Below are 288,358 nucleotides of genomic sequence, written 5' to 3'. Positions count from 1 at the left end.
GTTTGCGTTGAGCTTCACTGGAACAATGTAGCAGGCCAAGGACGGACATGTGGGCATGAGAGCAGGGTGGAGTGTTGAAATGGCAAGCGACAGGGAGGTCTGGGTCATGCTTGCGGACAGACCGAAGGTGTTCCACAAAGCGGTCACCCAGTCTGCGTTTGGTCTCTTCAATGAGGAGACTACATTGGGAGCAGCGAATGTAGCAGGCCAAATTGAAGGAGGTGCAAGTGAAGCGCTGCTTCACTTGAAAGGGGTGTTTGGGCCCTTGGATGGTGAGGAGGGGGGAAGTAAAGGGGCAGGTGTTGCACCTTCTTGATTGCATGGGCAGGTGCCGTGGGAGGGGGTTGAGGTGTTGTGGGTGATGGAGGAGTGGACCAGGGTGTCCTGGAGGAAACGGTCCCTAAGGAATGTTGACAGGGTGTGTGAAGATATGATTGGTTGTGGCATTGTGCTGGAGTTGGTGAAAATGGCAGAGGATGATCCTTTGAATGCGGAGGCTGGTGGGGTGAAAAGTGTGGACAAAGGGATCATGAATCTGGGGGAGAGGAAGGTGTGAGGGCAGAGGTGCGGGAGATGGGTCGGACACGGTTGAGGGTCCTGTCAACCACTGTGGTGGGAAACTTCAGTTAAGGAAGGAGGGCATGTCAGAAGCACTGTTTTAGAAAGTGGTATCATGGGAACAGATGCAACAGAGCCAAAGGAACTGAGAGAATGGGATGGAGTCCTTACAGGAAGCGGGGTGTGAGGAGCTGTAGTCAAGGTAGCTGTGGGAGTCGATGGGCTTGTAATGAATATTGGTGGACAGTCTATCACCAGAAATTGAGACAGAGAGGTCAAGAAAGGGAAGGGAAATGTCAGAGATGGACCATGTGAAAGTAATGGAGGGATAGAAATTGGAAGCAAAATTGATAATTTTTTCTAGGTCCAGACGAGAGAATGAAGCGGCGCCGAAACAGTTATCGATGTACCAAAAAAAGAGTTGTGGGAGGGGGCATGAATATGATTGGAACAAGGAATGTTCCACATACCATATAAAGACGCAGGCATAACTGGGACCCATGCGGGTACCAGTAGCTACACATTTTATTTGGAGGAAGTGCGACAAGTTTAAGGAAAAATTGTTTAGTGAGAGAACAAGTTCAGCCTGACAGAGGAGAGTGGTGGTGGATGGGGATGGTTTGGGCCTCTGTTCAAGGACGAAGCAGAGAGCCCTCAGGCCATCCTGGTGGGGAATGGAGGTGTAGAGGGATTGGATGTCCATGGTGAAGAGGAGGTGGTTAGGGTCAGGGAAATGGAAATTGTTAATATGATGTAGGGCATCGAAAGAATCGCGGATGTAGGTGGGAAGAGACTGGACAAGGGGGGAGAGAACGGAGTCAAGATAGGAAGAAATGAGTTCTGTGGGGCAGGAACAGGCTGACACGACCGGTCTACTGGGACAGTCCTGTTTGTGGGTTTTGGGGATGAGGTAGAAGCAGGCCGTCCGAGGTTAGAAGACTATGAGGTTGGAAGCTGTGGAGGGAAGATCTCCAGAGGTGATGAGGTCAGTGATAGTTCTGGATACAAAAGCTTGATGTTCAGTGGTGGGGTCATATTCCAGGTGGAGATAGGAGGAAGTGTCTAAGAGTTGGCACTCAGTCTCTGCAAGTTAAAGGTCAGTACGCCAGACAACAACAGCACCACCCTTGTCGGCAAGTTTGATAACAAAGTCAGGGTTGGACCTGAGAGGTGCAGGAGAATGATTGGAAAGGAGGGGTGAGGGAAGTTCTTAGGAAAGATTTTGAAAATAAGTGGTAAGCTTTGTTTATTTTTGTCATCATAACATGTAGTAAGTTATTGTCCTGATTGCTTTGATGGCTATAATGCTTAATGATTGCTTTCGAATGCGAAAGATTGCTTCCACAGATTTAACAAGCTGTGATGGCTTTTGAATGCTTCTAATCACATTGATGGCTCCTGAAGTAGGAGGATCATGATATTAATTGAGCACTTAGCTGATATGAGCACTGTTTTTGCAATCAAGGTTCATTCCAAGTTAAACCGTTTGATATCAAATGATGCACTGACTGGAGCGCAATTGAATGCAGAATTGATGTCAAAATTTTTTGGTAAGGATATAACCTCTGAGCAGTATTTCTTGTTACACCAGGATGACAATATTGTTCTTGTTACAATTGGTGAAGATTTTGGCAATGAATATTGATTTATGGACAGTTTTATAATAGAGATACAGGAGATCTTGTGATGGAGTGATATCATCCCCACCTCTGAGCCAGAAGCTCTGGGTTAGAGTCAAAGAACAAAGAACAAAGAAAAGTACAGCACAGGAACAGGCCCTTCAGCCCTCTAAGCCTGCACCGATCATATTGCCTGTCAAACTAAAACATTTTGCACTTCTGGGGTCCATATCCCTCTATTCCCATCCTATTCATGTATTTGTCAAGCTGCCTCTTAAACACCACTATCGTACCTGCTTCCACCACCTCCTCTGACAGTGAATTCCAGACACTCACTACCCTCTGCGTAAAAAACTTGCCCCGCACATCTCCTCTAAAGTTCTATCCTCTCATCTTAAATCTATGTCCCCTAGTAATTGACTCTTCCACCCTGGGAAAAAGCTTCTGACTATCTAATCTGTCCATGCCACTCATAATTTTGTAAACTTCTATGAAGTTGCCCCTCAATCTCCGTCGCTCTTGTGAGAACAATCCGAGTTTCTCCAACCTCTCCTCACAGCTAATAACCTCCAGACTAGGCAGCATCCTGGTAAACCTCCTCTGCACCCTCTCCAATGCCTCCAGATCCTTCTGGTAATGTGATAACCAGAATTGCATGCAAATATTCCAAGTGTGGCCTAACCGAGGTTCTATACAGCGGCAGCATGACTTCCCAGCTTTTATACTCAATACCCCTGCCGACGAAGGCAAGCATGCCATATGCCTTCCTGACTATCTTATCCAACTGTGTTGCCACTTTCAGTGACCTGTGGATCTGTACACCCAGATCCCTCTGCCCGTCGATACACTTAAGGGTTCTGCCATTTACTGTATAATTCCTACCTGTATTAGACCTTCCAAAATGCATTACCTCACATTTGTCCGGATTAAACTCCATCTGCTATTTCTCTGCCCAAGTCTCCAACTGATCTATATCCCGTTGTATCCTCTGACAATCCTTTTCACTATCTGCAACTCCTCCAACCTTAGTGTCGCCTGCAAACTTACTAATTAGCCCAGTTACATTTTCCTCCAAATCATTTACATTCACTACAAACAGCAAAGGTCCCAGGACTGAGCTCTGTGGAACACCACTAGTCACAGCTCTCCGTTCAGAAAAGCACCCTTTCACTGCTACCCTCTGTCTTCAATGACCAAGCCAATTCTGTATCCATCTTGACAGCTCACCTCTGATCCCATGCGACTTTACCTTCTGTACCAGTCTGCCATGAGGGACCTTGTCAAAGGCCTTAATGAAATCCATGTAGATAGCATCCACTGCCCTTCCATCGTCGATCATTGTCACTTCCTCGAAAAATTCGATCAAGTTAGTGAGACACGACCTCCACTTCACAAAACCATGCTGCCTCTCACTAATACGCCCATTTGGTTCCAAATGGTAGTAAATCCTGTCACGAAGAATCTTCTCCAATAATTTCCCTACCACTGATGTAAGGCTCACCGGCCTGTAATTTCCTGGATTATCCCTGCTACCCTTCTTAAACAATGGAACAACATTGGCCATTCTCCAGTCCTCTGGGACCTCACCCATAGCCAGTGAAGATACAAAGATTTCTGTCAAGGCCCCAGCAATCTCCTCCCTTGCCTCCCTGAGTACTCTGGGGTAGATCCCATCTGGCCCTGGGGACTTATCCACCTTAATATTCTTCAAGACGGCTAACACCTCCTCTTTTTTGATCTCAGCATGATCCAGGCTATCTCCACACTCTTCTCTAGAAAAAATGACTGCTAAGTCCTTCTCTTTGGTGAATACTGATGAGAGGTACTCATTTAGTATCTCTCCCATTTTTTCTGGCTCCACACACAGATTCCCACCTCTGTCCCTGAGTGTGCCTACCCTTTCCCTGGCTATCCTCTTGCTTTTTACATATCTTGATGGCCATGGCAAGTGCATTCATTGTGTGGAGAAACAGGTTGATTTTCAACCACAAATCCTTCCAATATGCCTATGGCAGGCAGTAAGAGCGGGAGAGTCTCCTGGTCAGCCAAAACAATGGGGTAGCTGCAGTGCAAAAGCTTCCCCATATTAAAATACTCCACTCGCAGGCTTTTGCCATGGGATGTACTCTGTGTCAAGCATTTTCCTCACTTTGAGGGACTACCAGAGAGAGAGGAAATACAGATACACATTCACGGATATCAGTCAATCTTGCTTAAACATAAATCAAGCAAGACCAGGCAGCAGAGGAAAGAAGCTTTCAACCTGAGCTGGATTCAAACTCTGAAGGGAAAAGACAGTGTGCTACCAACATACTGCAGTACCCAGTTTCCAATTAGTGATAAATTCAAAAGAGACCAACGTCTTTTCTATCAAAAAAGTGATGATTTGGCTATTCTCACTAGAAACCTAGTGAAGCAACAAAAATATTAAATGATACCAACTCATTTGGTAGGCGTTATAAATTTTGAGAAAATGCAACATTAGCTTTATTTTCAGTGTTAGCCTTGGCCCTGAGGTGGTAGTCTTGCCTCTTGACTTTATTTAACAAATTTTTAAAATCTTTATGTAATGAAATTCCTTCTGTCTGTCAGCTACATTATGGTATTGCATCTTGGGGTCAGAGTTTTGCTACTGGAAGTGGGTAGCTTGACTTGGCAGACCCACCTCAGTTCAAAGAGCCCCATTACACCCAATTTTCACCCCAGGAAGGTGAGATTGGGATATAGTCAGGCTCGCCGACCCCGGAAGCAAATCGTAGGCAGCTGCAGGGGTGGGCAAGTGCTGAGGCAGGCTGGTTAAAAAGCCTCCCTTGTTTTCCTGGAAAAACTCAGCAAGTCTGGCAGCATCGGCGGAGAAGAAAAGAGTTGACATTTCGAGTCCTCATGACCCTTCGACAGAACTTGAGTTCGAGTTCAAGAAAGAGTTGAAATATAAGCTGGTTTAAGGTGTGTGTGTGGGGGGCGGAGAGATAGAGAGACAGAGAGGTGGAGGGGGGGTGGTGTGGTTGTAGGGACAAACAAGCAGTGATAGAAGCAGATCATCAAAAGATGTCAACGACAATAGTACAATAGAACACATAGGTGTTAAAGTTAAAGTTGGTGATATTATCTAAACGAATGTGCTAATTAAGAATGGATGGTAGGGCACTCAAGGTATAGCTCTAGTGGGGGTATTTTTTTATTAGTTTTTTTTATAACAGAAATAGGTGGGAAAAGGAAAATCTTTATAATTTATTGGAAAAAAAAGGAAGGGGGAAACAGAAAGGGGGTGGGGATGGGGGAGGGAGCTCACGACCTAAAGTTGTTGAATTCAATATTCAGTCCGGAAGGCTGTAAAGTGCCTAGTCGGAAGATGAGGTGTTGTTCCTCCAGTATGCGTTGAGCTTCACTGGAACAATGCAGCAAGCCAAGGACAGACATGTGGGCAAGAGAGCAGGGTGGAGTGTTAAAATGGCAAGCGACAGGGAGGTTTGGGTCATTCTTGCGGACAGACCGCAGGTGTTCTGCAAAGCGGTCGCCCAGTTTACGTTTGGTCTCTCCAATGTAGAGGAGACTCCTTGAGTGCCCTACCATCCATTCTTAATTAGCACATTCGTTTAGATAATATCACCAACTTTAACTTTAGCACCTATGTGTTCTATTGTACTATTGTCGTTGACATCTTTTCTTCTCCGCCGATGCTGCCAGACCTGCTGAGTTTTTCCAGGTAATTCTGTTTTTGTTTTGGATTTCCAGCATCCGCAGTTTTTTTGTTTTTATCCCTTGTTTTCCTGTTTGTCCCAGTTATTTTAGAAGCTGTTAGGCTGTCTAAACCTCTACACTCACACCCTCTCCCCACCCACTCCCCATGTCCCTTCTGTAGCAACTAATGACCCCACCCACCCCCATGACTCCTCATATCCCAATTCCCCCTCCAAGCCAATGCATGTCTCCCACCCACCAAATGCCCCCCATACCTCCCTACCACATCCATGCCAACTCATGATCTCTCCATGCCATCTCCTATCCCCATGCCATTTCATAGCCCTATGCCACCTCCATTGTCACTCACCCAGTATCCACTAAGGGCAGATCTCAGGAGCCATGTGTGTATGAAAATAACATTAAACTTCTAACAATCTGACTCCTCCACATTTGATGCTGAAAAATACTCTGATTCATGAAACCCATTCAAAGCTTTTAAATCCCCTCAAGTGTTCAAACTCTTATAAAGACAAAATTCTATTCCACTACCACATCAAAGACAGCTAATCCTTTAATAGACTCTTCAAACTATCAATCAAAATGTAAAATCAGCCACCTCCTGTTTAGATATGTGTTTTAGTAGCTTTTGAAACTCGGCCAAGCATTCAGAATTATGTCAGCTGTAATAACAACTCTTCGGAAATGTCAACAAAGAATTCTATTGAAATTGCAGGAACAGATGGTAATGATTTTTCTAACCTATACTAGATGACCTGTTAATGAAAGCAGTCCAGCAGAGGTTTTTTTCATTCTATCTGACAGATTCAGCCATTTTCATGTTTGACGGTTAGGGATTTAAAAAATACTTCAGATAATAACACTTAAACAGACCTTATCCACCCTTCGCAAGCATTTACACCTACTCCATAAATTCATGACTCCAACATTACTGGTAAGACCCCTGGAACAGTGAAAATGGGGTCTGTTTGAACTCAGCATTAATTTCAATTGCCCCGATAAGTTTGAGTTTCATGCATGCGTGATTCAAGCCCTGTCCCTTTCCCCGGCTGGCAAAAGTGGTATCTATAGGAAATGGGTGGGGCTTCTGCATCTGGCCCTGCCCACCATTTTTAAAGGTCTCTGGAGTCCATCCAACTCTGTCAAAATCCTACCATTTGTGTCACTTTTCTCTTCCTCATTTAAATTTAGGTGCTTTCCTCCTTTTTAATTGGCCACTTTCTAGTTTTCTTTAGTAGATTATGCATTTTTTTCTCCCCAATCACATTCCATCAAAAATTAATCCTGCAATATATAGCCACTATGCTAGGTCCCTACACACTCCACCACAAAGCCCTACAAAAAAATCATTTTCCAATTACCACAGGCTACATAACCCTGCCTGATCTTTAAACAAATTAGAGTCAGTATACAGTCTCCCAGCGAACAATCAAATTATTTTATTAATTATTCCAAAAGTGACCTAAGGACTACAAGTCCCAGTGGCAAACTTAACTTTAGTTAGCATTTCATGTCATCCTTTTGCACAACATTATGATGACAGCTGATGTTAATTGCTGTGCAAACCAAATCCCAGGGGAAAACTTGGCTTACAGGCCACAACCTTTTGTTTTGTATTCTGATAACAGGAAGGAGACGCACCAATCTCAACAGTAAGAGGTCCAGTAACACTTTTGGATTTTAAAAATTGAAGGTAAAAGTTTTATTAACAAAAAAAAGAAAACTTAAGCACACAAGATTACAGTTACACAATTAAGGTTGGTCTTACAAAACATTCCCTCAAAACTCTCTACTTGGTCAAACCTACAAGTAAACATTTTCCAGGCAACACTCCCTTATAAATATTTAAATATGAAATCCAGTAGTGTTACACAAGGCAAACTGCTGTAGCTTCAATAAAGGTGTACCACATGTCCTTTACCCTCTTCCACTCTGCCATGAATCCAATTCAGAATAAAACAGCTTGCTGCAGCCCAAGATTTTCAACAGCTCAAATAACTCCAATTATCTCCAGTTTAACAGCTATCCAGCTATCTCTAGCTCTCTCCAGCTTATCAGCTATCCAGCTCAATAGCTAACTCCAACTATCCACAGTAACTCTAATATACCATTTTCCCCTTTCAGCTCAGTCCCATTGTTTTCACACCTCTTTGAAACTCAAACCCTTTCAAATATAAGATCATTCATGTTTCCATCTTGTCTCTGTTTTTGGGTCAATAAAAATATAATATCCCCAGTATTATTTACCTCCAGACTCCTGCAAGATGCAAATATTTTCCTTTCTACCTCAGTCTCCCCTTTTATATTCAAGCAACCTTTCAACTTATCTAAAATTGCAAATGTTAGATTTAACCTATTTACTTGTGCCTCAACTTAACACCTCTTATCCTTTCCAAACCTCCAGACAACTTGACTCCTATCAACCTCTTACTGAGCTTAATTAAATCTCACACACAGATGCACAGACAGCCATCCTTTTTTACAGAATAACACAATATTCCCCAAAATATAAAAAAATCCATTCTCACAACAACCACAACCTCCACATCTGCACTGAGCCTCTCCTACGCCTTCCGTCCCCAACTTCCCACAAACCAGAACCTATCCTCTGAAATTTACTTTCTTCTTCAGTCGGGAGAGTTCAACTCTTAGTAGCCAGCACACGTCCAATGTTTCAAAAATCTGCGTAAAGAAATGTCCCTCTTTTTGTAGCCTCTTCCCTCCTTTTTTTCATTCTAATTCCATGGCTGCTCCTTTCCGATCCCCTTCCCTACTTACTCAATGTTCCATTCCTTCGCAATCTCGCTGTTCATTTTTTTTGATAGGACCCTCCTGATTCTTTAGTGGTCTTTCCCTGGGCGCAGTCTCCCCAACCAGCAGTGTGAATGCTACCAGAAATAAGGGGCGGGATTTAATGGAGCCTGCTGGAGCAACACAGGGGGATGTGCTGGCAGAATTGGGCGGGAATCCCACCCGCCAGCGTCAGGATGTCATATTAGGTTCAATAATGAGTCACATGGTCAATTATCCCCGAGTTCATCTGAATTTAGTGGTAGCTCAGGGATTCAATGGGAACCAGTCAGCTCTTCCAAGCCTCCCGAAGGCTGTAGGGTTTGCCTGTGGCCTCGTGGGGGATCCCTTGTTGTCAGGCACGCAGTGCTCAATCGAGAAACCCGGCACCGGGAAGGGAGATGGTGCTGCAAGCCACCTCCTGCTCTTGCCTCTGACCCCCCCTGCTCCCTGCTCTTTGCAACCCCTCCCCATGACCCCAACATGCCCCACTCGCCTGTGTCCAGGGAGCCAGCAACAATCCTCAGGCTTGGCCTTGGAGAATTACCAACAGCAGTCATTGCTCCTGGTGACACTGTCAGCAAAAGGGTGCTGCCAGCAAAGGAGAGCTGCTGGCTATTTGGCTGGCAGATTTCGGGGGTGAGATTTCCGCCTCACTGGAGGCTTGATTGTGTGGATGGCCCAACATTGTCAAGTTATTTGCCTGAGCGTACTTAAGTTGCATTGGCCCTCTCCCACAGAAGCAACATGGGGCTCCCATTGGTTCTCCAAATGGTGGGGGGGCAGGGGGGCCATGTCAGTGGCACTAAATCCTGGTCGAGCTATGGGATAGGTGTTGCTGACAAAATAGGAAAAAAGAAGAGAAAAGAAGTAAGAAAGGAGAAAACAGAAATGAAAGTAGAGAGGGTAGAGAAAGAAGAGGAAAGGAAAAGTAGCCTGTTCCTATGACTGGATATTTAACCTCTTGCCATATTCTGTTGCCTTACTTGGGTACTTGGGATGGTGGGAGTTGCATTAACAGCTTCAGCCGTCTCCCTCTTACAGCCTGAATAATCTTCTTATGGGGCTCCTTGCACACCACATCTCAGATTCTACCCCTTCCAGCCTTGATTTCAATCAGTAACAGCTGAACATAAAATAAGGCAACTGGATCCTAGTGGATACAGCACTGGGCCAGTAACCCAAAGACTATGCATTTCAAATGCAACATGGCAAATTGTGAAATGGGTTTCAATAAATCTGGTGATACACAGGGGAACATCAAAAAATGTAAAAAAAATCTCAATCTCCTTCAAGGGAGGGAACTGCATGATCTGGCCTACATGTTATGATAGTCAGACAACTAAGGATGGGCAATAAATATGGCCTTGTCGGTGTCATACGTATCTCAAGTCCAAACCAAAAAAAAAACTCCACAGGTAAATCAGAAAACATAGAAGCCTTTGCTCCTGATGACCACCATCTCACTGCCCTCCAAACCTCCCCCATCTCCGGTATCCCCATTCCACCACTCCTGGAGACATCTGGCACTCTCACGTGCTGGAAAACAGATGAGCCCCTTTGACTGGATGCTGCTTTTTAGAGGCTGTACCAGTGCCAAATTTCCCTCCGTACCAGTGGTGATATTAAGATCAGTACTAGAACTCCAAATTCAGCTTGCATGCCTATTCTGGGTCACAGGTCAGGAGTGGATTCACCTTGCTTGGCAGTAACTGTGCTCCACCACTAATGTCCAATGTAAGGAGAATGCAGCATCATCTCTTCAGTTACTAGCTGAGCTTATATTAAAATAAATCATAGGTAAAATGATTAATCATCAAGTTCCTTGTTGGAAACTAATATACACACACCCCGTGTGCCATGATACCAGAGATGCAAAGGTATTAACCTCTTTGGAAGTAGCGATACCAGGTTGGTTAGCGGGAGGCTTTGCTCATTCCCAGTTTCCTTAATGCATCGCTGTCTCTTTCTTAGATACAAATATCATTGAAATGCTAGTCAGTCAATCCTACTCCTTCTTGCATGGAAGATAGTATGAATTAGAAAATAAATCTTGCAGTTCCACTCCTTCACTGTCTCAGACATGACAGTTAGGCTGTCATGACACAGTTCATGAAATGACAAAAAAAGAAAAAAATAACAAAACAATCAAAACAGACTGCTTTAAATATGTGATATGCAACTGTAAGGAGTGAAATATGAGCATTTTCTCAACTGACTGATATAAACTCATTTGTGGCTATATTAATTTATAGGTCCGTCCACTTGCTCACATTTCATCTTCTGTATAGCATACATCCTGCACATATAAATTGACATATGGTCAGGGACGATGCATGTGGTTTCAGGCTTATGTGTTTGCCAGTGACTAATGCTTTGATGCACAATATGATTATTAACATCCAATACTGCACAAAGTGAAGCATATAATCAAAGCAAAATGTAGACTAATTTTAACTGAGACTCAATTAAATAATATCCGGTGCATCAATTCAGAGGAAGCAAATGACTTTTGAGCTTAGAAACTAAAACTTACAATGAATGGTAATGTGAGAAACTTTCCCAGGCAAGGGCCTCCCACCTTCTGAGCAGGTTTCAAGTCAAACAGGGAACCCCATGCAGCTGTCGGGTCAGGCTTTTAAAAATTAAAATTAAGCTGTGTTCTAACCAACGATTCTGGGTTTAACAGACAATTGATCTATTTCTCAGCAGGGTCAATGAGGGGAGTTCTTCTTTCGAGAACTTGATGGGCTGGGAAGCCTTTGATCAGTGGAAATGAAGAGCTTTAGCCATGGCCAGGTGAAAGGTTGCTGCACGTAGCACCCCTTCTCACAGAGTACTTTCAGTGCTTGCCAGGTGATTGCCAACTTTTTGGAAGTCACTTCACATGTTTTGTATTTTACTACCTTCAGCTGTACCTCCTTGCTGCCAACCTTCACAATGGCATGGAAGCAGCTTAGGCAGCTCTACCTTCCACCTGTGATCCTTTTGCCAGTCTCGCCCCTTCAAGCATAAACCTTGCTGGGCTGGCCAGTTTGCTTGGGCAGTAGCACAGCCTGGATGTTGGGCAGGACCCGCCCTGGGCTATGGTGACCCCTCCCAGCAGCTTGTTGAGTTCCTTGTCATTGCAGATGGTGAACTGCAGATGGCGGGGGATGATGTGGGATTTCTTGTTGTCCTTGGCCACGTTGACAGCCAGCTTGAGGATCTCGGCCATCAAGTACTCGAGGACGGGAGCTCCGGCCCTGACACGCTCAGCATAGTGACCCTTGCACAGGAGCCGGTGGATACGACCAACAGGGAACGGCTCTGGAGGAGCGAGTCTTGGCCTTGGCGTCCCCTTTTCCTCCAGTTTTACCAAGTCCAGATATCTCTCCCCTGAGAACAACCTTTCCCGACCAACAGTCAGAGAATCTCCACCTGTGATGAGGAACAAAAGGAACAGAAACACCAACAGCACCTGCAGCACCAGGAGCAATACCAGCACCAACTGTCTTCTCCTCGGCCTCTTGCCACTCCATAGGGCAGAGGGGATAGATACAGAGATCCTGTTCCAAGGAAGCAAGACCCCTGCAGAGGGTCTGCAGGCAGAAGATCAGTTCTCTTGGCATGTCTGACCACCAGTGCTCAAAAACATAGAAACATAGAGAAAAGGTCATTCGGCCCTTCGAGCCTGCTCCGCCATTCTATATGATCATGGCTAATCCTCTATCTCAGCACCATATATCTGCACTCTCCCCATACCCCTTCACACATTTACAGTCTGGAAATCTCTCGATTTCCTTCTTAAATATATTCAGTGACTTGGCCTCCACAACCTTCTGTGGTAGAGAATTCAATAGGTTCATCACCCTCTGAGTGAAGAGGTTTCTCCTCATCTCAGCCCTAAATTGTCTATGGATAGACCATTTAGTGCTGAGAGTGTGACACCTTGTTCTAGAGCTCCTGTGGCCAGAGGAAATATCCTCCCTGCATCCAGTCTGTCCATCCCTATCAGAATTTTATATGTTTCAATAAGATCTCTCATTTTTCTAAATTCCAGTGAATATAGGCCTACTCGGCCCAAGCTCTCCTTATACAACAATCCTGCCACCCCAGGAATCAGTTTGGCGAATCTTCGCTGCACTCCCTCTATATCCTTTCTTAGGTAAGGAGACCAGAACTGCACACACTACTCCAGGTTTGGTCTCACCAAGGCTTTGTAGAATTGCAGTAAGACATCCTTGCTCCTGTATTCAAGTCCTCTCATAATGAAGGCCAACGTACCATTTGCCTTCTCAACTGCTTGCTGCACCAGCTTGCTTGCTTTCAGTGGTTGGTGTACAAGGACACCCATGTTCCAGTGTACATCAACGTTTCCCAATCTATCACCATTTAAGTAACACTCTGCCATTGTTTTTCCTACCAAAGTGGGCAGCTTCACACTTATCCACATTATACTGCATTTACCATGTATTTGCCCACTCATTCAGCCTGCCTAAATTACTTTGATGCCTCTTAACACCCTCCCTATTGCTCACATTCCCACCAAGTTTTGTGTCATCAGCAAACTTGAAAATATTACATTTAGTTCCCTTATCCAAATCAATGATATATATTGTGAACAGCTGGGGTCCAAGCACTGATCCCTGCAGTACTCCACTAGTCACCGCCTGCCACTCTGAAAAAGACCAATTCATTCCTACTCTCTGATTCTTGTCTGTTAATCAATTCTCAATCTATGCCAATATATTACCCCCAATCCCATGTGCTTTAATTTTACACATTTAACTCTTATGTGGGACTTTATCAAAAGCTTTCTGAAAATCCAGATACACCACATCCAATCGTTCACCCATATCTATTCTGCTAGTTGTGTCCTCAAAGAACTCCTCTAGGTTTGTCAAACATGATTTCCCTTTCATAAATCCAGGTTGACTTTGCCTAATCCTGGTGATATTTTCTAAGTGTCCTGTTACCACATCCTTTATAATAGACTTTAGCATTTTCCCTACTACTGAGGTTAGGCTAACCGGTCTGTAATTCACTGTTTTCTCCCTATTTTTTAAATAGTGGGGTTACATTTTCCACCCTCCATTCTGCCGGGGCTGTCCCAGAATCTATAGAATTTTGGAAGATGACAACCAACGCATCCATTATTTCCATGGCCACCTCCTTTAGTACCCTGGGATGTAAATTATCAGGCCCTGGGGATTTATCTACTTTCAGTTCCATTAATTTCTCCAGCACTATTGTTTTAGTAATACTAATTTCCTTCAATTCCTCCTCAATAGACCCTTGGTTCCTTAATATTTCTGGGAAATTGTGTGTTTTCCTCCGTGAAGACAGAACTAAAGTAGTCGTTTAATTGCTCTGCCATTTCTTTGTTTTCTATTATAAATTCTCCTGTTTCAGGCTGTAAGGGACCAACATTTGTCTTCACTAACCTTTTCTTTTTACATACCTAAAGAAACTTTTACAGTTCGCTTTTATGTTCCTTGTAAGTTTGCTCTCATACTCTATTTCCCCCCTTCTTAATCTCTTGGAACTTCCTTTGCTGAATTCTAAACTGCTCTCAATCCTCAGGCTTGCCGCTTTTTCTAGCAACTTTATATAACTCCTCTTTTGATCTAATACTGTCCTTAATTTCTTTTGTTATCCACTTTTGTTAGCTACTTTTCCTGTTGTGTTTTTGCGCCAGAAAGGAATGTATAACTGTTGCAATGCATACCATCATTCCTTAAATATTAACCATTGTCTATCCACCTTTTAATGAAGTTCCCCAATCCATCTTAGTCAACTCACACCTCATACCTTTGTAGTTTCCAGTGTTAAGATTTAGGACCCTAGTTTCTGATCAGACTACTTTCCACCCTAATGAAAAATTCTATCATGTCGTGGTCACTGTTCCCTAAAGGACCCCACACAACAAGATTATTAATTAAACCCTTCTCATTGCACAATACCAAATCTAGGCTAGCAGGTTCCTTAGTTGGTTCCTCAACATGCCGATCTAAAAAACCATCTTATACGCACTCCAGGAATTAATTCGCCACTATTATTGTTAATTTGGTTTGCTCAGTCCAAATGTAGGTTAAAGTTACCTATGTTTACTGTAGCACCCTTGTTACATACATTTCTAATTTCCTGTTTAATGCTGTCCCCTACCTTATCACTACTGTTTGGAGGCCTAACTAATGTTTTCTGCCCTTTGTTGCTTCTTAGTTTCACAGAAACTGATTCTACATCTAGATTTTCTGAGCCAGTATCCTGTCACACTATCACACCGATTTCATCCTTAACTAACAATGCCACACCGCCTCCTTTTCCTTTTTGCCTGTCCATCCCAAATATTGAGTACACTTGGATATTCAGTTCCCAGCCTTGGTCACTGTACAACCATACAATCCGTAATTGCAATCATATCATACCCATTTACAATCTATGTAATAGGGGCAGAGGGGCAGGATTTCAAAACAAGTCACCATTGACATCTGCAGCCACCTGGAACAAGACCACTTGCCCAGTGGCCAGGTGTCAAGCCCACAACCTGACTTTCCCAGCATTCTCCTTCACTGCACTCCTCAGAACAACATATTTTGCAATTTCCATTTGTTCCTCTCTTTGCAGGCATCTCACAACCCCATTTGGATAGCCAACTCACACTCATCCTCAACCGATTGCACACCCATGCCTCACATTCCGCCCCCCCCCCACCCCGCCCTGACAGGTGGGCACGTATTGCCAGTGGCCATCAAGGTGCCTTACCCCAGGAGTACCACCCCCTGGGTCTCTGCCACTCCTCAAGGTTGTGTGCTCTCCTCCTGTAAGGATGGAAAGCCGGAAGTTACGACTGGTAGTAATGGCTTGTGTGGCCAACAGGGAAGGACAACATTTGTGGGGGGAGAGGGGAGAATGTGAGGCATGGGTGTGCAATAGGTTGAGGATGAGTGTGAGTTGGCTATCCAAATGAGGATGTGAGATGCCTGCAGAGAGAGGAACAAATGGAAATCGCAAAATATGTTGTTCTGAGGAGTGCAGTGAAGCAGAATGCTGGGAAAGTCAGGTTGTGGGCTTGACATTTGAAATTGCCATGCTACTCACCTTCTGTCCCCCCGCCCCCACTCCCCAAGGTCCTGCATCTTTTTGGTGTACTGTCTCCAAGGTGAAGGGATCATACTTCTGCTGTTGTCTTCCTTGGCCACTTCCATTTGTGCTTGTTTCGTTGAAGAGGTTGTCGTCTTCCTCTTTCCTCGGAAAAGTCACCGCACTGCAATCCCTCAGATTCCACAGCAGGACCTCTAGGTAAGAGTGAGAGACCCAGGCAGCAGCCTTCCTAGGTCTCCTCTCCATTGTTGTGGGTGCTGCAGCATCCAAAATCCATATCCAATTGAGCCGCTCTAACTCATGGCCTTTAATTAGAAACCCTTCTTTTGACAGAATCGACACATCTTCCCACCCACCTCCCTGATCGGTGATGGAACCAGGAGGTGCGATATTAATACTGTGGCTCAATTAAAGAACTTCAGCAAAGCCAAGGCTGAAGATCGCCATAGGTTCCTGACCCGCTAATGGCAGCCCCTTCCAAAACAGCAAGACCACAGTTCAGAAAATGCCACTCAATGTTTTTCTTCTGGTTACTTAAGTTAGTCACATTTAAAAAATAAAATGTGCTTTTTTTCCTGTGTGCTTCACATACATTTCTTTAATAGGCTATTCAGGATTTGGTCAATTCAGATTAGTGGGGAGGAAGCACTTGTACTAAAAAGGCTGGAGTGAATTCTTCTCTTGCTCAAATGCATATCCTGAACTCATGCTTGCAGTTACAGGATTTCTGAATTGGCCACAATCCAGTAAAATTCAATTGGTCAGCTCCTATTCTGCTGATGTAACTTGTCAAACTTTGTAACTGATAACACACATAAATATCCATGCAGTGTCAAAACAAAATTATCAAGTTCTCAACTCAATTTGGTGGCATGATAGGTGTGGGCTAATAAATGTCATTGGGCAGGGATTGACTGGCTGGTTAACTCATGAGCCAAGGCTGGTGTCTGTTTGGCTGCAGCCATAGCTACATTTGCCAAACACAGTTTGAACTGCTCATGGGCTGGAAGTAACATGCTGAAAACCAAAGCCAAAGGAATCATTTTCACTTTAGGTGCAGGCAAGAAACTGGGGGTTCCAGATTGACCACCTTTTATATAGCGTCGTCAATTTTGGAAAGTTGGTTGGATGTCAAACAACCGCCCACATGCAAAATGAAAATTAACCCTCTAGAATTGTTGGCACTGGGCACTCTATACGATAAAGTAATCAGAATTGAACAGTAAGAGTGCTTCCCTTTCACTTTTAAAATCATTATCCTCCACACACCCCGAACACCCCCAACAAAATTCCTCTTTGTGTTTCAGCTTCAAAGCAAACTTCCCCCTGTTTGGGACAGTGGGCAGATCTGACCTATGGGCCAGAATTGTTGGCTCAGCGAGCAGAGGTTGTGCCCACTCGCCGAGGAGTAAAATGACACGGGGTGACCTCAGGCATGCGTCCTAACGTCACCGCGCGTCAATTAGATTTTCAGTTCGGCAGGCGTGCAGCCGACTTGACTGTGTGCCCGCTGAACTATCAAAGGCCTATTAAGATCATTTAAAAACTAATTGAACTAATAACCTGAGCTGCCCGTCCAACCTTAAGGCTGGCAGGCAGGCGAAGCGCCCAGGTGGCCATCACATTTTTCATGGAACCTCATCCATGGCGGGATGAGGTTGCATGAAGTGTTTACAAATTAAATAAAAATTCTTATAAAAATCCATTGATATGTCCCAGCTCACGTGGCACGAGGGGACATGTATTAAAATTGTTTCTTTTCTTTATGTAGATTTTTAAAACTTAAACTAATCTCCGAGGCATCTCTGTCACGTTAAATGGCAGTGCAGACCCGATCGGTGGTGCCGATTGGGTCCACGCCCATCCCCGCCCACCCCTGCACAACCCCCCACCCCCAACAGGGGAAAATTCTCCCCATGGATATCGCCATCAGTATCAGCCTTTGGTGGATCTGCTAAGAACGTACTTGGCTAATGCAGGAGGGCTGAAAGGGGAATGGGGATAAGAAACAGCAGATAAAAATGAAGGAAAAGAAAACTTGCTGTGCAAACATGAATCTGTAGACAAGTGACAGAGCAGACCAGTGCCCTGCCCAGTTTGACAGCTATTAAAGTGTAGGTAATGCTGCATGAGGTGGTCGCTCCTGTTTTCTACTCCAGGGCGCTATCCACGTATCCACTAACTTCCCTAAGGCCAAAGAAAGTGAAAGTTGGCCATTACTTTTATAATATGTATACTAACTGCAGATATGTTATTTAATAGGTGGTATCTGTCTGCTGCTGAATCAGGCCCCGGGAAGATATTCCCTATTACGCCAGGCTGGTGCTACTTTGGCTGTTTATGATGCCTCCTTTCACCACTGAAAGTCTCGTAATTAGTGTCTCTAGTGTTAATCAGTCCATCTCATAAAATATCCAATTCATATAACAAAAGGCTCATGCTTTGTAGCAGCAATCTGCATCTCAGACTCCAGACCCTAAGGAAGCACATGGAAGATATGTTCGACTTCAGCAGAGAAAAACTGGCAAGGTCACAATGAAATAATCAAATGATTTTAAAAAAAAAATAAATAGTTGTAATAAATATTTGTAATATCTGTATTTGATATAAGGACTGCATAGTGTTTGGTACTCTTGTCTAGCACAATACTTTGTTGATGTTGAGGCTTAGGGTGTATTGGCTAACTTTGAGGATCAAGGACTTTAAGTTAGACTATAGGATGATGAGAGGAAGATGCTTTTTGTTGGGCTGTGGCTTCCAAGTAGTAGTGTACTAATCATCTGTGGAGATTTGCCAAATAAATCTCCTGTCAGCTGTTGCCATTGCATCTGTTTCCTGTTTTGCATGGGCCAGATCTCCAGCATCAGTGATGCCATCTTCAGCTTCTCTAGCATCCTCTGGGGCATCTACCTTCAATCTTATCCTGATTACAAAGTTGTGGATGACACAACATGCATCACAATTGAAGAAATGGCGCTGGGCACATATTGCAAGGCACCACCTGATCCATCCAGTCACGGGAACCTTCCTTTCAAGTTATTTTACAAGAATCATTCCAAGGATAAGACACTTCAGTTATGTAGCCAGGTTGGAGAAGCTGGGGCTGTTTCCCTTAGATAAGAGAAGATTCAGATGAGATTTGTTAGAGGTGCTGAAAATCATGAGGAGCCTAGACAGAGTAGATAGCGAGAAATTGATCCTGTTGCCAGAAGAGTTGAAAGCCAAGAGACACAGATTTAAGGTGACTAGCAAAAGAACCAAAGGCAACATAAGGAAAACTGATTTTATGCAGTGAGTGGTTAGGATCTGGAATGCACTGCCTGAAAGTGTGGCGCAGAAAAATTCAGTTGTGGTTTTCAGAAAGAAATTGGATAAGTACCAGAAGATTAAAATATGCAGGGCTGCAGGGAAAGGGCAGAGAAGTGGGACTAACTAAATTGTTCTTTCAGAGAGACAAGAATGGACTCAACATACTGAACGGCCTCCTTCAGTGCTGTAACCATTCTATGATCTTATTATTTTCCTTATCTACATCATAGTAAAACTGGTGGCTTCAGAAAGTGGCTATTAAGAAATATTAAAGAAGCAAACAATCGTTGTCATCCATTGGCCATCCTTCTACTTGTCTCTTCTGAAATAGAGCTGAGGCACTGGACTCACTAAGTATAAACACATCATAACAGTTCCCAGCATGTTGTGAATTCACATACAAGAAGCCGTGCTATTCATTGCAAATGATTTGCAACAGCGACTTTATTGCTTAACTTAAACAAATTTATATAGCAGCTTTAACCCAAGGTTCCTCACAGAAGTGTTATAAAACAAATTTGATACCAAGTCACATAAGGAAATATTGGGCCAAATGGCCAAAAGTTTGGTCAAAGAGGTATGTTCTAAGGAGTGCCTCAAAGGAGAAAAATGAGATAAAGGCCAGAATTTTCCATCCTGTTGGCGTGTGCATCATGGCAGGTGAGGGTGGGGGCGGCGGGGAACAATATGGTAAGAAGGCCAAAAATTGGATGAAATCATTCATCTTTCTTCTGCGCTGGGTGGCTGACCTCTTGTGTACAGCATTGACACTGACCACTTCTGCCTGCACCTCCCAAGCCGGAGTGGTGAGACTGATGGGCCTCCTACAACCAAAGCAGGGGTAAGACATCATGGTGTGCCTCTACAGCATCCAAAAGGTGTTCCAGGGATGTGTCACATGGCTTTTGGAGCCATGTCTTCACAGCAACAGTCCTGGGCTGCAAGCATTGAGAAGTGTGCGCACAGCTGCAGTTTAAATATGGAGCCCTGTGTGAGGAAGCAGCAAGTAATGGCATGGTGGGCAAATCGGAAGCCACCTGCCAGCCAGACAGCATGCTTCCTGTGGCTGTATAATTAATAAGATGGAAATGGGACAATGCAGCACAAAAACCCGCCATTGTGGCTGGCGGGTATAACAACTTTTTTCCCGCCCACTACCGCAATTTGTGTAAATCTGGGATGATTCCGCCCAAAGAAGTGGAGAGGCTTAGGGGGAATTTCCAGAGATTAAGGCCAAGGCAGCTGAAGGCACGTACCAATGGTGGAGCAAATAAAATTGCGGATGTGGAAGAGGCCAGAATTAGTGGAGCACAGATATCTGGGAAAATGTTGGTGCTGGAGGTTACACAGATAGGGAATGGCAAGGCGAAGGAGGGATTTGAGAACAAAGGGCTGAATTTTGAGATTGGTGGATGGGTGGGCCCGACCGAATTGGCGGCAGGCGCAGAGCCAATTGCCGCTGGCGAAACAGGACGCGCCGCCATTTTGCACGGGCGGGCCAATTAAGGCCAACCCAGTGCGTTTCAGACTCCTGTGTTCAGCGGGAAATTCAAATCGGCAGCAGGCGTGTTCAGACCGCCAGTTCCAATGGGGAACAGGCAGTCTGTATAAAGAACGGCTAGTAAGCCTCCTTTAGGCTGTTCACCATAGCCAGCGACTGGGCACCAGAAGAGGTGAGGGCAGAGGAGGAGGAGGGGGGCAGGCTGCAGGGTAGGCCAGCGGGGGGCCACTGTGCCCCTCAGTTCTCCGATGCCTGCCTTGCTGTCCTCCTTGAAGAGGTGTCCAACATCGGGAGGTGTTGTTTCCAGAGGATGGGGGGAAGAGGGCCCCCCATGTCATCAGGCAGGCGTGGCAGGAGGTGGCGGAGGCTGTAAGCTCTCAAGATACTGTGCAGCGCACAAGAACACAGTGCCGCAAGCGCTTCAATGATTTGTTGCGCTCTGGAACGGTGAGTACCATGTCAGCCTTGGCCACTTGACCCAGAAGGTAGCCTTAGCCTTTGAGGCCCCCAACCCCTCCTCCATGTCTTAGTGTCGTTACTGCATTGGGCATTTGATGCACGCTGGGTGGGCAAACAGGTAGTGACCATGCTTACATCAGCCTTAGTGGTTGAGGAGAAGATGGGCTCTCCCTGCAGCATATATTGGTGTTTGCCGCATTTGAGTAGTCTGGGGCAACCTGCAGGGGAGGCAGCTAAACACGTACTCAGAACTCCAACACATGTCATATTGATGGTGATGAGATGGTGGAAGGGGAGCCTCAAGGTGTCGTGGCCAAGAGCCGTCTGCTGGCCTCGGCGCTGCACCTAGTTGCGCCTCCTTGCCATGGGCACTAAGACGCGTGTGTTATTCAAAGTGATGGACACCGAATGTGTCCAAGGTGGCCATTGGGGGAGGGAATTGGGACCAGCCGTATTATCTTCTGGGGACTGATCACCAGTAGCATGGACAGGAGCCACTGTAGTTGGGGTGCAGCGTGCGCGGCATTTTGCTTTAATTTTGCTTGATTCAGTATGTTGATGACCTATTACTGTTCACAGAGAGTGATCAGGAACATGCTGATCTCTTGACAGAGCTTTTACAATTGCTGAAGAGAGCAGAACAGAAGGTGAACCCTAAGAAAGTGCAGAAAGGGGTGTGAGAAGTCCAGTTCCTGGGGTTAGGTCTTACACCAGGAGAATGGAGTATCGAACAATTGAAGAGGGAGATAGGAGTCAAGTTAGCCTGCCCCACCTCAGTGATTACATTACGATCGTTCCTTAGACGGACAGGTTATTGTAAAGAATTCATTGAAGATTATGGGGGCAAGTCAGCTCCATTGCAAACCTTGTTGACAAAAGGGAGAGCCGTGGAATTGGACACCCAAATGTGAAGAGGCCTTTGAGGAACTAAAAAAGGATCTTCAGGTTGCACCAGCTGTAGGAATGATCAGTCAGATAAGGGGATTTGCTATGGATGTGGCGGCTAGTGGCAGCAGCCTTAGTGCAGTATTGATGCATGAGATTCACAGGAAGCATAGACCTGTGTTTTATGCCTCCCAGGTATTAAATGAAGTTGAAAAGGAATACTCGAAATGCGAGTGCCATCTACTGTGCACCTTCTGGACCTTAAAGCGTTTTGCAGTTTACAATGGGACTCAGACTACATATAAACTTATTAACCCATCAAACACCGATAAAGCTATTACTAGAAGGAAAGATTAAAGGTAGCACAGTATCTAATGCCAGGATTGCTCAGTGGACCCTGCTTTTACAGGGCACAATTCTGGAAGTACAATCACTGCAAAATCCAAAGTTAGCAGCAAATCTGTTATACAAAGAAGAATCACATGAATGTTCAGTTGAAGGTATCTGGAAAACAGGGGAAGGATTTAAAGCAGGAATACACCCAAATGGGCGAGAAATCTATATAGACGGTTCAAGTGCAGTAGTGGCAGGAAAATGACAAACAGGTTGTGGGATTTATGATCCTGACAATCAGACGTGGTTAGGTCTAAAACTTCCTAGCCGCCTGAGTGCTCAGCAGGGAGAGCTGGTAGCAGAAGCTTATGTGGTTATGAATCCAGGAAAGTTTCAGCTACCTTATACCATTTGCTTAGATTCAATGTTCACATGCAAATGCATTGACTGAATTTCTGGTAATACGTTCTTACTGTATTCACCCCGATGACCCTTGAACTACAAGCCAGTCAATGAGTAGCCTTACATGCAGGGTATGGTGTGGATTCAGGAGATGGAGCTTGATTGATGGAGATACAACATGATTGATCACAGATGGGAGACACCATAAACAACTTGAATATTGAGAAATCTGAAAAGGCTTGCAGTGCCTGTGAGGAGAATTGGTAAGGACGTGTGTTTACCAGAATTGTTTTGAGAATGTCTGAACAAGGCCTTGAAAGGCTGAAATGGAGCCAAAAAACTGAATTAATGGGACACTGCTTCCAGCATTTGAGCCAGAGTAGAATTCTCAACCACTGAAGAACGCAGAGGAAGGGATATCGGAGTGGCTGGCTGAAGAGTCTACTTCCATGTCAAGTAGCTCATAGACTTGATAGTGTATGTACCAAGGGGAAATTTCACCAATTTAGGGTCCTGTTGTGCAACAGACTAAGTTGGGGTTATCCATTTTGGGGATCTATCATGGAACAAACTAATTGGGGTTATTGTTTGTGCTTTATAAACAAAAATCTGTGCTTTCTCCTTTCAATAAAGTTCCCTTTTTTCACTTCTTTTTCTTTTTATATGATCAATTGTAATTGTCATATTATTATCATTATTCAATAAAATTGTTGTTTTAACACATTACTTGGCATTGTCACTCATTCCTGTTACATCCAGAGTACCACTCCAAACCTAAGTGAGACTCCAAAGGGATTCTCATGCCCTTACAAGGCCATTGAAACAAGAATAGGAATTTTAAAATTGAGGCTCTGTGTAACCAGAAGCTAGTGTACATCAACTGCAGGGAGGTGAGGTATGAACAGGATTTGGTGTGAATGTGGACATGGGCAGCATAGTTTTGGATCATCTCAAGTTTACAGAGGGTATAGTGTTGGAGACAGGCCAGGAATTTGTATGAATTGCCAAGTTTGGAGACAACAAAGGCATGGATAAGGGTTTCAACAAAAGAAAAGCTGAGGTAGTTGCAGAGTTGGGCTATGTTGTGGAGGTGGAAATAGGCAGTCTAAGTGAGAGCATGGATATCTGATTGAAAATTCATCTCGAGGTCACATATGATACCAAAGTTGCGAACAGTCTTGCTCAGCCTCAGACAGTTACCAGGGAGAGAGATGAAGTAAGTGGCTCAGGGGTGGAGTTTATGGTGGGGATCGAAGACGATGGCTTCAGTTTTCCCAATATTTAATTGGAGGAAATTTCTACTCATCCAGTACTGGATGTTGGAAAAGCAGTCTGTCAATTTAGAGATAATGAAGGGGGTCAAGAGAGTTGGTGGTGTACTTGTGGAAACTGACGTTGTGCTCTCAGATGATGTTGCCAAGGACAGCATGTAGGTAAGAAATAGGAGGGAACTAAGGACAGATCCTTGAGGGAAACCAGAGGTAAATATGTAGAAATAGGAAAAGAAACCATTGCATCTTTGGTTATGAATAAAAAGATAAGAATGGAACCAGGCAAGGCAGTTCCACCTAGATGAATGAAGGTGGAAGGCATTGGAGGAGGATATAGTGATGATCTGCATCAAAGCCAACAGGTTGAGAAGGATGAGGAATAGTTTGCCTTTGTCAAAGTCACATAGGATGTTATTTGTGACTTTATTAAGTGCTATTTCAGTACTGTGGTAAGACTAGAAATCTAATTGGAGGGATTCAAACATGGCATTCCAGAAAGATGGGCTGGAATTTTCAACCATCCCCCCTACCCTGCCCACCCCAGGAGTGAGCTGGATGGCAGAGGGGGTGGGGTGGGGATAAGGTTGGGTGGGATAGCAGGGTTGCTGTGCCCATTACCTCTAGCAATTTACATTTTATTATTAAATAAATATGGTAATATAAACAGGTATAGTAAAGAAAAAAGTATGGGGGATTACAGTAGATAAGTCTCCAGCATCGGGTGAATTCCAGGGTATTAAAAAAGTAAGGATGCTAGAGGTATATTAGTCATAATTTTCCAAAGCACTGGAAAATTATGATTAATGCATCTGTAACAATCCAAACTCCTCTAATAATTTCTCATAAATCAAGCCTTTTAACCCCCATATCTTCTTAACCAATGTTCTCTATCCTACTCACGGCCTTGACATCCTTTGTAAAGCAAAACTGAACACAATGGAGCTAAAATATTACTGCAGGTGCTGCAGCAGCTTAAATATCTTTGCTCTGGTGCATTCTATGCTTATGGTTCTAGGAGGGACAAGCCCAGTTTTCTGAGGTCATCCCGCTTTCATGAGGTTAGCATACTCTCAGCATGACCTGTCAGATTCTGTGAGTGTAGTCACTGGGACAGGGCCTTCTGGGCAGAACTGTACAGATACAGCTTTTCTATATTACATGTGACTACACATTAAAAGTATTCCATTGGCTGTAAAACACTCTTGTATATCCTGAGGTTGTGAAAGGCATTATATTAATCCAAATATGTATTTCTTTGTTAAAGCAGCATCACCTATTTGATAGAACTTGCTTCTTCTATATTTCTTTCTATTCCGAGTATGAGATAAACCAGAAAACTGTCATCCCCAAGAGGATGGTTAATTAGGCAGCCTCCCTACAAGGGGGCCTGCAATGATATAAGGCTCCCAAGTCAAGGAAGGGGAAAATCTGCCCTCATAAGTAGAGTGCTTTGAGTTTAAGATTATTTGAGAAATTAATTTGCTTTTATATTTGGGATTTTCATGAGACACCAACATAGAAATTCATAAAAACACAGAAACCAGCAGCAGATGAGTCAACGCTTATGACATTAGTTGTAACTTTGAAGCCCATCAATAATATCTGAATCATAAAACATCCTTTAGAGCTTGCTGTTTCACTGTGCCTCAACACCAATGAAGGTCAATATATCAGGTACCGCAGCACATTGGAAAACTGTTCACCAGATAGAGAGCATCTTGTTTCCATAGCAATTTGATTCACAATAACATTGACCTTTGGACCAGATTTAAGGGTTTTAAAAATGCTCTGGTAACATAAACACGACTATTGTCTCCATTAACTACTGCGGTGCTGCGTGATGTCAGGCCCATAAATTGGATATTGCCAAGGTGTTGAATAAGGGAGTTGGTGATCTGCTTGAGGGGAAGTTATCATTATGACACTGAAGTATATAAAATACATAAGTTGTAGCTAAGTTCTAAACTATGGATTAACTTAGTAACTTTTTTTCATTTTTTATGATTAACATTTAACCCCAAATTTATGATGATTATAAATATTAATAAGGGAAATAAATCACACTGCTAGAAATGTAAACTGCATTTAAAATGTCAAACAGCTGGAGAGCAGAAGCCACAGGAACCCCACCCCCCAAGGCTCAATGATCTGCTATTTAAAAACTTATTTTGTGGCTATTCTTCAACTTGCTCTTTGGTTCAAAAGGCTTATGTACAAGCCTAACCTCAAGAAATTGGGGTATTTCTGCATTTGATTGCTTTCATCAGTGTTGAGACACAATGAAACAGCAAACTCCGGATGATATTTTATGATTCAGATATTATTGATGGGCTTCAAATTTACTACTGATGTCATAAGTGTGACTCATCTGTTCTGTTAGTGTCTGTGTTTTTATGAGAGCTTCTATGTTGGTGTCTCTTAAGTCTAAGTAGAAGCAGGAGGCTAGGATCCCAACACATTCATACAACATTGCAGGTTGTGTACCTAATGCAGTTGTAGGCCCAGAAGGCAGGAAAATGGAGTGAAAGCACAAGATCAGCCATAATCATATTGAATGGTGGAGCAGGCTTGATGGGCCGTATGATCAACCACTGCTCCTACTTTTTGTATTCTTTTGTTTTCATGTTCCACCTCACAGTGGAAGCCCTAGGGAACTTGAGACAATATAAGAGTTGGAGGACATATGTTATGCGAAAGCATCCCCATTGCTCCTGGGGTATGGATATTCTTTGGGTTCCAAAGTCAGGGAAATGGGCTTCAAATTCTGATGTGGCCCTTGCCTTGGTGCCTGTGTGCGTATCCTATAAACTAGCCTTATTTGCAACATTCATGGGTGTAGTCTCTTCTTCTGAGTGAACAGACAAGGTCTAGAAGCAACTTGTAATGGTGGTATCAAATGGAAGGAAATGCTACAAAAATAAACTGCTCATGCTTATGAACACATGTATTTATAATGTTTCTGCTTCTCAATCAATCAATCTGCTGGTCAGACTTCCATGAGACCTGACATTCTAATTTCAGAAATTATAAGCCTGTTAGACTAACATCTGTTGTGGGGAGACTATTGGAATATGTGGCCTGAACTTTTCAGGTGGTGGGCGGGCTCGGTGGGAGTAGTCGCGGAGCCAGTCGCCACCTGCGATCGGCTCCATGCCACCATTTTACACGGGTGGGCCAATCAAGGCCCACCCAGTGTAATACGCGAGCAGTAGCGCTACCTGTGCAGACAGGGGGAGGAGAAAGAGTCGGGGCCAACGCTCTTTCATGCATGCGCACGAAAGAGTGCTTCAATCACCCTGAGGCACGGATCTGCCTCGGAGATTGAATCACTATTGTAAAGAATGAATAAAAGGTTTAAAAATTTATTTAAACATGTCCCCTCATGGATGAGGTTTCCTAAAAAACGCAAAGGCCACTTGGCCTTTTCACCTGCCCACCAACTTTAAGGTTGGACAGACAGCGCTAATAATGACTTTAATCAGTTCCTTAATGGCCTCAAGAGGCCATTTACATAACGGCAGGTGTGTAGCCAACTCCAGCACATGCCTGCCGAATGAAACATTGCGGGACTGCACGATGACATTGGGATGCACGTCTGATGTTATTTTACACGTTGGCATGTCAGGCCCGCGCCCACATGCCGACTGAAAAATCCTGCCCCATAATTAAGGACAGAGTGACTGAGGACCTAGAAAAATTTGGGCTGAGTAGGGAGAACCAGCATGGATTTGTAAAGGGTAGGTCATGTTTAACCAACCTAACTGAATGTTTTTAGGAAGTAACTAAAGTAGTAGGCAGATGAATGTCGATGGGTGTGGTTTACGTGGACTTTCAGAAAGCATTTGAAAAGGTTTCACGGAGCAGCTAAAATTAAAATCAAAATCATTGACCTGGTTCAGAGATTGGTTAGGTTTTCTTTTATGGGATGTAGGCCTCACTGGCAAGGCCAGTATTTGTTTGTCTAATGGACATTAGACCAAGAATATTACCAAGAATAGCTTTCAATTCCAGATTTTTTTAATTAATTAATTGAATTCAAATTCCACCAGCTGACCTGGTGGGATTTGAACCCATGTCCCTGGAACATTAGCCTGGGCCTCTGAATTACAAGTCTGGTGACATTACCTCTACACCCATCTTCCCTAAAAGAAGGCAGTAGAGGACAGAGAGTAGGATAAATGACATGTCATCAAAATGGAAGGAGGTGACTAGTGTGTCCCAGTTGGATTTGTGCTGGGGCCACAACGATTCACTATATTTATTAACAACTTAGACAGCAAAATAGAGAACCATACATCTAAGTGTATTGATAACACACAGGTTGCTGACATAGTAAGTAATGTAGGCAGAAGCATAAGATTATAAAGGGACATTGATAGTTGAAGGCTTGCATTTTCACAATGGAGGAGAGCCATGGCACTGTTACACATAGAGGCCATAGAAGCCAGTCAATGTGAGCAGCGGCAGGCCAGAGGGAGGATAGAAGATCAGGAGGAAGAGGCAGCACCATGCGCACCAGGAAGGAGGAGGAGGAGGAGAGGTAGGATAACCAGATAATAGTCTGTGGGAAAGGTGAGCCAACCTCAGATCTCAATATGATGGAGGACCAGTGCCAAAGGCGACTGAGGTTAAGCTGTGAAGTGATCACCAGCATATGTGTCGCATTGTGCAGCAGCAATTAGAACCACTCTCTATTGACTCCCATGCCTTGCCAGTGGCTGTAAATGTAACTGTTGCTCTCAATTTTTATGCTTCAGTCTCTTTCCAGGGCTCAGCAGGAAACCTGTCAGGTATATCCCAGTCAACAGTACACTGTTGCACACAGGCAGTAGCTAATTTTGCTCATGTGGGGGATCACATTAATTTGCCTGTAGACTTGGCATCTCAGACACAGAGAACCATGGCTTTTGCCCAATTATCAGGCTTCCCTCAGATGCAAGATATTAATGATCGCACCCATGCCGTCATAAAGGCTCCAACTCAGCATTCAAACACCTTCGTCAACAAAAATTTCCCCAGTCACTCAATGCCCAGGCAGGTTGTGACCACACAAGGTTTTCCTTCAAGTGTATGCAAGATTTCCTGGTAGTTGCCATGACTCTTTCATTCTGAGGAGCTAGCAATTCCCTTCGTTAATCCAACCACCTTCGCAAGTCTGTGCTTGGCTTCTAGAGGACAAGGGGTACCCTTTAATAACTTGTCTAATGACCCCCTATAGGACCCTCAAGCTAAGGCAGGGTACAACTACAACAGCAGCCATGCTGTCACAAGGAGCTGGCTTTCTAAAAATGCACTTCAATCACTCAGGTGGAGCTCTGCAGAATGCCCCAGCAAGGGTATCCAGAATAGTAGTGGTGTTTTTTATCATTCATGGGATGTGGGCTTCACTGGCTGGGCCAGCATTTATTGCTCATCATTATTTGCCCTTGAGAAGGTGGTGGTGCACTGCCTTCTTGAACCGCTGCAGTCCACGTGGCGTAGATATACCCACAGTGCTGTTAGGAAGGGAGTTCCATGATTTTGACCCGGCTGCAGTGAAGGAATGGTTTGATATTTCCAAGTCAGGATGGTGAGTGACTTGGAGGGGAACTTCCAGGTGGTGGTGTTCCCATCTATCTGCTGCCCTTGTCCTTCTAGATGGTAGTTGTTGTGGGTTTGGAAGGAGCTGCCTAAGGAGCCTTGGTGAATTCCTGCAGTGCATCTAATAGATGGTACACACTGCTGCTACTGTGCGCGGGTGGTGGAGGGAGTGATTGTTTGTAGATGTGGTGCCAATCAAGTGGAGTGCTTTGTCCTGGATGGTGTCAAGCTTCTTGAGTGTTGTGGGAGATGTACTCATCCAGGCAAGTGGGGAATATTCCATCACACTCCTGACTTGTGCCTTGTAGATGGTGGACAGGTTTTGGGGAGTCAGGTGGTGAGTTACTCATCACACGATTCCTAGCCTCTGACCTGCTCTTGTAGCCAAAGTATTTATATGGCTGGTCCAGTTCAGTTTCTGGTCAATGGTAACCCTCAGGATGTTGATAGTGGGGGATTCAGTGATGGCAATGCCATTGAACGTAGAGGGGCGATGGTTAGATTCTCTCTTTTGGAGATGGTCATTGCCTGGCATTTGTGTGGCACGAATGTTACTTGCCACTTGTCTGTCCAAGCCTGGACATTGTCCGGTTCTTGCTGCATTTGGACATGGACTGCTTCAGTATCTGAGGAGTCGCGAATGGTGATGAGCATTGTGCAATCATCAGTGAACATCCCCAGTTCTGACCTTATGATGGAAGGAAGGTCATTGATGAAGCAGCTGAAGATGGTTGTGCCAAGCACACTACCCTGAGGAACTGCTACAGTGATGTCCTGGAGCTGAGATGATTGACCTCCAACAACCACAACCATCTTCTTTCATGCTAGGTATGACTCAAATCCTGATTCCCATTGACTCCAGTTTTGTTAGGGTTCCATGATGCCACATCCGGTCAAATGCGCCCTTGATATCAAGGGCAGTCACTCTTGTGCATGCTGCACAACATCACGTAGTAGTGGGGCCTACAGCTCAAAGGTGATGATGCCCATGGCAGGACTCCAACCTCTGAGGATGACGATGATGAGGAAGATGAGGAGGATGAGGAAGCCCCTATCCATTCTGACGTTTCTGAAATGGAGGACGATGAGGAGGCTGCAGGGCTGATCCTGTGCAGGAGGGGATCATCAGCAGACTTGTCTTTGTGCAAAATATATTCACATAAGGTCCTCCTATCTCACGCTTGCCATCAGCCAGTCTCTGATGAGCAATTTCCAACTAAAGAACCTTTCACGTTGATGCCACAATTACTGAGGGGAATGCCCATCCCCAACAAAAGAGAAAATCAACAGCAATGAGTTTGACTCAGTTACATTAAAATGGCTGCAAACCCTCACTATCATAACCATGGGCTTCAAAATATCACAAACACACATGGTAAGGTGTCTTTCATTATCTGGCCAGTTTCTCAATTGAGTGCCATATGCAACCTTCCAGGCTTCCACAAACCTCGACTACTCTCACAAAGCACATCCTCTGTCACCTGAAATGCAAATGCAGCCAACGTAATGGGGACAGCAGAAGAACAATATTTCCTGGAGCATACATGGCATCTCAATGCCTACACCAAAGCCCATGCATAACATGCAGATAAATGTCTTGCACTCAGCATGCATGATTAAGGAGCACCTGCTGACTTCCATCTGTTTGTGGAGTCTGATCATTGAGCCTCCCTTAAAGTCAAGCATGGATGGATAATGAAAGAAGCAAGGAGCATCTCAGTGTTTAAGCCTTTGAACACTGGATTCTTATGCTATGGACCAGAGGCCAGAGAAGGAAAAAGCCCTCCAATGCCTCACAAATCTGGTCACACCCTTGTTCTGGGTGACTGCATCTTGAGGTGGACTTCAGCATGTTGCCTTCATTATCACTGGTAAGAACACCCTTCTTAATGTTACCATTCTTTTTGAATACAAACACAAAACGAGTCACCTAGAAGTGTATATAACAAAAACAAAAAGTGCTTGGATGTAATATATACAATGCAAAAAATGTAACTACAGTGCACCCATTAGTGCTCTAAGCGAGATGGCACCCTACGCTTGCGCACGCTCCCACAAAGTGCCCGCAATTCTCCCCACCCCCAGGGCTGTGGTGGAGGTAGATACAGGCTGCTCACTTCTTAGTCTATAGAGCAATGTGGACCATGGTAGTTGGCTTCTTTGTGCAGGCACCCATTGGGGACCTCCTTCAGACTGCAGCCTCTGCATCCCTGCATGGGCAATCGCAGTCATGGGAATTTGTAGAGCAGACGAGTGCTCTGGCGGAGGGACTGGGGATGTGGAAGAAAATGAGGTTGCTGAGAAACTCCCAGTATTTTCACCCTCCTCAGTGACCTCCACAGCCTTGGGTTGGCCTTCGGGTGGGATTGATGGGGCTGGCTGACAGTACACAGCAGTTGTCCATTCCAGCAACTGCTGTGCCAACAGTGCGACCTTCCCGTTAAGGGTATGCAGCTCCTCATGTATTCCATGGATGTCAGCGCTCATACTCTAAGCGGACTGACCTAAGCTACTGAGGGAGCTTTTTACTCTTTTCTGGCCAAAACGCTGCTGCTGCATTCACTCTGAGTGCTGCTGCATGTGTATCTCCATGAGTGGCCAATTTCTCATGGTTAGAACTCATACGGTTGAGCCTCCAGGACAATGTGGAGCTCATGACAGCAATGGGCTTCTCTATTCACAGTTTTAGAGCTCCCACTGCCTCACGGAACTCACCAGATGTCCATACATTTGCTACAGACTGGAGAAATACTGTTCCCCAAAAGGTAGCTCCTGAGGCTCCACGGTCTTGCCTCAGAGGAGTACTGTGCACAGATGTCACTGACCCTGTCACCTCCTCCTAAACTCTGGTACCATGTCCATTGCCCTGTGCCACTGAATCTAGACATGCGGTGCATCCCTCCAAAGTGCTGGTACCCGAGTTGGCCGAGTGTGGGCTAGTCAGATAAGACACTGCCTCCTCTTCCTCTTCTTGATGCCTGAGGGGTAAAATGGCTCTGGTGGTGGTGGAGGTAGTGTGGTGGGGGGGCAGGTGCAGAGGAGTAAGCAAACAGAGCTGGGACCTGTGTGACATGCAAAAGAAGTTAACCTTCTCATTGTCAAAGCATGCTCTGATGCACACCAATGCCTTATGTTCGCGATGTGCATACCACACAACTACATCCTTGTACTCTTTCTCATGGCAAAATCCCCTTGTGCTCAGTGAACTGACATCATGATCTCCACCACTACCATCATGGTCCAAGGTGCATTTACCACTGCCTTTATCACCTGCTACCGGCGATTCACCATCACCAACAGACAGCTGTTCAGGCAGCCTGGCATTCTCTATGGCCATCTGTTCAACTGACAGAATTGTTCTCAGCTAGCTTGACCTACCTCTAGTCTGGGCCATCTGCATGGCATTCTTCATGCTTTTCAACTGCAACAGCAACATGATTTCATGTCAGCCTGATATATAGTACATGCAGTGATATTTCTCTTCACTGTGTGCATCACAGTGCTCATTACATCTGTTCTGCACCTACACAAGCAGCTTACAAATACAAGCCTCAATGCTATAGCAGAGGTATGTACCAGATCTCACACCTTAGCTCTAGCTTGCAGATGTGACCCTTCCCCTCAATCTCTATGTGAATGAACCAAGATACTCACTATGGTAAAAGGGGGCTCAAAAAAAAGAGCCTCTTTAAGAGAATGCAAGTATACTGATCATGTGACAGCACTGACAAATCACTGTACAGTGCGGGCAACTGAGAACTCTAAATCTAGTTCTGGAGGTTTCTGAGTGAGCTTGTATGATCTGGTGCTCTGCCCTATATCTCAATAAACCATCACTTTTTATTCTTCCATCAGTCTCTCCCAGTTATTGATTGCAGGCAGCATTGAGGAGAACATGGGAAGGCGCACAGTTGGGGTTCTGTTGGCCAACGAACTCATTTATCCAAGACATAAAATTCACCTTGCCGGAACATAGCAGGTCACTGAACCTTTTCTGGCACTGTATGATGTCTCATTGTGTGCTGCTACGCTTAATGCAGCTAAATTTGAATCCAGGCCTTCTTTGTGATGGCTGCTGGATTACATCAACCAGCAGGGTACAGGACTGTTCTCCTCTTCTGGACCTCATTGACCAATATTTGGAGGTCCTGATCTGTGAACCTTGGGGCAGCAGGACTCATTACTTCCACAGTGTCTCTGCTGTGTGACATTCTATCAATATAAATGTAAGGCGAAAAGGGTCGTAAGCCACTCAGCTTATAATGCTCTCATTCACTTTTGTGTGGTTACATGCAATAACCCTTTTCAACATATTATGAGTACTGTAGATGTGTGAATAAGAAAATGGCTCTGCACAAATGGATGGTGCCATGGATGTTGCGGCTGTCACTCCAAAGTAGCATGTGGTGCACCGCAACCACTAGAGCCCCACTGGTTTACTCCATCTTAGTCACACTATTATGCCATGATAATATGCAGGTGTGAAGGACCTGGTCAAGGATCAACCATGTGAGTGCTTCCTGACAGATGGCAAGAGGGTAAGTAGATGGGCTAAGGACCATGATGCTGTTCATCATTCATCCATTGAGCCATAACAGCTAACTACATGACTGCAAACTAACTATAGTGCTGCAAAGACGATGCCATCTCCACAGCTGTGTCTTGTGAACCTACCCCATGCTTTCAGTGCATCAGTACACTACGAACTGGCAGCAACAATGACAATTTTTGCCTAGGGAAAATCCATGATGAGCCATAAGTTCCAGGTTCAGAAGGAGTTGAACAACATTTACAGAGTTCCTACTCACCTGACCAATCAATGACGTCTCCTCCAAGGCACAGAACTTCACCATGGATGACCAACCTCTCAAAAGGGCCTTTCTGTAGGCCCAATTGTTTATCTGCACCCAAGTCGCCCAACCCATGCAGGGCCCTCCACTGACACTATACTATTTCTGGGCTCACCTGCCCTGACTCCTATTATAACCTGTTCCCCCTCCCCTCAATCAAAAATTTGACATTCAGGGCCACCACATTTATAGAAGTTGGGTTCATGGAGCTGGGAACTCTCCCATCTCTGTGCACCTGATGGGAGGATGAAATCCCAGGCCTAAGGATCTATGTTTCCAGGTCACAAAACTATAATAGTCAAGTACAAAAAAAAAATCAAAAAGGCTAATAGCGTATTAACCATAATAACTAGAAGGCTAGAACATAAAGGGAAGAAGGTTTTGCTACAGCGATGCGAAGCACTGGTTAGACCACTTCTGGAGAGCTGTGAACAGTTCTGGGTATCATGCCTTAGAAAGGATATATGATCTTGAAATGAACACAATGCAGATTCACCTGAATATTATCAGGGCTCCAAGAGTTAGATTATGAGGAGAGATTACTTAAACTAGGCTTTATTCCTCGATAACTGAGGAGTAAGAGAGGTAAGAAAGGTAAGGTTGATTGAGATTTTTTAGGATTTTGAGAGAATTGTTTGGGTAGATAGAAACTTAATTAATTGGTGGGAGAGCTTAGATCAAGGGGTCATAACCTTAGAAGCAGAGTCAGACAATTCAGGAAAGAAATTCGGAAACGCATCTCCAGGCATGCAGATTTTGCTCCCACAAAAAGCCGTAGTTGTTAGCTCAATTAATAATTTGAATCTGAGATTAGTAAAATTTTACTAGCCGAGGGTATTAGAGGCACAGTGGATAGAAGGAATTGGAATCAGGTCAATCGTGATCGCACTGAATGGTAGAACAGGATCGAGGGCCCAAATGGCGTCGTCCTGTTCCTATGATCCAATTAGGGATGCATGATACAGTCATAATCATCTTGCTATTCTATAGATGCATCATCTTCATATGAAAATAAAAAAAAATGGCAATGGTTTTGAACAAGTCAAAATCCTGCTGCACTCTTCCAAAATGAAAGATGTTTTGTTCTGCTGAACAACCTGAAAGGAAATGCATTAGGAGAGGAAAGATACTAATTAATAAAAGTGATTTTGTTTCATATGTTTTGTTTTCTAAAATTCAAATCTGAAATTGTTTCTGCGATCTTGAACAGAGGTTTTCAGCCAGGAGTTTATAGCCCCCTAGGGCTCAGTCAAAAATAATTACAGGATATAGATCTTCATATGCAAATGGCAAGTCCAATCTATGAGACTCAGAATTAGATACACTGTGACCGTGTCCCTCCCCAGCTACAAATAGGGTCATTTTTTAAAAAGCTTACCAAACTGCTTTGTTTCTCATGTTGATATTTCTCTAATCTCTAGAAATATCTTCTGTGAAGCTGTTCCAATTGCTTTCATTACCCGAACACAAACCTTTCTCTGGCCACTCACGCAACATTTATTGTTTCCTGTAAGTTTATCAAAACCCATCCACCTGGCTTTTAGAAATGGGGAAGGGTCGGGTTAGTATCACTGCTAAATCTTACTTTGAACATGTGCCTGTTTTTAAACAATCATTTTCTTTAGGAGGGAAACATGTGCTTTCCCCTCCATTCATTCACTCAGCTTGCTGCCAACCATTTTCACAATTCTAATCTGTGTTCAGCAATCTTTGATCACATGTCTTATTGTTTATTCACCACTGCCTTTTTTAACTTTAGGAATCTGATGCCCATTTTTTTTATCTGTCAATCGGTTTTCACTATGGAGGATACAAGTAACATCCCAGAAATAGCTGTAAATCATGAAATGGAAGAGAGGGAGGAACTCTAAAAGATTACAATCACCAGGGATGTGGTATTGAGCAAATCATTGGAGCTGCAGGCTGACAAGTCCCTAAGTCCTGGTGGACTTCATCCTAGGGTCTTAAAAGAAGTGGCTGTCGAGATAGTTGATGCATTGGTTTTAATTTTTCAAAATTCCCTAGTTTTGGAGAAGGTTCCATTAGATTAGAAATGGCAAATGTAACACCTTTATTCAAAAAAGGAGACAGAAAGTAGGAAAATACAGGCCAGTTAGCTTAACATCTGTCATAGAGGAAACGTTAGAAGCTATTATTAAAAACGTTCTAGCAGAGTGCTTTGAAAAATTCAAGGTAATCAGGCAGAGTCAACATGGTCTTGTAAAAGGGAAGCCATGTTTAACCAATTTATTGGAGTTCCTTAAAGTAGTAACATGTGGATAAAGGGGAACTGGTGGATGGACTGTACTTAGATTTCCAGAAGTCATTTGATAAAGTGCCATATCAAAGGTTATTGCAGAAAATAAAAGCTCATGGTGTAGCGGGAAACATATTGGCATGGATAGAAGATTGGCTACCTACAGGAAACAGAAGGCAGAAGTGGGTCATTTTCTGGTTGGCAAGGTGTAACATATGGCTTGCCACAAGGATACATGCTGGGGCTTCAACTTTTTACAATTTATATAAATGACTTAGATGGAGGGATCGAAGGAATGGTTGCTAAATTTGCTGATGACACAAAGGTAGGTAGGAAAGTAAGTTGTGAAGAGGGCATAAGGAGACTACAAAGAGGTATAGATAGGTTAAGTGAATGGGCAAAGATCTGGCAAATGGAGTATAATGTGGGAAAGTGTGTAATTATTCATTTTGGCAGGGAGAATAAAAAAGAAGCATATTATCCAAATGCTAAGAGATTACAGAGCTCTGAGATACAGAGGGGTCTGGGTGTCTTAGTGCATGAATCACAAAAGTTTATAGCAAGTATGGCAATAATTAGGAAAGCTAATAGAATGTTATCATTTATTGCAAGGAGGAAATTAATATAAAAGTAGGGAGGTTATGCTTCAGTTATACTGGGCATTGGTGAGACCAGATCTGGAGTACAGTATACGGTATTGGTCTCCTTATTTAAGGCAGAATGTAAGTGTGTTGAAAGAAGTTCAGAGAAGGTTTACAACAGTAATACCTGGAATGGGCAGGTTGTCTTATGAGGAAATGTTGAACAGGTTGGTCTTGGATCCGCTGGAATTTAGAAGAGAAAGAGGGGATTCCATTGAACCATATTAAGATCCTGAGGGGGCTTGACAGGGTTGATGCAAATGGGATGTTTCCTCTTGTGGGAGAACCAAGAACTAGCGGTCACTGTTTAAAAATTAGGGGTAACCCATTTAAGACAGAGATGAGGAAATTTTTTTCTCTCAGAGGGTCATGATCTTTAGAACTCTCTCAAAAGGTGGTGGAAGCGCAACCTTTGAATATTTTTAAGGCAGAAGCAGATAGATTCTTCCTAATCAAGGGGTTGAAAGGTTAATCAGGGTAGGCAGGAATGTGGAGTTGCTGTTATAATCAGATCAACCATTATATTATTGAATGGTGGAGAAGACTTGAGGGGCCAAGTGGCCTACTCCTGGTCCTAATTTGTATGTTCATATGTTTTAGTTCTTATTCCCTCAAAGTACATCTCCTGATTTTTATATATGTATAGATATCCAATCACTTTCTCTTTGCCAAGATTAAACAATCTTTACTTTCCTTTTCTTTCCGTCACTGGGTTTTGTCTTTCACTGCTGCCTGAATAGCTAATAAGGGCAGTCTTTGCTGAGTTTGTATTTGCCTTGAGGTACATCCATTAAACAGAGTTGACTATACATAAAATATATGAGAGAGATAAAGACAGTGCATGTCTACATCATTGGAAAACAATATCAGATATGGAATAGGGTGCCTGGCTTGGTGGAGAGAATACACAAAGAGCATTCAATTACTTTATTTTCATAGATGGTTTTGTGTGTGTAGGTTAGACCTTATATTTGCATAATTTTATGAACAAAAATCAAAGCTAATATCTTGTGACAGTTTAACCAAAGTAATGCTTGGCAATACATCCTGTGTGTTCTGTAACACAGAGACACAGGTGAAGAGGGCACTCGGAGAAGCGCGTACCTCCTCCATGCTATGGGCTGAATTTTGGCCTTGACGGGCAGGCAGGCCTGACCAACTCGGCGGCGGGCAGGCAGCCGATCGCCAGCGCTGCTGAAACAGGCCGCACCGCCATTTTGTGTGGGCGGGCCAATTAAGGCTTGCCCAACAGGTTTGCGACTCCCATGTACAGCAGGAAAATCGAATTGGCGGCGAGCGTGTTCAGACCACTGGTTCCAATGGGGAACCAGCAGTCTGTATAAAAAGTGGCCAGGCAGCCTCCTTGAGGCAGTGCACTATGGCCACTCATGAAGGAGGACATGCTGGTTTGAGGGCAGAGGAGGAGGAGGGGGTGTCAGTCTGCAGGATAGGCCAGCAGGGGGCCACTGTGCCCCTTGGTTCTCAGATGCCTGCCTTGCTGTCCTCTTCTAAGAGGTGTCCAACCGTTGGGATATTTTGTATCCAGAGGATGGGAGGAGGAGGGCCCCCCATGTCACCAGGCAGGCGTGGCAGGAGGTGGCCGAGGCAGTAAGCGCCCATGACGATGTGTGGCACACCAGAATGCAGTGCCGCAAGTGCTTCAATGATTTGTTGCGCTCTGGAAGGGTGAGTACCATGTCAGCCTTGGTCATTTGACCCAGCAGGTAGCCTTAGCTTTTGAGCCCACCCACTGCACCCCCATCCACATTTTGCTGTCGTTACTGCATTGGGCATTTGGCGCAAACTGGGTGGGCAAACATCAGCCTTAGTGGTTGAGGAGAAGATGGGTTCTCCCTGCAGCATATGTTGGTGTTTGTCACATTTGAGTAGTCTGGGGGCAACGTGCAGGGGAGGCCGTTAGACACATACTCAGAACTCCAATACACGTCATATTGATGGTGAAGAGATGGTGGAAGGGGAGCCTCAAGGTGTCGTGGCCGAGAGCCAACTGCTGGCCTCGGCGCTGCACCTAGTTGCGCCTCCTTGCCATGGGCGTTAAAACCCATGTGTTATTCCAAGTCATGGACGCCAAATGTGTCCAAGGTGTCTGTGGGATGAAGGGGGTTGGGAACAGCCATACTATCTTCTGGGGACTGATCACCATTAGTGTGGACAGGAGCTGCTGGAGGCCTCAGATGGGCTACTGTGGTTGGGGTGCAGCATGCGTGTGCAGAGTACATGAGCGATCAGCCCCAATAAATCCTCTTCTCTGTTCTGCAGGCGAAAACAGATCACAATCTGAGGGAGTGCCAGCAGACTGGTGGTGGGCACGCCATGCTGCAGCGCCTCACCATGTATGAGGAGCAGGCCATGGAGCTGGGGAGGAGGCAGGTGGCCAGAGCGGCAGGTGTTGGCGAGGCTGGGGTGCAGCGGCCAGGTATTTGAGGTCCACAGTCTCATCCAATCTGTCTCTCCACCATCCAAACCATTGATGGTTGCTGCAATCGTTAATGCAGCAACACTGCTCATTCACAGGCTGATAAAGTCAGACGTGTGGGTCATACACAAAGGTCCCTCGGCCCCTTGAGGATGCGCATCTCTAGCACCTTCCAAAGTCGCTTTATCCCATTTGTGACCACTATCCCCATGGCCTAACATGCCATGGCATCGCTGCTGCACATCCAAAGATATTTTGCATCTTAGGAGTATTTGTACCTCCACCCCCCGCTCAGCCAGTGCATCCCACATAACTCTGTCCAAAAGGTGCTCAGCACCTTACCTGTCAACCTCATGGCACTCAACTTAATTAAATGCCACCATGTTAGTCATCCCTGCGCCAAGGGGAAATGTTGCCTTCTGTCCACCCATTCTATGCCCCTCATAACGGTATGAAGGTCAATAATGTCTCCTGTGCTCCACTGCAAATGTTGCAAGTGCATGCAATGTTTCATCATCACTGCAACTCTCCAAGCCAGCATGCATCCAGGTCAGGTACCTCTGCACGCTCCCCACTCCAATGCCATCCCTCCCATGAAGTGCAGGTCACAAATGGACACAGAAGTGCAGATGTGGCCTCAACAGTGTTTTCTGCACTTGCAACATGACCTCCCTTTTCCTACATTCTATTCCTCATCTAATGAAGGCAAGTCTGCCTTCGACTTTGTTAAACGCCTTATGTACCTGTTCTGCTACCTTAACGGATCTGTCTCGCAAGGGCCCTGTTATCGTCGTGACTTCCCACGGTCCTACCATTACTCATGTATTCCAGTACCTAGCTTATCTTGCCCAAGTGATTAACTGAACACTTATCCACATAATATTCCATGTGGCATTCCTTAGGCCATCTGACCAGCCTGTTTGTATGCGCATGTAATGTTTGGGCCTCCTCTTGACTATTTACCACCCCACCAATGTTCCTCTCCTTAGTTCCTGAAGGGTGAGCGACTAATGAGGCTGGGGGGGAAAGGGATGAAAAGTGTACTGACTGAACACTAACTGAAGCATTGTCCTTGTTGTTAATTTCAGCATCACCACCACATGGCTGCCCCCGACAAGTCCAGAGTCCCCCCGCCACACCTGAGGGTCAGGGCTTGCAACTTGCGGCACATCATTTCAGCCAGCCAGGCACCAGCGCAGTGACAAACATTTATTTTCAGCTAGTGTCCCAGGGCACAGTGGAGAGGGCACTTCACATTCGCAGGAGGAGATGGAACGTACAGAGAGGGCTGATGGCGCCAGCAGCCGGAGGATTGCAGGGGACCAGTTACAAGCTGAGTCTGGCAGTGATGATGTGCCTTTGGAGATGTCACCAATGCTGCAGCTGCAGGACAAGCGGCAGGATGCGCGGGAGCATCTGGCAGGGTTGCATGAGGGTTGTGCTTCAGTTGGTCTTTGTGGTGGACGAGTCCAGGCAGAGTGTAAGTGAAGGCACGAACCTCAGGACAGAGCTTCAGGCTTCCTCCACTGAGAGATTGGCGACTCTCATGGAGAGGGGCTTTGATCGGATTGAGACTCTTCTGATTGGTTAACGCTCTGACATGCAAGCCCTCACAGCGGTAATGGCCACAGGTGGTCATTCCCAAGGTGGGAGATGTTCTGGGCACCAAGTATCGCCGCTCCGTGTCCATGCATCTGCGGTGAGCAGGGAGGACCAATGTGACCTCACGTCGGCACAGCAGCTGCCTGTCATCGCTGCGAGCTCCTCTCAGGGTGCTCTGGATGAGGGCAGAAGCTCCTCTGCCCCTCTGCCAGTGACCGTTGCTTCCGCTGAGGCTGTGACAACTGGGGATGTGCCAATTCTGGAACTGGCCACTCCCTCCCAGGCTCCACAGGCCAGAGGACGCCCGGCAAGGCCATCGATGCCAACAGAACAACAGAGTCAGCAGGCTGTCTCACAGGCCACTCCAAGCGATGGGGCAGCACCTAGACATAGCACCCACAAAGGAAATCATAAGGCATGTTTGACACTCCAAGGGTTTGTCACTGGTGATTTTGTGTTGGCCCTAGATTAGGGAAGAAATAGTTATGTATGTCAGAGTGACATTAGTGTTTTATGTTGGACTGAATAAAGTCCACTTTTCTGACCATGTCTGAGGGTGTTTCCTTTATGCTGCATTTGTATGTTCCACAGACATCTCATGAGTGTTTGGGTGGACATTTATGTTTCTGTACTAAGCCCTTAGTTGCAGCTGATGAGGTGGAAGATGTAGCACCTAAGTGCCACGTGTGGAAGCGTCAGGCAGTGCTGGTCCTGCTGATCGATGTGTGTGGAGCTAGCTGACGGTTCGTTGGATTAAATTGTCCCGGGTGTCCCTGCCTCCTTATTGTAGTAGTGGGTGCTGCCCCTCATCATTGCCCTGTGCTTCCTCATCCTCTGAGCCACTGCTGGATTCATCATGTGCAACCTCATCCAGTTCTTCAAGGTCTTCATCGTGAACTGTATCCCCCCTTTCCAGCGCAAGATTGTGCAGAGCGCAGCATGCTACCACTATCATAGAGACACAAACTGGGGGGTACTGGAGTGCACCCCCTGAGTGGTCCAGGCAAGGGAAGCACATCTTGAGAAGACCGATGGTTCTCTCCACCACAGTCCTATTGTAGCGCTCCTCAGCTTCTATTCTTGGATGGCGGAGTGGCACCATGAGCCACCTTCTGAGGGGATAGCCCTTGTCACAAACCAGCCAACCGTCCAGCCGAGCCAGAGCACTGAAGAGCGCCGGCACCTGGGAATGTCTGAGGATGTAGGCATCATGGGAGCTGCCTGGGTACCTTGCAAAAACTTGCAGAATCTGCATCCTCTGATCACACACTATCTGCACGTTCATGGAGTGGAAGCCCATCCTGTTGATGAAGGCACCAGGCTCACCACTGGCACCTTGATGGCCACATGTGTGCGAAAATGGTAAATAGGGTGGTCAACAGGACTTTAAACTAGAAAGTGGGGGGAAAGGGAAGGGTAAAACTCCAAGAAGTATGACTAATGGGAAACAAAGCAGCAGGTTAGCGTGTGGGGGGGGGTGGATTCAATTTCATGGAAAATTGTGAAAAAATTGAAAAGAAAGAAGAGCCCAGAAGAGGCTATTAAATTCTCCAAAACACAAAATAGGACAGTGTTTGAAAAGGGCTAGGAACCTAACTTCAGATAAAGGGATGACAATGAGAAAAGGGATGGGAAATACAGGACTGAACATGTTGTATCCGAATGCATGCAGTATATGAAATAAGGTAAATGAACTTGTGGCGCAGATTGAAATTGGCAGGTATGATGTGGTAGGCATCACGGAGACATGGCTGCAAGGGGATCAAGACTGGGAGCTAAATATCCAAGGATATACATCCCGTCAAAAAGATAGGCAGGTTGGCAGAGGGGGCGGAGTTGCTTTGTTAGTGAGAAATGAAATTAAATCGATAGCAAGAAACGACGTAGGGTCAAATGATGTAAAATCTGTGTGGGTAGAGTTGAGGAACAGCAAAGGTAAAAAAACCATAATGGGTGTTATGTACAGGCCTCCGAACAGTAGTCAGGATGTGGGGCACAAGATACACCAGGAGATAGAAAAGGCATGCAAGAAAGGCAAGGTTACAGTGATCATGGGGGATTTCAATATGCAGGTAGACTGGGAAAATCAGGTTGGTAGTGGATCCCAAGAAAAGGAATTTGTGGAATGTCTACGAGATGGCTTTTTGGAGCAGCTTGTGGTGAAGCCCACTAGGGAACAGGCAATTCTAGATTTAGTGATGTGTAATGTGGCAGATTTGATAAGGGAGCTTAAGGTGAAGGAACCCTTAGGAGGAAGTGACTATAATATGATAGAATTTACCCTACAATTTGAGAGGAAAAAGCTGGAATCAGATGTAGCGGTATTACAGTTGAATAAAGGCAACTACAGAGGCATGAGGGAAGAGCTGGCCAGAATAGACTGGGAGATGAGCCTAGCAAGAAAGACAGTGGAACAGCAATGGCAGGAGTTTCTGGGAGTAATTTGGGAGACACAGCAAAAATTCATCCCTAGGAAGAAGAAGCATACTAAAGGGAGGACGAGGCAACCATGGCTGATAAGGGAAGTCAGGGACAGCATAAAAGCAAAAGAGAAAGCATACAATACGGTGAAGAGCAGTGGGAAACCAGGGGATTGGGAAGCCTACAAAAACCAACAGAGGACAACTAAAAAAGAAATAAGGAGGGAGAAAATTAAATATGAGGGTAAACTAGCCAGTAATATAAAAGAAGATTGCAAGAGTTTTTTTTAGATATATAAAGGGTAAGAGAGGCAAAAGTGGACACTGGGCCGCTGGAAAATGACGCTGGAGAAGTAGTAGTGGGGAACAAAGAAATGGTGGAGGAACTGAATAGGTACTTTGTGTCAGTCTTCACAGTGGAAGTCACTAGTAACATCCCCAAAGTTCAAGAGAGTCGGGAGGGCAGAGGTGAGTATGGTGGCCATTACCAAGGAGAAGGTGCTAGGAAAACTGAAAGGTCTGAAGATGGATAAATCACCTGGACCAGATGGATTACACCCCAGAGCTCTGAAAGAGATAGCTGAAGAGATACTAGAGGTATTAATGGTGATCTTTCAGGAATCACTGGAGTCAGGGAGGGTCCCAGAGGACTGGAAAATCGCTAATGTAACCCCCCTGTTTAAGAAGGGAGTGAGGCAAAAGACGGGAAATTACAGGCCAATTAGCCTGACCTTGGTCATTGGTAAGATTTTAGAGTCCATTATTAAGGATGAGATTTCAGAATACTTGGAAGTGCATGGTAAAATAGGGCAAAGTCAGCATGGTTTCATCAAGGGGAGGTCATGCCTGACAAATCTGTTAGAATTCTTTGAGGAGGTAACGAGTAGGTTAGGCAAAGGAGAGCCAATGGATGTTATCTACTTGGACTTGCAGAAGGCCTTTGACAAGGTGCCACACAGGAGGCTGCTCAGTAAGATAAGAGCCCATGGTGTTAGAGGCAAGGTACTAGCATGGATAGAAGATCGGCTGTCTGGCAGGAGGCAGAGAGTGGGGATAAGGGGGTCCTTCTCAGGATGGCGGCCGTGACTAGTGGAGTTCCTCAGGGGTCAGTATTGGGACCACAACTTTTCACTTTATACATTAATGATCTAGATGAAGGAACTGAGGGCATCCTGGCTTAGTTTGCAGACGATACAAAGATAGGTGGAGGGACAGGTAGTATTGAGGAGGCAGGGAGGCTGCAGAAAGATTTGGACAGGTAAGGAGAATGGGCAAAGAAGTCGCAGATGGAATACAATGTGGGGAAGTTTGCACTTTGGTAGGAAGAATAGAGGCATAGACTATTTTCTAAATGGGTAGAGAATTCAGAAATCTGGAGTGCAAAGGGACTTGGGAGTCCTAGTCCAGGATTCTCTAAAGGTTAACTTGCAGGTTGAGTCGGTAGTTAGGAAGGCAAATGCAATGTTGGCATTTATTTCATGAGGACTAGAATATAAAAGCAGGGATGTGCTGCTGAGGCTTTAGAAGGCTCTGGTCAGACCACATTTAGAATATTGTGAGCAATTTTGGGCCCCGTATCAGGAAGTATGTGCTGGCCGTGGAAATAGTCCAAAGGAGGTTCACGAGAACAATCCCAGGAATGAAAGGCTTAACATAGGAGGAACAATTGAGAACTCTGGGTCTATACTCGATGGAGTTTAGAAGGATGATGGGGGATCTCATTGAAACTTACAGAATACTGAGAGGCCTGGATAGAGTGGACGTGAGGAAGATGTTTCCATTAGTAGGAGAGACTAGGACCTGGGGGCACAGCCTCAGAGTAAAGGGAAGACCTTTTAGAACAAAGATGAGGAGAAACTTCTTTAACCAGAGAGTGGTGAATCTATGGAATTCATTGCCACAGAAGGCTGTGGAGGCCAGGTCATTGAGTGTATTTAAGACCAAGATAGATAGGTTCTTGATTGGTAAGGGGATCAAAGGTTATGGGGAGAAGGCGGGAGAATGGGGTTGAGAAACTTATCAGCCATGATTGAATGGCGGAGCAGACTTGATGGGCCAAATGGCCTAACTACTGCTCCTATGTCTTATGGTCTATAGCACCCTGGACGGGGGAGAGGCCAGCAATGGCCCCAAAGCCTCTGGCTCGCTGTGCCTGACTTGCCTGGTCGCAGCGGAAGTGGATGAAGGTCAATGTCCGTCTGAACAGAGCATCTGTAACCTGTTTGACAGAAGTGTGGACAGCTGATTGGAAGACACCGCAAAGATCACCCACCGAGCCCTGGAAGGAGCCAGGGGCATAGAAGTGGAGGATAACTGTGACCTTGAGAGCTGCTGGCATGAGATGTCCACCCACACAATTAGGGGAGATCTCAGGGCCAATCATCTGACAGATATAGTTGACTGTTTCCCTTGAGAGATGAAGCCTCCTTCGGCACTGCACCTCAGTCATATTGAGGTAGCTGCTTCACCGCCTGTATACTCTGGCAGCAGGATAGTGGCATCTTCTGCAGCCCGTTCCACCTTGGACAACCTCTTGGCCCTGCGCCCCTTGTGCCTGTGCCTGGCCTCCCAAAGGTGGCTCCCCTGGAGGCTGATTGTCCACTCCTGGCCTCCACCTTATTCTATCCCTCCCTTCATCCACAGAGGAGCTGCCTCCAGTGGAGACATCAGAACCCATACCCAAGCTAAATGGAGGCCTCCAGAAAGCTGCAGGCCCGGTAAAGTTTACTGTCTGCAGACTGGTGAGCTGAAGCTTCAAAGTATAGGGAAAGCTATTGGAAATCGATCTGAACTGGTAAGAATCACACAGGCACGTTTAAAACACTTTCTGCATTAAATACGTCAGAAAAAACATGAACAACCCCTCTGAGCCCACATATCCTGCCAGTGCAAGAGTTTTCTTAAAAAATCACTTACCCGCCTGCCCGTGTGCTGAGCCGAAGTTCGCACAGGCTCCTCAAAATCGTTGTCAATTGCCGGCTTAAGGGCCTTAACAAGGCCTTTAATTAATGGCGGGCGTGTGTCGCGCTGCTTAGCGCGCCCGCCGACCTAAATATCGCGATGCCGCGCTGACGTCGGAAAGCTCGCGTGACATTCTAAGCGCTGACGTGTAGGCTCCGCCACCCACACGTCAGCCAGAAAATTCAGCCCTATGTTAACCCGATATTATTATAATTATGCAGCTCTTCCTTGAGGCTTTTTCCAGCTTGGTTGATGCTCTACAACTACAAAGTTGAAAAAAAATATAATTTTATTAAGAACTGTTACAATCTTGCTTGAGCCCAGTAACTTTCTTTTAAAAAAAGAAGAAACCTGAAATCCCAGTTATTTACTGAAAGAATCAAGCCTCAAGAGTCCACATTTTAAAACAGAGGAATTTTTACAAGACAAGAGTCAAACAGAGCAAACACTAAATACTATCTTGGGTATTCTCCTATATTTTAAAACCCAGTATCAACATAAGATAAGCATGAATTAACAGGCAAATTATGGCTGATTATGAACCATAAATTACACATTAAATGGCAGATAGAACAAAGATAGATCTTATGAATTAGCTTGACTGTCCACTCAGCCTACATGTTGTCAACCTCACTCAAAGTCCTTCAAAAGTGTCTTCCTCACAAAAAATTTTAGCTGCTCTTCTTCTTGGACTTAGCCTGATCTTCACAGTTTCAGCTTTAGTTTCCTTAGAAACTGGGAGGATCAGTTTCCTTTCCCAGTTTCCTTCCAAGAACATAAGAACATGGAAATAGGAGCAGGAGTAGACTACATGGCTCATTGAGCCTGCTCCATCTTTCAATACAATCATGGCTGATCTTAGGCTTCAACTCAACTGGTTGGTGCACAACCAACCTTAGTTCCATGGGCAAAGTCTTCTCCAAAAATGGCACATATCTGCACAACCTTCCCAACTTGGTCTGAATGGCATAAATCCACCACTGTCATCTACAAGCAACAGAAACAGCTACAGCAACTATATTTTTGCTTCTCAGCTTCTGGATTGAGACTGTCTTCTTCAGCCTGCCTTTACTGCACCTGTGGGCTCATCAAGTTCTACTTCTTGGACACCTTTCTGCTCTTTTATAGCTTTCAACCAGGTCCGGTCTCCCAGAAGTTTTGGTTTCCAATCACAGTTTCAGCCTTAGTTTCCTTAGAAACTGGGAGGATCAGTTTCCTTTCCCAGTTTCCTTCCAAGAACATAAGAACATGGAAATAGGAGCAGGAGTAGACCACATGGCTCATTGAGCCTGCTCCATCTTTCAATACAATCATGGCTGATCTTAGGCTTCAACTCAATTTTTCTGCCCACTCCCCATATCCCTTAATTCCCTGAGAGACCAAAATTCTGTCTATCCCAGTTTTAAATGTATTCAATGATGGAGCATCCACAACCCTCTGGGGTACAAAATTCCAAAGACTCACAACCCTTTGAGTGAAGAAATTTTCCTCATTTCAGTCCTACCTGATTGGCCCCTTATCCTGAGACTGCACCCCCATGTTTTAGATTCCCCGACTAATGAAAACAATCTCTCAGCATTGACCCTATCAAACCCCTTCAGAATTTTGTAAGTTTCAATGAGATTGCCTCATTCTTCCAAACTCCAGAGAATATAAACCCAGTTTACACAATCTCTGATCATAAGACAACCTCCTCATCCCAGGGACTAACTTAGTGAACCTTTCCTGTACTGCCTCCAAAGCAAGTGTATCCTTTCTTAAGTGTGGAGATCAAAACTGCACACAGTATTCCAGACACCAAAACCCTACACAACTGGAGCAGGACTTCTTTATTTTTGTACTCTAATCCCATTGCAATAAAGGCCAACATGTCATTTTCCTTCCTAATTGCTTGCTACACCTGCATGCTAACTTTCTGCATTCCTTGTACCAGCACACCCAAGTCTCTTTGAACATCAATTTTTTGATTTTTTTTTTAGTTTCTCTTTTCAATCAGGGTCTGTCAGGAAAAAATACAAGCTTTGACCACAGATTCCATCACAGAGCTTCCATGTCAATGAGGAGGCTGCAGGCCAAACCACATCCAACAATTTGCTTTGAAAACTCTGCTCAGGTTTTTGACAGCTGTGTCAAATCCACCACAGCAGCTAAGACAATCCACAAAATTCCAAAAGAACAACATCCTAAATGAAACAACCCACAACATTTGATTCAGCTCATCTTCCAATGTTAATGGAACATTAAAAAAATTCTAGAATCTGGATTTGGATCCATATCTTCACCAAAAACTAATCAGTTCTTCCTTGTACCATACCCTGTCTGTGTACTAAGTTTCATTGAAATTCGTCCTTTGGTTTTCGAGATATATAGTTTACAGACAAACATACAAGTAGACTAACAGGGTAATAAAATGAATATATAAGTCTCCACTGATGAATCACTGGGTAAATGCACCCAGTGTTACTAACATAGGGGTCTTCTGGTTGGATCTAGGCTGTACTCAATTAGCAGCCTTGAGTTTAATGGCAGTAAGAGTGCCTCCAGCAACGGTTGGAGGAATAAAATAAAGTCAGCCAGGATCCCTACTCCAGATTGCCATCCAGTGACCCCTGCTGGAAAGTACATGTATGTGGACATCATATGAAACAGGATCATGTTGGATTTGTGCATCTGAATACAGCACTACTTCTTCTGCAGCACTAAAAACGCTGGCTCTATTTAATACAAATGTACTTGTATGAAACTGCAGTTTCAGCATTTACATCATTAAGACAAAGTACCGGGCCAGGATGAACATTGAACATGTTTGTGCGCTTGTTGAAAGTACCCACATCTTGACAGAATTGTTGCTCAGCACCAGCAACAAGTTACACTTTAAGTAAGACAAAAAATAGAAGTAAAATACTGGGGATACTGGAAATCTGAAACAAAAACAGAAAATGCTGGAAAAACTCAGGTCTAACAACATCTGTGGAGAAAAAAAAAGAGTTAATGTTTCGAGTCCATATGACTCTTCTTCCTACGAAGATAAGGCGCTGTTCCTTCAGTTTACGTTGGGCTTCAATGGAACATTGCAGCAGGCCAAGGACGGACATGTGGGCATGAGAGCAGGATTGGGTGTTGAAATGGCAAGCGACAGGACAGCTTGGGTCATGCTTGCGGACAGACCAAAGGTGTTCTGCAAAGCGGTCACCCAGTCTGTGTTTGGTCTCTCCAAAGTAGAGAAGAGCATTGGGAGCAGCGAATGCAGTAGGCCAAATTGAAGGAGATGCAAGTGAGGCGCTGCTTCACCTGAAAGGAGTATTTGGCCCTTGGATGTTGAGGAGGGAGGAGATAAAGGGGAAGGTGTTGCACCTTCTGCGATTGCATAGGAAGGTGCCGTGGGAGGGGGATGAGGTGTTGTGGGTGATGGAGGAGTGGATCAGGGTGTCCCGGAGGGAACCGTCCCTGTAGAATGCTGACAGTGGGGGTGAGGGGAAGATGTGTTTGGTGGTAGCATCATGCTGGAGTTGACGGAAATGGCACAGGATGATCCTTTGAATGCGAGCCATGATAAGGGATCCCCCCATCCCCCATCCTCACTTTTCACCCCAACAGCTTCAGCATTCTCATCTCATCTTCCGATTAGCACTTTACAGCCTTCCAGACTTAACATTGAGTTCAACAACTTCAGACCATGAACTCTCTCCTCCATCCTCACCCCCCCCTTTATTATCCTCTTTTTTCAATATTCATTTTATTTTTTTAATTTTTACCCACTCATTTTTATTTGTATTTATTCATTTTTATTCATTGTTTTATCCCCCCTTTGTATCCTATTTTCAATCTTTTTTTGCACCACCGTCCTTTCCCCCCACCCCAGCCCAAGAGCCATCTGTCACTTGTCCATGTTGTTCTTTCCAGAGTGCTTACCCTTGTCCTGCTATTATCACATCCTGCTTTCTGACCTTAATGCCACCATCAGCACCTCCTTTAGCCAGTACCACTACCATTAACACCCCTTTGTTCTTTTGTCCACACATCTCTGGCAATCTCTCTTTTGCCTCCACCTATCACTGGTCTTCGCCTGCTCCCTTAAAGAGTATAAATTTCATCATATTTTCACTTCTCTAGCTCTGACAAAGAGTCATACCAACTCAAAACGTTAACTCTGTTTTTTTTTCTCCACAGATGCTGTTAGGCCTGTTGAGTTTTTCCAGCATTTTCTGTTTTTCTTTAAGACAAAAAATAACATGTACTTAAATGTGCAACTTTTTTTATAGTAAAAAAATACTTGTGTTGTATTATGAAGGTCTGTGGAAGTGTTGGGGGGCCGGGGGTGCAGTTGGCCTCAGAAGCAAAACAACTAAGAAACTCTGGTCTAGAAGCTCCATGGAGTGGATTTTAACTTACCTGGCCTGCAGGAGTTGTGGGGGAGGGCACGGATGTGCGTGGAGTGTGGCTGTCCAGTAGATGTCAGTTCTAATTTCACAGCATGCGTGATGTCATCAGCAGATTTTCCACACAGTAACCAGTCTGACTGACAGGCTTGGCTTCCAGTCAGTTGGAGAACAGTCAGAAAAGGCTGCAGCACCTGGTAAGCCTGCACCTGGTTTGGTCAGGGGATGGTGTTAGGGGAATGGTTGTCCACTCATGGAAGTTTTACCAGCCAGACATTCAGTACCTCCTGAATCCAACATGACATAAATGTGCCCATTTTTTGGACTTAAAACTCCCCAAGATTTTGACTCACAGCCTTTAAATTCACATTTTACAAAGATCTGTATGCCTGAAAACAAAACAAGCACTTTCAATTTACAGTGTTGTGTTTGTTACCTGTTTCTTTACTGCTTTCTATTTTATTGACTGTCCATATGCATCAGTACCAGACCCTGGACCTTTGGACTCAAAATCTAAACATGCCACAATCATATATCTTTTATAACATCTAACTTAGTAAATCAATTATATCCTGGACTGAATCTTGTGAAAAATAGGATTAATGCCTTTCTTATTAATTATTATTAATTATTAGACTGAGGGCTCATGCTTCAAACAGAAACTGGTAAAGTAGTTATTGCAAAGTAATTAATTGTATGGTTAAAGATAATTAGTCAATAATATTTTGATAACTGTAATAAATAACTCCTTTGTTATTCTAAAAATGTACACTACACTGTAACCTCTCCAGTCTGGAAAACTTGGAATCAAATCTTTGCTGGATTTAATAATTCCATAAATTATAGAGTGGCATTAGAATGCCTAACTACAAGTGTCCAAACTGGAGCACATTGTAGATATAAGTGTTTATCTGAAGCATAAAACAGTGATAAGACATTATATAGCAGTAATAATTGTTTTGCTTATCCAAATACTGTATCTTCCATGTTTCTGCTCCCAAACTACAGTCCTAAAATGATACTGATGACATTGAGGGGATGCTTGGATCAGCTCAAAAAAATTCTGGATAACTAGTGTTTCTGAACAATAGATTTCTGGACTGGAGGGGTTACAGTGTACTTTATTTTTCTTTCAGCAAATTTTTAACAAGATATCTTTCCAGTAGTTCACATACCATATGCCAATCACTCATTTAAATGCATTATCACTCAATGATATCTAGGCTGTAATATCTGTATGTTTCAGGAATGTTTGTTTTATTTATGTGTTTCAATACCTGACAATTTAGGTTCTAAACAAGGAATTACAGATATTGTTAATTGCGTGATTAAGTTATGGAACTGGCATGCAATTGAGACAGTAACCAATTGAATGACAAATAATGTGACTTTACAACTAATTAAGTTAATCCTTTCAAATAGCTAGACTGGGTCAGGGTGGAATATGAGTGCCAGTATGAAGGAAGTGTGTGCCTTCGTGGCTGAGGTCTGAATAATTTAACACAAAAACAGAAAGCTTGTGGAAAATCCAGATTCACTAGACAATTTAGCAGACAAGTAGAATCATATGTAATGTATATCAAACCCATTTATCCGCTAATTCTTCAAAAAATATATTGCTTTTTTAAAAATATAAACTTCACACACAGTGCAGTGTAAGTGGAGTTCCAAAGTGCCTTGTCATGGAATGGGAGTACACAGGCGCAAATTTAGGAAGTTAAATCTGGCAATCTTTGTTACACAGTTAGAGAAAAACATGCAAAACTGTAAAAAAACATTCGGCCAACAACTTTTTTAAAAAGCCTCAAAATGCAGGCAAATCATAAACAGAATTCTAAACAACTACATGACATGTAGTTGTACTATAAGTACAGTGCTTGTCATTACTTAAGCTGAAGAAATGCACAATATTCCATCACTTGAACCGAATATTGTGGAAATTTTCCTCTAATTTTTTTGCAAAGAAATTGCATGCTGTTATAGATACATATTGCTGCTCTCTTTTGCTAAATGTGATAGTTAAATGTATAAAAAATATTTATTTGGTTATCACAGTAATACAGAAGTACTTTTCTTAGCTCAAGGAGATACTGATAGGATTCACCCCAACCCACACAATTTATCTTTGAAATCATTTATCTCCCCCTCAACTTTTGTTGGCCTTTTTTCCCTCTCCCCCCAATTAAACTGGTATTCCTATCCCAAATCAAAGTTCTGCTTCTCTCCCTTCATTACAAATTCCTGCTGGCACACTTCTCCCTCTTCCGCTGTGATTCTCTCACAAATCAAAATGGTGTTCTTCCTCCACTTCCCCAGATCTTATTAATATCCTTCATCCTACCCCAGCTCATTTTTCTCCCTCCCATCACCCCAATCCTCATTTTGCACTAGTTATCCATGTTCCTCTCCATGGAAATTGTATGGCTGGCTGCTGGACACAGTAAAGGGATGCATATGGTGGGGTCATGGTGTGCATAAGAGCATGGGACAGGCTCGATAGGCCAGTTGGTTGTCTGCCTGTCACTTTTGTATGTTTGTTTCACAGGAGCTATCCACGTAAACTTGTTATGCCGAAATTAAATCCTGCCATTACAGTAACACGAGGCATGTTTTGCTGAAGAATTTGATGCCTTTTAATCCCTCAGGATTTCTAGTTAAAATGGGGTTATGATGCTGATGATTTTATCAGAGTGTGACTTTTCAATATAAAGTAGTCCTCTACCCAATCTGCGATTAATTATATATTAGGTAGTGGGCATATATCAGGAGTACAGTGCTATCCCCCCATCCGCCGCTGTTTTCTTTCCTCCTGTCCATGCCTTTCCATCTGGTCAGCAGGTTGTGGGTGAGAGGGGTGGTAGGTGCAGTGGTGCAGGTTTAAAATTAACCCAACTAATAGTGGCACATTGCATCTTAAACAAGTTAATATTAATATAAAGATATTATAACCGCATTAAAGATGCGATTGACAAACCTTTCACAAACTGAGAGTGTGGCCTTTAAAGATCAATTATCAACCAGCAGAGGGGGTAGATATTAAAAGCAAGATAAAAAGAAACTCATAACATTCATATCATTTTGTGATTCAATGAGATAAGTGCATGAATTGCATTACGGCATTCTTCTTCATTATCTCCTTCTTGCTCATAAACACGGTGAAATGTTTTTCAAGATACTTCCCTTTAACAAGTTCATTTAGAAGCAGAAAGCAATGAATCACATACTGATGTGTCACTTCAAACTCAGCTTTATTTTGAAAATGCTGAATTTATGCATGAATAAAATAAATGATTGTATAAGTTGCACAGTAATTTCTGAAAACTTGTCTAGTCTTTGAGGTTACTGCCTGTGGGTAAAATGAATTTTAATTTTTCCCACTATTTAGGGAGGAATGATAAAAATTATACATTGTCTTTTGGTAAATAGGCCCACAATAAACCATTGAATAAGTATGTTGACTTGCTATTCTAGAGGTTCAGGAAACATGTTTTGAGCCATTACTGCTGATAGCTGTGTGCTGCAAAATTTAGGGTGTTACAACACTATTACATCATCTGACAAACAACATACTAACAACTCAAGTATGTTTTGCAAAGTTCATGAATTGGATATCTACTGAGAAACAATAGAAATAACATTGACATGAAAGAATTGGGGACAATGATACTGCTGCCATCTACAGCTCTTTTCAAGAAATATAATTTTGACAAGACTGAAGGTTATGGTTCCAATTCGTCAAGCCTGAGCATCAGAGTATTTGCAAGAACACTTGAATTTGTAAACCACAAACTTCCAATATTCAATTAATAATCAATAAACACACTGGCCTGGAACTTACAATACGAATGATGGTGAAGATTTCAGCATTCACTGTTACGATGGAGGAAATCTGACAGAAATTTCTGAAGTAAACATACGCAGTTTAACAGAAATCCAGAGGTTTCTGTTAGGAATACCCTGTTGCAGTCCTCGCTGGTAAAGTGGCATTGAAGTAAAAACAATGGTTTGAACTTCGGGTACTTATTGCTAGTTCTGCATGAAAAATAGCTGAAAAGATTATGACTGAAGTAAATTAGTTTTTAACAGTGTGGCAGGTGAATATCATTGATGAACAACCTCTCTGGTCCTGAAAAAATAATTTTATAAGTGTGAAGTTTCATTCCCTTAGAAGGAAATTAGTGTTGGAGATTTTAAAAAAAGAAAAAAGTTGTACTTTTTCTATGTCTATTTAATCTCTCTCCATTAATCTATCAATTTTCTACCTGATGTAAACTTGAAGTCATCCAAAGCTCAGCTGCCCATGTCCTAATTTTCAGCAAGTTCTGTTCCCCTAACACCACTGTGCTCGTTGACTTACATTGGCTCCTCATCAAGCAACAACTTGACTTCAAATCCCTCCATGGTCTTGCCCCTCCCTATCTCTGTATTCTCCTTCAGCCTTCATAATTCTTCGAGATATCTCCTCTAATTCTGGCCTCATGTGCATTCCTAATTATAACTGTTCCACCATTGGTGGCTGTGGCTTCAGTTGCCCAAACTTCAAGCTCTGGAATTCCCGCCCTACATCTCTCCGCCTCTCTACCTCATTTTTTTCCTTTAAGACAGTCCTTAAAATCTGCCTAAAATAAAAACAGAAAATGCTGGAAAAGTTCAGCAGGTCTTACAGCATCTGTGGACAGAGAAACAGAGTTAATGTTTCGAGTCCATATATGATTCTTCTTCAGAGCCCTGAGATTTTTCAGCATTTTCTGTTTTTATTTCAGATTTCCAGCATCTGCAGTATTTTGCTTTTATCTTAAAATCTACCTCTTTGACCAAACCTTTGGTCATCTGATCTAATTTCTCCTTATGTGGCTTAGTGTCACACTTTGTCTTATAATGCTCTTGTGAAGTGCTTTGGGATATTTTATTATGTTACAGCACTATATAAATATAAGTTGATGTTGTTTTGCCAAATTCTTATTCTGCTTTCTGCACATCATTTAAATCTAATTTATACTTACTGCTTTATAATTCCTGGTTTGGATTCTGCATTACCCAGGGATGATTTTTCAATTTGATTGGTTGATGAGCCTTACTGTTGCTTTCCCTATTTACAGCTGCCAAAAATCCCATTGTACACAGCATCTTTTGGAAAACAATTCTGGGAAATTGCTGCTGGTCAAAAGGTCTGTGGGCAGCTGACAGCATGGTGAATAGTGAGCACGATTACTTAACGGCTAAGAGTAAAACCTGGGCCATCATAGATTTTAATGGCATTTCCAAACTCAGTTGCACTGAATGACAAGTTGGTTAGGATTAAGTAATCAATATTCTTATTGGTGTTGTGATGAAATCATTTTTTTGTGCGGGTTAGGTGTGGGGCCACAGTAATTTTGGGCCATGGGGGTGACCTCTGGTTGACTGGAGGTTGTAACATTTAAGGTAGAGAATGTACCCAGTTTTGGAAACATCAAATTCTGCCTAGGAACAGGGGCAAAACCCTGTTGGGAGATATTAACAGGTCACGCTGATCAGTTCAATGGTCAGTTCGTCGAGAGCAGATGAAGAGAGAGGTCGGCTCCATACAGCTGAAGTGCTGCCTTTAGTTCCGTGCTGCCAAGGGGACAGAGAAGCCCTGGGAGCTATTGGTAGCTCTGTGCTGCTGAGGGGGTTGGGGCTCAGGGAAACCTGGGAGATATTGTGATGCTGAGAGTTGAGGCTCATGAAGGCCCAGCAGCAGTGATTTTCTGCTCAGAGGAGCTAGAATTCTGGTATCTTTTTGGTGATTTGTTGATAGTTCTGTGAAGCAGACAGTTGGGGCAAAGAAAAGCCTGCAAGCAGTGGTTGTCTGCAAGAGTGCCAGCAGTTGGGGCAGAGGAGAGCCTGTAAGCAGCTGGAATTGTGCCAGTGATTTGATGCTGGTGTGCAGCCTTATGAATCCAGTGGGACCTAGTCTTGGGAGGCCATATCCTCGAAAGACAGAAGCTGAAATCCCTCATGAGGAAGACAAGGTTTTAAAGACATTCTATTACCGACAATGATTACTGATATCTGGGTAGGAACATAGAAATTTGGGGGACCTGTCTTTGCTGTGTTTTCCATTTAATGTACAAATTGTGATGTGTTCAACCAAAGTTTGCTTGTTAATTCATGTTTACCTCATGTTAATTCTGGATGTTTGAATATAAGATAGATAGTGTTGACTGCTTGCTTTGCTGACTCTTGTATAGTAAAAATTCTTCTGTTTGTTTAAACCTTGGGATCTAGTGCCTTTATTCTCTTAGTAAGTAACTGGGATTTCAAATTTCATCTACTTTAACAACAAAAAAGTTACCGGTCCAGAACTGGATTGTAACCAGATCTGGGGGTCTTGTCCAGGACCGTAACAAAATTGGGGGTCTGGTCTTGGATCATTAACACTGTACTATATTGACAGAATACCAACATACATTGTATACTTGTTTTAAATTCACTTATAAATGGTTTCAGGGGAAAAGTGTCCTGACTTTGCATCCTTGCATATGTGGATTTGAACTGAGTCCCAATTTAAAAGTTCTCATGTTGTCTTTTGTAAATGCCTCACATTAAATGACTTTGGGTAATCTTATCCCAATCCTTAGTGGATAGAGGCCTACAACATAAAACTAATCCAGCAGAAATGGGCACAGTTCCACAAAATCACCAATTTTCTTCAAATTGTGAAAAGTCTGAAGAAATACCCACAGAAAAATGCTTCAGAACAAGAGACAATTCTTTATAATGAACTGAAGGATAAGAAGAATCAACTTTTGAGAGAAAAAATAGGACTCATGAAGAAATACATTTTAAGCCTACACTTGACAAAATGAATGCCTAGAATATTATTACTTTTAGGAAGTAAATATCTCACCTGAAGAGCTGTTGCCACATCATGTGAAATAATTGTAGGCAATGGGTATGAGGAAGGGAGAGATGTTCAACAGGAGATCTTACCAGTACAGAGCATCCAGCCAGAAGCACACACCAGAGAACAAGAAATTAACAATGCTTCAGGTCTAAATTCAGTACTTATCACAGCAGCAAGACCAGCTTGCTCCACCAACACTACCATTGTCCTAAATGTGCAGTGTCTTTGTACCGCCACGAGAATGAAGGCAGGCTCTGCTGAACATTCTCCTTTTCTCAAGGCCCTTCTGGCATCTATTCACATGCAATAGAATCTGACAGCTAGGATGTAGTGCCTTCAAACAATAATACTGTATAGCTACTCCCTGAACAATCAAGATTCCTGGGCCTGGGCAAGTCTGATCAGAATTCTGCACAGGTGCAGAGAGAGAGAGAAGTCCAGAGTTAGCATGTGGGCATTTTACATACCAAGTAAATTTTGTTTTGACGAATATGGGCTATCAAGTTCAACCTATTCTATTAACAAAAATAAATGGATCTCCCCGGCATTGGTTATGGGATAAGGAAATTGCATCAAGCCTCTGCAGGAATCAAGGGGAGAATTTTCAGCATGCCGGGCGGGCTATGCAGGAGCGGATGCGGGCAGGAGCGGAGCTGATTGCCGCCTGCGATTGGCTCCACGCCGTCATTTTACATGGGCAGGTCAATTAAGGCAGCAACAGGACTCCAATGGCCGCCGGGTCCAATGTCAACCCGGCGGCCTGTTTAAAAACCGTGCAGGCAGCCTTCCAAAGGCTGGCAAAGATGGTGCCCAGAAGGGTTCCCCGAGAGCGCTCTTTGAGATCAGGCCAGGCAGGAGGGCAGGTCAGTGGGGCATTTTGGCCCCAGATTCTTGGATGAGTGCCTTGCTGCCCTCCTCAAGGAGGTGGCAGTATGGCGCGAAATCACTGTGCCAAAGGACGGGAGGAGGAGTCCCTCCCCACATGATGAAATGTGCCCGGCAGGAGTTGGCAGAAGGGGTCAGTGCACACGATGTGGTGCGACACACCTGGCTTCAGTGCCGCAAGCAGTTCAATGACCTTGTGTGATCGGGAAGGGTGACTACGTGTTGGCGTGGGTCACATAGCACAGCAGTTAGCTTGGGCCCAATGCCCCCCACCAACTCTGAATGCAGCTACTGCATTGAATCATTTATGGCATGTGGCCTTTGCTGGGTGGACCAGCATTTATTGCCTATGCCTAGTTGACCCTGAGACAGTGGTGCCGAGCTGGCTTCTGTATCCACTGCATATGGTGCATTTACACCCACAGTACTGATTTGGGGGCGACCTCTAGGATCTGTACCTAAGTGCAGTGCTGGAACCTCGAAACATTTCAAAGTCAGGATGCTGACTGAATGGAAAGGGAACTTCCAGGTGGCAGGGCAGCCATCCATTTGCCACCTTTGTCCTTCTAGGCGATAGTGCTTCCTTGTTTTGGAAGGTGATACAGTGTGAGTGGCAAATATGATGGAGGCAGCATCTGGGCAAGGGGGTCAGCTCTGGCTGCTTGGAGTGAGTGTATGGCGGCTCCAGAGTCACGATTCACATGAGCCCTGCAATGTTTCACTCAGGTGGGGATGGCAGGGCTGCAATGGCAATGCTGGTACAGGGTGGAGTAATCAATGCTCCTTTCTCCTTTCAGGAGAAGACTGCACACAATAACGCTGAACAGATGCGGACTGGCGGTTGCCCCGCTATTAGTTGATTATTAGTCGGTGTGCAGCTCAACACCTCTGTATGAAATCATTAAATGTTTTAGTTCTGAACAAGGCTTATGGTGCTTCATTACTTCTGCAGGTGTACGGGAACCCAAGACGTTATGAGTGACTTGTTTGTCATTGAGCTTTATTGACAAGGCACATAGTTAATGTTCCTAACCAGACAGATGTTGCTTTCAGGTATCGAGTATGGAGCCTGCAGCCCTGGCATGTGTTGGTGGTCCATCTGTGGTGGGCTAGCTGGATGATCGTTGGATCAAAGCCTCCTGGGTGTCCCTGGATCCCTGAAGGTTGCCTGGGTCAGCGTCTATCCCCTCAGCATTCTCCTGGGTGTGCTTGTCCTTGTCCTTGGACTCACTACTGGACTCATCGTGTGCAGCCAGAGCATCTGCATCAACATCTTCTTCCTCCACTGCGTCCCCCCCTTCTATAGCCAGATTGTGGAGAGTGCAGCATGCAACCACTATCAGCGACACATAATCTGGGGGATACTGCAGTGCGCCCCCTGAACGGTCCAGGCATCGGAAGTGCATCTTGAGAAGATTGATGTTTCTCTCTACCACAGCCCTTGTGGATGCATGGCTCCTATTGTACCACTGCTCAGCCTCTGTTCTTGGATGGTGGACGGCATTATAAGCCATCTTTTGAGGGGATAGCCCTTGCCACCCAGCAGCCATCCATCCAGCCGGGCTGAAGCTCTGAAGAGCCTCAACATCTGGGAATGTCTGAGGATGTTTACGGCATGGGAGCTGCCTGGATACCTTGTACATACTTGCAGAATCAGCATCCTATGATCACACACTATCTGCACGTTCATGGAGTGGAATCCCTTCCTGTTGATCAAGGCACCCGGCACATGTGCAGGCGCCTTGATGGCCATGTGTGCAGTCGATTGCACCCGGGATCAGCAAACACTGTGAAGCCTCTGGCTCTCTCCGCCTGGCTGGCCTCGTTCCAGCTGTAGTGAATGAAAGTCAATGCATGCCTGAACAGAGTGTCTTGTCACTAGCTTGATACAACTGTGGACAGCTGACTGGGAGACTCTGCAAAGATCACCCACCAATCCCTGGAAAGAGCTAGAAATGTAGAAGTTGAGGGCAGCCATGACCTTTAAAGCCACTGGCATGGGGTGTCCACCCACTCATTTGGGGCTGATCTCAGGGCCTATCATCTGACAAATGGAGGTCACTATCTCCCTTGAGAGACGGAGCCTCCTTCGGCACTGCACCTCAGACATATTGAGATAGCTGCTTTGCCACCTGTAAACCCTGGCAGCAGGATAGTGGCGTCTTCTGCGGCCCCTTTCGCCATGCACTTCCTGTTGGCCCTGCGTCCTTTGTGCCTGCGCCTGTCCTCCCAAAGATGGCTCACCTGGAGGCTGAATATGGATTCCTGGCCTCCTCCCCCAACTCGCCCTTTCTTCCTCATCAGAGGAGGTGCCTCCAGTGGAGTGCATAACTCCCGTTCGCAGGGTAAGAGAAGGTTGCCTGAAACCTGCAAGGCCCCAAGAATGATGTTTATTCCAGAGTCCTGATCTGAAGCCTGTTATTTCTGTACAAGCAGCTCTGAAAAGATTGAAAACAAAAACAGAATTACCTGGAAAAACTCAGCAGGTCTGGCAGCATCGGCGGAGAAGAAAAGAGTTGACGTTTCGAGTCCTCATGACCCTTCGACAGAACTTGCGTTCGAGTCCAAGAAAGAGTTGAAATATAAGCTGGTTTAAGGTGTGTGTGTGGGGGGGCGGAGAGATAGAGAGACAAAAAGGTGGGGGGTGGGGGGATGGGGGAGTGTGGTTGTAGGGACAAACAAGCAGTGATAGAAGCAGATCATCAAAAGATGTCAACGACAATAGTACAATAGAACACATAGGTGTTAAAATTAAAAGTTGGTGATATTATCTAAACGAATGTGCTAATTAAGAATGGATGGTAGGGCACTCAAGGTATAGCTCTAGTGGGTTTTTTTTATATAATGGAAATAGGTGGGAAAAGGAAAATCTTTATAATTTATTGGAAAAAAAAAGGGAAGGGGGAAACAGAAAGGCGGTGGGGATGGGGGAGGGAGCTTACGACCTAAAGTTGTTGAATTCAATATTCAGTCGAGAAGGCTGTAAAGTCCCTAGTCGGAAGATGAGGTGTTGTTCCTCCAGTTTGCGTTGGGCTTCACTGGAACAATGCAGCAAGCCAAGGACAGACATGTGGGCAAGAGAGCAGGGTGGAGTGTTGAAATGGCAAGCGACAGGGAGGTTTGGGTCATTCTTGCGGACAGACCGCAGGTGTTCTGCAAAGCGGTCGCCCAGTTTACGTTTGGTCTCTCCAATGTAGAGGTGACCACATTGGGAGCAACGGATGCAGTAGACTAAGTTGGGGGAAATGCAAGTGAAATGCTGCTTCACTTGAAAGGAGTGTTTGGGTCCTTGGGCGGTGAGGAGAGAGGAAGTGAAGGGGCAGGTGTTGCATCTTTTGCGTGGGTATGGGGTGGTGCCATAGGAGGGGGTTGAGGAGTAGGGGGTGATGGAGGAGTGGACCAGGGTGTCCCGGAGGGAGCGATCCCTATGGAATGCCGATAAGGCGGGTGAAGGGAAGATGTGTTTGGTGGTGGCATCATGCTGGAGTTGGCGGAAATGGCGGAGGATGATCCTTTGAATGCGGAGGCTGGTGGGGTGATAAGTGAGGACAAGGGGGACCCTATCATGTTTCTGGGAGGGAGGAGAAGGCGTGAGGGCGGATGCGCGGGAGATGGGCCGGACACGGTTGAGGGCCCTGTCAACGACCGTGGGTGGAAAACTTCGGTTAAGGAAGAAGGAGGACATGTCAGAGGAACTGGCCCCAACCGCTTACTCTTCACCATGGACGTCCAATCCCTCTACACCTCCATCCCCCACCAGGATGGTCTGAGGGCCCTTAGCTTCTTCCTCGAACAGAGGCCCGAACAATCCCCATCCACCACTACTCTCCTCCGTCTGGCCGAACTTGTTGTCACACTGAACAATTTCTCCTTCAACTCCTCTCACTTCCTCCAAATAAAAGGTGTGGCTATGGGTGCCCGCATGGGCCCCGGCTATGCCTGTCTCTTTATGGGGTATGTGGAACATTCCTTGTTGCAGTCCTACTCCGGCCCCCTTCCACAACTCTTTCTCCGGTACATCGATGATTACTTCGGTGCCGCTTCATGCTCTTGTCAGGACTTGGAAAAATTTATTAATTTTGCTTCCAATCTCCACCCCTCCATCATTTTCACGTGGTCCATCTCTGACACTTCCCTTCCCTTCCTTGACCTCTCTGTCTCAATCTCTGGTGATAGACTGTCCACCAATATCCATTACAAACCCACCGACTCCCACAGCTATCTCGACTACAGTTCCTCACACCCTGCTTCCTGTAAGGACTCCATCCCATTCTCTCAGTTCCTTCGCCTCCGTCGCATCTGTTCCGATGATGCTACCTTCAAAAACAGTTCCTCTGACATGTCCTCCTTCTTCCTTAACCGAGGTTTTCCACCCACGGTCGTTGACAGGGCCCTCAACCGTGTCCGGCCCATCTCCCGCGCATCCGCCCTCACGCCTTCTCCTCCCTCCCAGAAACATGATAGGGACCCCCTTGTCCTCACTTATCACCCCACCAGCCTCCGCATTCAAAGGATCATCCTCCGCCATTTCCGCCAACTCCAGCATGATGCCACCACCAAACACATCTTCCCTTCACCCCCCTTATCGGCATTCCGTAGGGATCGCTCCCTCCGGGACATCCTGGTCCACTCCTCCATCACCCCCTACTCCTCAACCCCCTCCTATGGCACCACCCTATGCCCACGCAAAAGATGCAACACCTGCCCCTTCACTTCCTCTCTCCTCACCGTCCAAGGACCCAAACACTCCTTTCAAGTGAAGCAGCATTTCACTTGCATTTCCCCCAACTTAGTCTACTGCATCCGTTGCTCCCAATGTGGTCTCCTCTACATTGGAGAGACCAAACGTAAACCGGGCGACCGCTTTGCAGAACACCTGCGGTCTGTCCGCAAGAATGACCCAAACCTCCCTGTCGCTTGCCATTTCAACACTCCACCCTGCTCTCTTGCTCACATGTCTGTCCTTGGCTTGCTGCATTGTTCCAGTGAAGCCCAACGCAAACTGGAGGAACAACACCTCATCTTCCGACTAGGGACCTTACAGCCTTCTGGACTGAATATTGAATTCAACAACTTTAGGTCGTAAGCTCCCTCCCCCATCCCCACCGCCTTTCTGTTTCCCCCTTCCCTTTTTTTTTCCAATAAATTATAAAGATTTTCCTTTTCCCACCTATTTCCATTATATAAAAAAAAACCCACTAGAGCTATACCTTGAGTGCCCTACCATCCATTCTTAATTAGCACATTCGTTTAGATAATATCACCAACTTTTAATTTTAACACCTATGTGTTCTATTGTACTATTGTCGTTGACATCTTTTGATGACCTGCTTCTATCACTGCTTGTTTGTCCCTACAACCACACTCCCCCACCCCCCCACCCCCCACCTTTTTGTCTCTCTATCTCTCCGCCCCCCCACACACACACCTTAAACCAGCTTATATTTCAACTCTTTCTTGGACTCGAACGCAAGTTCTGTCGAAGGGTCATGAGGACTCGAAACGTCAACTCTTTTATTCTCCGCCGATGCTGCCAGACCTGCTGAGTTTTTCCAGGTAATTCTGTTTTTGTTTTGGATTTCCAGCATCCGCAGTTTTTTTGTTTTTATCTCTGAAAAGATTGAAGTTCTCCTGTTCACACAAACAAGTAGCAGTAAATTTAAAAAGTAAATGACTAACAAATAGCATTCGTGAGCCCATTCAGCCCTCTTATCCCACCTGTGGATGAGGATTTTAAAAATATGGCCTACCCGCCTGCCCGTTGCACTCGTGCGACGCTCTGAAAATCGCATGGGCTCCGAAAAATCTCGGTGTATTAATGTCTCAAGGGCCTTAAGTGGCCCGTTAATTAATGGCAGGCGTGCATCGGAGCTCATAGCGCCCGCCCACCGAAATATCACAATGGCGCGCGATGATGTTGGGTGTCATTTTACATGTTGGCGTGTCGGGCCCGCCCGCGCACACCGACATCAAAGTTCTGGCCCAAGTCTATGGAAGGGAGTGGAGGATGGAGGCTAACAAGGCTTGGGTGAGAATGGGCACTCAGTTGAGGTTTGGGAAATACTGAAAGTGAGGTTGCAAGTTGGGAAGTGGGTTAATTTACAGTAGAAAGAAAAATAATTAAAAACAGCTTTAACATGACCTTAATTTTAAGCAACTACAGTGAGATTCTGTCCCTTGAAATGGTCTGCATTAAAATACCCTGGCATTTCTCAACAAAACATGAAAATATCTAAAAATCATACTAAAGATCCAGTTACTGCTTTTCTACATATATTTGTGTTATTTTCAATAAACAGAAAACAGTGAATATCTTGCCATACTTTGATTTGGTGGTTTGGGCCTTGAGTTTCAGTGCAATGGTGATTGTATAACAGTTCTTTTATGTGAATCATGTTCTTTTTAAATTCTTGAAAATAATAGTTTTACACACCAATGCACAGCAGTCACAATAAGCCTCTTATCATTTGACTCAATTTTCTTTGAAACATCATGGAATGATTTCACCTTAGCCTTAATGTACAGTAGGCGTTTTCAAACCAAAACTTGCCCATGTGTCCATGGCAGCCCAGGGTTACATGAGTTGAAGGTTTGTTAATGTAACTTTTTTTTAAAAAATGAACAATTTTTTAAAAAGTATTTGCAGGACAAATACTGAAATTAAGCTGTAGAATGGAGTTCTAATGAGGAATCACACTCAAACATCAACCATTTTTACACATCTACACCCTATATCATATCAACAATTTCCAGCTCCCTGGCCCCAACAGCTTCTGGACACTGTGCCATGCTTTTGATGAATGGCAACAAGATGGAGTCATGTAATGCAAGTACATAGCAACATTGGAGTTCCACATATGCAAATCAGCAAAAACCTTGCACATGGGAAGTTCTCATTCCCTGTCATTGTTGTCATATCCACTAAAAGCAGTATAAATCTTACCTGACCGTTTACTGACCTATCAGCCTCCTCCCAGACATCAGTAAATTGAGGGAAGGAGCCAACGGCAGTATTATAGAATATCTACTCACCAATAATCACCAGAGCCATTCATTCAGTTCCAGGATTCATTATAGTCTTTATCCAGACATCAGGGAGTTGAATATTAAGGGAAAGCGATTAATTGTTCTTAACAACAAGGCAACATTCGACCAAGCAACTTAGTAGGCTTGAAGTCAATGGGATTCAATGTGATAATCCTCCAGTTGTTGCAATCAAGAGCACATGAAATTGGAGGAGTAGACCATCGAGCCTGCTCTGCCATTCAATATGAGTCATATTCTGGCTACATAGTTCAATATCCTATTAGTTTTTTTGATAACTTATCCAACCAATGCAGAGTAGCTGAGTCTCATTCAACTTTATAATTGGCTATTTTAACACCATTCATGTAGTATGTTTGGTACCTATTTTTCCTTCGTATGCACATTTATCTGCAATAAATTTCATCTGTCAACTTGTCTGTCCATTTACATATTTTATCCCATTATTTTTGTAGTTTTTCTGCTGCCTCCTTCTCTCCTTTGGTATCATTGGCAAATTTTATGAATTTGCATAGTTTCCAAATCCAAGCAAGTGATATAAACTAAAAGCAACTGTAGCTCCAACAACAATCTACACAGCACTGTTTAGTAACTCCCTCTAATCAAACATAACTCAATTATCTATTCAAAAACAAAAATAGCTGGAAAAACTCAGCAGGTCTGACAGCATCTGCGGAGAGGAATACAGTTAATGTTTTGGGTCCGTATGACTCTACGGACTCGAAACATTAATTGTATTCCTCTCCACAGATGCTGTTAGACCTGCTGAGTTTTTCCAGCTATTTTTGTTTTTGTTTCAGATTTCCAGCATCCGCAGCATTTTGCTTTTATCAATTATCTATTCCTTTCTTCCAGTCAACTTATCCTTTCTTAAAATTTTGCATACATATTCACAGCTTTGAGTTTAACTTTATGCAGAATGTGTTTTAATATTGCCACTACTGTTCATTGATAACATCCTCTGCAAATCAACACATCATCATAAACTGGCATCACTCTTCCCACTTCACTGCAGGCCCCAAGTTGTTAGATTTAGGTTCAGCAGGAGCTTTAGATAATACATAATCAGTGAGGCCATGGAAGTGAGGATATCAACTGAAGAAGCTGCTGCAGGGAATATGGATACTAAAGTCTGAAGGACTACTTGGAGAAACGAATAACACCATTAATGGGCTATAGAAATCTGGTGCCTAGACATACAGGAGGTTCCGAAATCTGGATTCCTAAAACTGGATTTTCTGATAGAGAAAACTTCCATGGCAGGCTTCAATCCCACGCAGATCTCTTCCAGTGGCCAGGCAATGGACCAGAAAGGACAGATGAGGCAACTGCCTCTTAGAATAATATACCACCTGTCACACCCAACCAGATCTAAGAACTGAACAAGTGCCAGATAAGTGAAAGATTTGACAAAAAAAACAGAACTGAATTAAGAACAAAAATAAAAATAAAAATAGCTGGAAAAACTCAGCAGGTCTGACAGCATCAGCGGAGAGGAACACAGTTAATGTTTCGAGACCGTATGACTCTTCAACAGAACTAAGTAAAAATTGAAGAGAGGTGAAATATAAGCTGGTTTGGGGGGGTGGGGGGGGGGGGCGGGTGCGGGGTGGGACAGGTAGAGCTGGATAGAGGGCCAGTGATAGGTGGAGATAACCAAAAGATGTCACAGACAACAGGACAAAGAGGTGTTGAAGGTGGTGATATTATCTAAGGAATGTGCTAATTAAAGGTAGAAAGCAGGACAAGCAAGGTACACATAGCCCTAGTGGGGGTGGGGGTGGGATGAAGGAATCAAAATAGGCTAAAAGGCAGAGATAAAACAATGGATGGAAATACATTTAAAAATAATGGAAATAGATGGGAAAAGAAAAATATATATAAATTATTGGGAAGAAAAATAAAAAAGAGGGGGATCGGAAAGAGGGTGGGGATGGAGGAGACGGTTCATGATCTAAAATTGTTGAACTCAATATTCATTCCGGAAGGCTGTAAAGTGCCTAGTCGGAAGATGAGGTGCTGTTCCTCCAGTTTGCATTGAGCTTCACTGGAACAATGCAGCAGGCCAAGGACGGACATGTGGGCATGAGAGCAGGGTGGGGTGTTGAAATGGCAAGCGACAGGGAGGTCTGGGTCATGCTTGCAGACAGACCAAAGGTGTTCTGCAAAGTGGTCACTCAGTCTGCGTTTGGTCTCTCCAATGTAGAGGAAACCGCATTGGGAGCAACGAATGCAGTAGACTAAATTGAGGGAAGTGCAAGTAAAATGCTGCTTCACTTGAAAGGAGTGTTTGGGTCCTTGGACACTGAGGAGAGGGGAAGTAAAGGGGCAGGTGTTGCACCTTCTGCGGTTGCATGGGAAGGTGCCTTGGGAGGGGCTTCAGGTGTAGGGGGTGATGGAGGAGTAGACCAGGGTGTCCCGGAGGGAACGATCCCTGCAGAATTTTGCTGGGGTGGGTGGGGGGGGGGGGGGGGGTGGGGGTGGGGGGGTGAAGGGAAGATGTGTTTGGTGGTGGCATCTTGTTGGAGTTGGCGAAAAAGACAGAGGATGATCCTTTGAATGCGGAGGCTGGTGGTGTGATAAATGAGGACAAGGGGGACCCTATCATGTTTCTGGGAGGGAGAGGAAGGTATGAGGGCAGATGCATGGGAGATGGGCCATACATGGTTGAGGTCAACCACCGTGGGTGGAAAACCTCAGTTAAGTAAGAAGGAAGACATGTCAGAGGAAATGTTTTTGAAAGTGGCATCATCAGAACAGATGCGACGGAGGCAAAGGAACTGAAAGAATGGGATGGAGTCCTTACAGGAAGCGGGGTGTGAGGAGCTGTAGTAGCCGGTAGGCTTGTAATGAATATTGGTGGACAGTCTATCACCAGAAATTGAGACAGAGGTCAAGGAAGGGGCATGTCAGAGATGGACCATGTGAAAATGATGGAGGGGTGGAAATTGGAACCAAAATTAATAAATTTTTCCAGGTCCAGACAAGAGCATGAAGTAGCACCGAAGCAATCATCGATGTACCAGAGAAAGAGTTGTGGGAGGGGGCCGGAGTAGGACTGGAACAAGGAATGTTCCACATACCCCATAAAGAGACAGGCATAGCTGGAGCCCATGCGGGTACCCATAGCCACACCTTTTATTTGGAGGAAGTGAGAGGAGTTGAAGGAGAAATTGTTCAGTGCGAGAACAAGTTCAGCCAGATGGAGGAGAGTAGTGGTGGGTGTGGGTAGTTCGGGCCTCTGTTTGAGGAACAAGCGGAGAACCCTCAGGCCATCCCGTTGGGGGATGGAGGTGTAGAGGGATTGGAAGTCCATGGTGAAGAGGAGGCAGTTGGGGCCAGGGAACTGGAAATTGTTGATATGACGTAGGGCGTGAGAGGAATCATGGATGTACGTGGGAAGGGACTGGACAAGGGGAGAGAGAATGGAGTCAAGAAAGCAAGAAATGAGTTCCGTGGGGCAGGAACAGGCTGACACGATCGGTCTGCCGGGACGTCCTGTTTGTGGATTTTGGGTAGGAGGTAGAAGCGGGCCGTCCGAGGTTGGGAGACTATCAGATTGGAAGCTGTGGAAGGAAGATCTCCAGAGAAGATGAGGTCAGTGAGAGTCCTGGAAACAATGGCTTGATGTTCAGTGGTGGGGTCATGGTCCAGGGGGAGGTAGGAAAACTGAATTAAGTCTTAAACAAAAACAGAATTACCTGGAAAAACTCAGCAGGTCTGGCAGCATTGGCGGAGAAGAAAAGAGTTGACGTTTCGAGTCCTCATGACCCTTCGACAGAACTGATTGAATGTTAGAAGAGGGGTGAAATATATGCTGGTTTAAGGTGGTGGGGGGGAAGAGAATTGGGGGGGTTGGTGTGGTTGTAGGGACTAGCAAGCAGTGATAGGAGCAGATAATCAAAAGATGTCACAGACAATGGAACAAAGAAGTGTTGAAGGTGGTGATATTATCTAAACGAATGTGCTAATTAATAATCAATGGCAGGGCACTCAAAGTACAGCTCTAGTGGGGGTGGGGTGGAAAGACTAGCAGGGCATACAAGATTTAAAAATAATGGAAATAGGTGGGAAAAGAAAAATCTATATAAATTATTGGAAAAAACAAAAAGGGGGAAGAAACAGAAAGGGGGTGGGGATGAAGGAGGGAGCTCAAGACCTAAAGTTGTTGAATTCAATATTCAGTCCGGAAGGCTGTAAAGTGCCTAGTCGGAAGATGAGGTGCTGTTCCTCCAGTTTGTGTTGGGTTTCACTGGAACAATGCAGCAAACCAAGGACAGACACGTGGGCAAGAGAGCAGGGTGAAGTGTTAAAATGGCAAGCGACAGGGAGGTTTGGGTCATTCTTGCGGACAGACCAATTAAGTCTTGCTTGGAATGGCAGATCCACTAAACCCTGCTGCTGGCACCTTAAAATACACACAGGTGCCAATTACTCGCAAACCACAGCTGCCGGTAAAAACTTGCCGCACAACACGTTCCCAAACAAGCCCCGCCCTTTACCCCACCCTCTGTGCGAGCTCCGCCCCTTACCCCACCCTCTGTGCGAGCTCCGCCCCTTACCCCACCCTCTGTGCGAGCTCCGCCCCTTACCCCACCCTCTGCGCGAGCTCCGCCCCTGTCGGGGGTGTGTCGTGGTGTGAGCTGGGACGGCTGGTGACGTTGCACAATAACAAGAGCTGGCGGCCGTGGGGCGGCTGGTGGGATATGTTTACCGGGAGTGAGCGATGGTGATATGGATGCTATCTCTGTGCCTTATGGCGTGACTGTTGTCGGAAAGGCAGGCGACGTCCACAACTTCTTGAAACAGACGAGGAGAGGACATTGCCAGCCCGAGAGGTAAAAATAAATCCTATTTAACGATGAAATTATGAAATTAAACAGGGGCGAGTGAGAGTCTGGCGTGAATTCGCTGTACAACTTGTCTAGAGTTTACTGCCTACAGGAGGTGTGTTTGTCACTGGGCCTCAGTCCAGTGCAGCTTTCAAAACATTCTCAATCACTCCTTAATTACAAAATGCACTTTGGGTTTTCGAGACCAGTTCGTCTAATTTCTGTATATATTTACAGCAGACCTGATCGCTTTGTAATTTAGCCGAAGTGAATTCCTGTGCAGCTTTATTTCACGAAGGCATCTCACACAACTCTTTTTCAGAAGTTTGTTTTGTTGGTACAGTCATGCTTTTTAAAAAAAAAAGCTTGCAACGCCAAGGTACGCCTGTGAATTTTGCACTGCTGTCTTACAACGGATGGAGGGAAAAGTTAGATTGGGTAAATCGAGATGTACCATGAAAATTTGCAATATTTTTAATAAGAGCAATGGCGGCTTGGTCTACCATTGTGGGTTACAAGTTGGATTTATAAATTAAGATGAAGGCCGAACTTGGTATCATTTTTCCAAACGAAGGATCGTGACACAACGAAAGAATAGAGTACACTACCACCGGAGTAAATGTACCCTAACAGGGCAACGCTCTGAGTTGGGGAATTGACTTGTGTATGATGGTGTCCATCATGAGTTAGTATCCGTAGTGTTGGAAATGGCGACTTGTCAACATACAGGGAAAAGAGAGTCCGGCACAACTGGATCCCAACTCAGGAGACTAATAAGTGTATACTTAAAGAATACCGATTGTATTGCAAAGGGAGGGGTGTCATCAGGGCGATACTTGTCGTACTCGTGCTCACTTGTTGGAGGTGTTTTCGTGTCTCGTGCTCAGCGTAATGGGACAGAAAGGAAGAAATGCTGCTTGTTAGCATTTGCTCAGGCCCAGCGGTGACTAATTGAGTCAATGCAGAGCCTTAAGAGGCATGGGGCTAAATAATCCAACATCTGTGGACCCTGGTGAATCCCCAGGACATTCCACAGGTAGAGGATTCAGGGTTTTGGCATCCTTAGGCCAATACTGAAAAACAAACTCCATTATTCTGTCCATAATTGAAGCTGGCATAAAAACACTAAGATGGAAGCAGCTGGATTTTACATTTAATTCCACCCCCCCCCCCCCCCCAGTGGATGTCAACAGCTTCTTTAAGCAAGATAGCCAATGCGATTTTGGACAGTTGGCTATTTTCTTCTTGTCTGAAACATTTTTAAGGACCAGTGAAAGGAACAACTTGTACTTATTCAGTGCATTTTATATTTACAGGATATCCCAAGGTGCTTTACAATGATTTTTTTTGTGTTGTCACGTTTATTAGGCAAAGGCAGCAGTGCACAGTGAGTCAGATGAGGCAGCAATGAGATCAATTTATTTCTTTTGAAGAAATCTTTTGCATCCATCTGACCAGTTTTAAGGTCCCATCCAAAAGAAAACACCTCCAACAATGGAGCAGTCACACATAAAAACAGAAGAAATAAGAGCTGGAGTAGGCCATTTGATCCTTCATGCCTGCTCCACCAGAAAAATCATGGCTGATTTTCTATCTCAACTCCAACCTTGCTGCAGGATCCCCATATCCCTTAATTTCTTTAATACCCCCAAATTTATTGACCTCGGTCTTGAATATATTCAGTGGCTAAGTATTTCTGGGGTAGAGGATTCCAAAGATTCACAAGCCTTTGAATGAATAAATTTCTCATCTCAGTTCTTAATGGCTGATCCCTTATGACCCCATATCCCATTATTTCCCAGCCAGAGGAAACATTTTCTCAGCATCTCCTGTGTCAAGCTCCTTAAGAATTTTGTAACTCAGGTAGATCACCTTCCATTTCTCTAAAATCCAGGGAACTTACCTTACCTACTCAATCTTATCATCATCCAGAAACTGTACTGAAGTGTTCAATTCTTGGATTGGTATTTGAACCTCCATTTTTTTAAAACTCAGATGTCGGAGTGCCATTACTGAATTAATTTAATACTTGGCTGAAATAGCTTTATAATCTCTGGCCTGTATGCACCTATTGCAGCCAAAAGGAAAGGTATTGTTGCTTACTGACTTTAAATATGAAAACAATAATTTCTGCAGAACTGGCATCAGTGCACCATATTGCAGAAATACTGAAGGAATAGTTCATTTATATTAATGCATAATATTTTTGAATATGTAGCAAAGTGACAAGTAAATATAAAATTTAAATCATGCAAGTTTTTTAATTCAACAGTATGACAAGAAAAGCTATTTCTGTGCTTTGGTCCTATGCAGCCAGTTGCCAATATTAGCACTGTAAAAAGCCTATGAGTAGCAGGTTATGGTGAAGAAAAGGAAGACAAGTACTGAGATACACTTGTAATTAAATTTATTGCATTCATAATTATAACGTATCACAGAAGTTGCTGATTACGTGAGCAATAAAGATAATACAGGTTGTCCTTTTGCACTAAGATAATACTAGATGTGATTCAACCTAAAACTTAATTTTACAAAGTCTTATTGGCAGCTTTATATATCTGTAGGGAAGCAGTTCAACTTACTGTTTAAACATCTATACTGTACATTTTATTTGGAGTGGGTTGCCTAGTGTATTGTATGTGTGATAAATTATTCCACAGAATTTTGAAAGGGAGTTGAGGATGCAACACTTAACAGGGTTATGGATGAAAAGCAGGGTATGGGATTAAGCTCTTTCAAAGAGCCAGTACAGGCTCCTTGGGCTGACTGACCTTCTTCTGTGCTGTATGTTTCGATGATTGTATAATCTCTTTTCAGTTGGTGGATGATCTGTAACTTTGTTATTGCTGTTCAGATTCCTTTTGACGAGCCTTAAACAGCATGGTGGAAAAATGGTTGAGTGGCAGAATGTAAGTTTATCTTTGTTTCTCCTACTACTATACTAAGTTCCCTGCTTTGCTGTTGTGGGGAAGGTGTTCCGTGAAGGCCAGACACTTTTGCACAGGGAAGTGGGAAAGATTGGAATGAGATCAGTCTCTTTTGTATATCCAATAGTTGGCTTCAGGTAGCATAAGTAGAAACATCACCTTGCCAAATGAATCAGAAGTTTTAATTGTTAAAATTTTTAAAGTTATATTTCTTTCAAAAAGTTATACTGCATTTATAATTTGAATGGTCATAGCAAGTTCTTTGTTCACTTAGGTTTAGATAAAGACAGTGTCAAGTGATAATTAATTTCTCATGTAACATGTTGACATAACCTTTGTAAGATAGGTCCTTTTTAAGTTGTAGTGTCTATATATTTATGTATTCATTTTAATAACCTATATTATCTAGTTAGAATACCTAAGTTTGTATTTAAACTGTAATCCATTAGATTCTTGTACTTGCACCAGACCAAAATTACATCTCACTTGACAGCAATAAAAACTTGTAATCTGGGCAATCATGAATGACCCGCACGTATGTCAGAGCTCTTAATGCCAGAATTAATTCTGAGGCAATTTAATGTAAACAGGAAGCAGATTCCCCTTGGCCTGCTTTTGTTGATGCAAGTGATATTTATAGACACAGATTTGGCATAAACTCATGGCAAGTGTTCTCTGTACAGAGCAATGTCTACATGTGCCAACTAATTGACTATCCTCGCCATGCATGCACTATATAGAGATTTTGTCAGTTAAGCAGTAACTTCTTACTGAAAATAGATTCCACACTCCACAGATCAGGCGTGAGGTTATCTAATTAGTGGCGAAAACACTATGTGGGCTTCACTCTGTAAGTCTATTAAAATAATTTGATTTAGATAGGGCCACATACTTCTAATAATTGTTTTATGAATGTGCAGAAGGTGTGCACTTGATATATAAAATTGCAGACATTAGGTACAAAATCGTTGATTTCATATTCATGTTTTTGAAAATGGTTATGCAGTTAAATTTTCCAACTGTATGCAAAGACTTTTTTGTACTGCATTCATACTGCATTACCCCCTCAGTGTACTAAAGTTATCGTAATTTACCATTTGCATTTGCTTAAGTAATTTGGTCAGTCATTATATTTCTTTGCAAATTGTAAGCATTTTTAATAGTTTGAATACTTTTGCCTATACTTGTAAGATATGGCGTGAGGGGAAATAGTATCCTAATGTTATGGAATATTGGGGTTTTGCATTTGGAAGAAAATTTAAAAAAATAATAATTTACTCATAATTTGAAGTAATTCTTGGTCAATTAAGGAAGCCAGATAAGATCATAATCGTAGATGCTTTAGTGAATTGTGGACCTCATCTGAATCAAAGATTGCTTTAGAACTATGATATTAGTTGTATATTTTCAGCTGTTGGCGTGATGGAGGTGAGTTGTATTGTTGGAATTAAAAGTGAATAGAACCTTGGTTATCCCACATTTCAAAAAGTAGGCACAGTTTTGGCTTCCATATTCCAAAAAGGTGATGCAAGTTGTTATTTTAACCTTCCAGCACTTACAAGGATGATAACAGAACTGAGGGGTTATAATTAAAGCTGAACATACTGGGGAACTTTTCTGTAGGAAAGAGAAGACTGAGGGGTGACCTAAGAGGTTTTTAAAATTATAAAGGGGTTTGATAAATTAGATATAGAAATGTTTCCACTTTGGGGGACGGTATCCAAAACTAGGAGATATAAATATAAAGTAGTCACTAATGAATCCAATAAGGAATTTGGGAGGAACTTCTTTACTTGGAGTGGTTAGAATATGGAAATTGCTACCTACAGAGTCATTGTTCCAAATAGCATTGATTCTAAATGAGTAAGTACATCAGGGAGAAAGGAATAGAAGGATATGCTGATGGGCTTTAATATAGTGGGATGGGAGGAGACTTGTGGGAAGCATAAACCCTGGCATAGATCTGTAGGGCTGAGTGGCCTGTTTCTGTGCTGTAAATTCTAAGTATTCCCACTCCCCAGAGAGCAGTGGTGGCTGGGTCAATGAATATATTCAAGGCTGAGTTGGACAGATTTTTGAACGACAAGGGTTATGGCTGGCAGACAGGAAAATGAAGGAAAAACCACACTCAGGTCACCCATGATCTTATTGAATGGTGGAGTAGGCTCAAGGGGCTGAAGAGCCTATCTCTGCTCCTTATTTCTTATAATCTTTTGATCTCATAGCATCAAATGAACAAAATCAGGAAATGCTGCAAACACTCATCAGACCAATCAGTATCTGTGCAGATAGAAATCAGGTTTGTGTCCTTCCATCAGAGAAACGTTAACTCTGTTTTTCTCTCCACAGATGCTGCCTGACCTATTGAGTAATTCCAGCATTTTCTAGCATCACAATATTTACTTTTGCATTATATGAATATATCCATTAATAGACTGGTTAATTTTATGAGCATATTCTGTCTTTGTAAAAATTTCATTTACATAAAACCACCAGATTATACTTTGAAACAGTTGTAGCCTGATTGTCAAGCAGACAAACAATTACAATAAAATTACTAAAACAATTGAAGTGTACATTCTGTTTTAAAGATTGCAGCATTCCCAAGCGCACTCTGCTGGTTGATTTATCCTCCACTTGTGCTGGTGAATTCAAGAAATCCGATTGCCTAACCGCTGAGATCTGGTTTTATAATCTATTAAATGACAACATTACCCTGTTAGTTAGTTTCATGAAGGTTAAGATAACACAATTGGACCTATCAGGATAGCCACATCATGAAGAATAACCAAGCAGAAAAATGGAAAATGTTTTATCTTTGCATTGATTGATTGAAAATGCTCAGTACTATATGTATTGGCTTGTATCATTTCATGAATATCTAAGCACAGTGCTTTTTTTCTATCTTTATTCCAGGACAAAAACATTATTTGAAGAGATCCGAGCATCTGTTACAAATAATTCAAATGAAGATAGATCTTTCTGGAGACCTGTTCTTCCATGGGGTGGAGTGTACACCATTAAAGCTGGAAGAAAGGCAATGGCTTGCACTCCACTATATGTTAGGATAAGCCTAAAAAACACTTGCAGCATTGATGGGTTTTTGATGTTGCTGTATGTAATTCTCAGTGAAAATGAGAATTTTTGTAGAGAGTTATCAAGCTACTTAGGAAAGGAATTTGTTGAGCGCTTTCTGTATTTGATGGATTCTTGTAAATTCACAACTGTGAAGTTGTTGTGGATTTGGGATAAAATGGAAAAATGTCAGTACAAATCAGAAGTCCACAAGGCCTCGCTAGAAATTGATCTTTTTGGAAATGAACATGAAAACTTCACAAGAAACCTGGAGAACCTTATGTCCACTATTCAGGAAACTTTCTGTTCTAATGGGAGATGTCCGGCACGTGCGCAGGAAGATCAGCGCAAGACAATTATTATCGCGTAGGTTGATCCTTTTATATAAATAGTAAGGAAACTTTTTTTTCCTTGCAGCATTGGAGCTTGTGTTTAGTACCTCAGATGGAATCCAGCAAACTGTGAGGGTTGTATGAAATAAATTAGGACAGTCTAGGCTCTGTTCTGACTGGGTTCACAGGACAAAAATGATGTTCTTAAATTGCCACACCAAGGAATTGATAAATAGTTGCTGTGGGAAATAAGACAACCTAGGTGGATGCAATAGACATATAATTTTGAAGTTGGTTGGAATATAATGAGCTTCATTCTGGTACAAATTTTTTAATGAGAGTATTAGGCTCTCAATACATTAGGATTTATACGATCTTATAAAATTTCAATTTGGGATACATCACGTGGTGACTGAGATTTTACCAGTTAAGTCTGTAATTTTGTTTTACATCACTTATCTGAAATGGATTATAATTCTGCTATTGCATTAATGTGAACCTGTCCCCACTAAATACTACAACTTAAATGCTCCTATGATGGAATTGGTTTGTTTTATGCTAAAGTTGAAATTTTGTTTTTAAATATTTAATTATTTGGAATTTTATCTGTGCATATTAAAATATTCCTTGGGTGGGGAAAAATGCAGTTAGTTGGTAGAAATCAGACAATGAATGAGTACTCTAAGTTCAGAAACTGGTTTTGGACTGTCCTTTTGCAATGCAATACATAAATTTATTCTAAAGTTCACATGGGGAGAGGGAATGGGCTAAAAACAAATGACTGTCATGTATCCCTTTAATAACATTTGTAACGAGGTCATTTATTGCCACTTAGCTGAATAATTTGTATACCACCTAACTGCAAAGTCCAAAGCTAACACGTTTTATCAGAGTTTTGTATTTTTGTTTACTTATCCAAAGATGCGTAAATAAAATTGACTGGCACAGATTTTTAAATTTAAAGTTAAACGCATGTTGAAGAGGAATTATTTTTAAACTTGACAGCTCTAAAAGTCTTCAATGCAGGATAGAAGTTTTTAGGAAGTAGATGGGAGTTGAAAATCTGCTTTCAAAGACTAAGGAAGCTAGCTGAAAAAAGTAATTAAAATCTACATTGAACAAACATCACATTTATAGCCATTTACTTATGCCATCACCATGTTGTGTATTTACTTTGGGGAAAGGTATTCGAACAAAGGAGGCTTGATTTGCAAGAAAATTACCAGAATTTGTAAATACTACATTCATTAATTTCATCACGAATTTTATTACAATTCATGGGAGGTACCTTCTGGCTAATATAAACTTGGGTTCATTATGCATTGTGCATGTGCTACATGCAAATCAAAATGATTAAAAACAATCAAGTTATTGCTAGAATTAGTCCCACCACAAAATTATATTACTATTTTTGAAATTATTATCATAATCAACACATAAGCTCTGTTACCGTGAGCCTTTTTAGTCTGAAATTCATTGTCGTCTTTTAAACTAATTTTAAGGCGGAATATATTGGCAATATGCAGGTGTTACTGTTTATATGATTTCCAATTTGGATGCTAAGATATCTTTTTTTTTCTGAAGTCCTTCACATGATTCTCTCCTGGGTGATGTAATTCAAGCAGCAGTGAACGAATTATTCTGTCCCAGGACTGAGCTGTGCGAAGAACTTGGGTATGTTCACCGACTTACTTCATGTTCTTATAAACTGAACACAAACTGTATGTATTTTCTGGTCACTTAATTGTGCATTTAGCATGCATTGGGTTAATGTCCATTGCAGGAAATGAGTTACAATGATAGAAATCTGGCTGGAGCTGTGCCATTATTTAAATTAAGCAATAAGCAAGCAATTTTGGTATAACCCAGAAGCTGAAGAATAAATAACCAAAATGGTGTCCAGTAAACAAATGCCTCTTTGTCCTTTCCAGTCTGAACACATGTCCAAAGTTATTAAGGAGAAACTTTACTTAGCAGTTGACTCTTTTTTTCTCTCCCTGTATATTCCTTGGCTGAAAGAACTGGCAAAAGACCTGCTCCCAGCTCAATATTTTTACTGCTCTGTAGCTGGCCATTAGAACGTATGATAGTGGGCTAGGCAAGTGGTGTTTTAAATATAGAGCCGTCCATTCGCTCTGGATGTAACTGGCATTTAGTCCAACTGTGCAGTTAGTTTTGATTTTTACTACAGGATGCAGTTTCAGGGTGACTCAAACTTTTAAAAATAAGCTTCACCTATCTAGTCAGGCGCTCAAAAAATACAATGTTCCCTAGTAGGATATATATCAATAGTGCTGTGATAATCCTGCCATGACTGTCTGTTTGAAGTATGATTTAGGATGTAGCTCAAAGGGTTTACCTTTCTTTTCCTGAACATTTAAGTACAGATGTGTACTATAAAATTCTTATGTAATATGCTTTTCTCTCCAGGGTGTTGCAATAAATTTAAAATTGGACACATTTCTTTACAAAGATTTGAGGTTTTTGTGCGTTCCTAAAGAAATAAGGAGGCATCTTTTCCCTTATCCCTACCACCCCTTTGCAAAATTTGAAATTTTACACTAATAGTAATTCAGACAATCTATAGATTCTCCATTTTTTAAATTAACCTCACCTCAAAACATTTGAATTAATTTGAGAGTTTAATTGCTACAATACCTTGGATCAGACATTCAGGGAATAAAGGAAAGAGGTCAATTTTTTTAAATCATCACTTCAAATGCATGTAATACTTTCTAAATTCATAATGAACATTTCCATTGCATTATCTATCACAAATAGTTTGATTTAAAAATCTTCAGATGTTAATTGCCCCAAAAGTAATAGTTTAAACATATTGGATCACCACAAAGAAATTTAAGGCAGCCCAAGGGTTTGGAAGTTATTAACCAGCTCACACTCTGCTGGTTTATTAAGGGAGGCAATGGCATAGTGGTATTGTTGCTGGACTAGTAATCCAGATACCCAGGGTAATGCTTTGGGGACCTGGGTTCAAATACTGCCATGGCAGATGGTGGAATTTCAATTCAATAAAAACCTGGAATTAAAAGTCTAATGATGACCATGGAACCATTATCAATTGTTGTAAAAACACATCTGGTTCACCAGTGTCCTTTTAGGGAAGGAAATCTGGTCTGGCCTGGCCAGCATGTGATTCCAGACCCACAGCAATGTGGTTGGCTCTTAAATGCTCTCTGAACAAGGGCAGTTAAGGATGGGCAATAAATGCTAGCCTAGCGGTGACACCCATGTCCCATGAATGAATAATAAAAAGAAAAATTTCTGTTCTAAGGAGAAGAAAGTGTGCATGTTCATCTGGTTCCTTTTTTTTTTAGAAAACATTTTTTGTACTCCATACAGTACACAGTAAGCTTGTAGTGATATATGTTGCCAATGTTATTTTTTGTGTTGTCCTTTCTAATTAAATAGCTTTAGTATTAGTTTAAGTTATGCAGTATCTTTGCTTAAAGGTGAGTGTTCATTTTACCAGGAGATGAGTTTTCCAGCTTACCTTTTCACTTTTTGAAGAAGATATAATGTAAGGTCACCTTAAAAGCATCTTAACTGAAAACTCATGCTACTTGGACTGCAGCAATGTTCCAGATTGGAAGTCAAATCTTCTCCTATTGGAGAATTATTTTGATCATGTATAGGTCAATGGGTATCCCTGAGACTGGTGCTTCTAGCATACATCTCTGTTACTCACTGCATTTCTTCTTCTAGATGTAATGGTCAGCGTGAGTTCACACAAAGAATTTTTTGTCATGATGCTCCTCCATTTGTCATCCTAAATATGGAGCAGTGGAAATCTGAGGAATTGCCCTATGTCCCATATACTTTGGCTGTAGCAAAACAAAGGTAGGACTTTGGCATATTTTGCACTAGCCAAAGGTATTTGTGCAGTCTGGATAGAAAGTAATTGAGCATTTAATGCATTCAGACATTAGCTAAAGTGCATTTTTTGGGTGTCTCTTTAATCTTAACTGATTCTCTCTTTGAAAGTAGCAAATAGGTAGGGGTAAGTTTGGTTGTAGTTTTTCATGCTTTAGTGTTATCACTAATATTACAGTTGAGGTTTAAAAGATTGTTTTGGGACTGTGCCTTTAATTTAGGGTAAAACAAAGGGGGTTATGATCTGTTCTGAAGTCTGCCAGACAATTGGCTTGGTTGAGGGGTCTGTTAAAGATTAAAGGAAGGCCAGATTGTTTTGATGGGTAGAAGGTATAAGGTGTTTATACTTGGAGACAATGGCAGCAGCATCTGTGGTTACAGTGGTTAGCCTGCTAGTCCCCAAAGTCCCAAGAAGATGTTGAGAATGTTGGGTTGTAAACATTTGGGCTTTAAACTGTCCATTTACTTCCAAGATAAGAGTTGGTATCTCAAGGATAGCTAAACAGCATTTCTGCCTGGATGCAAGGTTAATGTGATTTACATTTCCCCTGTTGAAGCCCATCCCCATGGCAGTGTTTTAAGATATACCTGAAACTTGTAGACACAGGCAGTCTGCCAGGATCTAGAAGAGTGGGTAGCTAGAGGCCAAAAGTTTCTATGGTTCACTGTGCAGGATTGCAGGTGGGAGCTCAAACTTGGATTGAAAAGACCTAATTCATGAGAATTTGAAAGAAGACTGAAAGTTTTATCTAGCTTTCACTAGAGGGAGAATCTCCCAAGAAAAACACTCAGATAATTCTGGAGTTAAAAATTACCAGACTGCAAAAGAAAAGCAAGTAAACCATTGGAGTTAAGAATCAGTTTGAACTGAATCTGGGAAAATTGAATGTCTACTTAAAGGAAGGTGTAAAGTATATTTGTGAAGTTTCTTCTTCATTTGCATTAAAAGTAAAATGGGGAATTCGGTTTTGTAATCTAAAGTATAAATACTTTAATTATATATAATTAATTTAAGTATAAAGTGTAAATGCTTACAATAATAGTGTTTAGTTTGTTACAGTAAACGTCTTAATGTGAAATTTTGCCTTGTCACCCTTTCAGTCATTAACTGGAAGTTCAAATTTCTTTTTAAAAGTTATCAGTCTCGACAGAGATTGTAACACTAAACACAGTGACCTAGATTTTCTGTCCCACGGTGTACTTGATCTGACCCCCACGGTAGACAGCATTTTGTATTTTCTAATACACAGCTGGAGGCCAATCATCAACCTCAAAGCATCACAGCAGGAGTTTGATAGTGGTGTCCTAGAAGCCCAAACTTCTTCAGATGCTTCATCGATGACCTCTCCATCATAACATCAGAAGTGGGGATGATTGCAGTGTTCACTCCTATTTGCAAATCCTCATATAATGAAGTAGTCCATGCCCGCATTTATCAAGGCTTCGGGGTGAAAAGTAGTAAGTGACATTCGTGCTGCACAAGTGCCAGGCAACAATAAATCTCCAAGTGATTATAACCACCGAGACTTGACTTCAATGGCCTTACTGACATTGAATCCCCCACCATCAACATCTTGGAGGTCACCATTGACCGGAAAACTAACTGGACCAAACCCATAAATACTTTGGCTACAAGAGCATGTGAGAAACTGGATATTCTGTGTCTGACTCCCAAAGCCTTTCCATTGTATGCAAGTCAGTAATGTGATGAAATATTCTCCACGTACCTTGATGAACGCAATTCCAACAACGGTGGAAACTCTACTCTCCTGGATAAATCGGCCTACTTGATTGACAGTCCACCCAACACCTTAAACATTCACTCCCTCCTGCATTGGTGCACAGTGGCTGCAACGTGTATCATCTACAAGTTGCACTGTAGTAACTCACCAAGGCTTCTTCAACAGCACCTTCCAAACACAATCTTTACCACCTAGAATGACAAGGGCAGCAGATGCATCAGACCAACACCCACAAGTTCCCCTCCAAGTCACACACCATCCTGACCTGGAACTATAATCACCATTTCTTCATTGTCACTCAAAGTCCTGGAACACCCTCCCCAAAAGCACTGTGGGTGCACCTACCCACATGTACTGCAGCTGCTCAAGGAGGTGGCTTACCATCAACTTCAAGGACAATTAGGTATGGGCAATAAATGCTAGCCTTGCCAGTGATGCCCACCTCCCGTGAATGAACTTTTCAAAAAGCTGTTGGATAGATGCCAGTGTTGTAACTATTAGAACAGTTTGACCAGGGGCACAGCTGGGACATGTCTTCAGAACTATAACCAGGATGTTGCCTAAGCCTATAGTTTTTGTTGTAGTCAGTGTACTCAGCCATTTCTTGATATTGTGTGAAGTGAATCAAACTGGCTGAAGACTGGCATTTGTGATGATGGGGTGGATGCTAAGGTGGATCATGTACTCGGCCATTCTAGCTGATTAACATTGCCACGGCCCTCTTTTCTCATCCCCTATCTTTCCTGAATATCTTGTAGCCAGGAATGTTATGTTTCTAACTCCCCTCCCTTTTTTTGAACCAGATCTATGTTATTGTCACTATATCATAAACCAACGTAGCGACTTGTGCCTCCAGCTCACCAACCTTGTTTACCACACAACTATTTGCATATATGCTCTCCAAAACCATCTTAAATGCCCTGCATTTGCCATGTCTGAACCACTTTGTTTCTGAACAATCTTTAATCTAGTGTTATTTATCTCTCCCAGTACACTGTGCATCTTGTTTTGTCCTTTGTTTCATCCTGGTGCCCAATAGCCTGCAGATTATTTTAAGCCCTCCCCCACAGCACAAGTTAACCTCTTAACAAGGCTATAGTCCCAGCTCTGTTGAGATGCAACCCGTCCAACTCGAACAGGTCCCAGTGCCCCAGAAATCTGTAGCCCTCCATCCTACATAATTTCTCCACTCGTGTTAAAGTGTCTTATCTTAACTCATGAATTCCTGGCACTGGAAGTAATCTGGAAATTACATTTTATGTCCTACTCAAAATGTCTGACTGATACTAGTGAAGGGATTGGCATATTCTGTTTAGAGATACTTGCAGAAGTTAAGTTAGAAGTAACCAGAAGTTCTAAATACCAAAATTGCAAAGGAACGCCAACCTTTCATGTGAAGTGAACTAGTTCAGTCTTAGTCATTGCAAACTTCCTTTGTTTAACCATATGAGTACTGCCTGAAATCCAAACAGAGAAAGTGGCTCTTCATAATTATATCATCATGCTTGAACAGAACTTTCTGGTACCAGTGAGAGTTTGGAACGTAGAATGAGTAGATGGTTTTGTGAACCTTCAAAAAGAATTTTATGATGTCTGGTAGGGAGATAAATTTAATATCATCAATAAGGGAGAAATATATTAATCCAAAGTCACAAAAAAGGAAAGGGACTGTATGAGAATTTGAATTGGAAAGCAAGTGTACAAATGTTTTGGGAACTTTTGGCAGAACATGGGATAACCATTAATATTGTAATAGTTTAAAGTTTCTACTTAAGAGAATTGTTGAAATAGTTTTTTTTACAAAGAGTACTGCTAACTGTTGTCTCTTTGGGTCCTAGATACACATTGGAGGGGGCAACACTTTTCAACAAAGAGGAGCACCATTATTCTGCTGCTTTTATGATTGATGGTAATTGGATGCATTATGATGGGCTTAGAACTGAGAACTTGGTCTTTTTAAATAAACCTCCAGAGCTGCTGCTCTTGTCCTCCCTTGTCTATATTCGAGATAGAAGTGATTAAAATGTCTTGTGTTGCTCAAGAATGCAACTGATGTACAGGACTACATAAGTCGTTCCATCTTTTTATAACTGTGGGGAGAAAAATTAAACCAACTTGGCATCCAAGAATAATGGACTGTAAAGTTCTGATTTATTCACCAAAAAAATTACAACTGAATGTACAATTGAATGTACCTTAGTTAACTTTAAAACTATGCAAATGTGTACAAAAGTCATACTGCCTCAATACTGACTTTTTTATACAAAATTGTTCCTTGGAATAAAATATCTGTTTTTATATAACATTTGAGCAGTAACTGATTATGTAAAAAATTCATTTATGTAAAGCTGCAAAAAACCATCGCTCAATGTAGGTTTTCTAGTGAAAAAGCACAATATTTTCAGTGATGTATAAGCTATTAACTTGAGAAAAATTGGCTCATTTAAAAATACTTAGTTGCCGTGTACAATTACTACAGGAATATTAAGACAATGAGATGACTGGCTATAAATATACTGTCATCATGGTAAAAGGAGGAAATCAATTCAGATGCATTGTAGGATGTTAGGATATTGTTCAAAGGGGAATTTTAAAACTTAAACTCGAGTTTTAACCATTAGCTTTTGCTTTAAGAAGTCTCAAGTCAATGTATTGAAACCACTTATAGCTGAACTATTAGTCTTGACATTTTACCTTTCCTAAGTTAACACAGGATTCATATCTCTGCAAAAGATGTGAAAATAGTTGAGACAAACATGCAGGTCCTTGTTTTTATCAATTACTAAAAATGAGTCAGTGTTACTTGCAGCAGCCACTAACACAGCAGAATCAAAATAAGACAATTCCAAATACTTCTGTAATGACCTGTATATGTAAAATTATATTGTACATTAACCCAAGATTAATTTTAACCTTTGTTTAGTTTCTCTTCCAACTTTTTCTGATAAGTAGATTTTCAGGCGAAGGTGCAACTTCATAGGCCTCATCAGACTTCTAGTACTTGTTTAAAAGGCAAATAACATCAACCAGTATACATTCCGAGGATCAGCTGGCTCATTAACAATGCTAATGCTAATTGGCAAAGTTCCTCCACAGTGAAGAGAAGCTTTACAGAGTCAATTTTTCAGTATTTCTGGATTGTGCAACAATGTTAACACAGCAGCTGTGCATTTTTTGGTTTTAGTAGGAGTGAAGACTTGTACTGCTCTGGTCACAGTCCAAGGGTGGACCACATCTTCTGTTGTGGAGAATGAACTCTGGCATTAATTTGAATTTCTAAAGCCTGTTGGTGTTACTGCACTTGGGTTGTAGGCGGCCATAAGAGATGTCAAGCTAAAGTCCAAATCTTGGAAAATGAGATTACTTTTATTGAATGTCTTTGTTTGACTTTGTGGCATTATAATTAATCATGGACTACTTAAGTCTTGCAGGTCTAGCAATGCATTGTTTTTTCAGGTATGATTGTTTACACTACCCAAATACACAAACACATTTTTCCTACCTTGAAGAAGTTTTGCTCTACTCTCCGTCAGGATTTTCGTATCTCTCTTTTGCCTTGTTCACCTTCATTGCTTTCCATTTCTCTCCTGGTGTTTGACAAGGTGTTTACTAAAACCCACTTTCACAGTCATATTTCCTTTCTCAGTGACTGTCTCTGACTTACCCCACGTGGATTTCAGTTGAAATTCCATCCCTCATGTTTCGAACCCACCCAGGATTACAGGTATCTCTGGGACATACAACATTCCTCGGACTGCTGTTCCCATCGCATTCTGAGATCCACACTCAGTGCCATGCGCCACCATATGAACACACTCGACATCTCCCTCCAGCAGCAGCGCCGCACCCTTTTTCAAAGCCGCGCGTGCCCCCAGTTTCATTTTATTCTTCGTCTCATCCGATGCCTCAACAAGAAACTTTTTCTCTTTCTCTCAAGTGCCAAGGAACGCAAGCTCCAACAACTCATCGACACCAACACCCATCCAGAACCCTCCACCCTGCCTGTCCCTCTGTCCCCATTCCATCTTCCAATCCCAGCCCCAGCCGTGTATTCACTATACCCCCTGACCTTCCCCTCTCAGACACTAAACTTTCAGCGCTCAGCAAAGGACTCAGTTTCATACCCTTACGCTCTCATCTCAATGAATTTCGGACTCGGCATGATGCTGAACTCTTCTTCCGCCACCTTCGTCTCCGTGCTCACTTCTTTGGGTAGGAGTCATCTCCCCATTCAACGGATCCTTTTACCCACCTCCAATATTCTCCCTCCACCTGGACACCGCCCTCTGGATTCTTACCTTCTCTGGATCTTTTCATTGAGAACTGTCGGCGTGACAGTAGTCATCTCAATTTCTCTGCTCCTCTCATCCATTCTAACCTGTCTCTCTCTGAACTTACTGCACTCCGTTCTCTCAGGTCCAACCTTAATATTGTCATCAAACCCGCTGACAAGGGTGGTGCTGTTGTTGCCTGGCGCACTAACCTCTACTTTGCGGATGCTGAGCGTCAACTCGCTGACACTTCCTCCTACCTCTCCCTGGACCGTGACCCCACCACTGAACATCAAGCAATTGTTTCCAGGACTCTCACTGACCTCATCTCTTCTGGAGATCTTCCTTCCACAGCTTCCAACCGGATAGTCGCCCAACCTTGGACGGCCCGCTTCTACCTCCTACCCAAAATCCACAAACAGGACTGTCCCGGCAGACTGATCATGTCAGCCTGTACCTGCCCCACGGAACTCATTTCTCGCTATCTTGACTCCCTTCTCTCTCCCCTTGTCCAGTCCCTTCCCACCTACATCTGTGATTCCTCTGACACCTTACGTCACATCAATAATTTCCAGTTCCCTGGCCCCAACCACCTCTTCACCATGGACGTCCAATCCCTCTACACCTCCATCCCCCATGGGGATGGTCTGGTGGCTCTCCACTTCTTCCTCGAACAGAGGCCCGAACAATCCCCATCCACCACTACTCTCCTCCATCTGGTTGAACTTGTTCTCACACTGAACAATTTCTCCTTCAACTCCTCTCACTTCCTCCAAATAAAAGGTGTGGCTATGGGTACCCGCATGGGCCCCAGCTATGCCTGTCTCTTTATGGGGCATGTGGAATATTCCTTGTTCCAGTCTTACTCCGGCCCCCTCCCACAACTCTTTCTCCGGTACATTGATGATTACGTCGGTGCTGCTTCATGCTCTTGTTGGGACCTGGAAAAATTTATTAATTTTGTTTCCAATCTCCAACCCTCCATCATTTTCACATGGTCCATCTCTGACACTTCCCTTCCCTTCCTTGACCTCTCAGTCTCAATTTCTGGTGATAGACTGTCCACCAATATCCATTACAAGCCTACCGACTCCCACAGCAACTCGACTACAGCTCCTCACACCCCGCTTCCTGTAAGGACTCCATCCCATTCTCTCAATTCCTTTGCCTCCGTCGCATCTGTTCTGATGATGCCACTTTCAAAAACAGTTCCTCTGACATGTCCTCCTTCCTTAACTGAGGTTTTCCACCCATGATGGTTGACAGGGCCCTCAACCGTGTCTGGCCCACCTCCAGCGCATCCGCCTTCACGCCGCCTTCTCCCTCCCAGAAACATGATAGGGTCCCCCTTGTCCTCACTTATCACCCCACCAGCCTTCGCATTCAAAGGATCATCCTCCGCCATTTTCACCAACTCCAGCATGATGCCACCACCAAACACATCTTCCTTTCACCCCCCACCCCCGGTGGCATTCTGTAGGGATCTTTCCCTCCATGACACCCTGGTCCACTCCTCCATCACCCCCTACTCCTCAACCTCCTCCCAAGGCACCTTCCCATGCAACCGCAGAAGATGCAACACCTGCCCCTTTACTTCCCCTCTCCTCACCGTCCAAGGACCCAAACACTCCTTTCAAGTGAAGCAGCATTTCACTTGCACTTCCTTCAACTTGGTCTACTGCATTCGTTGCTCCCAATGCGGTTTCTTCTACTTTGGAGAGACCAAACACAGACTGGGTGACCGCTTTGCAGAACACCTTCGGTCTGTCCGCAAGTATGACCCAGCCCTCCCTGTTGCTTGCCATTTCAACACTCCACCCTGCTCTCATGCCCACATGTCTGTCCTTGGCTTGCTGCATTGTTCCAGTGAAGCTCAGCGCAAACTGGAGGAACAGCACCTCATCTTCCGACTAGGCACTTTACAGCCTTCCGGACTGAATATTGAGTTCAACAATTTTAGATCATGAACTCTCTCCTCCATCCCCACCCCATTTCCGTTTCTTCCCCCTTCCTTTTGTTTTTTCCAATAATTTGTAGTTATTTTTCTTTTCCCACCTATTTCCATTATTTTTAAATGTATTTCCACCCATTGTTTATCTCCACCTTTTAGCCTTTTTAGTATTCCTTCCCCCCCACCTCACCCCCACTAGGTCTATCTGTACCTTATTTGCCCTGCTTTCTACTCTTAATTAGCACATTCCTTTAGATAATATCACCACTTTCAACACCTCTTTGTCCTTTTGTCTGTGACATCTTTTGGTTATCTCCACCTATTACTGGCTTCTTGTCCCAACAACCCCTCCCCCACCCTTAAACCAGCTTATATTTCACCCCTTTCCTATTTTTACTTAGTTCTGTTGAAGGGTCATGAGGACTCAACGTCAACTGTGCTCTTCTCCGCTGATGCTGCCAGACCTGTTGAGTTTTTCCAGGTGTTTGTTTTTGATTTCCAACATGCACTGTTCTTTGCTTTTACTTTTTTTATCTGGGTTATTTATCTATTCTCACTAAATCAATGCATGTAGTTTGTATTCTATGCAGTCTTTAAAAGTACCTTTTTGCAGGGGCGTAAGTGGGGACAAGTTGACACAGAGCCAAGGAAGAAGATTTGTAGAATGGGTAACTAAAAGCTTGGTCAGAGGTGGATTTTAAGGAGAATCTTAAAGGAGATTGAGTTGCAAGGAAGCTTGCAGAGTACAAATCCATTTGAACAGGTCCTTCAACTAAGAAGGTTCATGAACCACTGGAATAGAAGAATTTAGGAGTAGGGCTAAATGGCTACTCCCTCGAGATTGTTCTGCCATCCAGTGAGATCTTGGTTCATCTGTAACCTTACTCCATATACCGGCCCTTGCCCAACAAAAATCTATCACATTTTTTAAATTAACAATTGATCTAGCATCAATATCCCCTTGTGGAAGAGAGTTCTACCTTATACCACCCTTTGTATGAAGGGTGCGGCTCAAACTTTCAGCAAATATAGCTTCTCCCAATCCACCCGGCTGCTCCCCTTTATCTTAAACTCTGATCAAATCACCCCTTAACCATCTAAATTGCAGGGAATATAACGCTAATTTGTTTAAAATCTCCTTGCAATTTAACCCTTGATATCATTCTACTAAATCTACGCTGTATTCACTCCCAGGGCAACATATCCTTCCTAAATTGTGGTGCCTAGAACTGTTTGGAGTACTCCAGATCTGGTCTAACCAGGAATTTGTATAGCTGAAGTATAACTTCTACACTGCTGTACTCTATTCCTCTAGGGCCAGCATTCCATTAGTCTTTTTGAATGTTTTCTCTACCTGTTGTGATTTTTTTTTTTAATGATGTGTACCCTAACTCCACTGTTTCTAGATTATCATTCAGAAAGCACCCCGGTCTATCCATTTTAAGATCCAAATTGCATGGCCTCAGATTTGCCTGTATTGGAATAATAGGAACAATAGTGTAGAGTGACAAAGGCATGGATGAGGATTTTAGGAGCAGCGTTAAGTGGAGGTAGGAAGTCTGTGAGAGTACATGGGGTCAAATTGGATATCAAGTTTACAAACAGCTGATTCAACCTGAGACAGTAACAAAGGAAAAGGGAGTTCCAAGGGTTGCAGTTTAAGGCAGGGACCAAAGAGTAGCAGCTTTGACCCTTTTATTGTTTACTGAAAAAATAAAGACTTGCAAATAAGCATGACCCTACAAATGCAACACAAGTGAGATGGACCAGCTTTGATTGATCCTCTTGGTGGACAAGACACACCCACAGCTTGTTGGAATGTGTAATTTAATCCTGTCTACTGTTAGTAACTTGCTGTTTTTGCAATGTTTAATTTGATTGTCATTGTCAGATAGGCAAGCAAGCTTCAGAACTCAGTGCTGCTTTGATTGAAGTAAGGAAGGTGTAAATCATGCGACGACGGTCAAATAAATAAAAAGATGGACCACCCCATGTTATTTAGCATTAGATATGTTAAAGGCTCTACAAGTGCAGTCGACTCAGCAAAATCCTCCCTAGCATCTGGGGATTTGTGCCCAAGTTGGGAGAGCTGTCCCAGAGCAGAGTCAAGCAACAGCCCGACAGTCACACTCAGAATCGTAGCTTAAAACCAATGTCTCAGGCACCTTCATTACCATCCCTGAGTATAATTTAGTTTGTCTTGCTGGTAGAACAATGAGAGATGGTGGCAAAGTGGTATATAGTCCAGAGGGAGTGGCTCTGAGAAACCTCAGCATTGACTTTGGGAACCAGGTCAAATGAGCAAAGAAACCTCTGACTGATACCACATACTGCTCTCTCTCTCAGGTGAAGAATTAGCAGTACTCATCGGAAGATACACAGGGTACAGAATGTATTCGGAGCAGGGGACTTCAATGTCCACCACCAAGAGTGGCTCAGTAACATCTCTACTAACCGAGCCCAAAAGGACTGGACAAACACGAGGCAAAATCCTATTTAAGCTCATCCTCACTAATTGTCACAGATGCATCTGCCCTTGACAGTATTGGCAGGAGTGCCCAACCCACTAAGAATACCTCCCAATGTGGTACTATCACTGTGCCTCACTCTTGTTACCATTAAGTGAAGAGGCTCAAGTGCAAGTAACATTCATGCCTCAAGTGTTAGGCATTAACCATCTCCAACTAGAGAGCACACCATTTCCCTTCGACATTTCAATTGCTGAATTCCCCCACCATCAACATTGTGGGGGTTACAATTGGCCAGAAATTAAACTGGTCATCCACAAATACTGTGGCTACAAGAGCAGGTCAAAGGCAGGAGTAACTCACCTTCTGTCTCCCCAAAGACTGCCCACTATCTACAAAGTATGGCAGGAGTGTGATGAAATACCCCCTACTTGTCTGGATAAGTACAGCTCCAACAACACAAGAAGCTCAACACCATCCAGGACAAAGCAGCCCACTTGATTGGTATCCCTCCACCACCAGGACACAGTGGCTGCAGTGTGTACCATCTACAAAAGGACCTTCCTAACCCATAACTACTACAACCCACAAGGGAAGCAAATGCATGGGAACACCACCAGCTGCAAATTCCCCATCTCACACACCACCTGACTTGTAACAATCACCATTTCCTCATTGTTGCTCAATCAAAATCCTGGAACATGCTCCATAACAGCCCTATGGGTACACCTATACCACAAGGACTGCAGTGGTTCCAGATGGAAGTTCACCACCACTTTCACAAGGGCAATTAGAGATAGGCAATAAATGTCAGCTATTCCAGTGATGCCCACATCCCATGAACAAATGTCACATTACCTAGTGGAAGCTGTGGCTGCTCATTTAAAATCTGATGTTGAATAAGCAGTCTCATAACCCAACAGCAGTGAAGGGGTTGAGCCAGACGTTGGAGAAGTTGAGCTAGATTGTTGTTGTCAACATGCATGTGGAAACTGACTTCATATTTTTGGATGGCATTGCATGGGGCAAAATGTAGATAGTGGGGAATTCCCCACTAGAAAATCAATAAGGTTGCTTTACTATCTGAAATTTCTTTTCATGTGCAGTTTAAAAAACGAGTAAAATGCAAGTAATAATGTACCATGATCTACTCAAAAAGCTCATTAATCTTTACATTGCATTCAAATATGAGCGGTGCATTTTATAGCTAAGTTTTATTTTAGTCAAGCCATCAACTAGACTTGCATCATCTTGTACCGAACATTTGGCAACCAGTGGTACCAAGCCAAGGAGTTGATGAAAGTGGAAAGAGAGAAATGCAAGAAGACACTTTAGAAATGTTTTTGTATGTTTATTTAATAAACCCACAATGGAATACTGTAACAACAGTATTTGACACAGCTGTACCACATGAAAGCGCATGAAATCTGGACACTAAGAAAACTGAGCTCAAATGATAATGTGAAATAGTCCTTCAGCACTTTTGTTCATATAACAAAAAAAAGAGCAGGCAAGACAATTGTCAGACTGTAAACAAAAGATTCCTGCCATTTGCAGGTACAGAGCATATAACTACACACTCCAATACAATTTAACATTTAACCATTTACAATGTCATTCCCTCATGAGTCTAAATAGTTTTACCTTACCATTCATTTACAAAGATTGAGTTTCACTCAAAAAAAATATACTAGTCTGGTTTTGCTAGAGGATAGCACTGAGTATAAGGCAGTTATGAAAAATAATCCAGTTCTTCAAATATGAAGTTAAAAATTTTAAGGCAAGCTATGAAATCAGTAATGACTATAGCCAAGCCTCTGGCCCTTTCCAATTTACAATTAACTTTCATTTATAAGCTTTCCTAATTATCCAGCGTGTATCATCATAATATAAACTGAAGTGTTATTTTAGGCCATTCATTAAAAGGTTCAAATCTTTCAATTTAAATTGTGAATACTGCAAATGACTCCACCCATCAGAGATTTCACAAAGGTTTGTGAGCATGAAGATCAGATGTCATTATTTTCATAAATTTGATAATTAAATGAATGGAACAAATTTGGATATGGTAAAGGACTGATGAACTATTAAGAGCTAAACTATCCAAACTATCACCCTTAGTTAAAATAATCTAAAAAACAGAACATCTGTAACTACACGTTTTGTCAATCAAAAAATACCAAAATTGTTCATCTGTAGCTTGCTTGGATGTAAGCCTCCCACTGTGTCCAAGACATAGGATCATTAACATTGCATCCAATTACATCCTTTTCCATGTCCATTTTGTCAGCAAAAAAAATTTTCAAAAGAGGAAACACAGCATATAGAAACTTAATAATAACACACCAATAGGTCAGTAATTTGTGTAAGTTGTAGTATCCAAAAAATTAGGCTGTGCATTTCATACACCACTGGTCAAAAAGGAAAAAACTTCCTCTTGGTATGAAAGATCATCAGGAGATGGGGCAACCTCGATCACAACAAATGATTAAAAAGTTTTCATTCTAAAAATACATTTTTAGGTTATGACCAATATATACATATTTTTAAAATATCACATCTGAATTGATTGCATCACTCTGAGTATTTCCCAAAACTAAAGACAAGTTTTGATTTGTGCACAATGTCCTTTTAGTAAATGCTCATTTTTGCACTTGTAATCAACTTATCAGGTACTGAAATTTCTTTGTATACCAGAACTGGATAATTCAGGAGAGTATGATGCTAACAAAATTCTCTAATTTCATTGTGAAAGAAGCTGAAAGCCATATTTATAAGTTGGAGAATCAAGGGTATTGCAAAAACGACAGTTGCTATATCCTATTAACAGGTTGCTTACGGAGTTTATTCTGCGACCCAGTCAACCAAGTAGTCAGAAATCTACTCCAGAGGCTAAATGATAATGTTCCAAGTTAGATCTTTTAAAGTATATAGCAAAATAGAAGCATGACATATTTGACATGCCAGACACCAGAATTTCAGAATCATTGCATCATAGCTCAAGTTAAATTGTTACTGAACTAGTGGAAGGACATAATGTAACAAAAAAAATGTAAACTGAAACATTTCCAACTATATTTGTAGAGCAAGGAGACAAATATTTTAAATTACAATTGGATCTACACTTTTCATTATAGTGTAAAATCTACCCTTTGCACATTCTTTATACCAAATAGAAAATGGAGTTTTTTTTCAAAAATGTGTATCTTTTTAAAAAAAAATCGTTAGTTTTGGCCAGTTATATTTGAAACTATAACAATTTTCTCAAATCCCATCACTGACAGTAATTATTGCTATAACATCAGCTACTGTCATCAGAAGTAACACTTGTGCCACTAAACCAGCAGGATGTGTCAGTTGCCAAGCCTCTGGGACTACGCTTGTTTTGGTGGGCTTTGCTAGTTTATTTGCTGTAGGTTCAGTGTACATTAAATTACACTGTCATTTGTGGAACAAAATGCATGTCATCTTGTTTTACTTTTATTTGGAAGTATGGAAGGACACGGAGAGATGCAATTTTATATCTACACAAGGAACACAAGTGTAAATTTTACTGTACACACTTCACTGATAGATGCTATATTTACAGAGCACAATGGTAGTTCCATAAAGCAATCCATCCTTTAATTTACATAAGTATAAATTACACCTAATAAAAAAGCCATATAAAAATGTTATTGCACCATTTTATTCAAAATACCAAACATTTGAAGCCTTCACTCTCAAGGTCTAGAAACTTCCAGAGGGTTAGGATAGAAACTAACTACAGTAGCATGATGATTCAGCGTGATCTGAAACACTAATGTGTGTACACAGACGTGTGTTCATGCGGTCTCAAACCATTGACTTTTCCAATCAGAACTGAAATATACAACTTGTGTACAAACATTGTGCTGGCACTTTGCTGATCTGGTAAAAACATACTAACTGTAGCTGTAATCAAACTTCTGCCAAAATTACGCAAATTATTTTTTGCAGAATAAGAACAGAGGAAAAGCTGCAGTATTTAATAGAGAGATAATATTTGTAATGTTTTCAAATAGTGCAGTTTGTTTTCACAGAGTTTAGCTATCAAAAAAAAACATTATTGAGGTGTATCACTAAATCATCAGTTTGGTTGTTTAAAATTCCTTGGCAGAACCTGTCAACTCTACAAATGTGCTTCCTCTGCTGGAACATATTTCAAAACTCAGTTAATGTCTAACTTTTCTTGCATTACGTACTTCAATATCTTCCTGTATATCAGCATAGAGTACATTCTAAACAGCCAAAAACAAGAAGTATTTTTCATGCAAGATACTGCAGCTTTGAGATGAGAATGGAAAGTGACACATTGATGTTGTAGATACAAAAGGTAACTTGGCAGTGAACGTAAAAATTTGGCAACAAAAGTTAACAAAAAGAGGTCCACACACACATTGGCAGTGAGGAAATCATATATCATGTAAAGCAGATGGTAACAATGAACAGCTGAACTATTAACCCACCCTTACAACGTTAATCACTTCAACTGGAGTCTAAAAGCATCAAGGTTAGGGTTCAAAAAAGCACTGAAAACTCATTATACAAACTATTCCTTCACTCCAGCTTTGATTGCTCAGAGGTACATACAAGTCCTACTAACAAAACCATTGGAGTAAAAATATTCAAAATAATTCATGAGCAGACATATTATAAAATAAACATATGCAATATCTGTGTCCTGAATCCTAGGATAGCACCAGTTACTAAATCTAATTATTCTCCCTCAACAGCAGCTGTAGAATATTACAAAGGATCACATCAACAAACCCAACACCTGCTCATTAGAGCTGAAAAAAAATGGCAGTTACAAATATTGAAATTTCAGTACTGATTAAAATAAATCATTGAAGCCCATATTCAAAATCTATTAAGTAATTATCTAAAATCAGAATTGGTGTTCCTATGCTATGTTCTGCAAATACAGGCTTGTAACCAGAAGTTCAGAACTTCAAAAACTCATTAGCAAGCTATGAAAGTACCAATCGCAACTTCATATACCCCAATTAAGATCCCTTTTTAGCTATTCATTTCCGTTTAGTCCCTTTGAATAACAGATCAAATATTAAATATTAACAGCTGATCTTATTATGGTTCTGTTGGAGATTGTCAAAGGAACAATCATACACAAAATGTTTGTAGCATGTTACACATTACTATTAATGGATCATTCCAATCCTAGCTATTACATAAATCACATTACACAATACAAGCAAGCACACAATGGGAAGTTGTATCGAATTCAAAAATTGAGTAACAGATATGCAGCCCTTAAGTACAAATTTTCTTACTGTGAAGCACTGATGTTAAATAGAACACGATAAATGCAATGGACATACATTGCACAAAACAGACATGGACTCTTCAAGTTGCATACATACAATGGGTTGATTATTGGTTTTGAATGTGTGATCCTTTATGATTAAAATGAGGAAGGATGGAGGTAACAGCTAGTTAAAATGGAGGGGAATGTTTATAAGGTGGAAAAGCTAGAGCTCTGGTTAGCCCTGGCTGTTTCAGGCATCAGTTTTTCTTCCCCGCAAATGTACAATCATACAATATAACCAACTCAATCGAAAATATGAATGAATACTTTCTGCGCAGTAAAAACCAACAGTAGCAGCCAAGTTTCTCAGTAAAACCCAACAGATTGAGGAGCTGCACAGTTTCAGCATAATTGGTCATCTTGCCATGCAGGATTTATTACCACAGTACATCCTTCATAATCAAGTCAACTGTCAAAATGCAGTCAGCCCAAAGTTGCATCGGCATGACAACATGCCAGCAAAGTCTGACCAGGTATCTAAGGTTGGGTCGTACCTCTGCACCATATTCAGGTATGATGACCCTGAGTGACCTCCCACCACATAGAGGTAGTTGTCTACAATGGCTGCACCAACTCCTGTCATTGGGAGGAAATAAAAATACATTTGATCAAAACAAACTCTAAAACAGATGGAACAATAAAACAAAAATTGTACATTTAAAAGATTTGCAAGGAAATTGCAAAGTTGCAAAAACTATGGAGTAGCAGTAATATGGGACATTAATTATCTTAAGAGACTGGCATAGTAATAGTGTAAAAGGAAGTGTTTCTGAATTGCGCAAAGGAGAATTTTCTGGCCAGTATGTTTCTGGCCCAATGAGGAAGGAGGCATTGCAAGATTGATTAAGCAGATCAAGTGTCAATTGAAAAACATTTAGGGAACAGTGATTATAGTATATGGTTTATAGTAGCCTTGGAAAGGGACAAGATGCAATCTAGAGTAAAAATACTTAACTGGAGCAGGACCAATATCAGTGGGGTGAGAATGGATCTGTCCCAGGTAAACTGGAATCAAAAATTGGCAGGCAAAACTGCAATGGAACAAAGGCTGCCTTGGTTTGTGTACTTTCAAAACGCATTCCCACAAGGAAGAAATGCAGGGCAAGCAATGCCAGAGCTCCCTGGATGACAGAAGCAATAAAGTGAGATGAAGCAGAAAAAGGTGTATATGATAGATTTCAGGTTGATAATACAAGTGAGGACAAGGCCAAACACAAAGTTCAGAGCAGAAGTAGAAAGGAAAGAAGAGACAGAGAGTATGAGAAGTGACTAGCAGCTAAAATGAAAGAGAATACAAAAGTTTTCTATAAAAAGTAGGGTGGTGAAAAGGAGGGGTGGGGTAGGGACCAAAAAGAGGACATAGCCCCTCTGCCTCCATGCCTGAGGTACTAAAGTACCACCTCACATTTGTCTTTACCAAGGAAGAAGATACTGCGAAAGACAGTGAAAGGGGAGGTAGCTGAAATGCTGGATGGACTAAAATTAAGAGTAAATATTAGAAAGACTGACTGTACTTAAATAGTTGAGAAATCACCAGGACTAGATGGGATGCTTCTGAGAATACTGAGAGAAATAAGGATGGAAATCGCAAAGGGTACTGACCATAATCTTCCAATCCTCCTTAGATACATATTAGAGGACTGGAGAATTGCAAATGTTATACTTTTGTTCAAAAAAATGGGGCAAGAATGAACTCAGCAACTGTAAGCCAATCAGTTTAACCTCAGTGGTGGGAAAACGTTTAGAAGTGATAATCTAGGGCAAATATAAGTCACATGGACAAGTGTGGATCAATTAAGGAAAGCCAGTATGGATTTGTTAATGGAAAATCCAGTGGAACTAACTTGATTGAGTTTTTTGATGAAGTAACAGAAAGGGTGATGTGGACTTCCAAAAGGCATTTGATAAAGTGCCACATAACAAATTGAAGACCATAGAATAACAGGGAAAGTAGCAGCATGGATACAAAGTTGGCTGAGTGACAGGAAACAGTAATGGTCAACAGCTGCTTTATGGAGCTGAGGAGGTATACAGTAGGGTTCCCCAAGAGTTCATACAAGATCCACTGCTTTTCCTGATACATATTAATGACCTAGACTTGGGCGTGCATGGAGCAATTTCAAATTTTGCAGATGACAAAACTTGTAAGTATTGTGAACTGTGAGGAGGATAAATGTCAAGAGGGCACAGGTTGGTGGAATGGGCAAACAAGTGACAGATGAAATTTAATGCAGAGATGTGTGAAGTGTTATAACAATATAAAATAAAGGGCACAATCCTAAAGGGGTGCAGAGAGAACTGGGATATGTGTATACAAATCATTGAAGGGGGCAGGGCAGGTTGAATAAGTGGTTAAAAACGCACATGAGATCCTGGGCTTTAAAATAGAGGCACAGGGTACAAAAGCAAATAAATTATGAACCACCTTTATAAAAACACTATTTTAGCCTCAACGGGTGTGCTGTGTCCAGTTCTGGGCACTACAGTTTAAGAAGTATATGGAGAGGTGCAGAAGAGATTTACGAGAATGATTCCAGGGATGAGACACGACAGTTGTGTAGTTAGATTAGAGAAGAAAAGGTTAAGAGGACACTTGATAGAAATGTTCAAAGTCACAAAAGGGTCTAGACAGAGTAGATAGGGAGAAACTGTTCCCATTGGTTCCCAAAAGTTGAGAACAAGAGGACACTGTTTTAAGCTGATTGGTAAAAAAACCAACGTGGAGTGGTTCTGATCTGGAATGTATTACCTGAGAGTGTGGTGGAGGCTAATTCAATTGTGGCTTTCAAAGGGGAATTGGCTAAGCTTCTGAAGAGAAATAATTTGCAGGGTTACAGTAAAAGGGCAGGGAATTGGAACTAGCAGAGTTACTCATGCTGAGAGCTGGCATGGACATGACAGGCTGAAGGTCTCCTTCTGTGCTGTGACCATTCTATGATTCTCTCTCACAACTGTAACAATTTCATTAAACCATAAATTATCTTTTAACAAAATTGAAGAAAAACTGCATACATCAGTTGTAGTCACAAGACACCATCTGGGACTATGTAAATACTCATTTACCTGTTCTAGGATCACTCATCGGCCTGCATAAGGTCCACTGATTTTGGTGGGGTTCATATCTCTCAACACTTTGCAAGTGTGACACACCATTGTGTCCACCAACGACAAAGATGAATCCAAGCATCGAACCAACACCAAAGTTAATTCTTTTATCAGCCATTGGAGCCACCATCTCCCAGGAATCTTTGCTTGGATCATAACGCTCCACACTAATTTTACAATCAGAAGTAAAAAAACATATAAGTAGTTCAAATTCCACTTGCTCCATAAATGACAAGAATCGTGTACAGGAAACTCAAATTAGATAACAAGTACATGGAGCTGCCCAAAAGACTAGTTCAACAGTTTAATAACCATAGCCGATTTCAAAGCTTTAAAGAAAAAAAGGATGGAGAGTGGGGAATGAAATGGCAGTGTAAAACTTTTAACTCCCCTATCAATTTTACCACTTATTCATGATCTCCTGAAGGTAGTGACTGATGCTAGAACATTTCATAGATGCCAGAGGCTCTTTAGAACTTGCACATTTGAGCCCAGTTAGCAAGTGATGACAGCTTTTTGACTACAGAGGATGTCATTAGTTAGCAATCAAGCAAGAAAACCAGATCAGATTTTCTCCCCTTCTTTCTAACCCAGGGAATACAAAGGTTAATTTCAGTGCCCCAACACGTCTTGGCTAAGATCAGCTAATTCCGCAGATGCCAGAGATCAAATCAGGATCTTCCTGAACTGTATAGTTCAGTATTGCAACACTAGGTTACATGTCAGGTCATCAAGGGTAGGTCCCAAATATGTTTTATACGTGAAACATGATAGTCAAGTAGTTCTATCGACAATGTATATACTATTAGCTTAGATAATTCCTTTCAAAGCTTAAGTTGCGTATTTACAAAGTTTCAAGATCAGAAATATAGTCATCACTGCTCTAAATATGGAAGTTTGCAGTTAAAATACTTAATATTTTATTCCTCCATAAATTGCTCAGATCAAATATATCTTGTATCTTAGTATCCACAGTTTTAGCACTCAGTCATCCAAAGGAGAATATTTTTCCCCTTGAATCCTGATACCACAAAAACTGAATCCAGAATCTTTTCAGTAAACAGTAACTCCTTAGTCCTTCTCATTGTATGGGGGCTTTGGGCAGCAGGTCAGGGTTAGTTTTACAAAAAACTTTATGTGTTTAAAATATATGCACAATCATACATAAACAAAATTTAAGTATTTAAACATGCTATCAGGAAAAACAAAACAATTTCAAAGGAACTTTTCAGACATAACACTGTAGAAAATAAGGCTAAAGAACAGGGATAGAATAACTTAAAGACAACATTCTGAAAGGTGTCAGGATTTTAAGATTAAAAACTCAGTTTCAGGTTTATAAATTTCATATTTTTTGGGGGGGGGGGCGGTTTCTACTTTAAAAAAGTGAATGGTATTAGTGCTAGGCAAATTACTACTTTCCCAGTTTTTGGCAGCTAAAGCATCAATTTCAAGGACTCAGATGTACAATGCAGGTCTATTGTCTCAAAACATCCGTTAAGTATAACGTAAGAAATGTATCATGAATTTTCCTTTTTTTAAAATGAGCTATGTTTAAAGTGATCTAGCGAGATTGCCAATTTATTGCTAAATTGTGGGCAGTTTTGCGTTCACTCAGACTGTCTGCATTTAAACCTAGATCCTAGAAACAATGAGTAATTTTGCATTCATTAAGGAACATACAAAACAGAGAAATTGTATAGCAAAAAATCGAAACGTCAGGACATTGGACAAATAGGAATTATGTTATTAAAAATGATGTCCAGTCATTTACATAAAAAAAACCATACCTGTAATTTTTGGCAGAAACACTTGGTTTAAAAAAATCACTGTGGAAAGAAATTACATTCCAGCCTGTTCTCCATATTTAAATTGGGATCTAATTAGTTTAAATAATGATCAATTGTAGAAATATTTCTGTACATAAAATTTTGTGCAATATTTCAAATTGCAACAATTTGGTCATTAGAAAGGCAGGCAAATTTATTTTGCCCAAGAAATTGGGTACTACACAAACTACTGGCCTCCTGGGGTTTAATATGTGGAAATTGTTTCTATTAGTTATTTCATTATTCTTTGAAAAGTCCAAAACTTAAAACATTTAAGATTAAAAAGGTCACAAAGTAATATTTTGTTAGAATGTGAAATGTGGTCGATTAATTTCTGAAATTTGGAAAGTTTTCCAAATACCACTACTTGGCACAACAAATGTTCCCAAGTAACAGTACTGTAGTCTTACTTCAAAAGTTCATCATTAGGTTTGACCACACAAGTCCATCTGATGATTTAGTCAGTGAAGATATGACCTAATAAAGGACAAAATACAAAAATTTAAAGAACAGAAACTTGGGAGGTTTTATTCCTGACACATGTGGAGTTAGCTAATCTCAGGTCAGCATGGGCTGTGCAGGGTTTCCATTCTTGTTCACTATTCAATAATTGCTGCTCGATAAGATTGAATGAGATGTGAAGGGCCAAGTTAAGACAAGATGAATCACCATGCAGAAATTTGTGTCAAGCAATTACACAGGAAGAACCACCAATTGGGCAGTGTACAGAGGGACTACCGGTGCTGTAACAGAGCAAGGCTCAGCACCTTCATCAGAGAGAGAAAATTTTGGAACAAAAGAGGAGATTTTAGTTTAATGAATTACAATACATTTTTTGAAATTTCTTCTGGGAAGTTCCTACTTCACTTTCAAAGTAATTGTATTTGTTGAGAGCAAATGGAAGTTTAAAATATTGTATCCTATGTAACAAAAATTATACAGTTTTACCTGTTCATGTGAGCAGGACCATATCCTCCTATAGCATATATCATTCCGTCTAAAACTGCAGCTGCAAAACAGCTTCGACTTTTCCCCATGGGTGCAACTGGCTGCCACTTTTTGATTTTAGGAATGTATTTTTCCACAGATTGTAAGTAGTTCTCTCCATCATAACCACCTATTGCATACAGTTCGCCTGCTAATACTGCCACTCCGAGAGTGCTTCGACACTCGTTCATTCTTTCTATAGATGTCCACTTATTTGTCTCCGGATTCCAACCTTCCACCAAATTCTCATGCTTCCGATAATTGATGCCTTGCTGAATGTGGGTTGCAATTCCTCCTACGACATACAGTTTCTGATCGACAACAGCAACTCCACATTCATAGCGTGGACTACTAAGTGGTGCCAGACCTGTCCAGGAATCTGTCTGAGGGAAGTACATCTCCACACTGCAGCAGGGATGGAGAAAGAAAAAATGGAGTTAATCTTACAGCAACATTTATATATTGCCTTTAGGAAAATGTCTCAAGGCAATTCACAAAAGTGTAATAGACAAAAATTGATAGAGACAAAGGAGATATTAAGACATGAGTAAAAACATGGTCAAAGAAGACAGAGAGAGACATAGCGAGAAAGAGAGGAAACAAAACAGACAGAAGACAAAGGAGGCAGGGACACACACACAGACACACCCCCTCCTGGACATAGCCACACCAAACCCAGAACTTTTTGTATTGAATACACAACAACAATTTGCATTTATCTAGTGCACTTAACGTAGTAAAACATCCCATGGAATTTCACAGGAGCATTATCAAACAAAATTGATCAGCCACATAGGGAGATACTAGAACAATGACCATACTGGTCAGCTTAAAAAGGAGAATTTTAAAATCAGCGAGTAGAGAGGTGGAGAGGATTAGGGAGGAAATTTCAGAGCTTAGGGCCTAGGCAGCTAAAGACATGGCAACCAATGCTGAAGCGATTCACATGAGGCAAGAATTGTTTGGATGGGGATCTATGGCTTATGGAATTAGAGATAGTTACAAATGACAGAGGGGCATAGCCATGGGAGAATTTGAGAATGAGAATTATAGAATTGAGGCATTGCCAATAAAAGGTCCTCAAGCATGGGGTGAACAGGGCTTGTTGAGAGTTACAACATGGGCAGCAGAATATTAGGATACAGGCAGCAGTTTGGATGAGCTTAAGTTTCTGAAGGTGGAAGAAAGGCTGGCTAGGAGGCAATTGGAATAGTCAAGTCTAGAGGTAGAGGTAACAATGACATGGATGAGCGGAGGCTAGGGTGGAGTTAGGCAATATTATGGAGGTAGAACTATGACAGACAACTCAGGAGTGGTAGATGAGCCTACAAAGAATAGCTTCAAAAGCAAACCAACTTAATATTCTAAACATACAAGTCTAGTACTGTGTTGTAGTCAACAAATACTTAATCCAGAGGACCTGTGACAAGCTTTTTTTAAAAAGAGGTTCCTGCATGAATGGACGCATTCCATGGTGCTGAGCATCATATTAATACATGCTACTAGTCCACTGCTGCCTGTAAACTATTTCTCCTTTTTATCACAACTGCACCTCAAAGCTTAGGCCTCGAGCATAACATGGACTAAAGAAAGTATTTCTATTGCATGCCTCAGGTTCCTAAGTATTGTGTTGAGATCATGCATTTTTTATGCCACAAAGCTAACTTGCATTGGTACTCTGTAGTCAAAAAGACGAAAGCTCCTGCATCAACACGGTCACAGGGAACTGTGATCAAGCTGCATTTATCACCACCAGGACCCCTGGATATGGAGATGGGAGCAGGCATCCCGAGAAATCCCTGTTGAAGGTGTGTGGAAAAAGCAGTGCACACTTCTGAAACAAAAAAATTGGCATCTCCAACAATGGATTTATGGAGCTTACAAGCAAATGGTTGAGACAGAAAAGTAAAAGTAGCAGCTGGACTATGCTAAAGCATCAAAAAAATTCTCCATTTCAACAAACTGATGGAACAATAGTCAAACAAAACAGGACTGATTTAGTATCATAGCGCTTTATTACACATAGCCAGCCAATCCTGTCTGTTATCTGGTGTTATCTAGGAGCTAAAATATACACTATTAACAGATTTACTTATATGAACTCATTTTTTAATTTATTCGTCCGTGGGATGTGGGCGTCGCTGCCTAGGTCAATATTTATTGCCCATCCCATTGCTTGAGGGCATTTAAGAGCCAACCACATTGGTCACATGGAGGCCAGACCAGCTAAGGACAGATTTCCTTCCCTAAAGGACATCAGTGAACCAGATGGTTTTTTTTTTTTTACAACAATCAATAATGGTTTCATGGTCATCACTAGACTTTTAATTCTAGATTTTTTACTAAATTCAAATTCTACCATCTGCCATGGTGGGATTCAAACCAGGCTATTGCCCTGCATCTTTGGATTACCAATCTAGTGATAATACCATTACGCTACCGCCTCCCATAAGCTTTACTTTTCTGATGTCTCAACCATTTGCCTGTAAGCACCATAAATCCATTGTTGGAGATGCCAAAAAGTTTTTTCCCCAAAAGTACGCACGCTTTTTCCACATATTCAGGATGCCTGCTCCCATATCCATATCCAGGGGCCCTAGTAATGAAATATACAGCTTGGTCACAGTCCTTTGTGACAATGTTGATGCAGGAACTTATGACCATCATTCCAAATTCAACAATCTGAAAAATATAAATATAGCCGTCCCTTGACACAATGATTTTAATGTCATCATGGATGCAATGATACTTTTACATGCTCTCAAATTTTATTTTTTTTTAAAGAATTTTTCAGCTTTAAAATGCTCAACAAAAGTAATGGCTGCATAGCTAAAAGTAGTAAACATAACCTTCTAAGTCTGCTACTGATTAATTTCAATGAATGTATCACCTCCTTAATATGCATTAAACCTGCTGTTCTGGAAAGTAACTGCTATTATTAGTTAGTAGTACAGGGCCCTTTTTAAAAAAAAACTTAGAAAAACTCAGGAACACATTCTTCAATAGCCGATTTTGTGCAAGGAAGTGTGGATTGTAAAATTATCAATTACTTCAAGGCATATGAAAGCTGATAAGGTCAGACAGAGCATGAAATACAATTCAGATATTTTGTGAAGACCTCAAATGACATACACAAATGAATTCCATTCAGCCCCTTATGTCAATAATCCAGAAACACAACATTCCACTGTTCCTTCAATAATGCCTGGTCCTTGAAATGGCCTGTGAAATTGTGGTATTTCTGTTTTGTTAAACCACTCTTCTGTCCCCTCCAACCTCACCTCTAACAATTGTAAGGAACTCATGAACTTCTTTGTCACTTGATTGTCTCAATCTTAATCAACTGCCTCTGCCACACCCCTCCCAAACCTACTTGGTCAAACTTCCTTTAATGCTCCCCACTGTCCTAGTCCTGAACTCACATCTTTATCTGGTTTCTTTTCTATCTCTACTCATGCTCTCTGAGCTTACCTTTTCCAGGAGGCCCACCTCCTGTTCCTCGATCCTATTCCCACGTAACTGATCATATAACTTCCTCTCCTAGCTCCCATGTTAGTCGATATTGTACATGGTTCCCTCTCTTCATATGCTGTACCTCTCTTTAAACTTGCTATCAGCACCCCTCTCATCCAACAAACAACCCTTGCAAATTATCATCCCATCTCCAACCTCCCTTTCCTCTTGAATGTGTGGTCGCCTCCCAAATCCATTCGCATCTTTCCTGGAGCTCCATATTTGAATCCCTCCAATCAGGTTTCCACTTCTGCCATTGTACCAAAATAACTCTCAAAGTTACAAATGACATACTCTGAATGTGACAAAGGTAAACTTTCCTTCCTCATCCTTCTGGACTTGCCTGCAGCCTTTGACACAGTTGACCACACCATCCTCCTCTAACCCTCTCCACTGTTGTCTAGTTGGGTGCGACTGCTTTCACCTGGTTTCATTCTTATATAATCATGGCTAGAGAATAATTTGCAATGGCTTCTCTTTCTGCTCCTCCACTATTACCTCTGGTGTCCCCCAGGGGTCTATCCTTGTCTCCTTCTTATTTGTTATCTACGTCCTTCTCTTTGGCAACATCATCCGAATGCACAGCGTTAGTTTTCACATATACACTGATGACACCCAGCTTGACCTCATCACTGCTCTCAACTCCTCTACTGTTGCTAAATTATCAGGTTGCTTATCCAACATCCAATACTGGATGAACAGAAATTCCTCTAATTAAATATTGGGAAAACAGAAGGCACTGTTTTTGGTCCTCACTCCAAACTCCGTTCCGCAACTACCAACTCCACCCTCTCCCTGGCAACAGTCTGAGATTAAGGCTATTTCCACCCCCATAACATTGCCTGACATCACCACTGTCTCAGCTCATTTCTTGCTGAAAATCTCATCCATGCCCTTGTTACCTCTAGACTGGATTAATCCAAATGTACTCCTGGCTGGTCTTCCACACTTTACCCTCCATAAACTTGAGGTCATCGAAAATTCTGCTGCCCATGTCTTAACTTGCAGCATCCCATTCCCCTATCATCCCTGTGCTCATTAACCTACATTGGCTCCCGATCAAGCAATGTCTTGATTTTAAAATTCTCATCCTTGTTTGCAAATCCCTCCATGGCCTTGCCTCTCCCTATTTCTGTAATCTGTGAATCTATTCCAGAACCACAACCCTCCGAGATATCTGTGCTCCTCTAATTCTGGCCCCTTGTGTTCACCCAATTACAACTGCTCCACCATTGGTGGCCGTGCCTTCAGTTGCCTAGGCCCCAAACTCTGGAATCCCTCCCTACACTTATTAACCTCTTTAGCTCAGTTTTCACCTTTGTCACTCCTTAAAACCTACATCTTTAACCAGGCTTTTGGTCATCAGACCTAATATTTCCTTATATGGTGCCATACTTTGTTTTATAATGCTCCTTTGAAGTATATAAGCCGTTGAACATTTGATTTGGAATTTTCAGTAAACAATTAAGCTCAGTTTTCAAAATAGTTACTTTTTGGAAATAATTTTAACATTTATGGGTTACAAGCAGTTGTATCTTCCTCTCCCAGAAGAAATATTGCCAGTTTTTGAAAATAGTCCCAAATAGCTGTCATTCATTTTGCATCCAAAGGCGTCTTAAAAGTTACATTTATTACACAATTTGAACCTTCAGGCATGTCCATTTTTCAAAGGTACCCTAGGACCAAAGGCTGATTACTTAACAAGACCGGCTAATAAAAGTTCTAGATAGAATAAATAAAGTATTTAAGGATTTGTAACAAGTCTAATGTTTGCTTAACAGAAGAGGTGTCGAAGAATTTCACTTAAAACAAAATGAATCAGAGGTATAGAAGGTAACTTACACCATTCCAGATATCCGCTTCATGTATATAACTACATACAACTACAATACATAAAGTTAATGCAGGTTTGATAAAGGTGAATGCACACATGAATTTCAACACCTAGGGGGCAATACTGCTACCAGCAAGAGCACATTTTATCTACGTGTTGGACAAACTAGAGAGTTCATGAGCAACGAAATTTGATATTTCTCAGCCTCATAAATAGGGAATGTATTTCCATGATTAGACCTTCCATTCATAACATGGGTCTGTTTACAAATAGAAAACAGAAGTCACGACCAGAGTGGAAAAACAGAATTCTGTCTCAGTGAACAGATACATTTAAATAGAAGCATCTTACAATGTTTCTGGTCAGCTGGGTGTGCAACACAGACACCCATTATGATACAAGTGTAGCATAATTTCCATTCTGCACCAATACTAACTGGCAGTGTAAAATTCCATGGAGTTAAACATCACCCAGATGCAAAAGAGTGTGACTCCCCAAAGACTGTAACCTTGTACTGCACAGAATATACATTAAATACACAGTGTACACATTAAATACAGTTCAAAAATGGTTTACAAAATACTCAGGGAACACTTTTTAAATCTGCTCTACCTGCTAAACAGCAGGGACTCTCCCCTCCACACTAAAAAATTACATTTCTTGGTGTTGTGGGAAAGCACTTTGGAGATAATCAACCTTTCCAAGACCAATAAAATGAGCTGGACTGTCTGGTCCAGTCATATCTTTATTTCATAGATACTTCGCACTTGTGTTTAAAAGCAGGAAAAGTTATGAGATATGTTTATAGCAGATTCAGGGAGCTACCAAATATAGCACAGAAGACAAACATATTGAGTCAATAAACATATCCTTATGCCAAGGACAAATAAAATGAAGGGATGGTGAACAGTGCATACATCTCATTGCATGCTTCTGTACAGGCATTCTTATACAGCAGTATCCTAGCATATAATTGTATTATAGGAAAACATACACTACTGCATTCAGCCAATGGCTTTACAGATGGAGACACTGTACACAATGTGGAATGCTTATATTACATTCTATGATCCGTTACGATAAGAAGTGCACATCTACCAAAATAATACATACAGATAAAATGAGGGAGTTGCTGGATGTTTTCTGCACTCATTATTTCCCCATTATCAGTATAAAAATAAGTGGTGCATGTTAATTTGAACTCGACCTTCTTACCTGTCTAAAGTAGCAAACAGTCCAGTTTTTCCACCCACAGCACACAATACTTTGGGAGCACAACGTGGCCGTGTCAATAACTCAGTCTGATGGGAAAATCTGTGCTCTGGCATAAAATGATACTTAAGTGCTTCATTTAGAAGGTGCTTGCAGGTATGTTCATCACGAATTAACTGATTTGCTTCATATAATCTTGTTAGAAACTTCACACTTAGCAATGGCAATCGGACACAGTGCAACAGCTGAGCCAGATATTTTTGTCTTTCTTGTACATCATATTTAATCCATGACTCCAAAGCATAAAAAACAGACTCCTCAGTCACAACATTCAGACAGTCATTTGAAATTATTTCATCTAACTCTGTGTGATTCAGCTCAAAAAATTCTTCAGTCTGGCATACCTCTTCAAAATTCTGACAAATATATTTGTTGGCAGCAAGGTACAACTCATGGCAACCATAAGTTTCAGCAAACCGGGAAATGCCAATACAGTTGCCAGGATCAAGCTGGCTTTCAAGGAATGTGCAACATTCCTTCAGTACTAGTTTCATTTGAAGCAAATTTGCAGCTGGTAGTAAAGATTCTACTGTATCTTGTGAAATGAATATAGTTCCTGTGTATGCATATTCCACAATAGCCTGCAAAGCAGTTTCATCAATACACTGGAATTCAACCTCAGAGTTTTCATTCTCTGACAGGTTTCCAGTAAACATGGCTTTAAAGTATGGGCTGATGCTAGCCAGCACCACCTTGTGGGCATGGATCTTGACATCTCCAACCCTGAGGATGATGTCGCAGAGCTCACGATGCTGCCGAAGAAGATTCAATCCCTGCAGTAACTGCTCAGAATGTGGATGAGTCAGATTGGCAAGCATGTAGGATTGAGGGGACTGGTCCATCTGAAGGAGAGAATAAAAGATAGTTATCAGCACAAAATTTCCAACTGCAAAAAATTTATCCATACAATATTTCAATTTAACATAAAACATATTCACCACAAATTCAAGAAAATAGATCAAGTTTTTATTTCAATAAAAGCTGCTTCAAACAGTCCATCACCCTTCAAAAGCAAAAAATGAAATTAGGATATTTAGCTCTTGAAGACAGTGATCCAAGGTACATTTTATGGTTACTAAAAGTCTTGCTGCCTATAATTATATAATATAAAACTACTCATACATTAATTTCAGATGGAGTTATTCAGGGATTACTCTGGTGAACAGTTCCTTACATATGGAAACATTTAAGGTGATATTTCAGGATACACAGACTAGATACATTCCAATGAGTAAGAAAAAGTCCAAGGGACAGACACATCATCCGTGGTTAACTAGAAAGGTTAAAGATAGTATCAAACTTCAAAGAAAGCATATAATTGTGTAAAAATAAGTGGAAGATCAGAAGATTGGACAGGGTAATAGAGGTTACTGGGTACGATCTTATAGCCATTACGGAGAGATGGCTATAAGGAGATCAAAGCTGGGAACTAAATATTCAGGGGTACGTGACTTTTCGAAAGGACAGACAGGAAGGAAAGGGTGGTGGGGTAGCTTTGTTAGTACAAGATGGAATCATTTCTTGTTTCAGAAGATTTAGAATCCATATGGTTGGAGGCAAGAAAAAACAAGGGGGAGAAAACACTGGTGGGAGTAGTCTATAGGGGCTCCAACAGTAGCTATGCTGTAGGACAGAAAATAACTCAGGAGATAATGAGGGCATGTAAAAAAAGCAGAACATTAATCATAGGTGACTTTGATCTTAAAGTAGATCGGGAAAATTCAATTGGCAGAGGTAGACACAAGCAAGAATTCATAGTGTATATTTGGGATAGTTTCCTAGAACAATATGTTGTGGATCCAAACATAGGTCATGCTATTTTGGATTTGGTAATGTGTAATGAGGCAGGTCTAATAAATGATCTCAGAGTAAAAGCTAGGAAACAGTGACCATAACATGGTTGAATTTAGCAATCAGTTGAGTGAGAGAAACTTAGGTCGGAAACAATCACGCTATGCTTAAATAAGGGTAATTAGAAACGAATGAGGGCAGAGTTGGCTGGATTGGACTGGGAAAGGAGTTTAGCAGAAAAGGCGGTTGATGGACAATGGTAGACGTTCAAGAAAACAGTTCATGGCTCACAACAAAGATATATCTCAGTGAGGGAGAAGGATTCTAGGAAGGGGATAAACCAGCCATGGTCAACCAAAGAAGCTAAGGATAGTATCAAATTGAAAGAAAAAATATACAATGTGGCAAAGGTTAGTGGTTAACGATCAGTAAAAGCTTCTTTAAATATATAAAAAGGAAGAGAGAGGTCACAGTGAACATAGGCACCTTAGAGAATGAGGATGGGGAAATAATGGGGGACCAGGAAATGACAGAGGAGTTGAATAAATACTTTGCTTCAGTCTTCATGGTAGAAGACACTAATGGCATTCCAAAGATACTAAATAATCAAGGGGCAAAAGTGGGGGGGGAGGGGGAGAGAATAAATACAATAACTATCACCAGAGAAAAAGTACTAGGGAAACTAATGGGGCTGAGGGCCAATAAGTCCCCTGGACCTCTTGGGTTGCATCCTAGGATATTAAAGGATGTAGGTACAGAGATAGTGGGTGCATTGGTAGCAATCTTCCAGGAATCCTTAAATTCTGGAAAAGTCCCAGATGATTGAAAAACTGCCAATGTAACACCCTTATTCAAAAAGGTAGGGAGACAAAAAAAAAACAGGTAACTGGAGGCCAGTTAGCTTAACATCTGTCATTGGGAAAATGTTAGAGTCTATTATAAAGAATGTAATAGCAGAGCATTTAGAAATGCATAATATAATCAAGCAGAGTCAGCATGGCTTCATGAAGGGGAAATCATGCCCGACAAATTTATTAGAATTCTTTGAGGAGGTAACAAGCAGGATAGATAAAGGGGAACCAGCAAATAATATATTTGGATTTCAAAAAGGCGTTCAATAATGTACTGCACATAAAGCCACCTAATAAGATAAGAGCCCATGGCATTGGGGGTAGTATATTAGCATGGATAGAGGATTAGCTAACTAATAGAAGACAGAGAGTTGGGATAAGCGGGGCATATTTGGGATGGCAACCTGTAACTAGTGGAGTGCCACAGGGATCAGTGCTGGGGCCTCAATTATTTACAATATATATTAATGACTTAGATGCAGGAAGTGAATGTACCATCGCTAAGTTTGCAGATGACACAAAAACAGGTGGGAAGGCAAGAGGTGAGGCTGACACAAGGAGTCTACAGAAGGATATAGACAGGTTCAGTGAGTGGCAAAAACTTGGCAGATGGAGTACAATGTGGGAAAATGTGAGGTTATGCACTTTGGCAGGAAGAATAGAGGAGCTGAATATTATTTGAATGGAGAAAGACTGCAGAAAGCTGCAGCACAGAGGGATTTGGGAGTCCTCGTGCATGAATCCCAAAAAGCTAACATACAAGTTCAGCAGATAATAGGGAAGGCAAATGGAATGTTGGCCTTTATTTCAAAGGGAATGGTGTACAAAATAGTGAAGTCTTGCTAAAACTATACAAGGCACTAGTTGGACCATACCTAGAATACTGAACAGTTTTGGTCCCCTTATCTAAGGAAAGATATACTGGCATTGGTGGCAGTCCAGAGAGAGTTCCATAGGTTGATCCTGGGCATGGAGGGATTTTCTTATGAGGAGAGGTTGAGTAGGTTGGGCCTGTACTCATTGGAGTTTAGAAGAATGAGGCGCAACCTTATCGGGGACAGGCACGATGCAGATTTGAGGTTACAATCAGGACAGCCATAATCTTGTTAAATGGTGAAGCAGACTTGAGGGGCCGAATAGCCTAATTGTGGCTCTTTGTTCATTAGTTCATATGTACGTTTTTATAGGCAATCTAGAATATTTCACAAAATAAGTCAATAATTCAAATGACAGCACTGAATATACAGATCCACGAATAGTATTTTTGAATGCATGCTGCTCTTTTATCTTGGTTTAAAATTGATATACGAGACAGTCCCCTCAATAATCCATTCAACTCTCGAAAAAAGTTATATGACTCAGTAACTTTTAAAGGCCAAAGCAGCCCACTTGATTAGCACCTCGTCTTTCAACTTAAACATTCAATTTCCATCACCATGCTCAGTGCCTGCAGTGTGTACCATCTCCAAGATGCACTGCAAAAACTTGCCAAGCCTTCTTCAACAGCACCTGTGACCTCTACCACCTACAAGGACAAATAAAGCAAGCATGACGAGAACAACACCTGCAAGTTCCCCTTCAAGTCACACACCATCCTGACTTGGAAGTATAATCACCATTCTTCACTGTCGCTGGGTCAAAATCCTGGACCTCCCTACCCAATTTTACCTTCACCACACAGATTGTAGCAGCTCAAGGTTCTCCACCATGTTCTCCAGTGCAATTATTGGCAGGCAATAAATGCTGGCCTCACCAGGGGCAGCCACACCCCATGAATGAATAAAAAAAGGTACAAGCAATTCTTGCATCTGTTGGAGAACTTTGAATGGGCAGTTCTCCAATAGGTCTTCCTTTTCCTCAGCTGAGGATCCCCCACCGCGGTTGACAGGCCCCTCAACCATGTCCAACCTATTCCCTGCACTTCTGCCCTCACCCCTTCCTTTCCCTCCCTCCCAGAACCACAATAGGGTTTCCCTTGTCCTCACTTTCCACCCCACCAGCCTCTGCATTCAAAATATCATCCTCTCCCATTTCCACTGACTCCAGCATGATGCCACCACCAAACACATCTTCCCTTCCTTGTCAACTTCCCAAAGGCACCGTTCTCTCTGCGACACCTTCTCACTTCTCAATCACCCCCAATACCTCATCACTTCCCATGCAATCGCAGGAGGTGCAACACCTGCCCCTTTACCTCCTCACCATTCAAGGCTCCGTTTCTATTCTAACTAGTCTTTGTAGCACCAGTTGGTTCAAACCCTTTGCCTTATTTTAACTACAAAAGACGCTAATTACAGGTTTTGAACAATTGACCACAAGTGAAATCATTTACAAGTAATACAAGCAGTGCAGTGGAAGATTAATTCCAATGGTACAGGCAACCTCAATGTTTCTTTCAGCCTTATACTAACTGCACTCAAAATTCTGAAGCCAAAAGAAAAAAAAAACCTGAAAAGGGCCATTAAAACACAGTTTTTTAAAGCAATCTCAAAACAAACAAACTACAATCCCTGAAAGCCTTCTAGCTTTCTAAAAAAGCTCACTACATTGACAGATAACCCCTTCCAGTTGAGTTCAATTATATTATGTAGTTGCTATGTCCATGAACCTCAAAAGATTAAAATACATATTTTAGAGACAGGCACATTACTTTTTTTTAAAAGATAATATTCATTTTTGGAATGTGGGTGTTGCTGGCAAGGTTAGTATTTCTTATAGTAGTTCTGTCGAAGGGTCATGAGGACTCGAAACGTCAACTCTTTTCTTCTCCGCCGATGCTGCCAGAACTGCTGAGTTTTTCCAGGTAATTCTGTTTTTGTTTTGGATTTCCAGCATCTGCAGTTTTTTGTTTTTATCTTTGTATTTCTTACTTATCCTTAGTTCCTCTTGAGAAACTGGAGGTGTACCACCTTAAATTGTTGTAGCCCATCTGACAAAGGTGGCCCCACAATGCAGTTGTTAAGTAGGAAGGTCCTGGATTTTGATCTAGCGACAACCAAGGAACAACAATAAATGCCCAAGTTGGGATAGTCTGTTACTCAGAGGGAAACTTGGAGATGTGGTGCACCCATGCACCAGCTGCACTTGTTCTTCTTGGTGAGGGAGTTTGCAGCTTGAGAGTTGCTGCCGAAGAAACCTTGGTGACTTGCTGTAGTGCATCTGTAGCTAGGTACACACTGCAGCCTGGTAATGGAGATTTAAGCTAGTGAACGAGGGTGCCGATCAAACATACAGCTTTTTTCTGGATAGTCCTGAGCTTCTTCAGACCTGCTGCAACTGCATGGTGCAGTGGGTTAACACTCAATCCTTTCACCACTGAAATATGGATTTGAACCAACTCATGTAAATGTAATCAAGGATTCTTGTTCATTGCAAGGATCTATCAAAATCAATTTAGGTGGTTTCAACCCAGTGTCTATTGCAAATTGGCCAGTAAAACTAGTTTGCAATCTCAATCAGAAAGGGCACAAGGATGGCTAGTTTGGGAAATGGAAGTGTCCCTCTGGTGCAGTAGAAGTGATCTAAGTTTAACATTGATACAGTTATCTAGAACTGAGTAAAGGAAAACTTGCTATGAATGTCACAGTGCTTTTGTTGATCTAGGGATGATTAATTCTAACAGAATTCCAGCAATCTATCTCGGCTATGGTTGACTGGGAAATATTCAATGCTAACAGAATAGTCTAAATAGAAAGTTCTTGCATTATTCAAAGTCCAACACCTCTCACTGTGATAAGCATAAAATTGATCAGAAAGAGAGAGAGAGAGAAATAAAATAAAATAGTGGGATGGCTGAATCTCTTCAGTAAAAGCGAGTCACTAAATAATTGGTCAGTTCCCTTGTCAGCTAATTGTTTACATTCAGCATACTGCAATGCAACAAACCAACAGTAAAATGAAAAACAGCAGATAGAAAGTATAAGGAAAGGTGTCAAAATCGCATTAAGCAACCAGCTTAACTTTCCTAAACAAAAATAGAATAAGCTTCATATTAAATCTAGCCACATAAAGACAAAGACAGATGCATTATGGCAGCAAAAGCTCTTCTTCCCTGCTTTGAACTGAGGCCACCCTCAGAGGCTATTTTCGCACAGTCCCTTTTTCTTGGTTTCACTATAAACTAATTCCAGTTCCTTGTTCAGTTTTCATTTATTTTTCTTAAGTAAATAACCTTTTCAAAACCATCAATCAATTTAGCATTGTTATTGGTGGTTGACATTATAATCTCAACAGTGATAAATACCCAAGGTGTCAAATTTGGGCAACCCGACAATTTTTCTCCTCCTTCCAAATCTTTGACATTGTTCTTCATCCCAGAGCACAAAAAAATCAGGGCTGGTTAATGGAATGCTTCATTTGCAACATTAGGTACAACTTCTCCAATGCGAGGAACACTCCCAAAGGCAAAATAAACTTCAGCTTTCACATTTTTCTACACATACCTATCCTCTTCAAAGTACATTCATGACATTACTTTTACAATGTTACCATATTGTCACTAAACCTACAGCATTAGTAGCAATAGAATATATCTTCTATATTAACTTAAAATTTATCCAACCACAGCCTGCAATTTCAACTTAGTGTTGCACAGCTTAAAATACTTTCCCATTGCACAATTCAAGTTCTAAAGGAAAAAAAAACTACATTGCAATACTGATTTTTGACTACAGAACAAGTGGATGCTGGTTTTGAAATAAGAATATAAATGAAACCAGGGAACCATTAGAAAACATTACTACATAGAGCAATGACTGAAAGTTTGCAAAGAGATTTGGGAAACATTTATCTTTCAACAGCTCTACTCCGACCATTGTGGTACAATTCAGATTTATATCTACAGCCAGAATGCTTCAAGTAAAATGCACCTGATGTTAACTTTATATTTAAAGAGCTTCCTGTCTCACAATATTTTGCTTTCATCATGCACCCAAATTAGCATTTTAAAGAAAGTGAGCTGCGGTAGTTAACATTCAAAATAAGCATATAAGTATCTACCTTAGCTATTCAGGTAGATAGAATGAGATTGTGGTTGATGATCGCCAGTTTCCTCAGTAAAGCAGTTTTGCCCTTTTAAACATTGGTTTCTGATTACAACATATTAGGCAGATAGTATCACTTGCGTGCCATTTGTCGCTGCCTTTTCAACTTTGATGTTCATTTGAAAATCTAATAAGAAAAGTTTGAAGGAACGCTTCAGATCTCTACTCGTTTAACTGCAGTTGCAAACTAAATTATCAGTACAGTAGGCTTTAGGCCATGAATCTGTATTAAATAAACCCAATTCATATTTATGTGTTAGACAAGAGTTTGAGGGTTTATCTAATTAAATAAGGACAATACTTGGAAATTATTTTGAAAGATAAATAGCTTCAAAACTTAAAACAAAAAAGTTCGTACTTTTTAATATGTATAAGTCGCTATGTGGCGTTGGTTTCATTCAAATGTTGAATTTATATTTTAAACTAAGACTAAACAAAAGACAGCTCACGTATAGCCATTTAATTTTGCAATCATATCCTTTAACTTTTAAGAACTTAAACCTTCACTGGAGTTATCCATTGGATTAGGGGCCTGGGCCTGTTACAGATAAATCTCCGACATATCTATTAATAACTGCATTTAATTATAATCTAATTGAAAATATGTGGAATGTAAAATGCATCATAAACTTACCTGATAGATTACGATAATAACCAGCCAAGAAGAAGATGGGCTAACAAATCCCCCAAAACCTATCAAACACAAATACAAAACAGGTGGGGTGTGCGTAATTTCCGGCTAAGATTATTATATTATCAAAATAAAACACGAATAACAGCTGAACGGCAGACCATAAAACATCTTACATGTTTAAAGTCACAACACCCTCACATTTGTCCGAGTTTATGATCTAATTCTTTGCAATTGTAGTCAAGCCGCGAGCACCGAGCAACTCTGGGAATTGCAGTTTTCACGGCAGCTGCGTCACTTTATCAACGGCACCCTTTGGAACTACAATTCCCAGTGTGCATCGGACACAAGGCGAGAGTAAAGCAACCGGGTCGGGGCGTTGACCTCTATTCACCATGGAAGCTTTCGGTATCGAAGGGTTCGTTTTGTTCACGTGACTTGGATTGCCTAGTTACGGCCATTTTGATAGGAGTTTTTTTCAAACCCCGGGTTGTGAGAGAGAGCGCGCGCACGAGAGGCCGGGCGGGTGCTGGGTAGCAGCGCGCGCCTCCCTGCCTGTGTTTGCGCGCGCGGCCGCTGCCGCTCCCCGGTGGTGTTGGGGGTGGGGGCTGGGACGGTTTGTTATGAGGGAAGGACAGTGAGGTTTGTGGCGCTAGCCGGTACCGGCGGCAGGAGGTGAACGCGGTGATTATTGTAAATAAGGTGCAAATGTCATGTAAACGATTGAATGACGTCAGAGAGGAAGGGATGAAGCCCTGGAGACGGCGGCGTTTACAGTCGCTTAAAGGGTTCGGCCGGCCGCCGCTCCCCGGCAGCTTTGATGGCAGGTTCGGTTGCCAAGTTGATGCGGCCGGCGTTTGCTAAGCACGAACAGCACCGCTTCTCGACCGGTGACCGAAGCGAAGGCATTGAGGCGGGCCGCGGCGGCGGCTTCTCCTGCAGAAGCAGCGATACTCGGGATGCCGTGATGTCGGCGAGGAGGAATGGCAGCCCAGCAGCCGCGGCGCCGGCCAACATGGAAGAAGATGTGATTCTCCAGCAGCTCAACAGCCAGACTTCGCTCAAGCGCACCGAGGCACTTAAAGCTCTCCGTGCCAACGTCAGGCAAAACGCAGGGAGGTTAGTCTTTGGCAACAAGAAAGCTCTCTTCTCAACTTTAAACGAAGTGCTCCTCGACGGCAGAAGGGAGGTCAAAGTCTCGTGTATTCAGCTCATATCGGAAATTATTCAAGGATCGGATTCAGATCTGGATTGTTGTAGGGCTGCCGTGCTACCCAAGCTTATATGGAGTCTGCGAGACGACAACCCTACTGTGCGCAAAGAAGTCGTGCAAACTTTGCATGTATATTTGAAATACTCTGTGATCTCGAAGGACGTTTTCTGGGCTTTGATAGAGCATGGACTGGAAAACCATGATCCTGTTGTCAGGAAAGCAACGACTATTATTTTACCTATTTTGCTCACTAAGGAATTTAACAACGACAGTTTATTCGACGTGACCCTATGTTTAGCTAAAAAACTAAGTGGTGATAGTATGGATGACCCTTTCTCAGCTTTCACAACTATGGGACATATACAACGCCACATCGGAGAAGAGGAATTTAACTCGTACTTAAAACGTTTGCCACCGTCTCTTAGGAGAGATTATAACAAACTAATGGAAATAAAATTTGAACCACAAGCCAAGTTAAATGGAGGTAACGTTCCTGAGCTGGAACAAAGTAGAACCTTTAAGACCAGTTCAGGATTTCGTGGTAGATCCATCGACAGCGTTGAAGATGCCTCCCAATTTTCCAGGCCAATTTCGAAGGATCATAGTAACCTGGAGTTTCGAATAATTCCGCAAGAGTTATACGCCCGGCTTCTAGACCGGGAAGACTATAAGAGTAGAACGCATGCTGTTGAAGAACTGAAGAATGTTGTCGATGATTTTAATTTTATGACTGTGCCTTCTACATCCATTTTAGGTTTAATTGGCTTTTTATGCACTTTGCTTGATGACTCAAATTTTAAAGTTGTTCACGGTACATTAGAAATCATCAACTTGTTGGTAGTTAAACTAAATCATGGTGTGGTAAATTATCTCAAACCCATTACATCTGCAACAATAAAAGTGCTAGGTGACAATAAAGTTGTCACCAAACAGGAATATATGAAAGTCTTTATAGGTTTAATGAAGCAGGTTGGTCCTCAAAAAGTACTTGATATGCTGCTTGACAACATAAAACACAAAAATTCTAGAATAAGGGAAGAAATATTAAATATTATAATTGCTTCACTTTTGACTTATCCAAGTGAAGACTTTGATTTGCCTAGTCTTTGCCAGGTTGTCGCACCAGCATTAACTGACTCTAAGCGAAAGATCCGCCATGCAGCTTTAGAAGCTTTTGCCATGTTGGCTTCATCCCTTGGTTCTAACAAAATGTTCTTGGTTAAGGCAGTGGATACTGTGGAGTTACAGGAAGATGGTGATGGTGTGATGGCTGCAGTGCAAGCCAGACTAGCAAGAAGAATCCTGCCAAAATTAACTCCACAAGGACTTGTGGAATATGCAATACCAATGCCATCTTCTGCCCATGGTAGAGGGATACAGATGCCATTAGGAGCAGATACTGAGTGGCTGCTGGCGAGTGGAAGAACCCAAAGTGCACACAGTTACCACGGTGATCATGAAGCTCACTCTTTAGGCTATGGATCACCTAGCCCCAGTACTGATGAATATACCTCGTTCAGAAGAGTATTAAGTGCCGGCCGAGGGAAGAGCAAATTACCGTGGGAGCACACAAGCTCAGTTACCAGGAGGTGTGGTCAGCAAACTAGGTTTTCAAATACGGCTCCAGCAGAACAGGTAAGATTCGGAGCATGCAAATTCGGAGTTGCTAATAATATGAAAAAGTTAAATTATGTAGTTTTGATTTTAAATTATGCTTAAGCGTACGGCATTAATAATTCAGTGTCTTTGACTTTCCAAAGTTGTCTGAGTGGATGCAAGTTTTTGGTATGAAATTTAACAATGCTCAAAAACTGATTGTAATCATTCTACCTTACTGAATTGTGGGCGTACTGTGATTGCCAGCGCTGTTCTCAATGGTTGATGTAAGGAACATGGAGGTGACAACAAACCTACAGAGGAGTTCTCATAATTGTGGCTGAAATCAAGTTCAAAGCAGAACCCACATCCCACCACTGCTTGGTGCTGCAACCTATTGTGCCACTGTGCTGCTCAAGCACTGTAACTTGGATCTCCTTGTAATTTGGCAAATCCTAAACTTGAACAAATAAAATTATAACTGAACTTAACTTACAAAAATAAATTTTTGCTTATAAATATTTATAATCAGAGATGAAAATGTGGGACATCCTTAATGAAAAATTCCATCTGTTAAGTAGTTTCTGTAAAGAAGTATTTTTAAAGACCTTTCCAATTTAAATGTACAATTTTGGACTTGCTGTTTGGCAGCTATTAACTGTTTTATTGAGTAACTGGTGACAGAAAACTAATGTGACTGTTCTACCTAAGTGGTTGTTAAGATTTTGCAAAATGTATTTTTGCTGTTGGTCAGTTTTTGTGTGCACAATGGTCATTCTGTAGAAGGAGAGGTCTAAAAACTGCAAAAATCTAATTTCCAGTCTGTGTGTGCAGAAATATTTAGCCTGACATTACTAGCAGATGATCATATTCTGTTTATGCATCCCCCAAAGTTTGTCGCCAACATATTAGGCCTTGCTGCATCAGACACTGCCATATTCAATATCTAATCTATTTGGAAATATTATTGAAGTGCCTGTTCTTTTAATAGATTGTACACAATTTGTTGAGGCTCCTGGGAAAGAGTCAGAGAGTGGAATTTGTTTTTGATTGTGGTAGTAAAGAAGCAACACCAATGTAATCGGTGAAATTACCTCAGCACCAGGCAATTCTCATTATCTTTTCAGCTAACCAAGCTATCTAGTATAAAAACTAGAGATGAAACCAAGTTTTGAGTCCCTTAATGATGGAAGGTGAAGCTTTTCCATCTTGCATTTATTTTGCAAGCACGTACATCCTCTTGAATGTGTTTATGTTTTTAAATTTTGCGCACACATGTATACATGTACATTGTTCTTCTCTTCAAAGATGGCTTTGACCCTTACTAAAAGCAGTTGTAAACAATTCAGAATAAGAACAGTTTGGTTCCAGTGGGTCCGAAGTTAAAGAGCATGTTTCCAGAAAACCAGGTTTTCAGCAAAGCATAGTTTCCCCACTACAGCACTTGTGAATGAGTGTCAGTCATGTCTCACCACATACAAAAATGTTCTTTTAGAACAAGAGAAGCTGTCACGTTTTAATCTACCCAGATTATAGGCTGTAGTGTAGAACTAAGTAGCTATTCTTTCCTGAATTCCATTACACTTAACAACGTTTTTTTCACGTTCATAGAAATTTGGATAGTTTTCATCCTTTTTGATGTCTGACTGACATGTTACTTATTTATTTTGATATGAATCATTCTGTTCTGATGGATGAGTGGATAAAGGTTTGGTACTAAGACAGGTATGAGAAGGACCCAGGTGATCTGACCTTGGCTGGGAAAGCAGTTGGGAGATCGACGATGGGACTCCGTGTCCTGCAATAGACAGGGAAGTCATGGTCCAGATTGTAAAAGTGTCTATGCGTGGATATGTAACAATGACGAAACATGGCATGATATGGCATATGATATCATATGTGGCCAAAAGTTCTGCAGGCAATCACTACAACCCAGCATGTTGGCACCTACAGAAGGGGAGGGGAGAAAATAGGGAGGATACACATGATTTAGGCCTAATTTTGTCCAAATACTTCAACCGTTTAGCTCCTTCATGTTAGTTATAAGAATTCCAAAATCTATTGGTCTTTATTATGTTTCTATCTACTTGTACTTTGAAGGATTTATGTTTTTTACCCCAGTTGATCCTGCAATGTGCTGATCTGACCATAAAGCCACATTTAATGTTTCCATTTATATTATAGTGCAGCCTTCAGAGCCAGCACTGTCATGTAAACTGAGCCCTACAAGTCTTCGGAAGCACAGAGCTTCATCTGAAGTGATGGTTTCATGTCATGGTTCAAAAAACAAATCACCACCAGCAACAGAAGTAAATGCTAATCAGGGAAGCTGGACTACATACTGCTATTTCAATCCATGCACGAGTAGCTGAGGTTGCAGCCTGCCTAAACAGGCAAACAACAAGGTTTCACATTGCTGGGCTAAGAACCTTTTCTGACCTTAGAGAAGGTTGATGGTCAAAAATTGTTACACTTGGATCTTCTGAACAACTGCACATAGAGGTTGGGCAGCAGAGTTGCTGCAGCAATGCCAAAATCCATCTGAAAATAACAGGCCTGAATTCAGAACATTGAAAGGGATTTTGTGATAAATGTGCAACTGTAAGTTTTAAATAGTTTATGTAAGCAAGTTTTGGTCCAGCGCAAATTTCCTTTTGGCTGGTCTATAAAGCTGAAAGGGCACTAAACTGTACAGAGTTCTGCAGTTTATTCTAGGCAAGTATGTACCAGCTACAGATCAAAAGTGATTGATGTGGAACAAAATAAGAGTGAGCAAAATCACTGTCATTGGAAAAACTCTACTGCAACAGCTAAAAATAACTTTTTTTTAAAGCAACCTGCTTCTGCGCCTCAGGCAGGTATTTGTTGTAAAATGCTAACAACTGAGGACTCTGTTTTTGTCCAACTCTGCCCCATTTTCTCAAACTGCATAATGTAAAGGAACATCTTTTATAAGCTGGCCACCCATTCTGTGTTGTACTTGATTTATGGTACATATGCTGGTGGTAAATCTTTGTCTTAAAAATAACTGTTAGAATTTAAGCAGAGAAGTTAGAATGCCTTAATTTTGTTAAACTCTTGTCAAAGCAGAAATTGAATTTATTTAGTGCCTTTAATAATCTATTTCTCAAAATGTTTCACAGCCAATTAATTACTTTGAAGTGTCAGAGAATCATAGAATGGTTACAGCACAAGGACACAGTTTGGCCTATCATGTCTGTGCTGGGCCTCTGAAGGAACAAGTCACCCAGTGCCACTCCCTGCCTTTTCCCTGTAGCCCTGCAAATTTGTTGTTTTCAGATAATGATCCAATTCCCTTTTGAAAGTCTTAATTGACCCTGCCTCCATCACACATTAAAGCAGTGCATTCCAGACAGTTTGCTGTGTGGAAAAGCTTTTCCTCATATCATGTTGCTTCTTTTGCCAGTTACCTTAAATCTGTGTACCCTTGTTTTTTATCCTTCCACCAATGGGAACATTTTCTCCCTATCTACTGCCTAGACCCCTCATGACCTTGAATACCTCTATCAAATCCTCTATCAATCACCTTCTCTAAGGAAAAAAATCCCAACTTTCTATGTAACTCACTCAAGTCCCTCATCTCTGGAACCATTCTTTATTGATCTTCTCTGCACTCTCTCTAATGCCTTTGAGTCCTTCCTAAAGTGTGGTGCCCAGAACTGGGCACAATACTTCATTTGAGGCCGAAGCAATTTTTTTTATATACAGGTTTAACATAACTTCCTGTCTTTTGTACTCTGTACCCCTTTTGATAAAGCCCAGGATGTTCTATGATTTATTAACTGCTCTCTTAATCTGTTTAACTACCGTCAATGATTTATGCACATATAAACCCAGGTCCCTCTTATCCTGCACCACCTTTAGAATTAGAATACTAATTTATAATACATTGTTTTAATTTATGTTATCTCTTTGCTTTCTTCCAAAAAAGTGAATCACTTCATACTTCTCTACATTAAATTTCATCTCCCACTTGTTAGCGCATTCCATCAACCTTTCTATGTCCTTTTGAAGTTCTACATCGTCGTCCTTGTGGTTCACAGTTCTTCCAAAATTTGCTGATGATAGGAAACTTAAAATTGTACCCCTGTGCACAAAAGTCTAGTTTATTAACATTGATCAGGAAGAGCAGAGGTCCTAATAATAATCTCTGGGGAACTCCACTACGAACCTTTCTCTAGTCAAAAAACAGCCGTTCATTACTACTCCTTGTTTCCTGTCACTCAGCCAATTTCGTATCTATGTTGCTACCGTCCTTTTTATTCCATGAGCTCTAACTTTGCTCACAAGTCTGTTGTGTGGCAGTTTTATCAAATGCCTTTTGGAAGCCCATGTACATCACATCAACAGCATTACCCTCCCTTGCCTGATTTAAAAACTCAAGTTAGTTAAATACGATTTGCCCTTAAATCCAAACTGGCTTTTCTTAATTAATCTGCATTTGCCCAAGTGACTATTAATTTTGTCCTGTATTATTATCTCTAAAGCTTCCCCAACGCTGAGGTTAATCTGACTGGCCTGTAGTTACTGGGCTTATCTTTACACCATTTTTTGAACAAGAGTATAACATTCACAATTCTCCAGCCCCTGGCACCACCCCTGAGTCTAAGGAAGACTGAAAAATTATGGTCAGTGCCTCCATAATTTCCACTGTCACTTCACTCAATATCTTTGGATGCACCTTATCTGGTCCTGCTGCCTTTTCAACTTTTAAGTACAGACAACCTATCCTCACTAACTTTAAACACTTCAAGTGTTTGAACTGCTTCCTCTTCACCGTGACCTGGACAGCATGTTATTCCTTGGTAAAGATAGATGAAAAGTATCTATTTAATACTTCAGCCATGTCACCTGCCTCCACGTGTAAATCCAATTTTTGAGCCCTAATTGGCCCCACTACTCCCCTTCACACCCTTTTACTACTTATATACACATAGAAGACTTCTGGATTTCTTTTATGTTAGCTGTCAATAGGAACAGAAGTTGGCCGTCCAGCCTGTCGAGCCTGCTCGGCCGTCCAGCCTGTCGAGCCTGCTCGGCCGTCCAGCCTGTCGAGCCTGCTCGGCCGTCCAGCCTGTCGAGCCTGCTCGGCCGTCCAGCCTGTCGAGCCTGCTCGGCCGTCCAGCCTGTCGAGCCTGCTCGGCCGTCCAGCCTGTCGAGCCTGCTCGGCCGTCCAGCCTGTCGAGCCTGCTCGGCCGTCCAGCCTGTCGAGCCTGCTCGGCCGTCCAGCCTGTCGAGCCTGCTCGGCCGTCCAGCCTGTCGAGCCTGCTCGGCCGTCCAGCCTGTCGAGCCTGCTCGGCCGTCGAGCCTGCTCGGCCGTCCAGCCTGTCGAGCCTGCTCGGCCGTTCAATTAAGTTATGGCTGATCATTTATCTCAACACCACTTTCCCACCCTATCTCCATATTCCTTGATCTCATTAGTCTCCACAAATCTATCGATTTCTGTTTTCGAAATGATTGAGCTTTCACAGCCCTCTGGGGTAGAGCATTCCAAAAGATTCACCACCCTCTGAGTGAAGAAATTACTTCTCATCTAGGTCTTAAATGGCCTACCCCTTATTCTGAGATTATGTCCCCTGGTTTTGGACTGACCAGCCAGGGGAAACATCTTATCAACATCTACTCTGTTATGCCCTGTAAGAATTTTGTAAGTTTCAATGAGGTCACTGTTCATTCTTCAAAACTCTAGGGAATACAGACCCAATCTCTCCTTGTAAAACAATCCAGTCATCCCAGGGATTAATCTGGTTAACCTCCGTTGCACGCCCTATATGACAAGTATATCCCTCCTCTGATAAGGAGACCAGAACTGTACACAATACTCCAGGTGAGGTCTTGCCAAGGCCCTCTACAACTGCAGCAAGACATCTTTGCTCCTATACCCGTATTCCTTTGCGATGAAGGCCAACATACCATCTCCCTTCCTAATTGCTTGCTGCCCCTGCATGCTAATTTTTAGTGACTCATGAACAAGTACACCCAAGTCCCTTTGGACACCCGCACTTCCCAACCATTCACCATTTAAGAAATATTCTGCCTTTCTGTTTTTTCTACCAAAGTAAATAACTTCTTCACATATTCCATTTGCCATGTTCTAGCCTTTTCCAAGTCCTCTTGAAACCTCCTTGCATCCTCCTCACAACTTGCATTCCCACCCAGTTTTGATGTCATCTCATTCTCTTCTCTTATACTCTCTTTGCTTCTCTTATTTGCTTTTTCAAACTCCATCTGAATCTTTTATATTCGGCTTGGTTCTCAATTACACTATCCACCTGTCAGTTGTCGTAAGCACACTTTTTCTGATTCATCTTATCTTCATCATCCAGGGCCTCTGGATTTGTTTGCCCTACCATCCCCCTTTGTGGGATTATAACTTGACTGTATGTCAACAATCCATTCTTTAAAGGCAGCACACTGTTCAGCCACAGCTTTGCCTGCTAATCTTGTGCCATCACTGTTGTATTCTAGGCAAGCGTGGCAACCTGTTTGTGCACAGTAAGGACCCTGGGAAGCTAGAATTTGTGTAGTGTAAATATAAAAGCCAGAAATATTTGGAATAGAAGGATGAAATAACCCAGAAACGTGTCAAAAATCGGATGACCAGTTTACGTTGCCTGTCGATGCTGGAGCTCATTCGGCTGTGGGGTAGTAGAACATAGTACCATTTTGTCCACACACAGTTCTCAGTCTCAGGAAGACTTTAGAACAGTGATGGGCAACTTAGGCTAATGAATGGGCTTCATGAGTTGTCCTCCTTCATTGCTGTAGGTCGCAAGATTGAAACCAGGCATGTGCACTAACCATGACCCCATGAATAAGATTAAATACAATTAATACATGCCAAATATTTAATAAATTATAGAAAATGCTTAATCATTCATATATGGACAGAACTTGCATCAACTTCAAATGGTAAGAACAAAAGGAATATTTACATTTACCTTACTTACATAATATTCCATGTGACCTCTGGATCCGTTCTCCACAGATTAGGACTCGGATTTACAAACGCTTTGCAATTCAGCACTGAGGTTTCCATCCGTTAGTCTGTTGTGTGTCTTGCATTAATGTGTCCCATAGCAGAAAAAGTCTGCTCACCTGCAGTGCTTTGATTGGACGCAGAGGGAATGCACTGCTTTCGCAGTCAATGTTGTGTGCAATCAGCATGCACCACACTTCACGTGCCCTTGCTTTATGTGCGTACCACTTTAGTATTACCAGTAGGAAAAACTACGCGGATGGAAACCGGCGGAATCTGGCAACCCAGCGCATGAGCAACAGTCAGCAAAACGTCTTGTGGGCCGCACTCAGAACCCTGATGGGCCGCAGGTTGCCCACCACTGCTTTTGAGGGAGGGTGCACCCTTACAAGGAAGTGATGCTGAAGGATGAGGTGATGGCGTGCACCTCCTCATGGCCAACTGATACAACAGCAATGGGAACACAGCAGTAATATCTAAAAGTTACAAAAAGCTAAATTTTAAAAAAGTTAATGAGTGCATTTATACATTATGTGGGGCTAATGGAATTGGTTGTCAATTTTAGCTCCTATAATATTGCAAAAGTGTACTGTCAGTTTCTCTGTTTATTTATTTTCCACCCTGTGTCTGTATAGCAGGGCTTTTCCCTGTAAAATATAGGAAATCCTGTAAAAATAAAAACATTGCATTTGCCAACAGCAAAATGCAGATGAACAGGAACATGCTTTAGTTGAGCAGAAACACAAAAGCCTTTGATTTGCTAATATATGTATAAAAGAGGACTTCTTATTGTTTTAATTAAGTTGTATGTGTGTGTGTATGTCTGCTATTACATTTTTCATCAGTTTTAAATATAGATGGTGAAGCATTTTTTTAAAGTAGCAGTTGCAGCTTTAAATTGACTTTGCCATTTTAAAATCTACTACCAATAATTATAACCTGAAACAATACTCTGAAGGTCAGGACATTGTGTTTTTTTTTACCTCTGCTGGAAATAGTTTGGTCAGTGCAGCTATAGAGTGCTTCATTTGTATCTAAGCAACACTGGCAGAACGCATTAAAAATTGGCTGCTGTTGTCAAGGTGTTCACACTCACATTTAGATGAGCAATTTATTAAATATTAGCTATTTATTAGCTAAAAGGTTTAATGTTTGTAAAAATATTTGAGCTTGAGCTAAAAATAATTGCTTTAAAAGTAGTTTTATTTAGGATTAGGTTTCCATTATTACCTCACATCCCTCAAATTTTATATTTGCCTTATACACTCAGGATTAGTGCATCTATGAAGCCATGCTTTATATAAAAAAAATAACATTGTGAATTTACTGGCTGGAAGACACTAACTGATTTAAAAAATACTAAAGCCACATTCCAATGACTTGAAATCACAGTCAAAGATGGCTGAACATTTGCATCACTGTACCTTTGACATTCCAAAGCCATTGAAATGGAAGCCTCCCATCTGCCGAGCCTTGCCAGAAACAACTCCGCCTTGAAGGAGTATGAATGGGGCTATCTCCTACCCCATTAGCAAAGCACCCAGATAATCATCTGGTTACTCAACTGGATGGAAACAAACCATTAGCCGCAATCACTTGGACAATAGGACTCTGGCTATGAAAGGAAAGTATAATCTAATCATGTAAGCCAGGCAACTCTAATCCTTGATCTATGACCATGTTTAGGTTACTGTGCAGTTGGAGAGTGTCATGTGCCAAGCTAGCTAGCCCTTTTTGTTTAAGCACCTGTTTTTTCTGCAGATCAGTGCAGAAGCAAATGTTACACTGAAGAAGCAAGAACCTGAGTCCTCTGCCTGTCTCACCATCAAACTTCCAAGTTTTGAACTCTGCCGATTTTGACTATCCATGTGCCACAAGTAGAGATCTTTATAACAAACTCAATCCAGCAGCTGCTATCTCCAGAAAAACAGCTAAATTGCCCGTCTACATCTTTAAGCTGCTTTGATGTTGAACCCAGAAGGACCACTGGGTTCAGCCTGAAGCTAGCCAAATCTCCAACGTTACCCTTAGCTTTGTATATCCTCTCGTGCGTGTGTGTATGGAAGGTTGGGGACTTTTTATTATTTTTCTTAGACTGGGTTAAGTGCAATAAATACTATTCTCTTTTTAAAAACTCAAGGAAATATGTCTGTCTTTTATAGTCACAGTATGTACACAGTTAAACACTCACTCACTTGGCAGCTTATCCTTTTCTAAGAAAAAGTAGGGAAATTGGGAGCCATTCCACCTCTCCTCAGCTGATCGTATTTGAAATTTGGGGGATCAGGCCTGATAATGGAATTTCAGACAAAGAAGAAAGTGGAAGTGCAGTCATATTGTTCAGTAAAAATATATTCAAAAGTTTTATGCATGTTTTCTTGTGGTTTGCAGCACTAGAATACTTAATGTCCACAGTTGAGGCCAGTACCTTCCTGGAATAGAGTGAAATAATTTGGGACAGCTTACAAGCCCTCTCCATTGAAGAGTTAAGAAATGTAGCTTGGCATTTAGAGATGAGTGTCTGCCTGAAATGCTAAAACTTGTGGCCTGAGCGTTTTTCAATTGAACCTGAAGAACAGGAGACAAGCATGGAATCTGAAATGGGCAGGCTAGCATTATCAAAAATGCAGTTGGAGCAGCAGAGACTAGAGCTAGAGTTGCAAGCAAGAAAAAAAGAGAGCGAGAAAGATAGGAGAGAAGTCAAAAAGTAGAAAGAGAGAAACAAGAAAAAGGGGAAATACAATTCCAAGAAAAAGAGAGACAGGAAAGGAAAGAGGGAGAACTCCAAGAAAGGGAGAAAGAACGAGCTTTCCAGGGAAAAGCTGTGAAGGGAATTAAGACAGCTTGAGCTGAGTAGGGGAAGGTCTACTGTGAAGACGCCTTTAGTGAGGAAAAACAACCCTCTCCCAGGACCAACTATTGAGATATTAAAGTACTCTCAACTGATACTGAAGTTTGAGAAGGATGTGGAAACATTTTTTGACTCATAGGAAAAGCTTGCAAAGAAACTGAAGAGGCCAGTGAAGGTTTGGCTTCTTTTACTGCACAGCATATTAACAGAAAAAGCACAAGACTTATTTCCTTTTGTCATATGAGTGTTTGTCAGACAGAGATGACCAAAACTGCTATCCTGAGTATATGAGCTGTTAGCAGAGGCGCACTGCCAAAAATTATGAACTTTCTGATAAAAGCCCAAGCAAACTTTCATTGAATTGAAAGGGTTAAGCAACTTGCTTTCAACCAATGGATATGGGTGCTTAAGATAGATTCCACCTATGAGAACCTCAGATGTGATTCTCCTTGGAATGCAAAAGCTTGCTTTCCATTTCCATAAAGACCCATGTGGAAGAAGAGTTTCCAAAGCCAGATACAGTCATCATAGCAAATGACTATGGATTAACACACAGACTCCTAACTTAATGTAAACTAGGATCTGGTAATCCTACAAGCTAAGGAGAGATAAGAGGGGGTGTAGATGAAACCAAAACGGGCTTGAGAGTAAAGGGAAGTTGTGGGGAAAAATTGATCAGTCCCCAACTTTTAAAAGAAGGAACCAAGATGGTAAACCTGCAGGGGCCTACCTAATGTGTTTTCAGCATGGAAGAATTGTTGGCATGTCAAAAGATCACTGGGATGCTGCAGTCAAGACAGTGTCCGTGAAGGTCTTAAGCCTATGTTCCAATGTGGCAGAGGGCCAGAATACCTACCAGGATTTATTCTTTGAAGGGAAATAAGAAGCCAGTAAAGGAGACCAGCATTCTTGGAGATACTGTCAGTTTACAAACTTTGCTTGTGGCAGGAGAGGGCTGTTTTCCGCTGAAAAGCAGAGTGAATATTGTGTGCTGATTAAGGGACTTACTGGGGAATATGTGGAGGTTCTTTTAATAAAGATATACCTGTACAGTGAGCTAGTAACAGTGGGGTGCTCCCAAGTTTTCCCATACAGGAGGTGGACCTTTTATGAGGTAATGACTTAGCATGTTGGAAGGTATTATCCCCAAAGAGTCCAGGGCAGTCCACATGCTGAGGACTGAGGGAAACTAGCAAAATTTTGCACAAGCACAGAGGACTGAGGGAGTCCCAAAGATCCCACAGAAGACCATCAAGCCAGTGAAGATTAAGGAGGCTACAGGAAAGCTGATAGAATTTAAAGGGGCCAGAATAGAGCCCATGGAATTTAGAGACAAAAATAGAGCCAGAGGAAAGCAAAAGTGTTGTAACAGAAGCAGCAGAGGTAGAAGGGAATGCAACAGAAGTATGGTTAGCAGAGATCATCTTCCAAGATTTAAATAGGGACCAGGAAAGTTCCCAAACAGTACAACAGAAAGTGAGGGAGATGCTTCACATTTTTGATGAGCAGTGGAAGCTGGGCAGCCATCTGCAGGCAATAGTGTCCGAGAGGTCATGGGACATATTGGGGAAAACCCATTCCCCAAAGGAAAAAGGAAAGGTAATGCACCCTCAAGTAAACAACATTCGTCGAAACCAAACAGGGAATGCAAGTAAAATCAGTGTGGAATTAGCCACTGGAGATCAAATGGTTGGGTTCTAAATTCAAATCTAACTAAACCTAGCAATTCAGCTTCAGAACCCACTAAAGTCAAAGCGCAGGAATAGAACCTGGATGCCTCACAAGGGCTCAAAAACAATTTATCACCCATTGGCATGCTGGAAATAAGATGTATCAATGTACCAGAAACAAAATTATTGAACCCATGAGTTGTGGACACAATTACAGGCAGTGCAACCATACAGTAACAAAAATTTGCATAGTACAAGCCTGGGAGCCAAGAATTTGTCTCCACAGCAGTCTGCGAAATTTGATCCCCTCTAAAACTCCCAGTATTGAACTTGAACTTCCACTCAACCATTGAAATGGAGACGACCTGCAAACCCTCACCAGGAACAATTACCTTGAAGCAGCATGAATGGGAGCCATCCCCTACCCCATTAAAAAAGCACCCAGGCAATCATCTGGGTACTCAACTGGGTGGAGACAAACCATGAGACATAATCATTTGGGCGATGGAGCTCTTGCTATGAAAGGAATGTGCCAAGATGTAATCAAATCATGCAAACCAGGCATCAAATTCATGAGTCATGGCCATATTTGGGTCACTGGGCAGTTAGAAAGAAATGATCATGTGTCAAATCAGCTGACCTTTTGTGTGTTTAAGCATCTGTATTCTCTGCAGACCAGTGTGCAAGCAAATGAGATGTTGAAGAAGCAAGACCCTGAGTGGGTTCCCTCGCCCTCTCTTTCACCATCCAACTTCTAAACTTTGAACTCTATCTGCTGATTTTGACTATTCATGTGCCGCAGGCAGAGACCTTTTTAAAGAATTCAACTCAACAACTGCTGCCTCCAGAATAACAGCCAAGTCACCGGTCTGCATCTTTTAACCATCTCGAGGCCAAACCCAGAAGGACCACTAAGTTCAACCTGAAGCCAGCCAAGTCACCAGCCTTCAAGAGCCATAAACTCTTTAACTATACTGGGCTTGAAATTGCTTCATCTATCCTCCCTCTGTGTAATCTACTTGTGTGTGTGAGAGAAAGTTGGCGTGTTTTTATTATTTTTCTTAGACTGGTTAAGTACAATACATTATTTTTAGAAACTCAAGGAAACCTATTTGTTTATTACTTTAATAGTCATAGCACTCACTGAATTGGCAAGCATATCAATTTTTTTAAAACTGTTGCGGTCAAATGAAGAGCAGGGAAAGAACGGAACCATTCTATCTGTCTTCACCTGGTTGTATATTGAGGATGCCAGTAAGATTTGCTAACATTTTTGTTGGGAAAATAAATGACGGATAAATTCAAAGATCACTTCACTTCAAAACTAGAATGCTATGCTGAACTAAATATTTGGGTAAGCCCAGTAAATTCCATTAGTGTCTTAAACAGCGTAAATTGGTGTGGCCACTATTGATTTCATTGAGAAACAGTAATTGGATTTGTTTTAAAATTTAAACATTGCTATTATATATTTACCAAGCCAATAAAGCTCCTAAAAATGTGCTTCTATAGTTTTAGAAGGGTTTATTTTCACTTAAGTAAATGGTGATGGATTGATCCACCAGCGAACTGGGGTTTCTTTCCAGACAGTAAGTAGAAATTACTTTATTGGGAGCTGATTGCCTGTAGTTCTTATTGAATTCATGCTCCAATAATCTAATGATCTTTAAGAGGATAATATTTTTTACATGAAAACTAGAAAATGTATCATTGATCAGTAACTTTTATTTTAAATGTCTCCCAGCATATTCTGTAAGATGAAGTCTTGGAAAGATCAGGTTGAATGTTGGCACAAACAAATCTAACTCTTAGAAATGGTGGAGGTGTGACAAAGTTGCCAGTTAACTTTTTTCAGTCCCTCTGGTTGTGTACAGTAGGTTTATAATTTTTTGTTGGTAATGCATCAGTTATATAACCTTGCTATGTAAATTTTTATCAGTTATGGTTTAACTCTGAACATGTTAACTGCAGCTGGTTATTCTCTTGATTACCAGAAGGAAAAAAAATTAGTGATTAAAAGTGTTTTGTTTCCTTACTCTATCCCTGCAGTAACCATACAATATGAAATGACCAGATTAGATTTGTGTTAGATTTGCCAAGCAAGTAGTTCTTTTGGGGTGGGGAACCTACATTAATATCAGAATTGTTTGCATGTGCATTTTTCTGTTTATAATATGTCATAGCGGTCTAGCACAGCACAGAAAAAGGCATTTAGGCCCATCGAGTCTGCACCGGTCAAACAAGTGCCTACCTTTTCTAATCCCATTTTCCAGCAGTAGGCCCAAAGCCTTGTATGCCATTGGCATTGCAAGTGCACATCCAAATACTTCTTAAATGTTAATAAGGTTTCTGCCTCTACCACCCTTTCAGGCAGTGAGTTTCAGATCCCCACTACCGTCTGGGTGAAAAGATTCTTCCCCTCACCCCCTCTAAACCTCCTGCCCCTTATCTTAAATCTATGCCCCCTAGTTATTGATCCCTCCACCAAGGGGAAAAGTTTCTTCCTGACTACCCTATCTATGCCCCTCAATTTCATACAACTCAATCATGTCCCCTCTCAATCTCCTCTGCTCCAGGGAAAAAAACCAAGCCTATCCAATCTCTCCTCATAACTAAAACTCTCCAGCCCAGGCAACATCCTGGTAAATCTCCTCTGCACTGTCTCTAGTGCAATCACATCCTTCCTATAATGCAGATCCCAGAACTGCACGCAATACTCTAGCCGTGGCCTAACCAGCATTTTATACAGTTCCAGCATAACCTCCCTGCTCTTATATTCTATGCTTTGGCTAACAAAGGCAAGTGTCCCATATGCCTTCTTAACCACCTTATCTACCTGTCCCGCTACCTTAAGGGACCGGTGGACATGCACAACAAAGTCCCTCTGATCCTCAGTACTTCCCAGGGTCCTACCATTCATCGTGTATTCCCGTACCTTGTTTGACCTGTCCCAGTGCATCACCTCACTCTTATCTGGATTAAATTCCATTTGCCACTGATCAGCCCATCTGACCATCCCTTCTAAGTCCTCCTGTAACCTAAGGCTATCCTCCTCACTATTTATCACCCCACCAATTTTTGTGTCATCCGTGAACTTACCTCTCAACCCTCCTACATTCATGTCCAAATCGTTTATATATACCACAAACAGCAAGGGACTCAACACCGATCCCTGTGGAACCCCACTGGACAAAGGCATCCAGTCACAAAAACACCCCCTCAAATATCACCTTCTGCTTCCTGCCACTCAGCCAATTCTAGATCCAATTTGCCAAATTGCCTTGGATCCCATGGCCTCTTGCCTTCGTTATCAGTCTCCCATGCAGTCTCCCACATATTCTATACCCCTCTAGGGCTTCATCTATTTTGAGCCCTCGGTATCTGCCATAAGCCTCCCTTTTTCTCTGGATCCAAACCTATATATCCCTCGACATCCAGAGTTCCCTGGATTTGTTGGTCCCACCCTTTTATCTTTACTGGAATATGTTGGCCCTGTACTGCCCATTTCTTTCTTGAATGAGTCCCACTGCTCTGATGCAGATTTACCTAAAAGTAGCTGCTCCCAGTCTGCACTGGCCAGATCATATCTGAACTTATAATTGGCCTTCCCCCAATTTAGAACTCTGATTTCTGGCCCACCCTTATTAATGAGGTGTAACTGGGTTTTTAACAGTGTATTAAGCCTTAACTACTGATGAAGAACCTCTCTGGCCCTAGAAAACTAATTATATACTTGTGTAATGTCAGATTTTTCCATTCTGAGAAAAAGTCCTATGTTCTTCAGTATAAAATTTTAAGCTTGCTTAATATTTCAGCTTCTAATGTGCATGCTCTAACCATTTATTTCGCACTCTGAAAAATTAATGAATGTAAAGGATTATCAGTGCATTTTACTGCCTTGTTTGCTATCTGTGATAATTCTTCAATGTGATTGGCTACTTAACCTGCATTGCTGATGCCTGGCGATCCCTTGACTCGGCGCAAGAATCAAATTAATGTCATGAAAGATTAAATCCATGCTACAGAGATTGCTAGATCACAGTGAGCAGCTTTTCTTGAGGTCAGTGACAAATGCCGTCACATTACCACTGACCACAAATTCTGGGACATTGTGTATAAAAAAAACCCAGCATGACGCATTGTTATATGATGGGCTTCCCCATTTAACAGCAAAGTCCATTATAGAAAAAATAAACATACAGTCTGGATGGAATAGGTTTGATGCCCCTAGGTGGACCATAAAATGTACTATGTATGATTTTGAGTTGCAGTAGTATATGGCATCTTGAAGGATAGTTGGAGTTCTTTCTTGGTCAACATTTATACCTCAGCCAACGTAACTGACGAGAAAATGCAATCTGGCATTACCACATTGCTGTTTGTAGGACCTTGCTGCATGCAAGGTAGCTGCTGCATTTCCTACATTACACTTCAAAACTACTTCATTTGTTAAGTATTTTGGGATGTCCTGAGTTCCTGAAAGGAGCTGTATAAATGCAAGTTTGTTCTACCTTTTTTACGGACAGTGGCCTTTTCTCACTCTTGATCTTCTACATTCACAATACAGGTCGCGTATCTGTTATCTGAAACCCCTGGGGCCAATTGCATTTTGGCATTCGGATACTTTTGGTTTTCAGATGTGATGTCGACTCTGGACCCCATGAAGTCTCATGGCATCAGGTCAGACATGGGCAAGGAAACCTCCTGATTGCCACCCTCCCTCAGCTGATGAATCAGTGCTCTTCCATGTTGAACACCACTTGGAGGGAGCACTGAGGATGGAAAGGGTGCAGAATGTACTCTGGGTGGGGGACTTCAATGTCAGTCACCAAGAGTGGCTCAGTAGCACCACTACTGACTGAGCTTGCTCGGTCCTAAAAGACATACCTACTAGACTGGGTCTGTAGCAGGTGAGGGAACCAGCAAGAGGGAAAAACATTCTTGACCTCATCCTCACCTACCTGCCTGCCGCAGATGCATCTATCCATAACAGTATTGGTAGAAGTGACCATCGCACAGTCGTTGTGGAGATGAAGTCCTGCTTTCACATTTAGGAAACCCTTCATTGTGTTGTGTGGCACTACCACTGTGCTAAATGGGATAGATTTCAAATAGATCGAGCAACTCAAGACTGGGCATCCATGAGGGCGCTGTGGGCCATCAGCAGCAGAATTGTACTCAAACGCAATCTGTAACCTCATGGCCCAGCATATCCCCACTCTACCATTACCATCAAGCTCGGGGATCACCCTGGTTCAATGCAGCATGCAGGAGGGCATGCCAAGAACAGTACCAGGCAAACCTGAAATGAGTTGTCAATCTGGTGAAGCTCCAATGCAGGACCGCTTGCGTGCCAAACAGTTTAAGCAACAAGTGATAGACAGAGCTAAGCGATTGCACAACCAATGGATCAGATCTAAGCTCTGCAGTCCTACCACATCCAGTCATGAATAGTGGTGGACAATTAAAGATCTCACTGAGTGAGGAGGCTCCACAAATATCCCCATCCTCAATGATGGAGGAATGCAGCACATCTGTCTAAAAGATAAGGCTGAAGCATTTGCTACAGTTTTCAGCCAGAAGTGCCAAGTGGATGATCGATCTCAGCCTCCTCCGGAGGTCCCCAGCATCACAGATGCTAGTCTTCAGCCAATTCAATTCTCTCCACGTGATATCAAGAAATGGCTGAAGGCACTGGATACTGCAAAGGCCCTGACGATATTCCAGCAATAGTACTGAAGACTTGTGCCCCAGAACTTGCAGCACCTCAAGCCAAGCTGTTCCAGTACAGCTACAACACTGGCATCTACCCGGCTATGTGGAAGGTTGCCCAGGTATGTCCTGTACATAAAAAGTAGGACAAATCCAACGCAGCCCATTACCGTCCTATCAGTACTCTCGATCATCAGTAAAGTAATGGAAGGAGTCATCAACAGCGCTGACAAGCAGCACTTGTTTAGTAATAACCTGCTCACTGACGCCCAGTTTGGGTTTTGCCAGGGACACTCAGCTCTTGACCTCATTACAGCATAGTTCAAACATGGACAAAAGAGCTGAACTCCCGAGGTAAGAGTGACTGCCCTTGACATCAAGGCTGCATTTGACCAAGTGTGGCATCAAAGAGTACTAACAAAGCTGGAGTCAATGGGAATCAGGGAAAACTCTCCACTGGTTGGACTCATATCTAGCACAAAGGAAGATGGTTGTGATTGCTGAAGGTCAGTCGTCCCACTTCCAGGACATCACTGCAAGAGTTCCTCAGGGTATTGTCCTTGGCCCAACCATCTTCAGCTGCATCATCAATGATTTTCCTTCCACCATAAGGTCTGAAGTGGGGATGTTTGCTGCTGATTATACAATGCTCAGTATTATTTGCGGCGACTCATACTAAAGCAAATATCCAAATGCAGCAAGACCTGGACAATATCCAGGTTTAGGCTGACAAGTGGCAAGTAACATTTGCGCCACACAAGTGCCAGGCAGTGACTATCTCCAACAAGAGAGAATCTAACTATTGCTCCTTGGCATTCAATGGCATTACATTACTGAATCCCCCACCATCAATATCCCGGGGCTTACTATTGACTAGAAACTGAACTAGGATAGCCATATAAATACTCTGGCTACAAGAGCAGATCAGAAGCTAGGAGTTCTGTGAGGTGTAACTCACTTCCTGATTCCCCAAAGCCTGTCCACCGTCTACAAGGCACAAGTCAGGAGTGTGATGGAATACTTCTCACTTGCCTGGATGGGTGAAGCTCCCACAACACTTGAAGCTTCGCACCGTCAAGGACAAAGCAGCCCGCTTGATTGGCACCCCATCCACAAACACTCACTCCCTCCACCACCGACACAGAGTAGCAGCAGCGTGTTCCATTTACGTAAGACCATAAGACGTAGGAGCAGAAGTAGGCCATTTGGCGCATCGAATCTGCTCCACCGTTCAGTGAGATCATGGCTGATCTGATAATCCTCAACTCCACTTTCCTGCCTTTTTCCCATAACCCTCGATTCCCTTACTGATTAAAAATCTGTCTATCTCAGCCTTGAATATACTTAACGACCCAGGCTCCACAGCCCTCTGTGGTAATGAATTCCACAGATTCACTACCCTCAGAAGAAATTCATCTCCATATCTGTTTTTAATGGGTGACCCCTTACGCTGAAATTATGCCCTCTGGTCCTAGACTAGGCAAGGGGAAACAACCTCTCAGCATCTACCCTGTCAAGCCCCTTAAGAATCTTATATGTTTCAAATATAAGATGCACTGCAGGAATTTACCAAGGCTCTTTCGACAGCACCTTCCAAACCCATGACCACTACCATCCAGAAGGACAAGGGCAGCAGATAGATGGCCACCACCTGGAAGCACCCCTCCAAGTCACTCACCACCCTGACTTAGAAATATATCGCTGTTCCTTCACTAACACTGGGTCAAAATCCTGGAACTCCCTTCCTAACAGCACTGTGGCTGTACCTACACCACATGGACTGCAGTAGTTCAAGAAGGCAGCTCATCACCACCTTTTCAAGGGATGGACATTAAATGCTGGCCCAGCCTGCGAAGCCCACATCCTGTGAATTAATATATTTTTAAAAATTTGTTGTTGAATTTGTTGAAGCAGAAATCATCTGCTTTTAGCAACTAAAACTTTCTTTACCCACTCAGGCCAAAAAGTGCTCCATTTCTACTATACTCTTCTAGATCAATTTACAAAATTTACAAATGACAGATGATTGGAGATTTAACATTTTAAGTGTGGTTAGAGGAATGTGAAGAACGGAACTGTGTTCAATCCACTGACCCAACATTAGTCACAATGCTAGAAATGGCATATTGGCAAAATGGTGTTTTGCTGAGTTGCATGTATCTGTTTACAAATAGTACTAAAATATCAGGGGAGGTGTATTTAAACAACAGTGAGCGTGTGTTGATTTAAGTAATCAATTTAAACCACATATTGGGCTACTGATTCTTTCAAATTACTGGATTCTTAAAACTAAATCTTGAGTAGTTTAACAGAATCAGGATTGAAAGTAATTTGGGCAATAACTGCTGGTCTTCATTATTTGTGGAGTCGGTAGCAGCTTCTGGTGACAAACTCAAATTGGTGAAGTATGAACAGGCCTGCAATATCTCAGCAGCAATGTTTGTGCTAAGCTGCATGCATGCACAGCTGCCTAGGAGGTACTGTGCAGCTCTTGTTCTGTATTAAAGACTGCACAAATTTAAAGGTACCACACGATAAATATAGTTTTTATGTGAGACTAGTTTTTTCAAAGGGTACATTGTTTGGTGTCAGATGCAGATGTCTCACCACAAACTTTCCAAATTTACTTTGAATTTCAATTTTGACATCATTGAAGCTTATGACTGCTATCAATTTTTTGCCTTTGTAGCTACATATTTATAACATCTGAAGCAAAGACAGCAATGTGTATTGAAAACTACTTGTAATTTGAGGTATTAACTGATAACTTGCAATTATGCATGGTTTAAGCCCTAACCCGAAATATCTTCAGCACCGTCGTCAGTGACCTTCCCTCCAACATAAGGTCAGATGTGGCGATATTGATTATTCCATAGTATTCAGTACCATTTGCAACTCCCCAGATGTTTGAAGCAGCCTGTGCATGTGTGCGGCAAGATCTGGATGGCATTCAGGCTTGGGCTGATAAGTGGCAAGTAACATTCATGCCACAAGTGCCAGGTGATGACCATCTCCAACAAGAGACAATCTAACCACCTCCTTGATATTCACTGACATTACCTGTGCTGAATTCCCTACCATCAATGTCCTGTGGGGGTTACCATTGACCAGAAATTGAACTGTACTAGACTTGTAAATATTGTGGCTGTAAGAGCAGGCCTTGTAGATGGTGGATAAACTTTGGGAATTCTGTGACAAGTAACTCACCATCTGACTCCCCAAAACCTATCCACCATCTCCAAGGCATTAGCCAGTAGTGTGGTGGAATACTCTCCACTTTCCTGGTGTTGCAGCTCCAACAACACTCGAAGCTCAACGCAATCAAAGACAAAACAGGCCATTTGATTGGCACCCCATACGCCACTGATGCACTGTGGCAGCAGGGTGCACCATCTAAAAAAGACAGTGGAGCAGCTCATCAAAGCTCCTTGAGCAATACCTTCCAATCCACGCACTTTTATCACCTAGAAGGACAAGAGCAGCAGATGCATTGGAACATCACCACCTGCAAGTTCCACTCCAGGTTGCACACATCATCCTGATTTGAAACTATGTTGCTGTTCTTCCAATGCTGTTGGATCATTTCTTTTTTATTCATTTATCGGATGTGAGCGTCGCTGACTAAGCTAGCATTTAATGCCCATCCCTAATTGCCGTTGAGAAGGTGGTGGTTTGCTGCCCTCTTGAACTGCTTCAGTCCATGTGGGGTAGTTATACCCACAGTGCTGTTAGGGAGGGAGTTCCATGATTTTTGACCTAGTGACAATGAAGGAACGGTGATATATTTGCAAGTCAGGATGGCAAGTGGTTTGGAGGGGAACTTCCAGGTGGTGGTGTTCCTATGTATCTGCTGCCCTTGTCCTTCTAGATAGTAATGGTTGTGGGTTTAGAAGGTGCTGTCTGAGGAGCCTTGGTGAATTTCTGCAGTGCATCTTGTTGATGGTACACACTGCAGCCACTGTGCATTGGTGGTAGAGGGAGTGAATGGCACCCCATACACACCGTCAAGCAAGCTGCTTTGTCCTGGATAGTGTCCAGCTTCATGAGTGTTGTTTGAGCTGCACTCATCCAGGCAACTGCAGAGTATTCCATCACACTCCTGACTTATGCCTTGCAGATGGTGGACAGGCTTTGGGGAGTTAGGAGGTGAGTTAGTCACCACAATATTCTGAGCCTCTGACCTGCTCCTGTAGCCACAGTATTTATATGGGTAGCCCAGTTCAGTTTCTGGTTAATTGTAACCCCCAGGATCTTGATAGTGGCGGATTCAGAGATGGTAATGCGATTAAATGTCATAGGGTGATGGATGGATTCTCTCTTGTTGGAGATGATTGTTGCCTGGCACTTGTGTGGCCTGAATGTTACTTGCCACTTGTCAGCATAAACCTGGAGATTGTCCAGGTCTTGCTGTACTTGAATGTGGACTGCTTCAGTATCTGAGGAGTCGCAAATACTGAACTTTGTACAATCACCAACGAATACCCCCGCTTCTGACCTTATGGTGGAAGGAAGGTCATTGATGAAGCAGCTGAAGATGCTTGGGCCAAGGACGCTACCCTGAGGAACTCCCGCAGTGATATCCTGGATCTGAAATGATTGACCTTCAACAACCACATCCATCTTCCTTTGTGCTAGGTATGTCTCCAACCAGTGGAGAGTTTTCCCCTGATTCCCATTGACTCCAGTTTTCTACGGCTCCTTGATGCCACACTCGGTTAAACGCAGCCTTGATATCAAGGGCAGTCATTCTCACCTCACCTTGGGAGTTCAGCTTTTTTGTCCATGTTTGAACCAAGGCTGTAATGAAGTCAGGAGCTGAGTGACCCTGGCAGAACCCAAACTGGGCATCAGTGAACCGGTTATTGCTGAGAAAGTACTGCTTGAGAGCACTGTTAATGATGACTCCTTCCACCATTTTACTGATGATCGAGAGTAGACTGATGGGGCGGTAATTGGCCAGGTTGGATTTGTCCTATGTTTTATGTACAGGACATACCAGGCACCTACCCACCAATTTTCCACATTGCTGGGTAAATGCCAGTGTTGTAGCTGTACTGGAACAGCTTTGCAAGCTCTGGAGCACAAGTCTTCATGACAATTGCAGGAATATTGTCAGGGCCCATAGCCTTTGCAATATCCAATGTGTTCATCCATTTTTTGGAGTGAATTGAATTGGCAGAAGACTGTCATCTGTGATGCTGGGGATCTCTGGAGGAGGTTGAGATGGATCATAGGCTCGGCACTTCTGCTGGTTTTTCCTGCAATGCTTACATCCCAAGGCAGAATAAATCTTTTTTAATGAAAACATTTAAGTTGTTTATGTTAACTGTTGCATGTGTCTTCACTGGTGAGTATTAGCTTTTTTCCTTTGTCATTTGCTGAATAATATTGTCCAGTAGCTTCTAATGAATAGGAAATATTTTAGTTCAGTATTTTATCATTTTTTGCCAAGAGTATAATTTTAAAAAATTATGTCACAAAGAAAATACACAACATGAATATTTAGTATAAATGAAATTGTGTGTTTTTTATTCTGAAATATTAATGCCACTGCCTATTCTTGGAGGAAATATTTAGAAAGTCAAATATTTTTCTGGAAGTTCACATTTCAGATAAAGATTGTATCAAATTGAAAGAAAAAGCATATCATTCCAGAGAGATTAGTGGCAGGTTAGAAGATTGGGCAGAATATAAAAAAGGATCAAAGAATGTCTTAAAAAATATGAGGGAGAAATTGGAGTAGGGGAGGAAGCTAGCTAGAAATCTGAAACAAAGTAAGCTATTTAAAAAGGAAGAGTAAGGAAAGCAAATGTTGGTTTTCCACAGAGTGAATCTGGGGAATTAATAATGGAAAATAAGGAAATGACAGATGAATCGAACAAATATTTTGTATCTGTCTTCACTGTAGAGGATACAAATAAGATCTGGAAATAAGTGTGCGGGAAGTGAAAGGAGGGAGGATCTTAAAACAATTGCAAACACTAGGGAAAAAGTACTGAGAGAATTATTAAAACTAAAAGCCGACAAGGGGCCTCCCATTTAAGATGGAGATGGGAATTTTTTTCTGTGGTCTGTGAGCCTTTAGAACTCTCCTCCTCATAGTGGCGGAGGTAGGGTCATTTAATATTTTTAGGGCAGAGGTAGGTAGATTCTTGACGAACAAGGGAGTTAAAGGTTATTGGGGGTAGGTGGGAATGTGTTGAGGCCACAATCAGATCAGCCATGATATATTGAATGGCGAAGCAGGTTCAAGCGGCCGAATGGCCTACTCCTGCTCCTAATTTGTATGTTCATATGTAAGCCCCCAGGTCCTGATGGACTTTATCCTAAAAACTTAAAAGAAATAGCTGCTGAGAGAACAGATGCATTGGTTGTTAATTTCCAAAATTCCCTAGATTCTGTAAAGGTCCCATCAGATTGGAAAATAGCAAATGTAGCTGCTCCATTCAAGAAAGGGGGAGACAGAAAGCAGGAAACTTGAGGAAGTAACAAGCAAAGTTGATAAAGGGGAACCTGTGGTTGTGGTTTACTTAGATTTCCAGAAGCATATGACAAGGTGCCACATCAAAGATTGCTATGCAAAATAAGAGCTCACGGTGTAGGGGGTAAGATATTACCATGGATAGAGGATTGGTTAACTAACAGGAAGGAAACAGAGTAGGCATAAATAGGTCATTTTCAGGTTGGCAAGATGCGGTGAGTGGAGTGCAACAGGAGTCAGTGCTGGGGCTTTAGCTATTTGCAACCTATGTTAATGACTTGGCTGATGGGATCAAGTGTTTGGTTGCTAAATTTGCTGATGACACCAAGATAGGAAAGTAAGTTGTGAAGAGGCCATGAATCTGCAAAAGGATATAGGTAGGTTATGTGAGTAAGCAAAACTTGGCATTTGGAGTATAATGTGAGAGAATGTGAACTTGTCCACTTCTGCAGGAAGAATAAAAAAGCAACATGTTATTTAATAGGGGGGAAGTTGTAGAATCCTGAGTACAGAGGGATGTGGTCCTGGTACATGAATCACAAAAAGTTAAAATGCAGGTACAGCAAGTGATTAGGAAGGCAAATGGAATGTTATTGGAAAAGGAATGGAATATAAAAGTAGGGATATTTTGCTACAGTTGAATAGGGCATTGGTTGAGACTATATCTGGAGGACAGTGTACAGTTTTGGTCTTCTTAGCTAAGAAAGGACATAATTGCATTAGAAGCAATTCAAAGAAGGTTCACTTGACTGATTCCTGGAATGAGGGAGTTATCTTATGAAGAAAGGTTGAACAGATTGGGCCTGTATCTATTGGTGTTTAGAAGAATGAGGGGTAATCTTATTGAAACATGCAAGATCCTGAGGGGACTTGCCAGTCTGGGTACTGAAAGGATCTTTTCCCCCCTTCTGGAAGAGATTGGATCTAGGGGTTAGAGTTTAAAAATAAGGGGTCTTCCATTTAAGATGGAGATTAGTTTTTTTTTCTCTCTGAGGGTCATTAGTATGTGGAGCCCTCTCCCCCAGAGTGGTGGAGACAAAGTCATTGAATATTTTTAACAAAAACAGAATGACTTGGAAAAACTCAGCAGGTCTGGCAGCATTGGCAGAGAAGAAAAGAGTTGACGTTTCGAGTCCTCATGACACTTCGACAGAACTAGGTGAATCCCAGGAAGGGGTGAAATATAAGCTGGTTTGAGGGGGGGGGGTTGTTGGTGGGGGGGAGAGAGAAGTGGAGGGGGTGGTGTGGTTGTAGGCAAAAGCAGTGATAGAATCAGATCATCAAAAGATGTCACAGACAACAGAACAAAAGAACACATAGGTGTCGAAGTTGGTGATATTATCTAAACTAATGTGCTAATTAAGAATGGATGGTAGGGCACTCAAGGTATAGCTCTAGTGGGGGTGGGGGGAGCATTAAAGATTTTAAAATATTTAAAAATAATGGAAATAGGTGGGAAAAAGAAAAATCTATATAATTTATTGGAAAAAAAAACAAAAGGAAGGGGGAAGAAACAGAAAGGGGGTGGGGATGGAGGAGGGAGTTCAAGACCTAAAGTTGTTGAACTCAATATTCAGTCCGGAAGGCTGTAAAGTGCCTAGTCGGAAGATGAGGTGGTGTTCCTCCAGTTTGCGTTGGGCTTCACTGGAACGGTGCAGCAAGCCAAGGACAGACATGTGGGCAAGAGAGCAGGGTGGAGTGTTGAAATGACAAGCGTCATTCTTGCGGACAGACCGCAGGTGTTCTGCAAAGCGGTCACCCAGTTTACGTTTGGTCTCTCCAATGTAGAGGAGACCGCATTGGGAGCAATGAATGCAGTAGACTAAGTTGGGGGAAATGCAAGTGAAATGTTGCTTCACTTGAAAGGAGTGTTTGGGCCCTTGGACGGTGAGGAGAGAGGAAGTGAAGGGGCAGGTGTTACATCTTTTGCGTGGGCATGGGGTGGTGCCATAGGTGGGGGTTGGGGAGTAGGGGGTGATGGAGGAGTGGACCAGGGTGTCCCGGCGGGAACGATCCCTACGGAATGCCGACGGGGGGGGGGGGGGTGAAGGGAAGATGTGTTTGGTAGTGGCATCATGCCTGGAGTTGGCGGAACTGGTGGAGGATGATCCTTTGAATGCGGAGGCTGGTGGGGTGATAAGTGAGGACAAGGGGGACCCTATCATGTTTCTGGGAGGGAGGAGAAGGCGTGAGGGCGGATGCGCGGGAGATGGGCCAGATACGGTTGAGGGCCCTGTCAACGACCGTGGGTGGAAAACCTCGGTTAAGGAAGAAGGAGGACATGTCAGAGGAACTGTTTTTGAAGGTAGCATCATCGGAACAGATGCGACGGAGGCGAAGGAACTGAGAGAATGGGATGGAGTCCTTACAGGAAGCGGGGTGTGAGGAGCTGTAGTCAAGGTAGCTGTGGGAGTCGGTAGGCTTGTAATGGATATTGGTGGACAGTCTATCACCAGAGATTGAGACAGCGAGGTCAAGGAAGGGAAGGGAAGTGTCAGAGATGGACCACGTGAAAATGATGGAGGGGTGGAGATTGGAAGCAAAATTAATAAATTTTTCCAAGTCCCGACGAGAGCATGAAGCAGCACCGAAGTAATCATCGATGTACCGGAGAAAGAGTTGTAGAAGGGGGCCGGAGTAGGACTGGAACAAGGAATGTTCCACATACCCCATAAAGAGACAGGCATAGCTGGGGCCCATGCGGGTACCCGTAGCCACACCTTTTATTTGGAGGAAGAGTATTTTTAAGGCTGACTTAAATAGATTTTTGATTGACAAGGAAGCCAAAGTTATGGGGGTAGGAAAGAAAGTGGATTTGAGGCCACAATCACTCTAGCCATGATCTTATTGAATGGTGGAGCAGACTCGAGGGGCCGAATGACTTACTCCTGCTTCGAATTAGTATCTTTATATGTTTTCTGAGTCATAATATTGAAAAATATTCTCCAAACCACCAACACAAGATTTTTTTTTCTTTTATCTTTCCAGCAGACCAAATTAGAATGATTTTTTTTTGGCTCGGTGCTAAGAAAATCTTTTGACTAATGGACACTATATTTCTTCATTAGTACTATTGGAGATTTAGGTTTGTTTTGTGTTTTTAAAAAAATAAATAACGTGTCTTTTGGGAAAGAAAGTAAAGCAGTGGTTTGAAAAGAATAACATAACTTGATGTCACTGCAATGAGTTACAATGACTACAAAATACAGGGCATTAAGTTAGTAACAAAGAGAAGGAGCTCACCACTGAATTGGAAACTATTCAGAGATTTAGCGGGAGCACTGATTTCTCCTATTCTGACATCACTTTCAATCTGGCGCCATCTATAGGGGCTCTGTGGCATCCAGCAGCAGCGATACCAGCAAGCAGGCTGAGCAGTAGCCAATTATATCGAAGAATTCTCAGAACAAACCAGGAAATAAAAAGCGTGGATTATTATTCACTTTGTAATCATTTTACAGAAAGTGAGTTAAAGATTGGAATCATACATTGGATAAAGATTGAAACTGAAATATCATAAACATGTAAAAGAAAACATGGAATTATACTTCACTCATAAAATTAGTTTCTCAGGGCCAGAGATGTTGTTTACTAATTGACTTAGTGCACCAATAATAGTTTGGTTACACCTCATTCAACAAGGCTTTTACAGCAACATTAATGTATAAAAAGTCGAAGTTCACATTCAGTCATTGACTCTGTGTTGTTTAAATCTGTGAAGATTGCAACAGTGCACCCTGTGCAGTAGCAAGATATCACTAACAACAGCTTCCACATTTCCATGTTTAACCGCGGAATTTGCTGTCAGTGTGATACAATAATGACAAGCGCTGACAGTTTCATCGTCATTATAACCGCAGATTCCAGACCAATGCATTGTCAATCTCCGAACTAAGCCAAATGTTACTTAATATTCAATTTCAATCGAGTATTGGAACATAATATAGATTGTGTACAATCTATAAAGGTGAAAAGGTTTTTTTGAGACTGACTGACTAAATAATTGATCTGAAAAACTCTAGCTTTAGATTATCTTTTTTAAAGAACTCACATTGTAATTTCTTTTCCTTGTAGGTTCAACCATGCAATGATTTGCAGCTGTCTCCAAAACTAAGGACCAGTCAAATGATGCAAGCCACTGAAAATGTGTTTTTTACCCGAAAACCTAATGTCAGCAGTACAAATCTTGAGAATAACTTAGCTAGTCTGACAAACTCTGGTAAGATGTTTGAGATTTGCTAGCATTGTACTAAATCACAAGGGAACATAGATGATTTGTAAATGTTGCCACTCTCACAATTTTTTAATTTTTAGCTCATTATTTCCATGTACTTGATTTCATTCTTTGGTGTCTCCAAGTTTATAATGGAACCTCTTTATCCACCAAAGAATCTCTCTTTCTGAATAATTGCAATAAATCTCAAAATAAAGCCTTGCATGAAGCACTACCTTCTTACAATGATGTTACCACCAATTTTCTGTCTGACATGGATCAGACCTAGCCCAATAAAGACTAAATTCAAAAGCAAAAGATTAAATTCATCTTATTTGTCTGGTACTTCTCTTCATTTTGGCTCCTAGGATATAGAAGGTATAGCTTAGAACATGCTTCAGGAAAATGAAGCTGTTGAACAACACAAGGATCATGAGTAGTGGAAATTGGTCTGAAGTGGAACACATCCATGGGTATTGAATAATGTACATATGCTTTAAAATAGTGCAAGTGATTGTATTAAATATTTTAATTAACTTGGTATTTTGTTGGCTTGCATGTGATGCAGTGATTGTCATAGCAAATGTATAACTATTATGATTATATGATGAGGGATCAGAAATTGTTCTTCACTCAAGATGGGAAGTCTATAAGGAATTAGAATTTGAGGTTCTTTTGCTTCTTACTTTACCATCAAGCCATATGTAGTCAAATAGACCTAGTTTAAACAAAAAACTGTTGGTGCATTAAGAGAGAAAAAAAATACTGTTGTAATTTGTGTAATTACATGAAAATGCCATCATCAGATAAGGAAGTGTTCTAATTATCTAAAACGATGGGAAAAGCAGAATGGTAAGCAAATGGCCTCGATTGGATTGAGATATCTCTTGTTCTTGCAATAGCCGAATGGAAATAACTTGCTTTCTAAAAAGCTGTTTGATCAAGCAGTATACACACTGTCTGATAAGGGAAGGCAAAAAACTTGCAGGCACTAACCAGTGACAGCCTGTTTTTATTTCATGGGATGTGAGCATCACTGGGAAGGTCAACATTTGTTACCCATCCCTAATTGGCCTTGAGAAAGTGGTAATGAGCCTCCTCAAACTGTTGCAGACATTCTAGCGTAGATACATCCACAGTGCTGATAGGAAAGGTGTCTCATGTTTTTGACCCAGTGATAGTTAAAGAACAGCGACTAGGTTGGTGTGTTGCTTGGAGGGAAACTTGCAGGTGGTGGCGTTCCCATGAGTCTGCTGTCCTTGTCCTTCCAGATGGTAGAGGTCGTGGGTTTGGAAGGTGCTGTTGAAGGAGGCTTGGTCTGTTGCTGTATTGCATCTTGTAGATGGTGCACATTGTTGCCACTCTGCATCAGTGGCGGAGGGAGTGAATATTTAAGGTGGTGTATGGAGTGCTGATCAAGTAGGCTGCTGGGTTGTGGTTGTTGTCTAGTTTCTTGAGTGAGGTTGGAGCTGTACTCATCCAGGCAAGTGGAGAGCATTCTATTGACTTGTGCCTTGTAGCTAGTGGATGAGCTTTGGGGAGCCAGAAGGTGAGTTAATCACCAAAATATTTTCAGCCTCTGACCTATAATTAAACAAATTAAACAAGTTTATAAAGGGATGGCAGTGCAGGCAGAGTTCCGCAACTGCATCTTGTGGGAGTTTGTTGACAGCATTGTGATTCTCGATTCCCAGCCTCTGTTCTGCTCTTGTAGGCACAGTACTTGTATACTGAGTCCAGTTAGCCTTCTGGCCAGTGATAGCTGCCAAGATGTTGATGGTGGGCGATTCGGCGACAGTAATGCTGTTGAATGTCGAGGGGAGTTGGTTAGATTTTCTCTTGTTGGTGATAGTCATTGCCTGTGTGACTTGAGGGTTACTTGCCATTTATTAGCCAAGCCTGAATGTTGTCCAGATCTTGCTGCATATTAACAAAGTGTTTCAGCATCTAAGGAGTGTGAATGATATTAGACACTACAATCATCAATGAACATTCCCACTTCTGACCTTATGTTGGGGGGAAGATTATTGAAGCAGATGGTTGGGCTTAGGAAACTATCCTACAGGGTTGTCCTGGGACTGAGATGATTGACCTTCAGCAACCGCAACCGTCAACTTTTTTTTTTACTAGGTATGACTTCATCCAGTGGAGAGTTTTCACTCTGACTCCTGTTGACTTCAGTCTTGCAGGGGCCCCTTGATGCTATACTTGGTCAATTCCTGCCTTGATGTCAAAGGCAGTCACTCTCACCTCATTTCATTTCTGGAGTTCAGTTCTTTTGTCCAAGTTTGGACCAAGGCTGTAATGAGATCAGGAACTGAGTGGCCCTGAGAGAACCCAAACTGAGCTTTGGTGAGCAGTTTATTGATGTGAAAGTGCCACTTGATAGCACTGTCAGCAACACCTTTCATCACTTTGCTGTTAACCGCGTGTAGACTGGTGGGGCAGTAATTGGCTGTTTTGGACTTATCCTGATTTCTGTGGACTGGACATACCTGGGCAATTTTCCACATTGTTGTGTAAATGCCAGTGTTGTAGCTGTACTGGAAGAGCTTGGCTAAGGGTGCAGCAGTGCTGGAGCACAAGGTTGTGGTTTACATGACTGAAGGGGATATAAGAACACAAATGAAACTGCTTCTAATTGTGGAGGTAGAGTTGCTGTACTGGAAGGGGCCAACCATGCGTTGCACCCAAAAGAGGACCGAGGTAATACCACTTTCTTTCTATGTAAATTATTGCCTAAATAATGAAATGTATTAACGCTTGTGTTTGAAATAAAGGAATGTTGTAACCAATTTGGTGTCAACTCTAAATCTAACTCTAAACAAGTGACAAGTTGGGCATGAGGTGACAAAGTGTTTTAAGTGGGACAAGCTATAGGATATAGGTTAACAGCTAGCAGTTAGGTGGAAGATGCAGAGAAATGTTGGTTAAAAGTAAGGGAAAACTAATGAAACTTAAGGCTGACAAGTCCCCTGGACCTGTTGGCCTGCATCCTGGGTCGTAAAAGAAGTGGCTGCAGAATTTGGTTTAATCTTCCAAAATTCCCCAGATTCTTGAAAGGTTTGGAAAAGTACAAATGTAATACCCCAGTTCAAGAAAGGAGGGAAGCAAGAAGCAGGAAACAACAGGCCAGTTAGCCTAAAGTCTGTCATTGGGAAAATGCTAGAATCCATTATTAAAGAGAGAGAATTATAATTTTCTAAATGTCCTGCTACTATCAGGCAGAGTCAACATGGTTTTGTGAAAGGGAAATCGTGTTTGACAAATTTATTTGAGTTCTTTGAGGATGCAACAAGCAAGGTTGGTAAAGGGGAACCAGTAGATGTGGTGTATTTGGATTTCCAAAAGGTGTCACACAAGGTTGCTACACAAGATAACAATTTGTGGTGTTGCAGGTGATATATTAGCTTGGATAGAGAACTGGCTAACTGACAGGATACTAAAGTAGAGATAAATAGATCATTTTCAGAATGGCAAACTGTAACTAGTGGAGTGCCAGAGGGACCAGTGTTCGAGCCTCAACCATTTGCAGTCTATATTAATGACATGGATGAAGGGACCCTTGACTGTATTGTAGCCAAATTTGCTGACAGTACAAAGATTGGAGAATGCAAGTTGTGAGGAGGACAAATTGAGTCTTCAAAGAGTTATAGAAAGGTCAAGTGAATGGGCAAATGTTTGGCAGATGAAGTATAATGTGGGAAAATGTGAGGCTGTCCACTTTAGCTGAAAGAATAGAAAAATAGAATATTATTTAAGTGGAGAGAGTCTACAGATTGCTGCAGTACAGCGGGATCTGGGTGCCCTTGTACATGGATTACAAAAAGTTAGCATCAGGCACAGCAATTAATGAGGAAGGCAAATGGAATGTTGGCCTTTATTGCAAGTTGGAAGGAGTATAAAAGTAGGGAAGACTTGCTGAACTTTACAGGGCATTGGTGAGACCGTGCTAGAGTACTGTGTAAAGTTTTGGGTCACCTTACTTAAGGAGAGACATACTTGCATTGGAAGCAGTTCAGAGAAAGATCACTAGGTGATTCCTGGGGTGAATGGGTTGTCTTATGAGGAAAGGTTGAGCAAGTGGGTGTATACTCATTGGAGTTTAAAAATATGAAAAGTGATCTTATTGAGACTTATTATCCTGAGGGGGCTTGACAGTGTAGATGCTGAGAGGATGTCCCCACCCGTGAGGAATCTAGAACTAGGTGACAGCTTAAAAATGTGTTTCCCGTTTAAGATGGAGATGGGGAGGAAGGGTTGTTGGTGTTTGGAATTCCCTTCTCCAACAAGTAATCATCTTCAGCTGTCCTTCGATTCAATCTGATGTCTGTTCAGGGCTGTGAGTTTCTGCCATGGATCTTCACTTGACTGAACAGACTGATTCACGATCATCAGATTTTTGGGCAGATGGGGCAGGATATCCCATGAGGTAGTGGGATCCAGATTGCAGGATTTGCTTCCTTTTCTTTCTCTCTCTGCCATCGCCCTGCCTCATCAATAAGGCATATGGATTCAAAACATGGTACAGCTTGATGGACAAGTTGTGAACAATTGGTAGGAAGCTCCTCCCAGTCATTAATGTCAATAATACAGTGCTTCAAGGAGAGCTTTAGAGTGTCTTTGAAGCATTTTCTTTGTCTGCACCCGCAACTTCCCCCGCCCCACCCCCTCCCAGGACATTGGCCATTTGAGAGTTGAGAGAACAAGACTTTGCAGGGGAAGGCACTTTTTGACCATCCAGACACAGTGCCCAGTCCATTGTAGTTAATTTTGCAGCAGTTTTGCCTGGATGATTGTGGAATTGACTTCAAGGTAAACACTAGCGTTTGTTTGACAGTTCTTCCGTTGAATCCAGAGGATGCGGCGGAGACATTACTGGTGGAATTTCTCAACCACTCGTGTCACTAATGCACAGTCCAGGCCTCGCTGTGGTACACGAGTGTAGTGACGAACTGCTTTGTACACCAGGACTTCTGTTAACTTGCAAAGTCTGTTTTTTTGTCAAATGCTCACTGTCATAGTTTGTAGAAGGCTGAGTTGGCACAGCTGGTCCATTGTTGGATTTCCTCGTCAATGGTGGCTTTTTGAGCGAGGTAGCTGCTGAGGTATATGAAACACTCCACCTATTCCAGAGTGTCTCCTTCAACATATATGGGAGGTGGAATATTTAGCTGACCAGGTGTGGCTTAATATGGGTTTGTTTTGGCAGCATTCAAGGACAGCCCAAGTCTCTCTTATGCAGAATTGAAGAGATTGAGAGTGGGCAACAACATTGCAGTCATCCCCCAACTCTAGATCACGTATGTGTGCGGTGTTCAGTTCAATTTTGGCACAGAGGGAACTGAGGTTAGAGTTTTCTATCTTATTTAGACTTAACCCCCCCATGAAACCGGAGGAACTGTGGGCAGAAGACTCTGCCAATGGCCCTGGTCCATTGCAATCTCTTTCACTCCAGCCCAGTGAGGTCCTGCCCTTGAAGTCCTGAGACGTACTTTGTCAGACCCTCTTTGGCTGGGCCCGTCTTCTTTTTCTGCCTGGTGGCATTCTTTCTTCTGCCACTCTGGTGGTATGTCTGAGAGACGAAATATGTATCCTGCCAGCCTCCATCGCCTTTCCATGATGTCCTGCAGACACCTCTGACTAGTCCTCTGTAGCACTTCTTCGTTGGTGGTGATGTCTTTCTCTGTGATGCCCAGGATCTTACATCGGCAGTGCTAGTGAAAGACATCCAACTTACATGACACCTTTGCCAGAGAGACACGGAAGAGAACAAAGATTTCAACTGGTACTACAATGGACAGGTAGAGTTGCAGCATCATAGCTGTGTTGATGGTATTGGCTGTGCAGACAGTGTGGATCTATTGAAAGACTGATACTGCTTTGACGATTCTTGTGTGGACGTTGGTCCCTCTATCACCCTCCCTGTAACTATTCCCCATAGGTAGGGGTAGTGGTTGACATCCTCGATGTTCTGTTGCTAATGGTATTTTGTTGCCATCCAGTTATCATTGTCTTGATCTTCTCACCAACATTGGCACCTTGGCGTACACCAACCTTGGCACCGCTACTCTCAAGACTTGTGGTCATGTCTTGGCGTGCATGTGTTTTTTCGGCCAGCAAGGTGATGTCGTCTGCGAAATCTGTCAACCAATGGTGTTGCCATGGGATGGAAAAGTCTGCAGTTACCATCACCTTCCTCATGATGAAATCAATACCCAAGTGGAAAAAGGAATGAAGAGAGTTTGCAGCCTTGCTATACTCCTGTGATGATGTTGAAGGGGTCCATGGTGCTTGTGCTGATCATGACACAGAAGCTGGATTCATGGTATAAGGTTTTGAAGATTTAATATACCACATCAGGATACCATAATGTCTAATGATGTACCAGAGTGACTGCAGATAGACGCTATCAAAAGCCACCTTGAAATCAATGAAGTTGATAACAAGTGGCTTCTGATGCTCTAGGTTCTGCTCTATGATGATCCTGAATATAAATATCTGCTTATTACATGATCTGTGACCCTGGAAACCTGCCTGTTCTTCACGAAGGATACTATCTACTTCTGCTTTCAATCTGTTGAGCACCAGATTGCAAGGTACTGAAGACCTTGTCAGGTGCTGACAGCAGTGTAATGCCCCTCCAGTTGTTGCAGTCGCTGAGGTTCCCTTTCTTTGGTAGCTTGACGATTATTCCTCACCTCCAGTCATCCGGAACGTTCGCCTTAATCCAGACCTTGTGGAATAGGACTGTCTGCTCTGTCGTGATGGCGTTCTTGCCATGTTTCAACAGCTCTGTTGGTGTCTCATCGATCTCAGGTGCCTTGTTGATCTTCAGGCTCTTTGGACCTCCTGATCTGGCAATTTCTTCCTCATTAATGTTCAGCTGCTGAGGTGCTGTGCCATCATCAAACTCTAACATGAAGCTGGGGTTGGGCTGATTGAAGATCTCCCGAAAGTGTTCCACAAACTTGCCTCCAGACCTTCGTCTGTCAATAGCATCCTGCTGTCCTTGCCCTTGATTGGTATAGTGATGTTGCTTCTTGCACCAATCTGTTCCCTTATGAACCTGTACGGTCTCTTGGAGTCGTTCCAATTTGCTGCTGCTTGTGCCTTCCTGCCTTTTAACACTCCACCTTTGTTACTCCTGCAGCCCCTCACAGCTTTATCCAGTCCTCTGTACTTCTCGTCGTCTTCTCATCTTCATTCAGTGTTCTTTTCCTGGCCCCTTTCCGTCAGCTTTCCTTCACAATCAACTTCCACATTGGGACAGTGATCCAACGTTCTTTTGTCTCCCCTGTCTGGCAACTTCTGCACTCTCCTTAATCCCACTTTTGCAGATTTCCCACTGCTCTGCAATGTTGCCTGACCTCAGAAGTACTTTCAATCTGTTGGAAATGGCCAGCCGGAAACTTACCGTTGAGCATGCCAGTTGACCCATGGGGCCTGATCGTACTGTTAAGTTCTCGCCAATTGCCATCGAGCTTGGCATTTAGCTTACCAACCAGTAGCTTGATGTCATAGCTGGATATCTCATCCAGTGTGTCCTGCAATTGGTGGTAGAATTTATCCTTTGCCTCTGTGTCTCTCCGGTGCATAAAATTGCACAACAGTGACTTTAGCTCTGAAGAAGGGTCATACGGACTCACTCAAAACTCTGTTTCTCTCTCCATAGATGCTGCCAGACCTGAGTTTTTCCAGCACTTTCTGTTTTTGTTTCAGATTTCCAGCATCTGCAGTCTTTTGCTTTTATCTTAAGTGACTTTAGCATGCCTTGTGTGGAATCTGGTGGTGACAATGAAATAGTTTACTGGCTTCCACCTAACTAATGCTTGCGTTTAGCATCTGTTGAGTATGAGGCCAACTCCATGAATGTGGTGTCCTTTCTTGTCCAGTGTACAGGATCGTTGCACCCTCAGCACTGATTCATCCTTGTCCTGTCCACTGTATGTCACTGTTGCCTAAGGTGTCAAGTTGATAGGTGGTGCGAGAGATGAGAACTTGGGACATCTTCCCACACTGGAAGAGTGTTCGGACATTCCAAGTGCCAATTCTGGTGATAGTTTTGACCTTGAAGATTGGGCTTGTTAAGGATCGGACTTCCTTTCAGCTTTCATCCAGTCCTATTATATGTATATCCTTGGGTGTACCGGGGTTTGCTGGTATGGTGGCTACTTGCAGTTTCTGTGGTTGTGATGAGTTTTTACAAGGGGAGGGTGCTAGCCCCATGCCTATTCCTCCTCTCAATCAGGCTTGGGACTGGCTTGGCTGGGTTCTTGGCTTCGGCAGAATTATTAGTGGCATTTTTTTTCCATCGATGCAGTATTTAATACTCACCAGAGGGCAGTTGATCTTTGAGGTGAATAACCACTGTCAGGAAGATTTTAAATAGCATGGGGGGCTATCACACAGATCTGCTTGTTACTGGTCTGGATTTTAAAGTCACCTGTTTCAGATCTCCCATTGCAGACAATGGCCGTCTGAGCATCTTGAAGCAATTTCAGGATTGTGATTAAGTTCCTTGGACATCCAAATGTTTGGAGCACAATCAACAAAGCCTCACGATTTACTGAGTCAAATGCTTTGGTCAGGTCAATGAAAGCAATGAAGAGTTCCTGGTGGTATTCTTGACATTTTTCTTGGATTTGTCTAGCAACAAAGACTGTGTCATAAGTTCCTCTGGAGGGTATAATCCCTGGAGGATTTTCTCAGCCACAGGAAGTTGATGATTCAGGAGAATGCGTGTCAGGATTTTCCCAGCTATTGACAAGAGAGAAATACCTTGATGGTTTCCACAGAATGATTTATCTCCCCTCTTGAAGGAAGTTAGGATTGTTTCATTCCTGAAGTCTCGGGGTTGGGAAGTTCTTTTTTCTACTAAGTCTGTAGGATGAGTGTATGGAGTCTCGATGTGAGCAAAAGCCCACCAACTTTGAAGACCTCAGCTCGAAAACCATAAGGGCAGCAAGCTTTGTTGTTTTTCACCTGTTTAACTGTATGTTGCAGCTCTCCCATCATTGATAGTTTGCCCATGGATTCTACCACAGAGCACTAGGGAATAGCCTGGAGAGTATCAGCTGCCACTGAGGATTCACAGTTAAGGAGTTGTTGAAAATGTTCTTTTTTAGACTGGTGGAATTGTCATCCTTAAGGGAAAACACCATTCTGTGAGCAAGGGGAATTTGTCTGTTTGACCTTGGTTTATAGGTGACCCTGGTAGCTTCAAAAAAGCTTTGCATGTCATGATACTCGGCTTATTAGACCTCTTAGGTTTTCTCTTCCACCACATGTCCTTTATCTTCAGGGTTTGCCTTTGGGTGTCATCCTTGAGCTGTTGGAATGTTGCTGCCTTGATTTGCCACCTTGGGTTGTTCTGCCAGGTAATGAAGGCTGCTTGTTTTTGGTCCAGGAGGTCACATATTTCAGCATCATTTACGTCAAGTCCTGGTGGCAGCAATGCACAAACCCAGTGGTCTGGACACAGCAGTCTAGTACAGCTGGCTTTATTTGATCCCACTGTTCTGAAACTGAGTTGGAAGTGTGAAGCTTTTCCACAAGATTGATTGTGAGCTGTGTTAGAATCATAGCTCTCGAGACTGAAATTATCTTTTACGAAATGGAAGAACATGGCATAACCTGGACTTTTGGATGTTAACCTGGGATTTTTTTTAAAGAAGGCCATAAGTTCACCTTGGAACTGTTAGCAAGCAGGCCTCTTCCAAGAAATCATCTGACCGTTATGGTACTTGTGGAAGATCTGGTTATTTGTTTTAAACTGCAATCAATTTAATTGATGGGGGGGAAAAAAAACTGGAAAGGTTGATAATTTGCTGGAAATCACATGGGAGAGAGGGCGAAAAAAACTTGTGAACCTGCTTGTTTTTGAAGGTAGTCTTGTTGGAGAACAAGCTGAGAAAGGAAGGCTATCTATCTTTACCTTGCCTGAAATTGTGTGTGAATCTTCATCTGAGTGTAATCAGCCTGCATTTGGACCTGCAAAGCTGAGACCAATTGGTGAGAATTTCCAGGCATCTACCAGGACCAGCAGCCCGTCTGCACACGAGAGAACTTCAGGTCGACAGTATCAAGACCCTGCAGACTTTATCCTTTATTTTATAATGCCCATCCTCCCAAGGCCATCTCTGCAGAGAGACTCTATCTGTTTGTCCATTGTTTGTTTGTGTGCCTGTGTGTTTTCTTGGGGATTTCTTCAGGAAGAGATAAATCCTGATTACAATTGTGTTAACCAGTACTTGCAACTTGTTAAAAGAAGTTTTGTTTTGAAATAAATTAACCATTGAGTTTTTGAAAGAAGCCTGGTCAGAGTCTCTTCTCTTCTGGGTACTTGAGGTATAGGTACACAGTTGGCCATTTCAGTGATAAAACAAACTTTTAAATTAATGGTACGGCCTGCAGAGTAGTGGGGCTTGATAATTTGCACACTCCTCCCATCCCGGTCGTAACAGCTGCACTTGGAATTCCTCTCTTCAGTTGGGCTGCTGTAGGCTGAGACTTTGATTTTCATCCTCTTGGGCCATGCAAAGTCTTGGTGCTTGGTTCATCACCAATTGACCAAGTCGATGATCTGTCTAGCAGGCAATCAGTCCCCCAGTGATACAGACATCTCTTAGATCTTTGACTTGAACAATGACATAATCCAGAAGGTGCCAATGCTTTGATTTAGGATGCCTCCATGTGGTTTTCTATTCGTCCATCCGGTGGAATAGGGTGTTTGTTATAATGTGGCCATGCAGAACACACTTGGTCAGCAGGATGACACTATTTGCAGTGGCTTTTCTTAGCCCATTTTTCACAATTGTTTCTCTTCAAACATCAGATTCACAGCCAACCCTGCCATTAAAACCCCCCAGAAGGGTCACCTTTTCTTCTTTTAGAATGGCAATGAGAACTTTAAGATCAGAATGGTACATTTCCTTAGCATTTTCGGAGTCAAGGGTGGGGGTATAAGCAGTGATGCGTGGCATTGATTGCAGCTGAGCTGTAATTAAAGTGTCATAAGCCTTTCATTTATACTATTGTGGAGTTCTGGCAGTGTACCCAAGATCCTATTCTGAAAGGCAAAATCAACTCCATGGACACGAGGGTCACTTTCAGGTTTTCCTTCCCAGTAGAAGGTATAGCCCTCTGCTTGTTCCTTCAGTTGCCTCTCCCTATGAAGGCAGGCCTCACTGAGGGTGGCAATGTCAATTTGGAGCCTTGATAGCTCACGTGATTCGAGCGCAGTTCTTTCCAAAGGGTCACTCATGAGATTATCCACAAGTGTTCTAACATTCCAACTTTCAAAATTTAAAGCTTTCTTTCTTTGACCATGAAGACATCGATCCTGCAGGATGTGGCTCCCCAGCTAGGAGAAGGTGGGACAGCCTATTTTTAGGGCAACTTTTCTAGCCCCCGCCCCATTTGAGGTGAGCAGAGGATATCCTAAAGAGAAAAACAGAATTACCTGGAGAAACTCAGCAGGTCTGGCAGCATCGGGGAATGCTGCCAGACCTGCTGAGTTTTTCCAGGTAATTCTGTTTTTGTTTTGGATTTCCAGCATCCACAGTTTTTTGTTGATATCCTAAAGAGGACTGCGCAGTCACAGATGCTGCTGCCCAAAGAAACCTCTATTCCAACACAGGTGTACAATGATCTTCATGCATGTTGTCTGTGTGCAAATTCTTGAGTAGGGACTGCCAGATTCACAGCACTGTCCCCATCGCCAATTCTCCATCACCACAGAACTTGGCAAATGGACTCTAGTAGAAACCTCTGCGTAACTTTGTTTAATGTGGGGACCTTGGGGCACTGTCAAGGAAGTATAATAATTTTCATAATATTTTTCTGGTTTATTGTAAAGTAGGTTTATGGGGGTAAGTATAATTAGATCTGTCAGTGTATGTGATTTAATTACATTTGGAGTCAAGTAGACTAAGCTTTAACTCATCAAAAGAAGCTAGGAGCTTGACATGCTAATGATTGAATATGGATGCTGCCTTAGAATGTAAGATGTGAGGTGAATTTGCATTTTTAGATAGATGAAGGGAGATTTGGATTTCAAAGGGTTTTTAGTTTATTCACAACAAGCCAGATAAGCAAGGCTAAGGAATGTGTTTATTTTTCCCAAAGGTTACTGACAAATAGTAGCAACATGAATTTTTTTTACATTGTGGAAGGTATAGTTTCAAAGACATATGAAACAATAGAGTTTACATATTAAAAAGAGAGACATATATAAAGGAGAATGAGACTGTGGGTCAGGAAAGGCATTGTGAGATCTAACAGACATGTGTAAAGTAGCCTTAATGAAGCCTCCAGCATTTGTGCATAAGTCTGCTGTCTACCGAAGCTGGTGAAAAGCCATTTGAAGTTCCACTGTCCAGGGTATTCTTAATTTGCTGGATCTGTTTAAAATCTAAAGTCTATTTTTGGGCCATTGCCTTAAAGGCGATGTATCTGGGAGTCAGATAATTAGGAATTTTAGGAGATTTATAGTAGTAATTTGTAGTCTTATTTATGCGCTTGAAATCTTTTCATTTGTTAATAAATATTTTAATTTAGTGTCTTAAAAAATCTAAGTCTTGGTGGACCTATTACTCCTGAATTCCGTGCAGGCATCTTGAAATAAATACAAATTGCAAAACTGTTGTGATAGCTTGACCAATTTTCCCTTACGGATTTGGTCCGCCTGGCACACATCATCTGCTGCACCCTAACAGGCGCCATCATTGTCCACAAGATCTTGACAGGTTGGTGGTCAGATTTTGGTAACAAATGGAACCACGGTGCCCACCTTGCTGCTGCAGTCATCTTGTGCCTTCACAGCCAGTGGGGCACACTATCTTTGTTTGCTTGTTCTGTCATTGAGGCCTTTTTGGACTGCACTTTGTCTGGCACCTCCCCCTACCTTGCTGCCATATGGCCCTGCCAGGAGCAAGTAGCTTCCAATAGCATCACTCAAGGGATTATCGGAGCGCATGAGTCTCTCCACTATGTCAAGATTGCGAACTACGGAGTGAGCAGTAGAGGCTCGGCCATTGAATATATTCAAGGTTGAGCTGGACAGATTTTTTGATTGACCAGGGAGTCGAGGATTATGGGGTTATGGCAAAAAGGTGGAGTTAAGGCCACAATCTGATCAACCATGATCTTATTGAATTGTGGAGCAGGCTTGAGGGATCAAATGGCCTATGCCTATTTCTTTGTTCTTATGATTGGGGGAGGTGTGTGAGGGGGAAGAATCATGAAAGGAAATATGCCCAAACCAGTAGAATTCCTAACCGATGGGTGGCGCAGTGAGTCCTTGGGAGCAAATAAGTATAGACAGCAACAACTACATGCATTTATACAGCACCATCAAAGTCATAGTGACCCAAGGCATCCCAAAGAATTATTGAATAAACATTTGACCCCAAGTTACACAAGGATATATTAGACCAGACAAAAAAAACTAGGTTTTAAGCAGCACCTGAAAGTAGGAAAGAGGTGCAGAGAAGATTAGAGAGGAAGTTTCAGGGCCTAAGGCCTTTGCAGTTGAGGGCACAGTTGCCAAGGGTGGAGTGATTAAAATGGGGATTGTTCAAGAGAATTGGTAAAGCATGGAGGTCTGGGGTGCAGTGCTGGGGGAGATTGCAGATATTTAAAGAAGGGAGAGAAGGTATAAAAAGCTGCAAAAATAGGTCATATTTTTTCCACACATTAATTAAGCAACAGGTGTAAGCAATTCAGGTCACCTCATTTTGGAAAGGAATTTAGAACCATGGAAAATGGCACCAATTCACTGAAATGACATTAGAAATAAGAGATTATGGTTATGAAGAATGGTTTGAAAAATGTTGGCGTTTTTAACTGGAAGTTAAAAGGGTTCTAATGTTTCCAAAATTGAAACTTTTTAAAAGGATAAATAATAAAAGCTTGTTTTCACAGGTTAACTAAATTGTAATGAGGGTATTGACTCTGGATTTGCATAAGAAGCAGCTCATCCTAACTTACTGCAGGCCCTGAATAGTGCTCGTGCTTGAAGTGGTAACATTTGCATTTCATACGTGGCCAGCGTTCTCCCCTTAAGTTTCACATTGAACCCCCAATTAAGGTCTTGAGACTCACTATTGACCAGCCAAATCAGAACTATAGCTGCAATGCTAGGGCAGAGGCTGAGTACTTTGTGATGAGTAGCTCACCTTTTGACCTCTGCATCTATCATAGAACCATAGAAAAGTTACAGCACAGAAGAAGGCCATTCAGCCCATCTTGTCCATACCAACCTGAGGGCACCCAGGTGCCCTTTCTAATCCCACCTTCCTGCACCTGGCCCATAGCCCTGCAGCTTACAGCACTTTAGGTGCTGGTCCAGGTACTTTTTAAAAGTGTTTAAAGTTTCTGCCTCTACCACCAACTTGGGCAGTGAATTCCAGACACCCACTACCCTCTGCATAAAAAAAGTTCTTCCTCATGTCCCCCCTACAACTTCTGCCACTTATCTTGAATCTATGTCCCCTGGTTCTAGAATTCTCCATCAAGGGAAACAATTTTACCCTGTCCACTCTATCTATTCCCCTCATAATTTTGTACACCTCAATCAAGTCACCTTTCAGCCGCCTTTGTTCTAAGGAAAATAACCCCAACCTATCCAATCTCTCCTCGTAGCTACATTTTTCTAACCCTGGCAACATTCTTGTAAACCTCCTCTGCACTCTCTCCAGAGTTACTATGTCCTTCCTGTAATGTAGTGACCAGAACTGCACACAATACTCCAGTTGTGGCCTCACCAGTGTTTTATACAATTCAAGCATTATATCTTAACTTTTATATTCTATACCTCTGCCATTGAGGGGGAACATTCCATATGCTTTCTTTACAACCTTTTCTACTTGAACTGCTGCCTTCAGGGACCTGTGTACTTGTATGCCAAGATCTCTCACTTCATCTACCCCTCTTAGTATATTCCCATTTATTTTGTAATCCCTGTAACTGTTTGACCTCCATAAATGTATGACCTCACACTTCTCTATGTTAAAATCCATCTGCCACTTTACCGCTCACTCCACCAACCCATCTATATCGTTTTGGAGATTATGGCTATCCATCTACACTATTCAAGAGTGTTATGGAGTGCTCACCATTCATCTGGATGGGTGCAGCCATAACAACACACAAAACTCAAAACCAACTTGGACAAAGCAGTTTGTTTAGTCCACCTCCAAGCCATGGACTCAGTGCACTAGTATACTGTGGTTGCACAGCAATAATTCATCAAGGTTACTTCAACAGCACTGCCCTCCTCTATGGCTCTCTATAGTGGCAATAGCAGCAATGTCCAAATGTCATCACTTGTAAGTCACACACTATCCTGACATAGACGTATGCCTTCATCATCATTGCATCAGTATCCTGGAGTCCCTACTTAATATCATTGGGACCACCGTCACCCTAATAACTGCAACGGCCTGAAGAAAAGGTCTGCCATCATCCATGCGGATGGGCAAGAAGTGCAACTTTGTCACTGTTGCCCACACCTTAAGACCAAAAAATAATAATTGTTGACTTACTGCACTATATGGTCTTGTAAACAGCTGATCCACAGTAAAAGTAATGTTGAAAGTACAATGGAGTTCTAACAAAATATAACATTTAGCTGGGCAGTATAAAAGCTGGTTTAAGTGATGATGTTGAGCTAAACAGCAGAAATGAGATTTTGAAAAAGCTGTCTCTTTCTCCTAAGCATTTTATTGTTCAGTTCCTTTATATGAAAGCTGTTGAGTCCAAAATTTGAAGACCTGAGTTTAATATCCTAATGCTGGGTGAAATCCTAAATAAAAGACTGAAGATCAATTAGACACAAACATTGTATTGTATCCTGAGATGCATTTTTAGTTACCCTGACCTTTCAGCAGACTGAAAAATGCTTAACTGGATGAAGTAAACTGGCAAAGTTACTTAGAAGTATTGCAGGGCAAAACATGGAATAGTTGAATAAATTTCAAAGGCATTTTCTGTGACCTTGATTTACATAATGAAAGCAGTAAATTTAAAGCTCTGCAGAAGTCAGAACTGGCTTTGCTATGGAAACGTTTTGTTTGGCTAAGGGAACTGTGATTGCTGCTACAGAAACCTTTTTACTAATGGTTCAGTTTATAGGAGAAAGATCAATTAAGCAGAATTTTCAGTGCTTCAGGTTAGTTTCTTGTTACAGTACCACCATTATGGACCATGCTCTTTTTTTCCTAGTGTGCTTGACCAATGGCCTTATGACTGGGGTTGTACCACAAAGCCAAGCTGACACTATGAAACATTAATGATTTTTAAAATTATATTTACATGGAGGATAAGCTGCAAGAAGTAATAGGATATGAAATTTATTTCTGCAAATGAACCAAAAACAAACTATTTAATTTTTAATTTTCACATTGGTAGTGATTTTTCTGAGAAAAACGTTCACCCTTGACTATAATTTAATCACAGTATGTGTACTTTGTAGCATTATAGTACTCAATGTTTTACATTTTGCTTAATAAGTAAATATGCAACTAATATGCAGAGAGTAACAGATGTATGGGGTTTTGCATGCAGGTGAGGTCACAAATCACAGGAATAAGAGGTGACTTGATTGAAGCATATAAAATCCTGAGGGGACTTGACAGGGTAGATGTGGAGAGGATGTTTCCTCTTGTGGGAGAACCTTGAACTACCTCCTTGAACTAGGGGTCGCTATTTAAAAATAAGGGGTCGCCCATTTAAAACAGAGATGAGATGAAATTTTTTCTGAGGGTTGTGAGTCTTTGGAAAACTGTTCCTGAAAAGAAGATGGAAGCAGAGCCTATGAATATTTTAAGGCAGAAGTGGATAGATTCTTGGTAAGCAAGGGGGGTGATAGGTTATTGGGGGTAGATGGGATGCAGATTTGACTTTACTATCAGATCAGCCGTGATTTTATTAAATGGCAGAGCAGGCTTGAGAGGCCAAATGGCCTACAACTGCAGCTAGTTCGTATGTTCAATGACAGGGTCATCTTTTTGGAATTGTCATTGAGGAGAAGCTTAGGAGAAATTGCTATACACAGAGGGCAGTTGGAACATTTTTTTAAACTTGAATCGTTCATGGGATGTGGGCTTTGCTGGCTAGGCCAGAATTCATTACCAACTCCAAATTTCCCTTGAGAAGGTGATGGAGAGCCGCCACCTTGAACTGCTGCAGTCCATGTGTTGTAGGGACACCCACAGTGCTGTTAGGAGGGAGGGAGTTCCAGGATTTTGACCCAACAGTGAAATAACAGTCATATTGCTCCTAGCCAGGAATTTGTGTGGCTTGAAGGAGAATTTGTAGGTGGTGGTGTTCCAATGCACCGGTTGCCCATGCTCTTCTAGGTGGTAGAGGTGGTAGGTTTGGAAGGTGCAGTCAAAGGCACCTTGATGAGTTGCTGCTGTGCACCTTGTAGATGGTTCACACTGCTGCCACTGTGCATCGGTGGTGGAGGGAGTGAATATTGAAGTGGTGGATGGGGTGCCAGTCAAGCAAGCTGCTTTGTCCTGGATGATGTCGAGCTTCTTGAGTTTTGTAGGAGCTACACTCATTCAAACAAGTGAGAGTATTCCATCATATTCCAGACATAGATGGTGGATAGGCTTTGGGGAGGCAGGAAGTGAGTTACTTTTCACAGAATTCCCAGCTTCTGACCTGCTCTTATAGCCACAATATTTATATGGCTGGCCCAGCTCAGTTTCTGGTCAATGGTAATTCCCAGGACATTGTTAGTGGGAGATTCGGCATTGTAATGCAATTGAATGGAGAGATGGCTAGATTCTCTCTCACAGGAGATGGTCATTGCCTGGCACTTGTGTAGCACGAGTGTTATTTGCTGCATTTCAACCCACGCCTGAATATTGTCCAGGTCTTGCTGCATATGGGCACGGATTGCTTCAGTATCTGAGGAATCGCGAATGGTGCTGAACATTGTGCAAATATCATTTGGAATCTGTGACAGTTCCAAATGGATAACCCCCTGTTATTGACTTGTTGACCAGAGGAAATATTTCTTCCTTATTTCCAATCAAAATTTTTCATCCCCATGTCTGACCTTATGATGGGGTATAAGGTCATAAATATAACTCCCAACCAATGAAGAGTTTTCCCTCTGATTCCCATTGACTCCAGTTTTGCTAGGGCTCCTTGATGCCACACTCAGTGAAATGCTGCCTTGATGTCAAGGGCAGTCACTCTCACCTCACCTCTTGAGTTCAGCTCTTTTGTGCATGTCTGAACCAAGACTGTAATGAAGTCAAGAGCTGAGTGTGGAATGCTTTGCCATGAGAATTAGCTCAGGCAGTGACTGCTATATCTTTTAAGGGAAATTAAGATTTTTATTTCGAAACATAGACAATTTATTGTACAGAATAGGCCATTTGGCACACCCTGTCTGTGCTGGCCGAAAAAGAGCTACATTTCATCTCTTTAGTCGTAGCCCTTTAGATTATGGTGTTTGAAACAAAGGAAGATGAAAGATATGATTGAAAGAAGAGCAGTGGAATAAGTTTTTTATATTGCTTTTGTAAAGAACCAGCATGGACATAGTGGGTCAAATGACTTCATTCTGTGCTGTAAACTGATATGGTCCTATATTGGCTCCTCTAATTTTTCATGTTTTCTCTCCACCATATTAAGACTCTAAAAGAGGTAATGTTTTTACAGTTCTATATTATGGTGCTATCCAAGTAACGGGAGACAATGCAGAAAGTTTGTTCTTGATCTTTTTAAATCTATAATTGAGGTGTTTTGCCTTGTCTGAACTCAAAGCACAAAAAAACATTGGCAAAAACACAAGTTCAAGATGATCACACTCTCCAAAGTTAGGATGACAATTCCTGGGAATTGACTGTTGAAAAAATATGCACGGAAACCATCCACAGAAAAGTTCTTCTCTTAACCCTCCCTAGCTCTACAAGCAAGCAAGGAGTCTACCGTTTTTAGCCGGCTGGCTAGTGAGGATTCCCTTACCAGGAACATAGGAATATGAGTAGGCCATTCATTCTGTTAAGCCTGTTCCTGTTAAGCCTGTTCCACCATTTAGTGAGAAAATGAAAGAAACTAAGTATTATGTCACAAATTTTCATTTGGTTGACACTAATAATAAGTTGACTTTTCATATTTGGCTCTTAAAACATTCGCTCATACTCCCTGGATTGCATGCACCTCGCTATCATAATTAGGACAGATGGCAGAACAGGATTCCAAAGGGAGAATGCTATAACTCTCAAAATTCAGGTACTTGCCTAAATCTTTTTGTTGTAAAGGCATTCTTCATCTACATAAACTTAACAGTCATAAAAAAACAGATCCACTATTCTGGCTAGTGCCAAACAACTGCACTTCATGCCTTCCATAATTCACGTTATTGTAGTCTTCTCTTTTGGCTGGGAATTTGTGTGTGAAACCAATAGATGCATGATCCATGGCTATCTTTTTTCAAAATCTTAAAGGTACCTTTAACATTGGAGGTCAGTGAATGTAATGAGGCAGGAATGTAATAAAAGTCTGTTGGTGGAGCAGTCTAAAATAGGAAGTGGCAATTGTTATTGGGGAGATCTTGTGGTGCAGTGGATAGGATTTCTGCCTCTGATCCAAAGCTCTGAATTCACGTCACATCCCAGGACTTTATAGCAACAGAAAGTGCATTCATGGTATGGATGCACAAGTTGATTATCAACCTGCAAATCCTTCTAATATGCCTACAGCAGGTGGTAAGAGTCGAAGAGGCTCCTGGTCAGCCATACTTTATGTGCCCCTCAAGCTAAAGCCTTTGGCTTCAGGCTAGCGACCTGTTCTAGGAAAAACAAGCCCATGGAAAACAGATGTAAGCATGCGCTTCATCTGCCTCATGCGCCTTTAGGTGTGGGAAGAGAATTGAGAGAGAGTGAGCTATTATTAACACTCAAGATAAGAGTAATTCCTAAGGGCATGGTTCGTGATGCTGGAAGATATGATTTTTCCCAAGAAGAGGGGAGTTTTTCTAGCCTGTTTTATCGCTTTTTCCCAATTTAGTCTGTTCGTTGATTTGAAAGGGACAGACCAAATACTGGTGATCTGCAACTTCAAGAGAGTTAGGCCACTGGGAAGTTACTAGTAGTAAATGTTGTGACTAACAATAGATGAGACTTGCTGTAATCAAGAAAAAAATCAATAACGAGTGGCCTCTTAAGATTTTGTATTATAGTCATATGGTAGTACAGAACTTGAGTATTGGAGAAAAAAGACACTTGCCAAAGCTTTTCATCTTGCACTAATCAGGACAATCGCAAGAATACCAATTATGGGAAGCAACAACTTTATACTGTATGAGAAGAGAGTGCTGATTGGTTGGCAAGTGGACCCTGATTGGTAGAGGTGTTGCTATGGTGAATGCATGCTGTTGGGGGGTGGTTTCAAAACAGATGAATGAAGGGATGTAGATGGAGAACAACTGTGGAAGAGAGGAACTTTAAAGTTACAGTTTAATCTGAAGAGTGAACGTTAGTAGGAAACTGTAAGGAAGATTGCAATGTCCCGAGGAAGTCATGGAAGAAGCTGTGGAAATGTCCAAAGCCGAGCAGCCCCCCACTTCTCTGATGCCTACCTGTATGCACTCATAAATGCTGTCAGTGATTGCCGGAAGATATTGTTGCCATGAGGCAGCAAGAGGAAGCCTCTGCGCAGGGGCAAATTTACAATGCTGTGGCATGGGGCCCCCAAATGACAGGGGGGCCCCAAAGTGCTGAACTGTAGGAAATGCCGTCTTTCAGCTGAGATGTTAAACTGTCTGCTTGACCGTGTACAAAAAACTCCTGGGACTTGGGGGTCCCTGTAAAAATTGATACCAAATTGTAGGGGCTGCACACTGCTGGCTGCTCAACACCCTAGGGTGTTGACCTGCTTGTCAATGCCTTAATTGACAAGGACTTGTCCATATTTAAGAGCAGCTGTTCCTCAACATTGGTGCACTCTTACTCTTAGCACAGCATCACCACCCCACCCGGAGGAGTCAAATGGCAGAACTGGTAAAAACTTAAAGATTTATTGAAACTCCTTTGGTAATATGACAAGAGACAGGTTCCAAATTTCCTCACTAGTAAGAATACATTCATCAACATTTTAGTCATAAAAACAAAAAACTGCGGATGCCGGAAATCCAAAACAGAAATACCTGGAAAAACTCAGCAGGTCTGGCAGCATCAGCGGAGAAGAGCAAAGTTGACGTTCTGTTGAAGGGTCATGAGAACTCGAAACGTCAACTTTACTCTTCTCCGCCGATGCTGCCAGACCTGCAACGTTTTAGTCAGCTTGTCTGGGAGCCACTTTCCATTTTATTAAGAGTTGGCAATTTAGAACCATTAGGCAGGTGTCAATATTCTGCAACATTATATCAAAGCAAACAAGACGAGACAAGCACGATAGCGATTGAGGTAATCAGTGCGTTATCTGATCACCGAATAGTTTGCCTGCATGATGTACAGTACGAACGTTGACAATTTTATTCTAGCATTCAAGCTCAAATGTACTAGCAGTTTGAGATCTATTTTAATTCCTAAAATGCAACTTGTAGCCCACTGAAGCCAAACTGAAGTTACGGTTTCCAGATTATCTTTGGTATAAAGCTTTCTAAAATGTTTAACGAGTTAAAGGTATATTATGTAATTATTTTTTCGGAATTATAATCATCAAAATTACAAACCTGTTTATGCTCTTTTGTAAAAGTGCTCATTTGGCGTTTTGACAGTTTTCTATAAGAGCAAAGGAATTTTTCCTACAGTCATGCTACCATCAACCAGCGTCACAAAAGCAGGTATCTGGTAAAGGTCATGAGTTGTTTGTGCGGGCTTTCTGCGTGTAACAGTGACTACAACTCAACAGTACTTTATTGACTACATTGTCTTTGTTCACAACCACCGGATGCCTCAAACAGTTATTATATTTCAGTCTTTTTTTTAAAAACTCCAGCGTAAAGATGGGGAGAGAGATTTAAGCGAGCACTATGGCACAGCTGACGGTAAATGCCAAGCTGCCCAAATCGCAAGAAACTTGAAACGGCTGCCAAAATTGTTTTTGCAATGTGTGTAGTATGAGGAGCAGTTCTGAAATCAGGAAATGATGTCCCCAGGTACTTGTGATGATTTTATAGTAAAGTCAACTTTTATTAAAAGAATAAAGGGAAAAAAGCACAATTACACTTAAACACAAGAATGACTTTATACAGTAAACAGTACTTTAAAACAGTTCCACAAGATCTTAACTACCCTCAGAGTAACCTTCCCCTTTACTGTTCAGTAACTATCCTTATATATTCTAAAATCTAAAGAATTCCAATCATTTTTACCACACAGTGCCCTTTTTCCTTAGGGTGCCCTCTGAAACTGACAGCAACTGGGTCTTCACATGGCCTTGTTCACATGGTGGTCTTGGAGTTCTGCCCAACTACCCTGCTGTCTTCTGGGAGATCTGACCAGCTATGCTGCTGTCTTCTGAGAGATCTGACTGGTTATCACCCCGCCACCCATCTCCCCACCCCCCCCCCCCCCCCCAAACCAACACACACACACCCCATCTAGACATCAGTATTTCCTTAAATGCATTCCATCCTTTATCTCTATTATCTTAACCAATCTCTTCATAAATGCTTTTTTTCCCCAGAATTGATTAAACTCGTTTCGTTACCATAGCTCTTAGATTTGTAAAAACAAACTTACTCATCTTTTCCTTACACCTATTACAACCTGCATATATACCCCTTTGAACTAAACAACTCAATTCAAAAACACACCTGTTATTGCTTTATGTAAAACTCTGATTGAAGTTCCCCTTGGCTCATTAACATATCAAAACCACATCTTACTGTCTGCTTTAGACTCTTGCAGTCACTCTGGCTCATAATCCAATTACTATATTTACACCTTTAATAGCCTGTCTTCCAGTACATAAGAAAATGACAGTAATGTTAGCAGAGGAAAAATATTACAATTTATTGACAAGAGTTGCAAGTTAAATTAAAAGCAAAAAACTGCGGATGCTGGAAATCCAAAACAAAAATAAAAATACCTGGAAAAACACAGCAGGTCTGGCAGCATCTGCAGAGAGGAACACAGTTAACGTTTCGAGTCTGTATGACTCTTCAACAGAACTAAGTAAAAATAGAAAAGAGGTGAAATATAAGCTGGTTTAAGGGGGGTGGGACAGGTAGAGCTGTATAGAGAGCCAGTGATAGGTGGAGATTGCCAAAAGATGTCATAGACAAAAGGACAAAGGGGTGTTGAAGGTGGTGATATTACCTAAGGAATGTGCTAATTAAAGGTAGAAAGCAGGACAAGCAAGGCACAGATAGCCCGGGTGGGGTGGGGTGAACGGAAGGGATCGAAATAGGCTAAAAGGTAGAGATAAGACAATGGATGGAAATACATTTAAAACTTATTGGAAATAGGTGGGAAAAGAAAAATCTATATAAATTATTGGAAAAAAAGGGCGGGGGGAGAATCGGAAAGGGGGTGGGGATAGAGGAGAGAGCTCGTGATCTAAAATTGTTGAACTCAATATTCAGTCCAGAAGGCTGTAAAGTGCCTAGTCGGAAGATAAGGTGCTGTTCCTCCAGTTTGCGCTGAGCTTCACTGGAACAATGTAGCAGGCCAAGAACGGACATGTGGGTATGAGAGCAGGGTGGAGTGTTGAAATGGCAAGTGGCAGGGAGGTCTGGGTCATGCTTGCGGATAAACCGAAGCTGTTCTGCAAAGTGGTCACCCAGTCTGCGTTTGGTCTCTCCATTGTAGAGGAAACCGCATTGGGAGCAGCGAATGCAGTAGACTAAATTGAGGGAAGTGCAAGTGAAATGCTGCTTCACTTGAAGTGAGTGTTTGGGCCCTTGGACGGTGAGCAGAGATGGGGTGGGGTGGGGTGGGTTAAATTAACCTGGAGACAGCTAGTTGGGAAATGACATAATGAACCCCCTCCTCCTCCTCCTCCCCCCCAACTCACCCACACCACCTAACGTACTTTGAGAATTCTGTTACCTACTTTACATATTGATGAGGTGAATGCGAGTATAAATTAACTGTGTTATTAGTTTGAGCTTAACCACAGACTTTAATCTCTGTGTAGAATGTTTAACTTAGACATAACATCTTATATTACCAATAAAGATCAGATGGTTTCGATTATAGTAATCATCGCTGCTACTTTATTTGATCCAAGAAAGTGGCAACAAATTGAGCAACATGGAACGAGCTAAAGAGTCAATACCAAGATGAAAAACACTGTAGAATCAGCAATATCAGAAAGATCATCACTTTCTTTTCTCTCTCCGTAGAAGCTGTTACATCTGCTGAGTATTTGCAGCATTTATGTTGATACTTGATACAATTAACCGACAGATCTGTTCTCAATCTACAGAAATTGGTCCCTTCCAGTTACATTTTTTATTGCTCAAGATTGCAATTGTTCAAGATTGCACCGTGTCCCGCTTCACAGCCAGTTGAAAGCTCGTTTTTTGCAACATGAGCTGCTCAAAAGAAGCTCCTCTAGGTTTGGCTTGAACTCTGAACCTCAGCATTGCACAGGCCTCAATCATGCTATTAAAGTACCACATGCTAACCAATTGCACCATGAGAGCAAAGCAACATTCATTTGCATATACCCTTTAAGTTGTATCATCTTGCTAGAGGCAATAGGTTTTTTCGATTGAGTGGCGAGAACTGAGGTTATATGATATTGTACAGAAGTAGGTACGTGACTGGAAAAAGCCAGTGAAATAACCATTCCCCATAGCTTTGGGTTGTGTTTGGGGATGGGCCTCAAAAATGAAGCTGAGCGCAGGGCTCCACTAACTGTAAATCCGCCATTGCCTCTACATCTCACCAAGAAGGCTTGGTCAGAGGTGGCAGCATAAATCCAGGGGGTCATCCAAAGGACTGGGATGCAATGCTGGAAGAGGGTGAATGACCTTTTCCATTCTGCAAGGATGAGTAATAAGACCCCATTTCACCTTTAATAAATATGCGTGTATGCTTGCATTTGTTGGAGCTTTCAGTTGTAAAGCCATGAGCTTAAGTTGGTTGATCTTTCTGTGCCCTTAAACACTGCCTGGGACTAGACAGGATGACGGGCCTGTCTGTAAGGGGGAAGCCCTGCAATTTGCTGGGCACTTAAACCTGCGCTATTGCGGAGGAGGATGCCATGTTCTGGTATATAGAAGGGATACTCATGAAGTCACCATTGTCCTTTCAGAAGGAGAATCGTCACAATGCCCAGGAGCAAAGCCGAACTAGTGGGGGAGTACCAAATCTAGCATTGCTAAATCCAATGGAGGAGCATATCCTGGAGCTGGCGTAGAGCGAGATCCACTGATTGTGGAGAGGAAGGGGTCTCAGAGGAGGGTAAGAGTAAAGTGGACACAGAAGGGATTGAGGGAGGGAATGAGAATTTGAGGGCAGTGGATGTAAAGCTGACAGGTGAAATCCACTAATCCTTTATGTTTGTCCATTCAGAAATCTTTGTTTAGCTAGATTACCAATTTCAGAATCTAACAGAATACATGTACTCTGAATCTTAAATGCTAATGGATACTCACAGTTGTTTTTCCTCCATCAGATGAATCATCCTCAAGACCACCTAATAATCTGGAAGGCCCTGCATTGACACTTGAGGAGGATGAACAGCCAGATGCATCTGCATCACATCCTCTCTCTGCACCTTGCACCACCCCAGATATCAGCACTTCAGTGGGTTTCAGTGCTCCAGCGCAGATAGGTGAACGTGCTGGGGAAAGCACGTCAAACTCATTTGAGGAGCTGCCAGAGACAGAGATTTTCCAGGACTCTGACAAGTGGAGGATTGTCGGAGACCAGGACAATGCTGAGCCCCAAGCAGATGATGAGCCTCTTGAGTCGCCAATTAGGCAGCAAATGCTGAATGTCCAGCGGAATGCACATGGAGATCTGGCAGAGATTCCTGAGGGTTTTCGTACCATGTCCGTGTAATGGAGGAGTCCATGCGGAGTATGAGCAGTGCATTGACCCTCAGCTCTGAACGCATAGCATCTTCCATTGGTGGAGTGACGACTCTCATGGAGCGGCACCCTAGTGACTCTGCGAGCTGCTCATCCATCGATGGTGAGCAGGGAGGTTCAAGCGGACCTCATGTTGGTGGATGACCTGCAGTTCCATGCGTCTGCGGGCTCCACTCAGGGCAGTCTTGATGATGACAGAAGCTCCTCCTTCTCCCCTCTGCCAGTGTGTCTGAGGAGACCGCTTCAACTAAGAAGTTCCCAGCCAATTGTGCAGGACTTTCCTGCCCATTCAAGGCCATCACAGGCCCCAGCAACCAGAGGACAGCCGCCAAAGCTATCAAGGCCTAAGAGGCATCAGAGTCAGCAGCCTGCCTCCAATGTTGCTGCCGGCAAGGGGGAAAAACTTAGATGCAGCACTTGTAAGTGGATTGGTAAATCACTGTAATCACAGAAGGTGATCATGAATGAAATCTTTCTCATTGTCACTTGTCTGATGTATATTACGGTCGTACATCACTATTAAAATGTGACCTCGTGTCAGGTGCCCTTAATTGTGCTTTATGTGACAGTAAGATAGGAGGCCTGCAACTCAGAGCAAGGCATCAATTGGGCAGGTTAGAAGGAAGCACAAGAGAAGAGGGTGCCAGGAGAACTTCATGAGCTCGGAGCAATAAAGTGACTGGTTCTTTGCAATGATTTGGAGTCTTGACTTTGGAGGCTGACTGGAAGCTCCTTTGAATCAAAGCCTTTGGTTTCCCTGGCTCCCAAAAACTGCCTCATTGCTGGGTCACCATCATGACCCTGTGGCTAAGCAGGTTCTCCCTCAGAGTCAGTGCTAGAATCTTCCTCAGCATGTTCTGGGGGCAAATCACTTTCTTCACCCTCCATTCGATCTCCCCTTGAGAGAGCCAGATTCTGCAGGGCACAGCACACAACCCATAATGAGGGACATGTGTTTTGGAGGATATTGCAGAGATCCTGAAGAGAGGTCCAGACAACAAAACCTAATTTTTAGGAGGCCTATTGTCCCCTCAATGATGGCCCTCGTGGAGGCGTGGCTTCTGTTATATCTCTCTTCCACGGGCGTTCTTGGATGTCTGATCAGTGTCATTAGCCACCTTTTGAGAGGATATCCTTTATCCCTCAGTAACCACTCATCCAAGCATGCAGGGGCTATGAACAGCCTTGGTACTTGGAAGTGATGGAGAATATATGAATCATGGCAGTTCCCAGGATATCTGGCACAAATGTGCAGGATCTGATGTTGGTGATCGCACACTAGCTGGACATTTAGATTGTGGAACCCCTTACGATATACAAAGGCCCCAGGCTCTCAAGCAGGTGCCTTGATGGGCACACGTGTGCAGACAATGGCTCCTTGAATTCTTGGGAAGCCTGCAATAGCTGCAAACCCTCTGAAGTGCTCCACCTGGCTGTCCTCATCTGTCTTGTAATGTATAAAGGTATTGACTCTTCTGAACAGTGCATCTGTCACATGCTTTATGCAGCTGTGTGCTGCAGATTGTGAGGCTGCTCACGGATCTCCAACAGACCCCTGCAGTTACTTTTAGTGCCACTGGCATTGGTTACTAACCTACACAGTTGGAAGCTATCTCGGGACCCATCATGTCACATTGAGGTTGCTACCTCCCTTGAGAGGCAGATCCTTCTTTGGCACTGGACCTCGGTCATCTCAAGGTAGCTGGTTCTCAGCCTGTAGACTCTTCTGGTAGGGTATTGGCTCCTTCTCCTGCCACTTCTCCCTTGTTAGGCTTGCTGGCCTTTGACCTCTTCAGGTTGTGCTTCTTGGTCTTGAGAGCAGATTCTATGATGTTCCAACTGGTCTCCTCTCCCTTCTTGCCCTTTCCTCCTCATCTGAGAATGTGTCTCCAGCTGAATAAATAAAGTCTTATGTTTTGCAGAGTTTGAATGATGGGTTCTGTTTGTAAAAGCCTCTGAAATGATTTAAGCCTCCTAAACTACATAGGAAATGAACAGAATGTTTCACTAATTAATCAGTTTTGCACAGACTTACAACTTACTTTTAAACTCCTATCTCTTCATTTCTCCATTCTTTCTGAACCTTTTATCCCACCCTAGATGTAGGAAGTTGAAAATATGCAATTCCCGCTTGTTTGTTTTGCCTGTGCCTCAACTGTAAAACTGAATAAACTTCTCAAAATTGCTGTCGATTGGCTCTTTAATTGCCTTAATAGGCCCTTTAATTGACAGCGGGCAGCTTCCGACATTTGCGCAAGTCTGCCTAGCATAATCTCACGATGCAGCTCGATGACGTTGGGAACCACTCCCAAAACATCATGTGCTATTTGACACTATGTCAGGAGTGCTGGGTATTAGCATGGGCGACGTTAAATTCTGATCATTATGTAAATAACATAAACCTGGTTAGTTAGAGCACTACATCTGTAATCCATTCTCCCTTAGAGTCTCAATGGGAGATATCTTGTCTGCCCAGGCTTGTAGGATATGGAAAGCCGGACCACCATGTGTTATCTAGAATGTGAATGAACTGCATGCTGTTTTTCATTAAAAGTCTTTTTTATTTGTCACAAAAATAAACTATTCAAATATCCTAAACCCCTTCCTCGCCTGATGTTTTAAAATCCATCTGATGCAAAAGAAAATTGCCATTTTATTTGTTTTCCTTGTTCTGCAAAAATCAAAAGTGAAATGTAGTTTCCAGGATGATAGAAACAGAAAGATATAGCTACTGTATAGATTGAAAAATCAGAAAATCACCCAAAAGCGCTTTAATGCGGAGATTTTGCAAATTACTTCAACTTTAATAGTTTTTATCAAACATTAGGTAATATTCTTTGATTATTCTCTTTCTGGTGGTGTAGGTAGTAAAACAGTGTTGGTGTGATTAAATAGTACTGAAGAAAATAGTGCCTGATTTGAAGACACTGCTGGAACCAAGTATGCCAATAACTGATGTACATTAGCTGAAAATGTAACTATATGTAAAGCTAAGTACCTGATTCCAAACTATGCTCTGCTGTGTGCAGAGGGAAGCCACCCTTCTTTATTCATTCTCAGTATATGGCGAGGTTTGGTTTGCCTGTTCTATCTTTCAATAAACTGTTTCTGTCCCATTAGAGATTTCATAGAAAATTCTTTCAGTAGTAGCCACAGTTCCTGTTCCTACAAGACAGCACACACTATCCCACAAATGTAGTTAAGGAACTGGCTGCATATCAAGTGTTCTCAGGTAGTTCCTGTTACAGCACTGGTTTTGCATACTCATTACCGCTATCATTGTCTGAAAACCTGGTAGAATAATGCAAGCCTAGGTGAATTACGGGGAATAGAATAACTAACTAATAAACAGGAAAATCAGTAAACTGTTCTATTGTGTGGATGCAGAATTTTAAACCAAGATTTGCTAATGAGTTGCTTGAAAATATTGATACCAAACACTGAAAAAAAGCACTAAAATAAAATCAAAATACTGCAGACGCTGAAAATCTGAAATAAGAACAGAAAATGCTGGAAAGACTCAGCAAGTCTGGCAGTGTCTGTTGAGAGAGAAACAGAGTTAACGTTTCGAGTCCATAAGACTCTTCAGAGCTCCGGAGGAAAGCACTTCTGATGGAGTTGAAAAGACTAAGAGTGGCTTGGCTGAATTACATAATTTTAATTTCATTGACAAGATGGTGGTGGTGGTAGAATAATTTTCATACTATTACCAAGTAGTTTTCTAGGATTTTGATGTTTTTGATAGTTTCTACTTACTGAAATTTCTTTTGTCTAAAACCTATGTAGAACGTTGGAGGCATGTTAATCATGCTTTGAGTGTCATTCTTGCAAACTTTTGTACTGGAGTTACTTTTTTTTTGGGAAAAAGCATTAAAAGGAAAATAATATAAATAATTTCCAATCCACAGAGAAACATCCCAACAACTAAAAAAAATTGCTCCCAATTGATCTTAGCAGTCACATTATTGTGTTAAAAGCAAAAAACTACGGATGCTGGAAATCCAAAACAAAAACAAAAATACCTGGAAAAACTCAGCAGGTCTGGCAGCATCTGCAGAGAGGAGCACCATTAACATTTTGAGTCCGAATGACCCTTCAACAGAACTAAGTAAAATTAGAAGATAGGTGAAATATAAGCTGGTTTAAGGGGGGTGGGGGGGGGGGGGGGGGGGGGGGGGGGGGGGGTCGGTGGGGTGGGACAGGTAGTGCTGTATAGAGGGCCAGTGATAGGTGGAGGTAACCAAAAGATGTCACAGACAAAAGGACAAAGCTGTTGAAAGTGGTGATATTATCTAAGGAATGTGCTAATTAAGGGTAGAAAGCAGGACAAGCAAGATACAGATAGCCCTAGTGGGGGTGGGGTGGGGTGAAGGAATCAAAAAAGGCTAAAAGGTAGAGATAAAACAATGGATGGAGCTACATTTAAAATTAATGGAAGTAGGTGGGAAAAGAAAAATCTATATAAATTATTGGAAAAAACAAAAGGAAGGGGGAAGAAACAGAAAGGGGGTGGGGATGGAGAAAGGTGTTCAAGATCTAAAGTTGTTGAATTCAATATTCAGTCCGGAAGGCTGTAAAGTGACTAGTCGGAAGATGAGGTGCTGTTTCTCCAGTTTGCGTTGAGCTTCCCTGGAACAATGCAGCAGGCCAAAGATGGACATGTGGGTATGAGAGCAGAGTGGAGTGTTGAAATGGCAAGCGACAGGGAGGCTTGGGTAATGCTTGCCGACAGACCGAAGGTGTTCTGCAAAGTGGTCACCCAGTCTGTGTTTGGTCTCTCCAATGTAGAGGAGACCGCATTGGGAACAATGAATACAGTAGACTAAGTTGGGGGAAATGCAAGTGAAACGCTGCTTCACTTGAAAGGAGTGTTTGGGCCCTTGGATGGTGAGGAGAGGGGAAGTGAAGGGGCAGGTGTTGCACCTTCTGCGGTTGCATGGGAAATTGCCGTGGGAGGGGTTTGAGGTGTAGGGGGTGATGGAGGAGTGGACCAGGGTGTCCCGGAGGGAACAATCTCTGCGGAATGCCGCCGGGGGCGGTGAAGTGAAGATGTGTTTGGTGGTGGCATCATGCTGGAGTTGGCAGAAATGGCGGAGGATGATCCTTTGAATGCAGAGGCTGGTGGGGTGATAAGTGAGGACAAGGGGGACCCTATCATGTTTCTGAGAGGGAGAAGGTGTGAGCGCGAGAGATGGGCCGGACACAGTTGTGGGCCCTGTCAACCACCATGGGTGGAAACCATTATTGTGTTATCCTGTTGAATTATTTTAACTTTGCTTTGGCCTCCAGATTCAATCTAATTGATCGTGGGTAGGCTAAAGAGGGCCAAACTGGATTATTCTTGTGTGCTGAGCAACAGAATAATGCATTGTGCTTTTTTTTAAAAAAAGGAAGGGCTTGCACTTATATTGCACCTATCACAGCCTTAGGACACCCAAAGTGCATTACAGCCAGTGTAGTATTTGTTTCAATCTACCATTCAATTTAAAACAGCTCATCATATCACATAACTATGATTAATACTGAGACATACACTTTTCACCAAAAGGACAGGTTTCGTCAAACGAGAAGTACATTCAGCAGCTCCACTGGTTGAGTGTTGAGAGAATGCTGTCATAGATTTCCCTAGTTATCACTATTTCAGACATCTGCATTAGAATATGATGAAAAACTAAATCAATCATTGCTTTAACTTACAATAATGATGAAATGAAAATATTCCTTCTACTTAGAGTTGTCCAGTGAAAGTAAACTTGACGTTTGTTGCCTTAATCATATCACATCATCATGGTGAAAAAGAATTATACACTGCTTTAACAATAGCAGCATGGGTATTCTGGGCAAGACCAGGCTTGATTTTAGCTGCAGTGCATTGTCTTACAGATGGATTAACTCTGTGATTAAATGATGTTAATGTTGAGTTACCTACAGTATTAATAGTTAGCCTTTACTTTAGCCAGTCCTGTGCATAAAATTTATTTGAAAGTACAATTATGTGGTCTTTAATTGCACAATATCATTCTGAATAAGGGTTTATGTTGAAACTAGATTAAATTTTACGTTGTTACGAATTTACTTTTTATAAAACTGTGTTCTGCAATCAGTGCTATGATTCAGTGGATACATTAAAAACAAAAAGTGTTCTCATTGCAATGCAAGTTGACCTAAAGGCAGTTAGAATATGCAGAAAATAGTAGACGTGCAAGCTGGAAGTAATTTGTTGAGAAAATTGCAATATAAATAACCAGGAGCACTGAAAAGTGTTTAATTGAATCAGTTTTAGACCAATAGCAAATCTTTATGATGCAAGTTGGAAGATTAAATAGAAGCTATGATGGGCATACAAACCCCTCAAGGCTGATCCATCATTAAATTAGATTATAGCTGATCTGTAACTCACTTGACCCACCTTTGTTCCACATTCCTTGATACCCTTGCCTCATCAAACATTTTAACAATCTCAGCCTTCAACGTTTCAATTGTTCCAGTGCCCACAGCATTTTGGGGGAATGGGCTCAATATTTGTACAACCCGTAGTATGAAAAAATGCCTCCTAACTTCAATTCTAAATGGTCTACTTCTAAATATAAAATTATGCTTCCTTGTTCTGAATTCCTCTCCCTTTCCCTACCCTCCAAGGGGAAATAATTTCTCTGTATCTACTCTCCCGAATCCTGTTTGTCATTTTAAACACCTTGATTAGATCAGCCCATAACCATCTAAATGCAAGAGATTAGAAGCAAGGTTTAAGCAACTCAAAGTCATACTTGAACATTTAAGCCCTGATATCCTGGTGTATATGCCCAAACCAAACACAGTACTTCAGGTGGGGTCTGATGTAAACTTTGTAGAGCTGAAGCATCGTTTCCTTTTTTTGAATTTTAACTCCCTTGAGAAACAGGCCAACATCCCACCAGCCCTTTTACACAATTGAAGCAGAGATAGTTGGTTTAATGATTACTGCCACCATATTTTTTAATTTACTCCCAAGATTTTTTTTTAAAGAGTGTTCATTTTAAAAACATTTGATAGCCAGCAATTGGTCATATGCACATCAGGCTCCTGGTTTATTTTGCTAAAATCCTTCCTTGGATCTTGTAAGGGGCAGGTTGGGGGAGGGGAGGCAGGGGTCACCTTCATTAATGTGTTATGAGAGTATTGCTATGAAAGCATTGCTAAGAAAAGAGACATGCTGTCAAAGCTTTTCGTCTTGCCAAATTCGCAAGAATACTAATTGTAAAGGGAACAACAATTTATACTGCTTGAGAAGACAGTGCTGATTGGTAGAGGCATTGCCTTGGAGATTGCGCCAGGGAACAGTTAACAGCCAAGCTTTTGTTTAAATTCAAACCAGGCAGGTCGCCTCTGATTGGTCAGGGCATTTCCATGGGGAATAAATCATGGAATAGTTGTCCCTCTGCCATTTGCTGGTTCATTCCCCATGGCAATGCTTTGACCAATCAGAGTCCACTTACTAACCAGTCAGCACTCTCTTATGTAGTATAAATTGTTGTTCCCTTTATAGTTGGTATTCCTGCACATCTGATGAGTGCAAGATGAAAAGTTTTGACAGCATGTTTCTTTTTTCAGTAATACTCAAGTTCTGTACCACCAAACAACTATTTGTTTTGTCAGTAATAACTTTATAATAAATTACATATTGTTGAATTTTAGAGTTTAGAAATATATTTTTAAATTAAGTTCAGGATGATTGTTTGAAATTAGTTTCTTGAAGCTTTTCTTTCTAATGTTGTTTTGTGAAAGGTTGAAGCGATTCTTAGAATGTTAGTTATCTTCCATCTATAGTTTTTGCCATATTCAGGATTGTGATGCTTATGGTGCAAGCCATCCCCCAATTCCTGCTGGAATAGATTACATGACATTGAGAGAAATAAAAAGATAAAGAGAATGTTTTGGAAAAGTTGGCTTTTGCAAGAAGGCCACGTGACTAAGTGGCAAGGTGTGGGTGTGTCCTTGATTTTCTGCGTAGCAAATTCTTGATCCAGCTGGGTGCAAGAATATATCGAACGGAGAGCCAACATTATACTCACAGAAAGGGAATATTGATGGATAAATCTGTCCTGCTTTTAAGCAAAGTTACCAAATAAATACAAGAATTTTTTTCCTGATTTGGAGTTGATAGTGTTAGAATACCAATCACCCTCCAGGCCATTCTCCTCGTCTCCTGACTACAGGATATTTTTTGCAGAAGTATGATAGTAAATTACAGCGTCTTCTGCTGGCATGATTTCTTAGCCAGGGAATGATACATCGTGATGAGTACTTTTCTACCCTAAAAAAAAGATTCAGTTTCATATTTAAAAATGAACTTATTTCTGTTGAATAATAGAAAAAGCAGCTTCCATTTTATTACTGTGGCTAATACAATGAATTAATCTTAAAGATTACAATCTTAACTAGCAATAGAAAAATACATGAATGCTAATGCTATAGATAATCATTAAAAATAACATTACTTCTTTTTATTACTAGGATTTGGAGAACCACTTCAGCCTCAACCTTTAGCCAGAAGGATACCTTTTGGCCCCTCCAGAATGTTAAATACACAAAGTCATAGCGTGGACTGTGATCTCCAATTTTTAGGAAATGGAAAGCAGTTGCCACAAGACAAAGGTATCCATTATTTATTAATTACTAATTAACTTAAATTCCTTTAAATAAATAGATAGCACACTGTAGCATGTGACAAACCAGTATCATATCAAGGGTCTAATGTGATGTTGTAAGCCTTAAAAGCTAAGAAATTATAATGACTTTTGACCATCTCTGGCTTATGCTTTTTATATAAAATTACAAGATTCAACATGCAGTAATACTGAAGATTGATTTAACCATCTTACACATGGTTGTATCATAACTTTAATGTGTTTTAAGTTACACCTATTATAAGTATCTAAAGTTTAACATCATAGTTCAGTGAAGTATCTATATATAGCTTTGAGAGTACTGTTGCATACAAAATCATATCTGAACTAGAACAAGTATTCAAAGGCATCTTAATAGAAAAGTTAAGTAATTTTATGAAAACTTTTTTTATCTGATGAAGGAGTCAATAAAACAGACTTGCATTTATATAGTACCTTTCATGATCTCAGGAGAACCTAAGTGTTTTACAGCCAATGAAGTACTTTTTGAAGTGTAGTCACTGTTGTAATGTGGAAAAGGTGGCAGTCAGTTTACACACAGCAACTTTTCTCAAACAACAGGTAACTTGTTTTTGTAATGTTGACCAGGGGATAGTAGATGCATTGGTTTTAATTTTCTAAAATTCTCTAGATTTCTGGAAAGGCCCCACCAGATGGGAAAATCGTGAAAATAACTGCTCTATTCAAAAAAAGCTGGAAACAGAAAGCAGGAAAATACAGTTAGCCTAACATGTGTCATAGGGAAAACGCTAGAATCTATTATTATGGAGATTATGGCAGAGCACTTAGAAAATCTCAATGCATCAGACAGTGTCAGCATGGTTTTGTGAAAGGGAAATTGTGTTTGACTAATTTATTAGAATTCTTTGAGGAAGTAACAAGCCACATGGACAAAGGGGAACCTGTAAACGTGGTGTACTTAGATTTCCAAAAGACATTTGATAAGCTGCTGCACCAAAGGTTACGACATAATTTTTTAAAAATTATTCGATCGTGGGATGTGGGCGTCACTGGCTAGACCATCCCTAATTTCCCTTGAGATGGTGGGCCATCTTCATAAACTGTTGAAGCCCATGTATTGTAGGAACACCCTCATTGCTGTTCAGAAAGAAGTTCCAGGATTTTGATCTAGTGACAGCAAAAGAATGACAACATAGTTTCAAGTCAGAATGGTGTGTGGCTTGGAGGGGAACTTGAAGGTGGTGGTGTTCCCATACATCTGATATTCTTGCCCTTCTAGGTGGTAAAGGGTTTAGAAGGTGCCTTTGAAGGAGCCATGGTGAGTTGCTGCAAGTACACACTGCTGCCACTATGCATCAGTGGTGAAGGGAGTTAATGTTGAAGGTGGTGGATGGGATGCCAATCGAGCAGGCTGCTATGTGCTCAGTGGTGTCAAGCTTCTTGAGTGTTCTTGGAGCTGCACTCATCCAGGCAAATGGAGAGTATACCATCAGACTCTTGACTCGTGCCTGATAGTTGGTGGACAGGCTTTGGGGAGTCAGGAGAAGAGTTAATCATGCAGAATCCCCAGCCTCTTAGCTGCTTTTGTAGCCAAAGTATTTATATGGCTGGAAAAACTCAGCAGGTCTGACAGCATCTGCGGAGAGGAATACAGTTAAAGTTTCGAGTCCAAATGACTCTTCATCAGAACTAAGGAGAAATAGAAGAGAGGTGAAATATAAGCTGGTTTAGGGAGGGGTGGTGGGGGGGGCGGCGGTGTGACAGGTGGAGCTGGATAGAGGGCCAGTGATAGGTGGAGATTGGCCCTCTATCCAGCTCTACCTGTCCCACCCTCCTTAAACCAGCTTATATTTCACCTCTTTTCTACTTTTCCTTAGTTCTGATGAAGAGTCATTTGGAGTGGAAACGTTAACTGTATTCCTCTCCGCAATTGCTGTCAGACCTGCTGAGTTTTTCCAGGTATTTTTGTTTTTGTTTTGGATTTCTAGCAACCGCAGTTTTTTTGCTTTTATCTTATTTATATGGCTGGTCCAGTTAGTTTATGGTCAATGGTAACCCCTAGGGTGCTGAGGGTGGGGGAATTCAATGATGTTAATGCCATTGAATGTCAAGAGGAGATGGTTAAATTCTCTCTTGTTGGAGAAGATCATTGCCTGGCACTTGTCTAGCATGAATATTACTTGTCACTTATCAGCTCAACCTGCATATTGTTCAGGCCTTGCTGCGTATGGGCACGGACTGTTTCACTATCTGAGACGTCGTGAATGGTCCTAAACATTTTGCAAACATAAGGAGTGGCATTGTATCATGGATAGAGGATTGGTTAGCTAACAGGAAACAGAGAGAAGAGATAAATGGGCCATTTTCAGGTTGGGAGGTTTTAACTACAGGAATGCCATAGGGATCAGTGCTGGGGCCTCAACTATTTACAGTGTATATAAATGACCGGATGAAGTGATGGAATATATGGTTGCTAAATTTGCTGATGGCACAGAGATAAGTAGGAGAGAAAATTTTGAAGAGGACATAAGAGACTGCAACGGAATATAGAAAGGTTAAGTGAGTGGGCAAAAATTTGGCAGATGCAGTATATTGTGGGAAAATGTGAACTTGTCCACTTTGGCAGGAAGAATAGAAAAACAGTATATTTGAATTAGGGAGAGATTGCAGAACCCTGTGGTATATACGGATCTGAGTGTCTTGGTAAATTTTTTCATTTATGGAATGTGGGCATCACTGACATGGCCAGCATTCATTGCCCATCCACAGTTGCCCTTAAGAAGGTGGTGGTGAGCTGCCTTCTTAAACTGCTGCGGTCCATGTGGTGTAGCTACACCCATAGTGCTATTAGGGAGGAAGTTCCAGGATTTTGACCCAGTGACAGTGAAGGAACGGCGATATATTTCCAAGTCAGGATGGTGAGTGGCTTGGAGGGGAGCTTCCAGGTGGTGGTGTTCCCATATGTCTGCTGCCCTTGTCCTTCTAGGTGGTGGCAGTTGTGGATTTGGAAAGTGCTGTCTAAGGAGGCTTGGTGAGTTCTTGCAGTGCATCTTGTAGATGATACATCACTGCTGCCACTGTTGGTGGTGGAGGGAGTGAATGTTTGTGGATGAGGTGCTGATCAAGTGGATTGCTTTGTCCCGTCAAGCTTCTTCAGTGTTGTTGGAGCTGCACTCATCCAGCCAAGTGAAGAGTATTCCATCATACACCTGACTTATACCTTGTAGATGGTGGACAGGCCTTGGGGAGTCAATCTACTGGTCGCAAATTCCAAGTCCCTGACCTGCTCTGTAGCCACAGTACTTATATGGCTAGTCCAGTTCAGCCAATGGTAATCCCCAGGATGTGATAGTGGAGGATTCATCAATGGTAATGGCATTGAATGTCAAGGAATGATGGTTAGATTCTTGCCCCTAAGTGAATGACATAAAGTTGGTATGCAGGTACAGCAAGTGATTAGGAAGGCAAATAGAATGTTGGTGTTTACTTCAGGGGAATTGTGTATAGAAGTAGGGAAGTTTTGTTAAATTTGTACAGGGTGTTAGTGAGATCACATCTGGAGTGCTGTGTACAGTTTTGGTCTCCTTACTTATGAAAAGATGTAGCTGCTTTAGAAGTTGTTCAGAGAAGGTTCACTCTATTGATTCCTGGGTTGAAGAGGTTACCTTGTGAGGAAAGGTTGGACAGGGTGGGCCTATATCCATTGGAATTTAGAAGAATGAGAGGTGATCTTATTGAAACATATATAATATCCTGAAGGGTTTTGACAGGGTGGGTGCCAAGAGGATGTTTCTCCTTGTGGGAGAGACTAGAACTAGGACACAAAAGTTAAAAATAAGGGATCTCCCATTTAAGATGGAGATGAGGAGAAATATTTTCTGAGGGTCGCTAGTATGTGGAATTTTCCTCCCAAGAGAGCAGTGGAGGCAGGCTCATTGAATATTTTTAAGACTGAGTTAGATAGATTCTTGATTAACAAGGAAGTCAAAGGTTATAGGGGGTAGACAGGAAAGTAGAGTTGAGGACGCAATCAGATCAAGTATGATCTTATCAAATGACGGAGCAAGCTCAAGGGGCTGAATGGCCTACTCTTGTTCCTAATATGTATGGTCGTATAAATATTGGCCAGGGCATCGATGATAACACCTCTTTTCCTCTTTCAGGTAATATCATGCGATCTTTTATGTCTGCTTAAGGGACTTTGGTTTCACATTTCATATGAAAGACGGTACCTTTGACCGTGCAGCACTCCCTCACTGCACTGAAGTGTCAGCCTAGATTAATAATTCAAGCAGAAAGTGCAGGAAGTACTCAGCAGGTCTGGCAGCATCTGTGGAGAGAATTTTGAGTCGAACGTGACTTAAGAACCGAAGGAAGATAGAAACGTGATGGGTTTTAGGCCATTGAAACAGTTGGGGGAGCACAATAGGGAAGAACTTTTTTATGTGTTCACACAATGAGGGCATCACTGCAAGGCCAGCATTTGTTGCCCATCCTTAATTGCCCTAGAACTGGGGCATTTCGGAGGGCAGTTGAGTCAAACACATTGCTGTGGGTCTCATATTGCAGACTGGATAACAATGGCAAATTTCCTTCCCTAAATGAACCGGATAGGTTTTTTACAACAATCAAAGATAATTAATGGTCACATTACTGAAACTAGCTTTCAATTCCAGATTTTATTATTTGAATTTAAATTTCACCATGGTGAGATTTGAACACACATCCCCAGAGCTTTAGGCTGGGCCTCTGGATTACTAATCCAGTGACATTACCATCATGTTGCTGCCTTCCTAGCCAGGGATAGGGTAGAAGGTGGGAGAGATTAAATGACAAAGATGTCATGGAACAAAAGGCAAAAGAGTGGTAATGATTATAGTAAAGTAACAAAGCATTTGCAAAAAAAAAGCAGAATCAAAATAGGTAACAGTTCCTGGTCTGAAATTGTTGAACTTAAGTCCAAAGTGCCCGCTCTAAGCTTGAGCATAACAACCTAAACTGTCTTAAAAGTAAAATACTGCAGATGCTGGAAATGCTCAGCTGCTCATAACATAGTCCCCTCTACATTGGGGAGACCAGATGCAGATTGGGTGACTACTTTGCGGAAATCCTCCACTGCGGGCCCACAAGCATGAACCTGAGCCTCCGGTTGCTCGGCATTTTAATTCACCATCTTGCTCTCATGCTCATATTTCTGTCCTTGGCCTACTGCAGTGTTCTCGTGAAGCTCAAAGCAAGCAAAAGGAACAGCACCGCATCTTCCATTTAGGCACTTTGCAGGTTGTGCACAAGAAGCAGTCCTTTTAAGATGTGCGCATGTGCGAGCATGCAACAATCTAAAAAGGAGCCGTGGTGCAACAAACAGGCCAGGGATGGTGAAGGGAAATTAGAAGGAACATTGCTTGACAATAAAAATTAGCACTTTTTCCTTTTTAAATAATAGTTGATTATATTTTTTGTATTAAAACTGATGCATAAAATGAATAACTCAAACGAAACCTTGATTTAATTCTGAAGCTTGACTAAAGCGATGTTCTTGGAGACTGAATTTAGTTTTGTGCATGGGCGGGGGTTGGGTGGGGTGTGTGGGAAGAGAAAAGGTAAAATTGGAAATAGCTCTGGCTGTGATGTAGCAAAATGATTTTGCTGGTAAGTGTGTGAGCCATGATCCAGCTGGTAGCAATCTTGTCACTGAGTCAGAAGATTGTAGGTTCAAGTTCCACTCTGCGGCTTGAGCATAACGATCTAAACTGACATAAGAGCAAAGTACTGCAGATGCTGGAAATGCTCAGCTGCTCACAATGTGGTCTCCTCTACTTTGGGGAGACCTGATGTAGGTTGGGTGACTGTTTTGCAGAAATCATCCACTGCGGGACCACAAGCATGACCCCGAACCTCCTGCATGGTAAGTTAAGGACTTCACACAGAAGTGAAGTTGAGGTATTGGAGAAAGCATACAAACCTCTAAAACAACTGACCCTTCAGGCACCACCTGCCCGACATGTGGCAGAGTCCAAATTATCGCATTGGACACCCATCTGCTCTTGTTTCTCCTTTATCCCATGAGGTAAATAAACTCAATTTTGTCATTTTTATCTAATTCGTTAAAAAATATATAGTGTACAACTTCAGAAATGTTAAAGGAATAGAAGTACGCCTTTTATAAAGTACACATGATTGAGTCACTTCTGGCCTGTGCAATCTTCCACTTGTATCCATTCTATGAAATTAGATACCTTCCTTTCATTTTTCATAGTAATGCTTTTTGAATTCAGTTAGGCATTTCCAAAAACTAAATAATTTAAGTGCTTTTTGTTTTTTAGCGGTCCGTTCTAGTTTGGCTCATTCCAGCAAGAACCATGCTTTCTACAATCCTATTGTTATCGATCCTACACCATTCCCAACTTCCAGTTGCAGCCAAGGGTCTCACTACCTTCCATCTTTTCAACTGCCAACTGGAACTAAGCCAATCAACGCCTCTGTAAGTGAAGGATCCTCGAAGAAATTTCAGGAACAAAGTGTTCATTTTTCTAACTCGTGGCCTACCGAACATTTTGATGGAGTCTCTAAACCCAGCTCTCGGAGGCTGACCAATCAGTTGTCTGAGGATTTGCTCATTTTTGGTAAGTGAGCTTTGAGTGTTATACGTTTTTAACATTATCCATTTCAGTGTTTGTAGGAAATATTAAAAACATAAGCTTTTTAAAAAAATTTATTTTTCTACCACCCCCAACACCTATGGAATCACAGAATTTTATAGTACCAAAGATGTTACTCAGCCTAAGATAAAAGCCAAAATACTGCGGATGCTGGAAGTCTGAAACAAAAATAGCTGGAAAAACTCAGCAGATCTGACAGCATCTGTAGAGAGGAAGACAGAGTTAACTGAGTTCTGATGAAGGGTCAAACGGACTCGAAACATTAACTCTGTCTTCCTCTCCACAGATGCTCTCAGACCTGCTGCATTTTTCCAGCTATTTTTGTTTATGTTACTCAGCCTAACTGAAAGGCCTGTCCACTTACTTTCATTTCCCATACTCATATTATTTATATGTTTATCTATGTTCCTTTTAAAAGCTTTTATTTATAATAACCATTATTCCAGTCGTATATTCCATTAACTAACAACCATATGTTAATCATGCTTCCCGTTCACAAGGTGATTTTAAATTTATGCCTCCTAGTTACTGATTCACAAGTAATGCAATTCTTTTTCCCTATTTATTGCATCATGATGTGAGAGAGATGATGTTATACATCAGTGTGGTCGCACTTTGTGCATTCCACCATCTAAGCCATGTTAAACAAGTTGGCTACCTCAACTTTTGAAAAATAAGCCTAACAAATTTAAGAAAAAAACTTCAAAACCTAAAAAAATGCCTCCATGTTTTGGATTAATATCTTTCCTTGGATTATTTACTAATGGCCTTGGTCTCACATGATGGCTATTTCAAGCATGATCATTGAATTTTCCCTCTAATATTTTTGAAAACAGTCATTTCAATTTCAGGGCATGTTCAAAAACGGAGTTTTTTAATAGTGAAATAAGAGCCCAGACAAAAGCATTTTTGAAATCCAGCACATGACACAGCAGATAGCAGACACAAATTTGCATCAGTGATTCTTCGCAGTACCAAGTTCCTTACTTAACCCACTACATGTCACCAAGTACAAAACTAAGACAGGAACTACTCCATAGCCAAGGGACAATGGAGGAAGAGAGAAGAGAAACCCATTGCCACGTCTTTGTAATTGATATATACCTTGCAAGGGATCTGCAAGAAAAAAGCAAGTTAATTAAGTGTGGTTTCTACTGCTCCCAGTTCATATTGTCACCAATCATAATTAGGCTTGATAAGTGTGTACATGATATCAATATTCACCTTCTGACTTATAACATTTTTACTTCTATTCACACACATTCCCAAAATAGATATTCTGACATTTGCTGGTGGAAATTACTGCCGTATGAGTATCAACACATGTCACCCAGTTGCCCAACTGGTAAATACACATTGTAGTGTGATACTGATATATGCATACCAAGTAGGTTCCAGATTTTATTCCAAGCCCATCGTGACTTTGTTGTTTTCAGCTGCCACAGCAACGTGGATAGTAAAATTAGACTTGATCTCTTTTGGGCTGAATGGAGGAAGTGTGGACACAATCAGCTGGAATTCGTGATTTGATCCCTGTATGTTAGAAAGTGTACTTGGGTGGAGTAGGTTAAAGACAAGATTAGTTTGTTGTGATGTATCCTAGAATTGTGCAGACCACCAGTGCTTTCTATCTAGGCTCAAAAATGAGGAATGACTTCTTGGAACAATGTATCTAAGTGTTGCTGCCAATAGAGTCATGTCATAGCAGCGGTTGCTGCCTTCAGATTGACACCAACTAATGTCATCTCAGTTCATCAATTTCCCATTGAATTTATGAACTGGATCAGATTTGTTCGAAATACGTTGGACCAGGAAATAATGAATTTCTGTAGGCCAGGAACAACAACACGTAAGGAAGGTCTGTTACAATTCTAGACCAGACCTCTAAACTGGTATGATCCGGTATGGATCATTAACTTATTGTTTAAAGTAGACAAAATTTGAAATCCCATTTGCTTACTAAGAGAATAAAGCTACAAAGTTCCACGGTTTTAAGCAAACAAAAGAAATTTTGCTATATACAAGTCAGCAAAGCAAACGGTAAATACTATCTTATACTCTTAACACCCAAAATTAATATGAGGTAAACTTGAATTAACAGGCAAACTGTGGTCAATCAGCCCACCAAACTGCTCATTCGGTGGCAGACACAACCAAGATAGATCCCATGGATTTGTCAGCAATCCACTTAGACATCATTGAGTCACAAAAATTCTTTAAAACTCTATCTCCCTCATGAAGGTTTTCAGCTCTTCTCTTTCAAAGATCTGCCCTCTGATTTCCCTCAAAAGCTGCTCCAACTCTCCATCAAGATTGCCTCAATGACTGTTCACCTCCCAGTTGCCTCATTTCTTTTCTGGAGACTGTGTCCCACTGGGTTCATAAGGCATCTAATCACCTTCATAATTCCAGCTCCTCTGAGCAGAACCCTACTGCCCATGGGCCTTCCTTTGCTTCAACTGCCAGCTTAAGTAACAGACAACCATTACTCACAGGCTTTTTTTTTGCCTAACCGCCAGCTTTCAAGCAGACACCTTCCTTTCAGCTCCACTGAGCTGATAAGTGCCCCAGGGCTTCCCCGAGACCCAATTGTCCAGCAGCATGGAGCCAGTGACCTTCTGCAGCCTTCTCAGCTTCCCACGCGTTTCCCTGATCCCCAACTGCACAGAGCCTGCGGCCTTCAGCTGCCCCTTCAGCAGCACAGCTAACAGCAGCTGCATGGAGCCTCTTTGCCCGCTCCCGGCTAACTGCTGTTCACTTACCCTTGAAATGATCTGTATGACCTATTTAAAAACAGGGTCCCGCCCTGTTTCCCGGCTGAATTGAATGTAGCAACCCTTGGACATGCAGTGCCTTGAATGTTACAGTCTCTAGTTAACCAATTGTCACTCTTCACAAGTGCTAATTTACAAGAACACAGACAAAAATAAATCCCCCCAAAAAGCTCTCACTTCAGGTCTTAAAAGAAAGAAAGGTTGAGTGGCTTGGGGAGGAAGTACAGAAAGTGAGATGTAGTTGGCTGAAGCCACAGCCCCCAGCCATGGGGGCAAAGGGAGGGATAGAGTTCCACAGGAGGGAAGAAGAGGGGTAGGTTGGTAAGTGGCATGAAATGTGGAACAGAGGCCAGGGAAGAGGAGAGAGTTAGTAGTGAGGTGTTCAATCTCTGTGGTGGTTTATTAGCCTGGAAACTGGCCCATTCAATGCTGGACTACATCTATTATAGGGAAAATGCTAGAATCCATTTTTAAAGAGGTTATAACAGGATACTTAGAAAATCATGATGGGATCAGTTAGAGTCAACATGGTTTTGTGAAAGGGAAATCATGTTTACCAAATTTATTAAGCTCTTTGAGGAGGTAACAAGCAAGAGGAGAAAGGGGAACCTGTAAATGTTGTGTACTTGGATGCCCCATCAAAGGTTACTACACAAAATAAGAACTCATAGTATTGGGGGGAGGTAACATATTAGCATGGATAGAGGGTGAGAGAGTAGAGACAGGCCTAGGATGTAGTAGGCTATGTCTGCCATGCACATCATACTCCCACTCAAGGGAGCGGCAAGGCCTGTGTGCTCAATTGGGAGAAGGTGTGCTTGGTGTGCAGGGCCTGTTCACAATCTGTGGCCGTGGGATTGTCTGACCGGTACTGGGTAACAGATGGGGATGGTCATGGTAAGAGGAAGCTTTTGTAGCCTGTAGATGGGGGAAAATGTAATAAAGGGGGGAGGGGGGTCTCCTCTGAATGTGACAGTTCACCTAGTCTCTAAATGGGGAGGGGTGAAATCCACATGGCACATCAACAGTGATGGGTTCAGTGGGGAGGGTTGGAATGTTCACCACAATGACATTGGGATCCCGTATCACTGAGAGGCTGAGGAATAACAGGAGGGAGTCTACCTGCACATGAGGTTTCAGGAAAATTGGGGGGGACCTGAACAGGGGGAGGAGCGAAGCTGGTCTCCAAATAAAAATGAAGCACCACCATCTTGAATCAACGATGTAATTGCACAGTTTGAAATCAAAACTGGTAACAATTCTGCACAGAAGGGGTCAGAGGCAGTGTGGGAGGAGTGCACGGCTGGACAAAGGGGCCCTTTCAGGGGGCACTCTCAAGCTTCTTAGAGGCACAAGATTGAAATTGAGTCAGAGCTGAGAGAAAACTTTCTTGAGAAGGTGACATTGGAGCCAATGCCTTTTGTTGCTCAATGATAAGAGACTGCAGGAATCATTGGCTTCACATTTTTTTATTCATTCATGGGATGTGGATGTCACTGGCTAGGCCAGCATTTATTGCTTATCCCTAATTGCCCTTGTTCAGAGGGCATTTAAGAGCCAACCATATTGCTGTGGGTCTAGAGTCAGACCTGGTAAGGTCAGCATATTTCCTTCCCTAAAGGACATTAGTGATCTAATAGATTTTTGAGACTACCGGCAAAGGTTTCATGGTCATCATCAGACTTTTAATTCCAGATTTTTATTGAATTCAAATTGCACCATCTGCTGTGGTGGGATTTGAACCCGGGTCCCCAGAACAATACCCTGAATCTCTAGAATACAAGACCAGTGACCATGCCACCCCCCCTCCCAATCGAAGAAGCATGACCAGAAAGACATGCTGATGCCACATTGAGAGCCACAAGATTCCAGGAGGAGGAAGTTGAAAGCAACAGGAAATGGCCATATTCCTCCTGTCCCTTAATACCATGTCATTGTACTGAAAGAGAATCACAACTAGTCACATTGAGAATAAGTTCAGCATTTGGACTTGCACCTTCAACCTTCGTGATTCACCAGGCATGATCTCTGAAAAGATCATCAGTGCACCCTGTGTGCGTACACTCTGGGAAGTGATAATTGGCACAACAGCACAAATGCTGTGTCAGAGAACTTGATGCAGTCATGGCCACCTTAATGAGAAACTAAAGCACACAGTGAGATGAGCGCATGATAGAGAAAGCATCATTTCGTCAGGCCTTGGGCTTTGGCACTACCACTTAGGGGACATAACTGCAGCTATCCCTTCAAGGCTGCTGAGCAGCCCTCATACAGTGTCATCTTGCAAGCCATAAGGGTTACAAGTTCATTTAGTACACAATTCCAATAAAGATATTTGACACATCTCCCTGACATCATACAAAGGTCCGGTAATTATCTTGGGTGAGGTTGACGTCACATGACTGAGGCTCACAAAGGGAGGTGATCACAGAGTGGGAGGATGGCTCACCCTCGCAATAAGATGGCACTTATATGAATATGCACGATACCTTAAAATGACCAAACAATTCTCATTGACATCAAATGTATTTACAAAAGTACAAAATTTATACAGTGATTGAACACCCATGACCCAGAAGTGATCCTAATATTTCTTAAGTTTCCTAATCCTTTCACTATACCTGGGTGCAGCCTTGACATTTGTAGCAGAGTTGGAGACAGCCTGCTGATGCTACACATAACCTTGGTGTGCCCTGTTGTCTCTGATGACTTTGCCATATGTCTTCTGGTTGCCCGAGGCCCAGAAGCCTGAAAAGGGCCTCCTACTTGGGGCAGATGCACCCTCCTCAGCCTGACCAGCTGGTCTGGATGGGGTCACAGGCAAAGGGCATTCTGAGCAGTTGGACACTCTTGAACTGTCCTGTGTGGAGGTCCTAGGGTGTCTGCTGACGCTCATCCTCACTGTGGGTGCCCGAAGGCCCATCCCTGACTACTTGAGGAGAAGGGGCACCTAGAGGGAGGTCAAGGTGCCCTGCCCTTCTCTCACCTATCCACCAATGGATCCCACCAATGCATATAGCCATGGAGTGAAGCTGTGAGCACAAACCCGGTGAGGCTTGATGGGCCAAGGTCTCCAGGGTGGTCACTATGCTTCCCATGGTGACCTCAAGATGTTCACATGTCAGAGCCGCGACATCAGACAGAACATGGATGGACTCCTCCATCCTTTGCTCTAGTCTGCTGAGTGACTCACCTATCTCTGACAAATTTTCTGCCGTCTGTCATTCCATCTCCAACATTGCCTTGGCGGCCACTCACTGAGGCTCATCATCTGACTCTGACTCAGCAGGTTCCTGATCTCCAGCAGTCCTCTGCGTTCTTGAAACCTGGGCTGTCACTACCTTCGACTGCTGTGAAGACGTGTCAGTTTGATGTCCTCCAGAAAGTGACCCCGAGCCTAATCTAGAACTATAACCAGCCAAGGTGTGTGTCTCTACGCTGGTAGCAGGTGCAGGTAAACACTGTGATGGATCTTCCTCAGATGGCTTCTCAGCATCCTCTGAAGTGAGCTGGGGGCAACAAGTCTTATGTTGGCCCTACTCCTCTGTCTGGACTTTCTGGGGCCTGTAAGAGAGAGAAGATCGATTAAATTCATGAGCAGGCTGAATACAAGATTGCATGTCACTCACTGCGAATGTCAGGATGTGATCAAATCAGGGAGGCCTCATTCATACAAGATTGCTGGTAGAAGCTGATCTCGCCTTCCCCATAGGAGCGATCCCTGTGCTCCCCAGTCAGCTTGACAACATCCTCCTCAAATTTGGTGAGCTCTGTGATGTTGGCCATCGCTCCATGATGTTGCCATCCCCCCCTCTCATCTGCGATCTTTCCTCTCTTCTGGGATCTCTCCCTCCTATTGTGGGCTAACTTAGACCACATGAAATCAAAAGGAAGGAATGTGATGAGAAAGGATGGAGAAGAGTTTGGGAAGTATGCATGCTTCCTGTATGTAGTGAGCCCTCCCCAGAAAGGGCTGAGGAAGGGGTTTGCATAGCATGATAGATGAGATGGTAGTGATTTGAAAGTATCCATAAGTGCTGAAATGTGTCTCCCACTAATGGCATCATGCGCTCAAAGGGCTACACGACATGAGAGTGTGATATTGAAGTGAGCTGAAGGTTGACTTACCCTAGTGGAGTGGATGAGATCATTCATCCTCTTCCTGCACTGGAAAGCGTTGCAGGGGGACTTGCCAGCTGCGCTGACTTATTTTGCTATCTCTCCCAGGCCAGAGAGATGAGGCTGGTGTGCATCCTGGAACCATTCTGTGGCCATTTCATCTGTTTAGCTAGCTTCTCAAATGAAATAAAGAATGCTTCAATATCCTTTTCCTCAAACTTTGGAAGAGCTTGTACAAATTTAAACAGCTCCCTACTGGGTTCTACTCTGGAGATAATTCCTTCCTCGCTGACTGGCATCTCTTTTTTTAACTTCCAATATTTTCAGTCAGAATTCTCTCTCTTTTTCTCTTCCCTCCTTCTCAAAATTTCTAATTCACTTTTAAAAGCCATTTCTCTGCCCCTTGCTTCTAATTAAAGTTTTTTCAGTTCCTTTGCTTATTCAAATTCAAGCATCTTCATTTGTAACTGAAGTCTCACTCCCTCCAGCTGTGACTCACTAGCATCAGGTATGACTTCCAACTGTAGATGCTGTGCTATACTTTCAATTATATCTGATTCCTAGCCCCTGCAGGTAACCCCAATTTTAACTTATCTGCCAACTCTGTTATCTTACTGTTGTTTATTTGCTGCAACCCAATCAGAATTATATCTTCTACTCCCAGACAAGTCTTAGCAATCGCCAAAGCCATCTTGCAGTCTCACCACTTCTAAAATACCTCACCAATTCCTGAATTCAAAGTGCTTCTCGTACTCGTAACTTTACGATTCACCAATTCCAAACCAATCAAGGAAATATAATTTTTATCCCAAACAAGCCCCCAATTGTTTTGACACAGCAGTTTGTAAAGGCTAAGTTATTTAAAATCCCAGAGGGAAACTTTAAACAACTGTCATGACCTATATTTTCAATTGGTGTGTTTTGAGCTTATTCAGGAATAAGACCACCAGTTTTCGAGAGGTTTTATATCAAGCTAAATGAAACATTTATTAATTTACAACAAATTAAACACATACACATGGCTACAAATTACTGCTATCATAACTTTTTAACAAATTCCCAAATTAATCTCCACCAAAGCAACAATAACCAATAGACTTAACCAGACACCAGGCAAAGTATTTTTACCTTATGAATTCAAAATAAGATTCCTTTCAATTTGGTTCCTTTGCAGACAGTTGTAGGCTTACAGGCTTTGATCTTACATGCCTCTGCTCTGCACACACAAACACCCTTCTGTTATACCCAGCACTCCCCTTTGAATGTAAATTCTCATTGTATCACCAGGCCCTTTGAACTCCTTTCACAGCACCAATTTTATTAGTAATATAATCATTGTTTGGTGTCTCCTAGCTAGGTACAAGATTTCACCCCCACTCTTAAGTGTTCTATTCAACAAAATGCAAATGTGCCCTCTACCCCTGTTTACATCTCAAAACTACTATACATCAAAGCACCCAGACTAACCGGCTTTAATCCAATTAACACACACACACAGACTAAACCTCTATTTAAACAAATAATTTCCAATAACATTATATACATTATATTAATATCTCTTATAATTAATATCTCTTCCTGACAAGTCCGACGGCACAGAAGCAGTGGAGGAGGGGTCAAGAGGGTTGCAGAAAGTCCCATTTCTTTATCGCCCTGTTGCTTGCTGAACTTCATTCGCTCTTGATCAAGCAACATCCTGATTGTATAATTCTCGTTCTTGTTTTCAAATTCCTCTGTGGCTTTCCCCTCTCCCTCCCTTTCTCTGTATTCTCCTTCAACCCCAAAACCCTCCCAAGATATCCTTGCATTTTGGCCTCTTGTGAATTCCCAATCCTAATTTCTCCACCATTGGCTGTATTCAGTTTCCCAAGCTCTGGAATTCCCTCCTTACGCCTCTCCACCTTTCCACTTCAGTTTGTTCCTTTAAGACATTCTTAACACCTACCTCTTTGACCAAGCTTTTGGTCATCTGACCTAAATGTTCTTATGTGGCTCAGTGTTTTATAATGCCCTTGTAAAGTGCCTTGGGATGTTTCATTACATTAAAGGTGCGATATAAATACAAGTTGTATTTATTTTTAGTGTTGTAATTTTAAATGCACATGTGGAAGCTGAGCTCATGTTCGTGGATGACTTCACTGAGGAGCATCATACAATTGATGAAAAGACGGGATCCATGGAACATTTCTAATATAACAGTTAACAAGCCATTGCTAGAGTTGCCCTGGCTATGAATGGTTAGGAAAGAGTGGAACCAGGTGAGGGCAGTCCCACCAAGCTGGTTAGCAGAGAGAAGGTGTTGGCAGTCAACCATGTTAGAGCTGCAAAGAAGTTAAGTTGGAGGTGTGGAAGTTCTATATTATTTTACTTAATGAAATCCATACAGCAGAATTATCTTTTTTAACAAGACTATGTAGCACTAAGCTGCTCTGTAATTATTTTGTTCATAACAACGACTACCTGTATTTATATAGTGCCTTTAATGTAATGAAACATCCCAAGGTGCTTCACAGCAGCATTATAAAGCAAAATTTGACACTGAGCCAATAAGGCAATATTAGGGCAGTTGGCTAAAAGCTTGGTCAAAGAGTTAGGTTTTGAGGAGTGTCTTAAAGGAGTTGGGAGGCATAAAGGTTTAGGGAGAGGATTCCAGAGCTTGATCTTAATTTTTAAATAATGGAGGCCAAGTACTTAAGTCTAGATTTTCAGCTTGTTAATTTAACAGTGCAACAGCAGGTTGCTGTTGAACACAACACCAGTCAGAAAATTAGACTCCGTGGCATTGAAAATTCAGCAAAGCTTTTGCTTTTAGGCACTCAATTTGTTTTTAAATAAATTTTACCAAGAGGAGTTAAATTATTGTATTCTATACAGCGTTCTTCATAATTTTTCTCATTAATGTTCAGCATAATTTTATCAACATAGCTAAATATGTTGTGCAATTAAGTGTAAAACTTCCATCTACTTGGAAGTCAACAAAACATGCATTGCATTTGCAGGCCCTAAATATCTGAATAAAGTTAAAGATTTTGTATTTTGTAGTGTTTCCTCCAGTGGAATAGTTTGCATTGAATCCAGTGATAGAATTGTGATGGTCAGTTTCAAATGATGTGAAAGATTTGGAGATCCAATAACTTTGAATACGTTTTATTCAAATACACTTTAACATCTCCAGTCTGGAATTATTGGGACCAAGTCATTTCTGAATTGTGTAGATTGTAGAATGTCGTTCGAATGCCTAACCACAAGCGTGTAAACCGGAAAAGACAGTAGATGCAAATATTTACCTGAAACATATAACAGTGATCCTAGCCTGGCCTCGGTGGTTGGTTGGGAGTCCTGGTTGGTTGGGGGGGAGTCCTGTGGGGACCCGAGGGGAATCCCGTGGGGACGTGGAGGGGGATGGGAGTCCCCGGGGGCAAGGGGTGGGGGGGGGGAGATGTACCCTGGGATGGAGTCCCCTGGAGCTTTGGGAGAGGTCCCCAAGGGGTGTGGGTGGAGTGGGGTCAGTACAATAGTTAACCAGAAGTTAGAAGAAGTTTTAATTCTTATGACTTCTCCTGGGTAACTCTTGATTTGACCTAGTCAGAACAATCTGAAGTATGTGATTTAAATTGCATTTTCTGATGGTGCCCAGGGGAAGTTTACACTTCTTAGCAATTGCTGTGCAAACCTTACCTGTGAATGTCTGGGGAGGCGTTCGCCAGCACATCTTTGGCATACCCTGCAAATATGACACCCTGAAGCTCGGAAGTTATGGCCCATTATAAGACAATATTAGAAATGATTTTACTTATCCAAATTGTGATTAATATCTAGTTCATGGTTCATGTTAATATTTTAGAGCTAACGTTTAGCTCTGGGAAGATTAAAGTTTAATTGTAGAAAAAGGAATAAATGCAACTAAAGCAGCTTGGAGTCTATTACACTTAAAATGGGACCATGTTGAGTTAAGGGGTTGACAGCTGGAACAGTAAGATCCTAAAACAATAGGTGGGTTTACTTAACTGGAAAGATGGAGATATGATGTCTAGACTGCTTGCAAAGAAGTGCAGTTCAGAGTGTTATTTTGAAAGTTAGAGCTAAATTAGTTTAAAAGCACTTGGTGAACCCTGAAAGGCTACATTTCATGGAGATGGGTGGAACTTAAGGTTCTCTGGTTTCAATTTATCTTTTTGCTGAGAGAGGGGGGTTGGTTGCAGTTTGTATCTCATGTGGTTTGCAGCTCACAGAGAAGCTGTAGGAGCTGTTAGCAGGTTCCAGGCAGTTAGGGTTCAGCGAAGTCCTCGAGAGCTGAGAAAGTGGTAGGAAGGTCACTGGTTCCAAGCCAGGCTCAAAGAAGACCTGGGAGCTATTAATAGCTCGGTGCAGCTGGGAGACTGGAGTTCGGAGAAACTGAGGGACAGTGCCAACTTAGTGAAGTTAGCGGTCTGCGAAGTAGTTGGAAGTGAACTGATAATTAGAGATGGGAGTGCAGATTTGTGAGCTCTGTGGAACACAGTCTCAGGAGAAGAGGCTGAACTGTTGGGAGGTGAGCAGCCATTGAGATAGTCTGAGTCAGAGCAGCTGTTGAGGGAATTTGGAGGCTAAATCTTTGAAAGTGAAGAGTTGAAATCCCTCGAGGGGAACAGAGTTTCAGCAAGATTTTGTGACTCTCAGCAATGCATCCAGATGTCAGTGACTACTGAGAAATCTTTGGGATCTGTCTTGGTCGCACCTGCCATTTAAGGTGCAGTGTAGTGTGTTGGACCAGAGTTGCCTGTTAATTCATATTTACATCCATATTTACCTCATGTTAATTCTGAATGTTAGAGTAAGATAAATATTGTAGATTGTTTTATTTTTCTGACTTTGTATAGTAAAGTTTATTTTGTTTGTTTGAAAGCATGGAATCTTGTGGCTTTATTCTTGAGTGGGTAACTGGGATTTCAAACTTTGTCTACTTTAAGCAAAAAGCTACTGGTCTCTAACTGGATTGTAACAAAATACTGTATCTTACATTTTTCTGCTCCCAAAGTACTTCACTAAATTGGGACCCGCATGGGCCCCAGCTATGCCTGTCTCTTTATGGGGTATTTGGAACATTCCTTGTTCCAATCCTACTCCGGCCCCCTTCCACAGCTCTTTCTCCGGTACATCGATGATTACTTCGGTGCTGCTTCATGCTCTCGTCGGGACTTGGAAAAATTTATTAATTTTGCTTCCAATCTCCACCCCTCCATTATTTTCACATGGTCCATCTCTGACACTTCCCTTGCCTTCCTTGACCTCTCTGTCTCAATCTCTGGTGATAGACTGTCCACCAATATCCATTACAAGCCTACCGACTCCCACAGCTACCTCGATTACAGCTCCTCACACCCCGCTTCCTGTAAGGACTCCATCCCATTCTCTCAGTTCCTTCGCCTCCGTCGCATCTGTTCCGATGATGCTACCTTCAAAAACAGTTCCTCTGACATGTCCTCCTCCTTCCTTAACCGAGGTTTTCCACCCACGGTCGTTGACAGGGCCCTCAACCGTGTCCGGCCCATCTCCCGCGCATCCGCCCTCACGCCTTCTCCTCCCTCCCAGAAACATGATAGGGTCCCCCTTGTCCTCACTTATCACCCCACCAGCCTCCGCATTCAAAGGATCATCCTCAGCCATTTCCGCCAACTCCAGCATGATGCCACCACCAAACACATCTTCCCTTCATACCCCCCCGTCGGCATTCCGTAGGGATCGTTCCCTCCGGGACACCCTGGTCCACTCCTCCATCACCCCCTACTCCTCAACCCCCACCTATGGCACCTCCCCATGCCCACGCAAAAGATGCAACACCTGCCCCTTCACTTTCTCTCTCCTCACCGTCCAAGGGCCCAAACACTCCTTTCAAGTGAAGCAGCATTTCACTTGCATTTCCCCCAACTTAGTCTACTGTATTCGTTGCTCCCAATGCGGTCTCCTCTACATTGGAGAGACCAAATGTAAACTGGGCGGCCGCTTTGCAGAACACCTGCAGTCTGTTCGCAAGAATGACCCACTCCACCCTGCTCTCTTGCCCACATATCTGTCCTTGGCTTGCTGCATTGTTCCAGTGAAGCCCAACGCAAACTGGAGGAACAGCACCTCATCTTCTGACTAGGCACTTTACAGCCTTCTGGACTGAATATTGAATTCAACAACTTTAGGTCTTGAACTCCCTCCTCCATCCCCACCCCCTTTCTGTTTCTTCCCCCTTCCTTTTGTTTTTTCCAATAAATTATATAGATTTTTCTTTTCCCACCTATTTGCATTATTTTTAAATATTTTTAAATCTTTTATGCTCCCCCCACCCCCATTAGAGCTATACCTTGAGTGCCCTACCATCCATTCTTAATTAGCACATTCGTTTAGATATTATCACCAACTTCAACACCCGAGTGTTCTCTTGTTCCTTTGTCTGTGACATCTTTTGATGATCTGCTCCTATCACTGCTTGCTTGTCCCTACAACCACACCACCACCACCACCCCCCCGCCCCCCCCCCCCCGCCCCCCACACACACACACACACACACACACACACACACACCTTAAACCAGCTTATATTTCACCCCTTTCCTTGGATTCACCTAGTTCTGTTGAAAGGTCATGACCGCTCGAAATGTCAACTCTTTTCTTCTCCGCCGATGCTGCCAGACCTGCTGAGTTTTTCCAGGTAATTCTGTTTTTGTTTTGGATTTCCAGCATCCGCAGTTTTTTGTTTTTGTTTTTATCACTAAATTGTTGCCTTGAGTTTTTTTGGTCTGCTCAAAAAATTTCCAGGCAACTGGTGTTTCCGACCAATAGATTCCCAGAAAGGAGAGGTTACGAGGCCTATTCAAATATAGGTAAAGATTCCCGTCATATATATTTTTCAGCTATTCACTATCTTGCTTGTCATTTTGTGTCTATTTACTTAATTGTGTGATTATCCAGGAGACAGCTCGCAAGAAAGCCGTTCTCCCATATCACTCAAACCTGCATTGGTAAGGTTACCATCATCTCGGAGAGATCTCAACACTACAAAACCTGTCCCTCCAATTCCGAGAGGTACTAGTCCAATGGTTGAAACAGAAGTAGCTGCATATGGTAATAGAAAAGGAACAAATGGAGCAGAATCTGAGGTGGTTTGGGAGGAAGAGAAGAGCATTAACAAAAATCTGGAATTAGATCTTTCCTCACTGGACAACAATGATGACGAAACAGATCATGAAGAGGTTAGTACGCACAAGTTTCAAAAATATTGGCCTTATTCTGTGAGTATGTGCATTAGTATATCATAGTGATGATAAGCTTGGAAAATGTAAATATTTACATTTATATAAAGTATTTCACAAGGAATTATTTTGAAGTACAGCAACTGATATGATGGCAAGTGTGGCAGCTAGCCTGTACCAACTACCTTCCAAAATTAAATCAGATGAATGACCAATTAATGTAGTGTTTTTTTTGTCTGTGGCATGGGCTAAGGAAGGAATGTTAGCCAGGGTATGGGGAGAACACTCTACTCAATGAATAATAAAGGATCTGACATGTCCACCTGAATCATTGGAACTTGCTTAGTATCTCATCCAAAAAAAACTGTGCTTCCAACAGTGCAGTGCACTGTCAGGGCTACAGAGAAGTGCCAACTAAATTCGGTTAACAAAAGCTGTTTGGAGGATTAGTTCTTGAAATGCATTTTGGACAGTTTCCTGGAATAAACTAGGGAAGAGGCTCTTGTCTAATGATACAGAGTTAATTAATACTCATATGGTAAAGCACCCTATGGGGAACAGTGATCATAATTTGATAGAATTTCATGTTGAGCTTGACAGAGATGTACTTAAATCTAAAACTAGCATATTAAACATAAATAAAGCCAATTACATAGGTATGAGGGGTGAGTTGGCTCAGGTAGATTGGAGAGTATGATGGTAGCACATTGAAAGAGATATTTTATAATTTTGAATGAACATACATTCAATTGAGAAATAAAAATTCCATGGAAAAAGTGATCCATCAATGGTTAACTGGAGTGGTAAAGGATAGCATTAGACTAAAAGCAGTTTATAATATTGCCAAGAAGAGTGGTAAGCCTGAGGATTGGGAGAATTTTAGAAACCAGCGAAGCACAACCATCAAATTGATGAAGAGGGAGAAAATAAAATAGAGTAAATTAATAAAGAATATAAAAACAGATTGCAAGAGCTTCTACAACTATGTAAAATGAAACAGAGTAACAAAACATGGTTACCCTAGATCCTGAAACATGAGAAATTATGATGGGGGATAATGAAATGGCAGACGCTAAGCAATTATTTTTTTGTCCGCTTTTGTGTTAGAAAACATAAAAACAGAGCAGAAATAGTGTGGAATCATGGGTCCAATGAGAGGAACTTAAAACAATTAATATTAGTAAAGAAAAAGTACTGGAGAAATTAACTAGACTAAAAGTTAAAAAATTCTTGATCTGCATTCAAGAATTCTAAAAGTGGTGACTGCAGAGACAATGGATGCATTGAGATCTTCCAAATTCTCTAGATTATAGAAAAGTCTCACTTGATTGGAAGGTAGCAAATACAACACTGCCATTCAAGGGAAGAGAGAGAGAGAGAAAAAACAGGAAACTACAGGTCAGTTAGCCTGGCATCAGTTGTCAAGCAAATTCTGGGATCTATCATTAAGGAAGTGGTAACAACATGTAAGTCATAATATGATTGGGCAGAGTCAACATGGTTTGATGTAAAGGAAATCATGTTTGACAGATCCATTCAAGTTTTTTGTGAATGTAACTAGCGGAGTAGACAAAGGGGAGTGAGTGGGTATATTTTCAAATTTGCAAAAGTCATGGGATAAGGTGCCATGCAAGAGATTGTTGTACAAGATAAGGAGTCATAGGATTATGGGTAATATATTCGCTTGAATAGAAGATAGGTTAAAGGACAGGAATCAAAGTAGGAATAAATGGATTACTTTTAGTTGACTAACAGGGTGCTGCAAGGATCACTGCTGGGGCCACAGTTATTTACTATCTACATTGTAAAAGAAATTTCATTTTTTTCCTAATGTTACAGTGGGATACTGAAGCAGGATTGTGGGAGCTGTGTGTGTGTGTATGTTGTATGTGTAGGACTAATTTAATTAAACTGAAGACAGACTGCAAGGTTTGAATCATCAGTGGTTAGGTGTAAAAGCAGGCATTTTGAAATAGAAATGGCCAAGCTAACATTTGTATTTATAGATAAGTTGAGAGGTGGTTTAAATTTCAAAGTAAACATAACAGGAAGCTTTAGAACTGGCAAAAATCCTAAATAAATAAGGCAAAGTTATTAAGTTTATTTTTCCCAGAGGCGCTGGCCATAACGACAACATGAAAGATTTTTATATTCCGAGCAATGTAGCTTCCAAAGAAACGTAAAAACAATACATTTACAGATCAAAGGGGGAGATAATATATTTAAGGAAAGAGTTAAAGCTGTAAGGGGAGTGACCATGTGAGATCTTGAAAGGTGGGCTGCGTGAAGACAGATTGTGAAAAAGCAGCCTCTCGCCACCCCAAAGAAGTGCTTGCTTTTGTTCGAGAAAGCAAGGTTTTGTTAAAAGCCTTGGAGACTCGTTGTCGAATGAGAAGGAGAAGCTGTGAAGTGCCCCCCTTATAGGAATAATGGATGCCTTGTGGTAATATTACTGGATGTTTTATAGATTAAGAATCTATTTGGACTGTTGCCAGGAAAGGGGTGTTTATTTGGGAGTCTAGCTAAGTAGAAATCTTTTGGGAAATAATGTAAGACTACATTTAATTATGTAACTGTAATCTTGTGTGTTTAAGTTTCCTTTTTTAAATAAATGTTTTAATTTTAATAGTTAAAATCTCCAAAAATGGTAGTAGACTTTGTACTTCTGACATAACATCTCATAGTAAAAATACAAATTGCAAATCATTGGGATAGCTTGGCCAAGTTTCCCTTTGGGATTTGATCAGCCGGGCAATTACCACCTGCCATATCATAACAATATTAATGACTTAGATGAAGGAAACTGCTGTAATATTTCCAAGATTTATTCCTGAGTTGAGAAAATTGTCCTTTGAGGGGAAAAAGAGTAAAATGGGCCTATAGTCCATGCAATTTAGAAGAATGAGGGGTGATTTCATTAAAGCTTTAAGGATTCTGAGAGGGCTTGACAGGGTTAATACTGAGGGGCTGTTTTCCCAGCAGGAGAGTCTAGAACTAGGGAGCATAATCTCAGGATAATCTCAGGTCAGCCATTTAGGACTGAGTTGAGAAATTACTGCACTCAAAGTTGAGTCTTTTGAATCCTCTACCCCAAAGGGGTGTGGAGGGTCAGTCATTGAGTATACTCAAGGCTGAGATTGATTTGATTTTTGAACTTATAGGGAATCGAGGGATATGAGATTGGATGGGAAAGTGAAAGTTGAAGGGGAACATCAGCCATGATCTTATTAAATAGTACAGCAAGTTTGAGATGCTGTATGATCTACTGCTCCTAGTTCTTGTGTTCTTATGACATTACACTACTGAGGGAATGTTGGGTTGCTGGAGCTGCTGTCTTTTAGACAAGGCATTAACCCAAGACCCTATCTGTCCTTCCTGTTGGAGGTAAAAAATTCCATTGAGTTATTTCGAAGAGCAGCAGCAGAATTCTCCTTTGTGACCTTGCCAATATCTATCCCTCAGCCAACATTACTGAAACCAAATTTTCTGGTCATTATGACATTGTTGTTTGTGGGAGCTTGATGTGAAACATCAACTGTCACGTTTCCTACATTACAACAGTAAAGTACACTTCAACCCTGAGGTCATGGAAGGTGCCAAATAAATGCCAACCTGTCCTTGAATCAGAAGAAGTAAAAAAGCAAGGCAAGAATTTTATTAACTGATGTCCTAATGCACTGTGCCACAGAATGTTAAGATATTTTCTCCTTTTCTCCTTTTATGTATTTCCAGTACTGGCATATCAGTGAGATATTTAGAGTGTAAAAATATAAGGGGGGGGTGAGATTTCAGCTGCACCATTTACGTTTTTTATTTATGATGCTGGAAGAATGTTTCTCCTAGCTGGTGGGAGCGGGGGTGGGGCGGCTCTGGAACCAGGGGATGTAAGCTCAGAATAAGGGGTAGGCCATTTAAGACTGACATGAGGAGGAATTCATGCACTCAAAGGGTGATGAATCTTTGGAATTCTCTGTGCCAGAGGACTATGGAGGCTCAGTGATTCAGTATGTTCCAAGACTGAGATTGATAGATTTGTACATATTAAGAAACATCATGGGATACAGGGATGTGCAGGAAAATGGTGATCAGCCATGGTTTCATTGAATAGCAGAGTGGACTTGAAGGACAATGGCCTACTCCTGCTTCTATTTTTTATGTTCTTATTCTTCCATGGGATGTAGGCATCACAGGCAAGGCAAAATTTGTTGCCCATCCTAATGGTCTTTGTACTGAATAGCTTGCCAGGCCATTTCAGAGAGCAGTTAAGAGTCAACCACATTGCAGTTGAGTCTGGAGTCACGTGCAGCCCAGACCAGGTAAAGACAGCAGATTCCTTTTCCTAAAGGATACTAATGAACCAGGTAGGATTTTACGACAATAGTTTTATGGTCACCATTACTGAGACTAGTTTCCAATCCAGAATTTTCAATTTAATTTAAATTCCATCAGTCACCATGGTGGGTTTTGAACCTGTGTCCCCAGAGCATTAATCTGGGTCTCTGGATTACTAGTCCAGTGACGTTACTTGCCATTTTGAGTTTAGGAATAGATTGCATGCCTTTTGAACTCTGCAGGGCACTGGAGTACCCTTATGGAGTGATTAAAAAATTTGCAGTGATGATGAGGAAAAGGGTCCCATTGTCCTTTTAAAGTACAAACATGATTCAAATTAAATCCCTTCTAAGCAACCGCATTCTAAGATCGCTATAGTGGGATTTCAATTTCAATTGGATTTCAATTGTTCAATTTCCAATGCCAAATGAGTTGATATTAGCACTTTCTACAGAAGCTGTACTTTGTGATCTAAATTGAATACACTGAGTTAGGTAAGGGCAAAATATCTTATAGCACATCAGTCCACAGCAGTCGTAATGGTGTTTGTGGATTTGGAACACATCTCAGCTTCCTGATTTAGGAAGATCATGCAATTAAATTATAACCCGAGATTAAGCAATAAAAATTCCCAAACAAAATATTCTCGACAATTTTTTTGATGCTGCATTACATAAAAAGCTGTCTTGCAAAGTTTTTGTTGAACTGCCATGTTCTGAACATAAAAATCTGAATACCTCACATAAAAATAAATCAGCAAGTGAGCGTTCTTCTCTTTCCAGAGTGAGATTGTGGTATTAGACTTTGCTACCAAAATTGAGGTTCTCTTATTTCTTACAGATGATGAGTGCCCTGAAGTCTTTGAGAAACAGTGCTGCAAAGAAAAGAGCTAAACTGAGCAGCAGTGCATCTGATGTTGAGAGTCCAGACTCAGCCCTTAAGCTGGAACTTGGTGTGAATTCCACATCACGCACTTCATCGCCTTACACAAGTACTTGCAGTGAAAGTGATGTTTACAGCCAGGAGTCTTTGACTTCTCCATTGCCTTACAACCCCTGTGGCAAGAAAATAATGTAAGTAGTAAAGTTAATCGTATTCAGTCTTACGGAGTTATCAATATCTGCATTGTGATTCCAATAATGCAGATAAACTGTCAAATTCATTTTTCAAAGCATTCACTTAGTTTTCACAAAAGTTAGTTTCAATAATGCAGTAAAAAAAATTCTATCAATACCTTGTCGCACTTTATCTTACGATTTCATTTCACTCTTCAACCATGTCTTAATTTCTTTTTGTTTCCCCCCCCCCTCCTCCAGTTTCCAATTAAAACTTTGTTTGCAGCACACATTTTAACCTAAGAGGTTAACATTTTGTAATACTCCTGTATTGGGCTCGATTTCTCTCCTCCCAATTTCCCAAAAGTACTCAGGCCAGTTGTATTAGCCACTGCTGCCACTCCAGCTGAATTAAACTAATTTAAACTAAACTAAGCAGCAGTCAAACCTGCACTATCTTCCTAGCCTGAGTTTCAGTTCCAGCTTGCCAAACATGTGGATGCTACAACATTATTATAATGGACCTCACTGTATTCTGCTCATCCAGACTTGCTGTTGGTTTTTACTTTATTTTTATTTTTGCTTGCTTGTTTCATTTTTTACTTCCCTCTATTTTAATTATTTTATAACCTTCTCAATCTCCAGCTTTACAAAACTTTCTGACCTCATCGTGAAAACACTATAGTTGCTGTGGTAATGTGATAATTATTTAAAGCTATGTTCAAATGATTTTAAACAAGCATTTTATTAGCTACTAGGTTTAAATGAATACCTCTTTGATATACATCTTAAGACTTTTGCATTGATCTTTCAAACTCCTTGATGTGCTTGATTGTGGTTTCAATAGGTCTGATGGTTGTTCCCAATTAGGATCCAAACCACGTCATGGCCAGATACCATCGGGAAAGGCCAGGCCTTCTCCAGTGGAATACAGCCCTATCTCGGGTACCACCTTTTAAAATTTTTTTTACTTAAGAAATTGCAAGGCAATCCAAAGGTGTAATATAGGTTTTAAAATGTATTTATTGGACCATTTTATTTACTTAAAGCAAGCTTATAGGTAACTCAGAAAACTGTTATCATATTGCAATACATATCTGCATATATTGCTCATTTAGTCACTAGCACACAGTCTTTAGAAATTTGACAGTTTGTTTAAACTAACCTGTCCAGCAAGATGTCACATGCCTAGATCCTACCCAAATGTTCCCGGCATCTGTCAGGCAGATTAGGTTACAGTTGAGTTTCCATTTCAGCAGTGTTTTGGTGTGCATATATTTGTCTTTACCAATCTTGTTTATAATTTGCATACCTAATTTTATTTCTTTCCTCTCCACATGAATTGGAAATCTTTCCTCAGTCACCTATGTGATCTATTGTCATAGACACTGCGCGGGAGTGTTGGTAGGCTGCTAGTTTATGGGGAGCATCATGTCTTTATTGTCCTGTTTGTACCCAATTTTCATGTGTTCTCATGTTTTTTTTCCTCATTTATTTTCCTCTGCTATCTGCTCTTTTCCAGCAGGAAGTACTGAATTGTGACGAGGGGCATGAACCTTGACCTTGAAGCCTTTTACAGCATGCCTATACATCCCTGGCAGATATCAGCTAATTCAGTACAGAATAGAAATCACATCCTTAACATGTTTTGGGCCTTTATGACTTAGTGCTACATCATACAAGCACTTTTATTCACTAGGCTATTGAAGCTGCAGTCCCTTTACCTGATGTTCCCTCCTGCTTTGTTGACTGTTTATTTTCCTCAATATATAAGACAAGAGGCCTGTATTCTGTGTTAGTAATGACAGCAAAACTGTCAGTGTTCATCATCATTGCATGTCTGAAATTGACAGCAACTTCTGCAGTCTGCACATATGCAGTTAAACATGAAATCCAGAAGATTTTTAAAAATTCTTGCGTGGGATGTGAGCGTCATTGGCAAGATCAGCATTTATTGCTCATATCTAATTGACCTTATGGCAGTTTTTTTCTACCACTGAGTGGCTTATTAGGCCATTTCAGAAGGCAATTAAGAATCAACCACACTACTCTGAGTTTGGAGTCATATGCAGGCCAGACCCAGTATGGATGGTAGATTTCCTTCCCTTAAGGACATCAGTGAACCAGATGAGTTTTTATGACAATCCAATAGTTTCATGGCCATCATCAATGGAGCTAGATCTTTGACTCTAGATTTATTTGATTAGCTAAATTTAAATTCCCCAACTGCCATGTTGGAATTTGAACTCAAGTATCTGGCCTCTTAATTGCTAGGGTAGTAGCATAGCCACTAAGCTACCGTACCCCATAAGATGCAGACAGCAATTGTAAGCTTCACTATCTGGCACGCTGGTGAAGTACCTGCAAACTGCAATCAAGTAGAAATCACTGAATTGATGAGAACTTTTACACTATTAGTCTTTCTGCAAAAAACTTTTGGGGAAATGTTACACCTTATTGAATGAGATGTAACAATTTTTTTTATTTTAAAAAAAATTTTAACATTCATAATGAGTAACCATACAAAAAAAAACTAACAGTACAGCAATAATTCAATACACTTACATTTGGACCAGAAAGAGAAAAAAAGGAAAAGAGAAATAGGAGGAAGAAGAAGAAAAAGGAAAGAGAAAAAAATACTCCCCAACCCCCAAAAAATAAATAATAAAATCAACAACAGTCATAGGTCAGATATAGTTTCACCTGATATAATACATAAAACCTAATTAAGGTCAGTTATATGAAAGTAAAGAGCTGTAGTTCCTCAAAGTAATCTAAGAAAGGTTGCCAAGCTATATAAAATCCATCAGCGGCGCCTCATAGTGTACTTTATTTTCTCAAGTTTAAGATTCTGCATAAGATCATGTATCCAATTAGGAAAAGAAGGTGGGGCAGACTGTTTCCAATTTAATAGGATAATACATCTAGCCAATAATGTTGAAAAGGCAAGTGCATCAGCCTGAACTTTTGTAGGAGGGATGCCATTTGGTTCCACTCCAAAGAGTGCTGTAATGGAGAAGGTTCAATGTTGCTACTAAAAATATGAGTGATGTAAAAATATTTGTCCAAAACAAAGCCAATTTAGGACACAACCAGTATATATGAATTAGAGAGGTTGAGGTAGTATGACATTTATCACAGCTTGGATCAAAATTTGGATAAATCTTAGATAATTTCACCTTGGATAGATGGATACGATGTAAGGTTTTAAATTGTAGCATCCCATGTCTTGCATATACAGATGAGGACAGTACATGAAAGAGAATAGACTTCCAGTTATCTTCTGATAAGTCTGAGTCAAAACCTTGCTCCCAAAGAGTTTTTAAGGTAGAAAGCAAAGGGCAGTGTAGTGAAAAAATTAGAGAATACAATTTGGAAATGAACCCATTAACAAAAGGATTTAATTCTAACATAATATCAATCAGTGATTTAGGAGGCAATAAAGGAAACTGGGCGATTTTTTTTTTTGCACGCAAAATCCCTGATTTGTAAATAGTGAAAGAAGTGTGTGTGGGGCAGATCATATTTCTGAGAGAGAGACTCAAAAGAAGCAAAAATATTATCAATGTATAGTTAGCAAGGGTTTTGATGCTTCTCACACGCCAGACTTGAAAGGCAGAATCCCCTAATGAAGGTGGAAATAGATGGTTTGCATTAATAGGGCTGCATGAAGAGAGAGATTGCAGCCCAAAGTGTGTTCTGAACTGGGTCCAGATCTTAAATGACTGTCTAGCAATAGGGTTTGAAGAAAAGTGACCGGTTGAGAAAGGAATGAAGGAGCACAACAGAGCAGGCAGAGATGTGGATTGACAGGAGGCTGCCTCCAATTGCAGCCACGCTAAACTAGCCAAGTCTGAATAAAGCCAAAAAGGAATATTACGGATATTAGCAGACCAATAATAAAACTGAAAATTTGGCAGTGCCAAACCACCTAAATGCTTGGGACTTGGTAGAAAAACTTTACGAATTCTGGGTGTTTTCTTATTCCAAATAAAGGAAAAAATTAATTGGTCTATTGCAACAAAAAATGCTTGTGAATAAACAATGGAATACAATGAAATAAGTATAGAAATTTTGGTAAAATATTCATCTTTTCAGAATTTATATGACCAACTAAAGAAAAGGGTAAGCTCGATCAACATGCTAAGTCCTGCTTTGTATGTTCCAACAAAGGGTCAAAGCTGAGCTTAAAAGTAACTAAAATTCCTAAATATTTAAAACTCTTTACTGAAACCTTGAAGGAGAGGAAGAAAGATGGTAACTCTTTGCAGGAGAGTTAATAGGAAAAAATTACACTTTTTTGCAAATTAATTTTAACACCTGAAATATGATCAAATCACTTAAGAATAGAGAAAATATGTGGGAGAGATGAGGCCTGATCAGAGATGTAAAGAAGCAGGTCATCAGCCTATAAGGAGAGTTTCTGCTCGGCTCCACCCCGTATAACACTCTGTATATCTCCACAGGTCCGCAGTAAAATTGCCAGGGGCTCAATAGCAAAAAGTAGTGGGGAGAGGGGTCAGCCCTGTCTAGTACCTCTGTAGAGGTCGAAGGGTTTAGAGTGGATATTATTTGAACGTACTGAAGTAACCGGTGAGGAATACAATAATTTTATCCATTTTATAAAAATGGATCCAAATCCAAATTCTTGAAGAGTGAAGAAAAGTTAGCCCCTTTCCACTCTACCAAAAGCCTTTTCTCCATCCATTGTTAAAAGAAACTCAGGGAGAGGAGTAGTTGAATGTGTATAAATAATATTGAAAAGGCACCTTAAGTTAGAGAAGGATTGCCTGCCCTTTATAAAACCTGTCTGGTCGGGAGAGGTAATAGATGGAAGGACAGGGTCAAGACGGTGAGCTAAGGCTTTAGCTAGTACCTTGACATCTGCATTTAAGAGGGAAATAGGCCGGTATGAACTGCAATTCAGTGGATCCTTATCCCTCTCTAAAAGAATAGACAAAGATGCCAAGGTAGGAAGGAGTGTTTTAGAGAGGAAGCATTCAGAAAACAGAGACAGTAATAATGGAGAAAGTTGTGATAAGAATTTTTTATAAAATTCTATCTGAAATCCATCAGGCCCTGGTGCCTTATTACTTTGCATGGATTTAATTGCCTTTAGTATTTCATCTCGGGAAAGGGGTACTTCTAACGCATTCATAGTGTCAGACGTTAGCGATGGGATGTCCATATTATCAGAAAAATTGTGAAATAAACCAGGACCTGAAAAGGAATCTGAGGTATAAAGAGTGGAATATAAAAGTGGTGGTTGACACTGTTGGAACGGTAATTTCAGCTATTAAGTTGAGAGGAAGCAGACTGGCGAAGCTGGTGAGCCAGGAGCCTACCAGTTCTTTCACCATGCTCATAAAGCGTACCACGTGATCTAAGCTTTTCTGTTTGTTTAGTGGAAACAAGATCAAATTCAGTCTGTAGAGCCAGACACTGTTTGTATAATACTGGGGTAGGTGCAGTAGCGTTCTGCTGGTCCACAAAGAAAATTTGGTGAATCAGTTGGGACAATTTTGAGGCATTGCATTTGTTGAGTTGAAAGATTATTTGTCCCCACAGATAAGCCTTCATACTCTCCCAGACAGTAGCAAAGGAAATATCTAGAGTAGTATTAAGTTCTATAAAAAGTATCTATTTGCAAGGAAATGAATTTAGTAAAATCTGGGTCTGCCAGAAGAAGAAAATCAAGACGCCATCGTGGAGAAGAATCAGGTTGGTCATGGAATCATATTGCTAAAACTAAGGAGCATGATCAGAGATCACAAAACTATTGTATGCAGAAGACTGAGTACACGTGAGCAGCCTCTTGTCAAGGAAAAAATAGTCAATAAGCAAATAGGTGTGGTGAACAGGAGAGAAAAAGGAGTATTGCCTTGCTGATGGGTATAGAAAACGCCATGAGTCTACCAATCCATGTATACAGAGAAAAGAACTGATGGCTGAGGCTAATTTTGATCATGGAACAGATTGTGTGGATGAATGATCTAAATTTGGGTTAAGAACACAGTTAAAGCCTCCTCCAAGAAGTAAGTGATATGAATCTGAATCAATTTACCATCACTTTCTCAAGGGCAACCAGGGATGGGCAATAAATGCTGGCCCAGCCAGTGAAGCCCACATCCCGTGAATGAATTTAAAAAAAGTGTGGAAAATAAGAAACTTGAAGTGAAACGTTGATCATCCCAGTTGGGTGCATATACATTAGCTAGGATCAATGGACTGTTTAAAAAGCCTGCAGTGTACTATAACATAGCCATTAGGGTCAGCTATAAGCTGAGACTGAACAAAGGGAATGCCTCTATTGATTAAAATTGACGCACCTGTCGCTTTACTATGAAAGTTAGAATGAAACATCTGCCCAACCCAACCCTTCTACATTTAAAAATGGCCAGATGCACATAATTGAGTTTCCTTCAGGAAGGCAATGCCCACTTCCAAATGATGTAAATGAGAGAGAACTTTATTTCTTTTAACTGAGTGATTTCAACCTTTCACATTCCAGGTGATAAAATTGATTGAACAACCACCCTGAGGCCTTAATATTAGTGGACATTATGATAATAAAAACAAATCAAAACATATGGCCCCCATAGATTAACCATTGCAAATAAAGGATTAAATAATTTTGAACCAGTTTATCCACCCAAAGAATGTTTGAAAACTGACAAAAAGGAAAGTATATATGTATGTTTGGAAAAGAACAAGAAAAAGAGAAAGAGAGAATAAAAGGGAGAAAAAATAGGGAAGAAAAGCTTACATCGCCTCCCCAAACGAGGTGAATGCTACCCCTCAAAGCTAGTGTACTATTCATACCTATCTTACCAATGTGTCTTTAAAAGACAGCCCACATTCAAGCAAGAGACAGTCAAATATTGCAAATGGAAGTACTGTGAAGTTTAGCATATGCTAAACAAGGTGCAGAATCTGTCCGAAGCAACAGTTTTGTAATACAGTACTCAACAAAAGAGGGAGAATATAAAAGGGAGATTCAACTCTCACAAGAATTCAATTGCACATGTGGTAAAAGGTAAAAAATAAATACCTGTAGGGTTTATATAAAACTTCTGCGATTAGTGCAGTTTGGACATAAGATACAAAGAAATTGGTATAACCAATAACAAAACTTATCATGTAACCGAACCATCACGCATAGTTACCTAATTGAGCATTGAGTACTGTTTTGTCCTGGGCGAAGGCATGGTATGACTTATTAAGAGAATGTACAATTGTGTCCTTGAAAAAGGCTGAAGCTTCTTGCAGCGTGTTGAAAATCCTATTCACTCCATTGAAAGTTACACACAGGCGAGGAGGGTGGAGAAAGCCATATTTAAGCCTGGCTTCATGAAGTTGAGTTTTAAAGATTTGTATTCTCCACAACACCAGGCTAGATCCATGCCGAGGTCAGGGCAGATGAATATCTTTCTTCCATGGAAGAATAGTTAACCCTTTTCTCTGGACAGACACATAATTTGTTCCTTCACTCTATAGTGATGCAGTCTTAGTATTATCAGCCTTGGGGACTCGCCATGCTCTGGCTGCAACACCAAGGAGCGATGGGCTCGATCCACTACTGGAAGTGAATCGAATCTCCTTGCCAAAAACCTCCAAAAGAAGTGCCTCAGTAAAATTGTAGGGTTTCCCTGTCCGCATCCGAGGATCCTTAAATTTTGTCTTTGGCTGTGATTCTCCAGATGATCCACCTTCGTCAACAATTTAATATTTTGGGCTTCCAACTGGGTGCAGCATGTCTCCAGAGCCACAATTCTGTCACTCGAGTCAATAACTGATTGTTCAACACCCCACAGCTATTGATTGAAGAAGGCGACAGGCTTATAGAGTAACAATAGTGGCTTGTAGAGTAGCAACAGAGGAATGCAGTTCCAAACAGAGTCCAGCAATTCAGTGAGAATAGTGCTCTGTAAGTCAGCAAGTGTGCTGAAAGAATTAAATTCAGCGAGGGAAACCACCATGTTGTTACCAGCTGTACTATCGGACACCACAGTCGATAAAGCACCAGGCCCAGTTTCATTCCAATTGAGTTTACCTCCGGCTTCAGAAATTTCAAATGTACTTTGAGTGTAAGAGCAAACCCCAAAACGCTAATAGTCAAAAAGCTGAACCTTTTAACCCAATATCAGTAATTTCCATAGGGATAAACCACAGAAATCATGGGAGCTGTCTTCAACCACATCTTTCTCCATTCCCATCACATGACCCAACATTCCCCCTACTCATAACACCGTTTTTAGTGGCGTACTAAATTCACGATTACTGCTAAACAATCTCACTGACCATGAAAAACTAGTTCTATGTTTGTGGAATGTCAAATTTCACCGTTATGATAAACATTCACATTTTTTCAAAGTTTCTTAATGATATTTCGCCTTCTACCCGAATCCCATGTGTATGTTCCAATCACCTCTTTAACTTTCTGTAAAAAATATAAATAAAAGTGAAAAATTCAGCACATTTATTTCGTGGTTTGCTGTCTTTGTGAGAATTCTTCAACTTGACTGCTCATCCTGCTTGTTGATATCATTGTTGCTGGATACTGCCTGAAGATTCCCCTTGACTTAGCAGTAGATTCAAACTGATGTCTGGAAAGGAAACTCATTCTACTAACCTGTCTATGTTCTCCAAGTCTGTTGTAGTTACCTCTGTTTGCCAAATTGCCTACATTTGTGGATGCAGGTATTGTAATGTGCAATTCAGGACAGTGCCATGGAGATGGACTGCAGATCAGATAGATTGAAGAGCAATGAAGTGGTAAATTGCATCTTAAGGCAGTGGGGAGATTTTTTAGAATGAGGTATATTGGTTGATTTAACAAAAATTTATTGGGGACAGGGAGGAAAAATGCTTTTACTGTTTTAATTCTTGAGGGAAGCACTTCCAAAACCGCAGCCAAACTCCACTTTTCTTATTTCTTTACCATAGACAGTGGTGAAGAAACCAAATTATTCTGAATCTGTCTAAATGTGTTTTTGAAGTTTTCCTAGTATTAAAAACCAACCTAGAGCAGACCCACACCCACAGAGGAGCTGGTAGATTCTGGTGTACAAATTGGGAGTGGACCTGACCAAATCCAGCAACCCAAGATATTCCCCCCTCCCGCCACAGTTTCTTGCAATACCTGTACTATTTTTATTTTCTTATAAAAATATATTTAATTTGTATTGCATTTCATGCACATGGAGCAGGAAATATAAGCCTGTTGGGGTTAAGGAATATAAATCTTAAATCGATAAGTTTTAATTTAAACAAGTATCAGGAGCACAGTCTTGGTAATACCTCTAGCATTGTTCTTAATACTTGATAACCTTCTGGTTATCAGAATGCTTCCTGTTGGTTCTTGCCTATAATGTGTCCCTATGGTTAGCTTCTGAGCTGCAATGTGTGTAAGCAAAAGATTTGAGTAAAGGATGGGTCACAATAGGCAACTATCTCATGACCCTGAGAGGGTTGTGTATATGTTGCATCATTACCATGGAATGTTGCATGATATTTGTAAAAAAGGAGAAAAGACCCTAGTAGTGAAAACAATTTAAAAACAATGCCCATGTTAATTGCTTTTTTTTAAATAACAGGAGTAACTTTCCGTGATAAAACAACCTCTGATGTGAGTATTGTTGGCCAACGCATGACTTATGGAAATGGAATCCCAGATTCTGAAGAGGAGAAACAAATTGAAGTATCTCACTCTAGCTCACTCTCTAAATTTCAATCCAAAGAGCATCAAAAAAATATAACTAGTAATAAATCCGCAAGAGGTCAGTATAGTTATTTGTAAAGGATATTCTTCCTATTGATCAACAGATGCTTAATTTGTTATGTACATTATTGATACATAAGTATCTTCTCACTTAGCCATATATAGCACAAGTAGTATTTTTATTTACTAAATGGCTGTCAGTAATTGGAATAGTTAATTAACACTTTTTATACATGAGTATTATTATTAACTAAAAATGACAGTCTTTGCTTTAACAATACCATTCACAATGTTTTCACAATATTATTTACAATATTATTGTTATGTGTGTGCACTTTGGATTCTGGGAGCAATTCCTGGGAACTGTTTAACATCCATCTTAAACTGTGATGATGTGTTGTGTGAAACTAGCCATTTAGTGACATCCTGAATTAGTATTGTATTACCCAAGTAATTGTCCATTTTGAAAATTTAAATCTGCTTTTCAAAACGTAATGAGATATCTATTGCAAAGACATCCGCTGCGATTAGAGGCTGAATTGTGGTCACATCAAGTCAAAGTTGTACAGTTATATGAAGGTTTTATTGTGTTCTAAATATTTGTATATCGGGATACTGCAGATCACAGATGAAATTGTAAAGTCGATGAAGCTAAATGGATTGATGAATAACGTAATTTATGGATGAATTCAATTCAGAAGAAATATAAACCTTTCCTATTGAAAATGCTTTAGAATTCTATATAAACATTGTAGATGGTGCAAAAATACTACCTTGAAAATAAGTCATGTTGACTTTTTCTTTGGAAGGAATAGTAGCTGATTTCATGAAATTAAAACTGCCTATGCTAAAGATCACTTCAAAGATGGGCATAATTTTGGATTACAACTTGTTTTATGTTAAAACATCTCATTAAGACTATTCACTCAATTTCAATACTGTTGCTATAAATGAGGTATCAAATCAATTTCTGCTTACTCTCAGCAATTTAATTTAATTTCATCTCTTAAAGAATGTCATGTTCCTGAAGGTTATCTTTACTCTTTAAAATCTGTAAATTTGAAACTTTGTCGGGTACGCACAAGATATTCTACTGAGTTCAGTGTCACCAGTCACTCCCATAAGCAGATCATAAGTCCCATATGATGAGCGGAATTTTCAATTCTAGAGACTAATTGCATTGGCAGGCGGAAAAGTCGGCATGATTCCCACTGGGTGTTGAGGCAAATTTTCACACCCAATTTTCCGCTTTTTAGCCGATTTATTATGCACCAACAAGGAGCTAATTGAATCTTGTGGTGGGACAGGCTGGGCATTGATTCGTCCAACTCACCATTGCCTCATGGGGTTGAAGGTTCTGACGCTGTATTTGAACGGCATCTGGACAGACATTCACATACTTCAGACCACATGTCTGAACGTCTGCATTACCATGGCAATCAAACATAAAACAATCCCTCAGCTCCACGGTTCAGCGAGGCCTCCCTGGGGATTCCCATCCATGAAAGACAGGTGGTCCTCTTTCCAATGGATGGGAGCAGGAGGTCCTCTCACCTGACCACACCTGGCCTGAGAGGGGGTTGCCAATTAGGTCAGCACCCATGCCACTCAAAAAACGACCGGCTTGCAGTACAGGTAACAAATGATCTGATGAGCTCTGCCAGGCTAAATGAAACTTTGACACACTCCAAACTCTCTCACTCATAAGAGCATCAGGCAGTCCATTGGGATGTCACACACTACCAGCCAGAGACTTCAGCACTGCATGACTGCCAACCACTTTGAAATCGCCATCTCATGTAAGATCCTGCCCAAACAGTGCATTGATCCCTTATTGGGAAAGACTCAGCACACACAACAGACATGCATGCTTCTGAAATGCCCATTCAATCCATCTGCCTTTATGTGGGACAAGATCATCCACAATCGATGGGAAAGAGCCAAGACTGGAGGGGGTACCCCATAGCTCAAGGCATTCTCCTCCCATGAGGAGCATGCAGCAGAGCTTGCTGGAGAGGATAGGGATCGCTCCTCCATGAAAGGTGAGATTGACCTCCCTCATCAAGCCAGTGAGGGCGCATCTGGTATACCTCTGTCACACGTGGATAATCACTGTGAGTGACCTGTAGTGTAGAAGCCTGCCTAATCAATCTCTAATTATCTCTCTCTCTCTCTCTCCCAGCCATTACCCAGAAAAGGTGGCAGAAGAGTTACAGCAAGCGCTTCAGCCCCAGTCCCCAGAGCATCTCAGATGAGGAGACAGAAAACATCTGTTGAAAACCTATCTCTGCGTTCACCTGCACCCTTCACCAGCACAGATACATGCACCTCGGTGGATCTTTATTCTGGAGTGGCTTGGGGGTAACAATCTAGTGATCACCTCACGAAAAAGTGTCCACAGCAGGCAGAGGCGGTGACAGCCAAGGTCTCCAACACTCAGAGGACTGCTAGATACCAGGCCCCTGCTGAATCTGAGCCTCTGCAATCAGCCCTGAGAGAAATATTGCAGATGAAAAGACAGGTAGAGGAACATCGGGCAGACTAGACTGGAATGAAGGATAGAAGAGTCCATCTATATTCTTATCTGATGTCTTGGCTCCAGCATGTGAATGCATCAAAGTCTCCATGGGAAGGGTGGCGGCTGCCTTAGCAATCCAGGTCCAGCAGCTTCTGGTGGATTTGCACTTGGACCTGCACATCATCACTCTAGGCATGGGCACATTCCAGCAGCGACTAGGGAGAGGGGGTGGAGCACCTCAACCGACGTCCACGTGCCGCCTCTTCTTGAAGAGTCCAGGAGGGGCCCTCGGGCACCCATAGGGTGTCCAGCTGCTCCAAATCCCGCCTGCCTGTGACCCCATCAATTTCAGCAGGTCAGGGCAAGGAGGGTGCACCTGCCCCAGAGCAGGGGACCCTTAGCAGGCCAGGGCCTTCACAATCTTGGGCCTCCAGAGGACTCCTGCCAAAGTATTCTCAAACAAGTGGATATAGCAGGCAGCCTCCACCTTGCTGCAGATGTCAGGGCTGCACCTAAACATAGCAGTAGGAAAATTAAGAAGCCTTGAATGCACAATGGTGGCACAGGTGTTCGTTCATTGTACATAACCTGTATTATTGTAAATATGTTTTATAATTATCCCTCTCCAAGTCTGAGATATTGAATGGCCATTCAATGTGATGCAAGTTCCCATGTTCATTCAAGGGTACAACGTGAACCCCCTACATTATCTCCCATCTTGTTCCTCGTTTTTATTACGTCTGATTCAATCTTATCACAATGAATCATCTTTATTTTCATGTCAGCATTTTCAACATGAACAAAATGCACTTTCCATATCCAAATGAAAGCTGGACAAGACACGTAACCTTTGCATCTTTGGCAGACAATATGTGACCTCATGGGAATTGTTCATCAAAGTTAATGATTATCCTGATGCTGTTGCACTGAAGTCTGTGGTTTGTAAGTATTTGTCATGACCAAGGTTGCAGCCTTTTCACCCAAATGCATTTTGCAATGGCACATATTTTATAACTGAAGTTTTGGTTAAAGTTATATTCATCGTCGAGCACCATAGCCTTTCATGCCTTCCTGCAACATAATTTCATCTCTGCTTTTAAGGCTGAACATTATTGCTTTCTTAGTCCCCACTCTTCCATGCATGACACAGAGCAGTTAGTTCCAATTTGAAATGTCTGCTAGACTGTCAGAGGTGTGCGCTCCTCCTGATGAAACTTTGTCAACTTCACCCCTCCCCTTCTCAAGGCCACATGCACCCTGACTTTCCGGGACACTCCACCCCACCATGGGACCATACTCTCCCATGACTTTTCAGCTAACAAGTTACAGGATACAGGTGCCTCCCCTGACCTTGCCATCTGCCTCACAGTACCATTAGATTAACCTAGAGGACCAAAATCCTAAAATGACTGACCACGCCCTGCATACCATACTGTGCACAACTGTCCCTGGCACAGATAGGTTTTCCCCACCCTAGACCAGGGCCAAAACATGCGTAGATCCATGCAGAGCCCTCTAACATGGCCCGCACAACCTCAGGACAGACTTGGACTCGTCCTTGGACTGTCTTAAAGCTCTTGCCCAAAACAACCTTTCAGAACTCCATTCTGTCCCTTGGCCACTCCCGAGTCTTGCCCCTGTCTCCCCACGCCCCCCCGCCCAGCCCCACACTCCCTGCCACTGTTCCACAACCTTTCCCCATGCCCTTGCTGGTATTACCTCCTACATCCTTGGCGCAGCTTGTGATACAGGCACCCGAAATCTTGCAGGTAGGCAAAAACAGTGCTTACATACCTTGAAGTCATTGATGAAACAAAGTTCGTCAGCCGCATGCCACTTATAAACAGTCAGGAAACATACCGTCCTAATTATCCACTGGCAGGGCATTTAATTTGGAGGAGGTAAGTAATTCTGGTGAGTTTGTCTTTTAATGATCATTCATGAGATGAAGGCATGGTTCCTGACAGGGCTCAGCGGGAAACCCGACCCATCTTCAACCCAGCATCAAAGTTGGGAGAACAAGATTCCAACTGATATCCTGCCAGCGTGAAACTGACATTTTCCATCATGCCAAATTTAGTGCCCCCGCCTGCCACAATTCCTGCCATTGGCAGGAGCAGAAAATTCCCAATATCTTTACTGCCAAAAATCTAATCGGATGAAAATCTCGTCCACGTGAGGAAATTTCTTTCATGTGCTATGACCGGGTTGGAAAGCGTGCGCGCTTTATCTTGCCCCACTACTCCACAGGTCGCACCATTAGTTTAAATGTTTAATTCATTCACCAAAATGGCCAGTTATTTACCTTCGCTACTGTTAGACCCAGAATAAGAGACTTGAACCAGACTTCTTTCAATAAACTCCGAACGATTGATTTATTATGAAACAAAACTTCTTTTTTGAAACAAGTTGCAAGAGCTGGTTAAGATACAATTTGTAATCTGTAAATGTAACTATCTATCCCTTTTAAAATTTCCCTGCATGTGCACACAAACACAGAAACATATGACAAACAAGTAGGGCTTCTGCAGAGTTGTGTGGTTGAAGAAAAAACTTTACAAAAAGGATAAAGTTCACATGATTTTAATGCTATCGATCTGGTGTTCCCTCATGTGAAGATGAACTGCTAGTTCCAGTAGATGTCTGGAGGCTCTCACCAATGAGTTTCAGCATCGTGGAGAATAGAGCTGGATCAGTGCCTCTCATCTCAGCGTCTTGGGTTTCCAAACACACAAGTTCCAATAAGATGAGGATACTGATAACCACACTGTATTTCAGGCAAGGCAAGGAGAGCACGAGCTGAGCGGCTTTCCCCTTCTCAGTTTATTCCCAATTAGGTTCAAAAAAGCAAGTTCAAAACGTAGCTCATCTCTGTCAAGGAATTTCCAGTAAATCACTAGAGCCTTTGCCTGTAAAGCAGTTTTGTTTTCCATTAATTAAAGTGGTGGCAATTCAAATAAACAAATAACTTTATTCCACAATTGCCATGTGAATCATTTAGCTGAGGCCATGTGATTTCTTGGAAAAGGCACGTTTGCTCACAGTCCAAGGTGAACTTATGATCCTTTTTTAAAAAAAATCCCCGGTCAGTTCCCAAGTGTCCCAATAATGCAATGTCCTTCCAAATTTTAAAAGAAAATATAGTTCTTGAAGGTATGGTTCTAATACATGGTGTGATTTCAGATGTGTGTCTGTCTTATCTTCTGGATAGCAACCTAGTAAACCCTCCAGTGGAACAAAATCAAATGTAAAGCAACAAATTGACTTATTTGTGGAAAATACATGAATTAACAAAATTGTATTTTAATATCTAGCTTTATCTATTTCCTTTCACTCCTTGTAAAATCTGAAATAATGTACCCTTAACATAAGCCTATCTTGCTATGCTAGTCAGTACCGTTGACTGTCTAACTTAAAAAAATGAATTCTCTACTCCTTTCAGTCTGACTGTTCTAAACTCATGTCTTTACGTAGAGAGAGAGAGTGAAGGGAAGTCAAGGACTTATTGTTCCAGAGTTTGCAGTCAGTGATGAAGGAAGGGCACTTGCCACTAACCTCAACGTAAGTCTTGCTGAGAGATCAGGTGATCTCTGGCAAGAATTTCACCTCTATCGACATGCAGTGTTCTTCCCTGGCAATTCCCATCAGGGAGCAGCAACAATGTCATCAGGCTGTCCAAGTAGCCAATCACATTAATGGATTTTCACAGACACAAAAAGCACTAAAATAAAATAGCACTTAATAAAATTTTTACATAGATGGAATTTAGGATTAGGACATATATATGGGCTGAAGGTAGAAGGTAAAATATCTGAAAAAAACTTTAAATATTTTTAAGCCATTTTAGCTTAAATCTACTAATTAATAATTTAACAGAAATCCACAATTTTTTTTAGAGTCAGTTCTATTGTTCATCAAATTTTATTAACCATTGCTAAAAATCCAAACATGCTTGACTGAACATGGTGTAACTTGTTGATAGGGTTTCAAATGGCGACGTGAGAGTGGGAAAGTTGAAAATTCTCACTGATTTCATTGATAGACAGCTTTGGACCTCTTCCAAAGCACAGTCTGTGGTGGAGCCCTGACTGACAGACCGCAACTTCCAAATTTCTGTGTTAATCTGTGCATGTCCGTTTGAAGTTGTGGTCAGCTTGAGGGGTAATGAGAGTGAGCGCAGTAGACAATTTGCCATCAGCCACCACCACCCACACCCCCCTCCCCCAACACTTCCGCTGCAAAACCTGGCCCAACAAGTCTCTGCCCTTTCCCGGCACACTCTGTCAAGGATTGGTTGGGTAAGCTACCAATCAAAACTGCCATAATAAATAAAGAGGCTTCTCTCCCCTATTTCCCCCTCTGCCCACAACTGCCCCCACCCCACCACAACACACCTCCAATCGCAGCCACTACCCCCCTAATCTCAGTATGAGAGTTGTGGGACCTGCATTATGCTGCTTAGCCGGAAACCCTGCTTTTATTCATGTTTACAGATGAAAACTTTAGGAAATGGTGAAACTTATGGCTGCTGTGCTTCCCTTCATTAAAACACTGACTATAATTCATTGCTGTGAAGTCCTTTTGAACATCCTACAGCTATAAAATGCACAATGTGCAAGTTATTGCTTTCAAATTTTTTAACCAGTTAATAACTGTTTTAGGACTGACAGGATCTACTTTCAGTACGCAGCAGATGAACAACTACGATACAAGTTCTGGAAATGGGTTCTCTGAGGACTCTGTAGTTATTGTAGGAAAAGGTAGGTTTATTGAGCAGTTGTTTTTCCTTCATGTTCTCCATGCACCCAGATGAAAAATCTCTGACTTCTATTCAATAAAAATGCCATGTTGCATAGAACTGTCAGAGCTCTACAAGACTGTCCATATTATTAATAATTAAATGCTATAATTCTATGAAAAGTAGTTCATCCTTTGGTACTGGGTTTTTTTTTGTGCTGTTATTTATAACTCAAAATTGATGTTGGTCTATTGACATGCATTGCATTTTTGAAAATAAGGTAACTCTTCGTCAATTTTTTTTTGCTTTCTTCCCATAAGGAGTCTTTGGAAGCCCTCAGTCAGTCTCATTAACATACAGCCAAGCCATTACCCCGTCTTTTGACAATGGGGATGAAATTTGTGACCTAAAGCAAACAATGGATCCTCCTTCAGGAATCTATGGAAGGGCTGTACCCCAGAATAGTCAAACTGGCTTTGATGCTTCGGAGAATGAGAGAGAGGTAATGCTACAATAGCACTTAATAAATGGGAGGTAATCAAGTTAAAACAAAAGAGCTGGAATGCAAGGAAAGTATTACAATATTTATAGTTGCTTGGTAGTACAGAACTTGAATATTGGTGAAAAAAGAAACATGCTGTTTTGTGCAATCATCAGGACAGATGTAGGAATGCCAAATTTCAAAGGGAGCAACAATGTATACTGCATGAAAGAAGCGTATTGATTGGTTGGCAAGTCAACTCTGGCCGAGGCCTGACTCAACACCTCGGCCAATCAGAGTTGACTTGCCAACCAATCAGCACCCTTCTGTCATGCAGTGTAAATTGTTGCTGCTTTTGAAATTTGGCATTCTTGTCCTGATAAGTGCAAGATGAAAAGCTTCAGCGGCATGTAATATTTCTAAGAAAAGACAATATTGTTATGTGTCAAGGAGCGAACACTGCTAATCTGTTATGCATAGTAATACTCATCGCTATTTTAAATATAATGCAAAGAAACTTTTATACCTGCACTCATCAAGCATTCTCAGTTTAGATTAGTTGCAGAACTAAATTACCTCACCTGCTGCCTCATTAATGCGTCATAACCTTAATCTCAGAGCAGTCATTCTGTATGGGTTAATTTTGTGGCCTTGTTATTTTAAAATTCTTTTTGAATTAAATTGACCCTTTTATGTTGTAGCATCATGTTCACAGGGAACTTATTGAGACTAAAATGTATTTTTTTACAACAGCAATATGGTCAGCAGAGAGACAAAACCTTCATTCCATCAATGTTTAATAGATTCTGATCCAGCCACTCGGCTGCATTCAGTAAGGTGGTTCACCGCCATCTTTCCAAGGGCAGTTAGCACAAGCAATAAATGCCGGAATTTGGTCTAGATGATATCTGAACCCCCAGTAATTAACTGACAAAACTACACTACAATATTTCATATTTTTAAACAAAAACAAATTTTATCGTATATCAAAAAGAATTAAACGAAGTAAGCACTATTAACTTATCAGAATAGCTTATAAAGACTTATGCTTTAAACTCAGCTTTACTTTTTAATCGTCCCCTACGAGTTCTCTTATCTTACAAAATCTTGAAAAGTTCATTCAATTTTCTCTGGGACTGATCCAAAGGTATATCACAGCTCTCTGGAATTTAACCTGATTTCTCTTCAGTGTTCCAGCAGTTCTCCAAGGTACAAGATTTCATGGGGGTTCTTCCAGTATTTTGTGCTAAATGACCCTCAAATTTCTTTGCAGACTTCACAACTCTGGTGCTTGAGCTGTGTAATCCAGTCTCCCTGCGACTCTTGCTCCGTGGCTTAAAATATCAGAAAACTCCCTTGGTTTCCAATAGTCCGCTGCTATGGTTTCAAACTGCAACCAAGCTTATTACTTCCAGAACTCCAACTACAACAAGGTTAACTGCCTTTCACTGAGGACTACTGTAGATTTTTTTTTTTTAGCTTCCAACTAAATAAGTCTTCGAGTTCTTTTCCCCTTACCAACTTTTGTCTTAAACTGAATACCAGCTCCCCATTGCAGGCTGTGTCATGAAGGATAGATCTAGCATTTACTCTACTTCAGGTGTACGTCTAGCTTTATCTCTCGACTTTCAAGGAGTTACAAGCTACAAAAGACTCGAAACTGACACCGCCTCTTAGCTGCTTTTCCAAACATTAGCCAGTCTTGCCTGCTGGCTATGCGTTATCTGAATTCACAGAGACAAATTCAAAAACAAAGTATCTCACTAAGCTCCACTTATCTCCATGCCAATGTAATACACAGGTTCCCAGGTAGAAATGCAAATTGACTACCTTTTAAATCCAAAGCTGTCCTTAATTCTGAGAAACTACGTGAATAACATAATAATGCAGATATCATGCCTCCAGTTATTTAGCTAAGTAAGCCCATCTGCTGTTTTATAATCTTACCTTTCTATCTGTTAACCTCTTAAGTCAACATAGTCCCAACCTTTTCAATGTAATAAACTCCAAGCTTGTTTAAATTGCATTTACTTCAGGATTATAACCAGTTTCTCAAGCAGGATTTTTTCATTTACCTTACATTTGACAGTGTAACTTCCTAAAGCTAAAAGTTATATTCTAAAACATATTAATTATGAAATAGATATTTACAACATAATTCATAATACATGACAGCTGTTTTTTTATGACTTTGCTGTCAAAGTAATGGTGAAGCTATTGGTGCTTGTCTATATTTATGTTTAAATGGTAGAGCAACTTTAGACTAGGGACAGATGCACAATTAAACATGAATATCCAGAAGTTTCTGAGTTATTTCATGAAAACAGCATCTCAGTCTACCTCGCCACTGAAATATATGAATGACGTTAAATTGCTGTATTTGCGCATATGAACTAAACTACCCATAGAAAATTGTCTTATCCTTTCAAGTCTAAGCACACTTTTAATGTATTGTTTGTGTTTACTTTGCTGTTTTTCCCTCAATCCAATTTCTCTTTCCCACTCTATATTTCATTTTCTGATTTGATATAGAATTCACTCACTCTAATTTACACTTACTTCCCAGTCCTTGCACTACTTATTTCACATTCCTTCAAGTTGATTGGTGAAGGAGATAGACATTTGCCTGTGCTGTTCACTCAGGCCCTGTTTCCCTCAGTGTTGTTAAGATCTTGCACTTTTACAACTTACTACACAACAAATTTTAAATCCTAATCATGCAAGTATAGTAGTAGATGCCATAAGAAGCCCTACTGTAGCAAAATATTTTTGGATTATTTACAGCTTTACAGTTATTGGATTACTAACAAGTTAAATTTGAAACAAAAACAGAAAATGCTGGACAACCTCACTCTAGAATTCTGGATGATATTTCTGTGATTGAAGAGATATAATCAATTTTATAATTTAAGTGATCTTTTGCAAGAAGTGTCAGCTTGATTCTGACCTAAAAGTCAAAAGGGTGTGGATTCAGCCCCCATGGCACATGATCTAAACTGTACAGTACTGAAGGATTGTTGTGTTGTCCAAGGTATTTTCCTTCAGTTGAAACGTTGAACTGAGACATCACCTATGGGTATAGTGGATGCTAAACCAAAAGGAAAACTCATCCTGGTGGCCCAGTCGCCTTTCTCTGCCAGTAAACAACAACAAAAACAAAAAAGATGACCAATCACATCGCTGTTTGGGAGCCCTGCAGTCCACAAAATAGCTGCTACATTTACCCACCTAACAAGGACTGAACTTAAAGCAATTGGCAGTTTGAGAAAACTTTGGAATATTTCTGAGCCATTATTTCAGCACTAAAAGTGTCAGCTCTGGCTCAGTGGGTAGCACTCTCGCCTCTGAGTTGCAAGGTTCAAACTCTACTCCAGATACATATGCACATAATCCAGGCACACATCATTGAGGAGTGCTGCATTCTGCCTCCTCAGGTATATAAGAACCTATAGCCCTATTTCAAAAAACGGGTAGGTGAGTTTACCCGAGTGTCATGACCAATATTTATCCTTCAACCAATATTACTAAAAAAAAGCAAAGATTATTTTGTCACTATCCCATTCCTGCTTGTAGCACTTTGCTGTTCTCAAATTGACTGCTGCATTTCCTATATTGCAATAGTGACTATGACTATGCTTCAAAAGGACTTAATCAGCTCTAAAGTGATTTGGGATATCTTGGGGTTGAGAAAGGTGTTATATAATTGCAAATTCTTTCTTTAAAAGATTTCCATGTCAAAATCAGCTCGGGATAAAATGAAGCAAAGGAAACGGGAAGGAGTGCAACAGTGTCATTCAGAGGAACAAGGCGATCATGCAAAGAAGGAAGAGAAATTACATGAAAGACTAAGGAACGTAGATCCAGACAAAACACGAACTGAAAGTAAAGTTACTGTATAGATCAACTGCTTTTGTAAATCGTGGCCACTCTTCGCACTTTATATAGGAAAGTCTTACGAACATGTATTTAATCATTAGTTTGCTTATCATTAGATGCTTAGTTTGTGAGCATCTTCAAAGAATTCTGTGCTGCATGCTGGCTAGCTAATTAAGAATTCAGCTTGTATGTTGTGACCAATGTACTCTCTAATTTTATTGGGAGCAGGCAAGCAATTTGTTCAAGTGTGCAGCCCCTTTAAATTTTTTCTCTGCAGCTGAGCAATTGTAATTTAAAGGGGTTAAGTTGTGCACAGTCTGCATGAGAACTTTCAGATTGCTATGCAGAAGTGTCAATTGTGATACTAACGTAAATTACCAACGCTCAGTTAAACACCACTCAGGAATAGTATTGCTGCAAGTAATCTTGTGTTTATAAGTTAAACATTTAACAAAAACAATTTGAAATGATTTAGCTGCCCCTATCTTTTTTTTCCCACCTCCTCTTACTCCTAATTCATAGTACATTTTCTTTGTTCTTGACCACTGGGCATTGACTTCCCTGCAACCTGCGTTGCACAGCTCAGTGAGACTGTCCTCGCTTGGTTCCACTTCTATCTATGTGATCATAAACACAGTGGGAATAATTTTAACACATTGGTAAGGAATTAAAGCTTCTAAAATTGGGGATTGAACCTCAACCCACCTCCAATTCTGGCTTTAATGGATCCAGCATAAAAATATTTTAAAGAGGCTGCTTGCCTCAAATTTAGGGAGAGTTTTCCTTTTAATGCCAGCTGGCCAGGTTTCCCAGGGCTCAGGAAACCTGGAGCTGAAGTGACTTTACAATAATGCTTGGGGGGCTAGGAGGCACAAGAGTGCTTCCTTCCAGCCCCTCAAGCTAACCTGCTTCCTCCCAGCAATTAGACCCCTCTGAAGACCCTCCTAATGTCCTCTCCTCATCTAATTACAAACCCTCCTCAACTCCTGCCCAGTATCATCTCCCTCCTCTTCCTTTTCCACCAGAGGCCCTCTACGTCTTCCCCCTCCCCTTGATGTCTTCTCCGGGCTCTCCCTCTCTGATGCACTTAGGGTGGGAGGGATGGGAAACCTCTTTGCTTCCCAACTGCAGCCTAGTGCCACAGGCATTCTGCCTTCCAGGCAGCCAACATCTCAATCTGGCTGGCTAGGAAACTAGAGTCAAAGAAATTAGACAGGACCTCTAGGAAACTTATTCCTGCGGGTTTCCCAACCGTTACACCAGTCCTCCGTGCCAGCTCCCAGTTTCTTCCCATTAAATATTGGGGCCAGCATTTCTAACAATGGTGTTTCTTCCAATCCCTGCAGTCTCCCCACCAGAGTTCTTAAGGATCTATCCTTGGGCCCCCTCAAGTACAAGCTTCTCCTTGGCCATTGACATGGGACCACCTTCCACATATGTGCCAAAGACACCTTGCTCTACCCCTCCACCACCTCTGTTCTGTTAATTTCTCCTTACTACTAAAATAGAGGCACTATTCAATTGTACATCTGCCCAAAAATTGTAAGAATTTAATACTTTAGATAATCTACATAAAGAATTATCTTATTATCTTCTCTGACATCAGATCTAACTTGCTCCGGATAAACATTGGGAATACAAAAAACATCAACTTCATTTCTGCCTCAAACCCAAACTCTGATCACAAACTCCATTCCTTTTCCTAACTACTGTCTTAGACTGAACCAGGCTTCTCATAATTTCAGCATTTTCTTCAATATTGAGTAGAGATTCAGACACCATGACCTTTGCATCACAGAGGTCCTAATTCCATCCCCAGCATTGCCCTCATCTGTCCTGACCTCAACCTGCCTTACTGCTGAAAACTTCAGACATGACTTTGTCGCCTCCACTTAATTACTGCAATGCTGGCCTTGTTAGCCTCCCACCTTGCCTTAACGTTCCTCCTTGTGAAAGCTCTACTTTTCATTTTCTATCCATCACACCCCGCTAAACCAATATTCCCATCCTCACTGTACAACATTAGTTCCTGGTCACAGGTACCTTGCATTTAACATTCTTGATGTTGTGTTTTAATCCATTCATGCTGTCACAGCTCCAGGCTTCTTCTTTTCTCCAGCTCTACAATAGCTCCCCATTGCTGAACGTTCTGGTCCTCTGATTCTGGCCTCTTGCACATCTCACCCATCCCTTTGCCTGAACATTGCCTGCGCCTGCAGCTGCCTCGGTTCCACATTTTAGAATTTTTTTGATAAATCCCTTTGCCTCAACCCCTTGAAGCCTTCTTTTGAAAGTATCAACTATTTGACCAAGTTTTTGGAAAGTTCTGCTTTGGCTCAACATTCTTTTTCCTCTGAACTCTGGGAGATTTACAGAACCAAGGCTTAGAACAAAGGCAATTAACCAGTTAGTACCTTTTGAAGTGATTATCAAGCTTTTTATTTCGCTCCTCACTTTCAGCACAGCCTTGGGAACTCTGTTTACCCAGTGAAGCAATTGTTTGGCCCAACAGAGGTGAGTGCTGCCAAATTGGTTTCACTGGCATCACCCGAGGGGCTAATAATTGTTTAAGTGCATTGTAAAATTCTCCCATTTCATTTATTTTAATTTCTCCTTACTACTAAAGTAGAAGTACTATTCAATTGTAAGTCTACCTAAAAATTTTAAGCATTTAATATTTTGGATAAATTTCATAAATAATTATCTTATTGGATGGTTTCCTTTATGCAAAGCACTTTTGTTTAAGAGCATTGGTTACCTAATCAATCATGTATAAATGGTTTATTAAGAGATTTTCCACATTCTGGGCCTGTTCACCAGTAGAAAGGAAGGAAAGTTGGTGAGCGAATATCTTGTCACAATGTAAGCTTTACCAATATAGCACGTTGACCAGGAGAAATTACAGTGATGAAAATTCTAGCCATGATTAAGTTCTTGTTTCTTGAAGGGAGGCATTTTGGTATGATTCTTACAATTACAATTTAATGAACTTCGCATTGGCTGTGTTCTTCTGTACTTCTAATTTTTTATCTTTGCTTGTAAAATAGAACCACAATTATTGGAGGAGTTGAATTGTGATTTGTGAGTTTCTAAATTCAAAAACAAATTCTTTAAAAATAAACTTCAAAGAGCATTTTCTTTTTAATTTAGCTTTGAGCATCAGCAGTGATGTTTTCCTTAAGTTGAAAACTGATTCTTCACCTGTGGAAATAGCCACTCTTAGTCCTTCGCAACTCAAACACAGCACTGGTATGAGGAAAAATCGAACTTCCAACTCACCAAGCTCTGGTAAGAGGAAATTGTTCAATCTATAAGTAAGAATTGATTCCTAAAATAGAATATTTGATGGAATGTGAAACCTCCAGGCAAACGCAATTTACGTAGTTGAACTGTAGAAGCCAAATCATGCTTCAAGGTGAAGGAACCGAGAATTGTTTCATGTATACAGTTACAGCTTCATAATTGTCGCTGTCCGTGACTACGGACGTGAAAATAGAAATTGTGTCGAGCTGTTGTTTTTGTATTCCATTGAATGTTACTGTCTTGTTTTATTTCAGCCATTTTCTGTTTCTTCCTTTTTTCTCAACATTAATTTTTCCATTTCCCATCATTATCTGTCTTTATTTTCTGTTTTACTCTTCCTATAGCCTATTAACTTAACGTCAGCCTCTCTTCATTTATCCTGCAGTGATGAGATTCAGTACAGGTCGCATTGGTCATTAATAAAAACATAAAATGTAAAACGGGCCAGTCAGTATCTGTAAAAGAAAGCAGGTGTGCAGCCTCTGATGACAGATGCCTTGTACAAAATTGGAGATTTTAAGTATGGTCTGAAACAGAATAAGAAAGAATATTGGCAGCTAACAAAAAGGAAACCCCAAAATCTTTTTAAGTAGTAAAAGGGAAGTGGAAAGAAGTATGGGGACACTTAGGGACCTAAAAGGAGATTTTCTTGTGGAGTCAGAGGGTATAGTTGAGGAACTAAATGAGTATTTTGCATCTATCTTCACTTGCGGAGAGGATGTTGTCAATATCCCTCAGAGGAGGAGGCAGTAGTAATATTGGATAAGATTTTAAAAAAATAGACCATGAGTACACATTTAATTGGTTGACAATATTCAAAGTAAAAAAAATGGTTTGCATTCTAGGTTACTGAGGGAAGGAAGTATGTGGAGGCTCTGGCCACAATCCTCCAGTCTTCCTTGGCTTTGGGGGTGGTGCCAGAGGACAGGAAGATTGTAAACTTTAACTACTGTTTTCTAAAAAGAAGAGAGGGATAAACCCTGCAACTGGAGGCCAGTCACCCTAATGTTGGTAGTGGAGTAACTTTTAGAGAGAATCTAAGGGCACAATTAATTGGCATTTAGGAAAGTATGGTGTTGGGTTCCTGATACATGAGAAGAATGCTAACACCATATACTCAAAACTTTAACCTCATTATTTTTAAAAATGGGCTTCCTGCTGAGCTAAAAAGATGGTGGCTAAAAAGATGGTTGCTAAAGTCAACTGACCACAGGGTTGGCCCTTTGGGAACTGTCCCCAGAAGTTACAAAAGCAAAATAAGTCTTGGCTCAGCTTCTGGAATCTCACACATTGTACAGACTGCTTGTAATCACAAAAGACCAGAAGAGTGGCACATCAGAACTCATTATGCCTACAGAACTGCAACCAGACTCGTATCACACTTGGGGATGTCCTGACCCACTTAACCACAGGAGTGTCATTTGCATCTAATAAGCTGACCTTGCTCGTGGAGTCAGTGGTCTGCCTAGACAATGGCTTCCCGACCCTCAACATAGATTGCAGCTCTTTCAACCGCTAATAACTGGGACATTATCAGCACCAAAATCAAAGCCAATTCCAGACACTGGATCAACATCCCCGTAAAATCATTGTAGAGAAGCAAGGTCACGTGACTCAAGTGACCATTTTGAAATCCCGATATGACTTTGAGAACTGAAAAATAGTCAGTCTGCTGTAACATCCAGCCGGGGAACCACCAAGAAGCAGACCCCGCCAGGCAGAACAACAGCCTGTACATTGAAGCATGTCTCTGATGGAAGATTTTGTCCCATTGCCTACAGAACCAGCTCAGTCTCTGTGTACCTACTTCATCTAGTGGTCAGCACCAACTGAAAAGCGAATGCTACAACTCTGGTCTTTAGCTAGCTGAATTTGAATGCCTACTTGAAAGAATTCTTCATTGGACTCTGACTTGGGACTCTGTAAATTATGTGAACCAATATTCATTTCAGTGGTCCTTGTACTTTAAAACTCCGTGTGTATGTGTGTATGGTATGTGTGTGTGTGTGTCTGTGTGTGTGAGAGAGAGAGAGAAATAAACTAACCTCCTGAGTTATTCCTAACTTGAGTTTACTGTGGATTATTAGTAAATTGGATCACAAAAACTGAGGGATTGGGAAAACATGCCACTGCCTATTTAAAAAAAACTAATTCAAAATACCTTCTGCTTATGGACAGGTGTTAAGAGAGGAAATCAGTGCAGTTTGTCTGTCTATCTCTTCTGTCTGTAACAATGGTCTAATAAATGAAATTCAGCATGGATTTGTTAAAGGCAAGTCATGTTTGACTAAATTATTTAAGTTCTTTGAAATAGTAGGGAAGATTGATGAGGGTAGTGCAGTTAAAGGCGCTTGATAGCCATGTGATAGACTTATTAGCAAAATAAGAGCCCTTGGGATTAAAAGGACAACATAGCACATGGATACAAAATTGGCTAAGGGACAGAGAGCAGAAAGTAGTTTTGAATGATTGCATTTCAGACTGGAAGGAAAGGGAAGTTAGTGTTCCCAGGGAACTATTTTGGACCCGCTGCTCTTTTGGATATAAAATAATGACATATAGACGTGGGTATATAGGGCATCATTTTGAAATTTGCAAAACCAAACTCATAAATATAGTAAACAACGAGGAGGATAGTAACAAACTTGATGAAATGTACAGACTTGTGATAGTGAATTTTAATGCAGAGAAGCATAAAGTGATTCTTCTTAGGCAGTCCCTCGAGGTCGAGGATGACTTGCTTCCACACTAAAAATGAGCCTTCAGGTGACTAAAGAATCCAGTGCGTGACCCTATCATAGGTGGGGCAGACGATGGTAGGGGTAACGGGGAGGTGGGGTGCCCGGGTTGCCACACGCTCCTGTCGACGCTTGGCTTCAGCTAGCCCTTGGCGATGAGACCCGAGGAGTTCAGCTCCATCCCGGATGCTTTCCCTTCACTTCGGGTGGTCTTGGGCCAGGGATTCCCAGATATTGGTGGGTATGTTGCACATTTTCAAGGAGGCTTTGAGGGTGTCCTTGAAAGACTTCCTCAGTCCTCCTGGGGCTCATTTGCCATGTCGGAACTCCGAGCAGAGCGCTTGTTTTGGGAATCTCATGTCAGGCATGTGGGCGATATGACCTGCCCAGTGGACCTGATCGAGCATAGTAAATGCTGGGAATGTTGGCCTGAGCAAGAACACTGATGTTGGTGTGCCTATCCTGCCAATGGATTTGTAGGATCTTGCGGAGGCAGCACTGGTGGTACTTCTCCAGAGTTTTGAGGTGCCTTTTGTTCATAGTCCACATCTCTGAGCCATATAGGAGGGTGGGTATCATTGCTGCTCTGTAGACCAGAGCTTGGTGCTGGGTTTGATGTCCTGGCTTTCAAACACACTCTTCCTCAGGCAGCTGAAGGCACACAGAAGGTGGTGTTGAACCTCGTCATCGATGTCTGCCCTTGTTGACAGAAGGCTTCCAAGGTAGGGAAAGTGGTCCATATTGTCCAAAACCTTGTTGTGGATTTTGATAACTGGGAGGGGAGTGCAGTGTGGTTAAGTGTAAGGCCTGTGTTTTTGTACACCTCAGTGAAGGTGTTGACTATGGCTTGGCCTCCGAGTATGAGCAAACACAAGCATCTTCTGCAAGTGATACAGTTTCGTAGGAAGATTGAGGAGAGGCAATATAAACTAAATGGTACAACTACAAAGTGGGTGCACAACAGAGAAACTGGGATTGTATGTACATACATCTTTGAAGGTGGCAGGACAAGTTGAGGAGGCTAATTTTCTATTTAAAAAAAAAAGCATATGGGATCCTAGGCTTTATTAATAGAGGCATAGAGTACAAAGGTAAGGAAGTTATGCTGAAACTTTAAATAACACTGATTAGGTCTCAGCTGGAGTATTGCGTTCAATTAGACATGGACGTCGACATAGAAAATAGGAGAATAAGTAGGCCATTCGGCCCTTTGAGCCTGCTCCGCTATTCATTATGATCATGGCTGATCATCCAACTCAATTCTAGGCACAAAAGTTTTGGGAAGGCTATTGAGGCCTTGGAGAGAGTGCAGAACGGATTTACCAGAAGACATGGGTGATGGACTTCAGTTATGCGAAAAGATTGGAGAAGCTAGGGTTATTCTCATTAGAGTAGGGAAGGCCAAGTGTAAATTGGATAGAATTGAAAATCATGAATGGTTTTCCAAATCATAATCACAGAATTGTTACAGCACAGAAGGAGGACATGAGGCCTATTATGTCTGCACTGGCTCTCCGCAGGAGCAATTTACCTAGTGCCACTCCCTGGCCTTCTCCCCGTAGTCCAGATAATAATCTAACTCCCTCATAAATGCCTCGATTGAACCTGCCTTCGCCACACTCTTAGTGCATTCCAGATTCCAACCACACTCTGCATGAAAAAGCTTTTCCTCCTATCTCCATTGCTTCTTTTGCCAATTACCTTAAATCTGTGCCCTCTTGTTCTTGATCCTTCCATAAATGAAACAATCTTTACTTAACTATTCTGTCCAGTCATCTCATGATTTTGTATACCTCTATCAGATTTCTTCTCAACCTTTTCCAAGGAACACAGTTCCAGCCTCTCCAGTCTGTCTACATAACTGAAGTTCTTCATCCTGGAACCATTCTTAAGAATCTCTTCTGCACTATCACAAGTACCTTCACATCTGTCCTGAAGTGTGGTGCCCAGAACTGGAAACAGTACTGCAGTTGAGCCCAAATTTGTTCTATACAAGTTTAACATAACCCCCTTGCTTTTGTACTCTATGCCTCTATTAATAAAGTGTATGATACTGTATGCTTTATTAATCGTTCTCTTAATCTGTCCTGCCATGTTCAATGACTTATGCACATACACACCCAAGCCCCTCTGCTCCTGTACCCTCTTTGGAATTGTACCCATTATTGTATATTGTGTCTCTGTGTTGTTCCTACCAAAATGAATCACTTTAAACTTCTCTGCTGTAAGTTTCATCTGCCACTTGTCCGTCCATTCCACCAACCGGTCTATACCCTTCTGAAGTTCTACACTATCCTCACTAATTTGATGAGTAAATAAAGAAGAACTATTTCCAGTGACAAGAGTCAATAATCAGAGGACACGGATTTAAGGTGACCTTAAAAGAACCAGAGATAATATGAAGAAGCATTGTTTTACACAAGAAGTTGTTGTGGTCTGGAAGGCACTGCCTGAAAGGGTGGTGGAAGCAGATTCAGTGGTAATGTTCAAAAGAGAACTTGGATAAATACTTGAAAAAAAAATTGCAGTGCTATGGGAAATGAACAGGGGAGTGGAATTAATTAGGGAACCCTACCAAAGAGCTGATACGGGGATAATGGTCCAAATGGCCACCTCCTGTGCTATATCGTCTTTTGATTGGCAGGGAAATAATTTTTAGTGATGATATGGAAATTAGGCATCCCTTTCAAAATTAGAAGGATTCTGCAAGGAAGCTTATTTAAAAAAAAATTGCAAAACTCAAAAAATATTTTTTAGAATGGCTTCTTTTAATATATTGTATCTTCAAACTTTCAGAGGACATTAAGAACACAGTTGTTTTGTGTTTTAGTCTTTATTGCAAAGTGGAATCCTTCCTTCAAAATGTTTCTTAATTCTTAGGTTCTATACAGGTTCTTGAAAATTGGATCCAAAAACTGGATCCAAAATTATTGTTTGCAAGGAAGCTGAACAAAATCAACATGTTAATTTACAAAATTACTTAAAAAATTTTCTTCTACTCTGTCTAATAGGAGGGGAGAATGCTCCAGGTCCCAGATCATCACACAGGGGTCAAACACCATCGGTTTTGCCTAGTCCAGAGGTTGTAGATCCTTCTGAATTGAGACCTTTTTCCAAACCAGACCTTGCACTCTCAGAAGCTCTTAAACTTTTATGTGATGAAGACTGGTATGGAATGAGTTTTTCATTTGATTAACATTAGAATTTCCTGTATTGAGGTTATTCCGTATTGCAGTTATATGATGTATTAGCCAAGCTTTCCTATTCTATATTAAAGCTGGTATAATAAACCTAACTTTAGATATCCATGGGTTTGCAAGTGGTCAGCTGAGTAAGATATATTATCTTCATATATAATGGACTTATTTAAAATGCATACCATTCACTTATTTAAAACAGACACTATACTATACATTTAGTTTGCTTCAATGTTATTGCCAATGAAGTGCATCCCAGAGTAAATCCACAGAAAATGAGAAACTGTGTCATAGGATGGCCTCCGAGTTGATCTGGCACCACTTCAATCAAAACTCTAAAGAATACATTGTACATTAAATAAAACAACAGCGTGCTTATAACAAAAAACACCAACCACCCACTTTTATTTCTTTAAACATTGCATTAGCGGACATTGGATGAGATTGTGTCCTACAATTTTTTAAAAATTGTATTGGTTTTCTTTTGGCATTCATAGTTTATCATTGGTACTTGGAACTTAATTTAGTATTACTAATTCAGTTTTTGCATTCTTTCATAGGGAAAAGAAAATTGAAGGCATCAATTGTATTCGATGTCTGTCTACATACCACTCAGATGTGTTAACAGTGAGACTTCATGAAGCTGTCTTTCCTGTTGTTCAAGAGGTTGTTTTAAATGTTTCCTCATAAGAATTTAATAACCATACTAACTCTATTTAACGTGTGGAACGACAATAAAATGTGCTCAAAAAAATCTCAGTAACGAGAAAAGGAAGGCTGTGATAGAAATAGGATCATAAAGGGATAAACAGGGTAATACCACAGTTAATGATAGAGAATGGCAAAAAATATTAAATAATTGTTTTGGCATTTACCAGGGAGGTAGAATAGAAAGGCGAGACTTTGAATGATGAGATGAGTAATAAGTTGTGTATTTAAAATAATAAAAGGGGATGTATTGAGCAAACTAAATAAACTCAGAGGACAAAACCCCTGGTCCAGATGGATTACATCCACATATTTCAAAATAATCTAAGGAAGAGATAGCAGAGGCATTATTATGCATATTTGATAATTTGTTAGAAAAAGGTATAGTGCCAGAGGACTGGCAGATAGCTAATCCAATTCCCAAATTAAAAAGGGGACAGAACACGCCCAGGGAATTATAGACTATTCAGCTTAACGTCGGTGGTAGGAAAAACCATGTAATTTTTACTAAGGAGTATCTAGAAATGAGAAATAAAATAATGAATAGTATGGATTTCAAAAGGGCAAATCTTGCTTGACCAACCTTATCAATTTTTTTGCAGAGGTAGCAGGGAGAGTAGATAATGCAGAAGTTGTAATTTATCTGAATTTTCATAAGGCCTTTGATAAATTACCCCATAATACCTAAAGAATAAGATCAGAGAATGTGAAGTGAGGGGACAAGTGGCAGAATGGATTACAAGCCAACTTCAAAGTAGAAAGTGGGAGTAAAGGATAGCTATTCAGAGCGGCAGAAGGTGTATTACAAGGATCAGTGCTGGGACCACTGCTGTTGACAATTTACATTAACGATTTGGACTTCAGAATCAAAAATGCAATTTCTAAATTAATCATCTGTGAAACACCATGGAACATGCTGTGTATGTTCAAGGTGTAATATAAATGCACATTCCTTCCCTTTTGTCCCTTCCTTTTGAATATAATAAAATGATACTTGATTTAGCAATCAAACTTAACATTTTCCATTAGCTCCGTTTTCAGAATTATTTTTTGTTAAATCATGGGAATGTGAGCATTGCTGGCAAGGGCAATATTTAGTACCCATCCCTCAGTGCCTTTCAGAAAATCATGATGAGCTGACTTCTGGAATGCAACTGAGTGGCTTGCTAGGCAAGGGGGCAGTTTAGTGTCGAGCATATTGCTGTGGATCATAGTTGGTAATGACAGTGGATTTCCTTCATGGACTAGTGAAGCAGTTAGGTTTTTAACAACGATCCAGTGGTTTCATTCCTTACGCTAGCTTTTTACTTTAGATTTATTTACATTATTGAATTTAAATTCTCTAGCTGCAATGATGGGGTTCGCTCTCGTGTTTCTGGATCATTAGTCCAGACTTCTGGATTACTAGTCCAGTAGCATAATACCGAATCCCCTAAAATTAACTCTATGTCCTAAATTAACTCTGTATTTCCTATTCACAGGTGAAAAATCTACGCTCTGGTGTTTCACGAGTAGCAGTCCTCTGTTTAGGAGACATGTTCACAGTGTTCAAGAAGAATATGGATCAGGAGCTGGACAACACTGTTAAAATCCTTTTGCACAAAGCAAGTGAATCTAATGCCTTCATACGAGAGGATGTGGACAAAGCATTGAATGCAATGGTCATGAATGTTACCCCAGCACGAGCACTTTCATCCTTAATAAATGGCGGACTGAAGTAAATATAATTTATTTTAATATGTATATTTTAACAAAAGAATGTTACTGTTTCTGTGTTTTATGTATTTTTAAAAATCTTGTTAATGATTCTAGCTGATATGTTTTATATGGAGATCAAAAGGGGATTGCTTGTGAACATTGAATCTTATTGTATGTTTCTATGTATTTTATTCTGTACAAAATCTAACTTCATCAATTTAAAAGAAAAAAATGAAATCAGATATCTTTCTCCTAGTACTATTGAATCTTTCCAATTTTCCAGTATAAGAGAAAGTTCCTTAACAAGGCAAACATCAATTCTTTGTTCCCATTGTCAATACCTGATTCTCTAGAATGTCCCCAAGAGCATGTGAAATCTCTTTCCAATCAGTACTAGATTAGTTTTTCAGCCTGAATGTGACATCGCTAAATAACATATTTTTGAATTCTTGGTTGGTCTTAAGTCTCTCCTAAAAAATATGGTAACTTAAAGAAGTTTTTTCTTACTGGTGCCTGTAAACCTACAATGTTCATAATCAGTGATTTTTTTCCATTTCACTGTTGCAATTTGGGTGCCACTGACGAGGCTGGCATTTCTTTACTGAGAACATTTGATATAACTGAGTGGTTTGTTCCTTCACTTTGGGCAGTTATGACCAATCAAGTTGGTGTGGCCAACACTTCATGGCAACTTTTACTGAACTTGGATTCTCTAACTGCCAAGATGGGATTTGAACTTGTTCTGTGTATTATTTTTCATGCCTCTAATGTTAATAGTAATTTAATAAACACAAATACTGAATTTTAGGCAGGAATCAAGAGTGGCAAGTTTATTACATCCAGAAGTTGAAAGTTGGATTGCAAATTTTGGTACCCTTCTATTTGTTCCTTCTGTGATGTTGGGTTGGAAGAGGAAAATGAGTTCAACACCTTAACCAAAATCTGTCTATATTTAGTTTGAAGCCTGTGTTACACATTTTCAAATCCAGAACAGCCTCTGGTCAAGTATCTGTCTTTTTTTTTATTTGTTGATGGGATGTGGGTGTTGCTGGCTAGGCCAGCATTTATTGCCAATCCCTAATTGCCCTTGTTTGGAGGGCATTTAAGAGCCAACCACATTGCTGTGGGTCTGGAGACACATGTAGACCAGAGCAGGTAAGGGCAGCAGATTTCCTTCCCTAAAGGGTATTAGTGAACCAGATGGATTTTTATGACAATCAGCAATGGTTATCATCAGAATTTTAATTCCAGATTTTTACTGAATTCAAATTTCACTATCTGCCATGGTGGGAATTGAACCTGGGTCCCCAGAGCCTCTAGAATATTAGTTCTGTGACAATACCACTATGCCACTATCTCCCCCATTGCATATCTCTGGTTGTATAAGTTGATAACTTAAGGTATGCTGTCAAATGTTTCTCTTTGGGAGACCAGAACTTTAGAAAGTAGATTTGCACCCGCAGTTTTTCCCACACAACAAATTTCTGATGAGCAGGTACAAAATGGAAGGAAATCGCTTCCAATAAGGGAAATAAATAAAGGGTTGTTAGCAGGCTGCCTGCTTTGTACATGTTTATCTTGATATCTTATCGATACATATTTTTGTCCTATCAAAGGTTTTCTATAAATAAAGTCTCTCTTTTATTTTGCTGTCCAGTTGAAGATGACCATACGAGGGAGTTATATGGTAGTTGGAAGAAACGTTTGTTGCCCTTCTCACTTTTCTGTGCCAGATTTTCTTATTACTGTCATCTCCCAAAGGTTGTGTTTCCTTGGTGACTGGTTGATATTCCAATTAATAAGGTTTACCAACAGATAATTTAATTAGCATAATTGTATGGAAATCTAATTAGCTTTCATTTTTATACAAACTTATGAACTAGGAGCAGGAGTAGACCACTCAGCCCTTCAAGCCTGCTCTGCCATTCAATAAGATCATGTTTAATCTAATTGTAACCTCCAGCCTATCCCCGATAACCTTTCATCCCCTTGTTAATCAAAAATCTATCTAGCTCTGCTTTAAAAATATTCAAAGATTCTGCTTCCACTGCCTTTTGAGGAAGACAGTTCCAAAGACTCTCAACCCTCTGAGACAAAAAAATGTATCCTCATCTCTGTCTTAAATGAGCAACCCCTTATTTTTAAATCATGACCCCCTAGTTCTAGATTCTCCCACAAGAGGAAACATCCTCTCCACATCTACTCTGTCAAGACCCCTCAGAATCTTAAACTTTCGAGCAAGTCACCTCTTACTCTTCTAAACTCCAGTGGATACAAGCCTAACCTGTCCAACCTTTCCTCATAAGCCCATTCCTGGTATTAGTCTAGTAAACCTTCCCTGAACTGCTTGTAACGCGTTTGCATCTTTCCTTGAATAAGAAGACCGTACACAGTACTCCAGATGTGGTTTAGCAGCTCTTTAATTGTACCTTCATTGCTTTTGTTCAGCCATCTTAATGCTGTGGTCAGGAAATGTACAGCACAGCATCTTGCCAATGTAGTGGAGCGAATGGGAGCAGGACGGCTTTTATCTGGAATTAAAGATATCACTGATCGAATTATACATGCGGTAGCAAAATTTGCACAAGATGGATCCCAAGAAACTAGGCAAGTAAATGTCTTTTACTGATGAATTTTATAGAACAATGTCGTGATTCAACTTACAGACTGAGTTCTAGGACTGATTCAATTTTTCCCCAGGACACTAATTTTTATAAAGAATGTACAACATTGAAATGGCTCTATTGTGATATCATGACTTTGTGCGTTCATAATTAGCAACCCTCAGATAACAGGATGCTAGATTGAGAGAAGGTCTGTGTCTTAGCTTATATTCCAAACAAGGTCCAGACCATGTTAATTGCTTCTTTCTATCCTGCCACCATATTTCTACATTCTCTCTCGTGTGCGCATCTAGCATCCCCTTAAATGTGTCACTGCTATCTGTTTCGATCATTCCGTTTGACAAAGGAGCTCCACAATCTTGCCACATTGTAAAGAAATTCCTTCTAAATTCTTCATTTGCTCCGATCATAGCTATCTTAAATTTATGCCCCCTTGTTCTGCACTTGCTCATGAGTGGGAACAGTTTCTCCTCATCTACCCTACTGAATCCCTTTATGAATTTGACCTCTAACAAGTCTCCTCTTAGCCTGCTCAGTTGTTCCAGATAGTTACATCCTCTCAATTCTAGTAACACCTTGTTCACCTTTTCTGTACTTTCTCTAATGTTTTAATATCCGTGTATAACATGAAGACTAGAAACATGCCAAGTAAGCCAAGTATAATCTAGCCAAGGCTGGAACTGGGCTTCCAAGAGAATGATAAATAAGTTAAACTGAGCAGAATTGGATGAACAGAGATTAAATGCAAAATACATTAAAATTGACTGTTAATGAGGGTGAATGGTTTCATTTAGATGGGAAAGAAATTCTAACTTTTTAATCCTCCTCTTGTGTTCTGATGTGCAAGCGTTGTTCAAAATCAGTAGTAGATGTTTGATTATTTAGCTACATAGCCTGTCGCCAATGTCCTCTCTAAATAATTTTCGTTGTGCGCCGTCCATTTATTTGCATGCGCTGTACCTTTACGTTTTTTTGCATGGCCACATATGCATGATATCTTAAAGGGAACAACTTGAGTGGCCTGCACAGTACCTTCCAGGTTGCTGTGTGACTGTGCCACAGCTTACAAGGACAATTGCCTGAAATTCTAGGCAGATTTCCTAATTTCATAAAACTCAATTTAGCAAGATGAGGAAATCTAACTGCTTGCCTGCAAATAATTTTTTTTTATTGAGCATAAAATTAGATTTAAATTTTTTTCATTAGGTTAAAGCCTGAGTATATCAGTATGATGCACTCCATTTGGGTTTTAATTTTGTCAAGATATCTTAACACATTGAAATTCAGATTGTAGTTCATTATCCCTGGGTTGCATAACTTGTAATTTGGTAATTAGAATATTGAAACACCATAACTCAGTTTTTGTAGATGATGCATTGACCTTTTTGCTATATTGCAGATACTATGGACGTAAGATGCTGTTTATTATGATGTCTCACCATGATTTTGACAAAGTGCTTGAAAAACATTTGCCACCCAGAGACCTGCCTTATATTAGAGATACTGTTAATACTCTTCGGCAAAAGGTACAATATGATTAGTATTTAAGGATCTCAGTAAACAGTTCAGTCATTCTTAAAGCAAATATTTGAAAATATCTTTGCTGCTGTATTAAAAAAATGTCATACTATAGCTTTAAAGTAATGATTAATTTGTGTTTATAGTTGTTTACGTTTTTGGTATTTTGGCGTACTTTCCCTCATAACATTAGACCTAGTTACATTTTTATTTCTGTAAGGGCCTTGGAGAAATGCCATTAGATACCCCATCAGCAAAGGGCAGACGATATCCTGGTAGTGGAGGGAGCATGCGAGCTTCATCTAGCTCCAGGGAAGTACAAAGTTTAACAGGAAGGTATTATCAAATTTACTTACAGTTAATAACAAATTATTTGCAAAAAGAATCTTATAATGTGATGGCTGTATTTCTAGTATTTCATGTCTTTGGGTTTATGATTTTATACTTTGAATTCAGTGTGTAGAATATGACATGTCAAAGCAACTATTATAATATGCAGGATGGGATGGGCGGTGCAGAATTGAAACTAGTATCTTGCTTACTCCCATTATCTGCAAATGAAATTCATTAATTTGTTATATTGCTGAAAAGAGAGACATTGCCGAAACTTTTCATCTTACACTCATCAGGACAAACATACTGCCAAATTTCAAATGATCACAACAATTTATACAACAAGAGAAAAGGGGTGCTGACTGGTTGGTAAGTTGACTCTGATTGGCTGAGGGATTCATGGAGAAAGCAACAGGGAGCTATAGACTCCCCAGGCTCTTAGGTAATTTAAAAACGGCTCAAGGCTTGAAAATATTCCTTTTGTTTGCAGAGAATAGGTCCCTGCATTTGAATGTATGTCACTTTTAGCAAGTGTAAATGAGCCACCTTACAAGCTTGACTGATTATCTTGAATTGGTTATTAGTGTAGCTATTAGCGAACTCGGGATTGTTCATCATGTGCTGCTGAATCCCGGAATTGCATCTAAGAGGCATTTTGTTTAAGTTTTTGCAAACACAGATTGGTTGAGTATGGTCTGTATGCAAAAAATTAAATAAATAAGATTAAATAAAAATGAAATAAATTTTTAGAATAAAATTTAAAACATTTTCCTAGTGGAAATCATTTTTGAGAAATTGACCCCTTTTTTAAAAACAATGCTTTTTATTTGAGTGCAGCTTGGTTATATTTTGAATTTACAGAAGCTTTTTACAGAAAATTTCCTTCAAATATGAAATTAAAATTGTAGCGTTGATTTTAATTTATAACAGGGATATCACAGAAGGAGTAGTTAATTTACGTGATTACACATGGAGGCCATCTCCACGAAACCTGATGGAAAATGCAGAATACCTCAAGGAAATTACAGGCCTTTTGGGTGCAAAAGACTTTCGGGATCGTAGCCGAGGAATCGAGCAATTATTAACAGATTGTCTAAACAATCAAGAACTTGTTGTAATTAACATTGTTAAGGTAATTTAGGAACAACAATTTAATCATCACTGTGATAAATGAATAGCCCTGAATCATGAATCTAGCTTTTGAAGCCTTGTAGAGTTTCTGTGAGGCGGGGGGCTGTTTTTAACTAACCACTTGAATTGCTTTAAGTTAAAAGTAGATTAAATGATTTATTTGTAAACTACCCCTGCTGCCCCTCCTGCACTACCCTGCTCACCGCATCGCCCTCTTGTACCACCCCGTTCACAACCATGCCCTCCAGTGTCACCCTGCTCGTGGCCTCACCTTTCCACTGTGCCCCACCCGTGACCTCGCCTTTTTGCACAGCCCCTCTTGGGGCCCCTCCCTTCTGCACCACCCCGCTCACGGCCTCACTCATCCATGCCAAATCCTTGCAGCCACACCCTTCTACGCCATCCTGCTCGCAGTTTCACTCTTCCACGCCGCACCACACCCTTTTGATTGTAGAATCCTGTCTTTCCATGTTATTCCTCCCAAAGTGTATCACTTCATGCTTCTATGCATTGAACCCTACCTGACACGCTTCTACTTGTTTCACCATCGTGTATGTCGTCCTGAAGCCTATGGCTATCCTTTACTATTCTGCCTTGTTTCAATCATCTGCAAGCTTTATAATCTTCTCTCTGCACCCAAGTCAAGATCATTTATGAAAACTGAAAAGAGTAATTGAACCTTGGGAGCACCCCTGCAAACCACTTCTCAACCTGATTTAAACATTCATCTGGTTCATCACTCTTTGCTTGCTGCCCCTGGGCTAATTATATTGCCCCCTTCCATGTTAAATGGTTTCTGTCTCTTTTGATTTCTACTTCTAATCTCATGCCCACCATGTGGTCTCCCTGATAAATACTGAGGCAAAGTAATTATTTAGTATTTAAACTATTTCACTGTCTTCACCTGTGAATTTATCATGTGCATCCTTTGGTGGCACTATCCCTGACCTGATTTTTTTGTTATTTGTGTCTGAAGTACACTTCTTATTTTAAATTTCTTGATAATTTAATTTTCTAGTTTATTTTTCCTTTCTTAACTGTTCCCTTGACTTCTTTCCTAGCCTTTTCATGTGCCTTTTCTCATCCTCTTTTGTTGTCTCAGTACTTAGTTTATTTTTTTCTTTAGTTTCAATTTTGTCCTCATTTCTTATTCATCCATGGTGTGTCATTACTGTATAGTTTGTTCTTGCTTTTTAGTGGGATATATTTCTTCATTCTCATTCCCTTAAAATCGTTTTTTCTAAGTTATTACTTTGGCCTTACACTCATTCTTCTCAATCTTTATTTTAAACTTTATTATGCTGTGATCACTATTTCTTAGATACTACTTTATGTTTCTCTTGTCTGTTCTAGTTTATTTCCCATTACTAGATCAAGCTGTGCTTCCTTCTTTGTTTTTTTTACATACTGGGTAAGAAAGGCATTCTGCACAGATTGTAAAAACTTAATTCCCTGTACCCCTTTCACTAGTGGTTGGTAGTTAAAATCTCCCATGATTATTATTCCATAACATCACACATTCGGTTTTGTATTTCTTCCTCCACCTCCTTTTCACTATAAGGTGGTCTGTATAATATCCCTATTAGTGTGATTCATCCTTTCTTGACTTTAACTTCAATCCACGTTTCTATCCTTCTGTTAGTTAGGTCCCTTTTTTGACTGTCATCACCTGCAGTATTTAGTTGCCAGTCTTATTACCTACTTAGCCATGTTTCACATACATAGAGGCAGAATTGTTATACTGTATCAAATTAATAATAAAACTGACCTGTGACATGTGTAATGTGAAATGAGGAAAAGATCCAATTCCCAATAATATTCCTTACCATGTTAAGGCATGTATATAACTTTCTACTCCAGATCTTTGATGCTTTCAAACCTCGATTGCATGACTTCAACAGCAAGGTGAATCAGATGGCATTGGAAACCATGCAGAAAATGATTCCATTACTGAAGGATAATCTGGCTCAGGTTCTGAACATTCTTTTCCCTGCCATTGTCGACAACAATCTGAATTCCAAGAATCTTGGGATTTATAATGCTGCCATCGGTGTTATTCACACCCTCGTTCAACATATAGGTATGTAGAAGTGGCAAAAATAATTGTTTTGAGATACTCTCTCCAGAAACAAAACCATGCTTGTTTATATTATTATCTTTCTCGAAGTATGTGTGTATATGCACATGTACAGTGATAGATGTGGTCTTAATATCAGAGGAAGACATTTGTTTAAAAAGAACACTTTGAAGAAAGGAATGTATTTTTTACATCTATCTGACTAAAATTTACTATCTTTATAGCTGGAATATGTTTTTAAGGTTTTTTTAATATAAATACTATATTGAAAATGGAAGAAAAGAGACAAGTTTGTACATGTGACCTTCAGTCACCTTGAATTTCATGATCAGACTTTGTGCCAGATACGAAGGTATGTGACCTCAGCTTCATTGACAGCGATGACACACTGACTTTAGCACCCCTGTATTAGAGAAAAATCACCTGGGTTCCTATGCCTGATTATTATTACGAGAATACCTCCTGCATTGCACAGTGGGGACATGATCAGGCATGGCTATGGTGCCTTCTGTGGTAAAATAGTTTTCCAACACTTGAAGAGTGGACACTTGTGAAGTAGTAGTGCAGAACTGGCAACTGTGGAATTGTATCCCAGGAAAAAGTCAACATTTTCAAGATTATGCAGAAAGGATACAATTAATTGGAAAAACCAGCCATTCTAATGCATGGGTGGTTTTCATAGAGTCCATTTCTGAATCTTTTAATGGAATCTTGAAGTACGTACTAAAGCAAAAAAAACTACAGATGCAGGAAACCCGAAATTAAAGCAGAAAATGCTGGAAACACTCAGCAGCATTAGTAGTGAGAGAAACAGAATTGACATTTCAGCCCAGTGACCTTTCATCATTTCTGATGAAAGGTCACTAACATGAAAAAATTAACTCTTTTTCACAGGTGCTGCCAGACTTTTTGAAGTACATGGAATGCATAAGCTTCAGCCTGCAGAGTCCTCTCTAACCATGCTTAAAAACATTGGAGTGAGAAAAACAGAATAGGGCAAGACTGCAGCATTTGTACGACTTCAAACTGTGTTTTGACACCCTGGAACAATGCAGGGGGATAACACAAATGAGGTTAAACTAGTGGTACCCACCACCTTGAAGAGTTAAGGCCAGGCAGGAGGGCACCTGCCTGTGTCTAGTGCCTGTATTACTTAAGTAGAGATAGTATTACGTAGCTAAGAACCCATTGCAGTTTTCTGGCTATTCATAAGGGCTACCATTGAGGAAGGAGTCCACACAGGAAACTGAGTGTTGTTGGACATTAACAGTGTGTTTGGAGTGTTACTCACAGGTAAACAGATGGATAATTGGATCTGAGCTATTGGGAATTATTGATTTCTCCAGGGTTCCATAATTGGGTGAAGTTGTTAACGGCTTTTTGTCTCTTGGAAGGTAGAAAGTCTAATTAAAATTGAGCGGTTTTACATACCCTGTATTCATGGAGGAAGAAAAAGAGCATCAACAACAAGGGAGAACCACCAGTAGTTGATGAGGCTGTGGGACTCTTTTGAAGAAATCAGGAGGGAGAATGGGGACCATACACAACTCAGCATCAAACACCATAGATTCTCAGAGGAAAAGTGCTTATGAATGCTGCAGCTCAACTCTATCACTAGTGGCCACCTAAGTTAACAATGGCCTTGAACTTTCCTTCCAGGTTGTAGCAGTTGGCATGGCACACATTGGCCAATCTGCAGTTCATTCGTGTATTTGGTAACAACAATTTGTACATGCATAGTGCCTTTAGCGTGATGTGATGGCTGAAGGCATTTAACAGAGGCATTATAAAACAAAATATGACCACAAACCACATAAGTAGATACTAGGGCAGGTGACCAAAAGCTTGAACTCCTTCATTATACTTCTCTTTCTGTCAGTTCTTCAAAAAATTCAATAAGGTTGGTCAAGCATGATGTTCCCTTTTGAAATCCTTGCTGGCTATTTTTTATTACATTTTCAGTTTCTAGATGTTTTTCTTATTCTTTGAGAAGGATCCAATTTTCTTTCCTATCACCTCTGTTAAGGTAACTGGTCTATAATTTATAAGATCATAAGACATAGGACCAGGCATCAGTAATTCAGCACATCAAAGCTCTTCTGCCATTCGATAAGTCATGGCTGATCTGGTTGTGGCCTTAATTCCACTCTCCAGCCCATCTGCCATAATCTTCAACTCCCTTGTCGATTAAATGTATGTCTAACTCAATGTTGAATATATTTAATGACCCAGCCTCCACTGCTCATTGTAGAAGAGAATTCCAAAGGCTAGCAACAGTGAGAAGAAATTCCTCCTCATTTCCATCTTAAATGGGAGACCCTGTATTTTTAAATTGTGCTTCCAAGTGCTAGATTCTCCCAAGTGAGGAAAACCTCCTCTCAGCATCTACCCTATTAAGCCCCTCAGAATCTTATATGTTTCTATAAGATCACCTCTCATTCTTTTAAACTCCATTGGATACAAGCCCAACCTGTTCAACCTTTTCTCATAAGACAGCCCCTTCACCTCAGGAATCAGCATAGTGAACTTTCCCTGAACTTCCAATGCAAGTATATCCCTCCTTAAGTAAGGAGACCAGAGTTGTGTACACTACTCCAGATGCGGTCTCACCAATGTCTTCTACAGTAATAGCAAGACTTCCCTACTTTTATACTCCACTCCCCTTGCAATAAAGGCCAAATTCCATTTGCCTCTTAATTACTTGCCGTACCTGCATGTTAACTTTGTGATTCACGTACAAGGACGCCCAGATCTCGCTGTGCTGCAGCATTCTGCAGTGTGTTTCCATTTAAATAATATTCTGCATTTCTATTTTTCCTGCCAAAGTGGACAACCTCACATTTTCCCACATTATACTCCATCTGCCAATTTTTTGCTCATTCACTTAACCTTCTATATCCTTTTGCAGACTCTTTGCATCCTCTTCATGGCTTGCTTTCTTACCTGTCTTCATATTGCAGCCATATTTGCTGATGATACAGTTGCTCCCTTCATCCAGTTCATTAATGTAGATCATAAATAGTTGAGGACCCTGTACTGATCCCTGTGGCACCTTGCTAGTTACAGTTTGTCAACCTGAAAATGACCCATTTTCCCAACTCTGTTTCCTGTTGGTTAGCTAATCCGCTATCCATGCTAATATATCACCCGCAGCACCATGAGCACTTATCTTGTGCAATAACCTTTTCTATGGCACCCCTTATTGAATCCCTTTTAGGAATCCAAATACGCTATGACCAGAATTTTGTTGGGCCAACAGTGGTCTCGCCCAATGGTCAGAGGACCAGCTGGGAACCTCCATCGGTTCTATTTGAGAGGCCTGATGGAATCAAGTGCCTTTCAGGCACTTAATTGGCTGCAATCAGACCTTCCCTGCGAAAGTGGTTCCTGCTTAGAGCTGCCAGTCAATCAGAGGCAGGAAGTGGTAGCCACCGGAAGCATTGCACTCACCAAGGCCCAGGATTTACAACTGCTGTTATGTCCAGGAAGGAGTCCCCATCATGCTTTCTTGGTAAAAGCCCTATTTCTGTAAAACAACTACCTTTCATTGCAGTATGAACATCGCTGTGGGAGAACTAAAATAAAGTCAAAAAAACACTGGATGACATGAGATTCAAGCACATGGATTTCACAAAGGTTATAAATCAAGCTTTGTTTATTCCACTGGTATCTCAGCTCTCTTGAGAGTATAAACTCTCAAGGGGAAGCTTGACTTCAAAGAACAAACCATTTACAGAGTATATTCATGCTGATGTTCCAGATCTCTGTCCTATTTGTGGTCTCAGCTCCACGTTGCAGTGACTCACCAGTATTGAACTGCTGCTCCTGGTTGTATTCCTGTTCTCCCCTCTCTCCACAAGGTTTCGCAGACTCAGGGGTGCTGCCATTCATTCTGACAAGGTCTCCTATTCCCCTTCCTGGTTATTTAACCACCCTCAGGGGCTTCAGGGCCTTGGATCCTGCCGCACAGCTACTCACAAGTCCTGGACTTGCCCTTGCTGCTTTCTCTCTCACCTCTTGGCATCTGGCTCTGCCTCTCAGCTTGCAAAGACCTTGCTGCTTGCATGGAGGGGCCCACATGTGTCAACCAGTTCTCCTGCTGAGTACTCTCCCCCACGAACGGGAGCCACTGCTGGAGGCCCCGCTACACATACAACAGGTCAGTCAGAATATGTGGAGAGAACAAACAAGTCAACTTTTATGGCTGGGCCTTCCTTTGTAGCTCAAAAATAAGTGACAAGCAAGGTTACTAGCAGAATCAGAAAAGAAGGAAAGTTGGAGGGAGAAAAGAAGCATGCTGACAAGTGTGCAGAAAAGTAATACAGGAAAAAACAGTCAGGGGGGATTAGCAGTGGAATGATGTAATTGATAATCTCATTTAAACACAGAACAGAAATATTAAGACTTCAAAAAAAAGTTTTAAAACCTGGGGGATCAGATGTGAGTTGAAATCGATTTGAGAATGAAGATACTGCTAAAGTCCAGTGTTTTTTAGACCAAAGGGTTGCAGGGTGCCTGGCAGAGAGATTAAATATATTGTTCTTTAAGTTTAAATTGAACTTCACACTTTGTGTTGCATTTAACTTTGCCCATTTTCAACATATGATTCTCTAAATCTTTTCTATGTAATGTTTCCCTACTCCTGCTCCCTATTTTAAGATTGTCAACAAATTGCAAGTGATTACATTTGCTTTCATTGCAATGTCAGTTAGGAACAATATTCCCAGGAGAACATACTCAACTTTTCTAGTAGCAGTTTTGCTTCTGATTTAGAACATTGTGTGTTCAAATCTCAATCCAAAGATTTGAATATATAATCTAGGCTGGCACTTCAGTGCAACACAGGGAGTTCAGCATTCCAGAAACTATTTCTCTCAGGTGAAATGTTGAATCAAAACCTCATTCCCTTGCTCAAATGGATCCCATGAATTTTCAAGAAAGAATAAGGGATTTCTTCTAGTGTCTTGGCCAATACTTAACCCTCAATCAATTGGACTGAAATAGATTAACCTGTAATTTTCTTAGTGTTTGGTATTTGTGCCATCTTATCTGTCCAAAGAAGGAAACTCTTTAAAAAAAAACACCTATACAGAAGGTAATGTCACCACATGATTGCATCAGCTAAAAAAGGAGTTAATGAGAATGAAGGAGTCCCTGAAAACCAAAATGTAGCCCCTGAAAATCAAAAAGTGGCCCTGGAGAAAATTTCAAAAAGAGCCCTCAGGAAAGAAAAATATTTTGACCCCTGCTTCCCAGAATCTAGAGAGTTTTGGAAGATTATGACCATTGCATCTGCTATCTTTAGCCACTTCTTTTAAGACCTTAAGATGCAGGCCATCAGATCCAAGGAACTTGTCAATCTTTAGTCCCCTTAGTTTTCGTAGCACTTTTTCTCTAGTGATCGTGATTGTTTTAAGTTCCTCCTTCCATTTTCTCCTCCCCCCTGCTTTTCTTCTATTCTTGGGATGCTTTTTGTGTCTTCTCATGTGAAGACAGATGTAAAATACTTGTTCAAAGAGTCTGCCATTTCCTTGTTTCCCATTATTAATTCCCAGTGTCATACATTTTTTTTACCTATTCACATATTTATAGAAGCTTTTACTGTCTGTTTTTGTAGTTCTTGCTAGTGTTCTCTCATACTCCAATTTCCCCCTTTAGAAACCAGCAATGGGTGACTAAAAAAATAAAATTTTCTCAATCTTCTGGCTACCGCTGATCTTTGCAGCATTGAATATATTTTCTTTGGGTAGAGGATTGGTTAATGGATACAAAGCAGAAAGTGGGCATGAAGGGGTAGTAAATAGTGGAGTGCTGCAAGGATCAGTGCTGGGGCTTCGGCTATTTACAATCTACATTAATGACTTAGATGAAGAGACAGAAAGTAATGTATCAAAGTTTGCTGATGATACCAAAATAGATGAAAATTTAAGGTGTTGAGAGGACACAGACTGCTAAGAGATATAGACAGGTTAAGTGAATGGGCAACAAGATAGCGGATGGAGTATCATGTAGGGAATTGTGAAGCTATTCACTTTGGTTGTAAGAATAGAAAAGCAGAATATGTTTTAAAAGATGTGAAACTTGTAAGTATTGATGTTAAAAGAGATTTATGTATGCTCGTACAAGGAATGCAGAAAGTTAGCATGCAGGTGCAGCAAACAATTAGGAAGGCAAATAGCATGTTGGCCTTTATTGCAAGGGGATTGGAGTACAAGAATAAAGAAGCCTTATTACCATTGTACAGGGTTTTGGTGATATCACATCTGGAATACTGTGCGCAGTTTTGGTCTCCACATTTAAGAAAGTATACTTAGATTGGAGGCGCGACAGTGAAGGTTCACTAAACTGGTCCATGGAATGAGGTGGGTATCCTGTGATGAAAGATTAAGTAAATTGGACTTATATTCCCTGGAGTTCAGAAGAATGAGAGGCAATCTCATTGAAACTTACAAAATTTTGAGGGGGTTTGATAGGCTAGATGCTGAGAGTTTGTTTCTGCCGGCTGGGAAGTCTAATCATGGAGGCACAGTCTTGGGAATAGAGGCGAATGTTTAGGACTGAGATGAGAAATTTCTTCACTCAAATGGTTGTGAACCTTTGGAGTTCTGTACTCTAGAGGGTTGTGCATGGTCCATCATTCAATACCTTTAACGCTGGGATAGCCAGATACAAGGAGAGGGCAGAAAAATGAAATTGAAGCCCAAGATCAGCTGTGATCATATTGAATGGCAGAGCAGGCTCTACAGGCCATATGCTCTACTCCTGCTCCTATTTCTTGTATTCTTGTGAAGAAGATGTTGAATTGCAAGCAACACAAACTGGCAACTTGTGCAGGTTGAAATTACCAACCACCACTGGCATGAAGTTCTCGCCAAACCCTTCCAAAAGCAGCACACTCTGACATCCTTTTTTCCTCCTTTCTCAATCCACAGATTAAACCGGAAAACAAAGGTTCTGACAATAGCGTGGAACCACTATCCAAAGGTTCCGTTCTTTGTGTTCAACAATTGCCATTAAACAATGTAGTCACCCAGACATTGCCCAATTGTATGTTTTCTAAGGGCTCTTTTAGCTACCCTGAAGCTCCAATGAAGTGCATTCGCTATGACTAGTGGAAGGTTGATGTTGTTCAAAGGAGAGAGCCAGATCTACTACTGGCGGGTGATCTTTATGAGGGTGGCCCTGAGAAAGACCAGCTACATACTGATGCAAATGTCAGGATAGAATGGCCCAACTGATTTGATGGTCGCTATGTAAACATTGGATGAAGACATGATGAAGGTGCAGCTAACAGGCCCTAATAGAGCAATATATGCAGTTTCCATTGTTCTAGTTGCACACACAAGGGACAGTACATTTGCTCTTCCACTGATCTGCATGAGAACAAAGGTGCGTAGCACTACCTATCCCACAGTCTATCCAAGCTGCTGACCAGTTTTTCCTGGGTGCAGGAGACAGTGAATTCCAGAGCCTGATTGGCTACAGTTTGACCTAGCAAAGCTGCAATTGCTGGTGACAAAGATTCTCGAATTGCAGATTTTTGATGTATAAATAAGTAAGGTGGGACCTTGGTTCTTTTACTCATTTTTAAAGATGAGGAAAGTAGGTTCTTGGAACAATAGATTAGACACTAGCCTTTCATCTCTGGAACCTGGATACAAATGCAGATGAGAGTGATGAATTGAAGTTTCTTCTAATTGGTTGTAAGGGTTTTATGTGAAATGAGTTAGGCCCACAGTGTAAAACTAGCAGTCTTACTTAGGAACCACAGATTTGTTAGTGTTACAAATTGTAAAATAATGCATTGGGAAGGGGAGGCATTGAGGCTCGGATTTGGGGTCTAACTTAGTTATGTTTGATGTTGACACTGGTTATCTGAAATGGAATGTGTGATGTTCCACAACAATAACACTCTTCAACTTGATTAACATAAAAATTCAAGGCAAGTATTGTTTTACCACAGTCGCTTAGGAAAGTGTTCAGCTCTTTTTGAACTGGATTGAATATGAAAGGCAAATGTGCTGGTTTAGTAACTTTTTTAAAATTCATCTTCTAAATGTATCTTGAGGATCTGGGCACTTAATACAAGCTGACTCTCCAGTGCAGTACAGGTGTATTGTCAGAAATACTGTCTTTTAGATGAGACTGAAATCGAGGCTCCATCTCCCTGTTTAGGACGTAAAACAACCCATAGTACAATTTAAAGGAAAGCAGTGAGAGTCTCTGATGAAAAGTCATATGGACTCAAAACGTTAACTGTATTCCTGTCCGCAGATGCTGTCAGACCTGCTGAGTTTTTCCAGCTATTTTTGTTTTTGTTTCAGATTTCCAGCATCCACAGTATTTTGCTTTTATCTTTGAGTTCTCCTAATGTCCCAGCCAAAATTCTTTCCTCAAGAAACATTAGCTAAAAGCAAATTAATCTGACTGTTCATTAATTTGCCATTTATAGAACCTTGGTATATCTGAATTGGCTGTCATGTTTACCTAAACACTAACATTAATACAGCTTTAAAGGTTAATTAATTGGCTGTGAAGCACTTTAGGATGACTTGAAGATATGTAAGGCACTAAATATTTGTAAATCTTTATTTTTTTTATTTGTATTCAGATAATTTCCTGCTGCTCCAACATTTCTGCAACAAGGCTCAGTTCTTGAATGGAAAAGCAAAACAAGACATGACTGAGAGGCTTGCAGGTGAGACATATTTCTCCTTTTCAATTATGACTAATGAAGAAATACAAAACTAGTATTGTGTATTGGACATGTAGTTTGGCACTATGATAAACAAGAAAGATGCCGTTCTGGGGTCTCCACAAAAGCTGCTGTAGAGACATATGCCAGATATCTCATGGCAATCTATATACTGGTTTCCATTATAAATCAATGTGAATATATCCTTTGAGGTGTATAAGATATGGAAAACATTTCCCACCTAAAAGGGGTTTCTTCTTTTATCCTTTTGTGTGTCACAAACCAGATTACTTGCCCAGGCACTGTCTAGTTGCATTAGTTGCTTGTGTGTATTATGGACAGCAGCCATTTCAGGAGATTTTTAAACTGGTCACATTGATAAATGGGACTTTTGATTGGCTGGAAAGCTGGGCAAAAAAAATCTGTTTTTCAGGCAGTTAATAAACTTTTTTTGAAAATGTAAACAGGATGGTCAATTGGGCAGATAAGTGGCAGATGGAATTTAACCCTGAAAATTGTGAGGTGATACACTTTGGAAGGAGTAATTTGACAAGGAAGTATTCAATGAACGGCATGACACTAGGAAGTTCTGAGGAACAAAGGGACCTTGGCATGTGTGTCCATAGATCTCTGAAGGCAGAGGGGCATGTTAGTGGGGTGGTGAAAAAGGCATACGGGACACTTGCCTTTATCAATCGAGGCATAGATTACAAAAGTAGGGAGGTCATGTTGGAGTTGTATAGAACCTTGGTGAGGCCACAGCTGGAGGACTGTGTGCAGTTCTGGTTGCCACATTATAGGAAACATTTGATTGCACTGGAGGGGGTGCAGAGGAGATTCACCAGGATGTTGCCTGGGATGAAACATTTAAGTTATGAAGAGAGGTTGTATAGACTTGGGTTGTTTTCGTTGGAGCAGAGAAGACTGAGGGGTGACCTGATCACAGTGTACAAGATTATGAGGCGCATGGACAGGGTGGATAGGGAGCAGCTGTTCCCCTTAGTTGAAGGGCCAGTCACAAGGGGACATTATTTCAAGGTGAGGGTCAGAAGGTTCAGGTGGGATGTGAGGAAAAAATTTTGTACCCAGAGGGTGGAGACGGTCTGGAATGCACTGCCTGGCAGGGTGGTGGAGGCAGGTTGCCTCACATCCTTTAAAAAGTACCTGGATGAGCACTTGGCATGTCATAACATTCAAGGCTATGGGCCAAGTGCTGGTAAATGGGATTAGGTAGGTAGTCAGGTGTTTCTCACGTGTCGGTGCAGACTCAATGGGCCAAAGGGCCTCTTCTGCACTATGTGGATTCTGTGATCCTTCCTGGTACAGGATGGTATTAACTATATATATGGAAAAATGTTCAAATGTGGATAAGCCTTTCATCAATTTTTTCAACTTGTGCAGAAGCATTTGCCATGACAGAAAAAGCAGGTAATGGACAAAATGGACTGGTCAACCTAATATCAGTAGTGGGTATCCTTCTAGAGGCTATATCATAGGATAAAGTTGGTAGCCATCCATAAAAATATGGGTTGATTAAGGAGAGTCAGTGTTGGTTTGTAAGAAGGCTTGTTCTTTGAGGAATTGTATTAATTTAAAAAGAGTGTATGTTGTGCTAGTCTAATTAACAAACAGCATGAAACTACTGGATTGTCCTTAAAAATCCATCTGGTTTATTAATGTTCTTCATGAGAAAGAATCTTCTGTCCGTCCTTGGTTTAGTCTACATGTGATTCCAGACTGTCAGTAATATGGCTGACTCTTAACTACTCCCTGAAGCGGCATAACAAGCAACTCGGTTGTATTAAACTGCTACAGAAAAGTTGAGCAAGAATAGAGTCGGACAGATGACCTGGCATTGACCTGTGCATTGTAAATGATAACGGCACACCCTGCCAAATCTACTTTGCAAAACCCTCCTCACTAACATCTGGAGACTTGTGCCAAAATTGGTAGAGCTGTCCCACAGACTAGTCGAGCAACAGGCTGACGTAATCATACTCACCAAATCATACTTTACAGCTAATGCCCAGACTCCTTCATACCATCACAGGGTATGTCCTGTGCCACCAGCAGGTCAGACCCATCAGATATGACAGAGTTGGGAGTCCTCTGCATTATCTCCACACCACAAGACATCTGATAGCATCAGATCACTTTTGGTCAAGGAAACCTTCTGCTGATTACAAACTACCACTCTCCCTCATCTGATGAATCAATACTACTCCATGTTGAACACCACTTGGCAGAAGCACTGAGGGTGGCTGTTATAATTTGGCAGATGATATGTGCCAGGCGGACCAAATCCTCAAGGGAACCTTGGCCACGCTATCACACCAGTTTTTCAATTTATATTTATTACGAGAAGTTTTGTGCTCGAATTCAGAAGTAATGAGTCCACTAACAACTTTAGAAATTTTAAAAATTAAATTAAAACGTTTATTAACAAAAGAAAATAATTTTAACACATACATAAATTACAGCACATACAAATTATATGATAATAAATCCCAAAACTCCTAGGTAACCTGATTCCCAATTACACACCCCCTTTAAGGCAACAGTCCAAAATAGATTTTAAATTTAAATAAGCAATCCAGCAAGGTTACCACAGCAGCCACTTGACAATGGAATTCAAAAGGCTGTTAACACAACTTTAGTTACTGGAGCAGCACTTCTTCAGAGTGGCTAGAGCTTCTTCCAAGTCTATGTCACATGGTGTACCTTTCAAGATTTTACACGCCCCCTCCCCCCACATAGCCTGCTATCCTTCTGTATATATGCTTCGCTCTCTTTTAATGTGTAAATCAAACAACTTCCTGCTTATCTTAAAATGCAAATTTCATTTGCACCTTATCTACTGACTCATAACTCTAGCCCACACATTAGCATTTCAAATACCCTTTTTACACTTAACTATTTTGATAGTTTCAACCTTGCACTCTATCTGACTCTAATTCAATTAAATCAGCCACCCACACAACCATGCTTAAGCCTACCTTATAATATCCCACAATGCTATTATGAAAAATATGATAGTTTCATGACCGTAGCAAAGGCATGGAATGCAGTCTGCTTGGGGGACTTCAATGTCCATCACCAAGAGTGGCTCAGGAGCACCACCCTGATGAAGCTGTAACTCAGGACTATATGCATAAAAAGCAAAAGTAGCATACTTTGAACAGAGTTAAGTGATCTCACAACCAACTGCTCAGATCAAAGCTCTGCAGCCCTGTCATATTTAGACATGAGTTTTGGCTCCAAAAACATTCTCCATTCTCAATAATGGCGAAGCCCAGCACATCAGTGCAAAAGATGAGCTGAAGCATTTGCAACCATCTTCAATCAGAAGTGCCAAATGGATCATCCATCTTGGCCTTCTCTTGAGGTCTCCGTCATCATAGATGCCAATCTTAAAATAATTCAATTCACTAGACATGAAGGAAAGAACGGCTGAAGGCATTGAATACAGCAAAGGCTCTGGTACCCAACACCACTCTGGTTGTAGTATTGAAAACTTTTACTGTGCTATGAAAACATAGCTGTGCTGTGAGCCAAGCTGCTCTTCCAATACAACTACAATAATGGCTTTTACCCAATAATGTGGAATGTCCTGTCCACCAGAAGCAGGACAAATCTAATCCAGCCTCATTGGTCTACTTCCCATAGTCAACAATACTATCAAGAGGCACTTACTCAGCCACAACCTGCTCACTCAAGCTTAATTTGGGTTGCACCAGGTCCACTCAGCTCCAGATCTCATTACAGTCTTAGGCCTAAGAATGGAAATTCAGAAGTGAGGTGAGCATGACTGCCCTTGACATCAAGGCAGCATTTGATCGAGTATGGCATCAAAGAGCCCCATAAAAAATTGTAGTCAGCGGGAATGGAGGGGAAAATTCTCCATTGGTTGGAGTCATAGGTAGCATAAAGGAAGATATTCTGTTTGTTAGAGGCCAATTATCTCAGTTCGAGCTGCAGGAGTTCCTCAGTGTAGTGCCTTAGGTACAACCATCTTCAGCTGATTCATCAATGACCCTCCCTGCAACATTAGGTCAGAGTGAGGATGTTTGCTTATAATGGTATGGTGTTCAGTACCAATTGCAACTCTTCAGATACAGAAGCAACCCAAGCCCACATGCAGCAAGACCTGGACAACATTCAGGCTTGAGCTAAGAAGTGTCAATTGTATATCAATTGTATTTAAGTATATGCAGGTAAGGGGCATAAATTGGGGTTTCGCTTGAGCATATAAAAAGACACTCATTAAAGTTCTGGTGGAGTAAAATTAGGAGGTATATGCTTGTAATTTTTCACTTTGTAAATAAATGTAAGACTGAATAAAGATTGGCTCAATTATCATTCTTCCCCAACTGATTTTTTGGATTATAACAGTGTGACAAGAAATGTTTGCACCACACAAGTGCCAGGCATTGAACATCTCCAACGAGAGGGAATCTAGCCATCTCCCCATGACATTCAGTGGCATTACTATCACTGAATCCCCCTCCATGACCATCCTGGGGTTACCATTGACCAGAAACTTAACTGGACCAGCCAAAAAAAAATTACAAGAGCAGGTCAGAGACTGGGAATTCTCCACAAGTAACTCAGCTCCTGACTCCCCAATGCCTTCCACCTTCTACAAGGCACAAGTCAGGAAGTTGATGGAATACTCTCCATTTGCCTGAATGAGTGCAGCTCCAGCAACACACTAGAAGCTCGACACCATCCGAGACAAAGCAGCCCGCTTGATCAGCAATTCATCCACCACCTTAAACATTCCCTCCTTCCACCACTGGGAGTCTGTAGCATCTAAAAGATGCGCTGGAGCATCTTGCCAAGGCTCCTTCCAAACCTGCAGCTTCTACAAACTAGAAGAATAAGGGCAGCAGACGCATCGCAAGTTCTCCTCCAAGTCTCACACCATCCTGACTTGGAACTATTTCACCATTCCTTTACTGTCACTGGGTCAAAACCCTGGAACTGGAGCTCTCCCCCACCCCCCAAAGCTCTGTGGATATACTTACACCACATGGATTGCAGCATTCAAGGCGACGGCTCTCCACCCCTTCTCAAGGGCACTTAAGAATGGGCAATAAATGCTGGCTTTGCCAACGATTTTCAAAAAATGTTGAAATGCCAAATAGGAGGCTTGATGATTTAAAAAAAAATGGCTAACAGTATTTTAGAGAGTGTGGCAGCATGCATAGTAATTTGGTTAAAGAACAGAATAGAGAGTAGTGGTTAATGTTTTTTTTCTATCTGAAGGATGACAGACAGGACTGGGGGTTAATTTAAACAGCCCTGATTTCTCCTCTCACTATCCGCCCGTAAAGAGAAAGATGCTTTGATTTTCTTCTCCCTCAGTTATGGTGTGATCCAATTTTCTGTTGATAACCCCACAGCAAACTTGAGATAGGATGATCTCAAAGGGTTAATTTATTTATACACACTCAAATGCAGGAGCAGGGTCACACCATAGCCTCCTGTGCATTCATATAGTAAAAGAGGGATAGAGAAAAGAATGACTTAGAGGGCAAAAACCATAGGGAAAAGGATTATCATTTCACATGAGTCCAGAATCCAAGTCCAATGAGGTATTCCTTCACGGGGGACCATGGGTTGAAACCCGATGCTGTATAATTCACTTTTCCAGTGGAGTTGACTTTACATGAGAAGAAATGAATCAATGTTATAGGCAATATTACAGAAGTTCCAGTAGAAACGGTGTAGATGGGGCCAGGTTTTCAATCTGGACAGAGCCCCTTTTCTGTGCTGCTGCTTATAGATGGTAAGATGACAGACTGAGCTTTGCAGTTCCACCAGCTGGAGGTTCATGTCACATGACTCTCACCTCCCCACTCTGGCTTTGATAAAGGGTATGTATTCCTTTGTCTTGGTTCCTGAGATAGGTAAGTGTTCCAACCATTAGGACTTGAAAGAAAGGTTGAGGAGTCCTTTGTCTGAGCAGATGAATAGGTGCTGGTTGGCCTGGCCTGGCTTATGAAATGCAGATGGCCTTTGTATAGTTGTCTTTGAATTTGGTGTCTGCAGCCCACAGGGGTCATTAGTGTCTTTTCAGAGATAACGAGGCAGAAATTTCTGCGATATTGCCATAGTAGCACTTTTTGTTCAGGATCCCAGATTGACATGTTTCAACCATTTTAAATGGTCATTGTCCAGTTTTTAAAATTTTAGAAATCAGCCACAATGATATTTACATAAATTTTACAAAAATATTGAGTGTGAGGTCATAGCCCCTGACAGATGTAAATGGTATTGTGCTCCCAGGTACCATAACACAAAAATAGGAGCATGGTTAAGAAGGGAACTGGAAGTGAATTTGGAAAAAGGTAGGTTAGTAGTTTGGGCAAATGGATGCCAGCTGAAATTTAGTGGAGATAAATGTGAAGCAAGAATAAGAGCATGCACACTGAATGATAAAACTTTAAAAGGTGCATATGGATTTGGTGTTTGGATAAACAATTTCTAAAAGTGGCAGGGCAAGTTGTTAAAGCTGTTACTTTAGGATAAAGCATATGGAGTCCTAGGTTTTATACTTGGGGATAGAATACAAATCAGAATACAAGAGTTAATGATAAACTTAACCAAATCATTGGGTAGTCCAATTTTAGATAACCTTAGGAAGGATCTTGAAACCATGGAAAAGTGCATGTGATTCACAAAATTTATACCAAGAATAAGAGGTTTTAGTTATAAGGAGTTCCTAGAGAAATGGGAGCTCCTTTACTATAAAAAGATGGAGGAGATTTGGGAAAAAAATATTTGCACTTTCCGTCTGTAACTGTGTTACAATTCTGAAGTTCATAAGATTATGTTTTGAGACTGTGCCTCTAATTTAAGGTAAAATAAAAAAGGTCATGTGACCTGCTCTGAAGTCTGCCTGACAGCTAGCCTGGGTGATTCGATGGTTAGAGATTAAAGGGGGCTCATTGTTTCACTGGGAAGAAGATGCAAGGTGTTCAGACTTGGAGTCACTGTGGCGACAGCCTTTGCGCTAACAGTGAATAGACAGTGAGTCTTCAAGTCTCAGAAAAGTATTGAGAATGTTGGGTTGTAAACAGTTGTGCTTTAAATTGTCCCATTTACTTCCGAGGGAAAAGAGAGTTGGGGTCTCAAGGATAGCTAATCAACATTTCTTCACAGAAAGAAGGTCCATTTGATTCATTGAGATGGACCTTGAGAGAGGAAGGGTCTAAGGTATCCCTGAAAACTCAGACAAGATTAGCCCGCCAGGATCCAGGAAAGTAGCAATAGGTAGCACACCGCTATTGTTCACCACGCAGGAATGCAGGTGGGAGTTGCACTCAGATTGAAAAGACCAAATTCATGAGATGTTAAAACAAGACTAGAAGATTCACCTAGCTTGCTCTAGAGGAAGAAACTCCGGGGGAAAATCTCACTGTGAAAGACAGGTCTGGGATTAAAAACTCCCAGGTTAAGAAAGGAAAAGATCAGAAGTAAATCCTCAGGAACTAAGAATCGCCTTGGACTGGTTCCGGGAAAATTGAAGGTCCACCTAAAGGACAGTGTTGTGAAGTGTGTTTTTGGTTGTGTGAATTAGAATGGTGTGCAGAGTAAAACACTGGTTGGTTCTCGTAGCAGTTAGCCTCTACTCACCCAAGTATCACTAACTGCTCCAAGTGCCATACTTGAAGATTTTGTCTAGGTTAGCAAGGAATAGTGGTCTAATGCTTGGTGAATTCTAGACCTCTGATAGTGGATGAATTATGAAGGATGAGAAAGAGAATTCATGCTGGATCAGTGGTTGCCATATTCACTATTTGGGTGAGTAAGTTAAGAGGTGTACTGGGAGTGTCAAGGATGCAAAGCATCATTGATTTTAAAGAACATGGTATGGACAAGAAAAATGCTTATACAAAAGGTCAACCATGCCATGACTTGGGCTTAATTCATGAATGAAAGCGCGCCCTGCATACAAGAGGAACAAGAAGCCAAGGAAGTGCTGGATAGACAGTGTCAAGAGTGACTTGTCTCAGAAAGATCACTGAAGCAGCTTGGCTAGTTTAGACCCAACAAAGTGGAGCGAATTCATTCAGCCCCATACTCGCTGCTCAGCAAGGAACAGGAATTTAGTAACATTGGTCAAAGAGGCTGAATGGCCTGTTTCTGTGCTGCAGATTTTATGTGAAGACCATGGAATTAAAGAGGCAGTGGCAGCATGAATATGAAAATGGCTGAGACAAAAAACAGAGTATATATGCATTCTTTCTTGGCTAAACAGTTGCATTTTTCTATTATTTGTTCTTTGAATGTCTGCAGCACTAGCAAACTAGTAGTAATTGACCATGCCCTTGTTACCATGGGAGCAATTGTCCAGGAGATAAAGTGGGACAGGAGTTATAGGCCATACTAAGCAGGGATATCAGGTACTTTTCCTGAAAGACATTAGTGGACCAGTTGGGTTTTTACAACAACCTCACAGCTTCCATGTTTCTTTATGATGCTAGCCTACAAAAGACCAGATTTTTAAATTTAATTTCCCAAATTTGCCACAATGGAATTTAATCTCTTAATCTATCTCTTAAATTGTTAGCCATAACTACCAAGCAATCGTACTTTAACTGATTAGCTATTAATCAGATTTACCACTTGTTTTTCCATTTCAGATCTGGTACCAGACCTATACACACGGAAGCCTCAGATTGTTGAACAGAAGGTTTTGCCGGTTTTGTGGCATCTTCTGGGGAATATGACGAACAGTGGTTCACTTCCTGGTAGTGGAGGAAACATCCGTGTAGCTGCAGCTAAACTGGCTAAGGCTTTGTTTAAACCAATGGGTCAAAGCTTAATTGATCAAGCCCCAATCCGACCACCACATATTGCAAAGACCTTACAAGATCTGCTGGACTTAACTCCCTAAGACCAGAAAGAACAATTTCAGTAATGTTACTCAGTGGAAATAAGAGGGATAGCAACACAGATGTGTTCCCTATAGTGCCTGCACTTTTCTCACATCAGAATGAATTTATTTTTGAGGACTGGAACAAATCTTTGGTGTTTGCATACTATATATGCTCCAAGTTGATACTGGATTCTAAATTCTGTAATTGTTGCAATATACAGTCTGGTTTCTCCAGTAACCTTAAGCAACCTTTACACTAAAATCACTGCAGCTAATTTTGCACTTCTGTACAGTAGAATCTAATAGACATTTAACACTATATCACTGTATGGAAATTGATGTCATTTATTGTAAAGTTGTAGTGCACATCAAATTATATATGTTTCTATATTTGCAATCAGGTGTATTGTGTTATCTAATATACCCACCAATCTCTATTTAATGCTACATTTCCATATCACTGGAGGGCAGTAGAGGGAAGAATCTAATTGGAGGTCTTGATAGGTAGAGTTCAATCAATGGTTGTTTTATATTAATCTTCTGTGATAGAAAATGAAAAGCATTTATCGCTCCAATTGTGTATTGTACAGTATTAGTTTGCACCTGCTGGTTGTAATTTATTATTTTAATAGCTTGAAAGTTGAACATAAATCCTACCCCTTACATTGTGTTTAAAATAGGTATCATAACATGGCATGACCAAGATCGTTACAAGAAAAATATTTTTGTTACAGATTCTAATGTATACGCAGTTGTCTTCAAAAAGCATTCTTGATAAATGTATATTCCATATTTTTATGTGAGCGTACTTAAAAAATATCTTGCTTTTAATTACAAATTTGTGAAACTAATTACACTAAAGTCCATTTGTGTAATTGTGTAAACTGTTGGCAATAGCACAAGCTGCTCATCACTCCACAGGCAAGGTACATGATTTTAGACAAAATGTTTAAAGGAAGTAAATGATTTTATTTCTTTAAAAGCGGTATCTTTGTTTTTTTGAGAATGTTATAACCTGGTTATTTTTTGGTTGATTGATCAAATTCAGTTGAGATAAGATTAATGTGCCTCAGCAGAGCTCAAGACTGTCTTTACTGACTCCTGTCTGTGGTTGCTGTCAGCAATAAAGCTACTCAGCAAATGAAATTATGATTTTTCTCCTTGGTGAGGCTAACTACAATTAAAATCACACTTCTGGTGAAGGATAGTCAGACAATGTTTAAACTGATGATGCATTGTTAAAATTATGGAGTTCCAGCAGTGTTCCTCTATCACTCATAAAGGTCAGCCACATAGAAAATGCACCACACTAAAGCATAACCAATAATGATAAATCTATGAACACTTCTCCTGCCACAGGAGATACAAGTTCCAAAAAAAAGAAAAATAAAACCAAATGTCACAAGAACAAATCTTGATTGCACTCAACATATCAAGCAGCAAACTGGGAATCTTCAGGGCAGCAGAAAGGTGTTGATTTGTAGTTTGTGTAGTTGGAAAAACTGTTGGGAGAAATTGAGCAACTGGTAAATCTAAGTTTTGTTATTTATAGTACTCAAGCTCAAAATGGTTCACCCTCACAACCTTAAATTCATATTTCATGCAGTGCAGGAGGCCTTTTGGCCCAATCTGCCTGTGCCAGCTCTGAAAGAAATATCACATTAGTCCTATTCCTAACTAAATTCCTATTTCCCAACATGGGAAAATGTTGGAGTCTGTTATAAAGGATGTAATAGCAGAGCATTTAGAAATACATAATCTAATGAAACAGAAGGGGAAATCATGCCTAACAAATTTATTAGAATTCTTTGAAGAGATAACAAGCAGGATAGATAAAGGGGAACCAGTGGATGTAATATATTTCCAAAAGGTGCTCAATAAGGTACCACCCATAAGGCTACTTAATAAGATGAGCCCATGGTGTTGGGGATAGTATATTAGCATGGATAGAGGATTGGCCAACCAATAGAAGACAGCTGGGACAAGGGGGACATTTTCGGGAGGCAACCTATAACTAGTGGAATACCACAGGGATCAGTGCTGGGGCCTCAGTTATTTGCAAATATATTAATGACTTAGATGAGGGAAGTGAATGTACTATCGCCAAATTTGTGTTGTGGATGACACAAAAATAGGTGGGAAGGCAAGTGGTGAGGATGACACAAGGAGTCTACAGAGGGATATAGACAGGTTAAATGAGTGGGCAAAAACTTGGCAGATGGAATATAATGTGGGAAAGTGTGAGGTTATGCAGTTTGGCAGAAAGAATAGAGGAGCTGAACATTATTTAATTGGAGAAAGACTGCAGAAGGCTGCAGCAGAGAGAGATTTGGGAGTCCTTGTGCATGAATCTCAAAAAGCTAACAAACAAGTTCAACAGGTAATAGGGGAAGCAAATGGAATGTTGGCCTTCATTTCAAAGGGAATGGAGTATAAAGATAGGGAAGCCTTGCTAAAACTATACAAGGCACTAGTTAGACCACACAGAGAATACTGTGAACAGTTTTGGTCCCCTTATCTAAGGAAAGATATACTGGTATTGGAAGCAATCTAGAGAAGGTTCACTAGGTTGATCCTGGGTGTGAAGGGATTTTCTTATGAGGAGAGGTTGAATAGGTTGGGCCTGTACTCATTGGAATTTAGAAGTATGAGAGGTGACCTTATTGAAACATAAAAGATTCTTGGGGGGCCTAACAAAGTAGATGCTGAGAGGTTGTTTCCCCTTGTGGGAGAGTCTAGAACCAGAGGGCATAATCTCAGAGTAAGAGGATGCCCGTTTAAATCCGAGGTGGGGAGGAATTTCTTCTCTCAGAGGGTAATCAATCTGTTTAATTCTTTACCACAGAGGGCTGTAGAGGCTGGGTCATTAAGTCTATTCAAGGCAGCGATAGACAGATTTTTAATCAGTAAGGGAATCAAGGGTTATGGGGAAGAGATAGGAGCTGAGGGTTGTCAGATCAGCCATGATATCATTGAATGGCAGAGCAGACTCATTGGGCCGAATGGCTTACTTCTGTTCCTATACCTTACGCTCTTGTCCCTTGGCCTTGAAAATTTCTCTTTTCAACTATCAACTGTCTAACAATCTGACTAACATAAATTTAAAAGATTGGTAATTCCTATGTCCTATGTTATAAAACCAAGCTCTCCACAGCAGAGTAATTATAGAAACCTGATAATTCAAGACATGCATAACAATCTCTTTTTCTAGCCACAATTTAAATTAAATCGCCCAAAGGGTGAATGATCTGGAATTGTCAGATTAAGAGCCTGAACTTGACAATGAAAATTAAACAGACAGCCTCTCAAAATTGCGCATTACCCAGGAATGGTGTAGACCAATGTAAGAATCCCAGGAGTATCATAGTTGTTCACCAAAATATTAAGATGTAGATCTAAATTAACTTTGTATATATATATATATATATATATATATATATAGATAGATAGGATAGGGAGATCAGTTATGAACTGAAGTAAGAGGAAAGGGAAAATGAGTGAATGTGTTATTTAAAGCTACTTCTGCATGCCACTTGGACAAATCAAGAGTAGTATTTTTGTAAAGATCTGAAAGATAACATCCACCACCTTCCCCAAACACAGAATTATAGGAGATTTTCTGAGGAAAGTAAATAATTCCAAAATGTTCTCAATCTCCTCTAATAATGAAAAACTTAAACTAGCTGCACATCAACCTTTCGGTTCCTCCTGAGCAAAGGTTACTTTGATTAATTTTCACATTTTAAAAAAAATATCAGTGTCTAGCAACTTGAGCTTGTTGGCATGCAACTGTAAATGCATGTTTGGAGGTACAGCCACTGTCGTCTTCACTCTATCATTACAGGCAGTGAACTATTGAGATTGAGGGATAGAAAACAGTAAGGAACTCAGCTGGGTTTCAAATAGCAATTACAACCCATTTTAGAAATAAAGGAGATCAGCGGTAGTAGCTATCCTCACTCAATTTCACTTGGCTACAAAAATGGAAATCTTGGCTCTTTTATAGCGCTGATTTTATTTTGTTTGTAAAATGCTTTTAACATCCCTGTATTGTCCTGTCCTATGAATCAGTTCCAGTGTGTCAGCTGTTAACCTAGTTAGAATAACGAGCAATTTTTCTTTAAACACAAGTTGGTAGAAATGAAAGCATCTAGAATAACAAACCTGGTGCAGGGAAACCAAGGTTCACTGTTTGCTATCATTCAAAATCCTGCATTATAGTCACAGTAGATTTTTCCATGTGGCCTTCATTCCCGCAGAATCTGAATGTGAATGCACTGAAAAAAAAAGGAATCCTTGATCATCTGTGAGGCTTCCTTCATATCTCCCAATATTGATGCATTTTCAGATGGCTAAAGAAAATGTTATTTTGTTCTCCGCGCTGACAGTTCCAGCAAAGATATACAATCCCAATAATAGAGACAACTTAGCGAAAATTTTCCAGCCCTCAGGCTGAAACAACAAAACTGGAATGTTGCAGGCTTGCACACACCACTTTCCCTGAATGCTATTAATATGGCAATTCCCAAGATGGCTATATGTAATACATTAAATATTCATACATGGTAGGATGCACAAAGTGGAAGGAAATTTATTTTTGTATCCTTTTGAAAGATGCTAGGAAAGTTTTGTGTGGTCGTTTGAAATTAACTAATTGTATATAATGGCGAAAGCTGTTATATCTGCCTTCCTGAAAGTCCTAAGGAGTGAACAAAAAACAGCCATAAACCAATGGCTAGCACAATAAATGTGTAGACAACCTAGACTACTGATGACACAGTGGGGTACCTAACAGGTGGAAGATGTGGTGGTTTGTTACTGACCATCCATACAGTCTCTGATCTATTCTTCTGTTGGCTGCAGAGGAACTGTTAAATTGAACAGGCTGAGAAATACTTTTCAAAATTTGTACATGGAAAAAAGAAATTTAAATAGCTGCCAATCAAACAAGCATTCAAACAAAACCTACAAATTGTTCATGTTTGAATTGAATTACTTGCTCTGAAGCTTAACATCTTTCTTGATACTATTTTGTACCAAATAAGCTAGACAATGATAGATAAACTATTTTTCACACCACATGTATATTATAGACAAGAAAGTTTCGTGTTTGCTACAACATGGTTGACAAATTTCTTGAGGTGAGCCCAACAAGCTACATTCTGTCAGAGTCACCACAGCACAGAAAGAGGCCATCAAGTCCATGCTGGTTCTCTGGAAAGATCCAATCAGTCCCATTCTCCTACTCTTTTCCGATAGCCCTGCAGATCTATTTCCCTCAGGTGCACATCCAATTTCCTTTTGAAATTATTCATCTCCATTTCCACCACCTTGCTTGCTGACACATACTCTCCATCATGTTGATCTCACTGAACGCCTTCAGTTATACACTCCTCAGCTACTTGATGTTCCGTGACGTTGCTCCTTGATTTTTGGTAATTGTTCTCACAGTGTTCTCTCTCAGTTCCACTGATTCCCTCAGGCTCCCTCTTGGTGACTCCCCTCTGCCACACCTTTCTGCACTGTTCTCCTTCAGCCTCCATCTCTCTCAAAAACATATTTTCCTACCAATTTAATCTCTTTCCATACTCTTTTTTTTCATTTATGGGATGTAGGTGTCGCTGGCTAGGTCAACATTTATTGTCCATCCCTAATTGCCCTTGAGAAGGTGGTCCTGGGCTGCCTTCTTGAACTGATGCAGTCCATGTGGTGTAGGTATACTCACAATGCTGTTAAGGAGGGAGCTCCAGAATTTTGACCCAGCAACACTGAAGGAAATGTGATATATTTCCAAGTCAGGATGGTAAGTGGCTTGGAGGGGAACTTCGAGGTGGTGGTCCCATGTATCAGCTGCCCTTGCCCTTCTAGACAGTAGTGGTTGTGGGTTTGGAAGGTGCTGCCTAAGGAGCCTTGATGAGTTTCTGCAGTGCATCTTACAGATGGTACACACTGATCGTTGATGGTGGAGGGAGTGAATGTTTATGGAAGGGGTGCCAATCAATATATTCTCTATTGTTGGCGATAGTCATTACCTGACACTTTTGTGGCACGAAGGTTACATGCCACTCGTCAGCCCAAGCCTGGATATTGTCCAGGTCTTGCTGCATTTGGACATGGACTGCTTCAATATCTGAGGAATCCTGAATGGTGCTGAACATTGTGCAATCATCAGTGAACATACCCACTTTTGATCTTATGCTAGACGGAAAGCCATTAATGAAGCAGCTGACAATGGTTGGACCCAGGACACTACCCTGAGGAACTCCTGCAGTGATGTCCTGGAACAACCACAACCATCTTCCTCTGTGCTAAGTATGACTCCAACCAGCGGAGAGTTTTCGTCCTGATTCCCATTGACTCCAGTTTTACTTGAGCTCCTTGATGCCACGCTCGGTCAAATGCTGCCTTGATGTCAAGACCTCTCACCTTACCTCGGGAGTTCAGCTCGTTTGTCCATGTTTCCGCAAGGCTGTAATGAGGTCAGAAGTTGTGACTGTGGCGGAACGCAAACTGAGCATCAGTGAGCAGGTATTGTGAAGCTTAATAGCACTGTTGATGACCCCTTCCGTCACTTTACTGATGATGGAGAGGAGACTGATGGGACGGTATTTGGCCGGGTTGGATTTGTGCTGCTTTTCGTGTACAGGACATACCTGGGCAATTTTCCACATTGCCAGGTAGAAGCCAGTGTTGTAGCTGTACTGGAACAGCTTGGCTCGGGACACGGCAATTTCTGGAGCACAAGTCTTCAGTACAATGCTGGAATATTGTCAGGGTCCATAGCCTTTGCAGTATCCAGTGCCTTCAGCAATGGAGTGAATCGAATTGGTTGAAAACTGGCATCTGTGATGTTGGGGATCTCTGCAGGAGGCAAAGATGAATCATCTACTCGGCACTTCTGGCTGAAACTTGTTGCGAATGCTTCAGCCTTAATTTTTGCACTGATGTGCTGGGCTCCTTCATCATTGAAGATGGGGATATTTGGACGGCCTCCTCCTCCAGCAAGTTGTTTAATTGTCCACCCTTTCACATTTGGATGTGGAAGGACTGCAGAGCTTAGATTTGATCCTTTAATTGTAGAATTGCATAGCTCTGTCTCTCACTTGCTGCTTATGCTGTTTGGCACACAAGAAGCCCTGTGTTGTAACTTCACCAGGTTGACACCTCATTTTTAGGTATGCCTGGTGCTGTTATTGGCATGCCCTCCTGATCCCCTGGTTTGGTGGTGATTTTAGACTGAGGGATATGATTGCACTAGGATTTGATTGCATTGGAGTGGGTACAGAGGAGATTCACCAGGATGTTGCCGGGATGAAACATTTAAGTTATGGAGAGGTTGGATAGACTTGGGTTGTTTTCGTTGGAGCAGAGAAGACTGAGGGGCGACCTGATTGAGGTGTACAAGATTATGAGGGGCATGGACAGGGTGGATAGGGAGCAGCTGTTCCCCTTAGTTGAAGGGTCAGTCACAAGGGGACATAAGTTCAAGGTGAGGGGCAGGAGGTTCAGGGGGGATGTGAGGGAAAACTTTTTTACCCAGAGGGTGGTGACGGTCTGGAATGCACTGCCTGGGAGGGTGGTGGAGGCAGGTTGCCTCACATCCTTTGAAAAGTACCTGAATGAGCACTTGGCACGTCATAACATTCAAGGCAATGGGCCAAGTGCTGGTAAATGGGATTAGGTAGATAGGTCAGGTGTTTCTCACGTGTCGGTGCAGACTCGATGGGCCGAAAGGCCTCTTCTGCACTGTGATTCTGTGATATGCTGGGCCATGAGGTTACAGATTGTGGTTGAATACAACTCTGCTGCTGCTGATGGCCCACAGCACCTCATGGATGCCCAATCTTGAGTTACTAGATCTGTTTGAAATCTATTCATTTGGCACAGTGATAGTTTCACACAACACGATGGAAGGTATCCTCAATGTCTGCACAAGGACCATGTGGTCACTCCTACAGATACTGTCATGGACAGATGCTTCTGCGGCAGACAGGTTGGTGAGGACGAGGTCAAGTATGTTTTTCCCTCTTGTTGGTTCCATCACCGTTTGTTGCAGAGCCGGTCAGTAGTGGTGCTACTGAGCACTCTTGGTGATGGACATTGAAGTCTCCCCGCTGAAACCACTGTGTCTTTGTTGGGATAGGGCTCCAATGGATTTGTCCTTTTTTACTCACCCAAGTAACAGTCATGTCTCTCTGAGCCTTGGCATGAAGTTCCAGCAAGCTATTTCAGCATCAGAGTTTTAAATCTTGTACTTACCCAACATTTTTTCCATTGTGAGGTGCTGGTGAACAACACTGAGGTTCATTGAATAGGAGGGTCAGTGTTAGCTTGAATAAAAAATTGACTTAAGTACAGAAAACAGAGTTGTGGTAGATGGTTGTTTTCAGACTGGAGGATAGTAGACAGTGATGTTCCCAAGGGTCAGTGGTTAGCTGGGACCACTGCTTTTTTGATACATATGACTTGAATAATGGAATACAAAGTAAAATTTCAAAATTTGCCAATGATAATCAGCTTGGAGTTGTGGCAAACAGTGAGGATGATACCAATTGACTGCAACAGGACACGGAAAGGCTAGCAGAATGTCTAGACAAGTTGCAGATATAATTTAGTACAGAGAAGCATGAGGAAATGCATTTTGGCAGAAGGGATAGAGAGAGATGATATAAACTTAAGGGCATAATACTAAAGAATGTGCAGGGACAGAGGGGCCTAGGGGTTCATGTGCATGGATCTTTGAAGGCAACAGGACATATTGAGAGAGTAATTAGCAAGCCATATGGGATGCAGGGCTTCATTAATAGAGGTTTTGAGTATAAAAGCAAGGATGTTATGCAGATCCTTTATAAAGCTCTGGTTAGTCCGCCAACTAGAGGATTGTATCCAGTTCAGGGAAGGTCATGTTTGACTAACTTAATTGAATTTTTATAAGGTGACAAGGAGGGTAGGAGTTCTTGTGGTGCAGTGGTGGCATCCATACCAATGGGCCAGAAGCTCTGAGCTCAAGTCCCACTTCAGACTTGATGGCTACAGAAGGTGGGTTATTATGACACAGCCAATGGTAAAAGCTGAGTTGTTCAAATCCCAGAGGGAAACTTGAAACAACTGTCATAACCCATTTTTGCAATTTATATGTTTTGAGATGCAAGTTTTCAATTAAGTAGCAATAAGTGATTTTTTTCACTTACATTGTCATATGCATTATAAACTTTTATAGAAAAGGTGTCCCGGTAAGAAAAAGGAAGGCGTGCAACACCCATGTCTTCCAGAGCAGTGAACAGATAAAAAACCTTGAGGTTTTTTTTATAAAACTAAATTAAACATTTATTAATACAAGAAAAATTGTAAGCACATACATATGTCTACAAAATTCCTACTATAAAAACTGCAAAATCCCCCAATTAATCTGATTCTCAGTTAGAACCACAGTAAGGCAACAATAAATCTCATAGATTTAAACAGACACTTAGCAAAGTTCAACCTGGACAGTCACATTCAAAATGAGTTTCTTTCAGCTCTGGGTCCTTGCAGACAGCAGCTTGAGGCTTCTCACATTTGTTGGACCTTAAAATGCCTTATACATATCTTTCTCTTTGAATGTAAATTTTCCATTGTATCACTAGACTTATAACTTTACCTCTACTAATAGTAACATCCTTTCATTCCATCGACTTTATTAGTAAGCTGAAAAAAATAAACACATTGCTTTGTGCCATCCAGCTAGGTGTAAGATTTCACCCGCAGTCTTGAATGGCTTATTTTAACATGCGAATTTACACTTTAACTTCTACCTTACATTTATCTGATTAGCATCTAAAACTATTATACATCAAAGCACCCAGACTAGCTGGCTTTAATCCAATTAAGACACATACAGACACACACATAGACACAAACCCCACTAGAACTCTATTTTAAAAAATAATTTTCAGTAACATTATAGACATAACTATCTTCACAACAGTATTTATAGCATGGTCAAACAGGTTAATTATCCTATATTCCTTCCAATACTCTTGATGGCAAGTGGTAAGTGTGGGAGAGTTTCCCGGTCAGCCATATTGCAAAAGGCAACACCAAACCACTACCGTACTTTGCCAAGCATAATCATGAACCAATCCAAAGGAAGTCCATGGTCACTGACGCCTTCTTAGAGCATGGTATCTGAAGGAGGAGGAACAAGAAGAATGAAAATAGCACATTTGACATGGACAACATGTATTTTAGAAAGGCCATTTTTATTCATCCTTGAGATTACAGCTTCACTGGCAGGACCAACATTTATTATCCATCCGACGTCTTGAACTGCTGCAGTCACAAAGCATTGGTACACCCACAGTGCCATTAGCAAGGGAGTTGAGATTTTGATCCAGTGACAATGAAGGAACGGTGATTTGTTCCAAATTAGGATTTGACGTGGGAGAGAAAATGCAGATGGTGGTGTTCTCATACATCTGTTGCCCTAGATCAAGGGTTGGCCACCTGTGGCTCATTAAAGACTCGTTCGGCTCCCAGTCTTGATGATTAAATGCATTTTTCAACCTGTCCAGATATTTAGTGAGTCTCCAAAGAAATTCAACAGTAGAAACTGCATTAAAGTAAAAGTTTTATTTTCATTTTCTATTTTTGTATCCATCTTTTTATTTTTGCAAATATAAATGTGCTCATCTCTATCATATTTTCCATTATTACAGCATTGCAACTCTGAAGATATTGCTTTTGTTGAGTAAATTTAAAAATTAGCTCTTGTTATCAAGGTTACTGAGCTCTGTTCTGGGGGGCTAAAGGCTGCTGGTTTGGAAAGTGCTGCCGAAGGAGCCTTGGTGAGCTCTTGCAAGTGCACCTTGCAGATGGTACATTCTGCTGCCACGGCTTGACAGTGGTGAAGGGAGTGAAGGTTTAAGGTGGTGGATGGGATGCCAATTGCCCAATACCATGACTGGGGCCTCCATGTCTTTTGACAGAAGACAGCTGGAAACCATGCTATTTCAAACTAGTGCATATTTATTGACTATTTACAGAGATGTACTTTAGTCGGACTCCATTAGAACCTTCTCCCCTCAGGTGCCAGTTACATGTGATGTGACATCATCTGACATCGCTGATGCTGCACTCTAAAATTAGCATATTAGCTATTAACCCCTTATACTACACCATCTCAAAATCTTTCAACGTACCATAAACTACTTACAATTTTATGCTATTCCTATTCCCCACCCCCAAAGTCACTGTCAGGCCCTCTGAGTCAGAGAAAAAGACTAACTAATCTGCCTGACTGCATCCTTGTTTCTTTCGGAGGAGGGATTGGAACACAGATATCCTGCAAAGGAGGATGTGAATAGTCCACTGGAGGTGATCTGCAGCAGTCAATCCAGGCCTGCAAAGGCCACTTGCTGGTAGACACCAACACTGATAACTCAATGACTCTATGTCTGATCTGTGGCGTCCGAGGACACCATGGTTAGTGTTGATTATGTAAGAATGAGGATGAACCAAGGGACTCAAAACTTGGCCAGGTCAGTTCTGGTCCAGGATCCAGACAGACTCCCCAGGATGGAGTGCCGGCAATTCCTGCACCTTATGGTGGTGGCTGAAGGTGACATGAAGTTTGCACAATAGTGATCCTCCTTCTATCAGATCTTATCCAAGTCAGTGTGTGCAATAAAAAAAACAGTAAGTGCTGGAAAACTTGAGCAGATCTAGCAGCATCTGTGGAGAGAGAAACAGAGTTAATGTTTTGAGTCCAATATGACTCTTCAGAACTGAAGAAAGGTAGGAATGTGATGAGTTTTACACAGTTGAAAAAGGGGGGAGGGGCAAGTGGAGCATAAGAAAAAATCAGGGATAGGTTAGAGGCTGAAGATGATTAAATGACAAAGGTGTCATGGAACACAAGGCAAAGGAATTGGTAATGACAGTATTAAAGACACAAAACATTGGCCCAAAGTAGGTGTTAAAAACAGAATAAAGGTCAGCACTGTCTGAAAGCGAAATAGCAGAATGAAGGTCAGCACTGTGTGAGAATAAGATACAGAATGGCACTTGGGGGAACAAAAATCAAAATGAAGGACAGAGTTCATGGTCTGAAGTTGTTGAACTCAATAGAGTCCAGAGGCTATAAAGTGCCTAATCATTAGGTGAGGTGCTGATCCTCCAGCTTGTGTTGGGCTTCACTGGAACATTGTAACAGGCCAAGGACAGAAACGTGACCATGAGAGCAAGTGACGGGAAGGTCGGGATCATGCTTGCAGACTAAGCAAAGGTGTTCCGCAAAGCGGTTACCCAGGCTGCACCCTTGCTCTCATACCCACATGTCCTTCTTTGGCCTGCTGCAATGTTCCAGTGAAGCCCAACACAAACTTGAAGAACGGCACCTCATCTTGTGATTAGGCACTTTACAATCTTCTGGACTTAACTTCAGACCATGAACTCCTTCCTCCAACTTGATCCCTTTTTTAGTCCAATTTTTTTTATTCCCCAACCCTGCCCCCACAGGACCATCTCTCACTTGTTCTTATGGTTTGTTTTCACAGATCCTTGTTCTGCTAATAGCACATTCTGCTATTTTACCTTTATGCCACTATCAGCACCTTCTTTAGTCTAACACTACCATAATACTTCCTTTGTCTTGTGTCCATGATGTTTTTGTCAAATCTCTCCTGAGCTCTCATCTATCCATGACCTTCCATTTTGCTCCACCCCCTCTTAAATAGTATAATATCTACCACATTTCTCACTGTCTTTAGCTCTGAAGTCATACAGACTCAAAATGTTAACTGTTTCTCTCTCCACAGATGCTGCCATACCTGCTGAGTTTTTCCAGCATTTTCTGTGTTTATTTCACCCAGTCTGCATTTGGTCTCCCCAATGTAGAGGAGATCACATTGCAAGCAGCGAAGACTGTGAACTAAATTGAAAGAAGTACAAGTAAATCACTGCTTCATCTGGAAGAAACGTTTGGGGCCTTAGACAGTGAGGAGGGAGGAAATAAGGGACCAGGTGTTACACCCCCTGCAATTGCATGGGAATGTGCTGTGGGAAGGGGATAAGGTGTTGGGGGTAATAAGAGGGTGTCATGGAGGGAATGGTCCCTTCAGAATGCCATCGGGGAAGGGAGGGATAGATGTGTTTTGTGGTGGAATCATGCTTGAGTTGGCGGAAATGGCAGAGGATAGTCCTTTAAATGTGGAGGCTGGTTAGGGAAGTGGAAAGTGAGGACAAGAGGAACCCCATTGTGGTTCTGGGAGGGAGGAGAAGGGGGAGGCAGAAATGAGGGAAATGGGTTGGACACTGTTGAAGTGGCAAGGGAATCCTTGATTGAGGAAAAAGGAACACATGTCAAAAGCACCATTCTGGAAGGTAGCATTATCAGAACAGATGAGACTGAGGTGGAGAAATTGGGAGAATAGAATGAAGTCCTTCCAGGAAGCAGGGTATAAGAAGGTGTAGTCAAGGTAGCTATGAGAGTCAGTGGGCTTGTAATGAACATTGGTAGACAGTTTTATCCCCAGAAATGGAGACACAGAAGTCAAGGAAAGGAAGGGAAATGTCGGAGATGGACCACTCAAAGGCCACATTAATGGGCAACGGAAAATTCTTGATGGGAGCTGTCTTTTGGAGATCTGCCTTGACTCCTGAGGTATTGGCAATGTGGCCCAGGAAGTTGATGGTGGGTTTGGAAAAACTCTCAATTGCGGTTTAGGTGAAGACCCACAGCCTACAGATGTCAAAGTACTGCCTGTAGTCTGGTACTGTGTTCCGTTATGGTTCAGCCATGGATGAGGATGTCACCCATACGGCAGATGACACCCTCAAGGCCCTCTAAAATGCCTGTCATAGTGTACTGGAAGATTTTGGGTGCTGGGGCGATTCCAAATGGAAGACAATTAAAACGGTATCTTCCAAAAGGAGTGTTAAACATAATTAAGAGTTTGGACTCTTCATCCAGTGGAAGTTGCCGAAAGTCACTGTTGACATCTAATTTCATGAAGACTGAGCTCCCCATGAGCTTTGCCAAACTCTTGTCAATGAATGCCACGGGGTAAATTTCTCTTTCTTATTTGTGTAAGGTTGACACAAATACACAAAGGTTAGGTAAAGATAAGGGCACCATGCCAGAACACCAAGAAGTGGGTTGGGTGACAGATGATAGCAACCCCTGGTGTAGCATGATGTCAATCTCCTTCCTGACATTTTGTAAGAGAGGGTGTGGAAACTTCCACAGGTAAACTAGCCCACCAGCTTAGCAGTTGGTTTTAAGGTGATGTGGTATGCTGTTTGTAGTTTCCCCAGTCCAGTGAACAATTCAGTGAACTTGTCAGGTCTATCTTGATTGACCAGCTGAATCATCTTGCAAATAAGGCGCAAGTCAGTGCAAGCTCTGTGGTTCAGTAGGGCGGGGGACACTCCTGAATGTGGATGACATAAAGGACGTCAGCAATTTCACCTCCTCTATAATGAAGAGTGCAGTCATCTTGTACCTTCAGTGGAATGCTTCCTGGGCTATGGAGTCGGGTGGTGAATGGCTGGAGGAACCCAGGCCAGATGTGATATCAAAAAGAATGGACACTCCCACTCCTGTATCCAATTTAAAAGTCGTTTTGTGGCCATTAACCATTATTTTGGCAGTCCAAAATGCTCTTTAAATCCCATGACTTCAGCTAAAAAAAAAGTGGTTGAGACTTACAAGGGTCTTCTAGTCCTTTAGAAGCTGTTGTTGGGAATTGTGTACCTTTAAATTTTTGAGCTGGAGCTGAAAGCGTTCTGTTGCAGCAGGCTGTTTGAAAATGCCCCCTCCTATGGCAGGAGTTGGTATTGTGTGTTAATGCTTGGACAGGCATGGCAGCGATGTGATCGTTTCATGCCACAATGGCCTTGATTGCGCCCTGTCTCTTCCCGGTTTGCTCGTTGGCAGATGTTCTGGGTGCCCTGGCAAACGATAACAATTATTTTGGAAGGAATCAATACTTGCTGTAGAGTTTTCAGTGGCTCTCTTGAACTTATCACCTTTCAAACTAAAGCAAGAGTCAAAGATACTAATGACTTCTGCATATCCAGCAGTTTCCTCGTCAACTCGCTGCCGTATTAAAGCATCTTTGGCTTTACTGCTGATTGCGTATAGTAGCACACTGACCTGATCCTTATCTGACTTCTCCACGGGTCTGGAAGCTGTAACTCTTTCCAGTACAAACACATTTCCATCTGTTCCTATTCAGATGAAGTTACATTGTTTTCATAGCTTGCCATTGTGAGATTTGAACTCTTGATCTTGGGGTTACAAGCCCAGTACCATAACCACTTGGCCATTTAGGCCAAGCTCTGGAAGCTGTATGGTAGTGATTGAAGCAGTGACACCAATTGATCCAGTGCGCGGCCTGGTCGAAGCTGTCTACATGGTCTAGAGGCTTGTGAGGAGGTAAAGTTCTCTCCATAACTCTGCACAATTATTTTCGGCTATCGCGGCACTCCAGTAACATCGCTCCGTTTGCTGCTACGGGCATTTCTCAAGTACGCTCTGCTGAGCTGACTGCTTTTCCGCCTTTCTCAGCGTCGAAAGGAATCCTTAAAAAATGGTTTGCAGACCACTACTACCATGCACTAAAACCATGACTGGTGTCTTTGACAGAAGACAGCTGGAAACCATGCTATTGCATCCTAGTGAACATTTATTTACTATTCACACTATTTGCAGAGATGTACTTTAGCAGGATTCCGTTAAAACATTCTTCCCTCAGGTTCCAGTTACATGTGATGACATCGTTTGACATCACTGATAATGCACTTTAACAATTAGCATAATAGCTATTGACCCCTTAAACTACACAAATCAAGCAGGCTGCTTTGTCTGGGCTGACGCCAAACTACTTGAGTGTTATTGGAGCTGCAATCATCCAGGCAGGTGCAGTGTATTCCATCACACTCCTGATATGCAGACAGGCTTTGGAGGCTAATGTGGTGAGTTATTTACCATAGAATTCCTAGCCTCTGGCCTGCCCTTGTAGCCTCTGTATTTATAAGGCTGGTTCAGTTAGGTTTCTGCTCAATGGTAACCTCCAGGACATTGATAATCTTTTAAATGAAAACCAAATCAACTCCAGGACATTGATGGTAATGTCATTGAATGACAAGGCAAAGTAGTTAGATTCTCTCTTGTTTGAGATTATCATTTTTGGCACTTGTGCCATGCGAATGTCACTTGCCACTTATCAACCCAAGCCTGACTTTTGCCCAGGTTTACTGCATGTGGTTTCAGACTGCTTTAATATTTGAAGAGTTGCAATAGGTACCAAACAATGTGCAATCATCAGCAAATTTCCCCACATCTGACTTTATAATGGAGGGTAGGTCATAGATAAAGCAGCTGAAGATGGTTGCACCTAGGATACTGCCAGAGGGAACTTCCGTAATAATATTTTGGGGCTGAGATGATTGGTTTTCAAATACCTCAACGACCTTGTGCAAGGTATGACTCCAACTGATAGAAAGTTTTCTCCCTGATTCCCGTTGACCAATTTTGCTAGAGTTCCTAGATGTCTCATTCCGCCAAACGCTGCCTCGATGTCAAGGGCAGTTACTCTCACCTCACTTTTGGAACTCAGCTCTTTTATCCATGGTTGGACTAAGGCTGTAATGAAGTCTGGAGCTGAGTGAGCAGGTAGTTGCTGAGAAAGTGCCACTTAATGATAGCATTGTTGACAACACCTTCCATCACTTTGCTAGCTTGGCCTAAATAGCCAAGTGGTTATGGTAGTGGGCTTGTAACCCCAAGATCAAGAGTTCAAATCTCACAATGGCAAACTATGAAACAATGTAACTTCATCTGAAACAGATGGAAATGGGTTTGTACTCGAAAGAGTTCCATCACTTTGCTGATGATTGGGAGTAGACTGATTGGACAGTAACTGACCAGATTGAATTTGTCCTGCTTTTTTGCAGACAGGACATACCTGGGCAATTTTCCACATTGTCAGATAGTTGCCAGTGTCTTAGCTGTACTGAAAAAACTTGGCAAAGGTGCAGCTACTTCTGAGGCACAAGTCTTCAGTACTATAGCTGGGATGCTGTCAGAGTCCAGAGCCTTTGTCATATCTAGTGTCTTGTCATTTCTTTAAATTATGTGAAGTGAATCTCATTGTCTAAAGACTGGCATCAATGATGGAGGGGGGAATCTCAGGAGAAGGCCAAGTTGGATCATCCATTCATGGTGGCAAATAATTCAATCTCGTCTTTTGCACAAATGTGCTGGGCTCACCTTTCATTGAGGATGGGGATGATTTGGAGCCTCCTCCTCCCATTAGTTGTTCAATTGACCATGTCCAACATGACAGACTAGTGAGAAAAGTATGGCCCTACGAATTAGGAGCAGGAGTAGGCCACCCAGCCCCTCGAGCCTTCTCCACCATTCAATAAGATCATGGCTGATCTGAATGTAACCTCAACCCCACATTCCTGTCTACCCCTGATAATCTTTCACCCCCTTATTAATCAAAAAATCTATCTAGCTCTGCCTAAAAACATTAAAAGGCTCTGTTTCCACCGCCTTTTGAGGAAAAGAATTCCAAAGACTCACAACCCTCATGGAAAAAATTTCTCCTCATCTCTGTCGTAAATGAGCGACTCCTTATTTTTAAACTGTGACCCCCAGTTCTAGATTCTCCCACAAGAGGAAACATCATCTCCACATCCAGCCTGTCAAGACCCCTCAGGATCTTATATGTTTCAATTAAGTGACCTCTTACTCCAGTGGATACAAGCCTAACCTATGCAGCCTTTCCTCATAAGACAACCTGCCCACTCCTGGTATTGTCTAGTAACCCTTATCTGAACAGCTTCTAATGCATTTACATCGTTCTTTAAATAAGGAGGCCAGTACTGTACTGTTACAGCACAAGAGGCTATTTTGCTCATCATATCTGCACCAGCTCACCAAATGAGCAATTCACTTAGTGCCATTCTCCCACTTTCTCCCTAGCGCTCTGCATATTATTCCTTTTGAAATAAGTCTAGTTCCCTTCTGAATGCTTCAATTGAATCTGCCTCCACCACACACTCAGGTAGTGCATTCAGACCTTAAACCCTCACCTCTCCTATCGCTTTTGCTTTTTTTGGTAATTACTTTAATTGGCAATGGCATAGTGGTATTGTCCAGTAATCCAGAGACCCAGGGTAATGCCCTGGGGACCCAGGTTCAAATCCCGCCACACGAGATGGTGGAATTTGAATTCAATAAAAATCTGGAATTAAAAGTCTAATGATGAGCATGAAACCATTGTCGATGGTTGTAAAAACCCATCTGGTTCACTAATGTTCTTTAGGGAAGGAAATCTGCTGTCCTTATCCTGGTCTGGCTTACATGTGACTCCAGACCCACAGCAATGTGGTTGATTCTTAAATGCCCTCTGAAATGGCCTAGTAAGCCACTTGTATCAAACTGCTACAAAGTCTCAAAAAAGAAATGAAACCAAACAGACCATCTGGAAAAGACAACAGCAAACTCAGCCCTGTCGACCTTGTAAAGTCCTCCTTACTAACATCTGGGAGCTAGTCAAAATTGGGAGAGCTGTCTCACAGAATAGTCCAGCAACAGCCTGACATAGCTATACTCTCAAAGAATCATACCTTACAGATAATGTCCCAGACACCACCATCACCATTCTGAGTATGTCCTGTCCCAGCAGCATGACAGATCCAGCAGAGATGGCGGCACAGTGGTATACAGTCGGAAGAGAGTTGCCCTGGGAGTCCTCAACATTGACTCTGGATCCCATGAAATCTCATGGCATCAGGTCAAACATGGGAAAGGAAGCCTTCTGCTGGTTACCATGTACTATCCTCCCTCAGCTGATGAATCAGTGCTCCTCTATGTTGAACACCACTTAGAGGGAGCACTGAGAGTGGAAAGGACACAAAATGTACTCTGGATGGGGGACGTCAATGTTCACCACTACTGACCAAGCTGGCTGAGTCCTAAAGGACATAGCTGCTAGACTGGGTCTGCGGCAGGTGACAAGGGAACCAACAAGAGGGAAAAACATACTTGACATCATCCTCACCAACCTGCCTGCCGCAGATGCATCTGGCCATGACAGTATTGGTAGGAGTGACCAACGCCCAGTCGCTGTGGAGATGAAATCCCACCTTCGCATTGAGGATACCCTCCATTGTGTTGTGTGGGACTACCATCGTGCTAAATGGAATAGATTTCGAACAGATCTAGCAACTCAAGACTGGGTATCGCCATGAAGTGCTGTGGGCCACCAGCAGTAGCAGAATTGTACTTGAGCACAATCTGTAACCTCATGTCCCGGCATATCTCCCACTCTACTATTACCATCAACCAGGGAATCAACCGTGGTTCAATGAAGAGTGCAGGAGGGCATGCCAGGAGCAACACCAGGCATACCTAAAAATGAGGTGTCAACCTGGTGAAACTATAACATAGGACTACTTGCATGCCAAACAGCATAAGCAGCAAGCGATAGACAAAGCTAAGCAATCCCACAACCAACAGATCGGATCTAAGCTCTGCAGTCCTGCCACATCCATTTGTGAATGGTGGTGGACAATTAAACAACTCACTGGAGAAAGAGGCTCCACAGATATCCCCACCCTCAATGATGGGGGAGCCCAGCACCTCAGTGCAAAAGATAAGGCTGAAGCATTCGCTACAATCTTCAGCCAGAAGTGCCGAGTGGATGATTCATCTTTGCCTCCTCTGGATGCCAGTCTTCAGCCAATTCAATTCACTCCATGGCTGAAGGCACTGGATACTGGAAAGCCTATGGGTCCTGACAATATTCCAGCAATTGTACTGAAGACTTGTGCTCCAGAAATTGCCATGTTCCTAGCCAAGCTGTTCCAGTACAGCTATAACACTGGCATCTACCCTGCTATGAGGAAAATTGCCCAGGTACGTCCTGTACACAAAAAGCAGCACAAATCCAACCCGGCCAATTACCGCCCCATCAGTCTACTCTCCATCATTAGTAAAGTGATGGAAGGGCTCATCAACAGTGCTATCAAACGACAGTTGCTTAGCAATAACCTGCTCACTGGTTTGGGTTTGGGTTGGGTTTCGCCAGGGCCACTCAGCCTTGGTTAAAATACATACAAAAGACCTGAACTCCCAAGGTGAGGTGAGAGTGACTGCCCTTGACATCAAGGCCGCATTTGACCAAGTATGGCATCAAGGAGCCCTAGCAAAACTGGAGTCAATGGGAATCATGGGGGAAACTCTCCACTGGTTGGAGTCATACCGAGCACAAAGGAAGATGTTTGTGGTTGTTGGAGGTCAGTCATTCACTGTTCCAGGACATCACTGCAGGAATTCCCCAGGGTAGTGTCCTTAGCCCAAACATCTTCATCTGCTTCATCAATGACATTCCTTCCATCGTAAGGTCGGAAATGGGGATATTCACAGATGATTTCACAATGTTCAGCACCATTTGCGATGACTCAGGTACTGAACTAGTCCACGTCCAAATGCAGCAAGACCTGGGCACTATCCAAGCTTGGGCTAACAAATGGCAAGTAACATTCATGCCACAGAAGTGTCAGGCAATGACCATCTCCAACAAGAGAGAATCCAGCCATTGGCCCTTGATGGTCAATGGCATTACCATCACTGAATTCCCCCGTATCAACATCCTGGGGGTTACCACTGACCAGAAACTGAACTGGATTAGCCATATAAATACTATGGATACTAGAGCAGGTCAGAGGCTAGGAATCCTGTGATGAGTAACTCACCACCCCAACTCCTGTCCACCATCTACAAGGCACAAGTCAGGAGAGTGATGGAAGACTCCCCACTTGCCTGGATGAGTGCAGCTCCCACAACCATCAAGAAGCTTGACACCATCCAGGACAAAGCAGCCTGCTTGATTGGCACCACATCCACAAGCATTCACTCCCTCCACCACTGAAGCACAGTAGCAACAGTGTGTACCATCTACCAGATGCACTGCAGGAATTCACCATGGCTCCTTAGATAGCACCTTCCAAACCCTTGACCACTACCATCTAGAAGGACAAGGGCAGTAGAT

General features: G+C 41.7%; 3 protein-coding genes across 10 annotated transcripts; 2 read left to right on the top strand and 1 right to left on the bottom strand.

The window, feature by feature from the left end:
• The first annotated feature begins 70,487 nt into the window (after positions 1-70,487).
• Positions 70,488-84,941, top strand: c20h14orf28 (chromosome 20 C14orf28 homolog). 5 transcript variants are annotated; one of them, XM_041214646.1, is made up of 6 exons: positions 70,488-70,677; positions 73,526-73,580; positions 76,515-77,039; positions 78,590-78,679; positions 80,729-80,863; positions 84,477-84,941. In XM_041214646.1, the coding sequence occupies exons 2-6, from the start codon at positions 73,552-73,554 to the stop codon at positions 84,658-84,660; spliced, it is 963 nt and encodes a 320-aa protein (XP_041070580.1). In that variant the 5' UTR covers positions 70,488-70,677; positions 73,526-73,551; the 3' UTR covers positions 84,661-84,941. The 5 variants fall into 5 exon arrangements, 4 of the variants coding, with proteins under 4 accessions (XP_041070580.1, XP_041070579.1, XP_041070582.1 ...); XR_005946285.1 differs by lacking the exon at positions 73,526-73,580 and adding an exon at positions 82,147-83,041 and having other exon boundaries at positions 70,490-70,677; positions 84,477-84,615; XM_041214647.1 differs by having other exon boundaries at positions 70,542-70,677; positions 73,489-73,580.
• A 7,725-nt stretch (positions 84,942-92,666) lies between these two features.
• Positions 92,667-117,820, bottom strand: LOC121292203 (kelch-like protein 28). Of its 3 annotated transcripts, XM_041213882.1 has the most exons (7): positions 117,707-117,820; positions 117,534-117,592; positions 116,856-117,026; positions 109,159-110,057; positions 102,558-103,001; positions 99,739-99,947; positions 92,667-97,251 (listed from the first exon to the last, which is right to left on the bottom strand). In XM_041213882.1, exons 4-7 carry the CDS (start codon positions 110,055-110,057, stop codon positions 97,088-97,090), a joined length of 1,716 nt encoding a protein of 571 aa, XP_041069816.1. In that variant the 5' UTR covers positions 116,856-117,026; positions 117,534-117,592; positions 117,707-117,820; the 3' UTR covers positions 92,667-97,087. The 3 variants fall into 3 exon arrangements, with proteins under 3 accessions (XP_041069816.1, XP_041069817.1, XP_041069815.1); XM_041213883.1 differs by lacking the exon at positions 116,856-117,026; XM_041213881.1 differs by lacking the exons at positions 116,856-117,026; positions 117,707-117,820 and having other exon boundaries at positions 117,534-117,661.
• Positions 117,821-118,091: 271 nt separating this feature from the next.
• Positions 118,092-268,457, top strand: LOC121292202 (TOG array regulator of axonemal microtubules protein 1). 2 transcript variants are annotated; one of them, XM_041213879.1, is made up of 22 exons: positions 118,092-120,378; positions 148,128-148,272; positions 182,777-182,917; positions 189,234-189,533; positions 203,401-203,681; positions 208,854-209,086; positions 209,916-210,013; positions 218,665-218,847; positions 225,969-226,067; positions 226,366-226,547; positions 230,252-230,408; positions 233,553-233,690; positions 239,455-239,611; positions 240,201-240,306; positions 241,830-242,065; positions 244,495-244,653; positions 246,070-246,196; positions 246,409-246,524; positions 247,452-247,653; positions 249,513-249,732; positions 258,341-258,427; positions 267,076-268,457. In XM_041213879.1, the coding sequence occupies exons 1-22, from the start codon at positions 118,351-118,353 to the stop codon at positions 267,327-267,329; spliced, it is 5,649 nt and encodes a 1,882-aa protein (XP_041069813.1). In that variant the 5' UTR covers positions 118,092-118,350; the 3' UTR covers positions 267,330-268,457. The 2 variants fall into 2 exon arrangements, with proteins under 2 accessions (XP_041069813.1, XP_041069814.1); XM_041213880.1 differs by lacking the exons at positions 249,513-249,732; positions 258,341-258,427; positions 267,076-268,457 and having other exon boundaries at positions 246,409-246,520; positions 247,452-247,602.
• Positions 268,458-288,358: the final 19,901 nt, after the last annotated feature.

The sequence above is a fragment of the Carcharodon carcharias genome, chromosome 20 (assembly GCF_017639515.1).
Source record: "Carcharodon carcharias isolate sCarCar2 chromosome 20, sCarCar2.pri, whole genome shotgun sequence".
Taxonomy (NCBI): Eukaryota; Metazoa; Chordata; class Chondrichthyes; order Lamniformes; family Lamnidae; genus Carcharodon; species Carcharodon carcharias.
This window is presented reverse-complemented; position numbering and strand designations above follow the sequence as displayed.

Excerpts from the sequence above, each read along its gene's own strand:
- c20h14orf28 (XM_041214645.1), top strand. The coding sequence starts at position 70,574 with ATGGATGCTATCTCTGTGCCTTATGGCGTGACTGTTGTCGGAAAGGCA. Across the intron at positions 78,680-80,728 it reads GAGCTGTGCGAAGAACTTGG|ATGTAATGGTCAGCGTGAGT; the intron begins GTATGTTCACCG and ends TTCTTCTTCTAG. Across the intron at positions 80,864-84,476 it reads TTGGCTGTAGCAAAACAAAG|ATACACATTGGAGGGGGCAA; the intron begins GTAGGACTTTGG and ends TTTGGGTCCTAG.
- LOC121292203 (XM_041213882.1), bottom strand. The coding sequence starts at position 110,057 with ATGGACCAGTCCCCTCAATCCTACATGCTTGCCAATCTGACTCATCCA. Across the intron at positions 103,002-109,158 it reads CTGTTTGCTACTTTAGACAG|TGTGGAGATGTACTTCCCTC; the intron begins GTAAGAAGGTCG and ends TCCCTGCTGCAG. Across the intron at positions 97,252-99,738 it reads GATGAGTGATCCTAGAACAG|GAGTTGGTGCAGCCATTGTA; the intron begins GTAAATGAGTAT and ends TCCCAATGACAG.
- LOC121292202 (XM_041213879.1), top strand. The coding sequence starts at position 118,351 with ATGGCAGGTTCGGTTGCCAAGTTGATGCGGCCGGCGTTTGCTAAGCAC. Across the intron at positions 120,379-148,127 it reads ATACGGCTCCAGCAGAACAG|GTTCAACCATGCAATGATTT; the intron begins GTAAGATTCGGA and ends TTTTCCTTGTAG. Across the intron at positions 247,654-249,512 it reads TTGTAATTAACATTGTTAAG|ATCTTTGATGCTTTCAAACC; the intron begins GTAATTTAGGAA and ends TTTCTACTCCAG.